Source organism: Pelodiscus sinensis, chromosome 1, assembly GCF_049634645.1.
Source record: "Pelodiscus sinensis isolate JC-2024 chromosome 1, ASM4963464v1, whole genome shotgun sequence".
NCBI classification, from domain to species: domain Eukaryota; kingdom Metazoa; phylum Chordata; order Testudines; family Trionychidae; genus Pelodiscus; species Pelodiscus sinensis.
In genome coordinates, this window is record NC_134711.1 from 91442089 (window position 1) to 91672344 (window position 230256).

Sequence of the window (230256 nt, forward strand, 5' to 3'; positions counted from 1 at the left end):
TTTGTTTCAGCTACCCTAGACTAACACGGCTACATTTCTATCACTATTCCCCTACCCTCAGTGAGCTAAGGACCCAGATAAAGGTATTTAGGCTTCTAACACCCATTGATTTCAGTGGAATACCTTTGCGGATCTAATCCAAAATGACACGGAGTCAGTGTCTGACCCAGAAATTGAACCTAAATCTCAGCGTCCCATGCACTGTTTCAATCATAAGTCTATCTTTCCTCTCTATTAAACTATCCCTCATTTTCCTCCTACTCGATGCTTGTGTAGTATCACTAGGGGAAAGAAGGAGATGCACCTATTTACACATTATACACACTTTTATATAGAGATATGTAAAACACTTAAGGTTTCTTCAGAAGGAAAGGCATTCAAACACTGCTACCCAGGCTTTACCACAGTGGTGGGAAACCTGCAGCCTAAGGACCACACACTGCCCATCAAAGCTGTGTGCGTGACCCACAAGACACTTTATTTACTGTTGCCTACACACAGGGTTGCCAGATTCTGCTGGCTTTCATCCATGTATTTTTTTCCCCTACAGGTGTTACTTTAGTAAAACACATGTAAAGCAAGGGCAGATGAAGTGAGGTGTATGTTGACTGCACATATTGACTGACAGCCATGTGCTCCCTCTGCATCCAATCAAAGTGCTGCTACAGTTCAATCAGCACACCCCGCAAATTCTAGGTACTCAAGTGCAGTTAGCAAAGCTACCCTATTCCAGATAATGTCTTGGTCACAAAAATCTTGTGGCCCATTGAGATGAATGGTGGCCACTCATGCGGCCCACTCCCTAACCTAGGTTACCCATTACTGCTTTAACGAGTGGACAATCAATTCAATAGCCTTGCAAAAAGACAGTGCAAACACTCATCCCAATATAAAATAAGAGCCACTGCATCTTCAGGCTAATTATGAATTACTGTAGTGCCTTGGAGCCCTGGCTGTAGACCTGAACCCCATTCTATACAAACAGGTGGTTCCCACACCCAATCTGCAGTGATGTTCTGTTGAAACTGCTCAGTGTTATATAGCATTGAAACAGTACAGTGCTGAAACAGTACAGTGCTGGAACAGCACCTTTCATCCCATGGCTTTCCAAAGTAGGGAAGAGGTTTCATCCCCATTTTACTGACAGGAAAACTGAGGCACCAAGACATGAAGTAATTTGCCTTGGCAGAGTTGTAAATAGATCCTGGACCTAAGTCACCTAACTCCCATGTCCCAGATCTAGTGATGAGATTGTAGAGGGAGAGTGTCAAGGCTTTTTCTCCCACTCTGGCATGATAAATGCAGATGTGGGGGCCCACAAAAGTACCCCAAAACCTTATCTTTCCAGGCTTTGGTATAAAACTTCCCCCCAAAATCTTAAAACCCTAGATTTTGGGGATAAAAAAATATGCTGCCACTACCCGAGTAATAATAAAGAAACCAGGGAGAGACTACTTGGGAAATCTCAGCCCACAAATGATAAACCAGGACACAAAAGTTAACCAATACCACGTTAATAAAATAAAAGTTTTCTCTTTTCTTAATCACCACAATATTCTTGTTGCGAGCATAATGACTAGATGGAAGAGTCAAATTAATATACTCATGGGGGAACCCCCCATGGGCCAAGAACTTAGTTACAAAGTTGAGAAAACCCCATTTTTAAATGCACAGACTTCAGATTCCCATTCCCAAACCATAAAACAATAAAACCTAATGGATTTATCTAAACTTTACCCTACTTACAGATAGTGAAAAGTCTTTTCTTGGAGGGAGACAGTGTCTGTCCCCCTCAGTAGCTGGAGAGAAACTGCCCACGGACAAAGGAGGGAAAACCCCCAAAATTCCTTTGTCCCAGTTTGAAATTCCTACCTACATTCCTATTGGCTGACTCTACCTGGCTTAGGTATAATTAACCCCTTCGTCCCCAGGCTGCTGGCCACCTCTCATGGTCATGAGAGAGCATCACAGTTAGCAACATCTTTATATGCAACATGCACCATTGTGATCCTCACCACTGACTTGATAGAGCAAAATGAGCATTTGAACATTTGTGAGGATTGCAAATGGTAGTTGGTTTGGCTAGGTCCATGCCCCTTCTTATTAAATGCACATTTAAGCAGTTCCTGTGTAGGGGATAGCAACTAGGAGCAGAGGCATTCATTTGCACAAACATGAGGATTTGTGCACAAACAAGGATTTTCCATTTTAAAAGTTTCCATCAGTCAGGCAGAAACAATACCATGGAGATTTAGCTGACTAATCAGACAACATGAGCAGCAAGCAGAAGCGACCAGTACATGAACAATCCCAGAGCTGAAAGTGAAATACCCCTGCACACCAAATACTCATGGGAGCCAGGATCACTTTGTGCTCAGAAAGGTGGGCCAAATTCAGAACATATTTTGTTTACAATGAGTAGATCAGCAAAATTACCCATGCAATATCGCTGTGTGCATCTGTTAATGCTCTATTTGCCCTTTCCATGGCTGAAGAGGCACAGCAGCCTCCTTTCTCTTCCATTATCAAGGCTGCTGGGAATGAAGGCTTGTCTATACTCAACAGACTGGCTGCTTTAACTGCGCTTAGACCAGTTTAGCTCATTGCAGTCCGTGAATCAGTCAGATTTCTTTGTAACAGTATCTGTATCTATATTAGAGTCTCATACTTATCTTAACCAAAGAGACACACACACACACACACACTGCATCCCTAACTGTTCTATTAAAAAACAACAAATAGCCTGGTAGCACTTTAAAGACTAACAAAACATGTAGATGCAAGTTATATTCAAGTACAGAGGGCAGAATGAGCCACTGACTTCTTTGCTCCCTCCTGTTACATTTACTCAGCTCTACCTTTAAAGTAAGGGGCCAACTTCCCAGCAGGTGTTTATCAGCCAACCTGCATGGGAGCTTCACTGACTCACTCCAGGGGTACGTCTAGACTACATGCCTCCATCGACGGAGGCATGTAGATTAGCCAGATCGGCAGAGGGAAATGAAGCTGCGATTAAAATAATCGCGGCTTCATTTAAATTTAAATGGCTGCCCCGCTCTGCCGATCAGCTGTTTGTCGGCAGATCGGGGCAGTCTGGACGCGCCGCGTCGACAAAGAAGCCTTTCTTGATCGGCACAGGTATGCCTCGTGAAACCAGGTTTACCTGTGCCGATCAAGAAAGGCTTCTTTGTCGGCGCGGCGCATCCAGACTGCCCTGATCTGCCGACAAACAGCTGATCGGCAGAGCGGGGCAGCCATTTAAATTTAAATGAAGCCACGATTATTTTAATCGCGGATTTCCCTCTGCCGATCTGGCTAATCTACATGCCTCCATTGACGGAGGCATGTAGTCTAGACGTACCCCAGCAGAGGATCTGGCCTACTGACTTACAGCAAACTCACATTTGTATTGTCAGGTCTCCCCTGACTATGCATTTATTTTTTATTCTCTTCCCACATTTTTAAAATGCACATTAGGGACACTTGAGACAATTAAAAGGGGACAGCTTTAAAACAAGGATTTTTTTTATATCAGGCATAAAATTAGCATGCAGGACTCACTGCTACATTAAACTTAGGCAAACAATAATTACATTAACAAAGAGTAGTGATAGAAATGTAGCCGTGAACAAAGAGGTTCAGACATCTCTCAGACTAAAAGCAGCATCACTAGCTAGGATCAGATGACAAAGGCTGTTAACCCTCCTACACCAGACCTTCACACACTGATCATCAGCTGAAGTTACCTACCTAAGTGTTTTAAAATGGAAAACATTAAAATGCTAGTATCCTTCCAGTCAGGGGTGCTCTCTCAGCTATCCAGTGTGCAGTACTAGATAGCCCAGTTCTGTCAGCTCACAGTCAATCATACTCCAGCTCTTTTCCTTCCACCATGTATACCTTTTATTCCTCTACTTAAATAAAAACACCCACCTGGACTCTATCACTGGCACCTTCTCACCAGACCTAGCACAACTCATCTTTTAAGTTACCACCTTGCTTCCTGTTCCTTCTATTTATATCTTCCCATTAACACCATTAGCCCAGGAGTTACAGCTCGGGGGCTGATAATCTCCCAACAGAAAGTGTTTTAATTGCTCACAACAGAGCCCTGGTTGCAGCAATGTCCGTGATAGGGATGCTGCTGCTAACACTCTATCACATTTCCCTGAGGCCCAGGGCTGTAGCTGACAATTCCACCCACACCCATCAGCTGCAACCAGTGCCCCTCTCACTTCTCAGCTCCCCCGTTCTGCCAAGGACACACCTTTTGTGGAAATGAATGTTCACATTCAGTGAGGCTACGTCTACACTGGCACGATTTTCTGAAAATGCTTTTAACGGAAAAGTTTTCCGTTAAAAGCATTTTCGGAAAAGAGCGTCTAGATTGGCACAGACGCTTTTCTGCAAAAGCACTTTTTGCGGAAAAGCGCCTGTGCCGATCTAGACGCGTTTTTCCGCAAAAAAGCCCCGATTGCCATTTTTGCCATCGGGGCTTTTTTGCGGAAAACAAATCTGAGCTGTCTACACTGGCCCTTTTGTGCAAAAGTTTTGTGTAAAAGGACTTTTGCCTGAACGGGAGCAGCATAGTATTTCCACAAGAAGCACTGATTTCTTACAGTAGAAATTCAAGCGGCCAGTGTAGACAGCTGGTAAGTTTTTCTGGAAAAGCAGCTGATTTTCCGGAAAAACTGGCCAGTCTAGACACAGCCTGACTGTTTCAATCTTTCATTTGGGTGCTTCTTCTCTTTGGCTTTCTCCTCACATTTCTACAGTCCCAGCTAACCTTCATCCTTTATCTCTATTTCCATGTCTCTTTTCTCTCCTGAAGTTTTCTTTGTGTCTCTCCCTTCTCTCTAGCTTTTAACCCCCTCATCTTTTCCCCCTCTTCTCTTCTGCTCACCACATTCCCACCCTGCTTCCCACCTCTGTGTGCTATGCATTGTTCTTCCTCTTACTTTGCCTGCTTTTCCATAGTCCGCATCTCTCTATCCTTCTCCTGCCTGGCTCTTCCTTTGGCAATCTCACCTCTCTAGCCTTCCCCTCAGGATCACAACCACTCCATCTCTTCTTTGAAAATTGAGGACTGCAGCCTTTGCTCCTTCCATTACATGAATGCACCTCCCAGAAGGCTTTCCTCCAGGGAGATGGATTTCCAGAAGCAGTGGGAATTCCCCAAACCTTGGGTAACTATGACTAGCTCTCCAAAAACATAACCGAAGGGTGAGAGTCCTAAGGTCTGAAAGAGATTCTGTGTAGCAAGACCAAAGGAGATGTGGCAGTAGTGGAACAGAACAAATGTGTCATAAAGGGTAGCAGGAAACTGCTCTCAATAGTGAAAGTTCATCCTGCGTTTTGGTAAGTCAGAGCCTGGGCTAGGATTTGTGAATCCATCCATGACTCACCACTGGCAAACAGAATCCCTGCCAGATGTGTCTCAAGTGCATAAACCTTCACTAATCAGGTTTAAATTAGTGTAAATGGTGGATTCTCTGTAACTTGAAATCTTTATGCCATGATTTGAGGAGGTCACTAAGAGGTTAGGGATTTATGTGGGGGGGTGAGGGTCTGTGGCTGGCAATGTGCGGAAGGTCAGACTAGATGAGAATGATGGTTCCTTATGGCCTTAAAGTGTGTGATTCCATAACTGTCCGCCCTAGGAGGTCTTGCCCCTGGAGCCTATGATCCTAGAAGTGATATTGGCCTAGAAAGACCCCTGGTTTGGACTGGACTGGCAGTACCTGTATTCCTATGAGTATGTACAATTCAAGAAGCAATCACAGTGATGGCGGGGGCAGAAGGGAGCAGGGAGTTCTTACAATAGCTGGAAAGAATTTACTTGTTCTGTAGGGAACAATTCTGCATTAGCCTGAGTTCAATACTCTGTTTCCATCTCTTGGTTCTATGAACACTGACCCTATGTCATGTTGGTCCTGGGGGGTATTTGTGCCTCATTCTGCTCATATCTGATAAAACAAGCCTGGCCACTCACTGCTTGTAGTACTAGGAGATGAAGACTTTGATATTCATGTCCACTGCTAGGGCTGTTTTCACCCTCTCTGCCAACTGGAAGAATATTTCTTCTTGTTACCAAGCGGAGCTTAAAATCAATGTCATTTGGTTTCCATCCATCTCGTCTCTCAGCTTTAGTTCTTCATTTGTGTACCAGAATTTTGGTGATATCAGCCTATCTAGAGAGGAAGTGTGTGTTTTGCCTGTTTAAAACAGACTTGGTTATTAATGTTTACTGCTACACAAGAAGCCATCAAGAAGAAAGAAACCACAGGTACAGAGACTGTTGTTTAGGTCTGCTATAAAGTGATGGTGGTTGTTTTTTATTTCTCAAATACAGGAAAAACATCTCACTCCTTCTCTGGGTGGTGTAAGTTGTGAGCACAAGAGCAGAGTGGTAGGCCTCCAAACCCACAATAGGGTCTTTTGATTAAAAAAAAAACTCTTGGCTAAATTGTCTGGAAGCTTTGCACCTACTGCTTATATTGTACTTGCAAAGCAGGCAGAATAGAAATAGGAAATACAGGGACAGAAAAAGCATGTGTAGCTTTGCATAAGTCAAACACTACAGTGCAAAGGACTTTTAAGGTCACACAATGTAAAGGGCACTTATAAAAGGAACATTAACGCAAGGGTATTGCTCTCAAGTTGGCAGCAGGTTTCCTTGTACTTCTGAATAAAGACTTGTCTGTCTGATATTCTCTGTTAAGTTGTCTGGAAATCTTTCCTCTAAGGAAGAGAGTTCTACAACTGATCACTATGTTCTCTCTTCCACAGGAGTTAGAGAAAATGGTTACTCATGTAGGTCATGTCTTGTCTGTACTCCCCCACCTCTGGTTAATGCAGGTCTGTTCCCTATAATATATTCTCCAATGCTCCCTTCAATCCATTTTTAGATTAGTCTAGTCACCGGTGATGGGATCCACAAAATTACTTACATCTGGGATTTAAGTGTCATAATCACAGTTTTAGACTCCACTGTGTCCACAAAATCGTGCCAAACACAGTAGGCACGTAAAGTCACTCAGTGCCTAAGTGTCCAGGATAAAAGTTCATTTCACGAGGAGTAACGGTAGTTCGAACTAGGAAGTCTAGTTCAAACTACCTAGTTCGTGCCCCGTGTAGCCGCGCTGCACGGGGTTCGAACGAGCGGGGTTTTAAAAATGGCGGCACCCCGCTTATGCAAATGAAGCCCGGGAAATTCAAATCCCGGGCTTCATTTGCAAGTGCGGTATGCCTACATTCGAACTAGGAGGGTAGTGTAGACATACCCCTTGTGTTTAAGTTTCTGCCTTACACTAGCTGTCTGGGTACTTATCTCCTCCCTTAACCCCAGCACGACATAAACAGAGGGAAGACTGGCATTCAGCCACTAACTTGCAAGTAGTAAATAGGATGAAATTCAATAAGGACAAATGCAAAGTATTCCGCTTAGGAGGGAGCAATCAATTGCCCACATATAAAATGGGAAATGACTGCCTAGGAAAGAGCTCTGCAGAAAGGGATCTGGGAGTTCTAGCTGATCGCAAGCTAAATATGAATCAACAGTGCAATGCTGTTGCAAAAAATGGCAAACATTGTTCTGGGATGATGTGGACCAAAGAGTCTCATAAGCAAGACATGAGAAGTAATTCTTCTGCTCTACTCTGCACCAATTAGGCCTCAACTGGAACACTGTGTTAAGTTCTGGTTGCCACATTTCAGGAAAGATGTGGAAGAATTGGAGAAAGTCCAGAGAAGAGTAACAAAAATTATTAAGGACCTGGATTATGGACGTGGAGCAGAGAGGCATGTAGAGTGAAGGGCCTCAGGGCCCCTATGGAAAACTGTTGATTAGAAAAATAACTTCCTCTTGTGTTTCTTTGTGAGTTTTTTGTTGCATTAATAAACCATGCTCTGATGGAAGGGCCTGGAAGAGATCTGGACATGGTGCTGATTCCTTCCTGTGTGGTGGAGACAAGCCAATCATTTACAGTAAGGTAAAGCAAGGAGAGACATCCAACTACTGACCTCCAAAAGCTAGACCCCATCTCACTTCTACGTAAGCTCCAATACCGCCTGCCTACACACATACAGTGACAATCCCTCCTGCATCTGTGTGATAACAAGATGCCACCATGGGACACCTACAGTCATGCTAACACATACCCACCAAAAGGACATGCAGACTCTGTAGTACCCACCGATGATCCTGGATCCACAGCCCATTGCTGCCTATGGGAGTCTTTCCACTGACATCCCTGGGCTCTGGGACAGATACATAGACAGACATGGTAGTTTGATTTTTGACAATTTAATTTTGACTGATAACATCAAGGTTTATGTTAAAGGATTTTTAATTCTTATCAATTTAAATGTTCATAGTTGCAGGAAATTGCAGAGGTAAGACCATTATATAATGACAGCTGATGCTACGGTTCAAAAAGTTAAAGTTTTTAATAAATGATTAAAACACAACTTGTCGAGAAGCCTTCTTGCGGGTTCCTATTATTTTGTTTAATTGTCTTTAGGCTACCAGTACGCATGACACTTCAGTAATGTTGGAGACAGCAGGAACACTGTGTACTTCTGCTGTATATTCTAGGTATAGTTATTTACCTTTAACACATTTTTTAAAGCAAGAAAGCCATTAGTTTTAGCCTTGGATACTGTAGCCAGACATGAACCCCACCTTGTTTTTCACCCGCCCCTCCCCCCAGAGAGCAAGAGAAAGGCAGTCAGCCTTTGATGCCCTGGGAACGCAGGTGTGCTGCCTGTCCCTGACTCTTCCATAAACAGAAACTAGACAGTAAATGGGCTAGCTGACAACCTAGGGCCTCCCGCCACCCTGATGGCTCGTAGCAGTAATTGACACACCTGAACTGTCCCAGGAGAGGAATCTTCGCCCATCACATACCAGAGGTGCCCATTGTCTGCATTTTCCCAGGTGTGAATTATGCTTGTACCCTTCGTGGGAAACTTGGTGTTCAAAGACTACGTGACCCAAGGGGTATAAAGAGGGACTTAGTAGCCCACCCTATTTGAGCTCCAATCATCTACACCTGCTGGCAAGTATTGATTGACTCCCGAGGTCTGTGGGACGCCCAAACTTGCCCTACTTCTTCCCGAGGGATTGAGAGAAAGACGCTGGCCACGCCATGTCTGGAACGCAGGGTTGAGAATATATACCTGCTAGGTGTCTATTTTGCATGTATTTAATAAGAGCTCAGAGAACCAAAAGGGTTTCATGGTACCTGTAAGTGACTTCTTAGTGTAATTTCTGTCCTGTCCTTTGTAGTGGCTGTGTTATCTGTAACACAGTAGTAGCATTTAACAGCTAAGTTTACCCTGTAACAATAAAATAGTTACTGTTTAAGCTGTGACCTGACTCCTTCAGTTGCTGTAACAGAACCAAGCACAATTTTAAAAAGTACTCCAGCCGGTCATAAGGGACAGATATAGGGAGAGCTTGAGCATTGGATCGTGTCACTTCCAGGGGACAGATCCATTGGGGCGTCTCTCAGCCTCCCCAGGCTGCCCGCTGCGACGGGATCGTGTATCTTAGCAGTCAAAATCTGAGGTGTAATAGGCTCTCCCTGTAAACTCTGGCGTGTCTGTTGGCCTGTTGGCTGCCTGCCGCGAAGGGATCCCAATCCTAGCGGTAAAGACACGGACGTTAAACTCCTCGGGGCACCCGTCAGTCTCACCTAGACTGCCCACTGCGATGGGGCCTTGTGTCTCAGCAGTTGAAGACTCGGGTGTAACACACACACATGCACTGCCCTGACTATCGGCTCACAGATACACATAACAATCCCATTGTTTTGTCTAATATTTTGAAACAATCAACATCTCCCCAAAGACAAATTTAATATGACAATTTCCTATTTGACAAGGCAAATAAAGAAAATAAGAGGGAACAGAACAAATGAGTACTGATGGGTTCTTAGCAGCTCTTAGCCACAGCTTTAAAATTATTGATAGTATTATTTCTCTCCCCCACTCATTCATCCATAGGTGCCAGATTTGTATAATTTTGGTGGTGACCAGAATGGTTCCAAGCAAACTGGAACCCCTCCATAGTATGGATGGGGCAACCGCCTCTGGCCCCACCCTTTGGGGGCCCCAGGCTTCAGGGAGATGTTCCAGGGCAGCCTGTGGGGATGGGTGGAGGACCTAACCCTAGCCCACCCTGCTCTACAGGGCTCCCAATGTTGCTGGGGGGGCTAGCAGAAGCTGGAAAGAGGCGGGGTAGGGGCAAGGGCTTCGAGGAAAGGGTGGGATGGGGATGGGGATAGGGAGAGGGTGGAGCAGGGGTGGGAAGGAGTAGGGGTGGGGCAGGCTGGAGCTTTGAAAATAAAAGCCCAAACACCTGTGGAGCCTGAATATTGGTGGATCTGGAGCACCATATAGGCCCATATGACCAGCCGCCTATACCTCCATCCCCTTGTAGGGTTGCCGACTCTCCAGGATTGTCCTGGAGCTCCAGGAATTAAAGATGACTCTGGGCCGTGTGACGACATTTCTAGGACTACCTCCAACCCACATTAGCATCTCTACCCCCTTGCTCACAGAACAGTGTTGAGCAGCCCAGGCGAGGCAGGAGGCAGCGGATGCTGGGCCTGGGGCCCCGATCTAGCAAGTGGCCCTTCCTGTTTGCCCAGGGAGAGGGAGGGGAGGGGGCCGGGCCAGCTCCCAGCTGGCGGGGGGATTCCAAGGCCACCCCTTCGGGCTGCCGGGCTCTGCAGCGCTTCGCTCCGAGAGGCGGGGCTCGTCTCTGTCCCGCTGGCGGGCGCGGCAAGGCGGGCAGCAGGCTGCGCTCCCCGCCCGGCGCCGAAGGGGTGGAGGGAAGGAGCGGGGCGGGGGAGGAGCCAGTGACGCGCCCGCCCCCTCCCTGGCGCTCCCGCCGGAGACACTCGGCAGCGCTTGGTCCAGGCGGCACAAGGCAGCGGCCGCTCCCTCCAGCTCTCCCAGCTCCCGGGGCGCCCCAGCCCGCCCGCCCGCCGCGTTTTCTCCTGGCCGGGCCCCCTCGCAGCTGCCACCCTGAAGTTTCTGGCCGTGCTGCTGGCCGCGGGGATGCTCGCGTTCCTGGGGGCCATCATCTGCATCATCGCGAGCGTGCACCCCGCTGCCAGCCCCGCCGGCGCTCTCCAGGGTGCTGACAATGAGTCCAGCGCCGCCGCCGCCCTGCTGCCGGCCGCCGCCGACAAGGGCCCGGGCGCTCTGCACGGGGCTGGGCAGAGCTTCTCGGGCGGCGCCCCGGACACCCTGCTGGAGCTGCTCTCCAGCGCCCGGCCCCGCCAGCAGCAGCAGCTGCACCACCCGCAGCTCTTCAGCCGCTTCCTCTGCACGCCGCTGCCGGCCGAGTGCCCCTCCGACAGCCCCCCGCCGGGGGACGGCCCCGCGCCCCCCGAGGACCTCTTCTTCCTGCACACCACGGCCGAGCAGCTGAGGCAGACGGCGCTGCAGCAGAGGGACCAGATCCTCAGCGACCAGGAGACCATCCGCGAGCTGACGGGCAAGCTGAGCCAGTGCGAGAACGGGCTGGAGCTGAGCTTCCAGGACAGCGCCTCTCTCTGGGGCGGGCCGCGGAAAGACACCATGGGGGACCTGCCTTGGGACTCGCCTGCCATGGTCCAGGAGCTGGAGGATGCTGTCAGGTCGCTGAAAGACAGGATCGACAAGATTGAGGCAAGGCATGAACGCCCCTCCCCTCCCACCGCCCCCCAGCTCTGCGAGATCACCCGCCTTGCGTCCCCTGCCCCATCGTTCCCCTTCTCCTCTCCTCTCCGTGCCCCTCAGCCTTTCTAAGCCTTCTCACCACTCCCTTGGAACAGCCCTCTCCAGGGCTTTCCTAGAAAATAGCCTGTGGGGTGGGGGTGGGGTTAGTGTATTTGAATACTTCATGTAATTAAATCAGAGATACGCCGCACTCTGGTAAATCAGAGACAGCCTGGCAAGCCCTCAGTGTTGTGTGTGTGGTGGAAAGGGGGCCCATAATGCATAAAATCTATGTGTGTGTGATTCCTCACTGTCTTTTCTCTGGCTTCAGTCTACTCTTTGATGTGAGATTTCCTGTGATAAATATCCTTCATTGAAATAAGTTAAGTAGCTTTCATAGAAATCAGAAAAGGAGTGTGTGTGTGTGTGTGTGTGTGTGTGTGTGTGTGTGTGTGTGTGTGTGTGTGTGTGTGTGTGTGTGTGTGTGTGTGTGTGTGTGTGTGTGTGTGTGTACAGAAATAGAAAAGGATATTTCATGTCCTCCTCCCATCCTTCCAGATGCCCCACCAATGTAGGATTGTTCCCTACAGGATAGTCATAGCCTAGTTTTAATTGACTCTCAAGAGATGGGGCTTTCATCTCTTCCCTTCAAAGACTATTATTTGTGTAAAAGACTTCAGGACATTTTCTAGATATCCATTCAAACATTCTGTAGGCATCTATTCTTCATCAATGGGGGCATGTATCCCTTTCAGCTACATACTTCAGCTAGTTTGTTTTGAAACTATTTTCTCCATTCCCAACATATCTAGAGTGCTTGTTTAGGGTTAGAGCAGGCCACCAGTGCTCCCACAAAGTATTACTTTACTCTGCCCATTGTCCTATTGGTGTAGGGGAGAGAAGCAGCATGGAGTTAGTAGGGCTAGATTCTGCTGCCATCAGACATAATGAGAAGTTTCTTATTTATCAAGTTATGTCACTGATAGCAATGGGACTGCTTGCACAGTAAGGCTGTCGACTATGCATTAGGAGCAAAGGTGGCAGAATATGCCCCTAATTATTACACTAATATCAATAATTAATATATGACTATTGCTTACATAAGAAATGATGGGAATCATGAAAGTGAGGCCATGAAAATATTTGTTTACACTCAAGAAATGGTCTTATATCATTTTCTGCTTCTCTGCAGTGCTATTCCTCTTCCCGTCCCTCCTTTGGGGGTCACTGCCTATGTTCCAGTCTCTAGACTGGGTACAAGTGGAGGAAAGCAAGCCTTACATAAAGATGTACAACAGCTGTTCTCCTTGGTGGGTGGAGGTGGGATGGTCTGTGTGTGGAAACTGACTTTTCATGTTGTCAGTGACCTGTGGCAATCTGAAGGAAGATACACTCCTTTGCAAAGTGAGCTAAATCTCTCTTTTCTTTCTGGAATATCTTCTGGATAGATCTCAAACTGGGGGACACTGATGACTTTGTGTACATTAAAGGGGTGAATTGCTGACCCCATTGAAGTCCATGACTTTGATGGGGTCAGGATTTTACAAAGGTGTGTAGTGTTTCATCAGGGAACTTTACGAGGAGACATGTTTCTTATAACAAATAAAAGGTTGCCCTTTCCCTGTAGAATGAGCATAGGTTTGCCACTCAGAACCAAAGGACCCCTCCCAAGATCTGTATGGATCTTAGGAGATCTGCCAGAGGCCAGGGCCATCTGTATAGAAATCGGGGTATTGGGAATGAATCTCAGCCCACTGATCACCCATCCAGGGCCAGTCCTAACCAATTGGTGGCCCCAGGCGACTGCCCAGCTCCCCTGTAGGGTTGCCAGATGGTTAAAAAAAATACCGGACAAAAATTTGTCAAGGAAAAAAGGGGGGGAATTGGGGAGTAACCAAGGAAACCTGGGGATTCGGGAGGTCAGGCAGGCATGCGGTCATGGCCCACTCCTAAGGCCGGCTCTGTCAGTAGTCCTTTGAAAATGGTGGCCCCGGGCGACCGCCCGGCTCTCCCGCATCTTAGACCGGCTCTGCTCCCATCTGTCTCCCTGGCAGGAGATCCCCCACTCATTTCTGTCTGTGAATGAAAAGGAAGCTTCCAGCATGGGAGAGTGAGGTGGGGAGAGTGAAAAGTTAATTCAGGCTCATGTCTCCTACGACTGACTCATCTCTCCACACCGAGTTCTCTCAACTCTTGGAAGGCTCTCAGTGGATTTTTTGGGGTGGGGGGAGGAGAGGAGAGGAGAGGATGCCATGAAAGCAGCTCATCTCTACCAGACAGGAAGGGGCAGAGCTATATATTGTGGGAATCCCAAAGGCATGGAATCTAGAGATGGATGGACGGAATGATCCCTCTCTCAGAGACACCATCATCTAAGATAACTTTCTGCATGCAAGGAGAGAAACTCCTGTTCAGTGAGAGAGAGGCTGATACATACACAGAGAGAGCTAACGTAATACATGTAGCCACACAGATTATCCATGCAACAGATGGGCAGAAAAGTACAAGAAGAGATAGAGAAAAACAAAGACAGAGGGAGAAACAGATATGCAGGCACATGGATGGAGGGACAAATGCATGCAGGTTGGAACAGACTATGAGACACTCACAGAATTATAGATTCACCCAGATATGTGGAGTAAGGAGAACTAGTGAGCTACTAGGGCATGTCTATACTTAATGCAAGAGCAACACTCAAGGTCGATCTTAGTGTTTGATTTAGAGGGTCTAGTATAGACCTGTAAATCGAATTCTGAGAGTAGCTCCTATTGGCTTCCGCTACTCCTGCTCTTCCCAGGAATAAGGGAAGCCGACAGGAGCATTTGCTGTGGAGTGGAGGTAGCAGCCTCTGTTGTGGTCGTCTGGGCTGACTGATGACAGAGATTGCTCCGGCAGCAGCCTCCCCTAACTCCACCCCCCACCACCATGCTTCTGCCTCTGATAGAGGCAGCAGCACAGTGCGGGGAGGTGGCACCATGGAGCCAGTGCTGGGGGAACCAGCTTTTAAGCCAGCTCCCCCCAGCACTGACTCCTGCTTCCCTGCCCCTTGCTGCCTCTGATACAGAAGCAGCAAGGGGGGGGGGAATGCGAGTAATCAACTAGATTAACTGTTAAGCCTACGCTGATTGGGTAATCGTCTAGTCAACTAGTCGTTCACATCCCTATGACAAGGTGGATAATGTGATGCCTTTTAGCTGTATCATTATGTGCCAAGAATTGTGTGGCCACAATTCTATACCTTCCAAAAGCAGCTCCCTATTTCAGGAGCTGGTGAGATGGTTTATAATATAAAAACTATTTTGACCTGTTTCTGTCATTTCAAATGGCAGTTGCAGGACGTCCGGGGTGAGATGATGAGGTGAGGGAAGATACTATCATTGGTGGACCTTCCTATTTCTGTTTGTTTGTACTAACACAGAATAGAGAGGGAGACAGATATGCATGCGGATGGCCAAATTCTTCTCTCAGTTGCACCAGGGAAAAAGAGCACACGTAAAAGTAGCCATTTGATGTGAGGCTAATATCAATGCCTCAGAGAATGGTAGCTAGTGGGCCAAGAGCATACTCTGTATTGTATCTTCTGGGAGACACGCATGTTTATACTTTGCAGTCAGTTTTCAGTTCCTCACAGACCCAGGCCAAGGGAGCAAGCAATTGAGTAAATAGGGCAGTATGTCACAGACAGGTGGGGATAAGGCTTCCCTTGCTTAAGCCTGAAAAACAGGTCTGTTAGAATGTACTGCATATGACGGTCCAATACAGTATCAAACCCTAGAAGCCAGAGGTGGAGACCGTTTATTAGCGTACATCTAATCTCTATGCTGCACAGCTGCTGCCTGCAGCGTACTATCCAGTTGTTTGTCTGGTGCAGTACAAAATGTCGGAATCTATTGAACTTTTCCACTTCCCCTGGGAGGCTAGTCCACAGTCTGAGATATCATACTTCTAGGGAGCCCACACAATGAGTTTGCACTTGGTCACACCGAATACAAGACAGAACATCCAATTATGAAGCAGGAAAGTGGTAGTCCCTTTTGATTAGGCAGCCTCTCAAATACTACATTCAATTTTGGGAAGGAAGAGAGCAGAAGAAGACATCAGCAACTTGGCAGAAGCAACCCAAATGACTGGGGATGGGAGTGATTGACCAAGGAAGGCAGATTAAAAGAGCTGAGCACATAACAGATCACAAGAATTTTCAAGGTGTTGCTTTTAAGAAGAGGAGGAATTGTTTAGCATGGGTGTCACTAGGGGTGTGTCTGACGATAGAGGGATGTAGATTAGGCACATCACTATTGCAAATGAAGCGGGGATTTAAATATCCCACGTTTCATTTGAATAGAAATGACCGCCGCTTTTTGCCGATGTGGCACTTTGCCGGCAAAAAGCGGCAGTCTAGACGGGGATCGGTCAACAAGGAAAGCCTGTCTGACCGATCCCTTATGCCTCGTGCAACAAGGTTTACAGAATCGGTCGGAAAAGGCTTTCATTGTTGACTGATCCCCGTCTAGACTGCCGCTTTTTGCCGGCAAAGTGCCACGTCGGCAAGAAGCGGCAGCCATTTCTATTCAAATGAAGCGTGGGATATTTAAATCACCGCTTAATTTGCAATAGCGATGTGCCTAATCTACATCCCACAGTTGGCAGAGGGGTGTAGTTTAGACACACTCTAGGAGCAATAAGAAGGAATTGAGCAAAGGGTAAACTTCATCTGAATTTTAAGAAACATTCCCTCAGGGTAAGATTTCTTAGGCCTGTGGAACAGTCTCACAAGGGAAGTAGTGGAAGCCCAAGCAAGTTGGCACTTTTAGATAGGATTGGACAAAGCCGAGATTGAACTGCATTGGGAATATTTGGCAGTATTTGGAAATGGAGGGGTTGGACAAAATATGGCCTAATATGTCTCTTCTAAATTGTGATTTTCTTGCCTTTCCATCCAGATTGTGGTTTTAGGTTGCATCTTTGCACCTCAACTTGTAGTTTTATTTGCTTTCTGCTAAAAATCTTTTTAATGGATAAGAATTGTTTGTGGGGGGAGGGGCGATAAGTGGGGGGAAAGGGTCAATTGGTGGGTGGGTCACATCAGGAGTCTTTCTTTGGGACTGGAAGGGTTCTTGGCACTGAATAAGGCATAGAAAAAGAGCTCTTCCCTGCCCTCAGGAGCTTAGTGTCAATACTCAGACAAAACCAAATGCACTGGGAGACTCTTAGAAAGGTTCTGTCTTAGAACATAATATCTGGTAACAAGCACATAAAGCAACAGTCTTTTTATTGACATGGGTTAACATTTGCAAGTCTATCAGGAGAAGTGAGTTTGGGAAGGGATTTGACAGAAGATTACTAATATAATCTGGATGCTGTTAGTGTGGCTGTCAGGCATAACAGGATTTGTTGGCGCTTTAAAAAACACCCCTATTAAGTAGTTTCATTCTTAATTTTTTTTAAGCGATTTAGCTCTGGTGAAACAGGCTGGCTTGAGAATCCTGGAGGCTGGAATGCCCTAGCCCCAGAGAACATGGGCATAATAAACAGAAGCAGTAACATTCATCAGGCATACCATCCCTCAGCAACTGTGCACCCAGCTCACTCTGCAGAGGCCCCTACCCGGAGATGGCAGCCTTCCTGCTGAGACTGCAGATGGAGAGAGGAAGAAACACATAGTATAAGTTGTATGGTGTGCAGAATGTCCATTAAGGACTGGAATGGGCTACCTAACTCATTTCACATAGGCCATCGGACAGCTGTCATCAGATGGGAACAACTTTTTCAGCACTACCAACCTCAGGCTAAATTCAAACTGGAGCCTAGAAGTAAAAGCTTCTGTAACCAATCCCTAATCCCTCCAGCTATGCAGTCTGCCAGGCGAGTCTGTCTTTCTTGTTCATTCTCTCACGTTCTCTCCATGTCTCTGTGTACTCAGTCACTTTCATGTCATTGTTGCCAACTGTCATGTTTTGGTCCATTGCACCAATTACTAGTTTACTTTTGTCTATGGCAATCTGCCATGGCGAGAAACAGGCACATCCATCCCATTTCAGTTCATGGCAAAGCAGCGACACTGGGCCTCTAATTAGAAAAAAAAAAGATACTAGATGGAAAAAAAAAGCCTATGATGACACATCTGGTCCACTCTTCACTCCCTGCCTCCATTGTATCCCTCAAGGTTTTGTCTTGAGTTTTAAGTGACTTCAGCAGTAGAGCGGTCTACCTCTTCCCCTGGGAGAATGGCCCATAGTCTAAAAAGTCTCTTTCTTGTCCTTCATATAGAGCGAGCGTACTGAGGCAGTGCCCAGCCCCAGGCTGCAGAGTTGCTGTAGAAAGGCTGTGCTCAGACTCTTGGGCTATGTCTACACTCGCGGCTTCTTGCATCAGAAATATGCAAATGAGGCTACGCATGGAATATCACCATGCCTCATTTGCATACCTAATGAGCCGCCATTTTTTCAGAAGAGGCTCTTCTGCCAGAAGGCGCTGTCTACACTGCCGCTTCTTGCACAAGAAAACCCCTCTTGCGCAATGCCGCTATTCCTGAAAATAATTGGTGTAACGGCATTGCGCAAGAGGGGTTTTCTTACACAAGAAGGGGCAGTGTAGATAGCTCCTTCTGGTGCAAGAGCCTCTTCTGAAAAAATGGCGGCTTCATTAGGTATGCAAATGAGGCTCAGTGATATTCCATGTTTAGCCTCATTTGCATATTTCTGACGCAAGAAGCCACAAGTGTAGCCATAGCCTTGCAGTCCTAAAGCTGCAGCTGCTCCTGTGGCCATCTCGGGGAGGGAGGGGTGAGAAAGGGAGGGCTGGGGAAGAACCCACCTAGGAGCAGAATCCCTCTGTCTCTATGTGTATTTACAGTGCCATGCACAATGGAGTCCTAGTCTCAGCTGGAGTATCTAGGTCTTAGTCTGCTATATCCCCTTGTGCAGACAGTGGAACCATATTGATGTGGCTTCCTGGACAGTCTGCAAAAGCAGGAGGAAGATTGGTCCCATGGCTCCCAAGCTTGTTGCTATAGAGACTGAGAAGTGTGTGGGGCATTGGTCCCTGGTCCTGTCCTTTTCAGCTTAGCAATTAAGGTGAACATATTGGAGGAGGGGCGGAGGGGCGTTCCGAACAAAAGCAGTGAGAACAGATTTTGTAATGAATGAGTTAAATGAGGGAGGTTGATTTCCTTAAATAAATGAAAGTGCATTTGCTTGACAATGGATAAAAACCAACCAAGTCCCAGCAGACGCACAGTTTGTCAAGATGTCGGCTCCCCCTCCTCCCAACTCCAGACGCTGACATTTAACGTGACTAATATTAACTGGCAAATTCCAATCTATTTGCTAGGTTTGGCAGCCCCAAAGCATAACGAAACCCCCGCTGCCCACCCCCTCGCTGCTCTTGCTTTGGCAGATGGGAAGTCCAGAGCTCAACAAACAGCTTTTCCGAGTTCGTTCTGTACATTCCTTCCTCCTGAAAGGCCAGTGGTAAATAACAGCAGTGCAGCACTTATGGCTTTGGAGTAATTTGGTTTGGAGGGAAGAGTGCTAGGTTGGGAACTAAAATCTCCAGCACAGGTGCAGCTCAGCTGTCAGCAGTGAAAATTTCCCACACAGCTATGTACCTCACTGCTGGCTCTAGGGGAACGAACCTCTGTAGGTCTGACAGGAGAGCTCAGTCTCCATGGCCCTGTCAATCCTGGGCCCCTCTGGTGAGCTGGACAATTAGCCCATGCAGGGATGATGATTATGCTATGAAAATCTGACCCACGAAGAGGGGCCTGAAACACTCTCCAGCTAATTCTGTGCAAGCCACTGAACACATGTCAGGAGGTATTTGGTTCTTGCCCCCACAGGCCTGGGACCAGACTGGAGCAGCTGACCTGGAGGCAAAAGGCTCCATGAACCATTCAGCATCCCGTTGTTTGGCCAATACATTTATGTCTCTCCCCTGCCCGAAAGAGTGAGGCTAAAACCATAGTTCCAGTGAGGGCTGTAAGCGGTGTGCTCATTCCATAAGCTTCTTGTCTTGCTTCCCACCTGAACCAAGCAGAGTCCTTATAGGAATGGCCAAACAGATCCCACTATTCATTCCCAGCTGCGACTCACTCTCTCCTAGGGGATGAACTAGCCCTAAGGAGCCTGTCCAAAAATTGTGCTCCTTGCTGCCAACCCAAGGCACTGGCCGAGATTTGAGGTGCAGGGGTCTTTGCTGGCACCCCAACTCATCTGCATGACACCCACCTCCATGTGAAAGGTGATTGTAACAGGGAGTCCCAGCCCCGCACTATAAATCAACCTGTGGGCAGGGCCCAGCTGGCCGAGAGGATCCAGCTGGTTGAGAGTGCCCCTCCCCCGTGGCCTTGCTGGGCATGCTCCCTGGTGAGCTGCACTATAAAAGGCCCTGAGCCAGCTTGCTCACGGTTGATGGCCGAAGGGGAAGGACCTGCATAGCCAGCTCCTGACTCAGAAGAGTCCATGCAGCATGAACCAACACCCCAGCCACTACTGCCGCAGCCCCAGCTGCCGTGACAACCCCGGAGACAGGGGAGAGGTATGACCGCAGGAGAACCGTGGGGAGGTAGGAAGCAGCCCGGGGAAGGGAGTGATAGTTCCCGGAGTGCTCGGCCAATTGCAGGGAAAAGCCCCTTGCAGAGCAAGCAATGGAGAGCTCCACTGTCAACAGGGCCCTGGGCTGGGACCCGGTGGAGTGGGAGGGCCTGGGTCCCCCTATCCTCCCCTCCCCTGCTGTGGCACTCTCAAGGCGGGGAAGGCCCACAGCCGGAGGACTAGGCCGCAAGGCTGTATTTACCCCAAGAGGGGAGCCTACAAAGATTGTGCCACAAAGCTGTATTTACCCCCAGAGTGGAGCCTATAAAGCAGTGTTTCTTAAAGTGTTCTGTGGCACATAGTCGGAGATGTGCTGTGGAAAGAACAGAATTCCTTAAAGGGACAGCCTCTTCCCCCACCACCCCCAACAACTTTCCCCTGGGGGCTTTATTTTTTGGTCAACAATTTTCCCTGGGTGTTCCCCATTAAAAAAACTTACTGTTTGGTGTTCCTCAATCTTAAAAAGTTTAAGAAACACTGCTATAAAGACTGTGCCACAAGGCTGTATTTACCCCAAAAGGGGAGCCTACAAAGACTGTGCCACAAGGTCGGAGTGACCACCCAAGTGGGGGAACCGTGTAAAGACTTAACCGCAGGGCCAGAATGAGGGAGACCCCGACTGAGGGGCTGCACCCTTTGACCCGTGGTATCCTGACTGAGTGGCTGCACCCCTCGACAGTGATCTAGAGCTGAACCACCTCTAAATACTCCCAGGGACAAGCACCTTCATCCCAAGCCCCTGCCAGCTTCTGAAGCTCTGTCTCCTTGCAGCCCCAGACTGATCCCCTGACAGCTTCTGCAGTCCTCCTTCCCTGGCCTCCAGAAACAAATCCCTCCCAGACCCTTACTCTCTGCTCCACAGTGGCAGTTACCATTGTCTGTTGCTTTCTGAAGTCATCTGAGACTCTGCACATTTGATTTTGTAACAGCCCCTCCTCAGGTTGGTTGTTTGCTAGGGACATAGGACAATATTCCTTTGGGTCACCACCCAGGGAAAATGGTAACAAGTGAATGCTGACAGTGCCAAAGCCAATACTGCAGTCTGGTTCTCCTCAGCTCTGAGGGTTACAAGAGCATCTTTGTGGCCCATCCAGGAATCAGTAGAGTCAGGGAAGTGAGGGAGAGGAACAGATAAACTGAGCTAGAGAGATCAATACAGACAGAAAGAAAAGGTAAGGGAGAGAGACAAAAATAATTGGAGAGAGAATGTACAATGAAGGGAGCTAGAGAAAGAAAAGTTTCAGTGAGAGAGAAATGGAGGGAGCTGCCAGAAGAACAAAAAGACATTACAAAGAAAAGGAAGGAAGGAAGAAAGAAAAGGCAGGCAGTAAGAGGGAACAAGGGAGAGAAACAAACCTTTTTTAATCTGTGTAGGACAGATTGTTATGATGCTAACAGTGCTGACAAGAGCTACACTCCTTTTTTCTATTAACAGATGGAACTGAACATGAAAACAGGGCCATGGCATTTAAATCCAAGGGTGTAGCAGGCAGTATCTCAGTAGCCTTTGTCATATCCAAGCAGCCTAAATGGATTAGAATAGCCCTCAAAATCCTCAGCAACAGTTTTTGTTTTTATTTCATTTACTGTACCTGACATGGAGCACAAGTAAATAACCCCGCCAAAACTAAGCAGGGCACCCCACACACTCACCTAATCATAAATTCTTCCTCTCATGGACATGTAAATGACTCATTCAGCTTTCCCTCCTCTCCGTCCATCCTCCTTGCCTGCTGTTCCTCTCCTTGGCTTTCTCTTTTCCTTTCTGTGTCTTTATCAATGTGTCATTTTGCCCCCACAAAAAGCACCATGTGCCCAATGGGGAGTAACTAGAAGTAAGGACACAAAATTGAGCAAAGGGAAAATGTGACTGACGATCAGGAAATGTGTTCCCAGCAGTGAGAACGTCAAAGACTGTAGAATAGTCTCCCAGGGAAAGTGGTGGGAGCCCTGTTGTTTGGGACAATGAAAGCTAGAATGGAAATACCCCCGAGGAATAGATTTTAGAAGACAATCCTGCATTGGATGGTGGCAGGGGATGGAACTAGATGGCATAATAGGCCTCTTTCATCTCTAAAGCTTACTATTCTATGATAGTAATTGCAATTAAAGCATCTTTTGCCCTGAAGGAGACCAGGATAGAGAAGTATTCAGCAGGGAATTGACCAAGGAGAGGATTCAGCCCTTTCTAACCATCTCCTCTTTGCTGATGGAGTATTTTCGTGTTAACTCCCCAGTATTTTAAAAGTCAGTTTGGTGCCCCATTTTACCCACAGTGAGGATGTTTTCTCCCCCTTGACAGAACAACCAGAGAAGTGATGTCATTTGTGATGTTTCTTAGAATGATTATTGTTCAGAAAGAGGTCCCATTATCACTGGCTGAGCTAGAGAAGCCTGGCAGAGGCAGCAGATTTTTCTCCCACCCGCCAGGTTGCCAGGAAGTCTCTCTCTTTTGCATGCGTCTTTGCCTGACAGTCCTGGAATTGTTGCTCTATTATTAATGCTATTATTGTTAATGCAAAGAAAATGAGAAAAACAGATGTTCACCAGCAGCCCTCGATGCCTTTTCTCAGGAAGTTGATTGTGTGGAATATGTCTTCCTGGTCCTTGACCAACAATGGGAAACCTAAGTTAGTGAGTGGGCTGCATGAATGGCCTTTCTGCATCTCAGTGGGCCACAGGACTGTCACAACCAAAATAGTCTCACAGGATAGGGTGTTTTGCTAACTGTGCTTGAGTACCTAGAATTTGCAGGGTGTGTGGATTGAACCGCAGCAGCACTTTGATTGGCTATAGGGGAGCACATGGCTCTCACAGTCAGGGTATGTCTAGACTACAGAGTTTTGTCAGAAAAAGGCCGTTTTTCCGACAACCTGAGTTACATCCACACTGCAAGTACGTTCTTCCAACAGAAAATTGAAAGAACAGAGGGGTTTTGCGCAATTGATATTCCTTATTCTACGTGGAAGAAGCCTTTTTCCGGAAGAGCTCTTTTGCAAAAAGGCGTGTGTGGATGGGGAAGAGGGAGTTTTTTCGGAAGAAGAGGGGAAAAAAGCACAGGTGCCCTGGTGGCCATTCTGTCCATAGTAATCACCGCTTACTTGCGAGAGAGCGTCCAGGCAGTCTGGACACTCTCTTTTGAAAAAGCGCATCGCTTTTTCGATACGCTTTTGCAGTGTGGACACTCTCTTTAGCAAGAAGTTTTTTTCGGAAGAGCTCTTCCAAAAAAAGCTTCTTGCACAAAAAGCCTGTAGTCTAGTCATAGCCTCAGTGTTGTGTGCAATCGGCATGCACCTTACGTCACATGTCCTTATTTTACGTGCGTGTCACTTTAGTAATACTGTTAAGGGGGGGAACCCAATGCAGACCGAAACCTGCAGAATCTGGCAACCCTGCACATGAGCAACAGTAAACAAAATGTCTTGTGGGCCACACATGAAACCCTGATAGGTCGCATGCAGCCCCTGGGCCTCAGATTGACCACCACTGCCTTAGATCATGCCAGTCCACCCAAAGACAGTAAACCCACCGAACACGCTGAAGGGCAGGACTCTATCCTGTTTTCTATTCTGATTTCTAATCTGAAAGGAAACAGAACAAGGTGGAGCAAGTCCCAGTAGTTGTAGAATGAAGTCAGACACATTTTTAATAGTGTTGGTAATTAACCAGTGGAATAACTTACCAATGAATACAGTGGATTCTCCATTATTTGGAATCTTTAAATCAAAACTGGATAGCTCTCTCTCAATGGATGGTATGAGCTCAAGTCTGGAATTACTGGGTGAGGTTCTCTGGCTTGTGTTTTGCAGAAGGACAAACTATTTGACCTAAAGGTTCCTCCTGGCCTTAAACTTGATGAATCAAGGGATCAGCTAAGGTGTTCTGCAAAACTTAATATGCCCTTTCTTTGCTTCTTTTGGACCAGAACTGGTTGGCATATTTCTGACCAGTGTTGCATCAGAATTTGCCGATTCACCAAGTCAAATTGTTTTGTCAGTTAGAAACTGCCTTGTTGCCTGTCAGATTGCCCTCTCTTGGCACCTCAGCAGCCTGCCTGCTGGACTGCCAGGGCTGGAGACCTGAGTCAGCACCATCCTTACAAATCATGGTGCCCTACGCAACGTGAGTACGTGCACCACCTCTCCTGGGGAAGGCACTCTGCAGGGGAGCCAGCCCCTCCATGGGGGGAATCTGTTCTTCGGTGCTGTTGGGCCATGGGAACAGCAGCTGTGGGGGCCAGAGCCAGGGCTGCAGAAGGCAGGAGATGGGCAGGAAGGCTGTTGGAGGAGCAGGCGGGAGGTGCAGACACCAGGCTGCAAGCGGCACAACTTGAGCTGTGGGCCAGAGACCAAGCATGGGGTGGCCATGGTGACTAGGAGCATGGGGTGGTGAATGGTGACTAGGAGAAGCCGGTGAGCGGTGGGAGGGGATGGGCCCGGCTGTTGGAGCCGGCGCCATTGAATATGCGATACACCGCTGTATGGGACACCAGGAAAATGTCAGGACTTCCTGGGTCTGCAGCTCCAGGGTAGCTCAGCAGACTGCATTGAGGCTGCCAGAGCTCATGGCTTCATGGCAGCACACAAGGCAGACAAAGGGAAGAAGGGAGCAAAGAATTTCAAAATGTTTGGTTTTCATTCCCAATTGGAATGAAACCAGATTTTAAAGTATCAGAATCCTGTGTGAAACAGGGTTACCTTTCTCCACCCAGATCTACTGATAATGAATAAAGAAGGCCTGAAAGTGTGTGTGAGGTTTCTGTTTGTTTGTTTACATTAAACATCAGGTCTTGTCTGCCCTGGAAAACTCTTCAACTAGTGACTTCACACAACCAGGGGAGCAGCAAAGGAGATTTTAGTCAGACTATTTAAAACTCCTTTAGACTAGACCAGTGGTTCTCAAACTTTTTGGCCCATGGCCCACTTGGCTCAATGCAAACCTTTCCACGGACCACCAGTTGTTCATGGAAACTTGCCGTTAATTACATAATTACACCCAAGCCATTTTGCTAGTGCTGCAGCTAGCGAGAATGATTTAATTTAACTAGTAAGAAAGGAAACATTAAATTATTAAACAGATGAGAAAGTTAAAACATTTAATGTTAGTTTACCAAACTTTATTTTAAATAAAGTAAAATATTAATTTACTAGCTAATTAGCCCGTCATAAGATGGGATTTTCAGGTTTCTCCTTCACTTTGGTCTTCTCTCCTGAGCCTCCGGTCTCTTGCTCTGTCTCTCTCTCTCCTCCTCCTCCTCCTCCTCCTCCTACTACTACTACTTCCCCCCCCCCATCTCTCTCTCAGCTCTCCTCTGCCTCTCTCTCCGTCTCTCTCCTTCTCTGTTCCCCCTCCTGCCTCTCACTCTCTCTCCGCTCTCCTCTGTCTCTGTTGGGGATGCATGAGCGGGGTGGGCAGCACCCTGGGATCTGCACGCACCCAGGTAAGTCTGGCTCCCCGCCGGCCAGTTCCTCTTCCTGATTTCCCACGGCCAGCCTTGCTGCCCCTGACCCCCGACCAGCTCCGCGGCCTCCAACCCCCACCCCCAACCAGCTTTGCTTCCTGCTAGCCGCCCCTACCCTGTTCTCCCCTGGCCAGCTACACTGCCCCTGATCCCCCCAGTTCTGCTTTCCCTCCCCAGCCAGCCCCGCTCCTCTCCCGGCCAGTCCATCCCTGCTCCTGTCCCCGATTAAGGGTGTCCAGTTTTTTTAACACCCTACCCCAGTGACATACACGGCCAGGGGGCAGGGCCATGTACATCACTGCCCCGCCCCCCCTTCCCTTCCCGCCGTGGCACCTGGCTGAGTTCTGCGCTGCTCAGCCAGGCCACTGCGGGGGAGCAAGTGGTGCAAGCAGGGGTGCTACATGAGGACTGTAGACCCCAAACAGCCACTTACCACCGCTTGCTCCCCCGCCGCGGCTCAGCTGAGCGGTGCAGAACTCAGCCAAGCACCACAGTGGAAGGCAAGAGCGCTCCCCAGAGGCAAGACTGTAACGCTACAGTGTTACAGACTCTCAGACATTGGGCTACTATATATATATGGGCTACGTCTACACTGGCACCCTTTTCCGGAAATGCTTAAAACGGAACAGTTTTCCGTTATAAGTATTTCCGGAAAAAGCGCGTCTACATTGGCAGGATGCTTTTCCAGAAAAGCACTTTTTCCGGAAAAGCGTCCATGGCCAATCTAGACGCGCTTTTCCACAAAAAAGCCCCGATTGTCATTTCCGCGATCGGGGCTTTTTTGCGGAAAACACTACTGTGCTGTCTACACTGGCCCTTTTCCGGAACAGTTTTCCGGAAAAGGACTTTTGCCCGAACGGGAGCAGCATAGTTTTTCCGGAAAAGCACTGATGATTTTACAGTAGATCGTCAGTGCTTTTCTGGAAATTCAAGGGGCCAGTGTAGACAGCTGGCAAGTTATTCCGGAAAAGCGGCTGATTTTCCGGAATAAGTGGCCAGTGTAGACACAGCCATGATATCCACTCAAAAGGTTTCAATGTTTTCTTTATTTATGGCAGGGGTATGGAACCTTTTTGGATTGGGGCCACTGACCCACAGAAAAATCAGTTGGGGCACACAAGTGAGAAGCAAAAAAACTCCTCTTAAAAACATCCACTCCTCACTGATGTGGCTTCCAACTGAGAGCCCTCACTACTCCGCTGCTCCAGCCCCATGGGATGAGGGGGCGAGACAAGGAGAACTGAGGTTCAGGGCTCCCCATGGGCCAGATTTGCTCTTCTAGGGTTTTGGGGTTAGTGGATTTTGTGGACCCCCTAGGCTCTGGGTGGGGACAAAAATGAGGGGCTCAGTGTTCGGAACAGAACTGCCAGTAAGTGGGATGGGGTGAGAGTGCAGGATCTGGGCAGGAGGTGGAATGAGGAGTGGGTGAGGGTGTAAGGTCTGGGCAGGAAGTGGGGTGCAGGAGCAGGCTGTGAGTAATGTGTCTGTCCAGGGGGTAAGAGCAAGGGAAGGTGCAGGCCCCGTGTGGTGGTAGGGTGTCTGGCCAGGAGGGATGGTGCAGGATTGGGCTGGGGGAAGGATGTTTGACTGGGGAGGATGCGGGAAACAAGCTAGGGGTACAGGATCTCAGCTGGGGGCAGTGCAGAAGCAGGGTAGGGGTACAGGATCTGGGCATGAAGGAGCAGCAGGGGCACTCACTTGCTTTTGCGCCCCATGCCAGTCACAGGCATTGTGTCTCAGGCAAGGGGGTTCCTGCTGCTCCCATTGGCTGGATTTTGGCCAATAGGAGCAGCAGGGAAAGCCTCCCAGCAGCACATCAGTGTGCTGTTGTTTCCCCAGCCAGTGGAGGGGGAAGGGAAGCCACAGCACACGGAGCCCTTTTGGCTCCACTTCATTCAGTTTCTTCTCCACGAGGTGGATCTGGTGGGGGAGGGGACTCAGGGCTCCCTCCCCCCCCCAGGGAAGCCAGCACTAGTGCTCCAACCTCACAGGGTGGGGGTGAGGCTGGAGTTCCAGTGTGGGCTCCCTGTTGTGGGGGTAGGGTGGAAGTGGGGGAGCTGAGCTTGAGCAGTAGACCACCTGGAAGGTCCACGGACCACAATTTGAGAACCACTGGACTAGATCATCAGGTGAAGAGTTGGCTCTATATGCTTGTAGTTTATCTGGGCACCTACATCACTCCAATGACAAATTAAGGTTTTGATGAAGTAACATCCTTGTTAAATTTTCAAAACCATGCAACAATTCAGTCTTCAGCCAAGGTTTGAGAGCTCACAACATATGTGATATGTGACACTCAAGAGTTCCTGCACTGACACTGGGGAGGAGCACGGAGAATGCCAAACCCTGATCTCCCCTTGAGGGGAAAAAGCCCCTCTGTAGATTAACTACGTTTAGTGGTGGCCAGAATAGGCTCTTACTGAAGAGAACAGGAGTGGGGAAATGCAATCTGTGCCTGCGGATGCTAGAGAGAGCTTCGGGAAGAGCTGGTAGGAAAGGAAGGAAGGAGGTGGAGGGGCTGTTCCATTTGTGTAGGTTTGCTTGAATGGAATCCACTTCAATCCTGCTTATTTCAGTCAAATTATACAGGGCTGCTTTGTTTTAAATTTCTGGGCATGTCAATGAGGTCTCTTGTCACTGCCTTGCTTGAATAGCCCCAATTCTAAGTCTGCAAAATCAACGAGGAGTCCTGTGGCGCACTACAGACTAAGGGTATGTCTACACTACAATGTTAGTTCGAACTAACGGACGTTAGTTCGAACTAACATTCATAGCCGCTACACTAGCGTTCTGCTAGTTCGAATTTGAATCGAACTAGTGGAGCGCTTAGTTCGAACTAGGAAAACCTCATTTTACGAGGATTAAGCCTAGTTCAAACTAGCTAGTTCGAATTAAGGGGTGTGTAGCCCCTTAATTTGAACTAGTGGGAGGCTAGCCCTCCCCAGGTTTCCCTGGTGGCCACTCTGGCCAACACCAGGGAAACTCTATGCCCCCCTCCCGGCCCCGGACCCCTTAAAGGGGCATGGGCTGGCTACGGTGCCTGTGCCAGGTGCAAGCCTGCCAGCACCCAGCCAGCAGACCCTGCACCTGGCACGGCACAGAGCCACCCACTCGATGCCCCCCAGCTCACCCCCTCTTCCCGGGACCAGGCTGGCGGCTCCCGGGAGCTTGCCCTGGACCGCAAGAGGCGGGCACCTTCCTGGGCTAGTGCGGACATCGTGGACCTCGTCCACGATCTCTGCACTAGGCTCAGGAAAGTGGCCGTCTAGGGCAGGAGAGCTGCCAGCCTGGCCACCCAGGAGCAGGTGTGCATGAAAATCAAGGGGGTCCAGTGAGACCCCTGACCCTGAGCCCTGAGCTTACAATGGCCGTCCTGGGTCAGACCAAAGGTCCATCTAGCCCAGTAGCCTGTCTGCCAACAGCGGCCAACCCTAGGGAATCTGGAGGGGATGGACTGAAGACAGTGACCAAGCCATTTGTCTCGTGCCATCCCTCTCCAGCCTTCCACAAACTTTGGGCAGGGACACCACTCCTACCCCCTGGCTAAGACTACTCCATGGACCCAACCTCCATGGCTTGATCTCAGTTCTCTTTAAACTCTGTTCTAGTTGTAGCCTTCACAGCCTCCTGCAGCAAGGAGTTCCACAGGTTAACTCTTTGCTTTGTCAAGAACAACTTTCTCTTACTAGTTTCAAGCCTGCTACCCATTCCTTTCCTTTGGTGTCCTCTAGTCCTTCTTTATGGGAACTCATGAAGAACTTTTCTGAATGCACCCTCTCCACCCAACCCCTGCTTTTAGAGACCTCTATCCTGTCCCCGCTCCATCTCCTCTTTTCTAAGCTGAACAGTCCCAGTCTCTGTAGCCTCTCTTCATCTGGGACCTGTTCCCAACCCCTGATCATGTTAGTTGCCCTCCCCTCTCCCAGCCTTTCTCTTCCCCTCTCCCACCTCCTTTTCCCAGTCTCCCCCAGTTTTGTTCAATAAAGACAGATTCCATTTTTGAACACAATTGTCCTTTATTTTGTACATCAAGAAAAGGGGCTAGGGAAGGGTAAGTGGAAGGAGGTGAGGGAGGAATGGGGTACGAGCCCCCGATGGGGAGGACTGGGCTGGCTCTGCAGGCTTCTGGGGGTGGAAGCTCTCCTGCAGCCCCCCGATTGCCCCCTCTCCCCAGATGGCAGCCTGCGGCAAGTTCAGCCGGGCTGATGGCCGAGTGGTGTGATGTGCCCAGTGTGGGTACTCCGGGCAATCCAAGCCAGGACTGCTTTGCAAGCGGGGCACCCCTTAGAACTGTGTGTCCGGGGTGGGGGTCGGGACCCTTTAAGCGCAGCCCTCGGCTAGCCTGAGACAGCATCTCCACGCTCTAAGTCCTCCTCTGATGCCCTGCCGGCACTGCTTCCGGCCATCCTTAAGCCCTGTTCAGAGTCCACTCAATGTGGACTTGCTAGTTCGAATTAGCAAAACGCTAATTCGAACTAGTTTTTAGTTCTAGACGCGTTAGTTCGAATTAACTAATTCGAACTAAGTTATTTCGAACTAGCGCTGTAGTGTAGACATACCCTAACAGATTTATTTGGGCATAAGCTTTCATGGGTGAAACCCACTTTGTCATTGCCATGAAAGCCTCTGCCAAATAAATCTGTTAGTCTTTAAAGCGCCACAGGATTGCTCACTGTTTTTACAGATACAGACTAACACAGCTACCCGTCTGAGGCTATTCCAAGTCGGCGAGTCCCTCGGTAGGTACTTTTGTTGCCAGCAGTGGGAAGGCTGCATGCAAGACATTCCCAGACAGGGTCTCCTACCAGTTTCTAACTTCTGGTTAGACTGCCAGACAGAGAGCTTGACTCTTCCCCTCACTCACACCAGCTTTAAACCAGTGTGACTCCACCGAGCTCAGCGGCAAGACTCTTGATTTGTACCAATGCAGGGGAGTTCAGAACCAGGCTTGGAATCTTCCGTGTCTCTCAGAACCCTGGGAGCGCTGTTCTCATGTTAGCCAAAGGGGCCACGACAGGGATGCAGGAACCCCTTTCCCTTTCCCTGAGCCAGAGGTCTAGGTCAGGAATCCAGCTGGGATCTCTCTCTGCCCCACTATTGCAATGGAAGGTGGACAGAATGGAGCTCGCCTGGGTGGAGCTCACTCTGTGTGGGAGTAGATATGCCTGGCTTGGAAGGCATTGCTGGAGATCCCTGTTGGATTTGGAACAATGCCGATTGTTCCCAGTGAAGGAACTGGAAATGCTGCTGGCAGTGATAAAAATCAGTCAGAAATCCAATTCCTCAGGCCTTTGCTTCGGCTGTGAAAGCACAGTTAGCCACCGCACTGGGACAGCTTCCAGTGAAGCAAAGCGGGAAATGGAGAATTTTCTCTAGATCCCTTTGCTAACCCACATGGTGGCAAGGTGCCATTGGCAGTGCAGTCTGGGCTCAGACTAAGTCGGTAGAGCAACCTGAAGGCCCTTCAGTTTCCTTAACGTCTAAGTAGGGTGGGAGGAAAATAGCTTGTTAAAAGCAGGGAGAGGGATTTGTGTGTGTTGATGAAAATTGGATTTTTGAACAGTGTGAGAAATGTCTTGGGTTTGTTTGAAATGTTTCCAGTTTTTCCACTAAAGAGAGCAAGAGACAGAGACAGGGTTTGAGCTTTCAGGTCAGTTCCTCTGCCACTGACACGTTTTTCCTTCCTTGCCTGCCACTTAGCTGATATCAGTGCTCACCGGAATTGGTCGCACTCCCAAGTGCTCTCTTCCCAAGTAATTAACTAAGCAGTGATTAGCCAGAAGCCTTGAATGCCATGACCTCATCTCAGGCCAGTTCTGGGGGGCAAAGGCTGAGTATCCCAGCTGTTCTTTCCCACCCAACTCCACTTCTTTCTCCAGAGCCTAAGTGCAATGTAACAGGAGGAGTCCATGGGGAGGAGGAGGAATAAAAAAGGTATTTCTATGGGAGATCACATGAGGCAGCCCCTCAATTCTGCAGGGGCAGGAGGAGAGCTGGAATGGGAGGAGGGTGCTAGGTGACCATAGTTAGACACTCATTCACATACACACAGCCTGGCCCTGGCGTAAGTAGCCTTGAGACGATTTGTGAAGCCCTGCTCAAAGGGAGGCAGAGTGAGCTAGGCAAGGGATGAGCTGATATTTGAGGGGAAATGCATCCCGCTGGCGGCAGCAGCAGCCACCTCGCTCTGCCCACACTGGCATCACAAGCAGGAGGCATGTGGGATGGTGTCAAGCACGGACTCCCACACTGCCATCTGCCACCACCAAACTGACTATGTAGTGGAGGCAGCAAATGTGAGGCTGAGACAATGCACTGCCCTTGCAAACATCAGCTGGGGATGGGTTTGAATCGGAGATTTTCTCTGGCTGAGCTGACCCCTTCTGCCTCTCAGCACGGCTCCCAAAGGGCAACGCACTTTAGTTCAGCTCTCCCATCTCATCCCAGCTTCCACCACCAGTGGGGAACACGAGACCTTCCCCATCTGGCCTGGTGTCTGCAAGGGAGCCTGCGAGATGGTGATAGGGTCTTTTCAAAGAGCTCCACCATCCTGGGGCATCTCATCAATGTTCCTGACCAGGATTTTGCAATAACCAAAGCAAAGCCTGCCTCAATTTGAATCCAGTCCAGGTTTAACTCCCAGCCCGGTGAGGGAGGACTTTGGGACAGGGAGCAGGACCGGCATGATCTGTAAATCTCAGCATTGTGATTTAAACTCCCTGTAACTGGGGACACTGCAGAAGTGGCCACTACACCCCATTTTCTTTTATACAAGTTAATACATACCCTAGTGGAGAGCTCTACCGGCTGGTTTATCTCCTTTGGTGGGTCCTCCCCCCTTTGCTATGTAGGACCTCTCACACAGCACAGGGAGAGGGCATAGGGAGGGAGCTGAGCTAAGAGGATTACAGCACCGCTATGTGATGGTAAAATGACAGTCGCCTGAAAGTCAGAGATGAGCCGCAGGGAGGAGACCGCTGATCTTTTGTTGCCTAGTCTCAGCCACTATTATGGATTCCTGGCCTGTAGGGTCAGAAGGGAAAATTCCTTTCTGACTCCAAATATGGCAGTCAGTTGGACTCTGACATATGGGTGCGACCCACCAGCCAGCACCTGGGAGAGAATTTTCTGTAGTAATTCAAAGATCTCCCGTCACCAGTTGTGGAAATCCTCACAAAATGTTCAGTCACAGCCCCATGGGCTTCTGAGAAAGTTTGTCCTGGGAGAGAAGTGAATTTCATGGAAGTCCCTTTCTCTCTTCAATCACTAAGTAACAGGGAAGAGTCATGCAGGGTAACCAGTTGACATGCTTAATGTCAGAGGAGATATTTTGTAATGAAATTAATGAAGTCTCTTACATGTGTGGTTCAAATTCAGCTGGAGGCTCCTAAAGTGGAGGGTCACATTAAGACTGAGGCCCTTTCACACAATCCTGTTTGATTTGGAAATCCAGTGCTTTGTCCACAAGTATCCCTGACATGTTGGTGCTGGGTAATTTGTTTTCATCATGTTTATCCCTGATTTTTGTCTTTCTTCCTTTCCCACTCCTCTCCCCGTTCTCCACCTCTCTTCTCGAGTGCAGCAGGAGCTCCCCACACGCGTCAACACCTCCACCTCCTCCCCTGTCCTGGCTCGAGATGTGCTCCACACCAAGATGGAGGAGCTAGAGGAGCAGCTCCTCTCCAAGTTACTTTCTCTGGAGAAAGAACGCTCCTCCATTACCAGCCACAGTGGCCAGCAGCAACAGGACGTAGAGAAGGAGCTGAGCGTTCTCCAGAGCCGGGTCGCCGAGTTGGAACAGGGTCAGTATTGGCAGAGGAGAGTCTGATTAAACCAGGTACCACTCCTGGCTGATTCAAAAGCTCCTACCCCTCATCTGCCATCGATGCTCATGAAGATGCCTCATTGTTCTTAATCAGGAGATGGGGTAGAATAGATGCTTTGGGCTAGTGATGAAATTCTGTGTCACTCTAACAATCATTTATCAGTGGGTCTGCCTCTGTACAAATAAGTGGAAACACGGCCTATGGCCTAAGAAGATTACAATTTAACTTGGACTCGGACCAGGTTCCAGTAGGTCACAGAGTGTGAAGGGCCAGCTCTTGAGCTGTGAGGGTTTTCTTTCAAATCTCTCCCATGCACTGTGTTCGCAGAGCTATTGCTGTTGCCCCTTTCTGATTATACCAAGCCCTTTCAGTGAGGCCTTGTCTACAGTGTTCCCTTTAATATTTTCCACCCAGATGTGGAATAAATTTTGCTTTGTATACTGAGACCTATGTGGATGTGTACCACCAGGAGAAATACACACTATCAGCTTTGGGCGCTCTGCTAATCAGCTAGATGGATTTGAATCTCTCCTGGGTGGCTGCCCAAGTACACAGCTTGTAAGGAACACTGCTTCTCTATGCTGCTGATGTTGTACTTAAAGCACTGCATGGGATTTTTTGCAAGGGGTTAAGGCAAAATGCTACATTTATTGGTAATACATAACTGCACTCGCTGGGTGAGTTAGATGGGGGAGGGGTGATGTGCCAATATTGATAAGACTAAACGCAGGATCCTCCTGCAAGATACCTTAGATTTATAGTAGCTTCCCTCTCATGCAAATCTATACCAGTTAGTCATCATATGCATATGCAAAATCTGTGCCATCATATGCATATGCAGTTAGTCATCTGTGGCGCCGCCTTCTGGATGTTGTCTTAATGCTGCCATACTCCTCTTCAAAGAAGGTGCTTTCAAAGGGAGGTGCTTGCATCTGAAGCTACATCTAGACTTCAGGCTTCTTTTGGAAGAAGCTTTTCTGGAAGAAATTTTCCAGAAAAGCTTATTTCAAAAGACAGCATCCACACTGCAAAAGCGCAATGAAAAAGCAATGTGCTTTTTCGAAAGATAGCATCCGCATTGATTGGATATGCTCTCGCATTTAAGCTGTGATTAGTCTGGACTGAGTGGCCACCGGGGCACCTGTGTTATTTCCCAGAGGCCGCTTCTTTCGAAAGAGCTCCCTCTTCTGCATCCACACATCTTTTTTCTGAAAAAGCTTTTTCAGAAAAAAGCTTCTTCCTTATATAATGAGGTTTACCCCCGTCGGAAACCCCCCTCCATTCTTTTCACTTTCTGTTGAAAGAACCCAATGGCAATGTGGATGCAAGTATTGTTTTTCCAGAAAAATTGCTGTTTTTCTGGGAAAATGCTGCAGTGTAGACGCACCCTCACTCCCAAGGCCATTAATATGTCTGATCTTCTTCAATGAGTCCACTTAACAGGTCTTATTGTCCTCAGATCTGGCTTCTATCCCCTCTCCAACTGTTGTAACTACTCTGAGGTGCTTGCCTTCCATGCCTTATCCTTTCACACCTCATTCATTCAACAGGGCACTCAATTAGGTGAAAGGGAAGAGATCTATTCTGGTACAAAGACATGACCTCTAGTATTATACCAAAACTTAATACAAAGTTTCTATATAAAAAGACTTAATACAAAAGTTTTGTATTACTTAATACAAAGTTTTATATGGAAAGGCTTAATACAAAGTCTTATGAAAATGATCGTTATATGAAGCGGTTTAATACAGAGATTCATCTAGGTTGTCAATGATAGTTAACACTTGCAGCTGAGCTGGTGCCGTACATGGAGGCAGGATGGTGCTGAGCTGCAGGTGCTGTCAGTGGCAGTTGGTTCTAGTCTGTGGGGTTGACTCTAGGGTTGGATTGGTGTAACTATGTGTTTCCACATGGGACAGGCCCTCTTCAATGCCCATTGTCACTCACCTGTAACCCTGCTTCTTTCCTCCTTCTCCTTTGTCCACCCAAGAGCATACGGCAGCACCAGACTTCAGCCCTCCAGATGCCTACAAGGTGACCATCCCCGTACGGACCAACTACATGTACGCACGCATGAAGAAGAGCCTGCCAGAGCTTTTTGCCTTCACAGTTTGCATGTGGCTGAAGTCCAAGGCCTCCTCAGGGCTGGGCACTCCTTTCTCCTATTCTGCCCCGGGGCAAGCCAACGAGATTGTGCTGATGGAGTGGGGGCACAACCCCATGGAGCTGCTCATCAATGACAAGGTCAGGAGGGGCTAGAGCCTCTGTGCTGGGAGCATAGGTGGCAGTAACCCTGTCTGCCCCCTTTCCTGTGCAGGGGGTAGGAGACTCCTGTCCCACTCCCATTAATGGAGACTACCTCCATGCTTCCCCTTGTCCTGGAGAGGAGAGAGTTGTATCTACCAGATCCAGGCTACATAGCTCTGTCTGCTCCCTCTTAACCCCCCCTCCCGTCTTAACCCCCCCTCCCCCGCCCCCATCCCCACCCGGCTTCATGAAACAAGGGAAGTGAAGGGGATTTTCATGAGCTGGGTCCTGGGCATCACCCAGACCCTGTTTCTGTATCAGTCTAATTATCCACTGCCCCTGCTCTGTCCCTCTCTCTGCTCCTTTCCCCTGCCCCTTTCCTACGTCTCCCTTCCTCTCTTTATTTGCCTCCTTTCTTTATAGTCCCCTCTTTTCACCCTCTTCTGCCTGCGGGGATCCTCATCTTTCCAGGCAAAGTCCTGAGGATCTATCCCCGGTTCCCTCCCTCTCCTAACTCCCATCAGCAGTATCCCTGGACGTCAGGCTGTTGCATGACACAGCCAGTGGGGGCAGGTCTGTGCAGGATTCCTGCTGCTGCCAGTGAGGCTGGGAGAGACTATCCCACCACATGCCACGGATGCTTTAAGGCAGCTCCAGGACATGCCTGGCTTATTGCTGTTCGCTGTTGTATTTTAAAGGTTGCCCAGCTGCCCCTGAATTTGAAGGATGGGACATGGCACCACATCTGCATCGCCTGGACCACCCGGGATGGCGTGTGGTGGGCGTATGAGGACGGTGAGCAGCGTGGCTCTAGTGAGAACCTGGCTGCTTGGCATCCCATCAAACCCCACGGGGTGATAATCCTGGGCCAGGAGCAGGTGGGTTGTGGTTGCTGTATCTTCCTGAGAACAGTTAACCGGGTGTTGTGGGGAACGTGCACAGCCTCACAAGCAGAAAACTCGTGTCCCCTCTAGCACCTTCCCCAGGCTGCAGCTGTTACCCTGTTGGAGCTGGTCAGGACAGCCCCTCCGCTGACCCCACAGTTGACTGATGTGGTGTCTACCCTTCACAGCCTCTCCTCAGTGGTGGTGGGGGCTGGACATATTGCCTGCCTCAGCCCTGGACAGCAAGAGCCTGGGCTCTATTTGGAATTCCCTCTCTGATTGCTCCCAGGTCAGAGCTCAGTTATAGCCCTTGATAGCGCTAGAGCCCTTGGGAGTTTGGGCAAGAGTTTGCTTGGCAATGCCATATCCAGCTTTCAGTGACAGCCCCCCCTGTAGATTGCACACACAGAGCCTGGGAAAAGGGATCCCCCCCCCCGAAGAGAAACCTGAGCTGGGCAGGAATAGTGCAGCGGCCACATTCATTCATTGTATTTGCTCTACCCTTGTCTTGCTCTCACTCTCTCTCACTTTTGCTCTTCCACTTTCGCTCCACATCCCTCTTTCATTCATTCACTCTTGCCATTTTATTTCCTTTTTCTCCATTTGTCTGTTTCTTCTTTGTTCCCTGTCTCTGTATTTCATCTTTTCTTTCTTCTCACTTTTCCCCTCTCTCTATTTCTCCCTCCCCTTTCCTTTGTATGTCTCTCATTCACTGTCATCCCCTGTCACTTTCTTCTTTTTCCCTGTTAATGGGCTGATACCCTCCCCACACACACCCTCTCCCAATGTGCTGCTGCAGGATACGCTGGGTGGGCGATTTGACGCCACCCAGGCCTTCGTCGGTGAGATCGCTCAGTTCAACATGTGGGACCACGTCCTGATGCCCACGGAGATCCTGGGCCTGGCCAACTGCACCTCTCACCTGCAAGGCAACGTGATCCAGTGGGACGACAACCTAGTGGAGGTCCTTGGGGGCGCCACCAAGTGGAGCTTTGAGAAGTGTGAGCAGAGGATGAAGGCATGAGAGGTCCCCACCCCCAACCTACGGAAAGGAGCATGACAACAACTTCCTCTCCTCCTTGCTACCTAAGGAACAAGGCATCCGGGATCCCCTTTTTCCCCAATAGAAATATATTGAGTTCTAAGTCCACAGGGGGAGGTGGGTGGGAGGGGCGAGAAAACCATCTGAACTCAAAACAATGTGATACTGTTTGTTTTATTGTGCCAGTTAAGTAATACAAGTGAGTGGCAAGGCCTTTCACCAACCATCCAGATCCTGGGTAAAAGTACCACCAGGCAGGGGCCGTGGTGTGGGGGTGAGGGAGCCGTTAGTACACGGGGAACTCCCGAGCCAACATTTCTCCTCTCTGCACATTCTGTTGCTACTATTGCCAGCCTAGCGCGGGTACGGGGTGGAACAGCAAAGGTTGCAGAGCCTCGGTGGAGTGACCCTGGTCGTGGGGAAGCCATTGGCCGACCAGGAATACCCAAGCTAATATTTCTCTGCTCTCTGCATGTTCCACTTGGAGTATCACAATGGGGCATCTTCCTCCAGGTATCAGTTCCATGGTTCGCTTAGCTGGGATTCCCCTTGGGTTTCCCCACCCCCATCTCCTGCAGCTATGAATGGCCTGAGTTTCATAAAGGATGCAAGAGGTTTTGTTCATTTCCTTGTGCCTCAGATAAGCCAAACTCACCCTGGGAAGGACTAAATGCTTTAAGGATGAGCTTCTCACAGCCGCCTGCAGGAACATGGATGCTCAAATCCCATTTAGTTTGGGCTTCTCCACCCTGTAGGCAGATTTGAGAAGCTCAGACTTACTATTACATGAAAATGTCTTGTAGCCCCTGAACAACTGGGGACAAAACAAGCCTCTGGTCGATTCTCAAATGCTGTCCTAGTCCTCAGTTTCCTTTTTTAAAATAAGATTGTTCATTCCCTCCACTTCTCCCACATCCCCTTTCGATAGGGAGACTGTCAATACAAAACTCACAGGGTCAGATTCATTCCATTGGCCCACACCCTAATGGAGAGCTCACAGTGAGAGGAAGTTAGCCTGAGATAGGAGGGAGAGTGGCACAAGGCACTCCTACCCTGCTCCCTGCCTGGGAGCAATCCAGTCTCAGAAGCGAGTGGTGCTGGCTAGGGGAAGGGTGAAAGCAGGACAGGGTGACAACTAGAGCAGCCTGGAGTTGCAAGCAGAGACACACTCTACCCTTCCTCTGTGGACCCCCACGGTGCAGAGCATGCAGTGGGGACACTAAATGCCTTCTTCTGAGGGGCTCTAGCCCCCTCAGCGTGGTGCAATTTGCAACTGCCTGCAGAAGCAGGTAGCAAATCTGGCCCACAGACTTAAAACAAAAAGTCCTGACTGTGTTATGCCTCCTAGCCCTCATGATACTGAAGCCAATAGAGTTAGAACATGCAGAGGGCTTGCACATCCCAGAAAATGTTGTGGGTTTAATTGTACCAGTCGGTCTAGTTAAAGTAGCAAACAAAACAAAATTAACCCTTATCATACTGTGGATGCAGTTATAGTGGCATAAAAATACTTATACTGGTAGCCTTTATTCTTGTTTGGCAAGCTGAGTAAGCTATGCTGGCATAAGGCACCTTTATACTGGTACAAGTATTTTGGTTCAGAAAATCACCCCTCCCCCAATCCAACATTGTTATCCTCTAAAACTTTTAAATGTAGGCCAGGCCTTTTGACTGGTATTTGAAAAGGAGGCTAGGGGAGTTAGGCACTCAGCTCCATACAAACTCAATGCATTTTGGGTGCACAACTCCTTTAGGCTCTTCAACAAAGCCCAGCCTAATTGCATCATTCTCACTGATGCAGTTTGTTTGCTTTGTGCGTTTCATTGAGCTGGGACAAGGAAACAAGCCTAGTCAGTTTCACTTACTGCTTTAGTGAGCATCACTTCCTAATTCCCATACTCTAGCCTGATGTTGTTTTTTTCCAATGCCATGAAATTTGTTATATTAGCTTTTCTTAGTCAACCTAAATGTTGGGCCTAAAGCTAATTGACAGCATTGCCGTCACTTCTCCAGTCCCAGCCTATCAAATATATCTTGCACACTCTTAGAAGGCAGATGGTTACAGTAAATTGGATGGGTGACAAACTTAATGCCATCTTTACTGATACATTTTTATGTATGTCTATATAAAATGAATCATACTCCAGCTCATCAGCAAATGCTGTTTATTCATAAAAATACAGTAAATGCAAACACACACACATGTACATACACACATTTATACTATATCGGGAGTGGTGATAGCCACATGAAAAATCCATTTATCAGGCACTGTTTGCTTCTGCCCCTGCACTCGGCCCACTAAGCCCTCTCCACTAGGAATACTTCTGACATTCCAAACCTCTGGGGCAATTTAAATTGCTGCCTTTAAAAACCAGCCAACCTGCCAAGAAATTTTCTCTACTTCTCCCTGCTCTAGAGATGGAATTTTCCTCTCACCACGGATAAGGTCCACTATCAAGTTAAAAATCAGGAGCTTTTACCACTGACAAGGAATTTTGTTTCCAGCTTCTACTAGATGAGGGGGTATGGCTAGTTCGTTATAGCAGTAGTGACTACTATAGTTACAGTGGTCACTACTATAGTGAACTAGCCACACTCAACTGGCCAAATAGCCACCTTGTTCATACCAACTAGCCACTATAGTGGCTTTGCTGCTTCAGAACTGGTTGGACACCTTGGTCTTAAACACTCTCTAATGGGGTGGGGGGAGCCGAGTGTTCTGATACTGATTAAGGATAACCCAAATAACTCGCCTTTTTGTATCTACTGTACCTACTGAGAGATTGAGCCAGATTCAACCCTGGTTTAAGTTAAAGCAGCTCTATTGTAGACAATTGAGTTATGTTTGCACCACGTCCAAATGTGCCCTTTTATGAATACATTGATCACTGATTGGCTGTAGCGTAGAGAACTTGTGTTCTCTCTTTTCACACGTGGGACTGCAGCTGGGAAGTATGTTCCTTTGCTCAACTTTCTTTACCTCTCCTCCCCAGTCATGCAGGGATTTGGGGTAGCTCATCCCATTTGCAGCCAGGACTCAAATGCATGCAGACAGGAAGCACACAGGGATCCCAAATATTTCCCCCCAAAACAAGTGCTGGGTCTGATTCTTCTCTGTCTGGCACCAGCCTGATGTAACTCCATTGACTTGACTGGAGTTGCTTTGGATCGTCACTGGTATGGCAAGAGATGAATCAGACCTTTTGGGGCTTGAAGGCTGCTTCTTGTAATTTATCTGATGCCAAACACATATCCTAAGTCAGTTACAAGCTCTCTCCCCTCCCCTTCTCCTCCCCACTGCTGGAACAGCCTCAGTAGGAAAAAGCGAAGCAATCCATTACACTCTTGTCTCAGGGCTGCAACTCAAGTCAATTCTGAAACAGAGCAAACAGGTTTCCTCTTTCCATTTGGCCAACAACCTACATTTCCCTTTCTTGATTGACTCCCTTTGGTAGGATGGGGGCAGAGGGTATTTTTCCTTGCTGGGCATGCTCATGGTTGGCTATTGCACGTGCTTTGTGAGACTTGTGTTGCCCTTTTTGGCAGATCTTTGGGGCAGACAAGGTTCTGCATATAAAGTTCAGAAGCAGTTGGGAGTGGGGAAAGGGCACGAGCAGGCTGTACCCCACAATCTTACATGGTAACGTGGTTGAATTCGTTAGGGTGCCGCTTTCCCATGTTGCCCACCAAGTGGTGGGTGCCAGCTCTGTAGTGAGCAAAGCAGAAGAAAGGGGGAAATGGTGCTCCTTTGGCCAGGCTTCCCAGATCATGGTCAACAGTGTGTTGGAAGAGAACATTAGAGAGCAAGAAGGAGGGTGGGGGGACTCCAAGATGAATTCCCAGGAGCCAGAGTACAGAAATTAAGGGAAAACAATGCTCCTAGGGCAGAAAGTCCAGTCCTGAGCTAGGTAGTCATGCTGCTCCACAGCCCCTCCACTTGTTCATCACATGCGGAGATAGCCTACCTGTGTTTCTCCTTGAGGCTGTTCTTAGATGCTCAGCATGCCACAGTAGGCATGGTGGGGAGGGGGGAAGGAGTATTGATGATGGATTTTTACCAGAGTGCAGGGAAAGAGCCAGAGGGGAAGAGGCCCGGGGTTGAGTGGGTGGAAAGCTGCTGGACTTTAAGCTGCAGGTGAGGGAGGTAATTTTCCTTTAGTGTGCCTGTTTCTGAGCTGTGTAAAGCCACTGATGTCTGCATACATGATTGTGGGGGTGGGACTTTTGGGTTTTGTGGTTGTTCGTGTCGTGTTTTGCTGCCCCCTCCCCAAAACCTTCCACTTTCCATGTCTGGTGGTTCCATATGCTGGATCGTTTCCTTGTTCTCTCTCAACTAAACAAGGTGGGGAAGTGGGGGGTACAGGGGAGAAGACAAATGTATTGTTGCTTCCTGGGTTACTCTAGTGGATCCCCTGCCTCTCCTCTAGTTTCCCTATGCTGGCACTGAGATGTAGCTGACCCCTGCTGGGGAGGAAGCACTCGGGGAGGGTGGAGGGGCTCAAATACAATCATGTTCAAATTGTAAAATACTGTGATTTTAGTGCACCATGATCGGGGGGGGGGGGGGGGGGGAACAACTACGCCAAGCCGCTCTCTCTCTCTCTCTCTTTTGTACATCTGTGATATGAGATTCCACGTGCGCGCGTGTGTATATGTATTATATATTTTTTTCTTTTGTAAAGCTGATTATGAACAATAAACTTGATGTTTACATTTGATTCCCAGCTCTGGAAGCTTAAGAACCATCCTGTGACATACCTGCTAGGGGTGCAGGTGGTGGATCTGCTGAGACATCTAGACAGACAGCTAGCGGCTGCTGTGTTCATGGTATGGACCGGTACCAACAGAATAGGGAAATGCAAGAGAGAGAGAGAGGTCCTGCAACAGGGGTGGCAATAATTTTTGAGGGGGGGGACTCCAAGAATTTGGAAAGTGGTCAAGCCTGCACTCTCCCATACTCTCTTGTGTAAATTACAGTGCCATGGGATAAGAGGGAAGGTACTTTCATGGACTGAGAATTGGTTAAAAGACAGGAAACAAAGGCTAGGAATAAATGGTAAATTTTCAGAATGAAGAGGGGTAACTAGTGATGTTCCCCAAAGGTCAGTCCTGGGACCAATCCTGTTCAACTTATTCATAAATGATCTGGAGAAAGGGGTAAACAGTGAGGTGGTAAAGTTTGCAGATGATACCAAACTGTTTAGGGGTATGTCTACACTACCCCGCTAGTTCGAACTAGCGGGGGTAATGTAGTCATCCGCAGTTGCAAATGAAGCCCGGGATTTGAATGTCCCGGGCTTCATTTGCATGAAGCCGGCCGGCGCCATTTTTAAATGCCGGCTAGTTCGGACCCCGTGCCACGTGGCTACACGCGGCACGGACTAGCTAGTTTGGATTAGGCTTCTAATCTGAACTAGCTGTACACCTCGTTCCAAACTAGCTGGCATTTAAAAATGGCGCTGGCCGGCTTCATGCAAATGAAGCCCGGGACATTCAAATCCCGGGCTTCATTTGCAACTGCGGATGACTACATTACCCCCGCTAGTTCGAACTAGCGGGGTAGTGTAGACATACCCTAGGATAGTCAAGACAGAAGCAGACTGTGAGGGACTCCAAAAAGATCTCACCAAACTGAGTGATTGGGCAACAAAATGGCAAATGAAATTTAATGTGGCTAAGTGTAAAGTAATGCACATCAGGAAAAATAACCCCAATTATATATACAGTATTAGGGGGGCTAATTTGGCTATGACAAATCAGGAAAGAGATCTTGGAGTTATTGTGGATAGTTCTCTGAAAACTTCCACACAGTGTGCAGCGGCGGTCAAAAAGGCAAATAGGATGCTAGGAATTATTAAGAAAGGGATGGAAAATAAGACAGAATATCTTACTGCCCCTATATAAAACTATGGTACGCCCACATCTTGAATACTGTGTACAGATGTGGTCTCCTCACCTCAAAAAAGATATTTTGGCCTTGGAAAGGGTTCAGAAAAGGGCAACTAAAATGATTAGGGGCTTGGAACGGGTCCCATATGAAGAGAGGTTAAAACGACTGGGACTTTTCAGTTTAGAAAAGAGGAGACTGAGGGGGGATATGATAGAGGTCTATAAAATCATGAGTGGTGTGGAGAGGGCGAATAAAGAAAAGTTATTTATTAGTTCCCATAATAGAAGAACTAGAGGACACCAAATGAAGTTAATGGGTAGCAGGTTTAAAACTAATAAAAGAAAGTTCTTCACACAGCGTGTAGTCAAGCTATGGAACTCCTTGCCAGAGGAGGCTGTGAAGGCTAGGACTATAACAGAGTTTAAAGAGAAGCTAGATAATTTCATGGAGGTTAGGTCCATAAAAGGCTATTAGCCAAGGGATAGAAATGGTGTCCCTGGCCTCTGTTTGTCAGAGGCTGGAGCGGGTTGGCAGGAGACAAATCACTTGATCATTGTCTTCAGTCAATCCTCTCTGGGGCACCTGGTTTTGGTCACTGTCGGCAGACAGGCTAGTAGGCTAGATGGACCTTTGGTCTGACCTAGTACGGCCATTCTTATGTTCTTATATAATGGAGGAGGTGCAGGGTCGGGCATGGAGGTTGGGTGCAAATGGGAGCTTGAAGTAAGGGACCGGGGTGCAGGAGAGGGTGTGGAGTCTGGGAGGGAATTTGGGTGAAGGAGGCAGTTGTTGCTTCCTGGATTATTCTAGTGTTGGTTCTTACTGGTCCCCCTGGGTTAGGGGACTAGGGTGCAGGGGTTTGGGTTGTGACCTTAGGCAAGAGAGGGTTGTGACCTTCGGAAGGGGAACTAGGGTGCAGGATGGGGTGGAGGGAGGGTTTGGGCTGTGACCTACGGTAGGAGGGGGTATGGCTTGGGGCAGGGGACTGGGGTGTAGGAGGGGGGCAGAGGGTTTGGGATGTGACCTGGGGAAGGGGATTGGGATGCAGGATCTGGGGGCCGGAGGGGATAGGGAGTTTGGGTTATGTGGGGTAAGGAGACAAAGGCTTGGGATGCCAGAGGCAGGCTCTGGCTGGGAGACTTGCCTATTTCATTGCCAGCCAGCAGCCTTCTCAAGCCATGGGGGGGGGGGTTTTGAACAGTTAGGAACCTGAGGAGAGGGTGTTTCAAAGGCTTCTTGTTGACAACAGGAAGCTCCCATTGGCCAGAAACTGGGGCTGCTTTAGTCAGCAGCATGTTGGCGGCAGGCAGGGAGTCTGCCTGAGGCTCCCTGCTGTGCCCGCAGGCCAGACCTGGTGGCTTTGTGGTCCAGATCAGGCCCGCAGAGGGTATTTTGCCCAGGCCTGTCTTGGAAGATAAACAGGTTACTGGGATGAAAACTTAAATCTAGGACTTTTATGGTAGCTTTCTTGGTAATGCTTACAGTCCTTCACAAAGAGAAAGCTGGACAGAAGTACCTCCAGGGACTCAGCATTTGGATGAGAAAACAATTTAAAGAAGAAGGGGCTAATATATATTATTTATTATTTGGAAGGGCATAGCACCTAGAAGCCCTAGTCATGGTCCAGGGAATCTGTTGTGCCAGGCATTGTGCAAAGATAGCATAGAGAGAAGGTCCCTGCCCAAAGACCTCACAGGGTAAATGTAAGGGCACGTCTAAACTACATTCCTCTTTCGAAAGAGGAATGTAAATGAGGCAAATCCAAAGTGCAAATGAAGCGCGGATTTAAATATCCTGTGCTTCATTTGTATATTCGTGTCTGAGTGCACAGTATATTCGTGTCTGAAAGCACAGTCTAGACACAGTTCTTTCGAAAGAAACACCCCTTTTTCAAAAGAAGCCATACTCCTCATTTTTTTCAGGCGTACGGGTTCTTTCGGAAAAGGTTTTGTTTTTTTTTCTCGAAAGAACCCTTTTTCAAAAAAGCACTCGGATACAAATATGCAAATGAAGCATGGGGTATTTAAATACGCGCTTCATTTGCACTTTCAATTTGCTTCATTTACATTCCTTTTTCGACAGAGGAATGTAGTCTAGACAAAGCCTAAGTGACCTGGGCACTTTTGAGGGAGGAGTCTTTATAAAAGGAATGGGCCAACCTTAACCAAAATGGAACCAGGCTGCTGGTGTAGAAAAGTTCCAAGATTTATTTAACTTATAAGCAGAGAGAAAGCTGAGAGGGGTCAAGGCACATTCAAGTTGGAGCAAGGTGTCTGTCCTACGAAGTTGCCTGTCTGTTTGATATAAGAACTGAAATTTCAGCTGCCACAGGGAAGATGCAAAGCTGGATTAAAGACTTTCTAGAAAAATAACAGGGTACCACATAAAGGGGCTTATTAAAAAGTGATGCCTGGTCACAAATCATAGAATCATAGAATAATAGGACTGGAAGGGACCTCAAGAGGTCATCGAGTCCAGCCCCCTGCCCTCAAGGCAGGACCAAGCTCCGTCTACACCATCCCTGACAGATGTCTATCTAACCTGTTCTTAAATATCTCCAGAGAGGGAGATTCCACCACCTCCCTTGGCAATTTATTCCAATATTTGACCACCCTGACAGTTAGGAATTTTTTCCTAATGTCCAATCTAAACCTCCCCTGCTGCACTTTAAGCCCATTACTCCTTGTCCTGTCCTCAGAAACCAAGAGGAACAAATTTTCTCCTTCCTCCTTGTGACACCCTTTTAGATATTTGAAAACCGCTATCATGTCCCCCCTTAATCTTCTTTTTTCCAAACTAAACAAGCCCAGTTCATGAAGCCAGGCTTCATAGGTCATGTTCTCTAAACCTTTAATCATTCTTGTCGCTCTTCTCTGTACCCTTTCCAATTTCTCCACATCTTTCTTGAAATGTGGCGCCCAGAACTGGACACAGTACTCCAGCTGAGGCCTAACTAGTGCAGAGTAGAGCGGCAGAATGACTTCACGAGTTTTGCTTACAACACACCTGTTGATACAACCTAGAATCATATTTGCTTTTTTTGCAACAGCATCACACTGTTGACTCAAATAAAAGCTATAAATATCTATAGACCAGGGATGGGGAACATTTTTGTGTTGGAGGCCATTGTTGTTCAGAAAAATCAGTCAGGGGCCACACAAAAGTGACAGACAAACAAACAAACAAACCCAATCACTCACTGAGATGGCTCCTCACACACCAGAGCCCAGGGGTGGGGGCCTCAGCCTAATAGATTGTGTGTGCTTCAGCCTTGTGGTAAGGCAGTGGGGGGGGGGGGCAGGGGACATGAGCCTTGGGGGCTAGATCCAGGCACGCCAGGGGCTGCATCCAGCTCTGAGGTTCCCCACCCTAGTATAGACCAATGTGGAAAGCACAAAGGCAAAACAGAAATGAACTAGGATGCCTAGACATTGGCGAATAAGCAAAATCAACGAGACACTGTTGTGCTTGGCTATAAACTACTGTGGTAGAACCAACTAGGGGCCGAGGAGGAAGGGTAAAAGAGCCTAAAGGATCTAATGAGAACACTTTGGCACAAAGACGACTATATGATGAAAGCAGCAGGAAACTAAATGCTGATGCTTAAGAATACAAATCTACAGTAAGGGTTGTGCCCCCAGCCTACCAATCAGAAAACAGCATTGAGTATGTGTGGTGTCCATGTGTTCCCATGCTGAGGGAGCTCAGCAGAGCAATAAATCTAATCAACAATAATGGGTGTTTTCAGCTACCCACACATAAACTGGTTTACAGACAAAGTTTACAGGAGAAACTTCTTGGAAGAGCTGATTCTAGAGCAAACAATGGTTGGGTCTACACTAAACTTTTTTCCTTCATATGTCTCACCATTGGTGTTGCTGGCACAGCTCCACCTGGGGTAACAACAGTGGGGCTGTGTCTAGACTGGCAAGTTTTTCCGCAAAATCATCTGCTTTTGCGGAAAAACTTGCCAGCTGTCTACACTGGCCGCTTGAATTTCTGCAAGAACACTGACGATCTCATGTAAGATTGTCAGTGTTCTTGCGGAAATACTATGCTGCTCCCGTTCGGGCAAAAGCCCTCTTGCACAAATCATTTGCACAAGAGGGCCAGTGTAGACAGCACAGTACTGTTTTGCGCAAAAAAGCCCCGATAGCTAAAATAGCGATTGGGGCTTTTTTGCGCAAAAGCGCGTCTAGATTGGCACGGACGCTTTTCTGCAAAAAGTGCTTTTGTGGAAAAGCGTCCGTGCCAATCTAGATGCTCTTTTCCGAAAATGCTTTTAACGTAAAACTTTTCCGTTAAAAGCATTTCTGGAAAATCATGCCAGTGTAGACATAGCCTGGGAGTACTAGCAGGAGCAAGGCACTGGCATCTGCTAGAGTTTACCCTTAGTATCATCCAAACCTGCTCTGAGCAGGGTTAGAGGAGGTGGTGGTTAAAATGCTGGCAGCCTGTCTGCACATACTCTCCCACTGTTGATTCTGCTAATGACGCTGTATCTAGTGCTAATTCAAGTGGGAAATTTTAAAAATATGTCTGTGGCAGCCATAGCCAAGGAGAGGTTCCTTGCAGCTTAGACACCTGAGTCAGGAAAGCACTTAGGCCCAGATGCACAAAGATGTTTAGGCCCCTAATTCCTATTGAAATCCTTGAGAGTTAGGTGCCCAAATGCCTCTGAGGACCTGATCTGTAAGCATGTGCTTTGGTGCTTTACTGAATTGGAATCTTAACTCCTCAGTAATCCACAGGCACAAGACTAGTGCAAGATTTAACTGAGCCACTAAGGCTACGTCTAGATGGCAAGCCTCTTTCGAAAGAGGCTTTTTCTAAAGATACTTTTGAAAAAGAGTATCTAGATGACAACCAGTATTTTCGAAAAAGCAAGCCGCTTTTTTGAAAGAGAGCACCCAGGCAGTCTGGATGCTCTCTTTCGAAAAAGCACAGTTTGCATTACTTAGCACCTTTTTTCAAAAGAGCACTTTCGAAAAAAGGCATTCTTCCTCATAAAACGAGGTTTTCTGCGGTCGAAAAAACCGCCAAGTTCTTTTGATTTACTTTTGAAAGAACGCAGCAGCAGTCTAGATGCAGGGGAAGTTTTTTTAAAAAAAGGCCACTTTTTAAAAAAAAACAACTCTGTAGTCTAGAAAAAATCCTAAGTAATAGGAATCTCCATATTACTAGCTTCTGGGAAGATGTCATCATTCACAAGTGATCTTTGTGATGCTAAACATCAGAAAAGGGGGTTTGAAGAAATAAAAAGGAAACCCATCAAAAAGACACAAAAACCCAGCCACTACAATCCGTAGACATCCTGGAGGCTTCTGGAGTAGCATCCTGGTTCCATTGAAGTCAATGGCATGCTACCCATCAACATGACAGAAGACATGCATGCCCCTGTGCTGGGATCCCTGAGTGGGTTAATGTGTTCAAGAAGAAGGCAATTCACTTTAGAAGCTGCACCTGGAGGGGAGCCAGAATCTGACAGGGCCTAATAGTAGATGAAGCCCAGTTGAGGGAGGAGCTGGGCTAGCATTATAAGCCAGGAACAAAGAACAGGAAGAAGCTGCAGGAAAGAGGTTTGTAGTCACTTCCTAGAGTCTAGAGCAAATGGGAGCTGACTAAGTACAAGAAGGAGACCCAGGGGGAAAGTAAGACTCAGAGTCCTGTCCTGGACTGGGAAGTCTTGCAAAAAGCTGAGAAGGATGGAATAGCCATAGGGAGCATAGGAATCTCTGGTGATAAACAAGGGATAGGCTAGGTGTGACAGGGTGGATTAGGCCCAAAACTCCCTGCTGGAGGCTTGTGGCCTAGCACACTTGCCCAGGAAACCATAGAGAAGTCCTCCAGGAAAGATAGAGTGGCACAAAGGATGTGACCAATCAGGGCCCAGTGAGCCAGTTAAAAGGAAGCTGTTGGGCCGGCCATGGGGCAATTCCTCTGTGGCGATCAAAAGGCTCAGACAGGCCTAGAGAGCTGGGTTGCAGGAGGACTGCCACAGCAAGGAGTGCAGGCACTTGGCCAAAAGGAGGCCACTCGTGAGGTAAGTGAAATCCCATTACACTAGACAATAGGCAGCGAAGTTGCCCAGCAAACAGCAACAGGGCCTGAGTCTGCTGGCCCTAGGGTCTTGGATTGTATCCCAGAATAGTAGGCAGCCCCAGGTTTCCTAAGTCGTCACTAGCAAAGAGGCCTGGGGCCTGGAGATGAGGACTGGAAGGCTGTGTCTGAGGCAGTATCTGGGGCAGTTTGCCCAATGGGCCTACATCATGACTTGGCTGGTGGGCTGAGTCATAAAGAGGGAGCACCTGAGTTGTATAGAAGGACCACAGAATCAGCAACTAATAGGAGGGGTCAGCAGACAGTCTAAGAACTAATTCTAGAACCAGCCATGAAGTGGTGCCTCAGACGTGAGTGGAGTCCTTCACAGCTCCTTTAAAACATGCCAGAAGGCAAGAAGCAAAGTAGCCTGGTTAACTGGATAGGTTTGGAGGGGTATTGGAGCCAAATAGGCTGGATTGCCAGGATTTAAGGGATACCTATGTAAAACCAAATAGAAAAGAATGCAAACTACCACAAGTAAAATGTGAGGTGGAAATTAGAAATGCTAGAAGCAACTGAAACAGCAAATGCCTAAAGACATAAAAATCAATAAGAAATCCTTAAGTACATTAAGAACATGAAGTCTGCAGAAGATCTGGAGCACTTCTTGTATCCCCAAAGAGTAAAGGGAGCAATTAAGGAAGAGCAGGCCTTTCCTTGCCAGCAGTCTTCCCTGCAGACAGTGCAGGAGAGAGATTTCACCCAGCCCTTCTTTATTCAGGGGGTAGCCGAGTTAGTCTGTTACAGGAAAAAAAACAACAAATGGTCTGGTAGCACTTCATAGACTAACAAAACATGTAGATGGTATCATGAACTTTTGACAGACCTGCAGGTGGCTGTCTTGTCAAAGGCCAGCTCCATAAGCCAGATACATAGGGAAGGACTAGAATGTCAGTTCATCCACAAATTCAATTCACATGCTAATGGACTCAATCGCGATATGGGCTGGCTAGAACACTACCTACTTAACCACTGAAGGTGCTAACAGCTCTCTGCGTGGTATCCTTCCTGTCTTAGCAATCTATCTGTTGACTTTGTTTTTTTTTTTTATCTGCTTAGGTTTAAGTACCCATTCTCCAGATATTAATGATGCTCTCACATATACCCTTCCTTTTTCTCCCCCCTCCCCTTCCCCTCTCCTATTTATTTTGAGTTTTCATATCCTCTACTCATAAGTCCAGTCATCTGAAGAAGTGGGCTGTGCCCACGAAAGCTCATACCACCATCTACAAGTTTTGTTAGTCTATAAAGTGCTACCAGACCATTTGTTGTGTTCGTCTTCATTCAGGTAACCAAGGTAAGGTAAAATCAGACTGAGGTGTCAGATAATGAGATATTGGGGCAAATGATCAACTAAAGAAGAAGTTGAGTTGCTATCAAAAAATGTCCTCTCATTGAAATCCGCCATTGTACAAGAGGACTGGAGATTTGCAAATGTAAGTCTCTTTAACAAGGTGCTATCGGTGATCCTGGGAAAATTACACTCGTATCACTAGCAGGTAGAGTTATAAGAAGAACCTGTTATGCTAGGGACAAACCAGCATAGATTGTGTAAAGCAGGGGTTCTCTAACTTCATTGCGTTGCAACCCACTTTTAACAACAAGGAGGGCCAACAGAACTGCCAGGCCTTATGGCAAAGTAGGGAGTGGCTCTCTGTTCCTGGAAGAGATGAGACCCTGGATAAAGGGCCGGGGCAGCCAGTTCTCTGTGTTGCCTGGATACACTGTCACTAGCTCCTGCCCCCCACCAGTCCTTAGTGCCACCTGGAGCACCCAGTGGTGATATGAAGGGCCCAAGTGGTGGCAATGGCAGCCAGTAGTCCTAAGCCCTTTTAAATTACCAGGCCCCAGGGCAACTGTCCCTTCCCCTTTTTCCCCTGCATCAGCAGGCCTGCTGATGAAAAAAATTACTACATGTCTGCCAGGAGGGGGGAAACCAAAGCTTAGGCCCACCTGAGCCCTGCCATCCTGGGGGAGAGCAAAGCCTGAGCCCCACCCCTGCAGCCAGAGGGCCAAAGCCCAAGGCTTCAGACCCAGACAGGGGCTCATAACCTGAGCCCAGATTCCTTCAGTTTTGTCCCCAAGAAATGGGGCTTGGGCTTCAGCCCCCATTTCTTATTCAAATGGGGTTGTGACCCACTTTGGTGTCCCCACCCACAGTTTGAGAACCACTGATGTAAAGGATGTTAACAAAATAGTGGATTAAGGAAATCTGGTTGATAGAAATTATCTAGCCATCTGAAAAAGCCTTTGATAAAGTCCCCGATATGCAGCTGTAATGAGCCTGGGACAGCAACATGGCCACCCACTGACCTGGAAGAGGAAGTGCCCTCTATGACCCCTTGGTGGGTGGGCCCAGCCACACTTAGCCCTTCCCACAAGAAGTCAGAGGGTGGGTCTGGGACTATAAGAGCCACAGGCTCAGTCAGAGCCAGGCAGCTGAGCTGAGCAGATGCTTGGCCCCAGCTCCTGCAGCGAAGGCCTTGGCTGCACTGCTTGTGACCCAAGGACTGGGTTGGACAACTGGACCCTGGCTAACCCTGGAGCCCTGTGGCCTGGTCTGTGGAGACACTGGCCACTGCCTGAACCCACGCTGACCCCTCTGGGACTCGTGCCGGGCACCAATGACTGGGCTGGCCCACTTGGAGCCCTGCCTGAACCGGAGCCCATGGACACCCTGCCAGCCCTGCTGTCACCTGAGGATCTGCCGGAACATTGCCAGAATCGGGGAGGCCCACGCGGGGTTGGAAAGTGGCACAGGGATAGCCGACCTCAGGGCGGCTGAAGACATGGAGGTCGGGTGGGCAGCGCATTGCGGCCTGGACCCCCACTGACCCTTGACCTCATCAGCGTGTAACGGCCTGGATCCCCACTGACCTAGTGGCTGTAAGGCCACCACTGTCAGGGCCCTGGGCTGGGATGCGGTGGAGTAGGGAGGGCCTGTGACTTCCTGCTACCCCTCCATTTGGGTGGCAGGTTCCCCTCTGTGGGGCAAAACCCCCTGCGCTTGTCAGCTCTCCCAGAGTGAGGAGATGCAACCCCCTGTTCAGCTGGGACCCAGACAGAGCTTTGATCACTGGACAAGTGGTGATAGACACTTGTTGCCCTGACTCAGGGCTGCGCCTTAAACTCTGAACTGGTGATTATTTGTATTAACCCCATGTCTGCCTGCCTGCCCTGACTCCGGGCTGGGCCTCTCAAACTGTCACTCGGCCGAGGCGTGCCTCACTGACTTATGGGGACTTCAGGGAGTCAGCAGTGCCCCACCCGCTGATGTAGGACCCTTTACAGCAGCTATTAAGGAAAACAGATAGTCATAGCATGAGGGAGAAAATACTGCAATGAATTAGAAACTAGCTGAGACACAGAAAACAAAGCATAAGGATGAATGGTCAGTTTTCATTGTGGCAAAAAATGTTAATATGAGGTTCCCTAAAGAGCTGTGCTAAGAGCTAGAATCACTGGTGTTAGTTTATTTATTAATGATCAGGAAAGAAGGTGAATAGTGAAGTGGCAAAATTTGCAGATGAATTTTCCCTTTCCTCCTCTTCCCTTCCCCCATCTCCTCTGTGCTATTTATTTGAAAACTGGACCCCTTAAACGCCATTCATCTGAAGAAGTGAGTTTTGCCCACAAAAGCTCATACCATCTACATTTTTATTAGTCTCGAAGGTGCTGCAAGACTTAAGTTTTTTTCCAGTTACAGACTAACACAGCTACCTCTCTGAAACTTTTGAACATCTTGTTGGTTAGTCAAGCTACTGAAAACAGCAATTCTAGAGGGACCCAAAAGGTTAGTCAACTGGGCAGCATGATGGCTGATAAGTGCAAGGTAACACCCATTGGGAGATAGAATTGGAACCACTTATACACATTGCTGTCTTCTAAATGAAATGTGGCCACTCAAGAAAAAGATCTGAGAATCATTGTGGGCCTCTCAAATGAAAATCTCTGCTCTTTGTGTAGCAGCAGCAAAAAATAAAATAAAAAGCAAGTAAAAAGATGCATGGAGGGAATAAAGATTGAAATGAAATTCTGTGACAGTTATATAAATTTGTGGCACGTTCTCACCTTTGAATACTGAGTTCAGTTGTAGTTTCTCCAGGTCAAAAGCTCTAGGAGAAATAAAAGAACCCAGATCTGTGACAATGATCAGAGAGCTGGTGGCAACACTTGTAGTTGAAGAGTGATTGAAAAGATTGGCACTATTCAGCTTAGAAGAGGTGATCAAAAGAGGACTTGACAGAGAAAGAGAACAATGGTGTAGAGAAGATAAAAGTGAAATCTCTTCTTTACCCTCTCAGCAAGAGTCATTCAATGATCATGAGAGGCAACACTATTAAGTGATCAAAAGAAACATTTTTTTTGTATACTATCACTCATCACCACAAATATCACGAAGGCCAAGATCTTGGAAGGATTAGATCAAACAAAGAATTATACCTGATAACTCATAGAGGGTCAAAAATTTGATAATGGGCTCTCAGTCTAGCAGACAAAGATATAATAAAAGCTGGAATTTGAAACTAGACAATTTCAGACTAACACATTTTTAAGAGGGAAACGAACCATTGGAACAATATACGGAGGGTCATGGTAGAGTCTCCATCACTGGCAACTTTTAACTCAAGATGGATCAGATCTTTTAGAAAAACAGCCAATTTCAAACAGGAGTTAATTCTGGGAAGTCCTATGGCCCATGTTATGCAGGAAGTCAAAACGTTTACAAATAAAAGGGATGTAAACCCTCATGGTGAGGGGCACAAGCCAACCATTAAGCAGTGGGGGGGGGGAAGGGGGGATAGAAGAAACATCCCTATTTATCAGTATTGCCACAGACCCTAGAGGGCTGAGCTGTGTCTAGGGCCCTATTGTGCTAAGCTCCACACAGGTGCATAGTAGGCTGTCCTTGGCCTGTAGAGCCCCTGGGGTCATATATTCATTACAAACTTTCTTGCACTTTCCTCTGAAGAATCAGATACTGACCACTACTGTTGCCAGGAAACAGGACTAAAGAACCTCTAGTCTGGTATGAACTGAAGTTATAGTATCCCCTCTGCTCTGGAGTGGTGTCAGTTTCTGTCTCTGGGGGGCTAGTTAGAGGCAAAGAGGGAGCATGCAGCATTGGAGCAGACGATTTTCCATATATCTAGGCAGCATGCTTTTGGTGTCCTGAGCAGGAGGAGAACACACTATGCCTCCCTAGCCACCTGATTCAGAGCTCACACTGTTTCAAGTGAAACTTAACTATGGCATCCATGCTGGCTGGTCAAAGCTCCTCTCCACATGAACCAAGATCACAGCTCCTGCCATCAGTGGCAGATATAGGGCAGGGCGAGCGGGGTGGCTGTCCCAGGCCCTGCGCTTCAATAGGCCCCGTGCACGCTCTACTACCTGTCGGCTGTGGCCATGGCACCAAAATTGTGCTGCCTTGGGCCCCGCGCTTCAATAGGCCCTGCACCCTGGGCCCTGCAAAACTCTCATCCGCCCCTGCCTGCCCTGACCTGGCTGGCAAGATATGCTGCCCTATTCATGACTGAATCACAGCACCTCCCGCTGGCCAAATGAAAAGTTTGTGGTGTGGAAAGCAATAGGTCACTGCCCTATAGAAGCTAACTGGAGAGCTCTTGCTGCTTGAAGCAAAAGGTGTTTCTAGCACAGAAAGCATGCCCCTGGGAGTTGATGCTCCCTAAGTGAGAAGAGAGGATGGGGCCTTTTCAAGCCAGACAGGGTATCCAGTGCCCCAAACTAAACACAGTTAGGAAGGCCCTTGGAAAGCTAACAGAATCAAAGATTCTAAGGTCAGAAGGGACTACTTTGATCATCTGACTTCCTGTACAGCTTAGGCGACACGCGGGGCCACATTCAGGGAGAGGCAAGAACCTGAGGATTTCCCTGTTCACTGGAGCAGAGACGACAACACAAATCTATCCTTTTTCATGGCCATTGATTGGTAGAGTGTGAACATCTAAAGAAAATTCCAATTAGCTGGAGGAGCCAAAACTAAATCCTTAGCAGGGCTAACAATTTAGGTGCTGACAAGCAGACAGTGCCAAAAGGCAATGACTATTTTTCAACAGATGCAATTCATTTTTTAAAATCCACATTTACTTCAATTAATGGTTAAATTTCCCAGTCCAAAAGAAAAAGAACCACAAACACCATGGTACAGTCACATACCATGATGCAGCGAATGTTTATTTGTTTTTAATGGACATCGCTTTATAGCCAAAGGTAGAGAAATAAAAGACTTTCGTCTGAACTAAGGCTGTGGAATAAGGAGCTGATCTAGACTCTGAGCTCCAGAGAGACCGCCCCCCTCAAATTTCCCTCCCCAAACCCAACATTTTAGAAAAGGCATCTCCATATGTGTCCACTCCACCATGCCAACTGGAAACATGCCCATCTGAGTACACAAATTCCTGAAGAAGCACCTACATTTTGTACTCGCTAACCATGGTAAGTAGACCCCAAGATACCCTACAAAGCATCCCCTCTGGCCACTTTCTCTGAATGCCCAAGGAGCCTAGTCCGTTCTGTCATCTCTTGAACCTTCTCATCATGTGATCTATTCACTCAGCAGCATCAAAGAGTGAAGATGGAGGGGGAAAAAAAGAAGAAATCCTTGCTAATATGCTGCTTAATGACCGGGGCTGGCAAACTACACAGGGATTTAAAATGACAACAATTGACTCTGCTGTTTGTTGCATCCTTGGAGAGGAGAGCAGCTGCCGGGAAACATAATTGCAATGGAAAGATCCTCTTCCTCCCAGAGATCCTGTTCCTAGTTATCTGTCCATTGCGAAAGAGATGATCTTCAGCTTTTACCCATCTCTGGACAGCCCTGGAGCTGCTACAGCCTCATTCCAAAAGAACAGTTACATTAAAAAAAGAAAAAAAAAAGATGTGTAAAGCATTAAACAGTGAAAGGAATTGAAGTGATTGTGAACAACCAAAGGACTAGCGGCAGCATAAGGTTCATAACTTTTATGGTCACAGAAAAAGCTTCCAAATGTCGGCACTTGCTGGCAGGGACTCCCTTCATTTATTGACTTTGGGCTAATTGTTCAAACTGTAATTTAGAAGGGAGTCAGTGCTTGGCTAACTGGGCAGTAGTACTACTCATCATTTTCCAAAGGAATAGGTTTCCATCTGAACATGCTGATTCTACATAATCCAAACTTTTCACAGGAATATTGATTTTTTTTTTTGGTCCAAATTTTCAATGGGAAATCATTAAATCAGTTTGTTTTGATTATATTATAGTCAAATTAAACGTTTCAACCTCATTGAAATGAAACATTTTCAGAATAGTTCAAGTTGCAAGAAATGTTGAGCTCTCAACTATTTATCCCAATTGAGGACAAAATGAAATTTTGAAATCTCAATTTCCCACAGGATGGAAATTCTGATTTTTTTTTTTTTAAACAGAACTACTGGATAAAGAGAAATGCATAAATTTGGTGCCATAAAGCAATGGTTCCCAACCTTTTCCCTTTTCAATCTGTTAAAATTTTACGGACCCCTCCCCCAAGTGGAGTGGTGGGAAACAGCGGCCAGCACATCCCTTGGCCTGCACTGCTTCCTCAGCACCCACCCCCTCTATCCACGAAGGATACAGCAAGAGGGCTCTTGGGTGTGTCTAGACCACATGGCTCCATCGACAGAGCCATGTAAAGTAGTTTACTCGACATAGTTAATGAAGCGGGGATTTAAATAATCCCCGCTTCATTAAAATAAAAATGGCCACCACTCTGTGCCAACAATCAGCTGATCTGGCACAGCGTAGCAGTCTCAACGCGGATCGGTCGACAAGGGAAGCCTTTGTAAAGGCTTTGTAAATGAGGTTTACAGGAGCGGTTGACAAAGGCTTCCCTTGTCGACCGATCCGCGTCTAGACTGCCACGCTTTGCCGGATCAGCTGATTGTCGGCACAGCGTGGTGGCCATTTTTATTTTAATGAAGCGAGGATTATTTAAATCCCCACTTCATCAACTATGTCGAGTAAACTACTTTACATGGCTCCGTGGACAAAGCCATGTAGTCTAGACACACCCCTTGTGGCCAAAGGCAGCTCCTGCCCCAGCACTCCGCCCTTGGCCGGGCACAGAGCCCTAGGGGAGAAAAAAAAAGGGGGGGGGGGGGAAGAAAAGTAAGGATCGAGCTCACTGCGGGATTGGGAGGAGGAAGAGGACTGGAGGATGGATGGTGCCTCCTGGGTTATCAAGATCCCATCCTGAGGGCGGGAGACAGCGTGTGTGCAGCTGGTTGCAAACAGCGAGTCCCAGGCGAGAGTCACTTGATGAAAAGTCCTAGTCCCACAGTGGGCCTGATTCTTTTCTTTTCTTTTCTCCCGCAGAGCTCTGTGCCTGGCCAACGGGTGGAGTGCAGGGGCAGGAGCTGCCTTTGGCCACTTTCCTTTCTTCAACTTTCCTTGGACGCCCTACAGTACCATCGTGGACCCCCAGGGGTCTGCAGACCCCAGGTTGGGAACAACTGCCATAGAGGATTTTGTAGACACAGGTATAGAAAACCTTCAAAGCAAGCAGAAATTAAATGTATAAAGGCCTTTGCCAAGTAGGGACAATTAGTCCTTCCTTGCTGAAAACTAACATCCGTCCTCTACCTTTCCTCACCTGCCAGGGTCACACAGGCATTTTTGCCCTTTCAAGGCAGCAACATGACTTAGCCTTCTCCTATATAAGTTTACAATGAGAAACTCAAAAGCTTGAGATTTTTCCAGACCCTTAACATCTTCATTATCTTTTCTTTAAAAGGGGTAGTGGCCCAATATCAAAAATGTTTTTTAAACTAGAAAAATATTATATTCCATTTTTAAGTGCATTCATGATGGGCTCGTGGTCTGTTGTCTTTGTGGGTCTGTTGGATCAAAATGCACAACTGAGGGTCTTTAGCTTTGATGGCTGGTTAAAAGAGACTCCTAGAAGCCTGCTTCTCAAGCCAAACGTATGAGGCTAGATAGAAATGGTGCTTCCCCTACAGATCTGTTGTCCAGGGGCATTCCTCTCCCACAGCCATCCTTAATCATGGGTAAAAGTGTGTTGAAGCTAAACAGGAACAAAGCACTCTTATACCAGAAAAAGAGCATCCACACACAGAGTTCTTCAGGAACAGCTGCTATTGGTCTTTAAATTCACACTTTGCTGTAATCTCAATCAACTTTTAAGTGTAGACAAGCCCTAAAATATTTGTTCACAACCTTCTGCGGCTCAGACCTTTTGTGACCCAAACCTTGATGGCCTGTGGCAACCCAGTAAATAGTTTTACTGCAAAAAATTCTTTTCTTATCCACAATATATAATATACATTTTCAAGTAATACATATTAAATAAGCACACCACAGCGGCAATTCTGTCCCATGAGGCTGGTTGGGCTTGGCTCCTACTGTGTGTAGTGACCTCTGGGATCACCGTGGTGCTCAGATATGGCCTGGCTCCCCTAAGGGGGATGGGAGTGGTTGCCAGGACCAAATTTATAAAAGGGGCATTTGTGACCTGGCACACAGAGAGGCACTGCCATTCACTCAAATTTGGACTGGCACCATCATGGTGGAAAGGTGGCTGGGCCAAACCTGAGCAGCACCATGACACCATGGATGAAGTCACAATGCCCAGAGCAGGGAGTGAAGCCCAGCTAGGTCTGCAGGTCTGAAAATGTTGAACCCACTACTGCAAGGTGAGTGGAAAGCACGGTGTTTAGCAAGGCCTCCCTGCCCCTGGGACAGAGCCCTCTGACCTCCCATGCAATCTTGTGACACATTCTTGTGACTTAATTTTGGGTCATGACTTATGAGTTCAGAAACCCCATCCTAAAGGACCATGATGCAACACTGTGCCATTATAACTTTCAGCCCATCAGACTGGCATGAGAGGGAGGCGAGAGCGACAGGGAGTGTCTACATTTTTCATGTTCTTCTCCCATGCCCACCTATGTGTGCTCTTCCATGTGGCCCCTTATGTCTGGAAACCACTCCTTCACACTATCTGCACTCTTCCACCTTCTCCTCCTATAAGTCCTTTCTCAAATCCCATTTCAAGATGTCTATAACATCAGAGTCTTAAATATCACTTAAGTAGCCTTCAGACTCATGCAAGGGTCAGCAAAGAGTCTGAATGATCTGTAGCAGGGGTCTCAACTTCCAGAAGCCATCTGTGGCTTGAGCACATCCTCAATCCAGCCTGAGGAATATTTTGAAAAAATTACTTAATCAGGCCCGCATGGCTGCCCTGGGTCCAGGGCGGGTAAGCTGCACATAGAGACTCACCCATGCACAGGACTCCCAGCAGCACCCAGTACCCACGTAGTCCCGGCTCCAGAGGGTGCCACTTGATCCAGGAAGCTGTGCTAACTGCCTCCACTGTGATGCAAACTGTGCTAGCCAAGGAGCTTCCCCCAAACTGATGCACTTCTGCAACTTGCAGGGTGGGGCTGGTGGGTTTTGCTTTTGGTTACCCCGGAGTCAGGCAGGGGATTCCAGCATGAAGACGTGGATGTTAGCAGGGGGGAGCAGACTAGGTGGGATTCCAGGTGCAGGTGACATAGGGGTGTCAGGGTGAGGATTCAGTTTCATGTCTGTAGTAGGCTCCTGGTCTGTATCTGGGCTCCTGAACACAGGAGGTGACACTATCAACTTGCATGTACTCTATTACCAATCCCAAGAGTTCCAAACTCATGAATCAGCTACCCCCTTGGTCCCCCAAAAGAGATTGGGTTCTTGAAATCACAGATAAAAATATACTTGGGAATCTTTTTATTTGGCATCTTGTATTTGAGGTCTTTAGTTGAACTTGGGGCATGTTTTCTAGCTTTTCTCCACAAACTATGAAACTTGAAGTCTTCCTTTAAATATAAAAGGAAAAAAGAAAGAGAAGGCTCGGATTCTCTTCTAAGATTGTGTACCAACAAACAAGTATAATCTACTAAATTAGAGCGATCACAGTTGATAGAGGTGCATGAGGCATAGGTAGTGAAGTTCCCAGAATTGGTTTAATTCTAATAACATAGTGGGAGTTTTCCGGGGGAGGGGGGAAGCCCCAATTATCAGGAAGCTTGTGATCAAATCAGGAGAGTTGGCATCACTAATATCTAGTCAGTTTCACAAAATGAGTTAATAGTGTCACAGTTTACACCTATGGACAGGATGGCTCTGCACACACCTCTACTGTGCCACAAGAATCTACCAGAAGCAGCATGGAGCTAGCAGTGCCAGTGGGGAGGGGCATGGCAGGTTTTAAATAACCCTGGGGCAGCAGGTAGGGTGGGAACATGTATGGGGATGGGGGGAGTGTGTGGGCCAGCAGGAGGGGTCAGGAGATACGTGGGGGGAACACAGAGAGACCCCTGGCCCTTAGAGCCCTGCTGGAGGAGATGCCCGGTAGGAGGATTTGAGGACTAGCACTGGCACTAAGGAAAATTGAGTGTGAGACCCCTGCTCTATAGCAACCATGCAAACAATTTTGTGAGGAGAAGTTCTAAAAACTCAATGCTGCTGAAGGCTTGCTCACAAATTTTAGGCTATTTCTTTTTTAGATGAGAAGAAAAGCCAACACAAATAATCTGCAATTTCTTCAGAATGCTCATAAAGCCGTCCAGTAGCCCCAGAACTGTGATGATCTATTTGAAGAATTGTCTCTTGAAAGTATTACGCTTTCAGTCTCCAACGGGGAAGGAAGTGGCTTTGGAGCAGTACTACTAATACAATCATCTTGTTGCAAGGAAGGACTAATGAATAAGGATGGAACCTCAAGGTAACATCTGCATAGGAAGACAAGGTGTCAGCGAGTGGCAGTGGCATAGAACTGTCATGAATAGTTCCACAGCATGAAGGCATTGTGGAGTGGGTAGTGCTGTTGTGGCATGCTGGTACCCCAGAGTGATAATCTGACCATCTTTTGACAGCATGTGGCAAAACTATGAATTGCCAGTATCAGTACCATGGCATGGATAGCTTTGTGGTATAAAGGACTCATAGTTTCATGGTGTAGATTAGACCATGTCTTGGCAATGTTATGGTGTGCAGGTCTCACAGTGCCATGCAAAGACTGCTCTAGCTATATGCAAGTGAGGCAGCTGCCAAGGGTGGCAAATCCCTTCCATCATAACAGATATGGAGGGGTGGCAGATCAAAGTGTTGCCTAAAGCTGTAGATTCTGTTGATTGGCTTCTTGTGTCATACTGTCATGGCATGTGTGATGTGGTGGCATATAAGTGCACGGTGTTGTAGCAGGCTTGAAGCACCCTGCTGCCATGGGATAGAAGTCATGGTGCAGTGGTCTCGCAGCACCCCGGTGTCAAGGTGTGGCATGGGTGATGCTGTAGCACACCACTAGCTTGGCATAGCCCTATGTTCTTGCAGGCAGTGCTTTGATATGAAGATGGCACTGTGTTGGCAGGGTACTGTGCTGTATCCTGAGATGCTGAGGGACTAGTGCCTGCTGTAGGCTCTGAACACTTCCCTATCAATAACCTGAACCACTAATAGAGGGTCCCTTTCCTAACACATTAGGCTCACGTGTGAATCAGGCAGCAGTAAGACACCTCTCACCCCAGGCTTGAAGGACCCTTTCACGACATCGACAAGCCTTGGAACCAATACGATGTTTCGAACTCCCCATTCCAGCCAATGAGGAAGGGGGAGGCGGGACTTCCGACGCTGGTTGCTAAGACAAGCACGTTTCTCTCCTTAACAACCGGGCGAAGCTGATATTTTTGGTCTCGGAGGCGCAGGTGAGACCGTGTCGCTCCCCGCCCTGGCCCGGGCTGTCAGCGGGCAGGCCCCCGCCCCGTACTAGAGACCCCACCCAGCCGGGGCTCTCGTCAGGAAGGCTCCCGCCCGCCCGGAATAGAGCCCCCGCCCGCGTCCCTGCTGGGCGCTGTTACAGCCCCTCCCCCGGCCCGTGCGATCTGCAGGGCCCTCCATGATTGGGGGGGGGGGCTCCTGGCTGATTCCCTTCTCCGGCTTGTTGGCCCCAGCCACCCCAGGGAGGCCTCCCCTTGTGCGCGTGGGGGGCGCGGTGGGGGGCTCTGGTAACTCAGCCCTTGCCCGTGAGGATCACCTGAGACACCGAGGCCAAACACATTGAAGGGGGGGGGGGTCGATTATTTTTTCTCCTTCCCTAGACCATATTTTCCCTCTTTACCCCCCCTCCCCCCCCCACCTGCATCAGGTGGGTCTGGTACCCGTCGGCGTGTGACGGGGCGGTGTTCAGAAGAGAGTCTGATGCCGTGAAACAGAAACGGGTTGCCAGTGAATCTTCCACGAGGTTGTTATAAACCAGCTATTTTTAAAATTAAAAGACGTTTTATGGGTGCAATGCCTCATGACAGTATTTCTCCCCAACCTGCCTGTGTGTTTAAACTGGGCACTGTATATGAGCAACTCTAAGATGGATTGTGTTTATACCATGGGGCCTGGGGTTGTGGCTGAGAAGTTTGGGAGATGAACCCAAAATATTGCACAGCTTGAAGGAATTGCCTTGTTTCAGCCATCCAGTTTACTCTCCTGGCTTCCACAGTCTGTGACTAGTGCTGACTGCACAGCTGGGTACTTCAGAATTTTGTGTAAAAACACTCACAATCCCATCTGGGAGAACCAGTAGCCCTAGTACTTGTTACTTCAGCTAGTATGTCTCCAGATGGCATTACTATGACTCATTTCAAAATATATTTCTGATGTTCCTGCTTTCTCTGTGGGTGTAGGGAAGTGTCTTAAGCCGCATAGAAGGATCAAAGAAGATCAAGATGAAATGTTCTGAATTTGCCCATCAGAGAGCGCTGTGGGACTGCATCACCTTTTGAGCAACTGGCCAGGAATCGACCAGGAGAAGTGAGGTAACAGACTCTGGTGTGGTATTGCATTTGTTGACAAACCCAGGAGTTAAAAAAGAAGTTGTAAAACAAACTAAAACAACCCATTAACTATTTCTGTCCTAAAATCCATGGAAAATCTGTTCCTGTTGCATGCACATTTTGCCCCCATTAATATTGTATCCTGAAAAGAATGGGACAGCTACTTAAAGCAGAGGATGATTGATGCCATGCTTTCTGGTTATTGGAAAGCTCTGCTATAACTTCATTGTGGCCTGCCCCATTGCCAGCAACTAAGCAGCCATCAAGCCAGAGCTCTATGCCTCTTTATGGAATTATGACCGTGGGAGGTGCAGCACATTCAAAGTCTTGACTCTGGAAAGTGACTACTTTTTGTAAGCTCTTTGCCTCGAAACTCTTGCAACAGAGTTCTCCAGGTTAATTATACGCTGTGGAGTATTGAGAAGCAGTAAGCAACGGAGGAGATGGCAGGACTCACACCTTGCATCTCAGAGTGATCAAACTGGGCCTTCTTAAAATTAACTTATTTTTTTCCCCTTCTCTTTTAAGCAATGTCCTTTGGGCAGAGAACCTCTTGCTTCTGCTGAAACTGTATTCTGCCTGATTCTTGAGCGTTCCATCCCTCTTGCCAATCTGCACAGCGGCATCTGACTGGTCTTAAGTAAGCACCTCTACCCTTCCCAGGGTCACAGTGGAAGGACCATGGCAGACACTGGGGAGGGGAAAAAAGAGGAGGCAGATTATAAAAGACTTCACAGCTTCCCGCTGATCAGGGTAAGAACAAGCGTGGCTTGTATGATCATAAGAATGTCAGGGTACAAGGATGGGAGATTAATGCGTTCCATTCCTACCTGCCCTCCAGACTAGGGATGTGAATAGTTAACTGGTGGCCTGGCCAGGCTGGAGCAGTTCCCCATCTGCCTGTGGCATGGTGTGATGGCCTCAGCTTGGCTGGAACAGCCCCTGCCCACGGTGGGCCCAGACTGGCCAGAGCAGCCTGCCATACCACAGGGCTTGCCCCCTGCCAGCTCCCTTTTAAGCGGTTAACTGGTTAAACGTTATGTGTACGAGATGTAAACAGGATTTTACATCCCTACTCCATACCAGTAAATTTTCAACTTTGAGTTGCTACAAGAATATGTTTGTATCACACCACTTCTATCTGATGGCTGCATCCTCCTACCATTTTCCCATGTTCCACTCTACTGTGAGGCAACTTAGAAGAAGCCTACTCCAAAGCTAATCAATGTTGTCTCCAAGCCAGCCAGAACTAGCTAAGGCTATGGAAAGCAATCCTTTTTTGACCCCACTCCTTCAGCACTGAGCATGCTGTCTTTACAGCACTCCCACCACATTCAGGATCATCTGTGCAGCTTGGTATTTTTCAAAGGTGCATGAGAAAGAGACATCTCTAGGCAATAAAAGAAAAGAAAAGAGAACAATGGGTGCCTTAGGTTTCTTTGTAGGACTTGTTGCAATAATATCTCAGGGCTGCCTGCCTATTCTTACCATAAAAGGAGCACAAAATATAATGATCTATAAGGAAAGGGTAAGATAAGTAAATTTTAAATTCAGCTTGGAATAAATAGGTGCAATTCCCATAGGAGAGGAAGAGCTTATAATTAGCAGTGTTGTAAATAGTGGTATAAATTGTTCAGAAACTAGATATAAGTAGTAAATGCAGTATAACTTTTACATATTTGACGTTGAATGATTGTGCAGAAATGAGTGCAGCTGAAATCTTGAGGTTGTACAGGAGAGGATGTACAAAAGAAATATAGGAAAAAGAAATTAAAAGGAGAGCAACTAACACATCTTCCCTTTATCTTAGCTCTTCCATTAGTTATTTTTTCTTTTATACCTACCTCTTCTCATCCCTTTATTCTGTTCTTACTTACTCTTGTCTTCCATTGACTACACTGATGCAACTGAGAGCAGACCTTAACTCCACTGGATGTGTCGTGCTTGTCTTAGAACAGGGGTGGGCGATAATTTTTGATGGAGGGGGCCGCTCCAAGAATTTGGAAGGTGGTCGAGGGCTACACTCTTCCATGATATTAACGAAGGAGGTGCAGGGTCTGGGATGGACGTTGGGTTCAGAAGGGAGCTTGGGGTAAGGGAGGGAGTTTGGGTGAAGGAGGTTGTGACCTGGGCCACTGGACTGGGGTGGAGGGGGTTGGATTGACCTAGGGCAGGGAATTGGGGTACAGGAGCGGATACAGGGATTTGGGTTGTGAGCTAGGGCAGGAGGGGACTGTGATCTGGGGCAGAGGATTGGGGGGCTGAATCTGGGAGAGGATATGGATACAGGAGGGGGCAGAGAATTTGGGTATGTGGAGTGGGGGGGCAGATGGTTGGGGAAGGGAGGGACTGGGATGCCAGGGACAGGATCTGGCCAGGAGACTTGTCAGCCAGCAGCCATTTCTGAATCAGCCTCCCTGCCTGCCCTGCTCCTGCACAGGCTGCAGTCATGTGCTCTGGAGCCCCTTGTGCTTTTTGACTGCCTATTATTGAAACAGGCAGCTCCCATTGGCCAATTTCTGGCCAGAAACCTGCCAATGGGATTGTGCTGGGGTGGGAGCAGCTCTTAAAGCCTTCCCTCCTCCTCTCCCCTCCAGACTCACAAGTTTTAAAGAAAAACTGCCCTGCAGCTGAGTTTCTGAGCAGCAAGTGCGTGGGGTGAGGCAGTTGGGGAGCCTGCCTGGGGCTTCCTGTGGGCTGTATTTTGCCCAAGCCTGTCTTAGAAACTCAATCGATGCCAAATTGGGACAAGTCTCATTGCTTTGTCATCTACATCCATTTTCTTCTCCAACTCTCCACATTGCTCACAACACTCCTGAATTTGGTCCTAAATATCTTTAACTTTGCTATGTGACAATGAAGCACACCAAGAAGGGAAAGGAATTTCTTAGGGGGTCCCAGAGTTAAAGGTAAGAATGAAAGAATGCAAATGAGTGAAGGGAAAGCCTCAGATGGCAGTCACTGCAAGGTATGTTAGACTGCGAAATACTCTCCTAAAGGAAAAGTTAGAAACTTATTTTAAATCACTGAATCATTGGAATACAACAAGGGAGCAATTCTGCTTTGGCTGGGAGGGAGGCATGAACAAAATGTGACCCGATAAGCTTTTTCCATGTTAAACATCTGCATTTCTCCAAAGGCAGAGCTATGTTTTATATCAAGCCCTTGGCATTTAAACTTTCTTCTGGGTGATGTTCTTGCATCCTCTAGGCACAGAGCAGAGAAGCTAGCATGTCTGGTTTCTTCTGTTTTATATCCAAGAATGTAGAGTACAGCCGTGGCATGATAGAGGGAACAGATAACACCAGCTTTTCTGCTCTTTGGGTTTGTGCCCAGCTCTTTGAGTTGCTGAGCTCCCTTTTATTTGTTTTAACCAGCACACAGACATGCCAGAGGAGATGCGTGTGGAGGCCATGGAGCTGTGTGTCACTGCCTGTGAGAAATATGCCACCAACAATGAGGTAATGGTCCATGCTAAGAAGGTTACTTCTTCTGTCAGGACATGCTGGTCTTCATATTGAGGAATCTTCTGAGCAAGAGTAAAGGGGAGCGGCAGAAAGGAGGCCAGACATCCTGGTCCTGATTGTCTGTTGCTTTGTTCCTGTACTGAACACATTCAAAAAAGGGACGGGGAAGGAAGGGTGATTAGAATCTCAGACGAGGCTTCCAGCATTGATCAGAGAACCTTCAGGTCTATTCTGATTTACAAGCAGCATCCCATGGCCTCTTGTAAGTCAGCTTTCTGTATTCTGAGTAAAGTGGAAGAGAGGTCTCTGATCCAAAATGTCACAAGGGGGCATTGCACTGGTAAAGAGATTATAGCTTCCTCCTAAATTAACACACTTGGTCTAGAACATCCCTTTATCCCTGCTCAGATGATTTCCAACTGAGCAAAGGGGACACTCTGGTGTTACAATGGATTTTCGGTGCTGGGAATGAGCCAGAACTAGATAGTGAGGGAGCTTTTCATATCTTCTGCTTGTCCAAGGTTTGGGAAAGTGCCTTGTGCCACTGTCCAGCATCTCCCCACCTCTCTCACCTCTTCTCTAACTAATACATAGTGTGATGTGCTATTGGGGAAAAAGGCATTCACAGCCTGGCCAAGTCCCAAAAGTTGTTTTGCTGATTTGCAGCGAGGAAACAGGAATTCCCTCAAAAACAATAAAGAATAGTTATCTGATTTCCCCCCTCACGTTCATCTTATTCTTATGAGACCTAAGTGGGCCAAGTCCTAATTCAGACCAATGTGAGTGAGAGGAGAATCAGATTCCAGATACAAACCTCTAATGCAGAGGTGGGCAATAATTTTTTGCTGGAGGCCACTTCACAAAATTCTGAAGTGGACCTGGGCTTCCGGGATGGGGCTGGGATACTTCCTGGTTCCCCATTCCCAGACCATGATTGGGGGTGGGAGAGAGCCTTTGCTCACCCCCTTCTCCTCCCCCATTCTTCCTAGGTGCCCATGCCCCTGGCTGGGAGGAGACTTCCCACGCTCCCCTGCCCCCAGACCAATCAGGGCCTGGGGGTGGTGGAGCATGTGAAGTCTCCTCCTGTCCTGCCAGGAGTGCATGGCACTTGAAAGCGCCGCATGCTGCTCACAGGGCAGGGACAGAGCGGAGGAAACTTTGCGCTCCTCCCACCATACCAGGAGCATCTGGCCCTTCCAAGCGCCACCTGGTAGGGTGGAGAAAACTTTGCATGCTCCTCCTGCCCCCAGGCCATAATTGGCCTGGGGGTGGGGGAGTGGAAAGGCCTCCAAGGGCCGGATCCACCTGCTTTGTGGGCTGGATCCGGCCCGCAGAGGCCTTTTTGCCCACCCTGTTCTAATGTCTCAGACTGGGTAGTCTGGGTGCTCTTCAGTGTAGCTGTGCTGTACTGTAATCTCACCCTAGTTCTCACCCTCCTCTTGAGTCACATTGAAAGGAGAGGAGGAGTGGGGAATTTTATACACAAACACACCCCTCCCATCTCTCTGACCTGCTGCTCCCTCTGCATGCTCCTGGACTCTTTCTCTTTATTCCTCAGAGTGCTGCTAAGATGATCAAAGAGACGATGGACAAGAAGTTTGGCTCCTCCTGGCATGTAGTGATTGGTGAGGGCTTTGGCTTTGAGATCACCCATGAGGTGAAGAACCTGCTGTACATGTTCTTTGGCGGCAGCCTGGCTGTTTGTGTCTGGAAGTGCTCTTGACAAATCTCATGTCCCTGGCTCACCACATACAAGGGATTTCTCTTTCTTGGGTTTTTGTACAATCTTGAGGCAGGGCTTTATTTTAATAGGAAATTTTGGGTGGGTTTTTTCATACTTACATACTAGTTTCCTGAGATACTCTGTGTGTGAGTAAAATCTACTGAACTATCTAATACAAGTTTGAAGAGTATCTCACTTCGATCTTGTGTGTCTCTTTGCTTAAATGATAAGGGTAGGAAGGGATCTGGTGGGCAGGTAAACCCATGGGATGTTTATGAAGCCATTCATCAGAGCTAGGAGTGTGTGCAAAAGGAAAAAGGGTGCTAATCAAGCTATACCATCTTTTTCTCTCATATTTCCACACTGGTTTCTCTCTTCTTTGAAGTCCCTCCTACACCATAGAAAGGTTCTGGAGACCAATGTCTGTCCCATTCTGATCCATCAGTGTTTTGTTTCTTGTTTTCTTTCTGTCTCCATCTTGGATGACCTCTTGGAACAGGTCATAACAAGAATCCTCTCACACTGTCCCAAACAGTGCTAGGGGCTAAGTCTGCTTTCCTGCACTTCTCTCCCACTCTCTGGGCCAAGAACATGACTGCTGAATTGCCTGGGTGTGAGAAGAAATAGATAAATTAAAAATCCAAACCCAGTGGGTAGTTGCTATGCAAACTGACCCCTCCTTCTCACACCTACTAAGCAGCAGCATAGCTCTAAAATGTTTGCAGTTGCTGGCACATTGGGGAGTGGGTGAGAACTCAATACAGCATTTTAATGTATTCTTAAGGGAAGCAAAAGATCTGGGCACAGCATGGATGCCAGTATTGTGCACAATCAATACCTTATTTAGAGGTTTGTAGTAGGAGGGAGCTCCATGTGAGCTGCCAGTTTGTCAGTCATCTTAGGTTTAATATACATTTGTTCGTTGGTCTGCTTTATCTTTTTTAAAGCTGTGGGGAAGGTGTTAAGAGAGAGAATGAACCTACTTGTATTTTACATAAGTGATTTATTTATATGAATATGGGGATTTTTTTAACAATAAAAAGTTTTACAATGAGGGCTTTTGTGTTTGGGTTTTTTCTTTAGAACCCATCAAGGTGTGGGCACAAAGGGAAGGCAGCCAACTGTGACTTACTTCAGACATCATGCTTGGGACATGTCTTCACTCCCTTGGCTGTTGGCTCGGTAACTTGTGGTGGGAGGAAGGAGTTCTGTCCTCTTTAATTTTGGTTTTGTGCTGGTGGGCGGTTTCAGTGCTAAAGGAAAGTTGCCAGATCAGCAGTGCTGGAGACCAAAGTCTTCTGTTTATCCCTAAAGCAGGTTCAATAAAAGCAGCAGCAGGGCAAGCTACACCCCTTGTACCGTCTGCTAATCTATCTCAGTCCTGTTCTAAAGGGACAACCTCTAAAGAGGATTTGAGTCTCTGGCTCATTTAATCATTGACATTTTCAGAAGAGAGCCCAACAAGTGCTACAATCCGTGCAGGTTGTTGTCTATCCTCAAGGTCCCTACCTTGTGTACATTTTAGTCCATATGACCCATTACTGCCTACAGTGGAACTAAGTGACTTGCATTAAAAAAATCTCCATTTGTTAGCCTTGTTCCCTAATCTCTGTTTTGCATAAATATGTGAGCTCTAAAGGCAGGGACCATCTTTTTTAGAAGATCTGAAAAATGCTTGGCTGTACTGTAAACCCATAATCTAATAATGCCAATGCCATTAGAATTTATTTTTCATTGAGATCATGTCACATGCAGTAGGAGCAAAGGCCTGTGTCCTTTCATGTAGACCTCACCTTTCAGATGGGAAATGGAATTCTACCTCCTTGCCAACGTGGAACCGGTGACTTAAGAGTAGAAAATACCTGTATCCCCAGAGCCACCTACTCCCCTTCTCTTACCTCATAGGAACTAGCGTGCTGCAGCCCACCAACAAACCAGTTCCTCCTTTTTTAAAACTAACTGAGCACTACTGGAAAGGGCTCCAGGGTAATCTGGACACTTGGCCAGTGAAAATCTTGGTCCTTGTGTTCTAAGTCTTTCATCCTCCTCACACTACATTTACATTCCTTAGAGCCTGAACGGTAAGTCAGACAAGAGACTCTGAGATCCTGCCTCTTTTGGGTTTGCAGTCTGTTATGGCTTTTCTGAAACACACTTTAGTTTCTTTAATTTTATTTATTTCATAGTAATGAATAGTTAATAGCTGTGCATGCACACATACACATGCATCCTGGTCATGGGTGCTCAAGGGGTCAGGCTGACCTGTAGAGATCAGATTGAGAGGGAAGGGGTTACCTCAGCAAACAATCTCTTGGACCCACTGTCTGTCTGTTATCTGTCCCATGCTCATGTGGCTTCAGCTATGTCTCTGTGACCTGCACAAAACAAGCACTATTTGCCAAAGTTGGATGGTCCCCAGCAATTAACCCCATGACCGAAAGATAAAACTCCTGAGTTTTCTAAAGCAAGTGCAACTGGGGCAGCCGGAGATACACATGTTCTCCTATGCCATCCCCTATAACCATTTCAGGCTGTAGCCAACAGTCATGAGTCTTTCTGGGGCCTACTCCTTCCTGGAATGGAAGTAGCTGCAGTCCTTTCATCACTGGCTGGAGTGTATGCCTTACAAATTTGTTCCAAGAGTGTGTCAGCAAAGGAATTTCAAGTAGGAGACCATTGGGCTCACAGCAATTGTGTTTCTCCTATGTTGAGGGTGAAGAGAGGAGAAGTTTGTCTTAGTGTGACATTTCTTGCACCTAGTCCATGTGCTGTTACCATCATCCTACCAAAGGACGGTGCTTGAGTCACAGATGGAGAGGGAAGTGAAAAACTGCTGGGTGGCATGTGTTGGCATCAACCAACATGACCCTTCCTGTCTGCTACTTGGGAAGGACCATAATGCTTCAATACCCAAATATTAGCAGCACATCATTTGTGATTTACTTTGCTGGGAGGGGAGTGAAGGAATGCAGTGTTCTGCTATTGTACTGCATGGTAGGAAGTCCTGAGTCCATAAAAGCACTGGAAAGGACCATCATGGACTCCCTGCCCCAAGGGTGACTCAACTCCAGCAAGCAGGTGAGGAATGGGAGGCAGGAATCTGATCACTTCTCTGCAACGATGTCATGGCAACAGAGTGCTCTGAGACACAGCCAGATGAGAAGTGTTAGCTTTGAAGCTCTCCATCTCTCCTTTCACTGCAGGCTCAGACCTGACTCCATGAAAAATCTTTGTTAATATTTAATGCTGGCATTGAAGTGATTCAGAGCCTGAGGGTTGCAAGCACCCCGCCCAGCCTACTTTCTACATCCTGCTGTGACACTAAATCATTGCTGCCACTAGGGACGAGGATTTTGAATGCTCCTGGCGTAAAGCTTCTGTTAACAAGCAGGCTCCAACACATATGAATAAGAGTTGAATATGAGGTCGCAAGCTGCGTATAGGATCCCCACCCACAGAGCAGAGTGATCTCAGGCTAACTCTGTGCCCTGGAAGGTGTGGGGTCCTCACATACATGTCCAGCTTAGTCCTAGACCTGTGACACAGAACATGAAAACCCCACTGCTCAATTGTGGGGTCCTCATTGGAACCAACTCATTTGACATAAGCCTCTAAATAGCTACCAGGTGGTTAAAAACCTCTGGGAAGCACTAACCTAATGGGTCTGTATTCCATCCACAATCCCAACTTGGAACCAATGACTGCCCTGTGAAGGGCTTTGTATTATCCATCCCCTACTGCCTGGCTAGGTCAGCAGGACTTGAGGTCAGTCATTTTGCTGGAAAGCTCTGCTCATGTGAGCACCAGAACATGGATGCAATTAAGAGTTAATATCTTTAACACAGACTAAAAGGGGAAATAAGATCCATTCATTTACTGTCGGCCATGTTATTACTGCAGTGCAAAGGAATGAAATATAGCGTTGTCAGAATCTGGGGCGGCAGAAAGTATCAGCTGGAGATGGTTACTAGGCAACCATCGCACCACGGGACATGAACAAGCAGAGAACTCATCATTCTCACCACAGCAGCTGTGTGTGTATGTGTGTCCTATGGAACATCTACATATGCCTGTGTGTCAGAATCCTGTGGGAGTGATACCGAGTCAGGAATGTGTGAAAAGAATCTCCGGTCATCCAGCCCCCCGGACCTAGGCCCAGGTTTAATCTGCTGACATGGCCATGAAGGATTTCACATCTTAGCTCCAGCCCCCTGAATTATCCATTCTCCTTTCCCCAGACCTCTTAGGTGAAAGGAAAGTTTTAAAAGGAAAACTGGCATCTTTGACTCCTGTACCCCAGTGCTGACCTTTCACTTCAAGACATTCCGGCCCCTAGTGGCTGTTACAATAAGTTTGTGATTGCCAGCTTTGCAGGGCTGTGTTAAATCTGGGAAACTTTCCCTTCTGTTTACTTCCTTGGCCTGCATGATGGACTTTGCGTAATTGTACGTCAGTGGAAAGAAGCAGGAAGGTTTCCTAGGGCTAAGGAGCTCTTCAAAATGATTGAAATCATCCAAATACATTTGGCTCAAAGTAGCTAGCAAGCTAATTTGAAATTTATTGAAGATGCAGCTTTCTCACACTTCTGTTCTTGCTTGTCCTAGTCTAAAAAGTGCAGTATCAGCAAAAGGAAGGTAGTACAACCAGCAGGTGTCATATAGTGCAGGTACTTGCATAACTCTTCCATGGCACCTTGAGCATGACATCAGCACCCCTTGCTATTCCACTGCTGGAACCCTACCCTAGATTTGATGATGCAGCTAAATTCTGACCCAAAACATTCTCTATTATTCCAGTTCTAGGATCTCCCCCCCCCCTCCCCCCCGATGTAGTTGTACTATCCCTCTTGCTCCTGACCCACAGCACCCTCTGCTGTTCCAAGCCTGGGACCCTGGAAGCAGCTTTGCCAGCACATCTCACTCCTGATTTGCAGCCACCCTTGACGTGCCAGTCCCGTCTCTCCCCTAGTTCTGCCAATAGTTAAATTGTTGGTATATCCAGCTTTAGTGTTTCTATATGTACCAGTGAAGAGGTTGGTATATTTTAGGGGCCTTGTAGATATGAGAGGGGATGTGAGTGTACATGAGGTTGACTTGAGTGTATATTTATGTGTGTGTGAGATATCTGAGAGTGTCCCTTTGTGAACAGGTGGTGGGAGCAAGTTCTTTCTATGTGACTAAATATGTGGCTGTAGGTGCATGCATATAGACACAAATGCAAATGTGTGTGGGGGTATATTAGTGGATATGTCAAGGTGACTGAGGGAGGTACGTGAGTCGGTAGGAGTAGGTGAGTGGGTACTGTATGTAGGAGTGAGTTGATAGTGTGAATGGATAATGGGGGCACGTGTGTGAATATGTGGGAAGCAGTTGGGAAGAGAGGCTGCAGAGTGGATTAGGTGAGAGGATTGTCTGAAGTCACTTCTGTCATTGAACAGTCTCCTACTATTGATCTGGAACTTGCCCCGTTCACTCTAACCCTTGGCACTGCCCGCGCTTCCCTTATCAACACTGATAAACCAAGCTGCAACCTTCCTTCCTCTCTCTGCCCTGCTGACAGCTGCCACATTCGGGGGGTCCTCTCCACAAGGGACCTTGGAGCTGCTCTGGACGTACTGCTGGGGACACATACAATCACCTTTTGTACTGAGACGGCAACAGTGGCAGAAGAGAAGGTGACACGTGTTGCTAGTTTAGTTTTCACCTGCAAACTCCAGCTGCTGCGTTGCCCTTGTTTTTTAACATTGAATCTCTAAAGCCAGGGGGATTTTCTGCTGCGCTGCTTGGGACTTCTCCATCATTCTTGTTTTGGGCAAGGGGATCGCTCTGCTGTATTAACTCTTCTCTACCTACCCCCTTTGGAAATTTGTATCAGCCTGGAGAAGATGTTACGCCGACTGCAGACTCTGCTCCAAAGGAAGTTTAAAATTTTGCTCTTCTTTCTCCTCCTCCTGGCTCTCTTGATGCACATGGCATTGGACTTAGTTCTCCCAGCTACTCCCAGCTCCTGCCGCTGTTCCTCAAAAGCAGCGAACCCCTTGGGCCTCCCACCACCTACCCCAGTAGTTTCAGTCCAAAAAAAGTTGAGCCTGAGGATCCTTCAGGATTTCAGCAGCAGCAACAGCTCAGTGGAGAAAGGCTCCCGCTTACTAGAAGGGAGGCCGCCAACAGGCGGTGGACCCAAGATGGTTCTCAGAGACCGGGACTTTAAGCACCAGTGGGCAGGTGTGAAACTGGCACGGGCAGGACGATCAAAGCTGGCAGCACTCTTTGAGCATCCCCTCTATAAGATGCCAATCCCAGAGCTAATGGAGAAAGACAAGCTCTTCACTGTCAATCCCAAAGAGAAGTTTACACTGAAAAGCAGTGGGAGTGATGAATGGTGAGAGACCACCTGACTCAGTGTATTCTTCTGGAACACAGTAACCAGACCAACCTATAGTCCATCATCTAGTGGGCTGTTGTGTCCAACGCTGGCTCTAAGTGTATTTGGATCTTGGCTAAATAATTATTTTAGCATCCCAACTCATTCCTTCCTGCTCGGTTTGGGGCTAGATCCCAGTCCCAGAATGTTTTGCAGAGCTTGTGTTCTGGCATAGGGCTGTGGCCATAAATGTGGCATCCTAAGCTGCTGCCCATGTACAGATAAAGCCAACCATGGGTCTTCCTCTATTAGTGGCCACTGTCAGATCCTTTGCAGGAAGGAACAAATTCCCACAATGTACCTTAACTGTGCATACTATGCCATATTTTAATGGGGATAGGGATTTTTTGAACTGAACAGGTGACCAGTTTATGCTCTGAAGCATGCAGGGCTGGTCTTACCATGAGGTGAACTGAAGCGGCCGCCTCAGGTGCCAGACTATGGGGGGGGTGCCACTAGGACCCACAATGTAGAAAATTGTGTCTGCTGCTGGTGCATATGTATTCTCTCTGCAATACCATGAGAGGAGTAGAACAGGAAGAAGGCAGAATTGAGATCTTTCAAAGTTTTGGCCCAAGCAAAGGGGCATGGGGGCATCATTTGAGCTCCCCGCCTCAGGTGCCAAAATGTTGTGGGATGGCCCTGGAAGCATGGGCCATTGCAACTTTATCCTGTCAGAGTCATTATTATTCCATGTCTCATAGAGGGCCTCCTTTTGAACTGTACTAAGGTATTTGCCTCTGCTGTTCTGCAGCAGTAAATTCCACTTGTTATGTAGTGGCTATGGCCTTTGTTTTCAGAAGTGACTGGTGATTTTAAGAGCCCCACTGAAGGTTCCTCAGAGATGCAGGCATACAGCCTTTCTGACAACCAGGCTCCATTAAAGTGGCTCAAATTTGGCAGCCAAAATCAGATGATCTGAGTAAATATTTGCTTTAGTCCATTTTAAATGTACTTCCCTTTAATGCAAGGGCTTCCTTGTGATCAATGAAAAATCAAATGGAAGCTTTTGGGTTGGCCACTTCTGTGCAATTCACTATCTTATATAAGTTATCTTTATTGTATCTTACCTCCTTTCCAAACCTAGTAGCCTTCAATCTCCGAGGGTGTGAGAAGTCTTCTTCCTCCTATCCATAGCGCTAACCATTTGCATTCTCTTTCTCCAGACAGCACCCCGCCCCTTGAAATGAGATGAGCAACAGTTAGGTTATTTCCAATCTTAGGGTTACTTCCTGCCTTGCCTTTCATAAGATGCTCTGTGATCTGCACAGGATTGGTGGTCAATGATCACACTATTGTCATATCATAACGGTTATTTGCATCCCCCATGTTCCACTGTTGGCAGTCACCGCTATTCCTAGATGAAAAAATAAAAGCCAATTAGTAATTGCTATTGTGAATATGCAGTGGATACTTTAAAGGAACCGAATTTTCAGGACATTGCAGTTATTAAAAATAAAAGTTAGAAAGAATGAAAAATGCATAGCTATTTTCCACAAACAACCTTAACTCTGTTTCTGAAGATTACTCTGTCGTGTGTCCATAATTTAACTTGGAAGATAGGTATGTGTTCTTTAAGGTGTAACTATCAGATGGTATCATTTCAATATACTTTCAGGGAATGGGAGTAGATTTAGATTATAGTAAACTCTTTGAGGGTGGAACTGTCTCTTTATTCCATGTTTGTACAGTACATGGCAGAATGGGACCTATTCTCAAATGCCCAGATCCTCACAGGTATTTAGGGCTTTTAACTCCTATTATTTCAATGGGAGCTAGATACTTAAGTACCTTTACAGATCTGGGCCTACATGCTACTTTTAATATAATATAATAATGCAAGTGTGCAGAAAATACACAGTGTAATTTTAATACAGATACTGTGAACTCATTTCCCTGGGTAAATCAGAGGTGCATGACAAATTAAAGGGAAATGGTGGGTCAGAACAAAGGATCAGCATTGAGATTATTTCTGAAAAATAACTATGAATCTCCTTTTTCCCCTTAGCATTTTAAAATATATAAATACAGATGACTCCTTTAAAATAATTGGTATCATGCAACTAACTGTATTCACTGTTGGTAATCCTTATGCTGGAAAGAATTCAGCTAGATTTGGACCCCAGGTAAAAATACAGTCAAAGCAGGGCTGAGCGGTATAAATCTGAGCGGCTGTTGATTTTCTTAAAGAGACATTTTGGAATCTTTCTTAGCTCATCAAATAATGCATCCTTTTTGTTCTGTGCCCAGCAGGCACTGTGGGGCAAAGTCTGGTCTGCCCTAAAATACCTGTGATCGGATAAGAACAGATTCAGGGTACACTGTGGGGGCCCAATCCAGGAAGAACTAGGGATACTATAAGTCAGGACTGAGGTGTGTGTAGGAGCCTTGGCCTGGAATAGCAGGGAGTGAGCTCCCATTCTCTTGGTACATGGCTCTTGCCTTTGGGGAGGCTGGGTGTGAGTGATGGAAAGTCCCTAGAAGTGGGGGAAACACTATGGTCTGGACTGTGGCCCCACCCACCCTTCTCCCTCTGAAGTCCCACACACCCATCACTCTTCTCTGTCTCCTTCTGCCTGAAGGGGAAGGAATTGGAGGATGAGAGGGGGTGAACATGAGTGAGCTACAGGCTGGGAGGTATCTCAAGGGGTGACAGAAGAAGCCAAGCAGTGCCTTAAGATAGAGCATAGGTGGGTCCAAGCCAATGGGCCGGGTGCCAGTGGTGTCCTCACCTCTCAGCAGCCTCTGCTAGCACCACTGCAGAAATGGTGGGCCAGCATGCCTCCAAAGAGAGGTGTGGTGCATCTGGCATTCCTTGCCCCTTATGGGAAGACTTAGCCTCCCCATGCTTCTGATACTCATCACCCATGTGCATTTCCTCCTTAGCCCTTCCCAGCTTCGTGTTTGCTGGTAGCTGTGTGAGAAGGGGCTGATCTTGTGTTGGTGTGACCATAAGAAGGCTCTTTGGAGATGGAGAGTACACAGTGCATGTCCTAAACCCTGTTGTTGTTATGTGGGGGTGGCTTTTGGGCTGCAGGATCAGCAGCAGTAAGGCAGAGATGGTGCTTCCAACCGGGAAGACTCCATATGATACCTACCCCACATGGCTCAAATTCCACATTGGCATCAATCGCTATGAGCTGTACCCCCGCCAGGACCCCATCACTCCCACTCTGCTGGAGGAACTGGCTACGCAGAAAATCATCGGCTCAGGTACCAGTCTTTGCTTTTCTTCTCAAGCATGCCCTGTGTCTGCATTGCTTTCTGTCCTTCTCTCTCTCTCTATGTCTATTCCTCTCCTCAGTCCCTTTGCCCCTTTTCTCCTGCCCTGACCCTGATTCTTGTCTGTTTCATTTCAGTCCAGAAACCTGGAGGGACCCAGCTGAAGTTGATCATGTCGTTCCCAAATTATGGGGAGGCACTCTTCAAACCTATGAAGTGAGTAAGAGGGGTCAGGGCCCTATCAGTTCCTGAGATGAGCCAGAACCAATATCCTGGATCAAAGCACCCCAGGCTTGGGCTCATCTTAAATATTTTCATTACCTAGTGAGGACATCCAGCTAGGAGGTGGAGGGAGGCAGGGTCTCTAGCATTATTCCAAGGGCTCACTTCTCTGAGCCCCCATACAGGAAGCTGGGGATTTTAGGTGAATTCCCCCACTGACACCTCCTTCCCCGGGAACACATGAGACATGCAGTTCAGCTCTTTGTTTGTCATGGTGTGGTGCGACCTCTAGCGGTAGAGGGAAGCATCTTCTTAGAATGTATTTTGTATTTTGCTTGCACAGCATGAAGGGCTTATGAGGTGTGGGGTGAAGGGAGGACAGTTGTTCTGGGGGGCCCCGAGCTCAGGGTGCCTCCTGAGCCTCTGCAGTGTTTTTGTAAATAAAAAGGGGGCAGCCAACATGATGTACCAGGGCTGCTAAAGGCCTGACAGCATGTATATGTAAAGAATGACTGTGTGTGTGTGTGTGTGTGTGTGTGTCAGGATGGGAGACACTTGTTCTGGGAAGCAATGACTCTGAAAAAGGTTTGGGGGTCATGGTGGTTAATCAGCTAACCATGAGTTCTCCATGTGATGTTGTGGCCAAAAGACCTAATGCAATCCTGGGATATATAAACAGGGTGTATTTGGGATTGATGCAACTGCTGCTGGAATGCTGTATTCAGTTCTGGTCACCACACTTCAAGAAGGGTGTTGATAAATTGGAGTGAGGTCAGAGAAAAGACATAACAATGATTAAAAGATTAGGAAATATACCTGACACAATGATGGACACAAATTGCTCAGCCTACTTAGTTTAACATAGAAACAGTTAAGGGGTGACTTGTTTACAGGTTATAAATATCTTTGTGAGGAACAAATATGTAATAGAATTTTTATTTCATAGGCTCTTCAATCTAGCAGAGAAAGGCAGAAAATGACCCAGTGTCTGGATGTGGAAGCTAGACAAATGTAGATTGGAAATAAGGTGTACATTTTTAATGGGGAGAGTAATTCATCATTGGGACAATTTACCAAGGGTTGTGGTGGATTTTCTGGGAACTGGGTTATACAGGAGGTCAGGCTAGATCAGTGGTTCTCAACCTACTTATCACAGTGAGCCACATAAGCAGCTCTCTGTGTGTTGTGTGGGCCGCAGCTGCGTACTGTATGGCCCTGAGGGTGTCACATGGCCTGCATGATTGGGCCACAAGCAGCCCCAGGGTTGAGAACCATTGGGCTAGGAGATCACAATGGTCCCTTCTGGCTTTGGAATCTATGAAACATGCAGCAAATGATGGCAGGTTGGAAAGTGGTTTGTACGGCTCTGGTGTTCACAGTGAGTTTGGAGGGGGAAGTGACATAGAGCTGGATCACAATGTGAACAACTCTAAATTTCGCCCATATGATAAGCAGGTTTAGACTCAGCACTGGAAGCTTCAACTGCCTCTGTTTCATACCCACATTCCCTTCCATTTCAGGCAGACTCGGGACCAGGAGACCCCAGCAGATTTCTTTTACTTCTCGGACTTTGAACGACACAATGCAGAAATAGCAGCCTTTCATCTGGACAGGTGAGCCCCTCAAAGGCCCTTCCTGTTCCCAACTCTGTTCTTCAGGGGACAGAGAGTACATTTATTAAAGGGAGCTGGCAGCAGTCCTGAGATCTTAGCCACATAATCTGCCATCTGCAGGGAGCCCCATTACTCCATCTAGTAGGGAAAGAGGAGAATCCTAATTCAGACTGTTAGCACCTTGGAGAAATAATTATCTTTGTATATGTCAGTCACCAAAACATCATGCACATCCATTGTGCTATGCAGATTCAGCTCCATGCTCATTCATTCATAAGATCTCTCCCCCTCCTCCCATTGTTTATTCAGGGGGCCCAAATCTAGCCCTGAAACATATGCCTTTGACAGTCAGCCTCAGTCTTAACCAGCAGCATTTCCTACTTCAGCAGTCCTAGGACCTCCTGACACAAGCAGTTGTCAGTACACGTCAAGCCTGGCATTAGAGCACCTCTCTCCTCTTCCCCCCAGTTCAGCTCTGTCTGTGTACTCCTGTCCAGACCCTTCCGATCCCCACTGGTCTGCCCTGGATGGTGGGCTTCCCATGCAGCTCTGCTGATGTATCCTAATCCTAACCCCTGCATTTCCAATACAAGCCTCTCCTAAACACAGAGGCTACATCTACACTGGCCCCTTTTCCGGAAGGGGCATGTAAATTTCACCAGTCGTAGTAGGGAAATGCGCGGGGGATTTAAATATCCCCCGCGGCATTTAAATAAAAATGTCCGCCGCTTTTTTCCGGCTTTTAAAAAAGCCGGAAAAGAGCGTGTACACTGGCCCCGATCCTCCGGAAAAAGCGCCCTTTTCTGGAGGCTCTTATTCCTACTTTGAATAAGACTGGTGCATTTCCCTACTACGACTGGTGAAATTTACATGCCCCTTCCGGAAAAGGGGCCAGTGTAGACGAGCCCAGATTGTCCTGCCAGATTATAAAGTAATTTTTGATGTGAACAAATATCCATTTAGCAACAGACCCAATTGAAATCTACCATTGTTGCAATCATGTGTAGGACAGAGCCCCAATGCAACCTGTTCTATATTTCCATAGTGACAAAGCCAGGGAGTTTCTGGGGGATTCTCAGCCTTCATTAGAACACGGCTTCTCAGGACAAATTTTTGGTGGCCTCAGACTGCAAAGACAGATTAAGCCCTAGATGGAGGTCGGAGAAGACAGCAAGGGCCCAGGGCGATAGGGGTGGGGTAGGTGGCTGGAGGAGGCAGCAGGGAGCCATATCTTGAAGCCCATAACTGGGGAAAGGAACGCAAAGTTATGTGGCCAGAATCTAGGGCACCTCCACTACACAGCTGAGCCTGGGACTGGAGACCAAAGACCCATGGCCAGAGCTCACTGCCTGAGCCCACTGCCGGTGGGAAACTCACCAGCTGCAGCCCTAGCAAGAAGTACCACATCAGTGAATCTAGGCACACCAGAGAGAGGGAGAGGCTGCTGCTTTGCCCCACCTCCAAATCACAGCCCAGGAGGCTGTGGCTGCAAGAAAAGGCCCTGATGGTTTCATGCTGCTATGGTAGCTGCATTTGAGAGACTACATTAAAGTATCTTCTCCAGGAACTTAGGAGTTCCTGTAATGGATCAGATGATCTGCACTCAACCTCCACCTGGTCCACCTAGTCCCATAACATGTGTCCAACATCTGCCAGTAGCTGAAGCTTCAGCAGAAGGTGTGAAATCCCTGTGATTTGCATGCAAATGGGCAATACTATGACAATAGGGTAGTGGAGATTTTCCTTCGTGACCCCACATCTTACACACAAAAGCATGGTGATCAATCGCCCTTGTCATTTTTCATCTGGCTACATCATTGCAGATACTGTTCTTACTATCGTCCAGCTCTCGGTGAAACAAGCACTCATCTTAGGGAAGAAATGGTTTTGGTCCTGCGTTTTGTTCAGTTTCTTCTTTCTGTGCTCTCCTTGTCCCCAAAGGATCCTGGATTTCCGGAGAATTCCCCCAGTGGCTGGCCGGTTAGTGAATATAACCAAGGAGGTTCGTGATATCACAACTGACAAGAAACTGGCTAAAACCTTCTTCATTTCCCCAGGTAAGTGTTCTGTGTGCGTGCACCCATCAGAAGCTCCCTGGCTGGGCTGCTGAGGGATGAACTGCAACCCCAGTGAACACATCTTCCCGCCCCACTTGCCACTGCCCAACCTGGATGTGATTAAGGAATGATCTGCAGTGTCTCCGGGTGCAAATCACCTGCCTGAGTGTTCTGGAGCTGCTCCAGATTATCTGCCTGGGTTCTATGTTTCCCTCCAATCCAGATTATCTGCTTGGTTGCTCCATCTCACTACCTTCCCATGAATCCCATCTTCCCTTGGACTTACTTGCCTGGCTGCCTCTTTTCCAAGATACAGGACTTCTCAGCTAATTTATCCAGTGGACATGTCTTCTCCCACATCTCCCTGATCTCCTGCCAGCTGTGTATTTCAATCTGTGGGTGTGACAGTGGGATCCGAGCTATGTGCTTGCTGCGTCCCAGCCATAATGGCACCCATTTAAGTTAATTAGAGCAGACCTGCTTTATTTTAAGATAGATCTATTTGGTGGTTTTTTTGCTTTTTTAAAAAAAGGGGGTGCTGGTACTCCAGGGGAAAAGTTGTTCAGATCTGACTGGAGGTGCTGGTACTGCGTACCGGGCAGTAGCATCACAAAAAAAGCACTGGATCTATTGAGGTATAAAATTACTGTCCATGCTCTGCAGGTGAGCTTTCCTCAGCCCATGTGCCATCTCACCAGACCTACTCCTTGGGTAGGTCATGAGGCTGCTCTTTGCTGACCTTTGCTCTTTCCTCGCTGCCTCTCCACAGCCAACAATGTCTGCTTCTTCGGCGAATGCTCCTACTATTGCTCCACGGAGCATGCCTTGTGTGGCAAACCCGACCAGCTCGAGGGCTCCATGGCAGCTCTTCTGCCTGACAAGGAGCTAGCCAAACGCCACTCCTGGCGCAGCCCTTGGAGACGCTCATACCACAAGAGCAAGAAGGCAGAGTGAGTATGTTGGGAGGGAAGGTTGGGGGTGTAGGTGGTGTGGGGGCTGCAGGAGCGGTGTGGCAGGAGGACAGCAAGACTGACAGCTGTGTGGGGAAGAGGAAGTGTCTGTGGGGGGAAGGTGGTACAGACAGAGGTAAGGCATTGGGTCAGGGATGCAAGCTGAAGGTGGTGGTGTTCCCTACAGCATGGCCATGCATGAGAGGAAACATCTACTATAAACTGTCCTTTCAAATCCAAGGATGGGGGTAGGGGTTGAGAAGGCAAGAAAAGCCCAAATGATGAAAAGGAGTCATGCAGAGTTTCTATGATGCTCCCCTCACCTCCAACCCCCCTGGAACCTAGGAGAACACCCTGTGATTTCCCCCTTTGGCCTCTCTTCTAAGCTGGGAGCTGAATCAGAATTATTGCACTGAGGTGAGAAAGACACCGCCTTACGACAGCGGCTCCCGCCTGCTCGACCTCATAGACATGACTGTGCTTGACTTCCTGATGGGTGAGTGTGTGCCCCTCTCCTGGCAGGAGGAGCCCTCAACCTGCCCCATGCTCTCTTAGGCCTAGGCCTACAGATCTGCTCACTTGTGACACACCTGTACCTGCAAGGAGGTTTGCATAGGTGTTTGGGATATCTGAGGGTGTGCATAGATATTTGTATTGACAGACAGTGCCTGTAAATAGTACGGGGAGGGGGAAAAGTCAGGGCAGCTGTCTTCAGCAATGTTACTGAACAAGCTCAGTCTGTGGGAGCCATGCTCAGTACAAGCCAAGCAGCAAATCTGAGAGGGCAGATGACCTTGCATGTCACGTCTTTTGTTATTTATAGATCAGTCAAAACTCATTAGGCATTGAAGGGCCCCTCCTGGGGAAATCTCCGCCTCTCTGCCTGCTTTCCCAAACTATCCCTCCACAGCTGTGGCCTGTCAGTGTTATTGCATGAGTCCCTTGCTCTGCCCTCTCTTGGCTGCACTTCAGTATTGCTTTTCACACCACCTAAGTTATTTCCATCCTTACACTATAATTGTAACCTTTAACTTTCAGAATTTTGTTTTAATTCTGTTTTAAATCAAATGAACTCTGGACTTTACGCTCTCCCCCATCCTCAGCACTCCTGTTACATATTATGCTTTCTCAACTAGCAACAAAAAGCTGTTTCCTTCTTGATGGTTATAACCACCACTGGCATCATAATGACCTGCCCTAGATCACTAAGGCTTAGGTGATTGTTTTGGAGGATGAAGCCCAGCTTATCAAGGATTCCAGAGTAACTTTCACAACAGTGGGTATAATATTGCCCTTTAATGTGCTTCCTTATTGACCAAACTACAGCATTCTTGGTCTACACTCTGTTGAGAGAGCTACATTCCTTTTAGTAAAGGTGCCTTTTTATCTTATCTGGGCCAAGGTTTGCACCTGCACACATCTAACTTCCGCATCCTGCTTTGCTCTATGGGCTAGCATTTTCTATATCTGTTTCTGCATCCTCCTGGCAGGAGTCAATGGCTCACCCTCTCGAACACTGACAACAAGCCACAATTCCCTTTACAAAGATAATAGAAATAGTAACAACTAATGAAAATAGCTGTGCTGAAATTATCCCATTCTTGAGCTGCTGGGGCCCTGGGAACTCCTTAAATCGAGGCAATAAGGCTTGATAGCATCTATGAGCTTTGTGTTCATCTGCCTTTTACCATCCCACAATAGGCACTCAAAGCAGCTAGTGTTATGGTGCCATCTATTGGGAAAGAAGAGGGTAAAAATATGGTTAAATCTGCTGGGATAGTAGGCACAGAGGCTGTGTCTACACTGGCACCCCTTTCCGGAAAAGGGACGCTAATGAGACCAGTCGGAATTGCAAATGCCGCGGGGGATTTAAATATCCCCCGCGGCATTTGCATGAACATGGCTGCCGCTTTTTTCCGGCTCGGGGTTTTGCCGGAGAAAAGCGCCAGTCTAGACGGGATCTTGCAGAAAATAAGCCCTTTTCCGGAAGATCCCTTATTCCTACTTCCTTTGAAAGTAGGAATAAGGGATCTTCCGGAAAAGGGCTTATTTTCCACAAGATCCCGTCTAGACTGGCGCTTTTCTCCGGCAAAACCCCGAGCCGGAAAAAAGCGGCAGCCATGTTCATGCAAATGCCGCGGGAGATATTTAAATCCCCCGCGGCATTTGCAATTCCGACTGGTCTCATTAGTGTCCCTTTTCTGGAAAGGGGTGCCAATGTAGACACAGCCAGAGTGTATGTCTACACAGAAGAAAAAAACCTGTGGTTGGCCCATGCCAGCCAAATTGGGCTCACAGGGCTAGGCTGAGGGCCTGTTTCATTGCTGTATAGATTTCCAGGGTTGGGCTGGAGCCGGGGTTCTAGGACTCTGCAGGGTGGGTGGATCCCAGAGTTCAGACTCTGGCCCAAGTCCAGAAGTCTGAATGAAACAGCCCAGCCCCAAGTTAGCTAGCTCGGGTGAGCTGCAGGGTTTGATTTGCTGTGTAGACATCCAGAGTCAGTGCATCCTGACCACTGCCACATGACAGGGACATGCTCTTTTGTAACCTCACCTTAGATGACTGAAACCAGGAATAAAGGCCAGTTGGCTGGCTGTGTTCCGAATGCCTGCCCTAGAATGGGAGAAGAACTTATGTTTACTTCAGTGGGGCCATGTGGGATGTAAATCTCTGTGGCCTGTATGTCTTGTGCTCTTACACAGGGTGATTGATGATTTTAACTTATCTCCAGGTGGTGGAACAGTAGGATCTACATTACCTTTGCTGAAGTTTTTTTGCATTTGCTGCACAGGTGCATTCAGTTGAAGGACAATGATGTCTATTGCCCTGTCACTGGCTAATGGTATCGGTGTTTCCCCCACCACCACTTTCATTTCTGCTCCTCCTGTTTCATACCCTTCTTTGCTATGGACAGATTTTCCAGTGCCCTGCCTTGGTGCTGTTTACAATGTTCTGCTCACTTAAGGATCTGAACAGCATGTTTTGATCACTGTTTGTCTGTTGTCTCTGCTGAGTTCCAGTTTCTTTAATTGGTTACATAACTTGGATAGTTTCAGTTTTCCACTATCTTTTGTCACTGATGCAAACAGACTGATTTGATGCTTGTGCCATTGGACTTACTTCTGCTCCATTTATGGCTATTATCCGTTAACAGCTTTCAGGTAGCCCTGGATTGTTATAGTGAGAACAGTTAGAGACCTTCCATCTCAGTTTCATGCTGGGGACAAACTGATCCTCTCCAACTCCCCTCCTCCCAACTTAGACTTCTAAATCAATGTCTTAGATTTGCCATCAGTAATCTCTTCTTTTCAGCCCCTTCTCCATTTTCATTTTACTACTTATTTGCCTCTTTCTTTCCTGGATTTAGTTCAGGCTGTACCCTATCAAATACCATCAGATGGATTAACTGGGCATGCTGTAGTACAGCAATAAGACTTATCTAGGTATTGCTGAACATAGCAACTTCACTCACTCTCTAGGAGTTTCCTGTTTCTCTGCAGGTCATTTTCTTGCTTTGACCCTTCCTTTAGTATTGTTATCTATGTTTGCAAACACTTCTGTTCTCTGACCCCAAAGTTCAAGGTTGTTCACTGAAGCAGATGTCTGAATGCTGATTTCCCAAATGTTAGGGGGTTTGTAACAGACAGTGCCCCTCTCTCTCCCTCTTTCTCTGATTTTCTTCCTCTGAAGTAAATGTGGAACTATGGCCAAGACTTTCAAAAGTGTTGAGTGATTTTAGATGCCCAATTTGATACATCTTAAAGTGATGTGATTGTCAAAAGGCTTTGAGTACTGGCTCTCTGCAAATCAAGCCTTGTAAGTTGTCCCAGATCAGGGACCCCAAATCACTAATCATTGCATTTTTAAATCTTGGCACGTTACTGTGCTAGCCAGTGTTCACCCTCTGGTGCTGGCCCTTTCCTGCATCCTTCTTTACGTTCTGACGACATACTGGAATAGCAGTCATCATTTTTCTTCTTGACTCTTCTTTCTGTAGTTTGGAATACATTTATGTTCCTGATATCTCCTTGCTTGATACCTCAGCATTGTCTTGCAAGGGACTTTGGAGATCTTACCCATTATTTTATTTCTTACCCCACATAGGCATATTATTGGATAAATTGTCCATTAAGCAAGTGTTATATTTTCCTCTGAAGTGTATTGCATTGGCCACTGCTAAAGGGAGGAGACTGGACTTGATTATCAGTCTGATCCCTATGACTTATCCGCTTATCTCTGTTATCATGGCTAGCTATTTAGTTCTCCTGTAGTTTATTTTCCCTTGCTGCTTACAATACCTTACATTCTTAGAATTCTGCCATAGTAAGTTTTCAGTTAGACTAAATTTTGGTACACAGAGACAAGCAGATCCAGTGTCTGCTGCTTTTCTGCTTCCAGTATTACCTCTGAATTCATGTTTTCAAGCAGTAAATCCCATCAGATCTTGCCTCTCTTGAGGTCACTGCAGGTGAGGTCACAGTTCAATCTGGATGCTGCTGTCGATAAATCTGTCAGCAGGGCATGGAAAAACAGTGTGAGGACGTGATCTGCTTCAAATTGTATGCTTGAGCAGATGACTCCAGGTGCAAACAAAATTGGATTGTGAGGGTCCTGAGCATGTCCAGCAAAATCTGATCTGTTCTCTTTGGGGCTCTGTGTCAATCAGTCCAACCCAATGCTGGTACAATTCTGTCAAAATCCTTGCTCAGAGTAATATCTTATTCTACAGCTTTTGCTTTAATTAGAGTGAAGTCTAAATGTGTCTCATGGCAATTCCTTGTGTGGGTTCAGGAATCATGGCTGATTTATCCATAGCAATATAGTTAAAGCAGTACAGTTGTTATGTGTAGATAAGCCCCTAAGTCACTTCTGTTACTTTTCTCTCCTCACTGGGGTTTGCAGCTCCTTCCAGTTTAGTACTAGCTGCAAAAGTCTTTAACATGCCATTCAATCCTTCTTCCTGGATGTTAAATAAGATGGCTCCAAAACTGATCTCTGCAGCTTCTTTCTTTAGGCTACTCTTCCCAACTCGCAGCATTGCCATTGCTTGTGAGTCTTTCTGAGGTATTTCGTTCAGACTGCAGTCTACTGGATAGTGGCATATCCAAAATGATATTGACATCTATTTTCAGAATCTATGAGCCAAAGTATCCAAAGCTTTACTAAGATCCAATTGTGACCCATCCCTTAAATCATTAACTTTGTAATTCTATCTAAAAAGCAGGAGAGTTTGGCTGACAGGATCTATTGTTGATAACTCCAGTGCTGATTATTGCTCGTGGCTCTGTCATCCTGAGTGGTGATTGTTAGGATCATTCTTCTTTCCTACTCAATCTCTTGAGCTCAGGGTGTGCTTGAAGTAGATTGTTTACCTTTGTCCTTCCCTAACACTGTTCTCCTCTCCCCTCTGCAGGTAATATGGACCGACACCACTATGAGACCTTTGAGAAGTTTGGGAACAACACCTTCCTGCTTCATCTGGACAACGGCCGAGGGTAAGGATGGAAGATTGGCTCCTGCTGACAGGAAATTTGGAGAACACCACACACACGGGGAGGCCATGAGGAGGCTGTGGAGGTGGGGCCAGTCTTTGCACATGCTGGGAATGTTGTGGTGGCCCAGACACTGCTTGTGATGTCATTGACATGTTACTGCTGAGGTTTCTGGCGCAGGTGGGATGGACAATATTGCACAGCCCATAAGGGGTACATCCGACCCGTCCAGGAAACCGGCACTCTTTTTGTTCCTCTTAGATTTGGGAGACATTCTCACGATGAAATGTCCATCCTGGCCCCTCTCCAGCAGTGCTGCAGGTAATGGCTCTCTTTGCCCCTTCCTTCCTGCCCCACTCCACCCCTGACTGGGTAGCTTTCGAAGGAATCAATGGACCCCCGATTGTTCTGGTTCAGGAATGGCCCTGTCTGGATTTGAGTGACTGGATCCATCTCCCCCCCCCAACACACACACACACACACTGCAGGATCTCTGTCACGTGGAGAAGAGTGGCTGCTGCGCCCCACCCACAGGTGTCTGAGTATCAGCAGTGGGTGAGCGATCCCTGCATCTTCTGTCTGCAAAGCGCTTTGGGATTGCTAAGGATGGAAATCACTCCATGAATCTCAGAGGGTGGCGTGGCTGTCCTTTACATGGTTGATTTTTATTTTCTCCCTTTTCTTTCTTCTTCCCACCCCCACTCTTAGTATCAAGAAATCGACATTCTTGCGCTTGCAGCTGCTTGCTACGGAGCCGTACCGCCTCAGTGACATCATGCGGGAGTCGATGGATTCAGACCATCTCTCGCCAGTCCTATCAGAGCCTCACCTGGAGGCTCTGGACCGGCGGCTCCAGCGAGTACTGGAGGTGCTGCGGGTGTGCATGGCGAAGGGAGGCCAGGAGGAGGTGCTGGTGGATGACATGGGAAAGCTGCAACAAGGGATGTGGCAGCATCAAGAGAGTAGGAGCAAACGAGCGTGATGGGAAGAGCAGACAGCCCTTCCCACCATGACCCCTGAGGCTACCTCTGCAATCTGGACTCTTGCTGAATAAGAATCAGCACTGGTGCAGCCACGGCTGGGTGCCCGTGTTGGGACCTTAGTCCCTGGATTTATTCTTGGTGGGAAGACAGTTCAGAGGGGGAAGTGAGTGGGGCAAAGAGAAACAAGTGGGAGATCTGGCTGTAATCAAGGGGGAACCCTCCAAAGTGAGCCCAGGGGAGAGAGGACAGGCTGGGGAGAGAAGTGGGTTTCAGACTCCAGTAAACATTCAGCAGCTGCAGAGTCCTGGAGCCAGCAGGGCTGGTCTGCCCTAGAGACTTGCATTGGCATAGCTGCACTGCTGTAGCACTTCTGGGAAAGATGCTCTGAGAGGTGGTAGCTATGCCAGCTGGAGAAGCTCTCCTGCTGACACAGTGCTGTCTACACAGTGGGTTAGGTCAGTGAAATTATGTCGCTCAAGAGGGTAGGTTTTTCACACTCCTGAGTAACACAGTTAAACCAAAGTAGGTGGGTCAGGTAGGCCTAGGTTTGGATAAGGCTGAGGAGCAGGGACTACTTAGGGAGAAAGGTTGCTCTTCTGGAGAAGATGCTTCTGGGGACTCAGGAGATCTGGGTTCATTTTTTGGCTCTGCCATCACCTCTGTGACCTTGAGTAAGTCACCCATCTTTGTGCCTCTGCTCCCATTCTGTAAAAGGGGGATAAATAATCACGCCTTTCTCTCACCCTTGTCTGTCTGTCTGTAAGCCCTTTGGCCCAGGGACCGTCACTCACCATGTGTTTGTACAGCACCTAGCACAATGGAGCCCGATCCTTGTTAGGGCCTCAAGATAACAATAGAATATAAGTAAATAACATCTGGATATTTTGCAGAAGGAAAGCCCCCAATAGGGACTCCCTGTCTGTTCAGAAACAGTCCCATTACAAAAATCACACCTTCTTAACCCATGTGTAAGGTGTCTGTGTTTGTGTTACTTAGGTAGATAACAGGCCTGTGATATATGAGTTAATTACTAACCTTCACCTCACTGGGAGCTTGCTGCTATGGCTGGAAACTCAGACATAGTAATGGTGTGTGGGTGAGTGGGTGGAGGGGGGGAGGTCCTGGAGTGCATCAGGTCAACAGGTCAGGATGGTCAAGTGATTAGTGCATGGCTGTTGGAGTGACAAGGACCTGGGTTCTGTTTGTGACACCTCTACTATTTTGCTCTGCACAGCTTGGACATCTCAAAGAAGTGTGTGAAGCAAAAGCATTCGTGATTATGATGGTGACAGATATCTTGTTGCCACTATGGATGTTAGATAGCGGGTAATGGAATAGTCAACTCATTTCATAAATTCTTAATGGTTAGTCGACTGTTCTACAGTCCCAGGGGTGGGGCCAGCAGCCAGTGCGCTTCCAGCCCCACTCCTAGGGAGCCCCTTGCCACCCTGAGTTGCTGTCTCTCTATCACAGGCAGCAGGGTGGGGTGCCAAGCGGGAGCCAGTCTGTGAGGGGAGCTAGTTTAAAAACCAGCTCCCTTCGCAGACTGGCTGCCTGCCACCCCGCACTGTTGCCTGTGATGCAGAGGCAGCAGTTTAGGGTGGCAGCAGCCCCTGTCCATGGGGGGTCCGAGCTCCCCACAGACAGAGGCTGCTGGGGGAGGGGAGGGAGTGAGGCTAGGCTGCCGTGAAGCAGCCTCTGTCCGTGGTGGCCCAGGCTTGCTGCAGACAGAAACTTCTCCCACAGCTGCCCCTGTCCGTGGGAAGCTCGGTCCCCCCACGGACAGAGGCTGCTGCCATGAAGCAGCCTCTGCCTGAAGTGGGCCCAGGCTCACTGCAGACAGAGGCTACTCCGTATCCCCCGGCAACATCCTCTGACCCCCTACCCTGTGCTGCTGCCTCCCTGGACAACTCATGGGATCTGGCAGCCAGACATGTGCAGTCCCTGCCATACCCCCCATTAAGGCACTTTGGGTGTGGTGAGGAGCCTGGGGCCACTGGCCAAGAACTTCCAGCGAGGTGCAGGTTGGCCAGCATGAGTCGGGTAGACCCTTTCCTGCTTGCGCCGCACCTGCTCTGCCGGCCCTGCATCCTGCCAAAGTGGCCTAGCAGTGTCACCATGCTGATGGATCATGAGACCTTGTGTGAGCCTTGCAGAAGCAGGCACTGTCGCCTCCCTGGGCTCAGGCCTGGCGGCTCTAAGCCTGGCCATGGAGGAGCTGCTGAGCTGCTGCATGTCCCCTTGGCCTCCATGGGAGACTCAGGAGGAGGCATCGCTGCCGGTTGAGTTCTGCAGAGTTGTGTTCATGCGCTTCTACAGGGCCCTGGAGCGGAGCTGCTGGCCCGCCTGGCTTGGTACTTTGGTGTGGCCCATGGCAGGGTGGCTGAGTTCAGCGCCAAGGTGCTGCAGGCACAGGAGCAGCAGAGGAAGCTGGGCACCCTGCTCCAAGCCAAAGATCGGCTCTGCTACCTCAGAAACTGGGGCCTCTTCCAGCACCTGGGTCAGCTGGAGGGCACTTCCTGGTGGAGCTCAGGGTGATCTGCTGGAGGTGCTGGCAGCGCAGCATGAGGAAGGGCCACACATTAGGGTATGAGGGGGATCTAGCAATCCCAGCTCTGAGCCTCCCCCCACACTTCTCAAACCCTTCCCCTAAGCCTCCCATCCTCCACAACCTCCGGCCCTGACTCCTGCACATACCTCCCTATCGCTGAGCTGCCCACCCCTGCCTTGACTCCTGCACCTACCCCTCAGCTGCTCCAGCTCAACATTATTTCGAAATATTGGCTGTGTGTGTAGATGCACATTTTGTTATTTTGAAATAATGTCAGTTATTCCAAAATATTTCTGCTGTGTAGATGTACTCTAGGGGCCCAGTAAGCAGGGGAAGTGTTGGTTATGCTGCTAGACAATATTAACCTCTCGTGTTCAGAAAATTCTCTGGTTTGGCCCTGGTAAGGTCCTAAGGGTGCCAGACTAGAGAAGTTCAACCTGTAGTGACTGCTGGCACTTTAAACCCCATGTTCTCTAGACCGGTTCTGAACAGGATTGGAGGACACAATGGTTAAAAATATTGGCAGATAGCCTACAGCAGAGCTTGTGTCATTGCTACCACCAGTGGAAATGCCCCAATGCTAGCAGTGGTGGAAAATTAGTCCAGTAGTAGAAAAGCCCCAATGGAGCTGGACTTATCAAATCCCTGGTACACAGAGCAATGGAGAGAATCTGGAGCTGCACCAGCTTCCCACACATGAGCAGACGCTTGCACAGTCTTATGTAATTGCCTTTCACCACTTCTTAATTTTCCCTGACTAAGGGTGAAAGCAACATACAGACTGTTCACATTCACAACACTTTACTGCCCAACCCAAAAATTGATAGTTGGGTTCTCAAGGCAACAGCCTGGGGATGGAGAGAGCTGGGTTAGAATCCCTCCTCTGCTGTAGACTTCCTGTGTGTCACTGGCCAAATATTTAGCCTCCCTGTGCCTCAGTTCCCCAGTGTAAGCTGGAATTAATAGTGCTTCCTTACTTCGGGGGAGGGGGGAGAGATTGTGAGAATTATTTAAAAACAGGGGTGCCCAGGTGCTGTATTAATGGAGAGTGGGGAGTGCAAATCTATCCTGCCAGGTGGGTAATTCCCATTTACAGATGGGGAACTAAGAGGGGAATTACAGGTCAGAGCAGGAGCCATTGGCAGAGCCAGAACTAGTACTCAAGATTTCCCACCTTGTCTCTACACTCTTGGATCATGTCTCTCCAGATTTTTTCCCCTCCTGCCTCTTTCTTGATAAATCCTTCACAAACGCTGCAGTGGTGACATCACTGCAGCTCCCAGGGGAACAAAAGATATCAGTCTTTTAATTACCAATTTGATCACATAATTTTGCACTTGTAAGATCCAGGATTGTGGTTTGGAGTGGAGGGGACCGGAGTGAGTGAGCCTGCAGTTCCAGCAGAATTATCTAAAGTCATAGCAAAGACAAACAGTAACTAGCTAGCCAAGGCTTTGGGAGAGTGGAATCAATAATCTGCCTTTCCTTTTCAAATGCCCCCTGCTTGAATTTTCTCTCACCCCTCCACCCTCACCCATGTGAAAGTTGTTCTTTTAAATGGCACAGATCTATTCAAGGACTAGCACCATATTTAGTACCTGGATTATCCACTTAATCCCTCTAGGAGTTGGAAACTAATCTGCACTAGGTTTCCATCAACAAAAGCCAGGATGGGGGCAGGGGGAAGACAGATGCTGCTGATACTGTTGGTGGCAGTGCTGTAATTTCCACTCCAGCTCATCTGATGAAGTGGCTTTTACCCACAAAAACTCATGATATAATATATTTGTTAGTCTCTAAGGGTACATCTACACTACACTGCTATTTCAGGGTACCAGAGGTATCCTGAAATAGCTACCCTGCATCTACACAAGCCGCATGTTATTTCAAAATATCTTTTGAAATAATGGGCACGCTATTTTGGCATCCTGGTAACTCTCATTCCATGAGGGTTAAGAGATGTCTCGAAATAGCATGTTATTTTCAGCAGATCTAGAGAAGTGATTATGCCCCTTTATTTGGCACTGGTGAGGCCACATCTGGAATATTGCATCCAGTTCTGGGCCCCCCACTATACAAAGGATATGGACACATTAAAGAGGGTCCAGTGGAGGGCAACCAAAATGATTAGGGTGCTGGAGCGCATGACCTACAAGGAGAGGCTGAGGGATTTGGAATTATTTAGTCTGCAAAAGAGAAGAGTGAGGGGGGATTTGATAGCAGCCTTCAACTTCCTGAAGGGAGGTTCCAAAGAGGATGGAGAGAGGCTGTTCTCAGTAGTGAGGGATGGCAGAACAAGGAGCAATGGTCTCAAGTTACAGTGAGGGAGGTCTAAGTTGGATATTAGGAAAAACTATTTCACTAGGAGGGTGGTGAAGCACTGGAATGGGTTACCTAGTGAGCTGGTGAAGTCTCTATCCCTAGAGGTTTTTAAGTCCTAGCTTGACAACACCCTGGCTGGGATGATTTAGTTAGGGTTGTTCCTTCTTTGGGTAGGGGGCTGGCCTCTATGACCTCCTGGAGTCTCTTTCAGCCCTAGGATTCTTTGATTTCGAAATTTGGCACTGTGTAGACATGCCAAGTTTCAAAATAAGCTATTTTGAAATAGATTCAAAATAAGATATGCAATTTGTGTAGGGCAAATTGCATAGCTTATTTCGAGTTTAGGATACTGTGTAGGTGCCATAGGACTGCTTGTTGTTTTGAAGTTACAGACGAACACAGCTACCCCTCTGAGACTATTAGGCTATATTAGTGTCCAGAATGTGTTAGGCGCTAGTGTTCCTGTTTCAAGGAATGAAGAGCTTGAGTTACAATAAAAGAGTTTAAAATTAAATACATCTCATTTAGTAGATGATGGTAATGGGGGGGGGGAGGGAGGATTTCAGTCTATGAGTAACAGGATTGTAAACTGCAAGGAGAGACGGTCATAGGGTGGGATTTAAAGGAATGTAATTAAGACTTTAGTTACACTAAGGCTGTGTCTACACTGGCGCGATCTTGCGCAAAAGCGGCTGCTCTTGCGCAAAAACTTGCTGCCTGTCTACACTGGCCGCGTGTTCTTGATCAAGTAAACTGATGTTCTAATGTATGAAATCAGGGCTTCCTACACAAGAACTCTGACACTCCAGCTCAGGAATAAGCCCTTTTGCGCAACTGTTTTTGCTCAAGACGCCAGTGTAGACAGGCAACATGAATTTCTTGCACAAGAAAGCCCTATGGTTAAAATGACCATCAGAGCTTTCTTGCGCAAGAGAGTGTCTACACTGGCATGGCTGCTCTTGCGCAAAAGCACATCTCTTCTGGAAGAGTTTTTGCGCAAGAAGCTGCCAGTGTAGACGTAGCCTTTTAAAGGTATGTCTGCACTCCAATAGAAGATAAGTGGCATGACTGCAGTGGGCCTGGATCAGTTGATTCAAGTTTGTGGGTCTGTAAAGTTGTGGTGTCGAGATTGGGGCATGGCCTGGAGCCAAGGGGCTGGGACCCTGTGTCTGTTGGGGGGAGGGAGTGTCTCAGAGTTGGCTACAGCCCCAGTTTGAACAACTACACCTCAATTATATAGGCCTGCTGCTGCAGTCCTGGCCCAGTGAACACAAATCAGCTGGCCTAGGCTTGTCTGAGACTCAGTGCAGCAGGTTTTTTATCACAGCATGCATATAGCCTGAGTTATCACCAGTCCAGTCCTCAGGGAGAGCTCTAGTATAGGCTCTCAACAGGCTTACCTGAATTGTGAGTATAAACACTAAAGCCTTGCTTAAACTAGCATTCTCCCCATTGCTACTATTGGTGGAGCTGCATAGGCAGCCGTGCAATGGTGGGGGGAGTTAAGAAAAAGCTCAGTGAGAAACACAGCCCAGAAGTAATGAGATGAAGTAGAGCAGGGCTACTCAACTTTGGAAGCCCCAGGGGCCACAATGATACAGCACATGCCGAGGGCTGCAACTTAAGTATGGTTGCATATACATGCAAATATATGCAAATCGCTTCTTTCATACTGACGGGCATGAATACAAAGATTAAGGTAAGACTACACAACACACATTTAAGTCAGTTCCGCTGATATTAATAAAATGCAATATTTACCTGATTTCCACCCATATGACAGCACTTTTCATGAGCAACGACAGTCAAGGAAATTAACTACTAAAATGCACGTCAACTGAAGACCACTGTATTGATTTGCCATTGTGGCATGTGTTCCCAGAGGAGGCCATGTTCAAAGGATCTCACCCGCAGACGGCGTGTTGAGCCCCATGTAAACCCAAACTGCACCGCGGGCCACAAACAAACGGGCCACTGGCTGCATGTGGCCCGCAGGTCGCGTGTTGAGTAGTCCTAAAGTAGAGCAAAGAGAACATTCCACAGCTGGATGTCAGGAAACTATTCCTACCTGGCAAGTCTACTGCACTGTGGCCTATCCTCCCAACAGAAGGATTGGGATAAAGCCCTATGAACATACTATAGGTCAAGGGGAAAGCAGGGATGTTCACGGAGTATCCAAATGCCGTCTTCAGTGCCTGTGCATCTACATCCTTCATGACTTTTAGAAAGCAGAAAAAAGCTCTGACTGTGACCCTTCAACCCTTTGTCACTTGTAGCTCCAGGACTGGATTGAACCCATGTCTCTAGAGATGAAAGGGCAGCATATTTTCTCCCAGATTTTATTCTTCTGAAATGGCAGAAATTGTCAGTCATTGTCCTAGCTCCAGGAGACAGGAATTTCATATTTCCTGCTTAGCCTTCTGTTGTTAACTTTTACCAGGAGCTTTGTTTTTCTTTGTTTTGGGGGTTTGAGAGTTTTTTTTTTAATGTTGTTTGCTTGTTTGGGGGAACTGGCTTGGTTAAGTCTGGCAGCCCCTGTTCTCTGCCAAAATGGGGGAAACTTGCCCTTATATACATAATGATGGCATATAAGCGAGAACTAGCAAGACAGAGAAGGGCAGGTTAAATGCTTGCTGAGCTAGGAGGAGTGCTCGTCAGTTTTTCCAGAAGGCTTGGGAAAAGCAAAAAAGGACTTGGAGGGAAAGAGGAGCACTGTTTGGGCATGATTGATTTCTACAGCTGCAGGAGATATTGTAACCAACACTGGCTATGAAGGCACCACCTGACTAGTGAGAAGGATTTGGAGTTAGTGAGAATGAGCCTATTTACACCGGGGCTGAATTTGGTTGTCTCTCTCTGATATTTCATTACATATAAACTGTTCCCAGCACAGTCAGATTCCTGAAAGCAGCAGCAGCACCACAACCTTAGGATGTGGGAACTCCTAAAGTGTCCAGGCCATCAGAGGTGCTTAGTAGGAGTGGAATTAACTCATGCGTTCCTCTCCACTACCACCTATTAGAGAGAGTACAATATCAGAAGGAGAAACTGTCCAGACACAAAAGTGGAGAACTAGAGATCACCAGCTGTTCCCCTGCCCTTGGAATTCCTGAAAACAGGGATTCCAAGTCTGGGACCTCGGGGTTTCCAAAGGAATCTAAGTAGCAGAGTTCTCAAGGATGAATTGTGGTCAGACTGAACTGACTCTGATCCAGCAAAGCACAGATGCATACAAGACATTCCACTGTATTTAAATACTTTGCAGAATAGGGGCTTATATGAGAGAAGAAAGTAAAATCATAAAACAAAATTATTAAGAAAGAGGAAGGATCTTAGGGGAGAAATCAATGGAAACATTAGAAAAAGGTGAAAACTATAGAAATTAGTTGGAGGAGAATGGATTCTTCTATGAGCCTGTAGAAAAGCGACTGAATCAGAAGAAAGAAAAAAGACTAGAAAGACAAAGCAGATATAGAGTCTATTATTTTTACGGTAGAGGAAATTTGTTTCATGCTACATTTTGGATCTGTGGTTTAATGGTGAATTGTCTGCTTGTGTCTTGGCTATGAATGAAAGTGATATTCCTTTCCCAAGCCCCTTTGGATGCTGTACAGCCACCTTCATTTTCTTCCTGAAAATTGGCAGTCAAGTCTAAGAGAAATTGCTATAGCTGACATCACTTCCTGTCATCCTATTTACATATTTCAGGCAGTCTTGAGACTGAAAGGCGAGATGGAAGGTGGAAAAATGGGTTTGTTCCCTATTTTGTGATAAACGCAAAAGGCTCAAAAGGTGTTACCCCCATCCCTGCTTGGTTATTAATACTAGTTTAAGCTACTGTTACTGTCAAGGCTGTTTCTTCCTGTTCTGCTAAAAGATTCATTGGAGGTCTCCAATGTGCAGTGTGATTCTTATCTTCCGTCTCAAAGCTTTGTAACACTCTAGAGAGCTCTTTTGTCATGTTTGGAAATAATCAGTGTGTTGCTTTTTAAACAAAATGTCCTACTTTGCCAATGTTTTCAAAGTCCCCTGTAGCTCTTGCATAGACATGAAAGGTCTCGTTACTCTTTTAAGAGCATGTTGTTGCTCCAATGTCTTTGGTACCAGGAAATTTTGGCCACATGCATACAGCCCAACTACCATTCCCCACCTCAAGGGGCTATAATTCCAAACAGTGTTGTTGGTTGTTTTTTTTTTGCTACATTGTGAACAAAAAAGTCTTAAGCAATCTGCAAAGAGAGAAGGAAAACTCGTCTGCCTGGTAGAATTGGTTCACTAATAATAAGTTGAACCAAACTGTATTGGAAAACTTGGGGGGGATCATAAAATAGTTGCTTAATCCAAGGTGTTGCCTTTTGGGAATGGATTGTTTAATGCAGTCTTCACTGTATTTTGTACCGTGCTGTGATTCTTTTAGTGCTATAGGTGCCATAGAATCTCACTTTGACAAAGCCTTTGTGATCCCTAAGCCCTTTTAAAACTGGGTGTTGGCAAAGTCGGACATGTGTTGTAATAAGGTGTAACACACAAGTGCTGGGAGCTTAAAAACTTGATCTTTGTTAACTGATGTAGATTAGAATTAGAATGATAAAAATCAATACCCTTGTCACATAAATGGGTTGGTATCCATGGACTACAGCTATTGTTGAATGCAAAGTAGAGCTGAAGTTCTGTTTTACGTGGTGTGGTGGGAAATTATGTGAAAAGTGGAAGCTTCTGTTCTGTGTGTACAACATGGCTAACACCGCATGTTCAAAAATCATGAGTCAGGGCCCCAAAATCATTACTTAACTGAAAAATCATGGGATTAAATATAATTGTGAATCTTTTTAATTTATTTTATTATTACTTGTTTTGCTATAACACCTCCAATCTCTTCTACAGACTTCCTGTGTGACCATGGGAAAGTCACTTAGCCTCTATGTGCCTCTGTTTCCCATTTGTACAAAGTATTTGCTTCAGCGCTATCCCTAGTGGGGCCTGGCGCAACTCCCCTCCACCCCCAACTGCAGGCCCTGCCCGTACTCAGCCCCTTCCCCAAGTCCTGCCCCTACCCCACTCCCCCGACCCCATTACATCGCTTGCCCAAAATCCCCCTCCCCCAAGCAATGTGGGCTGGGAATTACTGGGGGACCTGGCATGGGATAGCAGTGGAGCTGGGGCAACCCAGCAACTTGCTCCTCTCCACTGCCCATCTCCCTGAGTGCAGCAAGCTGGGAGATGGGCAGCAGGGAGCAGGCTGCCAGGTCGCTCCAGCTACCACTGCTGTGATGAGTGTAGGGGGCTTTCTCCTTCTGCCACTCTGTGCCAGGCTCCCCGGTATTCTCCTGGGCCCTGTGGGTTCCATTCATAGGATGGTTGAGGCAGCTACCCCAGGGGTAACTTGATGAAACAGAAATTAAAATGACTGAGAGACTTCAGATACTAGTAATGGAGCCATATAAATATCCTAGACAGATATATGGACCTGAACCCCACAGAGCGAAGTGCTGTACAAATAGAAAAACATCGTTCTTGCACCTTCCCCTCAAAATACTTGCACTCTCAGCATCTGTTTGCTTTTGAGCATTTTCAGGCTTATCACTCTAACAAAGACCATAACCACACTTCCATTGGAAAAAAAAAAAGAAAACCGAGTTTCACATCATCACAGGACTCCAGGAGCTGGGGCTTTACAACTCCTCCCCCTCCCCCAACAGAGCAAGGCTCACAATGCAATCAGGAGAGCTGGCAAATTCGGGCTATTGTTACTTAGTCTTGGGGAGAGGCAGCTGCTGTTCCTTTGCTTTTGCTATTATTTGTCCTAGTAGGGGAGCTGGGGTTACAGTCTCTGCGTTCCAGTGCAGCCTGCACAGGAAAACCAAGAAGCCACTGTCAGGCCGGGATGGGGGACAGCTGGTCCCTGGCTACGGCAGGAAATCTTTTGATTCGGAGTCACGGTCATTTGGATTCAAGCCAGGGTGCCGCGGCCTTCCCAGAGTTCCGGGGGCCGATTAGCGGTCGCCTAGCCCGCCCGCCCCTGGCGCTGGGCTTTTCCCCTGCGAGCTGTGCCGCGCCGCGCCCCCTGCTTGCACGGAGCTCGCAGGCTAATGCCCCCCCCGGGCCGAGCGCTGGGGCTTCCCGCCACCCGGGCCAATGGAGCCAGGCGGCGAGAAGGCGGGACCCAGCCGGGGCCTTTGTGTTCGAACCACCCAATGGGGGCGGCGGGCGGCGGGTGAGTGGCAGCCCCAGCCCGGCGGCTACAGCGCGTGGCTGTGACAGCGCCCGGGCCAGGCCGTGTCGCGCGCTGAGAGCCGAGGCAGCCGCTCCCCGCGCGCCCGCCGCTGCTGCTGCTGCTGCTGCTGCTGCGCCCCTGCTGGGCGGGGAGCCGAGGGGACGCGAGCCCGGAGCTGAGCGGGGCTCGGCGCCGCCCCGCTTGAGACACAAAAGGCGGAGGAAGGAGCGACGGCCTGGAGGGCGCCGCAGCCAGGTGACACTGCCCCCCGCGCCCCAGCGGGAGGCCGGGCATCGGGGCATGGTACCTTGCCAGCCGGGGAGCGCAGCGCTGGAGGGGGGGCGGCCGGAGGGGATGTCCCGGGGCGCGGGGACTGGGGGAGACACTGAGAGGAAACAGCAGCCGGGGGTTCCCTATTTACTCTTCCCTGTTTGCAAGTCCCAGCGCTGAGACGCGCTCTGCTCCCCACAGCCAGCCCGAGCGGGGCTGCATCTGGCGCCCAGCTGGGGAGGCTGCAGCTCCTGCCCCCGCCGGAGCAGAGTCCGGCTCCGTCTCCCTGCGCTGGTGCTGGCTGCGCACCCAGGAAGCAGGAGTTAAGCAAGGGCCGTTTCTGCCAAGTGTTCGCTTTGACAAGGGGCCCAGTGTATCTGTCCCACGCGGGTAAGTCAGCAGGCATCCCTGGCGTTAGCCCAGCGCTGAGTGTGGCTGCCAATGCACCCTGTGCTACTGCTGCTGGAGGGGTGATAAGTTCTCTGTCCCCATGTATCTGGAAAGGAGCAGGCTGGGGCAGGCTGTGAAGTGAGGGCAGGAGGCGGCCGGCACAGAAATGTTTGAGCTCTGGCAAGGCCTGGAAAGAGTCTGGGCAGGATGGGTCCCTAGAGTAGGAGTTGCCAGGGCGGGGGCGGGAAGGAGCCTGATATGGAAGCATCTTGTGGCATTTTGCCAGGTCACAAGGTGGGAATGAAAGTTGTTACCGTACTTTGTTCAGTTTAACCCAGCTTTCCTCTCAGTCTCCCCAAGCAAGCCAGTGGGTAATGTGAAGGACTTGTGCCCTTGGGGGTGGGTTCTTAGAGGGAAGAAATTCAAGGGGAAAATGTGCAGCCCTGAAAAGGGTGGAACGTTGTGGTGGATTTGGGCCAAGTATCTGAGTCTATGGCTGTGTCACGTTTTGGCCGGTGTGCTGTGGGAAGGCAGCTATATAGAGACAGATGCCAGGCAGGCACTTCCATGCATGGAGCTTTGCTGAAGTGGGCTTCTTTTTGCAGGACATGTGTTCTTTTTGTATGTCCACGAGACCTCTAGTTCCAGGGAGAGCCAAGTTATTTGGCTCGTGTCATGCTGGAAGAAATAGGCTGGTGTCTGCCTGCTAGTTTGTGTAGAAACTGAGCTCATTTGTTGTGGCAGCCTGGGGCACTGGCAATGGAGGGTATGGGGAAGGCCATAGCTGCAGGTGCCGCACTGGGCCAGTTACTGGTCTGAGTTACAATACTGATGCCCACCTGGCCCCCTAACTCTGCTAGTGGATCTTGGTCCTGACCTATGGCTTTCCTTGCTAAGTTATCTTGGCTTTGGCTGAGCAGAGACTGCTCAGTCATGGTGAACTGTTGGGTGCTGGGGAGAAGTGTCTGGCTAAGATCCACTGAACTCTCCTCACGCTTGGCATGAGGCTGAATTTGAAGCCACGTCTGCAGGGGGGAAAGCCAATGTAATAATCCTGCTGCAACACTCACTCTATTCCACCATCAACCCAGTCTGCTCTGAGGTGCTGCCTTTCAGGCATTGCCTGTTCCCATGGCTCTTGGGGGCTCAGGGATTGTGTTGCCCAAATTCCAGTGACATCTCAGGGAGTGAGGTGGGTGAGTAGGAATTGCATCTCTGCATTCTGAGCATCTCCTAGGGCCCTTCCCCTTCTCAGCCCCACTGCCGGCCATCCCTCCCTCTCCCACATAACAGTGTGCACGTTCCTGAGTCTAGTCCCTGCTCAGCAGCCTGTTACCTCCAAGTTCTCATGCTCCTCCTTCTTTTTCTGTTGCTCTCCCAGGTGCCTTGGTGAGGGGTGACTGAATCTCTTCCGTCATGTCCAGACGCAGCCAGCGCCTAGGGGCCACCCGCTATTACCAGGGTGATGATGATGGCAGCAGCAGTGGTGGCAGTTTGCTACTGGGTGGTCAGGAGTCCTCCTTTAGGGACAGTCCTAACAGGTAACTAGGGTCGGGGTCGGGGGGAACCTGTATACCACACCGGTATCTGCAGTGGGGCTGCGAGATTTGGCCAGAGCCCACCATGGCATGAATTTTCTCTCCTGGACCCCAAGCCAGGTCAGGGGTCATTGGGAGTCTGTCCAGAGCTCCTTACCCCATTCTGTAGGAGGTGAGGGTCTCTGCACTTTTCCTTGACTGGTCAGGGAAGTTCGGCTCCACCCACGGCACTGCATCCACTCGTGGTGAAAGAAGCATCAGCGAAAAGCTACTGCTACTTTCCTGGTTTCACCAGCCGGATTTCCGTGTTGCACACTCGTGCAGCTGACTCTGTGGAGCACACCGGGGGGGTTACCCAATCATCTTTCACCTTATTCCACCCCTGTAGGAGCACAGCGCTTCTGCTGCTTATGCATTTCCTGGCCACTGCCCTTACTCTTGTATCACCGGTGGGGGGGGGGGGGAGGAAAGGGCTGCACTAATTACAGACTGGGGCGTAGGAGCCACCTGTTCACATCACCAGTGCCGATAACACCAACAGTGAAGTTGTCAAGCCTGCGTTGGGAGGCCCCCGCCGTATGGGTTATGGGTTGTCGTCAGAGCATCCTCCCCAACCCTGCAACCTCTCCTTGTCACAGACACCTTCCAGGAAAACCACAGTAGCTAGAGAGGAAGCAGACCGGAAGGAGAAATGGGGGTAGCAGGCAGGGTGTTCTCTAAATGGTGGCAGGGAAGTGCCTGTGATAGGCCTGGTGTGTGTTTGTAGGGAGGGGGCAGGGGACTGCCCTCAACCAGACTCTTATTTTGCAAGGATAGGTGGCAGCAGTGTTTCACTCCAATGACTTTAGCAGTAGTATGAGAGAGAGGAGAGCAGGCAGGGCCCTGGGCCATGTAAAACCTGAGCAGAAGGCTGGTTGGCTCTGGCTTGCCCCTCCCCGCTTCCCCCACGTCACCCTGCACGCTTGCCTGCAGCATTTGATCTCTTGCTCGTTTCCTTGCTTCGGGCAGGACCCTACGGAGGAAATCAAGCAGCATGAAGCGCCTCTCTCCAGCCTCCCATCTGGGACCTAACCCTGCCACCCAGACCTCCTACTACAGCGAGTCTGTGATCAGTGAATCGTACCTGGGTAGTGGCCGGGGTCTTGCAGCTGGGAGCACCGCAGCCTTTGATGACCCACTGGACAGTGACTCCTACTGGGGTGAGTAATGTCTCCCGTCGGTGGCAGCTATATCCTGTCCTGTCAGCAGTGAGACCCCATCTCCTCTCCTTGCAGCGTCTCTGCCTCTCCACCCTCTTGGATGTGGAAGAAGAATAAATTACCTGAATCTTGGGCTTGGTCTCCAAACTGCTTCGCCAGTGGAACTCCAGACCTGCCTTAGCAGGTGCCCTCTTTGCTGGAAGCAGGGGTGCATGAACAGGGAATTGAGTCTTCTGAGCTTCTTTACCCTGGGCTGTGCAGGTTGCTGACTTGAGTCAGTGGTCAGAAAGCCATGCACACTCCATAAACATCCCTTCCCCCGGCCACGGAGCAGCCCTGAGTGAAGGAGCAGCCCCACAGGGGAAGACTGTTGCTCTACTCAGTCAGTCGTGAGAGGGCACCAGGATCAATCCAGTTCAGTTGTCAGGGTAGGAGGTACTGGGGTTGCTGAAAACCCCAGTAAGTTCATAGAGGTAGGTCCCACTAGTGCTGGGAGGGTAATTGGGCACATCCACACCCAGGGCCATCTTTGTGGTTTATGGTGCCCTATGACGAGGTGAGTGGGGGGAGGAAACAGAGGAACGGCCACTCCACGGGATAGGGGCTGCACTTGGGGCTGCTGGGGGAAGTGCAAGAAAGCATAAGCTCAGGAACTGGAGAATGCTGCAGCACCCCCATATTTTATGTGGGTTCCCAGCTGCCACTGGTCCCATGCTCCAGGTCTCACATATGCAGCTGCCTAGGACTAAGGATGTTAAATTTAGATTAATCAACTAATTGAATAGTCGATGCAATTTACATTGACTATTCGATTAGTCGATATGGGTGTCTTCATCTTTGAAATGTTGCAAGAGCCCTGCAGGCTCTTGTTACATTTCAAAGGCAGAAGTGTGGCAGGGAGCACAGGGCCAGTGTGGAACAAGGGCCTCTTGTACATTTCAAAATCAGGGAGCACAGGGGCAGTGGGGGACTGCTTGAGTCCCCAGCTCGCTCTATGTTCCTGCTGCACTTCTGCTTTTGAAATGTAGCAAAAGACCGACTTTTGCTACATTTAAAAGGTGGAAACACTGCCAGTTCCCTGCTGCAACTCTGTTCCCTTTCCCCCCCCATGGAGACATTGCTGGTGGGAATTGGGGGAATTGGCTTTTAAGCTCCCCCCCCTCTTTTCTGCCTGTCTCTGATAGAGGCAGCAAAGTGGGGAGAAGGTGACTAGTCGAGTCACTAGTTGACTATACAATAAGCATATGCTTACGGATAGTCAACTAGTCACATCCATCCCTCCTTAGGACACCACTAAATTTGGGGCACCGGGTGAACCTATGCAGCTACACAGTCTGTGTGTGACTAAAGATGGCTCTGTCCGTACCCTGAATCACCAGCAGTGAATCCTGCTACCTTACAGAATTCTGTCCCCTCCACTGATCCCTCTGTGTGCCTGGGCAGGAGGCACATGGGAGGCTGTTGGCTGGTTTCTCAAGGGGACTGTGTGTTTCCTGGACAGGTGGGGAACTCTCCACGAGGAGGAGAAGAGGCACAGGAGGTACAGACTCCAGTAAAATCAATGGGCTGGCAGAGAGCAAGACTTATGATACCTATGCCTCTTCATCTGGCTACTCTTCTGAGGATGACTATGCTGGTAGGGATTGCTTTGACACCAGGAGCATGAGTCACGAGGTTGTGGGGGGTTTGGGACCTCCCGTCAGAGACGGACTCAGGTCCTGGCTCCATTGCATGGGGTGTGTATAATCTCGTAATCAGGGCAGGTGATCGTCACTCCAGGCTCATCTCAGGCCTGGTTCTGTGGCTGTGGAGAGAGGGGAGTAGAGTTCTACCCTTCCCTCAGGCCTGGCTCCGTAGCTGGGGGAAGAATATTTACCATTCACTCAGTAAGGCTTCAGGCCTTCCTCACTGGATGCCTGAAATCCCACCTGCCGTTCCAAAGCCAGTGAGTGAAGACATGATCTCACTTTTGTGACTCACAGCCTCTCCCTTCCTTCCTTCCTTTACTCCAGGCCGCTCTTCCTTGGACCAGAACAGCACTCGTTCAGGGTTCAGGAATGCTGTCTCACGCGCAGGCTCTTTTCTCTGGCTGGTGGTCACTTCTCCAGGTAAGCATGGAGCTGTCAGTGTTCTCTATAGGCAGCGTTCTCTCATGCACACTGACACCCGCCACCCTGCATGTGCACACACATGCCTTGGTCACTCATCAGGAGGGGATTTTCTCATATGCTGTTTAAAAAAAAAACAAAAAACCATGGATGTAAGAAGCATGTCCATTAAAGGACTGTGAAAATTAATAGAGAGAGGTGTGTGAATGTGGGGGACCTGCGACTGGGGCAGGAATGTGGGCTTTGTCACTGGTCCCAGGGTTGGCATAGCCACATTGCTGAGAGCAAGGCTGCTGTGTGGTGTGTGTGTGTCTGTTTTTGAGTTGGATTAGACTTGTTTATAATTTCTTTAGCATCATTAGTGTGCTTGGTCCATCCAAACCCTAGCTAGAGAACACCTCTACATACCTCAAAGATCATTATAATGACATTTATTTCCATTGGGGTACAGCCCAGAGTCCAATAAATACTATTTATTTGTATTGTGGTTGTGCCTAGAGACCTAAGCCATGGATCTGGGCTTGTTATGTTGTACAAACACATTACTAACAGATGATCCCTGCTCCAAAGAATCACAGCCCAGGACACTTGGTGCAGGACACTCTAAATTAGATGGTACTGCTGGGATAGCTAATGCATTAGGTGAGCAGGGATGCTCAGAACTCCTAGCAGAGCTGATCTCATTCAGTATAATGGACTTCTTTCTTCAGGGAATGAATGCCTCAGGAAAGAAGTGCTTTTAAGGAAAGATGGGCATTTTTCAGTAGGTTTGACAGCATATAAGCACAATGAGGTCCTGGTCCATTATCTTGCGCTCCTAACAGGACTACAACAACAATGGGTCAGTAGCTTTTCGAAAGATCAGGGAGAGGGCAGGAACTCCGGAGAATAGAAACAAGCGTGCTAGCCACAGTGTGAGGAGTGTGTGAAAGAGACATCTGAATGTTCTGATGCCATGTGTGGCTCTTTGCAGGCCGGATGTTTGGACTGTTGTATTGGTGGATCGGAACTGCATGGTACCGCCTCACCACCGCCGCCTCTCTTCTGGATGTCTTTGTCTTAACGAGGTCAGTGTGGATTGGAACAAGAGATGGAGGGAAGCGGGTTGGGGTGGATTTGAACCTGGATCTGGACAGATGGAAGGTGTGGAGGGAGGGGTACAAAGTCCCCACAGGGGAGGAACCCAGTGAGATCTATGTGTGAAGGACCCTGGTAAAGCTGTGAGGACAAGGGTTAGGTTTTTCTTGTGGCCAAAACTGAGCATGGACCCAAGATGGTCTGTTTGGGTTGAGATTCAGGATGTAACTTGCTTCGAGAACTTCCACTTCTTCACTGCCTTGCACTGTCCAGGTGGAGGCAGAAACTCCCTGGGCGAAAGGGCATGCATGGGTAGCTGAACTAATGACTCTTCCTCATCCCCTCTGCTGTCTAGGCGCTATTGGGCTCTGAAGAAACTCCTTCTGTGCCTGTTGCTGCTACTGCTGCTGGCTTCTATTGCTTATGGTGAGTCATTCCAGGCTCCAAAGCTGTTCTCCCTGTTCCCTACCCCCACTTCTGCTCTGGACAGGGTAGCTCTAGGCTCAGGAAGACATCCTGAGTTCTGTGGCAATGAGATGGTCATAGGAGAGCCCACCTCCCTCTGTGCTGTACGTGCGTGTGTACCCAAAGGCTTGCTCCCCAAGGCAGGTTCAAGTGGGCAAGGAACACTTTCACACAGGGTGAGGATGTTGAGAGTTTTGACGGAGCAGTGTTCGGTAAACACTGTGAGATATTCTGACCTCGCATCCTGAATCCCAATCCTCTGATGTGAGGGAATCCAGCTCCAAAGGACCTCTCTTCTCTCCGGAATAAGTGAAACCCAACCCTCCCATTCAGCCTCCCCTTGTAGCTGTTGGCTTTGTGTGTTCCCAACTTGAAGCTTAAAGATAAGAAATAAAGCAAAACTGAATTATTTTAACATTTGAGCCTCCAGGGTGCTTAGAGATAATTTCATTTTGTCAAGAACTGTGAATGACACAGTGAGTGATTAAAATTAAAGACTTTTATTGAATATCAAATGGTTAGTTAAAGTAAACGGACAGTACAGCATGAGCATACTCTGCATTTATGCTCATGTTCTAAGATGAAATAATGCCCCCAGGGTGGTCAATCCCTGGATGAAAGGAATGGGTGTAATCCTTTCTCAGTACCTGGATGGTAGATAAGTGTATCTATGTAAAAAGGCTAGCATGCTAATTTTAGTATCTCCTGTAACAACACTTCATAGTTAATTAGCACTAAGCCTGCCTTTTACCATAGCTGTATTTCCACCACTAAATTAAAATACCTTCTGCTTCCTCTCTGGCTATTTAATATTAGACCGACCTTTAATTTATATCTGCATAAATGCCATATCAGTGACTATTCATATAGATAGCATTTCCCCCTCCCCCCAAAATTATCAACAGTTTTTTGGATTAAAAAAAACACAGGACTAAAACACATTTACAGCATGATGGGGAGCTATGTCCTAACTCAGTTTGTGGAGTACATGTGGAAAGCCACTATGTGTAAGAATTCCAAAGGGGTTAGCCTCTCCAGTTTTTTAAGGGGTCAGCAAATGGAAAAAAAGTTGAAAACCACTGGTGTAACTTCTCTAATTTGTCTCTGAGTGGCCTCATTTTACTTCACTCATATCTTGCCAGGTTTCGCTTGGCTATTGTCAAATATATTTTAGAAGGTAGATATTTTGACTTACTTATGTTTCAGCACATCTTGGTGGGTTACACCCTATTTTAGCAGTCCCAAACTTTATGTTGTGACTAAGGATGTTTAAATTGCAATTAATTAACTAGTCAAGTAGTCATGGAATTTCCACATTCCTCCTTTGAAATGTACAAAGTCCCTGCTGGGGCTCTTGTACATTTCAAAGGAGGAATGTGGAACTTGGGGAAGTCCCTCTGACTCTGGGCTGCACACTGTACCTGCTTTGAAATGTACAAGAGTCCCCATTGGGGGCTCTATTGCATTTCAAAGCCATGGAGCCCAGGGTCAGGGAGGGACTCCCCAGCTGATCTTGGGCTCCGCACAGCAGCGGAACCCGGGGTCAGCTGGGGAGTGACCCCGGGTTCTGGGGAAATGCCTCTGAGAATCCAGCGTCAGCTGGGAGTTCCCAGCTGACCCCGGGTTCTACGTGGCATTTCCCCAGAACCCGGGGTCAGCTGGGAAGTCCCCAGCTGACCCCGGGCTCCTTGGCAGCTGCCCCTTTGAAACGCCAGAGGTGGCATTTTAAAGGGGCAGCCGCAGATCAGCTGTGTGGCGGCTGCCCCTTTGAAACGCTGCCTTGGGGTACTTTAAAGTACCCCTTCTTGCCCCCGGTTTGCTGCCTCTATCTGATAGAGGCAGCAAAGAGGGGGGAACCGACTAGTCGACCAGTCTTTAACATCCTTAGTTGTGACCCCCAGGAATGGACCTGGAGCTGGGACTAGAGCAGAGCTGACAACAAAACAGTGCTGGGTGGTGCTCTCTTCCTGCCCACCTTGAGGGCTGGCATGGGCTCTGCCACACCTCCAGGCACACCCCATAGTTTGGGACAACTGCCCTAGGACACCTGGGTCAGGAGCTGAATTGCATGACTTTGTCCTGGCTTCAGCATAAACTGCATCATCAGGGGGCTCTCTGCTGTCTCTTGTGATGGAGATGGTCATTGCTGCAAAGTGCATGAAAAATAAGGGGTACCTAAATGAGAGGAGCCTGTCTGATGGTCCCTGGGGTGGAGTCACAGGTTTGCTGTTTGCTTTCTGGTCACATCTGTGGGTAGAAGCCTGCCTGGACATTTCTCATGCTCCACCCTTGTGGGCATTTGTGCCACTTCTCCCTCCCCACACACTTTAACCAACCAAGCCCCCTTTTGTGATGCCAGGTGCTTGGTATTTTTACCCTTTTGGATTCCCGATGCTCTACCCTGCCCTGTTTTCTTGGGGAGCAGCAAAGCTTTCACCCCCTGTTGCTGGGAGAGAGGAGGTGCTTGGAGCTAGGGATTCATCTGCATTCTTTCAGGTGAGTGTCAGAGAGATCTGGGGGGTGGGGAGCCCCAGCATTTCTAGTCGCCCCTCCTGTTCCTTAAAATCTCCAGCAGATGTGGCTGAGGGACTTAGTCTGACAACAGCTCTCTCCTGATATCCTGAAAATGAAAGATGGGGGACAAGGGAGATGTCTTAGTGGTTGGGGCTGGCTCATTTCCAACCTGTGTGCATACAGCTCTCTTTGCTAGCCAATCAGATGGGTAGCCCCTGTAATCTGAGATTGATGTGTGTTCCTGCATCACACCGGTAGCCCCAGCTGGGGCATGACAGACGTTTTCCAATGCCCGAGTAGGGGGCTGTCTGTCATACCCCTCAGCAATCCAACCCTGTCAGAATGTGCACACACTACTGCCCCCTGGTGGAGAATGAAGGACATGCGTGACATGCAGAGCTGTCCCCTGCTGGTGGGTTGGCAGAGCTGCAAGGACAGGTGGGCAAAGGTGCCAGTCCTACATTTAGCACAGTGCGTGTGTGTTTGTTCTTTTTGACGCCCTGGCGGTTAAAGGCAGAGCAGCAAATGCTGCCTCGGTTTCAAGCTCTGGAGAAACGCTTCCAGACCCTAGAGGCTGAGGCATCCCGTCTGGAGAAGCTGGCGCTCCAGAGAGGGGCGGCAGCTGGGGGAGGCCTGACACATGAGGCCACCCTGACACTCCTGGAGGGGCTGGTGAGCCGTCGGGAGGCCGCGCTGAGGGAGGACTTGACCCTGCATGTCCAGGTAAGGAAAGTGGAGCCTTCTCCTGGGGAGACCTACTCCACCTACTTCCTTCCCATCCCCCGGCCCTGCTGCTGGGGTGTGGGGAGAGCATAAGGCTGGCGTAGGGCTTGGGGTCAAGGTGGGTGAGTGGTGGGAAGGGCTGCTGGTGGTTCAGTGGTAGGGTTGGGATCAAAGTTAGGTGCTTGAGGGTGGCATAAATATGGGGGCAAGTTATGGGGGTGGGGTTGGGATGGGAGGGTGTTGGGTACAGGGAGTATGGTCTGGGGTGGGTTCTGTGCTGGAGCAGCTGAGGTATGGTTGGTGGATGTGTGAGCAGCAGGGGTGGGGGGAGAGGATAAATTGTGGGTGTGATGTTATATGTGGTGGGGTGTGTGCTGACCTGTCTCCCCACAGAGCGAGCTAGATACCATCCAAGGCCAGTTGCAGAAGGATTTAAACAGGCGCCTGGAGAAGATTACTCAGGCATCCCAGGTAAGCTGGCTTCTCTCTTTAAATTATGCAGATATCAAAAACTGGGAGTGATATAGCCCAGGGACTTTGCCCCTATCCAAGAAGAGGTGTACCGCTTAGGGAAGGAGGTACATTTCACTTTAGTGTCTACAGCTATGGGACTGCAAGCTCATTGATGTCCCATAAGCTAAATGCAGTTGGACTAGATCAGTTGTTGAATAAGGAGACCTCCAAGGAAAACCCAGGTGCTGCAGGAAGTGCTGCTAATGACGTAGCAGCAAGATTTGCTCTCCCCTTAAATTAGCAAGTGTTCTGTGCTGCTGCTGGGAACCTAAAACCCAGGCCCTGGCCTCATACCACTTTTCACAAGCAATGAAGCCTTGGTTCTGAAGAACTTGCATGTTCTTGCAACCACATCCTGCCTACAAGGTGGCAAATGCAAAACATTCAAAAATACTTTTTCATGCCATGTGTAACTAGACTTGGGAACACTCCCGCCACAAGAAGTTGTTGAAGCCAAGACCGTCACAAGATTCCCAGAGATTGGCCATTTATTTTCATAACAAGAACATCCAGAGTTACTTTAATAAGGAACAAAAAATGTAGGGGATGCTAACCTCATGTATCAGCGTTTTGGCCAATCTGAGTATTAAAGACCAGGATGAGACCTAGCGAGAAGGGCAGATTATCCCACACGTACCTACTCTGGGGTTCTTGAACCTTCCCCGGCAATGTCTGGAGCTGACCATTGCCACAGACAGGATACTAAGCTAGGTGGCCCTGAGGCAGGGCCAGATGAACCTTCTGTGGGCTCCAGTGCCTTGATTGTGTTGCTGCCCCAAGGACCTGCCCTTGCTTAGCCTCTTCTCCCCCACAAGGCCCTGCCACCACTAGGGTTGCCAGATGGTTTCAGCAAAACTACCGGACGCACTTGACATTACGTCACAATCTACATTCCATCTTATTTAGAAAATACTGGACATTTCTATTTTCTCATTTCTATTTTCTCAATTTGTTTCCCTAACAGAGAGCTAAAAACTGGACATGTGGCAACCCTAGCCACCACACATGTGGAGGGGAGGGCAAAAGGGGTGGAGAGCAGCAGGTGGGGGAGGCACAGAGATATGAGCATGGCCAGGGCCTGAGGGTGAAGTACAACAAGAACAGGTGGGCAATGCTCCTTCTGAATGAGGGCACAGGGCAGTTGGCACCTTTGTAAACTAGGGATGTTAAAAAACAGGTTTTCTTGTAAATGTGTAACCAGTTACATTTTTAGTGGTTATAAAGTTACATGGGGAGGTGTGGCTCCGTGGGAGGCAGTGCTCTAGCCAGCAGCGTGGGAGGGGAGCGGGGAACTCTCTGGGAGCCTGCTTAAAACCCAGCTCCCCACAAGCACTGGCTCCTGCATGCTCTCCCCCTTCCCCCCGCTGCCTCTGATTCAGAGGCAGCAGGATGGGAGGGCTTACGTGTAACTGTGACTGTTAACCAATGAGCCTGGGCTCTGTTAACAGTTTAACCATGGATCCTAACACATCCCTATTGTAAACCTGGGGTCTGATCCACTCTGGCAATTCCTGTGTTGCTGCATGATGTCCCCTCCCTTCCCCAACCCTGTGGCAGTTCTCATCCTGTCACGTCTGTTCCTTTGTGCTGCTGTTTTCACAGGAGGTGGAGGCCCGGATGCTCCAGCTGAATTCGGAATGGCAAAGGTAACCCAGCCCCTCTCCAGGGAACTCTTCCATGTAGCCGGGCGGTTAAACATGTTCTCAACCTGCTTGGGCTGAGAACAGGCAGCGGGGGTGTCTGTTGGGATCCTACAGGAATCCCCGTTAAGCCTGCTCTGGGACCTGGGGCTCATGGCAGGTCTAAGAGACCAAACTGGGAGGGGTTTCAGATTCTGATGCAGCCTGGAAAATAACAACAAAAGCCGGCAGGAGCCAAAATGAGATGGGACTTAGTGACAAGCTAGATCATATGGGGAGGGGAAAGGATCCAGCACATGGCTAGTCGGTGGGAGAGAGCAAAACTGACTGCAATGATACTGTGAAAGGGAGGTGGCAGGAGGACTCTGCTCTTGTAGGTTTGAGATGGAGGCTGAGAGAGCCAGTGTGATCTTTGGCTGTGTATGCAAAGGTGGTGCCTCCTGGAGCAGGTAGCCTGGGACTCTGCCCAGATGGTACCTAGTATGCTGTGCTCTGGCCTGGCACCGCAACCCCAGGAAGATATCAATACATTGGAGTTGAGAGAAGAGCAGCAAAAATAACCTGGGGGCTGGATTGACTGAGGGCAGATGAGAATAGAGAAGGACATATCCTCAGACTAAGGGTACGTCTAGACTACATGCCTCTGTCGCCAGAGGCATGTAGATTAGGCTACCAGACATAGGAAAATGAAGCGGCGATTTAAATAATCGCCGCTTCATTTAAATTTACATGGCTGCCGCGCTGAGCCCACAAACAGCTGATCAGCTGTTTGTCGGCTCAGCGCGATAGTCTGGACGTGCAGGTGTCGACGTCAAAGGTATTTGTCGACCACCCAAGTAAACCTCATCCCAGGCAGCCATGTAAATTCCTATGTCTGGTAGCCTAATCTACATGCCTCTGGCGACAGAGGCATGTAGTCTAGACGTACCCTCAGGACAACATGATAACCCACAAGGATGGGAAGGGTGCTCACACTGGGGAGGAAATTTTGGATGTTCCTGGGGATATATGCCTAAAAGCAAGGGAGTGGAACTGAGCAAGGAGACCTGTGACTGGAGATTGAAACCATCTCCTGGGAGTGAGGGCTATTAGGCCTTGGTGTAACCCCCCAAGGGAAAAAACTTAACGAATAGTCCTGCAGCACTTTAGAGACTAACAAAACATGTAGATGGTATCATGAGCTTTCATGGGCACAGCCCACTTCTTCAGATTAATGGAGTTGAAGGGGTCCAGAGGTACAACCAAATAGCAAAAAGAGGAGAGATGGGGGGAGGGAACCTGTCAATTAATGTGTCTGTGCTAAATGAGGCTAATAAAGTGGGCTGTAAGTGCCTGGTACTTAGCTTTTGATGTCATTTGCCCATCTAGTTCATGTCTTTGTTCAGTCCTTGGTTAAATGTGTCAAATTTGCATATGAAGGCAAGTTCCGCAGTTTCTCTCTCTGGCTGGTTTTTTTAAGTGCTTTGTAAGAGGATATTTACTTTTCGACCCATTAGTGAGTGCCCGGGCAAGTTAAAATGTTCCCCAACAGGTTTCTGTGTGTTATTTCAAATTTCTGAGTTGTGTTCATTAATCTTTTGTCGTAGATGCTGTCCAATTTGGCCAGTATCCGTGGCAGAGGGGGGTATTGCTGGCACTTGATGGCATAAATCACATTAGTGGATGTGTAATTGTATGAACCTCTGATAAGGTTAGGTCCTGTGATGATGTTGCTTGTGTAGATGTGTGGACAGAGTTGGCACTGGAGTTTATTGCAGGGGTGGGCTCCTGGATGAGTATGATTGAGGTGTGATGCACAGTTGCTAGAAAGAATTTTTCAGGTTAGGGGGTTGTCTGTAGGTGAGGATTGACCTGTCCCCCAAACTACCAGGCACTTACAGCCTGTTTAGCACCAACACTTGAATTGACAAGTTATTTTTCCCCTTTTCCTCTGCATTTCTCCTCTTTCTCTGCTATATATTTATGCCTCTGGATAGGGATGTGATTAGGTGATTCTCTGATAAGCATAAGCTTATCAGATAGTTGACTAGTGATGCAACTAGTCGCTTTCCTCCCCCTGCTGCTTCTATCAGAGAGAGGCATCAAGGGGGGAGCAGGACCTGGTGCTGGGGGAGCCAGCTTTAAAACTGGTTCCCCCCAGCACCGTCTCTGTGGGGGGCAGGGGAAGTAGAGGCACAGCGGGAAATGGTGCAAACGGGGACTGAAGCCGTCTTTGCTTGTACCGCTTCTGCTGCGATTCTGCTTTTGAAATGTACAAGAGCCCTGCCGGGGGACTGTGCCGCAGAGAGTGTGGGGTCAGTGGGCGAGTCCCAGCTAGCCCCACGCTCCCTGTGGGGCTTCCTCTTTTGAAATGTACAGGAGCCCCACTGGGGCTTTTGTACATTTCAAAGGCTCAGGCACCATGCGGGGCCCCGCACTCCCTGCAGGGCTTCCACTTTTGAACTGTAGCAAGAGACTGGCAGGGAGTTCAAAGGCAGAGGCAGCCTTATTGACTAATCGGATAGTCAATGGAAATCCCATCAACTTTTCAATTAAGGATGTTACATTTAGATTAACTACCTCTGGACCCCTTGCTCCAGTCATCTGAAGAAGTGGGCTGTGCCCACAAAAGCTCGTGATATCATCTACATTTTTTGTTTAGTCTCCAAGGCGCTCCAGGACCATTCGTCGTTTAACTTTTTTTAACTACAGACTAACATGGCTACCCCGCTGAGACTCCCAAGGGAATCAGCAGATGTTCTCATTGCTGGGGATGTTAAATTCAGTTGCTCAGAGCCCTGGAGAATGTTCTCCCCGCAGTGGCAATCTTCCATTGGTTTGTGGGAGGGGTGACAACAGGAGAGGGGATGTTGGCTAAGAGATGATGTGACCAACCTCGTCTCTTGCTGGCAGGTTACTCTGTGCCCTGGGGTGGGATGGGGTGTACGTCTGACAGGAAAATACACGTTGGTATTTACTGCTGCAGCGTTCTGTCTGGCTTCATCAGTGCACTCCACATCTCAAGCTAATCCTCCAGGACCATGACTGGGAGGCGCCATTGGGTAGCTCGCTGCCTCCATGACACCTACGCTGCTTTCTGTTTATTCGCCTCCCTCCCTCCCTCCTTCTGTAGCTCGACCCAAGAGGGTCTGCAGGGGAGTTTCCAGCAGGAGATGGGCAGACTGGAGACACAGCTAGCTGGCCTGAAGAAGGAGCTCACGCTCCTGGCGTCTGACCAGCAGGCGTTGGTGAAGCACATAGAGTCACTGCCAGGACAAATCAAGGGAGTGCGACAGGACGTGAGTCTCAGACCCTGACCCTGTCCCCTTAACAGAAGTCTCATTTGACCCATTCCCTGCCAATGTTTCCTCTAAGCTTTTCCATCTATGTGCAGAATAAAATTTTCTTTGTGCACCGAGGCATGTGTGAATATGCACCACCAGTGGGTGCTCTGCTAATCAGCTGGGTGACATTTGAATCTCCTGAGTAGCTGTACAAGCACCCAGCTTACAGAGCAGAGAACAGTCTTCCAAACGGTGATGTGGCAAAGTCTGGGTGATGCAGACTGTGTGGTCCCACCATGTGCTAGGCACCTCTGGGTACATGATGCCCCATCTCCCTTCACAAGCTGGACGCTTCCAGGAGGGTGACCTTTCTTCTGCCACAACCTGGGCACCCTCAGGGGTGGTTTGTGTGCATTAGGTATCCTCTAAGGATGGAGGTTTCCCCACACGTAGGGGGCTGAAGGCCAGACTGCCAGGGCCCTTGTGCTGCCTTGCTCTGCCCACATGCTCTCCATTTGCCATGCTCTGCTGTGCAGACTCCCTCTCCTGGCCTGAGCGCTTTCCCTTGGCTGTTTCAGGTGGAGGCACAGTTCCCTCGGTGGATCAGTCGGTTCCTGCTGCAGCCCAGGGAGGATGGAGCGGGCAGTCTGGTTCTCCCCCGTGAGGAGCTACAGGACAAGCTCCGGGAGCTGGAGCACAGAATCCTGGCCAGTGTCTCGGAAGGCCAGAGGCTGTCTGCACGGGATGCCAAGGCCAGCATTGGGGTAGCGCTGCAGCAGGAGGGAGTCACAGGTGTGACTGAAGAGGTGAGGCCATGCCTGCTCAGCCACATCCACTGAGTAACTTACTTGGCTTGGGGGTTGTGGCATGGCACACTCAAGTGTCAGAGCCGCATTCGCCTGTGTGACAGGGCCAGCCCTGAAGCCCTTACATGTGTGCCTACATGGAGTGTGGCAGGGAGTGTATGTGGCAGGCCCCGGCTCCATGTGTGTGCTCGCTGTTGCGTGTGATACTGTGGTTGTGCTGAAGCACTGACAGCTGGGAGCATCAGGGATTTAGGATTTCTTCCATTTTCTGTTACCCTGTTTGTTTTTTCTTTCTCCCAGAACCCTGACAGTAAATTGGGCTGGGGTTGCCAGGGACTTGGTTTGGTTGTGTGCAAATCATAACCAGCCCTTTTAAACATGTGATTAAATCCTCATGAAGAAAAGGAGGAGGCAGAGTGAGGAGTCAAGTCACTTACAGCCTGGGTCCTTCTGAATTGCTGAGCTACAGGAGCCATTCAGACTCACAACACTAATATCATTATATAGAGGGAAGGATGAGCTTGTGGCTCGGCAGTGGATTGGGACTCACGAGATCTGGACTCGGTCTGCTCCCAGATCCCCTTGTAACCTTGGACAAATCTCTTTGTTTCTCTGCATCCGTTCCCCCTTGCTGATGCCCAGATGATGCTCCCTTTCTCTGTCTTATCTATTTATGCTGTAAAAAAAGTTTTGGGGGCTGGCACTGCCTTGTTATTTGGATAGCACCTAGCATAACGAAGGGAAGGGTCCAGGCTCATTTGGGATCAAGAAGTATTAGTGCAATACGAAGAATTACTAACAAATAAGGTATAAGAGTTTAAAGTGTTTAAAGGGAAAAGCCCTGGTTTGAAATGTCTTTTTAAATTAGTTTCATATGGCTCTTTTGGGAGAAAAAGTGATTCAGTTTTAGGTGGTAGCTCTCAGGTTGTGTTGTTTTAAAGTTCTAGGCTGTTTCCTAGGACAGGTGCACATAAAAGGAGCGGATAGGAGAATGAAGCCACTGTTACCTCTTGTGCTTTCAGACCAGTTGGTGAAAGAGAACTTGCGCAGCACAGGACTCATTTAGCCATCCCTAGCTCTGCCACATTTTTGGCTAGGTAGCTTTTAGTTCCCTCTTGTCTGTCTGTCTGGAGGCAGCTAATCTCTTGGCAGAGATCGGGTAGCCTAGGAATTTTTTCCAGCTAGTCAACTTGCAAAGAATTGCAAGGTCAGATGTGTGCTGGCTGGCTCATTTAGACAGCTTCAGAAAGAGGTGGAAGGAATATGGTAGGGATGGAAACCAAAATGCTGAGGAGGCTTGTGGGAACTCTTGGGTCAAATCTTTGGAGGTGCCCACGACCCAGCTATGGTTGATGGGAGGGGTCTCACTTAGAATCTTTTTGGGGGAGGGGGTTGGGGAGAGGGATCTGGTCTGCACATCTTTCAGGATCAGGTGAAAGGAAGCGCAGCAGTGTGACGGTGACTACCCAGTTCCCAGCTTATGGTGGTGATCACCACAATGGCTATGCTGGTAATGTGCTGGTTACTGGGTACCCTGCCACTCTGGATGACCTGTCAAGGTCTCCCCAAAAGACATCTGTCTGAAAGGGATGAGCTTGCTACACTGTCACAATTCTCCAGTCGTAACAAGGCAAGGCTGGCTCCAGATTGGATGCTGCCTCTCATTTTAGGGATGTAAAATCCTATTTAATTGATTAGATTAAATTGATTAAATTACCAGTTAAACATAATGTTTGACCAGTTAACCAATTAAAAGAGTGGTCCAGGTGGGGGGAGGGGCTCTTTCAGCCCAGCTGGGCTGGAGTGGCCCTACCACAGACAGGCTGCATTGGCCCTGACAACAACAACGGGCTGCTCAGGCTGGGCTAGAGTGCCCCCTGCCCACAGCGGGCCCCACTGGGCTGGAGTAGCCCCCTGCCCATGGTGAGTGGGGAGCTGCTCTGTTACAGGTGAGGCTTGCCAGTTATCTATTCACATCCCTAATTTTTGATCTGTGGCTGTAACAATTCAGAAGCCTGTGATTGCATGTGTGGTGTGGCTGTATAAAATGCATGTGCAGACGCGTGTGCTAAATGTATGTGGCAGAGGTTTGCGTGTGATAGGCTGCATGTTTGGTATATCAGAGGCTGCATGTACAGACGTGCACATGGAGGCGAGTCAGGATTGTGTGTGATGTGTGTGTCTCCAGCCTTTGCATTCAGTTCTGGTGTGTCCTTTTCCCTCTTGTTGCAGCAAGTGCACGTCATTGTGAACCGAGCCCTGCAGCGCTACAGCGAGGATCGCATTGGAATGGTGGATTATGCCCTTGAATCAGGGGGTAGGTGAATCGTGGCCCCCAAGGACAGAAAGGGAGTGTCAGACTGAAGACTCACTCACTGTGTTAATCGGAGACAGGACTTGCTAGGAGACTTCCAACAGCTTAGCATGTAGCCTGGGCATGTGAAGAGGGAGGATATTGGGCTGTCTCATGCATGCAGAGCATTACAGTGAGGCTCAGTTGGCTAGCCCAGCCTCACTAGAAGAGATTTCACGTATGGCATAGCATGTGGTTTTAGAGGGGGAGCTGAGCTGGAATAGCTCCTCCCTGCCCTGTAGATTAGCTTTGTTTGATACCTCTGCCTGCCCAATGTGAGACCATAGTTAGGCCTTGTCTATACTTACATGAAAGGGTGAATTAAGATACACAATTCCAGCTACGTTAATTGCATGGCTGGGGTCAATGTACCTTCATTCGATCTTCTGCACTGTCTCCATGAATCGAGAAGTACCGGCACCAACAGGGGTGTCCTCAATGTTCGGTTAATTGAACTCCGGAAGATTGATGGCTGCAGCATCCATCTTCGGGAAGTGAAGACGTGGCCTTAGATACACAGAGAGAGCATAACTTCTGTCACCTGGGGAGGGTGCTATGGTCTCACCGTCTTTTGTTTTCCTTTCAATCCCAGGGGCCAGTGTTATTAGCACCCGGTGCTCGGAAACCTACGAGACCAAGACAGCACTGCTGAGTCTGTTTGGGATCCCCCTGTGGTACCATTCTCAGTCTCCACGGGTTATCCTGCAGGTAGGGACCCAACTGTGTAGAGAGGGGGGGTCCCATTATACCACTGCGAGCTGAGCTAGAACTTTCTGCCACTGTCCATGGACTGTTCCTTGCCTATTGCCCCAACGTGGGCCCAGCTGGATAGTTCTCCTAACGCCTCCCATGACCTCCCGGTTTAGTTAATTCCTCCTTGGTGCTCAGACTGCCATCGTGTCACCCTTAAGTCGTATCTTCCCCTGTTGGTAGTCAGGCCTTCCATCCTGGGAAGTCACATTTCCTCCATTTCGTTCCCTTTCTCTGGGTTCTCTCCCATAAAGATCAGATCTGAATGTGGGGACGGGGATGCTTCCCTGATGCCTTGTGCTACACAAAATGCCTGTCCTGGGGTGGAGAGGAGTTAGATGTGCTGTTTGTCACCTTGGCTGTGTTAACAGCTGGGTCCTCAAACTCTAGTCGTTGGCGTATGCAACCTCATTTGTGGTTTTGGTTCAGAACTCAAGCTGCAAATGTTTCAGAAATTCCCACTCTCTTTCCAGCTCCATGTCCTGGCCCTGACAGCGTCCAATGCGAGATCTTCCAGAGATCAAGCCAGTTCTGTTACCAGTCACAAGTGTCGTCAGCCCCAGAGAAAGGGGTTAAAAGCCCCATGTCTGTATGCAGTGCTCTAGCCAGGGGAGACCTTTCTTCCTCCTCCCAGCTAGGGAGCTCTTGGTCACAAAGCCTGAGGGCTGACGACACTTGTGACTGGTAACAGAACTGGGTTGTGGTACCACAGGGGTTCTGAGCCTCATTCTCTGTGGCAGTCAGGTTCCGGGTCAGCTCCTTTCAGTCATTCTGCCAGCTGAGGTTAAGCCAAATCTCCTCCTGCCCCGATCCAGAACCAGCCCAAGAACCAGGGGCACAGCTGTGTCTCTCTTCCTCTCCACGGTCCATAATAATCAGAGATGTAAAATCCCGGTTAATCAGTTAACCAGTTAAACCTTAGGTTTAACTCGATTAACTAGGATCTGCTCTCTTCTCCCGCTCCCCCCCCCCCCACCTGGGGCTGCCCCTGCCACCCCCCCTCTCCATGTGAGGGGGGCCAGCAGCCCCTCACATAGGGAGTGCGGGGAGAAGGAAGGGGTTGGCGGCTTCTGCTCTTGGCTGCCCCGTGTGTGAGGCTTCCAGCTGCTGCTGGCTCCCCTGTGCTTGGGGGCCAGCAGCCGCACCTGTGTGTGTAGGGGGGCCAGTTCCTGCTCCCTGTCCCGCCCCCCACACATGGGGTAGTGAGCTTCTGCTCCCGCCCCCTCCTCACCCTCAGCAGCAGGCCACAAGTGGGGGAGGAGGGGGGCTGCTCCCAGGTGCCAGTTAACTAGTACCCAATAAGGGTGGTTCTTACCCGGTCACTGGTTAACTGGTTACCCATTCACAGCCGTATTTCATACCAGTCCAGGCTTATGGTGACTCTTTTGCAGCATCTCAAAGGTAACTTTGTGCCACTGCAGGTGGGCAGATTGACAGGAGTGTGGTTTTTGAAGATCAGACCCAGTGTTTTCTCCATTTCTTCCACTGTGGTGTGCTGTTAACAGCTGCCATGTTGAGTTCCAGAGGGGACTGCACTTCACTGGAGGGCGAGGGATCCTGCTATAGCACCGTGTAAAACGTTGTGGGTCGAAAGGGGCTGGAGAGCTGCACAAGCTGATGCTGGTTTTGTTTTGTGTGTAGCCGGATGTCAACCCCGGGAATTGCTGGGCTTTCCGTGGATCTCAGGGCTTTGCTGTTATCCGCCTGTCTAGCCACATTCGTCCCACTGCTGTGACTCTGGAGCACGTCCCAAAATCTCTCTCGCCCGTGGGCACCATCCCGAGTGCCCCAAAGGACTTTGCTGTCTTTGTGAGTGTCTTTCTCAGTATGGAAATGGGGAATGGAGGAAGAAAAGTCCATGTGTGGAGAAGGGGGTAGGGGTGGTTTCAGGATCCCTTTCCGTTCATAATCACCCGGTAGTATTGGGGACTAGGCTGTTTCCTTCCCTCAGAAATGGGAACCGCTGTCTCGCGAGGCGTGCTGCAGAGGGCTGGCTGCAGGGGTGGAGTGTTGGGGAGATAGGGAATGTGGGGCGGGAGGGGAGGGGTCCTGCAGAAGGAGTCATGGTGCGCAGTGGGTTCTGCATGTGGGAGGAGGAACGTGTTGGGAAGAGGAGACAGAGTACCTGAGGGAGGATGGGGTCTGAGGGGAGAGGGAATGGTGTACATGGGATAGGGGAAAGTGGGGAGGAAGGAAGGGAGGGTTGGCTGGAAGTACATGGGAAGGGACGGGGTGGGTACATAGTTGGGGAGGAGGCTGGGGGTGCCGCTGCACCTCCTGGTATGGAATATTTTCCATCATATCCAGGATTTTCAGTTGTTCAATGGCTCTGAGCCCCCAGCTCGCAGCATTGTCCCTCTACTGCTCCTGCATGTTCCCTGTCCTCTCACTGCCCTATTTGTTTGTGTGGCGCCCGAAAGCTGGAGTGGAGTTTAATTGCATTTATCGCTGTTTCCTTCTGTTCCTCTGGGCGGTCTGACTACCCCACATCCCTTCTCTCTTTCTGCTTCCTCATCACGCCGTTCTCCCTTTCTTCCCCACTTGTGCTTGGCCTCACAGGGCCTGGAGGAAGAAGACCAGCAAGAGGGCATCCTTCTCGGACAGTTCACCTACGACCAGGATGGGGATCCCATCCAGACGTTCCGCTTGAAGGTACGGAGGAAGATTGTAGGGCCCCAGGGAGTTCCTGCCATACTGAGCCCAGGGAGCAAAACCCAGCATCCCTAGTATTTCAAACCAGTCCAAGTGTCAGGTCATGCACTCACGAATGTCACTACCTCTCCTGTGCAAGGGTCTCTGCCCAGAACGCTTTAGACAGGCTGGTTTGGATCCAGGTCTTTTGAACTGGACAGGTCTTTTGCAGCTGTATCTTCCTGCCTTCCCCTCAAGCATTAAGTACTGACCACTGTTGGGGACATAGGATACAAGGATGGGGGGATCTGATCCCGTGCAGCAGGAGCAGGGAGACTGGATTAGATGGCCACTGGGCTGATCCAGTGCAGCATGCACTTGCATGTGAGCTCCAGACTGTTTTGGCAACAGACTCTGGAGGAAGCTCCTGCTGTGATGCTCCCCTGGGTTACGAGGCTCCTTGCCACCACCTGTGTCTTCTGCTTCTGCTGTGCTTCTTGAAACCAAGAGCCCCCGGGCCTGCACGCATGGATTTCTAGGTCCCCACAGACCACACACTCTGTACAGGCTAGTGGTAGGTAGCTACTCTCTGCAGTACCTGGGCCCTGTCACTGGATGCTCACCATAATAAACAGTTTTGCCGTCCCCAAAGAGACTGGTAGGCACACAGGCTGACTGGCATGGCCCAGGCCCTTGCTGATAACAAAGCACTGTAATCGACTTAGAGTGAAAACAAAGGATTCTCGTGAGCAAGACAGGAGAAGTCATTCTTCTGCTCTACTCTGTGCTGATTAGGCCTCTGTTGGAGTATTGTGTCCAGTTCTGGGCACCACATTTCAAGAAAGATGGGAAGAAATTGGAGATGTCCAGAGAGCAACAAAAATGATTAAAGATCTAGAAAACATGTTCTGTGAGGGAACACTGAAGGAATTGGGCTTCTTTAGAAAAGAGATGACTGAGGGGGGACATGATAGCAGTTCAAGTATATAAAAGGGTGTCACAAGGAGGAGGGAGAGAAATTGTTCTCCTTGGCCTCTGATGATAGGTAGGACAAGAAGCAATGGGCTTAAATTGCAGCAAGGGAGGTTTAGGTTGGACATTAGGAAAAACTGTCTACCTGTCAGGGTGGTTTAAACACTGGAATAAATTGCCTACAGAGGTTGTGGAGTCTCCATCCCTAGTTTAAGTGAATGTTGGCTAGACATCTATCAGGGATGATCTAGTAGGTGCTTGGTACTATCATGAGGGCAGGGGTCTGGACCTGATGATCTCTCGAGGTGCCTTCAATTTCTAGTATTCTATGAAAGGTTTACTTACAAAGATTAAGATTTGCAAGGATAAAGATTACGGCTATGTCTACACTGGCATGATTTTCCGAAAATGCTTTTAACGGAAAAGATTTCTGTTAAAAGCATTTTCGGAAAAGCGCTTCTAGATTGGCAGGACGCTTTTCCGCAAAAGCACTTTTTGCAGAAAAGCGTCCGTGGCCAATCTAGACGCGGATTTCCGCAAAAAAGCCCCGATCGCCATTTTCACGATCGGGGCTTTTTTGCGGAAAACAGTACTGTGTTGTCTACACTGGCCCTTTTGCGCAAAAGTCTTTCGGAAAAAGACTTTTGCCCGAATGGGAGCAGTATAGTATTTCCGGAAAAGCACTGACAATCTTACATGAGATCGTCAGTGCTTTTGCAGAAATTCAAGCGGCCAGTGTAGACACCTGGCAAGTTTTTCCGCAAAAGCAGATGATTTTGCGGAAAAACTTGCCAGTCTAGACACAGCCACCATGTAAAACAAAAGGTAGAACTCACGTCTTAGTCTTACCTTAAATGCTGTTTGGCTAAAATCTTTGTTTTAAAGCAAACCTTGGTGTCACTAGCCCACATGACCAGGATCCAACTTTCCTGAATGCAAAAAGTGCTGTCTTTTTGCTTCCTCAGTGAAAGATGACAAAAATGTGTCGTGGTTGGCGGAGGTTGTTTTTTTAGCTTCTCCTTCTCTGTCCTCAAACTCATTGTTTTCTCCCCAAAAATGGAAGGATAACTCCTGTGATCCCCTTCCTGGGGTGCTGGCTAAGGTGTCTTCCCATACTCCTGTTTGACATTTCTCTGCCCCCCACAATCACCTGTATTCTTGTTGACTTTCACATGGGTAAATAGGGCTTCTGCAATGTATGCGTCACAATGCTTGACTTCCATCAGAGGCAAGGATAGGTGAATAGACATGCTTTGTCTAGCATAGGGAAGGCAATAATTTTGGATGGGGAGCCACTCCAAGAATTTGGAAAGTGGTTGAGGGCCACACTCTTCGATAATATTAATGGAGGAGATGTGGGGTCTGGGATGGAGTGGGGTGGTACAGAAGGGAGTTTAGGTGAAGGAGGCAGTTGTGACCTGGATCATTGGACTAGAGTGAAGGGGGTTGGATTGTGACCCGGGGCAGGAGGAGACTGTGATTTGGGGCAGAGGATTGGGGTGCCAAATCTGGGAGGGGATATGAGTGCAGGAGGGGGGCAGAAGATTGGGGAAGGGAGGGGCTGGGGTGCTAGAAGCAAGCTCTGGCCAGGAGACTTACCAGCCAGCAGCCTGTTCCTGAATCAGCCTCCCTCCCTGCCCATCTCCGCACAGGCTGCAGCCACGTGCTCTGTGAATAACTATGAGTCCCTTCTGCTTCCTGGCTGCCTGTTATAGAAACAGGCAGCTCCCATTGGCCAGTTTCTGGCTGGAAGCTGGCCAATGGGATTGTATGTGGGGTGGGAGTAGCTCCTAAATCCTTCCCTCCCAGCTGAGTTTTTAAAGTGAAGCTGCCACTCAGCCCCGTTTCTGAGTGGCATGCGGGTGGGACAAGGCAAGCAGGGTGCCTGCCTGGGGCTGTCCGTAGTGTCCGTGGGCCGGATCCGGTGACTTGGCGTGCCAGATGCAGCCTGTGGGACATATTTTGCCCAGGCCTGGTCTAGCAGAAAACCCATCTAGTTACAAACTGACGGGTTACAAACTTTAAAACATAATTTCAGTGTTGTATGTAACTTCTTAAATATCATCAGTGCATACATTTCATTGCACTATTAATGACCAGTATCGTGTCAGCTTTCATTTGATACCTTACAGAACCCTGTTTATGGAACAATAAATATCACAGTGTTAGGGGTAGGGAGTTTGTCAGGACTATTAGGAGTTGCTGTCACAGAACAAAGACCCCTCTGCCAGTTGGCATGGGAGGCTGGGCTGTGGCTTAGCTAGAGAGGTGACCTGCCTTTTGGAAAGATACTCTGGACTTGACTGGATAAAGCTGAAACCACTTGATACGTTTCTCTCTGTGCTGTCCTGTAGAACTGATTAGCAAATTCTCCACCTGCTGTAGAATTCTACAAGAAGGCTCCAAAGCCTACAGAGGGGTTCCCATTCTCTGATCATACCAAGAGCCAGAACTTCCACCCCACTGCAGTCTGTGTGCGCTGCTCTGGGAGCACAAAGCAGCCCGAAAGCTGGTTTAACCAGCCCCTGGGGATTCCCCCTGCACACAGGAACCCTTGGCTGAAGGAGAATCACCGATGTGGGTCCTATGCCCCACTCAGTTTTTTTTATCTCTCTGGCATAGGGGATGTGGCCTAGGAGAAGAGTCCTGGCAGCAGCCACTTCTGTATCTGGCTGACTCATGTGTGGCTCAGGCACCTTTGCATCTAGATGATCCCTGATTGCTGGGACAGCCTGGTGAGACCATTGGATAGGACTATGCAGAACCAGGGGCCAGAGAGCTGGCTTAAAGCAACTTGTACCTCTGCCCTTTCCCCTCTGCTCTTGTGCCAAGAACAGCTTTGTCAGAGTATCTGACCCACTGAAGTTTGTAAAGTACTTTCCATAGGACCCTACTGGGTCTGTTCCTATTAACTGGGAAGGTGATTAGGAACTCTCTGATGTGTCTGAGTGAAGACCCCTCCCCAAATCAGTGAGGAATCTGAGGAGTGGAGGCTGACTTGCAAAGAAATGGTGTTTCTTTCTGCAGAGATTGACCCAGCCTATGAAATGTTTCCTTTCTTTGCCCAGGGTGAAGATATGGGCACGTTCCAGGTGGTGGAGCTACGGATTCTGAGCAACTGGGGCCACCCAGAGTACACCTGCATTTATCGCTTCCGTGTGCATGGGGAACAGGTCCACTAACCCTTTCCTGGCTCTCCTCTGTCCCCAGCTGGCTACCTCAGATTCTTCACCGTCCACACGCAACAACAATGGTGGAGAGAAGCTGTCTCCAGAGAGAATGGCAAACCTGTTAATGAAATTCTTCCTCTTTTTGCTGCTTCTCTCAAGTCCGGGCTGGGAGCGGTGGGAGAATGACTGTCCTTGGCAAATCTAGTCCCCGTATGCTTTTGTGTGCTGCCACTGCCAGAAGAAGAGCTTGTATTGGGGGGGGGGGAGGATTTTAGTGTGCGAAAGGTGGTGTGATGGGAAAAGAGGCTCTGATCCAAGTCAGATGGGACATTTTAACTTTTTTTTAAATTTTATTTTTAAATGAGTCTATGCAGTCCAGACCTTTTCCTGCCTCCCTCTTCCCAGCCCCAGCCCTTCCAGATGTTAAAGAAGGCTATAAGATAGCATTCCACAGTTTATTAACATACATGTAATTAGTATTATCATTATACAGTGGTATGGAGGTGTGCTATATTTGGCATCTTTGGTTGGGAACCCCCATCTGAATGTCTGATGTTGGAAGAGTGGGCACATGACCAAATAATTTTGCACTATTGTCCATTCCCTTCCACTATTTGGATCAGTGGTTTGTTTTCATTGGACCCAATGGCTAGCTTGCCATGGGTTGACTTAGGATCTCCTGACCCTGCAAAGTGGCTAGCAAGCATTTTAGCAGGGGGAAATAATGAGGGCACCAAACATGTATTAAAGAGTTAATATATAAGCAAAAGACTTGGAGGGGTTTAGTTCTTTGGGAGAGAATCTAATCTCCCCGGGATTGTAAAGCCTGCCCCAACAATGCAAACCTTTGACTCAGGTCAGTGTATTATATAGCTATCAAAATACATCTTCTCTTCTCCCACAGTTGAGTGCTATTGGATTTCACCAGTATGCCAGGCTGTGGCCCAGAGTGGGAGAAGATCCAGTATAATTCCCATGTGTCATTCTCAGACATACATCCCCAAATGGGCGCTAAACATTCACAAGGCAAAATGCCTGCTGTGATGCCCTCTAAATCTTTTCCTACCTGATACTGTTGTTTGTAACCATGAAGGATGTACTTTTCCGTGTGATGTGTAATTGACCTGTGGGACTTCGTACCACATGGAATACAACTGAGGCAAATTGCTTAGATTAAAGGGCTAGACACTTAGTAGAAGTTGTAGTAGTACTAACTAGAGTGAAATGGCCAGGGCTGTTAAATTCGCAGGCTTTGTGGTGGGGAACTGATCAGTAGCTAAGTTCAGAAGAAAATTTCCCTTCATGACTGCTGCACAATAAGATGCCATGGTCCCGGCTGGAGACAGGATACTGAGCAGGGATCAATGGTAGTGCCTGCCTGCTTTGCTTTAGGAAAATCCTAGTCAAAATTATAACTGGCTGGGGGTGTAATAAATGGATGACACTCCCCCAGTACATGTTCATCTGTATATAGACAACTGTACATAGCAAGTAAAGTCTAGACTGTAATTATCCAGACCCAGGGGGGTTTGTTGATGGGGATACAAGGGCAGATATGAAGGTATGAGTGTGATCACTGGACTGGCACAAACCCTACAGGGTAATGAGACAATATTATACCAGTTTTGGTGCTTGTTAGGGGGATGGCGACCCTGATGGCTGTACAATCCAGGCCAGGGGTGGGGAAAGGCAGCAGCCTGAGCCGAGCGAGGGGGCAGCAAGGCTGACTGAAGAGTGCTGTGATGTGGAGCTCTCTGTGAGTAGGGATGGTGAGGCAGGCTAGGGCAGGCTGGCAAAGATCTGTGAAGAAACAGGGTTTAGCTGTGGGAGAACCTTGCTATGTATGGGGCCTGCAAGGGAGAGTATTGATGGTGGAAGCCGTGGTTCCAGAAGGAAGCTTGTGGCTGAAGCTGGGACTGGACTTTTCCCTCAGGAGACAGGTGGGCAGGTCTATGTGACAGCCCACCCCCATTCACAGCTGCTGTCCTTCCCCTGGTGTATGGGGAAGTTTGGACAGGGCACAACAGGCAGGGAGGGGCTGACAGCTGCCTCTTTCCATGGATTTATCTGAGAGCAGGAAGACAGCACTAAAGGGGGAAAGGCTCTTCCCTCTGAGCTCTCAGCCACAACGGACACTCCCTGGGTTTGTGGTGTTCCCAGCTGGCAAGAGACAGGACGGGCTGTGAACAGTCTGGCTGGGGTCTTATGGGTGGGGGTGGGAGGGAGACTCTCATCAGAAGGGCAGAACAGAGTAGGGGCTCACGTCAGAGGCCTTGAGAAGGTAACACCTGGCTGCTCAGAGAAGGGTTGTGTGTGTTTCTCTAAGTTTGGGCCAGCATGCTTTGTTCTTAGTTTAGCATAGGTTTTGAATTGGTTCTTATGTATCCATATTTGTCTTAGTTTCCTTTCAGATAAAGAGAAGGGATCACTTTATTCCATTTGAGGCTAGCACCCCCACATCCAGTGTGGAAGGAGTGGTACTTAGCATGTGCCAGGCTGTCTTCAACACCTGTTTGTCCAATAGAGCAGGAATAGTGTGAAGGGGAAGTGAATGGGTGACTCTCTTGCACAGCCAGCAATGGGCTTTTTCTGGGCAGCCTGTCTTGCCTTAAATCATCCACAGGAGTCAAGCACTGCCCTTCCTATTGGTCAGCTCCTCCGTTGCCTCATCAAGCATGTGGCTCTGATGCTTGCGCTTTGGAACTGGCTGCAGGGGGCATTGACTGAGTGGTAAATGGCTCTTACACCAGACACTGATTGTCTCAGACACAAGAGAGTGGGAATCGAGCTGTGGTCTCCAATGTGGATGTGCATAGCCCCCTCCCTAGAACTCAAAGTCCCACTTGCAAGGGACTCGGACTGACAACTGAAGATGGGGGTGTGAGGCCCTAGCCCACCCACCAGGAGCAGTTATCCAGCCTTTGGTGAGTCTTTAAAATCTACTGATCCCACACTGCCCCAAAATCTAGGCATGCTGGAACAGTGGGGAAAGGAGAAAAGGTTTGTTAACTTTTCTTGTGCTCTAGCACCAGCTGTCAAACTGTAGGACAGTGTTTATTTAAAAGTGCTGCTTCAACTGCAGTCCTACCACTTATCAAGATGCCAGGTAATCATGGTACTAAATGCAGGAGAGGAGGAGTGCAGCAAGGTGGTAATGAGTGGGAAACATCTGCTAAAGCAGAGCTTCTCTATTTACTCACCTTGGGCTGCCCTCCCTCCTCTTGTGTGTGTGTGTGTACCAGGAAAGTGTTATAAATGAACCTTACACAAACCAAGCTGTATTGAATTCTGTAGCCTATTGCAAATGCTGCACTGTTTTGTGTGTCTTTTTATCTACAGACTGTAATTTATGCCTATGCAAAAAAAAAAAAAAACCCTAAGACAATAAATTGTCAAAACAGCTGAGAGTTGTAGCCATTCCTTTAATGTGTTTGCAGTTGGGAAGAAAGGGGGTAGTGTTTGGACAAAAGTCACTTTTCCAGACAGATTCACAAGGGGGACTAAGGCCTTATACCCTCCTGTCTAGGTGTCCAAGCTCTCTTTCAAAATTCCAGCAGGATGAGGAGGGAGCTACCTGAGCTAGTCAGTAGGAAATGCAGGAAAGGAGCATGGCCAAAGGAAGTTAGACACTTACCTCTGCCCAAGATTCACAACTATGCACCCTACCTAGGAGTTGGGCATGTTAGGCCTTCTCCAGAAAACCAGGAAACACTACTCATTGTGTACAATCTAGTGGAACTCACCCAACATGTGACAAGTTCAAATCCCTGTTCTGCCTTGTGTTAAGGGACTTGAATCAGGTGAGTGCTCTAATCACTAGGGCAGGGCTACTCAACTTTGGAAGTCCTGGCAGCCACAATGATACTCACTGCACATGCCGAAGGCTGCAACTTAAGTATGGTTGCATATACATGCAAATATATATATGCAAATAGCTTCTTTCATGCTGACGGGCATGAATACAACAATTAAGGCAAGACTACACAATACACAAAGTCTGTTCTGCTGGTATTAATAAAATACAATATTTACCTGATTTCCACCCATATGACAGCACTTCTAATGAGCAATGACAGTCCAGGAATTTAACTACTAAAGCACATATCAACAGAAGACCATTATGTAGACTAATTTTTTGTTTTGACTTCCACCCCTGGGCCGCATGTTGAGCCCTGCGTAAACCCGCAAACAAATGGGCGGCAGGCCGCAAAATGAGTAGCCCTGCACTAGGGGATTCCAGGTTGTCTTTCAATTGCTTGTTGAAGCTGTGCCCTTGTATAAAACACTTGCCAAACCAGTTTAAATCTCATTCTTTGAAAGGGTAACTGATTTGTTGAAGGGGGAATGTGGTGGACATAATATACCTAGACTTCAGCAAAGCTTCTGACATAGTCCTACATGACACTCAGATAAGTAAAATGCAGAGTGGGCAGAACTACCATTAAGTGGATATATGAACAGCCGCAAAGAGTAACTATTACTAGAATGATGTCTGACTGGAGGGAGGTCTCACCTGCAGCTCCACAGGGATCTGTTCTGGGTCTAATGTTAAACATTTTTATTAATAGTCTAGGTGTAGGGAAAGCAAGCAGACTGATCAAATGTACAGATGAGGCAAAATTAGAGGGGTGTTGCTAATGCTTTGGTGGATAGAGCTAAAATTCAAAGGGGATCTTTATAAATTGTAGAACTGGGCTAGAGCTGACAATATGACATTCAGTAAAAACAAATGTAAAGTGCTAAGAAGGGTCCGGGAGTTATGGTAGTTCACAATCTCAACCTGAGAGAGCAATGTGATGCTTCTGCAAAAAGAGAGCAAATGCAATTTTAGGTTGCAGTAAGAGGCCTAACATGCAAGCCACAGGTGATAGTACGCTCTACTTGGCACTGGTTAGGCCTCAGCTGGAGCACCATGTCCAGTTTTGACATGTATACACAGGCTGGAGAGAAACTGGAAAGGAGCTAGAGGTGAGCAACAATGATGATCAAAGGGGTGGAATGCAAGCCCTGTCAGCAAAGGCTGAAGGACTTGGGTAGGAAAAGAGAAGGGAGGGGCGGGCACCATGTTAGCTGTCTTCAATACCTGAAAGGCTGCTATAGAAGAAAGATGGAGAAAAGTTGTTCTTTTGCCACAGAGAGTAGGACGGGAGGCTGTGGGTTCACGCTACAGCATAGCAGATTTAGATTAAATCTCAGGAAAAATGTAAGTGTAAGAACAGGAGGACAACAGAACAGCTGCCTGTGGAAGCTATTCCACTGGAGGTTTTGAAAAGGTGGCTAGATAAGTCAATCAACTGGATGGCTAAAAACACCAAATACTGCCCCGTGGGAAGAGGTTTGATTAGATGACATGCTGTACATTCCAGTCTCTGCTTCACATACCAGCTAAGTGCTCAGTAACTTCTCCCCCATCTTTTGCGAGTGCCTTGGATATAGCTCATTTGCACTATTCAACCGTGGGGAAAAAGCAAAGGCACTGAGGGGGAAGAGGCAGGGTGGCTGCAGAGCCTCACATCTGGAGGCCAGGAGTGCAGCCCCACAGTCAGTGGTGGAGCTCAGCAGCCAGCACAGCTTCCCCCAGCCACCGCTCTCCACAGCTGCCCTGCCTCTTCCCTCAAGTGCCTACCTTCATCCCCAGTCCAGCAGTACTATCCCCGCTGCTGGCACCAGTGCAGAGCCCCACAGCCAGTGCTAACAGATGGGCCAGCATTGACTTCCACTGGTCCAGGCCTGAAGTTGCTGAGCAGAGAGGGTCACCATAGTGCTATTTGCTCCCACCCCTGGGGTATTGGAAGCAGGATTCTGAGGAGTTCCATTCCTGGCTGGCTGGGGAACAAATGAAATATTTACTAAATGTATGAGTTGGAAGCTGGCACACTGGGGCTTGGGTACTCTTGTTTATTTTCCAGCTGGTAAGAGGAATGCAGACAAGGATCCTGCACATGACCATAGCTGCATGACTCTGGCTAGCACAAATAGAGGCTAGCTGCAGACACACCCTACAGCAAGTTCCAGTCCACACTTCAATACAGAAGCAGTGCCATCATAGCAGGAAAAAGTAAAACCCTAAAGAGCTCTAAATTACTTGGGCAGGGAAAAAAAAGAGACATATTGTTCAGATTCCACACACTGTGGAGCCAAGTGTTCAGACAGAAGCTAGAGCTAGCTAGAGAATGTCACCTTTTATAGTTTGAATAGGTTCTAAAGACTGGCTAGAAATAGATTAGTGTTAATTCTCCACTGCAAAAGGGACAGATCTATAATGTTTAACCTAGTGGCTCTCAAGCAGGGGTATGCAGAAGTCTTTTAAGGGGGGCACGTCAACTCATCTAGATATTCGTCTCATTTTACAACAGGCTACATAAAAAGCTCTAGTGAAGTCAATACACACTAAAATTTCATATAATTAAATGTTTATACAGCTCTATGCAGTATATCAGCAGTTCTCAAACTGGGTCATGAGTTTATTTTAATGAGATTGCCAAGGCTGGTGTCAGACTCACTGGGAGCCCAGGCTAGAAAGCCCAAGCCTGAACAACTTAGCTTAGCTGAGGCCTGCTCTGGCTTGGGACTCCAGGCAGGGTGTGGAAAGCAGGGAAACTAACACCAGACCTGACAGTAGGAATAGGCTCAATGTACAGAAAAAACATAGTTGTTATTGTAACTTCACTGCTTCCCAGAATTACAAGGCTCACAAGTGAAAAACAGGCTGTTTACACCCCCTGCCCCAAGTGATTTCTAAATCGGAGGAAAAATGACAAACAATGGTCCTGTTGCACATTAGAGACTAACAAAACTATATAAATAGTTATCATGACCTTTCATGGGCACAACCCACTTCTTCAGATGTGGCTTGTGCCCACGAAAGCTCATGATACTATTTATGTATTTGTGTTAGTCTCTCTAAGGTGCAACAGGACCATTGTTGTTTTATAAGTTAGGCTAACATGACTATCCCTCAGAGGAAAAATGAGAAAGTTAGCAATTGTTCAGAAATTGAGAAGTGGCACAGCTACATTATGTCTGATTGCATAAGCAAGTACGTTTTAAATGGTGATTTTTTTGGGGGGGGGGAGGGGAGAGTTACAAAACAAAAGTCAGATGCTTAAAGGAGTAAAGTAGTCTGTAAATGCTGAAAGCCACTGGTTTAATCTACCTGTAGTAGAGAAGTAGCACTCAGACTGTGCTGTCAAAGAAGTCCCTTGCTCAGGTATCACCAACCCTTTATACTGAAAGCACATCTTTCACCTTACAGCTCGGGTCGCCATGGCTCTCAACACCATCCCCTTATGCCCACCCTGCAGCTTCCCTCTTGTATGGGAAAGCAGCCTAACTTCACCAATATGCTTAGGAAACTTATCCCCCTACATAAGTACAAAGGCTGCCCTCACACCTAGCTGAGAGTAGAGTAGGCGCAGGGTAGATACTCTTGTCATTTTGTGACAGCACAGGGATTCAGGGGTTATTAGCAGCCATTTCCATGACTAATACTTAATGGCACTTAGAGCAAGACGACACTTTAACTTAGAACAAATGTTTTATTTTATACATCACACCAGTCTCAGTGATCTTTGTATGCTGGTCACAACAAAAAGGAGATCATACCACCTCCTTAGCGTGAACTTACGCAAATCCTCTTCGGGCCCAGGCTTCCCTCTTTCAGCTTGGGCACAAGGAATGAAGAAAGAGGAAAACAGGCTGAGGCATGAAGAAAGTCTAAAATTCTCTGCCTCCCTTAAGAGCAGTGAAATTAGATGGACTTTTAATGCTACTATAAGGTCTGAGTATGAATGAAGCAGGCGTCCATGTTTTGCTAGCAACACTTCATACTCCTTCACAACTGGGATGCTATTAATAGTGTAGTTGCTTATAGTTTCTCCTGAGAGACCTCTGGCAGGTAAGCAACTGGCTCGGGAGGAACCATGCTCTTACTCTCCACTTCCATTCTGTTTATCCTCAAAGATGGGTTTAGGCTTTAAGTTTCTATAGTTAACAGCTTCCAAAGGTGGAAGCCCCCTGAAACAAAGAACAGTGACTGACTTCATTCTAAGTACAAAGCGATAGTTCTGCCTCCTCCCTCAAGATATTAAGCTTCCCACTAGTCAGGAGGATAATCAATGTCCTTGACGCTCACCTCAGGGATGGGAGAGGAGAGAACAAGTTTGGAGGTGACCAGCTACAAAGTCTGAGGTAAAAGGACATGATACGGATAAAATAAAGTCACTTCAGGAGTGTCCTGGTAGGCTTGTCCAAGAAACTAGATTTTTTTTTAAAAAATAAAAGATATAAAATCTCCATGGGGTCCTTAGGCTGAAAGTGCTTCCCTAAAGCTTGGTACCAACTAATCACTTCCCTCTTCTGCAAAGTGTAGGACTGACCAATCTTATCACTGCCATGGCAAAGCCTGGCCTGTGAGTTCCAGGAGAGAAAGGAGCACTAGGAGCAGGCCATCAAATGAGGATGGCATTTGTTTTCAATTTCCAACCTCAAGAGGACTGTTCCTCTTGTGATATTGTCTAGTCATAGAGGAGACATATACTGGTGACAGGCCACAGTGTTTCTGCCCCACAGAGCAGTCTGAAACAAACAAACATTCTCACTATGTTACTCTGCTGCCAGGGCCTCGAGGGTAGGTAAGAATTGTTCGAGCATGCATTGAACAGAGGTGAGAAGAGGAAGGATGGGATGGGAAAGTAACCTCTGTACTTAGAAACTTTACTCAGAGGTGGGATTAAACAGCTATTGGCCTTAAACTTGGGGAGGAGGGGAGAAGTACTGAGGAAAAAAGTTAAACATACCTACTTAAGGTCAAGGATCTCTCTTGAATTCACCTTCCTCTTTAAGGTCCATCTGTTCAGTTTTCTGCATCCCCCTCCAAACTGCAGTCACTGCCACATTAAAATTAATCCATTTAAAAACAGTTTAAGACAGGGTGAGTCCAGAACTCATTTGGCACCTTACGGGAGGGTGAGGAATTGCTGACCCCTAGGACCACCCACTATTCAGTATATTTTAAACCCTGAAGTTACAGGTCTTCTAATGCCAATGGACTGGAGACAGTGTAGAAGGTTAAGACCAGATGGGAAATGGAAGCAGCCAAATGGCTCTTCTCCAATGTATCTGGATTTTCTGCTCATCTTCATGCATATTAATAAAAAGAATAAAAATTAAGAGCTCGGGTTGTACAAAAGTGTGTTGGGGGTAGAGGGAGGAGGAAGGTGTCAGTCAATCAGTTCCATGTGTCTCGTCACCTTCATTAGCTTATTATAAGTTACAACCCCTCTGTCATTCCTTGGGAGGGAAGGTTCTTCTGCAGCAGATCAGCTGGATGGGTTTTGGTTTAAGCTGCTCTGGATCTCTTGGCTACAAAATGGAGGGAGGGGGAGAATTCCTCAGAGTGGGGAAAGAAAAAAATTCAGCAGCCACTGGCGGGAGTCACACAAGCCCCCTGAGACTTCACTTTATGGCGCTGGCCCCCACGTCGCCGGCCCCCTCCTCCAGCTTTTGACTGCAAAACAAGAAGGGGAATTTTAGTTTGTGGTGACCCCCCCAAAAAGTCAAAGTAACAAACATAGGCAAGGCATTCTACCCACACTCATGGCAAGGTCATCAGGAGCACCTCACATGATCAGATTCCTACTCTTCTAAGCAATAAGGAGACAAGCAGAAACTGGTTAACTTTTGTTCTGGTCTTCTGGGAACCCAATTTACAGAAGCACTGAACACTTAGCTCATATGAAGTCAATGAAAGCTGAAGGTGCTCAGAATCAAGGACCTTGATTTCTAATATTGTGAGTGATGGAAGCAGAAAGTCTCCACATAACACGACTGTTCCAAGCCCAGGCTACCAAGCCCAGTTATCTCAAATCAGCTGCCAGGGTGCAAAAATACCTTATTGCCCTCTCGGTTGTGGGGCTCTTCATCCAGTGCAGTCTGAAGGAAAGCAGCAAGAAGAAAGAAGCAGAGATGAGCAAAAGCACAGCCACACAAACACCCAAGGGATAGGGCAAAAATACTGAGTAAGCGTAACAGGCTGGGAGTGCAGCCCTTTATCCACAGGGACACCGCAGCACAGAGGAGACAGAAAGGCAAAAAAAGAGAGAGATCTTAATCCAGGGAAAGAACACTGCCTCTTCCCAAGCCAGGCTCTGTATGATCTGACCAAAGGGAAGTGAGACAGCTGGCCTAATGCCTTTACTTGGACTGTAAGCTCATTGTGGCAGAAGCTGTGTGTTTGCACTGCGCCAAGCAGAATAGGGCCTCAGCCCACCAAGAGAGCTCCTAGGCTCTATCTGAACACAAATATTCCATAGAGAGGACAAGCTCCCATCAATTAGCTGTGAGGATTGGCTGAGTTACCAGAGGCTCTAGCTCCTTGCTGGGGTACTGCTGGTTGTACTAGTTATTGCCAAGTTAACAGTCCAAAGGGGGGAACAGCACTGGCATTTTGAGGGGCTGAGACAAGCCAGTTGGCAGGAAGGATGAAGTGAATAGCCAGAAGACACTTAGATGTCTTTCGCTAACCTGTGGTTGCAGGGCACTAGAAGGTACTGATGGTGTTGATCCTGATGAAGCTGCTTCATCCCCCACCGGAGGCCCCCCAGCTGCTGTTCCACCTGGGGGCACAGCATCCTCTCGTTTCGTAAGAGGTCCCTTTTTTGTTGACTGCATCTTGATTTGCTGGGGTTTGGAGTTCATTGGAGAGTTGTTGGTGGTCTGGAGTAACTGATGGGTACAAATGGACAAGATGGAAGAGTACACAGCATTAAAATGGCAGGGTCAGCCAAGCAAGGTTCATCTTAAGGGTTTGTTGCAAGTTAGGGCTTAGTGAATTACTTCCATTACACATAAGTGAACTACTGAGGCAGTATCAGCCTATGGGTGTCCATGCTGGCCCAACAACATGCCCCAGAGAAGCTACATAGAGTTGAGAGGGCAGTTCAGTGTCTATAGCACAGCTAGTCCTTCACATCAGGGGGATACCTGTCCCTGGAAGACAGACAACCCCAGCCTCCCTACCCACTCAATTTCACACAGGCTAGATAGCCATCAGGCTGCAATATACATGCTGGACACAACTAGCCTGAGTTTTGCTTGAAATTTCCAACTAAGCTTTATCCTCTCATTTCCTGATTACCCAACTTGCCCCCTTGTTGTAGGGAGTTAAGGTTTGCTGGGAATGCAAAATGTCAAGGGTATGGCTCCTCAGCCTTTACCTTGGTAATAGTACCCACTGCTTTTGTACGGCCCTCACGGAAGACCAGCCGCTGGTCTATATGTAAGTACTCGGGGGTCTTGATGAAGCGGAAGTGCACGGTAGCCTTGTCCCCTGTCCGTAGACAGTCTTTGTCCATGCTGAGGATAGTGGCTGTCTGGCGGATGCTGCCACAATGCACTGTAAACAATCATGTACCAGAAGTTTTCAATTAGAAAATGCCACTAGTGGAACAAGCCTCAGATTAGTGCCCAAGGTCATTATCGCTAATCCATCCACAGCACATTTGAGCTCAGAATGAAAGAAACCTATTGTATTCTAAGCAGCTCACCGTTGTGGTGACAAATGCATTTGTCTGTAGCTCAGAAAAGAGCATAAGTATTGAATACAGCAGTGGGTCTTAATGTTCTGCACTTGCTTTCCCAGAGATGCATGCAATGAAACACTGAGAACCAAGCAGCAGGGGTCAGTCCATAGTAAAGAGAAGAGCAAGGTATGTTCTGTAAATGATGAAGCTGAAGAACCTCTGAGGTAGAGGCTTGCTGAATTTTGGTGGACACTGGGTAGGCTTTCCTCTTCCTAAGCACACTAGTTCTTACCAGCAGCAATCCTTGTGTTTCTAAATCTGCTCTCACCCATAATGAAATGGAGGAAGTTAATGTGAGGAACTATGCCCTATATCTTGAATAAAGCAGAAGTCACAGGTGGGTTAGGAAGACTAAGGCTAAAGCAGAAATCTACAACTAAGCTGCACCACTGGGGACTAAAGGTCAGAGAAAACTGCTACGCCTACCCATGGCCTGATAGCGTGGACTGATGGTGGTGGGATGATGCAGGACCAGAATCTCTGCTTCAAATTCCCAGGATGCTTGTGGATTCAGCCGGGGAGAAACCATCACCATACCTTTCCGGATGGAGGAACGTTTGATCTAGGAAAAAAAATAGGAAAATTATAAGATTTAAGAATCATGCTTACTACAGAAATAATAGATTAATTTCTTTCACTCTTTTCATATAGAGGGATCGAGGCATTTCCCAGATCAACAATTACTCATAGCCAGGGCTCAACAAATGCACTCGCCCGTGGCGAGTAGATTTTTCCAGCTGGTTAGTGCAGGGGCGGGCTGGCCTGGTGGGCCATTGTGATGGGCTGGCCGAAGCCCGCACTATGGGCGGCGCGGCCCCATCCGATCCACCGGCCGGTGGAGGAGCACAGAGCCGCTGGGAAGGGGGAAGTGCGGCGATTGTTCCCACCGGGCTGCCTGCGTGCAGCTCCAGCACAAGGAGGCAGGGCAGGACACCAGGTCATTGGTATGACATGGCCCCGCTGATTTTAAAGGGCTGCGGCAGCTCGGCTCTGGCCGTGTGTCCCTGGGAGCAGGCTGCAGCGCACGGCATAGCCAGGGCTCGCTTTGCCGGCTCCAGTCCTGCCATGGCCCCAGCTCCCCCTTTGTCTCCGCGCCGCCTGTTCCCCGCGCTGCCCCTGCACCCCGGACCCCCTGTGACCCTTTGGCTCTGCGCCGCCCTTACACCCCGCACCCTGCTCCCCCCAATCCCTGCCCCCTCAGCTCTGTGCTGCCCGTTCCCTGCACTGCCCCTCGATCCGAATCCCTCTGCCCCTCCCGTTCTCTGTGTCCCATTCTCCGTGCCTCCACCGCACCCCCGCACCCTGCTCCCCCCTGATCCCTGCCCCCCCAGCTCTGTGCTGCCCATTGCCTGCACTGCCCCAGACCCTGATCCCTCTGCCCCTCCCGTTCTCCGTGTCCAATTCCCCGTGCCTCCATCGCACCCTGCTACCCCCGATCCCTGCACCCCTCTGGCTCGCTCTGTGCTGTCCCTGCACTCTGCTCCCCCTGTGGGTCGGGAGTGAAGGGTGCTTGCCCATAGGGAGGGGCTGGACAGGGCAGGGAAAAGGCTGCTGTGACCCAGCAGCGAGTGAAAGGGGGAGTTCACTTGAAGCGCCTTTGCCTTTATGAAAAAAAAACAATGAAAATGCTATTTGTTATTTATAGGGCTAAAATGTCAGGACAAAAACAAAAACAAACAAACAAACAAAAAAAAACCCATTGAAAAATGCAAAAGTGTAAAAGACAACAACAAGGGGGGAGGGCAAAAAATGTTATGCTTGGGGCAGCAAAAAACCTAGAGCTGGCCCCTGGGGAGGGGAAGAGGCTGGGCTGGGCTGTGGGGAGAGGAGGGGAAAAATATGGGGAAGGGGCTTGTGCTGAGGGGAGGAGGTCAGGAGAAGAAAAGGAAGAAGAAAGAGGAAGGCACCAAGGGACAGAGGTGCAGGAGAGACAAATGCCGGGGGCCAAGTGCAGACAATGAGGAAAAGGGCGGGAGGGGAGGTGTCAGTGGGAGGGGGGACTGGGTTATGCTGGGAGAGGAGAGAGTAAGGGCACTGGGGGCTAGAGGGGAGGGGAAGGTGCTGGGAGAAGGCTTCAAAGAAGGGGTGGGCATGAGGAAGGCGGGGATGGAGCAAGGCATCTGTGAGGGCACAGGGCCATGAGGGGAACAGGGGCAGAGGGTGGTGAGAGAGGCAGGGCAGGTGTGTAGATGGAGGTTTTAGGAAAAGGGATGAGGAGGAGTAGCTCACACGATCAGAGTAGGGCTACTGGAGAAGTGGGCACAGGGCGGAGAGAAGGGCTGGTGGAGGGGGGCAGGTCTCAGGAAGGCTGAGGGCAGTGAGAAGGGCAGGAGTCAGAACAGCAGAGGGTGAGGAGTTGGGGGGCAGCAGGCACCAGGGGAGCTGAAGGAGGAAGGGCAGGAGACATGGCTGCAGAGAGAAAAGGTAGAGGTTTATAAGATATTTATTAATAACCTGGGCGATATTTATTAATAATTTATTAGTAATTACTGTTTTTATTCTTATTAGGAATTTATGCCATTAAAAAATACTTTTTGTGGGGGAGGGTGACGAGTCCCTTTTTTGTCTGGCGAGTAGGGTTTTCCATAATTTGTCGACCCCTGCTCATACCCACTGAAATGCATCCTCCTCTGGGATGTAATGTGATAGCTGCTCAACAGCATATAACAATGCTGCTATGCAGGGGAGTTCCAAAGAATGACTTCAGCTAAAACTTTTGAAGACATTATAGAAAGAAGCCTATGACTGTCCAGAATTCAGTTTTAGACAGGACAGGGGGTTTAATAGATCTACACTTGCTAAGAGTGCCTTAGGCATCCTTTTTACCTGTCATTCAGAGGCACTCCTTCCAGCAGCACCATGCCAACACCTTGTTTACACAGTTTTTCTACAGCTTTGAGACCAGTGCAAAACCACTAGTATGGATTATGGACGTAAACGTGTACTTGACTATAGGATTAACCAATAAGCCTGGCCTTATCAGTTAATATTGTTGACTACACACATCCCTCCCCCCGTTGCCTCTGTATCAGAGGCAGCAAAAGGGCAGGGAGCAGGAGCCAGCTTAAAAGCCAGTCTCCCCACTGTCCCCCGCCAGCACTGGCTCTGCATTGCCACTGCCCCCCCCCCCCCCCGGCAAGCTGCTGCCTCTAGGGCAGCAGTGTGGGGGGGGAGGGGCAGGTGAGGCTGCTGTGAAGCAGCCTGTCTGCAGTGGGCCTGAGCTCCCCACAGACAGAGGCTGTTCCACCTCCCATGGAGCAGCCTCTGTCCATGGCAAGCCTGAGCCTGCCGCAGACAGAGGCTGGTCCTCAGCAGCAGCCCCTATCTGTGGGAGGTCCAAGCTCCCCACGGACTGAGGCCAGAGCAGCCCCTGACTGCAGGACCAGTCTCTGTCCGTAGCCAGTCCAGGCTTCCCCGACCTCGCCTGCCCCCTCCTCTGCAGCAGCCTCTGTCTGTGGAGAGCTTGGACCCCTGCAGACAGAGGCTGCTGCCACCCCATGCTATTGCCTCTGTACAAGGCAACAGCACACGGTGGCAGGCAGCTGGTCTGTGCGGGGAGCTGTTTTTTAAACTGGCTCTCCTCATGGACTGGCTCCCACCTGCCACCCCATGCTGCTGCCTCTGGGTGGCAGGGGGCTCCTCAGAAATGGGGTCAGAGCACACTAGCTGCAAGCCTCGAACCTGGGAACTACTGAATAGTCTGTAACTAATAAGATTGTGTGTGGTTTCAGGACTATTCAATTACCTGATATATAATATCTTAATTGGATGCAGTTACACTGCACTGTTATCCCTATACCAGGGCTTGTACCAAATATAACTCTTCTGGTTTAAAAAAAAACAAAAAACCAAAAGCTAAAGTGAGACTCCTAACTGAAAGTTAAAATTGATTCAAACCTATGACATTAACTCCATTCTAAGAAAAGTGATTCCCTGCAACACTTGTATTTAATGAGACATCTCCTACAAGCTATTCCTACTATCTTAGATGATCTGGTGAGATCATAGCCCAAGATAAGGGCACAGAAATATTTGACTGGTGACAACACTTGAAAATGAAGAGGAATGTGGAATCTGATCCACTAAGTTTGAGAGAGACTTTATGGTGCTGATAGATGAACCCTCCCCACGCCCGGCCCTTCAGCCTTAGTGGAAGGGGTCTTATTTTAACCAGGACTGGAAAGTACCCTGAAGGAGCTAAGGCTCTTGATATCAGAAACAAGGGTTATCCCCACCCCCTTCACGCACCCCCACACACTCACCTTTTTCAGAGCAAAGGAAGCAGTCTGGCCACCACGCACTTCCTTCACTGGCATGCGTTTGCGATGGATGGACTTGACAGCAATGGGCAGGAAGTTGCCCAATGGGTCTGGACCCAGAAGCAAGGTGTCATTTAGTTTGATCAGGCCTCTCAGTGTTGTCCCAGACACAACTGTTCCCACACCCTGCACCAGAAAGAGAACCACCGGTAACTGGAGTTACTCACCTATGCTGTTAGAGCAGTACTGGAATTCCACCTTCCCACAGCCCACCTCCCACACCTGGTCCAATCTCAAATGTGGCAGAGAGCCCTTCCCAGCACCAATCTCCTTACCGGGACAGAGTAAGTGTCATCTATCTGAAATTCTGCTGGCTCTTCCTCCCTGTAACTTGTTCGGGGAGACAGGAGATTGAGAAACATCTTAAGCAACTCCAGATTCTCACCAGTAACATTGGAAATCTGGAATATTGGGCACATCCTGTAGGGAAGAGAAACAGATGGAGGCAAGTTAGTCCCCTCACCTTGATTCAAAGTTCTAACACTGGCAGGGGAAAGTTTGGCAGGCAAAGTTATTTGCAGAACACTTCATATTTGAAATTCAGCCACACTGCATCTAATTTTCCTCGTGCGATTCAGAAGAAAGGCTTTAGATTCCTGCACTGAGGTCTGGGCACTATATTTCTGTCTTACATGGATGGCCCAGGACAAGCCCCTCCCTGCTATTTGAGAAAGGAATACATGGAGTTTTTTCCCTTTATGGAGAGAATGTATTATGCAGCAGGGGCAGCCCTAGACTAGCTGCCAGCAACTGGTGCCCTAGGCGAACCATGCAATCAGCGCCCCCACCTCCAAATCCCTCAATGATATTGCACCACCATTTGGTGCCCCATTTAACTTGGCGCCTTAGGCGACCGCCTAGTTCGCCTATATGGACGGGCTGCCCCTGTTATGCAGCAGATGCAACATTAATACATCTAAACTGTGGGAATTTGCTCCTTCTCCTCCCACACAGACACAATCCACCCCCATCAGGTCTCAAAGACCACTCTCACCACTCCTATTACCTCTCTGAGCTGAAGTTGGAGGCTGTTACAATGACATCATCTTTGCTCTGAACCAGCACTGGAATCTTCCTGCACCCTGGGGACTTCAGAAGTCGCTGTAACAGCTTCAGAGTTTCTTAAAGGGTGAAATGAACATAGTTAGGGCAGCATCTCCCCTCTTTAAAAATTGCCTCGGCCAGATTTCCTAAAGGAGACAGGCACATATTCAAAAAATTGAATTGGAGTCTCATCTTCCATTACAGTCAGCCTACTGCTGAGCAAAAACTCTTCCAAAGAAGTATGAATTTGACTCTGTATATATCTATTGCAATGTTAAGGTCCTTTTAGAGTCAGTTGTAAACAGAGTGGATTAATTTAAATTGAGGACATTTACATTACTAAATGAAAACCTTCAATTTAGATTAGATTTCAAATCAACCTTTGCATTTGTAAGTCAGGGTTTTTTTTCCCCTATCGAAAGATGGCTTCTCACTGTTTTCTATCAGCCAATCTGATTTACATTAAAACCACGTTGAGTTACAAGTAAAGCCTTTAAATGTGATTAGGTACACCTTTTTGCAAAATAAGAACGTACACTATAACTATACAGATTTAAGCAGATAGATCTCAAGATTTTCAGATTGTTCTTAATTGTACATTTTCAGTATGTTGGGAAAAAAGGTCAGTAACATATTACTTATTTACTACAAAATTAACTTTAGCTCATGATTTGTGTCAAGCTGCATTAGGATGGCAACTAGAATTTAAAAACAAAACACAGAAAAGTATATACAATTTGTCTGCATTAAAGAAAAAAGGTAAATGTTTTTGATACATAAACTTTGCTTATCAAAACAGGTTTTATATTTACAACTAAATATTTATTACTAGAAGACTTACCTGGTGTTGCTTGAGTCCTTCATGGCGGGGGGGGGGGGGGGAGAGGGGGGTGTGTGTGTGTGTGTGTGTGTGTGTGTGTGTGTGTGTGTGTGTGCGCGCGCGCGCGCAGGGACCTGGGGCTGTGATGCCCAGCTGCTCCACGGGGTTGGGATACATGCTGCCCCTGTGTGGTCATTCATGAGTAACTGTCCCTGCTATCACACCCCTCCCTTTCCGTTTGATGAGAAACGATCATATTCCATGCACATCCCATTGTCCTGGCACAACCAAGCCCTGACCTTGCTTTAAGTTATAAGAGGAAGCTGCATACCCAAATGTGGTGGTCCTAGCTCTTGCAGTTTAGTAGTTCTTGAACAAATGGATTCAGACTACATATATAGTAGATTAAAGGAACAGAGGGATTACTATAGTCAGTGAACTAAATTGATTTCAAATCAGCCTGGGAAACTTTTCAAATGTGCAAGTGAAAGTGACTGGAGTTTAAATTTCTACTCCCTTGTGACTTTTGAAAACAAGACAGTCTAAGTTACTTACTGGGTCCTTCAAACTTAGATCTCATCTCTTCCCTCCTTGATTAGTCCATAGACTGAAAGAGAAAGGCAAGTCTTTCTGCTGTTTCAACTTCCAATGATTTAGTCAAAGTGAAGAAGATATACTTTGCAGGTCTGCAGAGGTGGCTACTAGTGTGAAAAGACAGTTTAGCACTTCAACAAACTTTGTCACTAACTAAGCACCAGGAACTTCCACCAGTTTAGTGGTGAGACTCAGCCAACATGTACTGCTCCAGCCCTGAAATGTATTATGGTTGGCATGGCAGAGGCTTGATTATTAGATGCCTAAATCATAGCAGCATATTCTTCAGCTGTTGGACATCTACCCTGGCATTTTGGACTAAGAACATTGGCAAGAAAGACCTGGAGTAAGTGCATGATCCATCTACTTCTTTACTTGCTAAAATGTAATGTTGCTTGATATTTCTTTCACCAATGTCTCTTCATGTTCTTTTCAAATTTCAACTGCCACTGCATGGTTGATGCTATCTTTCTGCAGCTTTCCCAAGGCAAAAAGAAATAGATTTTTGTAATTCAGAATATCTTCAACATTTCTCCTTAGTCCAATGTTGACTACTTTAGCTGTGAGAGTTCCATCTATTTTGTTATGATTTTCTTCACAAAATTGTCATCAAAATAGGCCAGTTCTCAATAAATAGCTCAGAACAGCCAACCACTGATTTCCATCACACATCTGGGAGAAAATTAGTTTGCATCCTCCTGCTTTGTTCAGTGAAACTGAAGCAAAAAGTAGTTACTGTGAAATATTCTGCAATGTCAAAAATGTTTTCCTTTATTACAGATGTTGTACTTAAATCTTTGCAGAAAATGCAAATCAATGAGCACTGCACACCGTATTTTATAAGTTTTAGGTTCCCTTCATTATCTTCTAGATTTCTTATCTTTGCTACATTTGCAGCATTGTCTACAACAAAGCTATGTGCACAACTGTTTAATTTGGGTTGCTTGTTATAACTTTTATTTCTACTATTAAGTATTCTGCTGCATGGGTATTTCCTGAAGTGCCAATTATTCTATGATTAACACAACATGGGGTTAGGATGGTGTTTTCAGAAAGGTTACTGATGTTTTGTAGTTTCTTCAGAAAGTCAGTGGTATCTTGAAGATAGCTAGGAGAGCTGGTAGCATAGAGTCTGAGGAAAGAGTCAATATAGCCAGATAATCCTGTTGTAAGTGTGCCAATGCTTGAGATGATGGGTCATCCAGGATCTGGCCACCATGGATGTAGAAGCTCTTTACACCAACATTCCACATGAAGATGGATTACAGGCCATCAGGAATACCATCCACGATGTCAGCATTACACACCTGATTATAGAGCTCTGCGACTTTGTCCTCACCCACAACATGGGGTTGTCATTGTCACAAACACACATTACTGGATCACTTCTCTACCAATCAAAACTCAGATTACCAAATTTCCCTGTCAAAGATTTTTCACACTTCAGATTTCCTTCTTGTATACAGTAACTTTTCAGCGTCTGCTCAGACAGTAGAATGTAACCTGGTCATAATGACCTAAGCAATCCCATTAAGTGTTTACTCTGAACAAGCCAAAAGGAAGAATTTGTTTCATGAAATGAATCAAGCAATCTATGTAGGTGTTTCATCTTGCTAGAATTTGCTAGCCCTGCTTATGAACTCATCCATGCATTTTCCTGATACAGCTGATTTACTGTCTGACACGTTTAGTTGAAATACTGCTAGTGGTTTCAGCAGGTAACTCTGCAGTTGCAGACATTGTAGATGGATGTTCATAAGCCCTTATATCTAAATTGAGCTCTGAAACAAAATGTTAAAAAAAAAAAAAAAATCACTCGCTCAATGACTACTCAATGCACTGCTTTAAAAAAAAAAAAAAAAAGTAAATCAGATTCTATCTAATCCTATTTAACATCCCTAATACAAAAACAAACAAAAACTTATTATCCATGTAACCCACAGAATATCTATCGGCTACGTAGATAATCATGGCTCCTTGCAGGCCTGCCACAGCTCCCTGCAGCCAATGAAGAGTGTAGCTGGTGCTGGTAACTGAAATGGACGCTTATCAGTTAACCGGTTATACAGTTACACTTTTACATCCCTAATTTGTACCACTGTTTACATAAAAGTTTAAAATAAACTAACCCAGTTTTATAAAAAAAACCAAAGAATTATCTAAACCTATGTAAACCCTTATTTTTAGCAACATACCAAAGAGTTTGGAAAAAAATGTTTTAAGTGCTAAAATTCATAAGTGCCTAAACTTTAAATAGGCTTTACTTAGGATGTCTGATTATACTTAGCAACAAAATATTTCAGAAGTCCCACACCCATACCTGTAAAAGTATAATTGACAACTACTCCTATAAATTAACATACCGATTATATTATGAACACCTTTTGAAATTCAGAACTAATCATCCAAAATACAATTTAAAGTTATTCACTACTGGTTGAACCTCCCTGATCCAACACCCTTGGGACTTGACAGGTTCCAAACCAAGGAATTTGCCAGCCTAGGGGAGGTCACGTGCTAGAGGCTGCGATTTTCCTCTTGGCTGCTCCGCTGCCGCCGGGCTCTGCTCTCCCCACAGCAGAGGGAGAGGGCTCCGCTTCCCCCCTGTCTCCCCACGACTCTGCTACCACCCGGGGCATCTCACTCTCCCCATACTAGCTGTGCTGTTGCCCCAGAGGCCCCATGGTGCCACCTGGGCTCCACACTCCCCTCCTCCAGCGAATGCTGCTGCCTGTGGAGCTCTACCTCTACCTGGGCCTCCGCATGCTGCCCAGTAGCTCCAATGGCTACCAACCTACTTCTTTTGACCAGGGACTCTGTGTTCCATCTGGTAGCTCTGCTGACATCTGGGGCTCTGTTCTCTCAGGGTATGTCTACACTACCACCCTAGTTCGAACTAGGGTGGTTAATGTAGGCAACCGAAGTTGCAAATGAAGCCCGGGATTTAAATATCCTGGGCTTCATTTGCATCTTGCCGGGCGCCGCCATTTTTAAAGCCCCGGTAGTTCGGACTCCGGGCCCACGGGTACACGTGGCACAGAGTAGGTAGTTCGAATTAGGCTTTCTATGCCTAATTCGAACTACCTACTCCGTGCCTAATTCGAACTACCTACTCCATGCCACGTGTACCCGCGGGCCTGGAGTCCAAACTACCGGGGCTTTAAAAATGGCGGCGCCCGACAAGATGCAAATGAAGCCCGGGATATTTAAATCCCGGGCTTCATTTGCAACTTCGGTTGACTACATTAACCACCCTAGTTCGAACTAGGGTGGTAGTGTAGACATACCCTCAGTTCTCTAGTCTGGAAACACTCCTGGTCCCAGCCCACCAGGTTATCCTTGTGAGTCCTCCCACAGGGTCACCCCAATGATGCTGGACCAGGGAACCCCGGATTATGCAGTTTCAACCTGTACCACATTAAGACATGGCATAGAGTGCATTAAAAAAAGAAAAAAAGTGGAAACGTACATTTATTAACCAGTTAATCCTGATTGTTCAGATGTGTCCACATCATCATCTTGCAAGTCATTACCTTCTGAGGAGCCTTTTTCACAATGTTTCATTTTGACAGCCAGGCCTCACCTCTCTTTATTGCATTGTTTACAGCAGGGCTATTCAACATAAGGGCCGCATGCGACCCGCAGCTCATTTGTTTGCAACCCACAGTGCAGTTTGGGTTTACACATGGCTCAACACACAAACCACGGGTGAGACACAAAATTAAAAAGTCAATATAATGGTCTTCTGTTGATATGTGTTTTAGTAGTTAAATGCCTGGTCTGTTGTTGCTCATTAGCAGGACTTGACGAACGGCGGCAAAAACCGCTCGCCAGCCCAGTACCGCGCATGCACAAGAGCTGCAATGCGCACGCAGGCGCTATGAATCAACGGGGCAGGTGGCTGAAATCTACTCGCCCTGAGTGAGTAGATTGTATTGTTTGTCGAGCCCTGCTCATTAGAAGTGCTGACACATGGGTGGAAATTGGGTAAATATTGCATTTTATTAATATCAGCAGAGCTGACTTAAATGGGGCCTGTGTGTTGTGTAGTCTTGCCTTAATTTTTGTATTCATGCCTGTCAGTGTGAAAGAAGCTATTTGCATGTACATGCAACCACACTTAAGTTGCGGCCCTTGACATGTGCTGTGAGTATCACTGTGGCCCCCCCGGAGCTTCCAAAGTTGAGCAATCCTGGTTTACAGGATTTGGCATGTTTCTTTTTTACCCAGAGGTTCCAGATTTATTTAAAATATTCCCAGATATGATTTTATGAACTGTAGCAATGGCAGATGTTTTTCCAGTTCCCAGATGTTGAACTCAACACTAGAAGTTGCACTCTGAAGAACACTGCCCCTTCTTTACAATGTGTGCTTTGACACCACTGTTACTCCTTACTGATTCCTGACTGCACAGTCAGCTCCTTCTCCCTTGTTACATAACTTGCCTTCCCTTTCCTACCTACAGAAAAACAAAAGAACTAACAATCCAACATCTGTGCTCAGGTAACCCATATGCTTTTTGCACTGCAGTATTTTATGTATTTAGAGAGCAAGGAAAGCAGGTGAGAAGTTAATGGATTTCTGTTTTCATCTTTTCACATGGTCATGATCTGTCTCCTTGCATGTGCATTTACTTGAAGTACCTGGAACAACCCAGAAGCAAGGGCTTGCAAATAATGGGCATATCAGTGTTTTCCCTTGAGCTGGAGAGTAAATTTGCAAGGGGTGAGTAGAATCAGTCATAATTTGAGACCTGAGCCAATTAGAGTACATGTAGAGGAACAAAAAGTTATAAAATGGAAGTATGAAGCCACATTGGAAGTATGAAGCTCACTAGATGATCCTGATGAGCAGAGAGTAGCACTCTCTACCTTGAAGCAGCAAACTAGAACTCCCATATTCACCCATCATATAATTATAATACATTTCATACAAAGCATGCCACCTGAAACCGTTGTTCTGTCAGAACATATACACGTCAGTATGAAGGTGAGAGATTTTGCTGTATGGTTCTTGCTGAAATATGCTGCAAATTTTCTAGTGACAACAAAGGAGGTTGTCTAAACCCAGGAAGGTGTTAAGTGACCATTAAATCAGTAGAGGAGTTGTAAACAAAGGATTTACTATGCAGTAAGAGGGCTGAAGCATCACACAATCTTATGCATCATTAAAGCCCACCAGGACATATGTACGCTAATGTGTTTCAGGCATATGGCTTGGGGCTCTAAAACAGGGACAGGGGCATCATGCTTTGGCCTCTCTCTTCCACCATCTATGCTTGGAGGGTTAAGAACACTGGTCATGCCAATTTTCTTCCATTATTTGATCTGAGGAAGTTGGCCTGGCCCATCAAAAGCTCATCACCTAATAAACTATCTTGTGCTGCATAGTCCTGGTTTTTGTTCTGGGAAGACAAAGACTTTGAACTGAAGAGACTGGACCTAGGTTTAAAGGCGATGCTTATTTATTAAGAGCTGTAGCATCTAGGAGGACAAGAAAACTGCCTGATCCAAATAAACCTTATGAGATTAGGCAGTAAGATTTAGATTGTGCGTTTATTTTTGGTAATTAGCCTTGACCTTGTGTGCCTACCACTTAATAAATCTGTTTTATATATTGTCTAACTATTCCTGAAGTGCTTCAGACACCAGAGCTCACCTTAAAAAAGCATGTGTGTGCATGCACATGTCCTCTCCACCTTGAGGAGGGGCAAACCTGATCTTAAAACTTACATGGGACAGGCTTCTGACCAGAGCAAGATGATACAGTTCTTGACAAGGCTGGCAGCTTGAGAGATTTACTGGTGCCTTCTTCTGACTTTAGTGTCTCAGGGAGCAGTCCTACAATCTGGCTGGGTGTGGGGCTCTACATGTGGTTGTACTGAACAGTAATAGTGCTTGCTGGCTTGTCACTAGCAAAGCATTGTGAAAGACAGCCCAGGCTGAAGAACTGAGAGGACACAGCAATACCCCATCTCTAGGTTAGGCCCCAGGGATACTATCACATGATGATCCTAGAAACCAGTTTGCAAATTCTGCATTTTTCCATGGCATTTTTACAGAGCATCTGTAGTTTACTGTGCAAAACACACACCATTAAATTTTACTGAAAGTACCAGTGTGACTTACTCAGAGCTTGCAACCTCCCCCTCTTGTGGTTGATTTTTGAATGTGCTTGGAATTTATGTACCTAAACATATTGAAATAAGCCACTTCTGGTGTATAGAGGTTACTAACAGCATATAGGAATTTGAGCTTTAATACATCTCACTTCAGCCTCAAAGTGAGAAATTAAGTTATGAAAAGATGAAGAACTTTAAGTCACTCTAATGATCATGTCACGCAATCTGGCAAGGACAAATTTCACATTGATCATAATGTACTGTTCTGTACTACATGCAGCAACGGGGTAGATTATGCCTGAAAGCCAACAATGGTAGAACACATGGAAGGTATTAAAAACTGAATGAAAAGAAACAAAACTAGAGGCTGAAACAGCAGGGCCAATGATGACACTAAAACCATGCACTGAGACTGGATCATTCTCCTAATTTTATTAAATAATTGGTACAGGTATGCTTCAAATTTACTTTGAAGTTGTAAATATAACAATAAGACACTATTTAATAATGATACCTATATCTTAGTTACAGAAAGTAAAGTTCAACATTTTATTTTAATTGTGGAAAATGTGGATTTTTTATAGTCTGTGTCATTAGCATGTATTCTGGTTTTCCACACTACTGTCTCCTAGAGGCAGAGGCCTGGTCCAATGGCTGTGATGACTTTGTCAATCTCTTGCACAGCCCTATATCCCCTACAGGATCAAGCTGTTAAAGTAGAACATGATTTTTGTGCCATGTTTATAAAACTCTCAGAAATTAACATGTTCCCTCCCCCCCCCAGTCATTTTATATAGAAAGTTTAAAGAAATAAGTCTAGGCCTTTACAGATTGTGTTTTAAATTCACACTTCATTTTAAAAAGAAAATTTAGATATGCATGTTTATGTATTCAAAAAGATCAATCTTCATCTGCTCAGGTTTTAAACAATTCTCAAAAGAATTTCCTCAGTTCCCCCATCATGAGCTGAATACTAGTTAGTGGCTAGAATTAGAGAGAGTGTTCAAATTAAGACTTGATTTTGCCATGACAAAACCTAATATTTCCCAGGCCAGTCTTACTTAGGATTGTGATTGCAATTCCACAGAATTAAGAGGGGAGCAGAGATTATCACAAGAGCCAATAGCAAAATAGGGTCCCATACAGGGGGGGACAGGATTCATGTTTCAGACAGAATCCTGCCCTCACTCTGCCAGGATGGAGCCAGCCAGTCTTTTTAATTCAGTATCTTGCTTCCAGTAGAAGTCAATACCTGATGCATGAATGAAAGGTGATCTCCTACAATGTAACTAACCGTACAACCCTATGTGTATGGGGAAAATAAGGGGATGGTAAGGACTTCAGCTGCAATTAAATTTACATTCCACAACTGTCATCTGATCAGACAGCCAAAACAGTTGCCTTCTTAGGCTACGTCTACACTGGCACGTTCTCACGCAAAAACGTGTGGAAGAGTTCTGCAAAAACTCTTCCAGAAGAGAGCGTCTACACTGGCATGTGCTTTTGCACAAGAGCATCCATGCCAGTGTAGACGCTCTTGCGCAAGAAAGCTCTGATGGCCATTTTAACCATAGGGCTTTCTTGTGCAAGAAATTCATGTTGCCTGTCTACACTGGCCTCTTCTGGAAGAGCTCTTGCACAAGAGAGCTTATTCCTGAGCGGGAGGGTCAGAGTTCTGGCGCAAGAAGCCCTGATTTTATATATTAGAACATCAGTTTACTTGCACAAGAACACGCAGCCAGTGTAGACAGGCAGCAAGTTTTTGTGCAAGAGTGGCTGCTTTTGCACAAGATCGCGCCAGTGTAGACACAGCTTTTAGAGTTTAAGATTAAGGAGACACTAATATTTAGCCATGTGAACATTAAAGAAGTCAAATCTTCTACCTATTCAAATTAAACATCTACATCCTTTTCTTGGCCCTGTAGTGTGGACTCAGAGGCCAAAATTCTCCTCAAAACCTTTGCTCTTACCCTACACCAAATATGCTCTTTCCTCTCCATTTACTGGCCTTATGACTAGGATTTTGTTAGTTTGCCAAATATCTTTTACACCTTCATTTCCAAGGATTTATATATCATACAGGACTGGGTAAAATACAGCCCATGGGCTGGATCCAGCCCACCAAGCCTGCGGGCACTGCAGGGAACCCCAGGCAGGCTCCCTGCTTGCTTCGCCCCATCTGCATGCCACTCAGAAATGTGGCTGCAGGGCAATTTTTCTTTAAAACTTGGGAGTCCAGGGGGAAGGGGGAAGCTTTAGGAGCTTTTCCTGCCACAGCACAATCCCACTGGCCAGTTTTAGGCAGCCATGAAGCACAAGGGGCTCCAGGCAGCCCAGCTACACAGGGGATTAATCAGACCCCCCAGTCAGAGGCTCAGAGCTCCAGTGCACAGAGCTGATGACTAATCCCAGTCAATCACCTGTGAAGCTGCACTGCCACACAGCTTAAAGGGAACACTGGCAGACAGGGAGGCTGATTCAGGAACAGGCTGCTGGCTGGTAAGTCTCCTGCCCAGACCCTGCCTCTGGCACCCCAGCCCCTCCTTTCCTCAACCTCTGCCCCATACTCCATTACCCAAATCCTCTGCCCCCTCCTGCACCCATATCCCCTCTCGGATCTGGCACCCCAATCCCCTGCCCCAGATCACAGTCCCCTCCTGCCCTAGGTCACATGCCAAATCCCTACCCTAGGTCACAACTGTCTCCTTCACCAAAACTCCCTTATCCCAAGCTACCTCCTGCACCTAACCTCCATCCCAGACCCTGCACTTCTTCCATTAATATCGTGGAAGAGTGCATCCTTCAAATACTTTAAATTCTTGGAGTCCCCCCCCCCCCCATCAAAAATTGCCCACCCCAATATAATAGATACTGCTCAGTATCCAGATTACTGAAAGCATTTCCACACAGAATTTGTGCAGACACTAACTGTACAGAACAGGCAGATTACTAGTCTTCCCGGTTCTCAAACTTCTCAAGCACTTCTGACCAAAAACGTCCCAGTTCCAAGTAACTAGAGCCAAATCCTTAGGGGCCCAAGAACAAAACTCAAAGTAGGAACAGAATTCTGGAAGAGTGGATCACATCCCTCTGCCTTGATGCACACCACTGGAGTGCAATAAACAGGTCACTTTTAATCTTCAGGCATGAAGCAGAGCAAAAGCGTTCAAATTAATACCCATCCCGCTCCCCTCCGTTCCCCCTCCCCCACCCTTCCAACTGCAGGCTTTACCCTTCAGATGTAGTTACCACTCGGGATGTTAGAGTGTAGCTGAATAACAGTTTAATCCATAAACTGATGCTTATCAGTTAATGGTATCCATTACATTCAGCAGGGAGGCAGCTTTGCTGCAACAGGGCAGCAAAGGCTTTTTCTCAAGAAGGGCTTATTTAAGCTTATTGAAGCTTTGTACTGCAGAGCCCACAGCACGGAACAGTGCAACCACTGAGATTTTCAGCACTCAGTTACCAATTTAACCAAATTTTAACATTCCTAGTTACCACCCCAACTGCAGCCTAGAGCACTTGGCTGCCTCTCCTCAAAAGACTTGACAGATACTGCAACTGGACACAATATCTTCAGGGACCATTTTATATTAGCTTTATGATTTATGTATCACTGTGCACAAGGGATTACATTCAACTCCAAAGGGAAGGGTTACCACAGCTCTTCCAAGAACTAAAAACTGGATGGGTGATGAAGGTGAATCACCACAACTCACTGGGGAGCCTTACATATACTAGTTCAAACTAGATTTTCTAGAGACCAGAGAAGGAGCTTTTGGCATAAAAAGGCTGAGTTTAAACTGACATAAGGCTTCCCTTACTGAAGGGAAAGGACAGTATCTGTCCAAGGGATTCTCCAACCCTTATGAAATGATTTTAGCTTAGTAGGACCCCATAAGGGTAGAGGTCATCCATCACAAAGCTTTAAGAAGTTCCTATACATGTGTTAATGTTTCCTCTAATGCTTTTACCCTGTGAATAAATGCATTTTGCTTTAAGGTTGGGCTGGTAATTAGTGCATACTGTTGTAGCCACTGGAGGAAAGTTAGCCACAAGTACTGATCCCAGTCAGATCTACTAGAGAAATCATAATGCAGTGCAAAGTGAAAGCAAGCTTAAATTCCCAGTCTGGAGAAATGAGGCAGGGAGCGAGGCAAGTCTCCCCAGGAGAATGGCCAAAGGTGTAATTAATCCAGACACTAAGTCTAATTAGGCAATACCCAACAGCAAAGAGTTTATTGCTGCACAGCTAAGCAATCCAAACAATGATAATTTGGAAGTGGGAGCTGTAACACAAGTGAGGGTACTGTCTTGGAAGAAGAAAAAACCCCACAAACTACTTTCTAGAATGTATCTGGGCAATAGCCAAAACCATGTGTAAGTATGAGAGGACTTTTCAGCCCTGATTCACCATCTCAGTTGAGTGAACACTGACAAACCAGTGGATACAGGGAGCAGTTATTGGCAAAGATCTACATTTACCTTGCAAGATGTTGGCAGGACACATGTCGATTTTTGTCACCACAACAAAGACTGGAACATTGAGTGCTAGTGCTAGGCCCAGGTGCTCCTTGGTCATCCCAACAATCCCAGCATTGCTGCCAACCTGCATCAAAAAAGTCATACAACTGCAAGTAGTTGGATCACATAGGATAGTTTGGCTAGAGTGTGCAATAGACTATGATCAGATTATAGAACAGTTGTGTATGGAGGAGGAGAGTAGGGACAGCAATTCCAGATCCTGTCCCCTCACACATGCACACACCAAGAATTTTGAACACATCAGTGGGAGGAGAGAAAAGTGACAGTGAGGAAAAGAAGCCAACCCATAACTAGTGCTTACAATATTCTATTTGAGTTCAGAAATCTTTCAGATGACAAACAAAAACAGATATCTTGACCACTTATGGCTATTGAAGATCCTGTGGCACTTCATGGTTGGGTCCCTGCTCTTGAAGTCCTGGCCATATTATCATTTTGGGAATTATAACCAATAGCTTCAGTATGCAGAATGTATGACTACAGTTCTAGAAGCCCCCTCATGGACTAGCTATCCACTGTGTTAGGCACTGTACAAACACAGAATTATTCCCACCCCAAAGAAAGTCATCCACTTCTCTTCTGTATTGGTATTTTAAGCATTGAACATATCCTAACCTCAGCTATTTTGCACTGCTTTAGAGTCACTTACCATAAGCATGCAGAAATCTGGTAGGTGGCCAGTCATGCCAAAGACTGTGGTCTTCAGGTACTTCTCATGCCCAGCCAAATCAATGAAAGTGATGACTTTGGTGGATTTCTCACATATTTTGGTCCACTCCAGGCTGCCGCCATGGCTGTCAGGCTTGTTTACCACATTGCCCTCACTGTCAAAGCCCAAGATGTCATTGCCCACACTGCTGGTACGACCCGACTCAATCTCATGTTTGTGGCGGAAGAGCTTTTGCCGGGCAAAGCCCCGGCCATTGTCCAGTTCACCATGTGTCAGAACACCCAGCAACGTGCTTTTTCCTGCATCCACATTGCCAACCACTGCCACCCTACAGAGAAAAATATTAAGTAATCAGATATCTGGAGAGTAGTTAAATGTCAGCTTCGTCTTCCCTTAGAATTCAAGTTTTTTGGGTTAATACAAGCTTGACAGACACTGGACCCTGAAACCTGTTTAGAATTTGCACAGTACAAGCAACAAGGTATGTACAATTTAGAGGAAATCTTATAGGGAACTTCATTGTCTGAGACTCATTCATGTATTAATATTAACATCTTTACTGAGATGGCCATTGTGGCAATGTGAATGATGCACAAACCCAAGCCACCTGGAATTAAACTGAGACTCCCAAGTAATTCTTATACAAGACAGAGACCCATCAAGAGATAACTTTTGGTCACTTACACATTAGGCTAGAATTGAAGTGGTGACTGATAGGCAAAAGATTTCATATTCCAGTGTGGCTTATTTTAAAGCGCCCATTCCTTGCAAGGTCCCCAGAATTCACTGCAACCACAGGATACATGAGTTCCCAAACAACCCCTTGATGGATCAGCAAAGAATCCCTGAAGTGGTGTCAGCCCAGAAAGCCAAAACAGATGGTCACTGAGGTCACGCTTTTACTTTTCAGAAGACCAATGCTGCCAGAGTTTGATTTAGTGAGTCTAGTTAAGACTCGCTAAACCAAACTCAGAGGGCACCCCTCCCATCAGCCAGTACTCCTGCTCTCGTGAGGAGTAAGGGAAGACTATGGGAGCATTCACTCCCATCGGCCTCCTGCTGCGGGGACGTCACCAAGCTCAACTTAAATTAAGCTGACTCCAGCTACGTATTCCACATAAGTGAAGTTATGTACCTTAAGTCGAGCTGTTGGGTTTAGTATGTGAAGCCAGGTTTATACTAAAAAACTTCTGAGCTAAGAACAGGAGTACAAGCTAAACATTATTGAAGACAGCTTGTATAAAGAAGAAAGATTTAATTAGCAAGGAGTGGTCAGACAGCTGCCTTTTCTGGCTTCATACATCACCTCTTACTCAGATCAAAGATGTGGCTGTGTTGCTGCCTAACTCTGCCTCCACCCATCTCCTCACCTGACCTCCAGGAAGTCGTTGTCACCCACACGTTTCCGAACAAGGTAGTCGCGCACCTTGCCCCCTGCCTCCTGGTGCTCCCGCAGGAGTATCACATCTGCCTCAAGCTGCTCTGCCATACTCTTCACTGTGGCATAGGATGCTTCCATATCTGCCTCACTCAGACCATATTCAGTCCCATCTAATGAGAGGTTGTAAGGGGGAAGGGAATAAAAGGTTAGCATCACCTCCCAACAGCCTGGAGTAAATGGTAATTTTATTCTTGCTTCACATGAGCGATCTGTAGCACTAACTGCACAAGCGGGAAAAGACTTCAGCCGCCTACAGAAAAACAGGAAACTTTAGACTTAGGTTTTAACACGCAAAGGGTCACCATCAACAACAGCAAAATAAATAATCTGAAAGTGCTTCACCTATGAGAATTTAAGCAACACTTGGGGAAAAAAAAAAATCACTGAAGTAGCATAAAAATTCACATTTTTCTCTTTTTGCTTACTTTGTACTTTCAAAAGCGCTTCTGGTATATAGTCAGTTTCCCATATACAGCCAGACACGCTATCTCATCTATCAATCTTTCATACTGCCACAGGGGGAAAAGTTTTTTTTTTTTTTTTTTTTTTTTTTTTTTTTAAAGTTACTCTCTCCGCTGCATCCCTTGGGTATCTTTTCCAAAGTACTATTAACAGGTTTTGTAAGACTGACTAGATCAACCTATTTTTTCTTTAAATTATTAAAAACTAAACAAATTCAAAGGAGACTCCCTGGGTTTGAGGGATTGTGGCTGTAACATGAAGTCTCTCCCCTGTAAGTTACTAGTTCCAATACAACCCCAGTTGGTATACAAAAAGGCATATTTCCCTTTTGGAGAGTCTTGACCTAGATCTAAGAAAGCAAGTGCTTATCTCTAAACAATCACAAATTATCCTCCTTATAGCAGTGTCTATAGAAAGCACAAAGACTAAATTATGCAATAGACCTTCCTTCCTTAGGTATGGCTATTCCCTGCATCAGGGATACAGAAAATTGATGTGAGTGATGTACATGGGCAGCTTGACTGAACACTGTCAATGTTATTACTGAATTGCAGGCATAGCAGTTGTAATGAATCAGACCAGAGGTCCATCTAATCCAGTGTCCTGACAGACAATGGCCACTTCCAGGTGCATCAAGAAAACCTGCAGTAAGCAGTTATGGAATAACCTTTCAAGGTTTCCTGCTAACTGCTCCATAACTTGAGATCAGCTTAGGCACTGAAGTATGAGATTTTCTCCAAAAAATTTAGTAAACATTTAAAGGCTTATGACTCTGGACATTTTTAATATATATGTACAGGTCCAAATTTTTTTGAAATGCACCAAGCTCTTGGCCTTCATGATATCCATGAGCTAGTTGTGCTTTCTGCAAAAGAATTTCAGACTCTAGGCATGTCAAATGTTGTATTTGTCATTAGCAATACAACATTTAAAAATATGAATTGCCAGGGCTTGACAAATCATTGAATCTACTCTCCCAGGGCAAGTAGATTTCAGCTAGTCGCCCCGTTCACTGGTGGCGCGCGCATGCGCCGTGCAGGGCTGGCAAGCGGATTTTGCGGCTGTTTGTCAAGCCCTGTGAATTGCAAACTAGAATGAATGAACAAACAAGGGGCATTAGGGCATAGATAGCAAAGCTTTGTTAAAGTTTCAGGTATCTAAACAGCAAGCCACAAGTACGCAAAGGCACGTGGCTGCTGCCACACCTAAGCTACGTCTAGACTACAAGCTTCTTTCGAAAGAATCTTTCGAAAAAGTTTTTTGAAAGAAAGAGCGTCTGGACTGCAAGCAGATTTTTTGAAAAAGCAAGCCGCTTTTTCAAAAGAGAGTCTAGAAGCTCTTTCAAAAAAGCAGTTTGCATTCAATATCGCCTTTTTTCAAGAGTAGTTTCAAAAAAAAGGTGCTATTCCTCGTAAATTGAGGTTTACCGCGATCGAAAAAAACTGCCACGTTCTTTCAATTTACTTTCGAAAGAACGCAACTGCAGTCTAGACCCAGGTGAAGTTTTTTCAAAAAAAGGCTACTTAAAAAAAAAAAAGTCTAGTCTAGACACACCCCTAGAATATGAAGTTAAAGGCATTACATTTATAAACAAAAAGGAAATTGCTTTTGTTATAGAGCCAGACTTGGCACACTGCTGCCAAGAGGAGTCAGAAGCAGCTATTTTACAAATGGGGGGGGGGGGGGAAATAGGGCATAGAGGTAAAGCAAACACCTCAAAACACAAAAACAGTATTGGGACAGATATTATACCTCCAGAGCTCCAATCACCCAGTACTGGGCTCAGATGCCCAGGACCACTCTTCTTTCTAAACACAGGCTAAATTATTTCATCAATAGTATTTAACTATGACAGATAAAAGATAAAGGGTAACCTAATTAAGTTTCCAAGCATAGCCACTAGCAGGACATCACCTGTATGTGGTACTATATTGGGGGATTAGTTGGACAGAATTATCTACCTTTGAAGCATTGAGCACAGCAATAAACAAACTGGATAAAACAATACTTTCTTGCACAGTTAATCTGTGCTTTTCCTTCAAAAGAAAGTTATGCTCACCTGACCCTTGCCCGATTACATAGATTGTCTCCCCACATCCCTCATCAATTCTCTCCCACATCTGCTGAAGCAGGCTGTCATACTGTTCCGATGTGGGACTCACCATCACCAACTAGACAGAAAATCAGATATTCAATTGACACTCTGGCTGGAGCAAATTATTACTTGAAACAATGCTAGATAATAGCACAACCAAGGTGTTTTATGTGGGAAGAAGGCTCTTCCAAAGACCCCTTTCAAAGTCATTTCTGACACTTGAGCATTACACTACACGGGTTTCCTCCCAACAATGCACAAGAGTATTAGAGAGCCATAAGCAGGTTATGAATTTCCAGCCACTTTTAAAGCCAGAGGAAACACTTGCGAAGTGTGTGTGTGTGGGGGGGGGGGGGGCCGCATCAGGGGGTGACCAGAGAAAGATCCCAGCAGGAGCCAGTGTAGGGGTAACAGCAGCAATGTGCGGTACATACGAAAGTTGACAGCTCACAATCCCTGGAGAGCCCCATCCAGGAACCACGGCAGGTGCTCTCCCGCCGTAGGGAGCTACAGGACCCCTGCCTCGCCCGGCAGCACTGCAAGCCCGCAAGCTCCGCACCCCACCGCCGCCCGCTGTTCGCTGTTCGCTGTTCCCCATCCCCGCCGCGCCGGCCGGCCAGAGAACCCCACTCGGCAGTGAGGGGCCGCCCCGCGCCTGAAGACCCCGGGTCTCTCCCAGCGGGACAGTCCCACAGGCGCCCCACTACCCCCGCCCCCCGCAGCGGCCCCAGCCCCCAGCCCAGGCCTACCTTACTGGTGAGGTCGAGCTCGGGCTCCCCGTTGAGCGCCTCCCCGTCCTCGCTGCAGTCTGAGCCGAAGGCCGCGCGATGGGGGCAGGCGGAGGCTGCCGCCTGGGCCGCCCCGCCGGGGGAGCCGGGCTCCGGGGCGAACATACAGGCCGGCACCGGGGAGCCCCCAATGGGCGAGCGGCTCCGATCTGCCGCCATCTTCCCTGCCCCAGCCTCCAACTCCCGCCTCATCTGCATAGCCCCGCCCCCTGGCTCCTGCCTAGCCTGTACCTCGAAAGCCCGCCAACGGGCTTCTGAATTATTAATCAGACCCTCCAGCCAATCACCAATCTGCGTGATGGATAATTACATATAACCCTCGGTACTGCCGAGGTCATAAATATTCATCCGCCACGCCCCCACGCCAACGCTTCCCGCTGCAGGCCGGAAGACAGAAATAGTGTTGCCAGGTCGACACCTTATATCCTCACAAACGCAGAGCCTGCTCTACGTGTTAAACTGCATTGTGGCCAATAGAAGAGGAGAACGGCATGACAAGCATCACTCTACACCAATCAAACAACAGATTCAGAAAGAGGGCGGACATGGAATCGCCACCTATCATTGAACAGAAAAAAGGAGACGGGTCAAAGGTTTGCCCATCTAAGTAAACCCGGGCATTTACGTTTTCTAACTAACCAATAAGAACGTGGTCTTTTCTGATAGACACATGGAAGAACCAATCACAAAGGGGAGACACTCTGCGCCTGCTGTCGGTGGGGCAGATCATCTTTGACAGATGCTGATGACATCGGGCTGAAATAAATCCGCTGGAGCAGCTTTATTCTGATGCAATGACTCTGTCAGAGCGTCACCAGGCTGCTTCCTCAGACTCACCTCCATGATTTTGGAGGCCCTACAAAGGTCACGGCTAATCTTTGTCCTGGGCTTTCCATTAGTGCTGATAAACTTCACATTCCCCCACTGAGCTCTATGAGAGCCATGGCAGTAAATCCCTCCCTTTTGGGGATGACATGAATCCCCACATCAATTGATGTATGCAGTGGACAACAGGCTTTAGCATTCAACCTCTGTGCCTCTTGCTCTATATTTGTCTTCTGAAGAAGTGGATTGTGCCCACAAAAGCTCATGATGCTATCTATTTATATTTTTGGTTAGTCTCCAAGGGCATGTCTACAATGGCAAAATAAGAAGGTGAACGTCCACACTACCAAGGCTGTTATTTCAAAATAAGGGGGCTTGTTATTTTGAAATAATAACTCCTGCTTGTAAAAAGGAATACATTTATTTCAAAATAGTTATTTCAGGAGTTATTTCAAAACAACTTATTTCAAAATAACTTGGTAGTGTAGACATAGCCTACTACAGGACCATTGGGGGTTTTTTAAGTTTTTTTTTTTTTAGTTACAGACTAACAGAGCTACCTCTCGGAGTATTTTCTATGTTTCCACTGCAAACTCCTTCCCTACCAGCTGTTCCACTAAGCAGCCAATGCAGTTTCGCCTCACAAAGAAAGCAGTTCAGTGTCACAAGGGTATCTAGATGATTAATCATGGATTGAAAAAAAGGGAGTCCTGTGTTTCAGTCTAGGTTTTAACAAGTTCATCTGTGAGTGACCTTGTTTAATTCAACTTTATGGTCAGTTTCTAAGTAGCAATGTTAAAATGTGTTTATTATGGTAAATATGTAATCACTGAAAATGTAAGCAGTTACATGTTTACACACTGGGGAGGCGGCTCTCCAGGGGCAGAGGCAGCAGTGCTGGAAGGAGACCTGCATGTAACCGTAAACGTTAATGGATGAGCTCATTGGTTAAACCGTTAACCCTTTTACACTTCCACATCACTGTTTCTAAGTGCCCATAACTCCTTTTTTTTTACTTCCCCTGGTTTGTAGGTATTCAGCAGCTCTCAGGACCAGGACATCAAATTCCCCAGCTGTAAAATGAAGTTGAAATTATGGATGTAAGCAACTAGTTGACTATCCTATAAGCAAATGCTTATCAGGTGTTCAAGTAGGAACTCGACTAGTCGCTTCCCCCCTTGCTGTCTCTATCAGAGAGAGGCAGCAAGAGGGTGAGCATGAGCCGGTGTTGGGGAGAGCTGGCTTAAAAGCCAGTTTCCCCTCCTCGGCACCATCTCTGCGGGAGGCAGGAGAGGCAAGGTGCATCAGGGAAACAGCGTGAGAGAGGATTGAAACAGTCCTGCTTGCGCTGATCTCACTGTTGTTCCTCTTCATTTGAAATGTACAAGAACAGCCCGCAGGTCTTGTACATTTCAAAGGAAGAAGCACAGAAGGGAACCCATGCAAGTGGGGACTGCTTTGCTCCCTGCTGGCATGAGTTTCTGCTGCCTCTCTCCCTTTGAAATGTACAGGAGCTGCCACGGCTCTTGTACATTTCAAAGGGAGAGGCGCGGAGGCATAGTGAGCACTCCCCTTATTGATTAATTGAGTATTCGATAAAAATTCAATTGACTACTCAATTAGCTGATTAATCGAAATTTAACATCCCTAGTTGAAATACCTGCTTTACAAGGATGTTGTGATGAGTAACTACTGAATGTTCTTAAAGTGCCATTATCAAACATTAAAACTTCCCTAGAATGTCCAATGGCAGGAAGCCTAACTCTTCACAACAATGTGGAAAAGTGTCCCTCCCCAACTGAAATATTAGCAACTAGGTATGATTGTAGCATAAGCAGTAAAACACTAGTTGGGCTGAGGGGGCTAATGCTTACACCTCTTTATCTACAGTAGGTTACTTAAGTTTGGGGATGACCCAAAGTGTTGCAGTTCAGGCTGACTCTGCCCACAGCTTCAAACAAGCTGTGTATTGTGGTGTGATCATAGTGAACATTAAATGGGTATGTCTGAGGGGAGAGGAAGCTTATGGGATAGGAAAATAGCATGCAGGGAACTCTGCTCTTACTCTTGTATTATTTGTATTAATATTACAATAGTACCCAGATCCCCCAAATTATATTGCAGCCCCATTTTTGCTAGGCACTGTATACAAACATAGTAAGGGACTGAATTTACTGTCTTAGGAGATAAGAATGGACGTGGAAACAAAGCACAGAGAGGGGGAGTGACTTGCCCAAGCACTTCAGTGGCTGAGCTGGGAATAGGTTTCCTAAGTCCACATTCAGTGTCTTATCCACTGAAGCAGTACAGAACACATCTCTTTCTAGTTAGATACCAGGCATAGCTCAGACAGGTCCATCTCTAGGGGAGCCCAGGCCTAGGACAACTCTTCTACTCCAGACCCCAACTCCACCTCTTTCTTCCCATGCTCCATCCCTGCCCCCAATCCATCACTTCCCCAAGCCCCACTCCTGCTCCATCCCCACCCGTCTCTTCCTACCTCTGCTCTGCCCTCTTCTACAACCATTGCATCCCTTCCCCAAAACCCTCTCTCTCCAAGCTATGGGACATTGTAGATTATCTGGGGGCCTGGCATGGGACAGCAGAATGAGTAGTATAAGCAAGGGAAAGCATTGCCTTTCCAAAAATGCCTACACTGATCAGCCGCCTGGGAGGGCAGTAATGGGCCTACCCTGTCCTTGATCTTCTAATGCAGCGATTCTCAAACTTTTTGGGCTCCAGAGCCCTTTACATGCATAAAAATTTATGCGGAGCCCCAGTGGTCCACTGATTGTATGTGTGGTACCTATCGATGTTTCCAGTTTGTCAACCTCACAGAGCCCCTGGAGATGTCTCACGGAGCCTTGGGGCTCTGCGGAGCACAGTTTGAGAAACACTGTTCTAATGTATTTGTACATGTTGAACCTCTCTAGTCCGGCACTCTCTGGTTCAGCGAATCCGTGGTCCAGCATGATTTTAGTTAGCCAGATGTCCACTTATCATGAGTATGGCCAAGTCCCATAAAGTTTGTTTACAGCCATCCAGTCCTGGTGCTCAGTGTTCTGTGCTGTTCTTTAGCTCTAATTTACCTCTAAATGTCTTCTAAGAGCCCAGTAAGCAGTGGAAGTGTTGTCAATTCAGCTAAACAATATTGACCTCCCATGTGGGGATGTCAGATATCATGTATTTTAGTAATCATATAGCTGCAACAATTTTTAGCAATTACACAATTCCTAAAATACTCCCCAGGGGCAGGGCCGGCAGCCAGTGTACTTCTAGCTCTGGCCCCACTCCCGGGGAACACTCTGCCACCCCACGCTGATACAGAGGCAGCAGTGCGGGGTGACCGCAGACCCTGTCCTCAGGGGGCCTGAGCTCCCTGCGGACAGAGACTGCACCAGCATCCCGTCTATACTCCCCCACACACACTGCTGCCTCTGATATAGAAGCAGCAGTGGAGAGGACAGGGGGCTCTACGGAGTCAATGCTCAGGGGATCCAGCTTAAAAGCCAGATCCCTCTGAGTAGAGGCTCCTGCCTGCCCCTCTCCGCTGCCTCTGTGGCTTGAAAAACAGCCTCCCTCTTCCTCCATGCTACTGCCTTGCTATCAGCAGCAGAGCAAGGGTGCTGAGGGGAGATGTCTCCATGGGATCCAGAGTTTGTGGAAGACAGCTTTTAAGCTGGCTCCTCCCCAACACTGGCTTCCGCCTGCTCCCTGCAATGCTGTCTCTGGCATTTGCCAACCCTAGGCATATACCGTTAGTTTCTACATTTACTGTGTTCATCTACAAGACCTGAGCTTAAAACTTACTTTAAAAAGATTTAATTACTTTGTTGCTGAAGATTATAAAATCACATCTCTAAAAACTCGTCCTTCCACCCTCCCACAGCTGCTGTCAGGCATCAAGGCACCAGTTTAATAGTACTGTGTAGGGCCCCTGCATGTGTCCTAAGGATGAACCTGCATGTGTCCCTACATCCACACTGAGCCACCCACACTTTTTGGAACCCTCAAACACCCACCTCCCTTCTGTCCCCAAGTGTCCCTGCACTCCCTCTCCCACTCAGCCCCTGACTGTCACTGCAGTAGTTCTTCTACCCCTGCCCCAACCTGTCCCTCCCACTAACCTTTCTGAACCACAGAGAACATGACCTTCCAATGGCCCCGTGTGCCCATGCTGTCCAGTTCCCCCATATCCTGCATTTCCTCACCTGGTCCTGCAGGCAAGGCACTGTGAGGAGACGGGGCAGTATCCCTTCCCTCCTCTATGCCTGGCTACTCTGACCCTGAACTGGCTTTCTCTTCTGGCACCACAGCAGCCCCTAGTGAGGAGATGTCATTGCAGCTCCTCCCTGGCAGAATTTATTTTCAGGGTGGAAAAAAAAAAACTGTGGAGGACATGAGTTGTGTGTGTGCGCAGTGGAGCAGAATTCCCCCATCAGTACATTTGTTGCTGTATTAAGTTAGTGACAGCTTATTTTTAGGTTAGTAGGCATGTTTACTAATACAATTGGGCCTTTGTTGTTAATAAATGAATGTACAAACTGGTGTCTGATACTCTCCCATATTAACAATTTCTAATATTATTAATAATTCCAACAGCACAGAAGGGAACTAGTGACTTTTTAAAAAAAACCAGTTTCTTAATGAAATTCCTATATATGTTTGGGCCAGACTTTGTAACACCTTTTAGTTCACGAGGTACCAGGTAATCAGTACAGAATAGTTGCATAAATCTGAATTTAAAAATTTCAAAGGGGTCGCTGTATTAGTCTGTAACTAGAAAAATAAGTATTCTTTTGGCACCACAGAGACTAACAAATTTATTACATCATAAGCTTTCATGGGTAAAACCCCCACTTAACTTAAGTTAGTTTTACCCACAAAAGCTTATGACCTAATACATTTGTTAGTGTCTAAGATGCCACGGGACTGCTTGTTGTTTCTGATGTAAAAAAAATTTTCATTATATCTTCTAGCACTGCAAGGTGCAAATTCCAATTAGCACTCTTGACAGATTGAGATGCAAAGACTCACCCACAGCTGGCACTTGTCCCAGCATCTTCAACTTTTTCCTGGTGTGCAATGTACTTCTTCTCCAGTCTTGTCTAATTCAGTATTTGGGTGAACTAATTACATCCCTGAACATTGTCCTTAACCAGGTCCTCTAATATGGTATTCTCCAAAGATTCAGCCACTAATCAGCCACTTTGTTTCTCCACTGATGTCTAAAAATGATCAGTACCATAGCAAAAACACAGATTTTGTAATACATTACTTAGGGATTATCATGTTATGTAATATACATTATATAACTTAGTGCATACCATTTGTGGATGGATTCCAATAACTTTTGGCTGCGTGCTGATATCAGAACCAGTCCCTCATTACAACTCTTTTGGCACAATAAACAGCGCTGATAACAAATACCACAGAAGCTCTTTTTTTTTCCTTTTTTTTTTCTGGATGGCAGCAAATCAAGTTGAAGCACTCATTCCATGCACACTAATCTGTAACATTAAAAAAATTAATCAGCTATCCTGTTCTGAGCTTTAATTAATAACACAGGAATGTCAGTTGAGGATCACTGTTTAACCATGTAAGGGCTGCATGTAAGGGCTGCATGTATGGCATACCTGTGTTAAAGTACAATTAAAACCCACTGATTTCTAAGCATTTTTTCAAATATATCCGTGTTCTGGGTTTGTAATGTTTGATACCATTGTGTTCATGGGAGAAAGGCATTTCAAATTAATGTAGAGTGCAGGAGGGGCCTCTGGGCTGGAGGTGGGGTCAAAGGATTCAGAGTGAGGCAAGGACTCTGCACTGAGGCTGGGGGTTGAGGTGTGGGAAGAGGTACAGTCTATGGCTGGGGATGTGGGCTCTAGGGAAGGCCCAGAAATTAGGAGCTCAAGGTGCATTAGGAGGCTCTTGGCTGGGGCAGGAAGTTGGGATTCGGGGTGGGGCTGATGTCTCTGACTAGGGGTGCAGGCTCTGGAGTGGGGCCATGGATGAGGAGGGTTTTGGGATGCACGAAGGGGCTGTGGGCTGGAGGTTGAGAGTGGAGGGAGCAGGATCAGGGCTGGGGCAGGTGGGTGGAGTGTGGGATCCAGGAGGGTGTTTGGCTGTGGGAGGGTTCTGAGTTGGGGCAGAAGGTTAGGGTGTGGGCAGGGTCGGCTGGTGAAAGGGTACATGGGGGGGCCACATGACACACCTTCCTCCAGCCTGGGGAAGGACCGGGACAACTCCCCTCTGTCCCAGGCTCCACCTCTCGACTCCTGCTCCATCCCTTCCTGCCTTTGCTCTGTCCCCTCCTCCTTCCCTTCCCCCGTGCAATGTGGCTTGGGGGGAATTATTGGAACCAGGGGTCCACTCTCCCTCACATTCACTGGCAGTGACAGGGGAAACAGAGCATGGCTGCCAGCTCTCCTTCCCATGGATGAGGGTGAGGAGATCCTGCCCCCTCCCCTGATGTGGCCAGAGGAATGGAGCAAGTTGGGGCTCTTGCTCTGCTTGCCATGATGTTCCTGGTAAGTGTGGAGAGTAGGGGGGCCTGGACATCAGACCACCTCTTGCTAGTTTCCCAGCTAGGCCTATCACTTGCCCTTCCCACCCATAGTGTTTGACGCATATGATCCCTTGTGTCTCTCCCTGTGTGTCACCTATGGCCATGGTTCCTAGCCAGCTGGAGCTGGGGAGCCAGTGCTCCTACACCGGGGTGGCCAACCCGAGGCTCATGAGCCGTGTGCGGCTTTTCCCCCCTGGCTGTGGCTTGCGAAGCCCACCCATGGCTCGAAAACCACCCCTGCGTCCCCAAAAATGGCCCTCTCCTCCCGGCTCCCTGTGCTGACCTAGGCAGGAGAGCTGTCCGGCACGGCCATGAAAGCTGCAGAAATAAAGATGGCGGCAGGTGGCGGGAACCTGTTGTGACCAAAAAGCCTCAAAACGTGTTTAACTCAAAGGGCAGAGCTTTTTTTTTTCCCCTTGACTAAACACAACCGGGGGCTCCTTTTAAAGGGGCAGTCCTTTTTCTTTTTGGTTGACAACTTTGCCCTGGCTCTTCACACTGGATCCACTGCTATCTTGGCTCTTTGCCCAGAATGGTTTGGCCACCCCTGTCCTTCACCCTAGAAGCTGGAAGAATGTTCCACCCACTTCCCAGGAGCCTTGCAGAGCTGTATAGGAAGCCTGGCTGCTCCATGCCAACCTTTTAATAGCATGATCAGCAGTGCTGTCCAGCACTTCCAGGGTCTCTTTTTGACTGGCTGTTCCAGTTGAAAACTGAACTTTTGGCAATCCTAATTATACTATCAACAGAGGTGGGAGAGTGTGGTGGGGGTGCTGCAGAAAGTGACATTATTGAAATAATGACCCTGTAGACTTTTATGAATCAAATGACATCGCCCTTACCTTCTCTCATCAACTTGCAAACAGAATTATAATGCTCTCAGACTGTAATGTCATTGACAGGTCACTGAACTAGAAGAATTTGATCCTTTTTTTCCCCATAAGGAAATTGAACTTCTGTTGCACCTTACATAAGCAACTCCAGGTTAGGGCTGAGCCATATTTGCAGATTGTGTTTGTCATCTTAAAATGTTCCCACAGTAAATCCAGAGGTATCCAAAAAGTTAAGCGTGTCGTCCAGGTATAAATTCCATGCCAGCACTGTGCTCCTAAAATTCCATTAAGTGTAAATAACCCCTCCCCACCCCACCCCCGAAACTAGGCTTGCCAGATGCTTTCACCAAAAATCCCGAACATGGCAGGAAAAAAACTTGGTTGAGCAAGTTTCTGGGGTTTTTTTACCGGTAGGGTTACCAGATGGGTTTCAAAAAAATACCAGACACACATGATCTCAGAATGAGGGAGGGGAAGGGGAGACTGGCCGGGAGGGGAGGAGAGCGGAGCAGGGCTGGCTGGGGGAGATCGAGGGAAGGAACTGGCCAGCGGGGAGTAGGGCTGGTCGGGAGGAGGTCGGGGGGAGTGGGGCTGGCTGGAGGGGAACTGGCCAGTGGCGAGTGGGGCTGACCCGGGTGCATGCAGATCCTGGGGTGCTGACCGTCCCCTGCACGGTCCCAGCAGGGCGCACGGATAAGTCCAGCCTCAGGGATTCCATCCCACCCCAGCACCGCCCCCACCACCCTCCTCTCTACTGTTTATACTGCCTGGCTGGTAGATATGCTCACACAGTACGCAACTATCTACTGATACTGCTGATAATAATAAAACTTACTTAATTAGAAAATACCGGACATTTATATGTCTGGTATTTTCTCAATTTGTTTCCTGGACAAAAAGCTCAAAAACTGGACTGTCCAGTTCAAAACCGGACACCTGGCAAGTGGCAACCCTATTTACCGGACGGGGCCAGAAATAACGGACCATCCAGGTGAAAACCGGACACCTGGCAGAGCAACAACACATTATTCACATTCTTCTTCAGAAAGCATTACTCTTATTATGTATTAGATACACCACATATGAAGAAAGGAAGTGTGTGCAAGAGGAAACAAAAAGGATCAAGTATTAGAAAGCAGCTGTATCTGTGCAATCCACACCCAAGAGCTAAGCCTAAGAAGACTAAGCAGCTCAAGGGGACTTCCTATTGATTTTTTTCTTGTGTGTTTCGTGGGGGCCCCCAATGGATGCATTCCCAGAACAGCGTGAAGACACAAGTAGCTAGAGCAGTGGGATCTCTGACATGCATAGGCAGGCTGTGTGCAAACCCAAGACGCCATGCAATGGCTTCAGGAGCTGCTAAATGGTGGTGCTGAGAGAGTCTCCACTTCCGGCTGGAGATGGAGCTCAAACTCTGTGCATGGAGATGCGGTGCAGCAGCACAAGCCAATGCAGCAGGCACGTAACCCATGGCAGCCTGCAGGGTCCATACCCTGGCAGCGCACGGCGCAGGCAGCACAGGCCGGTACAGAGGACGTCTAGCCCGCGGCACGTGCCGCACGAGTGACGCAAGGGGTGCCGAGCCCACAGCCACGCGGCGGCGCTCCCCCTCCCCCCAGCTCCAGCCCAGGCGGCTGAACAGCTTGCAGTGACGTCACTCGCGTGGAAGGGCGCCCTGAGCGTTCTGGCGACGTAGGCGTGTGCGGGGCGGGGCCAGAGCACGCGCCTTACGCGGGGCGGGTTGGTCGCGCGTGCGCGGGGGCCGCTGGGGCGGCTGTTGAGCCCGGGAGGTCGGGGCTGGCGAGCGGTGAGTAGTCGGCTGCCCGGGCGGGGGGCGGCGGATACCGCGGCTCCGGCTGCCGCTGCCTCTCCCGGCCGGGCGGGACCAGCCCCCGCCCCGGGGAGCCGCTCGCTCCCGGGCTCTCCTCGGACTTCGCCCTCGTGCGGGGAGCCCCCCTCCCCCGGGGCACGGGCCCTGCCCCGCTGGCAGCCCCGCGGCGGGGGGGGGGGCGCTGGGCGCGCGGGTGGGACTGCGCGTCCGCGGGAGGCTCGGGGGAGGAATGTCTCGAGCGAGCCTGGGGTGGGGGGTCGCCCCCCGGGAGCGTGTCCGGGGCTCGAGCCCGTCGTGCCGCTGCTGTTTCCGATGGGCTGATCGAGGCTTCTCTCCCCTGCTCAGGAGCGCGGCAGGACTTGGCGAGGAGCTCACGCCTTACGAGAGGCCGCTTCGCTCCCCAGCCCTTGGCATCTGCTTTTCAGGACATGGCCACTCCCAAAAGGATGGAGAAAAGCAACTGAGACGTCCCCGAGGCCCCTGCGCTCCTGCAAACGGCCTCTGAGACTGGCCTCATCGTCTCTAGTTTGGCTTCGTGGGGTGCAGGGCATTTCTTCCCAGCCTGCTCTGGATCCTTTTTAGTGGGGCAGCAGACCAAAGGAGATGGAAGAAAAGGAGCGATGTGATAAATTCCAACTGGAGTCCTGATGCTATAAGGGGATTTAAATCTTATTTTGATATTTTTTGAAAGGACACAGAGGGGAGGACTTACACCAATAGAAACTTTTTATGGGGTGGAGGAGGAGGGAGAGGGGAAATGTTCCAGATCCTTACATGATTTTTGCAATCAGTCAATTACTAAAAGCACAAGAGGAGTGTTTGCCAGCCGGAAGCAGGATTTGTCAATAACGGAAGGGAATAGTGAGCTCTTGTTTTGATTGTGGAGGGGAGAAAAACTTAAGACTCCTCTGTTTCTCATCACCTTCCCCTCAACTGTCCTATGAAAAAATGAGTTGTGTGCCATGGAAAGGTGACAAAATCAAATCGGAATCGCCTGAGCCACCACAGCTGGCACCACTCCGTATTTACCATGAGAAACAGCGTAGGGAATTGTGTGCTCTCCATGCCCTAAATAATGTCTTCCAGGACAGCAACGCATTCACCCGGGAAACACTTCAAGAGATTTTCCAGAGGTAGGGAGCACCTGCACTGGCATTGTTAGTTCCTGTTTTTGCATTTTATTGCTGGAATGAGTATCTGAAATACCCTTTGGGAGTTGCAAGGGAGAAAGGGAGTTCAGAATCTGTGACTTTTGAAAGCTGGGCAGCATCTTCTTTATCCTGTCATATCTTCTATATTAATGATGTAAAAGCTCTTCTCTCACTTTTTCCTGGTGCTCAAAACTGTTCGGGCTGCCACTTTTGAGGTGCAGATGACCTTTGTCAGGGCTGGGGAACCCAAGGCCTGGGGGCCAGATGCGGCCTCTGGCTTGCCTGGATCCAGCCCCTGTGGCTCAGGAGCACTCCCTGGCATTGGGGAGCCTGCACTGGTGCTCCAGTCTCCTGCTGCCTCTCCACAGGGCTGGAGCACACAAAGTCTAGTGTGCTCTTACTAGGCTCTGGTGTGCATAAGGAATGTGGGGAGTGTCTTTCCCTCATTTGGGGGTCACAGCACTGAGGGTTTGTTGGTTTTTGTTTTTGTAGGGGTTTTTTTTTTTGCTTCTCACTTGTGTGCAGCCTCCGACTGATTTTTTTGTATTCTGTGGGACAGCCCTCAACCCAAAAAAGATTCTCCACCCCTGCTTTATGTGATGGGCCAACCTTAATAATCTCCTCCTCCAAAGCTCTTATCTGGTTCCCAAATTTCTCCATTCCCTTGTTTTGGTAAGGTAAATTACTCCCATTAAACATATTTTGCCTTGTGTTTGTGTGGTTGGCTTCAGAACGGGGAAGGTAGATGTCTAAAAAATGGGACAAATTAAATTCTTCAAATATTATTACCAATTATGTATTTTCACCCTGGATACTCTGGCATGCTGGATCTAAATTCTACAGTGAGGTTCTTGTGATCTGACACACTGGTGCAAATCCTGCAGCAGCTTTGAATAACTTTTAAATATGGATATTTTGTTTAACTTAGTATGAAAAGGAATAATCCAGTCAGTAGTCTCTTATTTTACTATACACATTTAAAATATTTTATGCTTTTTCATGGGAGCACTTCTCAATACTAATCTGAAAGTCCCCTTAACTTCAGTAATATACTAAAGGAAATCTCCTCTGATTCTCCATCTCTATCCATAGAAGTAATTGCAATTCATCTAATTTGGATTTGAGGTTCATTATCAGAATCTGACAGTCTAGAATATGTGAAAAGCCAAGTTTTATGAAAATATTCTGAAATTCCACGCCAGGGGAATGTGATCAAAAGTTATTTCTGCAATTGATCAAGGTTTATGTAGTGCCCCAGTGCTGACAGACTGCATGATAGCAGTGGTATTTCTTCTTCTGAGAAGCAGTGGTCTCATGAGAATAGTATCTGGCTCACCCATATATATTTCTTTGATTGGAAAAGAAAATGTATTTAATCTATTTAAAGTGTAGATTACAGCAGGGGTTCTCAAACTTTGATACTGCAACCCCCTTCTAAGTTGCTCACAACCTCCAGGGGGGTTGGGACCCACAGTTTGCGAAACAATGGACTACAGTACTACCCTAAGTAGCCTTCAAAATGGGCCATAATGAACATACTGTTCAGGAAGTGGAGTGTCTATGAGTAGTCAGCTATGAAAAATGCTGATGCTTTTGTTTCAGCCCACAAACAGAAATTTAACCACTGAAACTTAGCCACAGATTTATTTCTACTCAACTGGAGCAAAAGCCTTCTGCTATTGCTATTCTTTCTGATCCTAATAAAAATGATTGCCTTGGCTTTGATTGGACATAGATCTCTGGAATATGTGAGAAGCCACATATTTGTTTGGTACATATATTTCTCTCAGAAGTCTCATTCTATCTGCATTGTCAGATCTCAACTCAAAGATGGCCTTGTCCTAGATCTCAGTCCATAACCACTCCGTCATGAAGCTTGGATAATGATACAGTGGGGCTACACTGCAGGCTTTTTGCGCTGGAGTGTGTCCACACTGCCATGTGCTTTTGCGCAAAAGCTGCCATGACAGTGTGGACACACTCTTGTGCAAGAAAGCATGGATGGCCATTTTAGCCATAGGGGTTTCTTGTGCAAGAAACCTCTGTTGCCCATCCACACTGCCGCCTTGTGCAAGAGGGCTTATTCCTCGTGGGAAGCCTGCAGTGTAGACATAGCCTCGTAGTTGCACAACTTTCTGCTCTTCTGTAGATCTGAGTCAATCTATGAAAGGTCTTTTGACAAAGCAGGTTTTCTCAAATGAAGGGGGTTTTAAGTATGGGCAGTGGAAAATAACCTGTCTCCATGCTTTACCTTGATTGTATCTGGAAAAATGTAAAAAACAAATAGTCTGGTAGAACTTTAAAGACTAACAAAACATGTAGCTGGTGGTATGAGTTTGATTACTTGCTGAACTTAATTGAAGGCAAGGAGAGGTTGAAGGATTACATACCATCTTTAGCACACTGTGTGCTTCATTTGACAGTTCCACTGTTTTCAATCATCTCACTGCATATTATAAGGTTCCACAGAGGTTTGGTGAACATATTCCCACCAATCAGTGAACTTATTGAATGTGGGATCTAAGCCTGGTGCTAACAAAAATAACTTTCCCCTTGAGTCCTTACCAGTCACTAAGGAAAGCATTTGTAACTGTAATCACATCTGTAAGTTACTGAATTGCAAACTTTAAGACTGTCTCCACTGCCCCCATTTTGTGCAAAAAATATGCAAATGAGGAGGTGTGGAATATTGCTGCGCTTCATTTGCATAATTTATGAGGCTCCATTTTTGCGCAAGAGGTTTTTGCACAAAAAGGAGCCGTCTACATGGCTCCTTTTTGCACAAAACCCCCTCTTGCGCAAGAGCCATTCTTCCTGAAAAAAATGTGGAAGAACAGCTCTTGCACAAGAGGGGTTTTGCGCAGAAACGGAGCCTCATTAATTATGCAAATGAAGCGCAGCAATATTCCATGCTTCTCATTTGCATATTTTTTGCTCAAAATGGGGGCAGTGTAGCCATAGCCTTACTAGTTCATCCTCCCTTCTCTGTATTCTACAGACACAAAATGCGTCCCATCTATAGGAAAGGCTGGGTTCAGCTTTCCATCTGAATTAGACTACTCATGTAGTGTTTTGTTTGCTTGGGCTTTTATTTGAAATCTGCAGTCTGCATCTGACAAAGAGGACTAGTTTGTGTTCCAGCACCTGACCAGCCCGTATGACAGTACCTTAGAATCTTGAGGCTCACTCCATTAAGGCTATTGCACATCAGTGACACACTTCCATAATGTTTCAGTTTTCTAAATCTGAAGCACAGCTAACTGGAATTCTACACAAACACAGCTTCACTTGTACAGCTTGGAATCTACATTGCATACTCTGTTTTGGGAATACGGTTTTGCATTCCTAGGCTATGTCTACACTCGCAGCTTCTTGCGCAAGTACAGCTGTTCTTGGGCAAGAATCCGCAGAGCGTCCACACTGCCTGCCCGCTTTTGTGCAAGGAAATTTACAGTACGGCGTGGTAAAAGAGGGCTTCTTGCGCAAGAGCTACGCTCTTTTTTATCAGGTGTAAGCCCTCTTGCACGGGAGCTCTTGCGCAAGATGGCAGTGTGGACGCTTGGCAGGGATTTATTGCGCAAGAAAGCCCTAAGGCTAAAATGGCCATCAGAGCTTTCTTGCGCAAGAGAGCGTCCACACTGCCATGGGAACTCTTGTGCAAAAGCACTTCTCGCACGTGGCAGTGTGGACATTTTCTTGTGCAAGAACCCAGCAGTGTAGATGTAGCTAGTGTAATTAAACTCAGCTGATTTTTCTCTGGGTTTTGCCCCTTAGGTGCATGCCTGAGTAGGACTACATAGAGGCAGTTTTCATAGAGAAAATTGTACTCACAAGTAACAGTTCGTATGTTGCCTTCACATATTTATATAAACTGCCTACTTTCCCTTTCATCTCTGAATTTTACTTCTCTAAATTGACTGGGAAGAATAAAAATGGTTGTACCCTTAGGCTGTGTCTACACTGGCACGATCTTGCGCAAAAGTGGCGGCTTTTGCGCAAAAACTTGCTGCCTGTCTACACTGGCCGCATGTTCTTGCGCAAGTAAACTGACGTTCTAATGTATGACATCAGGGCTCCTTGTGCCAGAACTCTGACGCTCCCGCTCAGAAATAAGCTCTCTTGCTCAAGAGATCTTCCAGAAGAGGCCAGTGTAGACAGGCAACACGAATTTCTTGCGCAAGAAAGCCCTCTGGTTAAAATGGCCATCAGAGCTTTCTTGCGCAAGAAGAGTGTATACACTGGCATGGATGCTCTTGTGCAAAAGCACATGCCAGTGTAGACGCGCTCTTCTGGAAGAGTTTTTGCAGAAGAACTCTTCCACAAAAGAGTTTTTGCGTGAGAACGTGCCAGTGTAGATGTAGCCATACAGTTCTTTTATAAATGTGCTTCTGGACGCTTAGGTTTATCAGACATTTGCTCTCTGGGGCAAGCTCAGTCTCTTTTTCTGTTTGTACAATGCCTAACACAGTGGTATTCAAACTTTTTGTATTGATTTCACACAGCAAGTCTCTGAATGTGATCCCTCTCTTATAAATTAAAAACAGGAAGAGGTCCAATTTAATGGGGGGCTTAGGGCTGTCTGCCCCATAGACCGTACAGCTCATGAGTCCCATGTAACCGCCTTATGACCCCCGTGGAGGCTACAAACCCCAGTTTGAAATCCCTAGTGCAGTAGAGTCTTGTTTTGTGATTGGGGCTCCTTGGTGTCATGCTAATAGACATAACGGTGCTTAGCATCTGCCTGCATTTTCTATAAATGTAAATACTCAGAGACAATATTCTTGAAGTACAATAGTATCTAAATGTTAGAAACACCTCGGGAATGGAGATTGTTTGTAACTCTGAAATATTCATAACTTTAAACAAAATGATATGGTTCTTTCAAAAGCGTACAACTGAACATTGACTTAATGCAACTTTGAAACATGCCTGTACAGAAGAAAAATTCTGCTTTCTCTTTATTTTTAGTAGTTTGTTTAACACAGTACTGCACTGTATTTTTTCTCTCTCTGCTACTGCTGCCTGATTGTATACTTCCAGTTCCAAATGAGGTGTGTGGTTTACTGGTTGGTTCATGATTCTGAGGTTTTATTGTAGAGTTAGTGTTGGAAGTGGATGTGCTGGCCAACTACCTGTTATATGAAGCTTTAGTGTGACCAGGAAAAGCTAGTTGAAGTTTTGGGGCCATAATTACTTATAACCATTATTGTGCTAAAGAGAGGCAATAATAGGTTGACTGTGTTGAAAGAAGCAGTGATTTGACCTTTGCTCAAAAAATAATCCAAGGCTGTGATATTAATAGCCTCTCATATTAACACCTTGTTTAAAGCTTTCTCTCCCTTTTATTGGCTCATCACTTTTGAACTAAATTACTCCAATGTACACTATTTTGGCTGCTTTGAAGACCACCTAGATTCCTAGAACTACCTTAAATGAGTGCAAAATGGTGTCCACTTATACCACAATGGCTGGTCACTTCGTTACTTGAAAAGCTGCTTCTCCTCTTCTGTGGTCAAAGGCTTTATGGTGGGATGCTCTAGGATTAGGGTATTTTCAGTAGACAGCCGTAGCTTGCAGAACTTGTTCCTTATAACTGTCCACCAAAGTTTTGACAGCCTTCAGGGCATAGTGTAAGAACCAAGCAGGCATCTCTGCCCCACCCTTCCCCCCCCAGCCATGTTGGAGGAAGAGCAGGATCTCCTGGGGATGGAGCTAATGTGGGTGACTTTCCCAGTTGGAGCCAGGTACAGACTGCCTTCAGACACTAGTGATGTCCTCAAACTAAATTTCTTTTGACCTCTGCTGATTTGCCTGCTTCCTCCTACCTTTTTTCCTTATGCACTCGCTGCAGCTACTTGAGCTTCCCAACTATTGGCTCTTCTCAGTGGCTCCTCCTCTCCCCTTTTCCCTACCTTCCTTCCCCTCACTACAAAACGTATTTAAAAATATAGAATAATAACAAAATGTAATTAATTGGAGACTTGCCAACCATCAGTCTAATAGGTCTGCTTGTATGATGTAGGCCTTTCCCTCCCCCTTCTATGCTTTGTCTACTTAGATGGTAAGCTCTTTGGAGATACTGTCTTTGTATATATTTGCACAGTGCACAACATGATGGAATCCTGATTGGAGCTGTTGAGGTGATGTCCTACTACAAATAAATAATATGTATTGGCAAGCCTCTGCATGAATGTTTAAATGGCAGTGAAAAGAGATTTAGCCACGAGCAAGCTTAGCTCTTGACCTTATTATTGTAATAGTATTGACAGTTGGCCCATTTAGTGGTGGTACTGCTTTTTTTAAATAAATTTCCTGATGCTTCAGTGATGCATTTTATATACACAAGTACTTATTCCTTGGCAAATTTGAAAACCTATCTGCAGCCAAAGCACTTTGAGGTGCTGTGAGTTTATCCATTATGAGTTTAGTAAGGTCAGATCTAGTCAATATATTGGTATTTTTGGAGGTTGCCCATCTAAGTGGCATTACCCTTTTCCTTTTGAGTCAGAACTGAACCAATACCATATGCCAATTGCTCTGCCTGCTGGGTAAGAGAGAGAGCAGAATAGTTCAGGTTGAAGATGCCAAACTTTGCCAGTTGTCTGATTGGAATTTTGAACAGTGAGGATGAATAATAAGTGGGAGGGTTGTGTGTTCCTATTGAGTCATCACCTTTCAGCATTGGGCTGACCTTTTAATAAAAGTGTATGGGATACAAGCACAACCATTGCCAATTCTTCATAGGGAGTATGAATGTGTGAGCCTGGGAGATGGGTATAAGAAACTCTTGCAACAACATTCTTTCACTTTGTGTTTGCAGACTGTCTCCCAACACCATGGTGACACCACACAAGAAGAGCATGCTGGGAAACGGGAACTATGATGTGAATGTCATTATGGCAGCGCTTCAGACCAAAGGCTATGAAGCAGTTTGGTGGGATAAGCGCAGGTACTGAGAACCAGGGTGAAGTGTATGGAGAAAGCTTAATTGCTATAGTTTGGGAGAGAACTACCTCTGCTAGAGTTTATAATACAGAAAGTAGGAGAAATAACTGAATGCCATTTCTGCTCTCTCTGCTTACCCAGGGATGTTAATGTTATTGCCCTCTCTAATGTGATGGGTTTCATCATGAATCTGCCCTCGAGTCTCTGCTGGGGTCCCCTGAAGCTCCCTCTTAAACGACAGCATTGGATCTGTGTCCGGGAGGTGGGTGGCACCTACTACAATCTTGACTCCAAACTCAAGGTGCCTGAGTGGATTGGAGGTGAAAGCGAGCTCAGGTGGGTCTCCTTCCATCCTAATCCCCTGTTCCTAGCCCATTACAGATTGAGTATCTGCCTTTAACATCTAGTGTCTGGTTACAATACAGTTCATGCTTTAGTACCACTGTAGAGTGGCATGAATTGTAATAGCAAAAATTGAAGAATGGGAGTGAAAATGAAATTATGCCCCTTCTGGATCTTATACCATATGTATCATTTCTGTGCCATTTGTTTTCCAAGTTTCACAGAAATGATGCATCTTAGCTAACAGGAGATTTGACGGTTCAGGAAAGCCTGGGTTTTTCCCTAAGGCAGCTGCCTTTGTCACTGTGATGTGTAGTTTTTCCCATGGTTAATCTGTGGTGACATCTGAAATGAACTAACCCGCCATGTTCTATTATGTTTCTTTAGATTGGAAATTCTTGACAGGGTTCCACTGATGCTCTATTGTTGTGTGTCCAACAGAGAGGTTTTAATTTGAAAAATATACTATTTTCCTTAAGTTTCTACATTTAACTAGCAAGCCTCTTTCCATTTTCCTGTTCTGAGATCCAGGTGGCATTTGTGCTAATTTTTCCATGTCTTTCACATTCGTGTAAAACAGTGGTTCTTAGTGAGCTCTGTTGTATTTAAGATAACATTACCATTCATGGTCATTAAAGACTTGTGGCATTCTCCCCGTATATCCCCAAAACTGTATTGATTAGGCTTGATGACCCAAATTGATTCCAGTTCAGAAAATTGTACTCTTATGATTCCTGCATAATACTACTGGTTTGGACTGGTAGTTGGTTTCAGACTCAAGGCTGTTTCATTTCAGCATTAAATGAATGATTCATGTGTTTAACATTTTGGGAACTTTTTTGGCAAAATATACTGGGGAAATTTAAAATTGTTTTCATATTATTAAAGCCACCTTCTACCTTTGAAATCACCCAGTCAGAGAGGCTGAAAAAATGCATCAGGTCCCAGTTCATAAGCTGTCAGTAATCATTCTGTGCCACTAGGTTTACCATGGCATCCTTCTGTTTCCTCCCAGTCACTTGATCTTGTGGGGGCAGTGCTTTGAAATTGATTAAGACTGCTCATCTCTGAAACCCAAAGAAATAAAATACAGGACTATGTAACACTATGTAGTCCTGTATTTTGTTTCAGCTACACCAGACTAAAACGGCTACATTTCTATCACCAAAGAAATAAGTTTGTTTCAGTCCTGCTAAAGTCTTTACTCAAAGGGCTTTGCAGTGCTACTACTGCTAAATTTTGGATTTTGTTATTATTTCACCACTCTTTTGCCCTTCTCCTTTCCACAGGAAATTTTTGAAATATCAGCTGAGGGGAAAGAACTGTGAACTTCTGCTGGTGGTACCAGAGGAAGTGGAAGCACATCAGAGCTGGAGAGCTGACATGTGACCAGGACTTGTCTCATCCTTTCTCACTACAGCTCCAGTCCTCCCCCTCCAAACACTTGATGTCCTCTAACCTGGATAATGGGTGTCCTGACTCTCCTCCTCTGGAACTTCCATTGGTCTCTTTTCTTTCTTTATGGATGGTGCAATAGCGGGAGTGGTATAGGGTATTGTGGGGGGACAGAATGGATGAGGATGGAAGCCAGTCACTTTTTAATGAGAGAATGAGTGCTGTGCTTTTAACTTGATTACCTTGCATAGTGCTCTTTAAAATAGGCTTTGGGAAGAGGTGTTTGGAACACTCTGCTGATTCTCCTTCATGCCCCAATATCTTAAAGATTGCTTATGGTTGGACACTATTCCCTCCAGACTTGATTTAAAACTTTACCTGGGAAGTGTCAAGCATGCTGCCGCCTCTCTAAAACAATCTCTCCATCCAAAGCAAACTATTTAAGATACATTTGCAAATCATAGGGGACTGTCAGGAAACTCTTGAACACTAGCAATGGTATAGTGCTCTGTAGAATCTCCTGCTTGGTGAGGGCTTGTGCCAAGGATTAAGGACAATCTATCTACAAAAAGAGGGGCTATCTTTTAAAACAAAACAAAAAAAAACATGGGGGAGTCTTCTCGATGTCTTTATGGATTTTAGTTCAGCAGATGGTCTAGATGCTTCTTTAGATAGGGCAGGCTGATTAGGGAATAGAAATGATAACAGGTTTAGACTGGTTCAGAAGCACTAAGTATCTGGAGTGGAAGAGGCCCCTTGGGGCCTATAGAGGGTTTTCTTTGGCAAGTGTATATCCTCTTGTTCCTGTATGTGCACTTATTAATCCAGGAGCTGATTGCAGAGAAGCATATAAAACTGAAGGTGTTTAAGAAGATGGAAGCAGTTGTTCCCTCTTATTTCCCTCCTCTGTGGAACACTAGTTATGGCCATGATAGAGAGATCGAATCATGCAAAGCAAAATCAAAGAAAGGCTTTGCAATTGGAGGTTTCTGTATCTCCTGTCACTGCTAGCAATTATTGTGGGAGATGCATACAGGGTTCAGGAGAGTCTTCCTGATGGTAAGAGCAAACTGTCTAGCATGGCAGCTGAACCAAAGTCTTTGGTTTTGGCTAACATTCCTGACTGCTGAATCATCTCACCCTCTGTTCCCTCCTGCAGAGAAAAGTGACTAAGACAGGGAGACTCTAGTAGGAATCTTTCACTCATATTTTTTTTTCTATGCCACCAGGTGCTGAGTGTAGTTTAATCATTCCTTCTGCAGAAAGAGGAAAGGGTGAGTTTGGAATAGATTTCACACTACTAGTGACTCTTCCTGGTCAAGCTATGTTACAACTGTGGCATTTCCTAATGCACAAGCTGTCCTCCTAGTTGTAACAGCAAGTGCAGAGCATTGATGGAAACCAGTGCATTGATGGGTAATCTAGTGTCTAAAGCTGAACTTACAAAACCACCAAAGCCTTCCGTTTTCAACAGACAGAGGCCATGTGGCAACAGAACAAGAGTGGTGCGTGTGGTCAACTCTGGACATCTTACAAGCACCATGCTTGCAATCTCTTGACGACACATTGGCAGTGGCTCTTCTGCATGTTCTACAGTCCAAGCCCAATGTTTCTACAAGACCCCTACTTCCTTCTTAACACCACATTCCAATGACCAAAACCAGCTGGCAAAATTTTTAAACTCATCACAAGCAGGAATTCTGCTTATGACTTGAAGCCATTTTCTAAAAGGGAAGGAAGAATAAAAATCAACAGCAAAAGAATTTTCTATGCTGATTAAAATCGCACTTTGGAGAGATCCTGTTTGCATGGAAGCCGCTAGCCAATGGATCAGTGCACAATATGCAAAGATGTTTTAAAAAACATTGTGGGGCTGCCTCCCTATATTTGTATCTAATGTCACTGCTTAACCCCCAGGGAAAGGGTGTGATCCAGCTGCTCAGGAAAAGGGAAACTGTATGATCACATCCCTGGGGAATAGTGTTGTGGTGACAAGGAGGGGAAACATTAATCCCACTGCTTGGGAGTGGGAAAGCCCATGTTAGTTTTTCTTGCTTGTTTGGTTTTGTTATAGCCTTGTCTTGGATTTGTTTACAGAGATGTATTTTGTTTAACCAAATATTAAAAATGGAAAAATCTCCATATAAAGTGTCCCAGTCACTTCTGTGTGTGCAGCTGAATTGTTCTGTAACATGGTATGTAAAGGAAAAATAAACTGTTCTTTGTTATGATGTTGTGACCTTTTTGGGAGTAACTCCCTTCATCAAACTCTACAATTGAACCCCCTAGTTGATTATGGGCAGCTCTAGGACTTCACTCCTGAGACATTGCTAAGTTATCCAAAACTACTTCATTATCTAAGATATTTTAGGAAGGAGCCACCTAATCTTTCCCTCCACCACAGATAACACTGTACGTAAAATTGGAGGATAACCACTCATCTGTGTACAAAGCTGTAAATCTTCCGTTAGTACCTGGGAGTATGAAAATTGAGCCCTCAAGATGTAAATCCACAGGGGCGTGTCTACTAAACACACAACGTTTGGGTTGAATTTATTTAATACTTGATACAAAAAAAAAGTATGCAGCCGATTTCCAAAGTGTAGTAATTTTATGATGCAAACCAAATCGGCACAGACGCAATTTTCTTTAACAAAACGTGCTCCTCCTCCAAAAGAAATAGCATGGAAATACCTGAAAATAAGTTTTCCCCACAGGGCTCAGATGAAATTTTCTACCTTTTATGGTCTGCTCTGTCTGTTGGCAAATTCACTCCTTCCTATCACTGGTCTCTTCGGGCCTTGATTTAGTCAGGAAAAACAAAGGATTTTCTTTTGTTTGCAGAATTTACTGAACAAACTGGCCAGAGCCTAACTTGTGCTCTGAGGTGGTTTCCCTGGAGTAAGAGGCCCATAGCAGAAGCTCCTCAATTTAAAGTCTTTGTAACTGCTCACTGTATGGACTGATTGGATAAAAGGAAAAACTTGTGATATCTGGAGAAGCCCATCAAAAAAAGGTCCAGGAGAACGAATTTTGCCTCTTTATGGATAGGTCAATGTCCCAAGTTTAAAAAAAAAATACCCAGCCTGAAAAATCAACAGTTCAAATGAATCAATTTTGAAGTCTCCCCCTGTGATATGGATCTGAAGCAACTTTCCTAAGTTAGATCTTTCCAGAAAGTGGCGGCAAGGCCCCTGGCATACTGCCAGACAGCCCTGTAGTGGGTCCTAAGAGAATCTGCAAGAGATGATACTGGGTTAAAAAAAACTTAAAATAAATAACAATAAAAATTCAAAACAGCACTTCACCCCACCTCCCTTCATATTTCCGGAAAATGAATAAGGAAGTGTTATTTACTACTTCATAAATATCAAGATCTAGTGGTCACTCAATGCACTTAATAGGCAGCAGATTTAAAACAAAAGGAAATACTTCTTTACACACAACACATAGCCAGTCAATGTCATGAAGGCCAACAGTAACTGAGTTAGTCCTGTCTTTTGTTTCAGCTAGACCAGACTAACACGGCTACATCTCTATCACTGGGTTAAAAACAGAATTAGGTAAGTTCAAGGAGGATAGGTCCTACAGTGGCTATTAGGATGGCACGGATGCAACTGTACACTAGGTGTCCTTATGCCTTTGATTGCCTGATGCTGTAATAAAACAATGGGGGATGGATCACTAGATAATTGCCTTCCGTTTATTCCTTCTGAAGCATCTGCCATAGGCTGCTGTCAGAAGACTGAATACTGGGCAAGACAGGCCATTGTTCTGGTCCAGTTAGATGCTCTTTTCTCATTCTTTGGGGCTGGGAGTGCATTACTATGTAATACTGTTTCCCCCTCTGCTATGGCAGCTAACTGCTGTAGACTAACTCTGATAGCAAATGGAAAATAAGACTTGTCAACCCAGTACTATTAAGTCAGCAGTATCAAATATGTGGTCCACAAACTATCAGGCCCATATGATGTATTTATGATGCCCATGTGATATACTGCAACTGTGCAGAATTTAAGTTTGTGGTGTCCAACATGCTAGCCACCTGTGGCTATTTGATTAGCTGAGTGTGGCTAGTTCACAGCAGCAGTAGCCACTATAGTGGCTACTGCTTTAGAACTGGTTGGACACCATGGATGCAAGTGCTCCCCTCACTCTGGCCCAAAGCAGCTTTTAGCTCTCGTTGTGGCAAAGAGCACCTTCTACATACAACCTGGCTGTGTCTAGACTGGCCAGTTTTTCCGGAAAAACTTGCCAGCTGTCTACACTGGCCGTTTGAATTTCCGCAAAAGCACTGACTTCCTACTGTAAGAAATCAGTGCTTTTTGCGGAAATACTATGCTGCTCCCATTAGTGCAAAAGTCCCCTTTGCGCAAAAGTTTTGCGCAAAAGGGCCAGTGTAGACAGCTGAGATTTGTTTTCCGCAAAAAAGCCCCGATCGCAAAAATGGCGATCGGGGCTTTTTTTGCGCAAAAGCAAAAAAAGTGGTCTAGATTGGCCACAGACACTTTTCCGCAAAAAGTGCTTTTGTGGAAAAGCGTCCGTACCAATCTAGACACACTGTTCCGAAAATGCTTTTAATGGAAAACTTTTCCCTTAAAAGCATTTGCAGAAAATCATGCCAATCTAGACGGAGCCCCTAAGTATAAACAATATCTTGTTAGCTGCCTGAATCTGCAGAGAGCTTGGAACAATGAGTCAGAGTGATGATCTCCTTGCCTGCCAACATCTGCATTAACTGATAATTCTAGTACAGGTTGAACCTCTCTTGTGCAGGACTTCCTGGTCTGGCAAAGGACCACAGATGTTGCTGGACCAGAGAGCCCAGCTGCAGAGGTTGAGAGCAGCTGGGAGCAGAGCCAGTTTTGCAGGGGCAGTGACCTACGGGTAGAGCACCCTGGAAGTAGCTGCCGAGCAGCTGCTACTGTGGATGGGGCCAGGGAACCCCAGGAGTAGCTGTTCCCCCGCAAGGGGTTGGGGGTAGGAAGCAGAGCTTCGTGAGTGGTCTGGGGGCAGACCTACGCAGGTGAGCCAGAGGAGATAAGGACTCAGTTCTCCTGAGCAAGCTGCCAGGAGGGAAGCCCCAGAAAGCCCAGACACCTAATCTCCCATGATTAGGCAAATTCCCTTGTTGAGGACCACTCTGGTCCCTGAAGGTGCTGGACAAGGGAGGTTCAACCTGTAGACTCAGTGGGTCTGAGTGCAGTCCTGGGGGGAGAGAGTTGGTAGGAATAAAAGAATGAATAAGACGTTTAATTACTACATAAAGACTGTATTGTCCCTTTAATCTCTGTGTAAACCTCTCACTGAGATCAGTGGGATTTCTTCTGTGGATTGAGGACAACATGTCATCCTGAATTTATGGCCTGGTCCACAAACTAGGGATGTCAATGTGTAGATGACTACACAATTAACCGATAAACCTGGGCTTATCAGTAATCCTGTCAAATACACACCCCTCTCCCCTTGCTGCCTCTGTATCAGGGGAAGTGGGGATGGGAGCCAGTACCCATGAGGAGGACTGGCTCCTGCTTGCCTCCCCATGTTGCTGCCCCTGTATCAGAGACAGCAGTGCGGGGTGGAGTAGCAGGGGGCTCCCTGGGAGTGGGGCCGGGAGAGCACTGGCTGCCAGCCCTGCCCCTGGGGAACATCAAATATCCATGTAACCATTAAAATGTGATGGTTACATGCCTATTCAATTACATGCTATCTAACATTGCTACCACAGACCATAATTACACATGAATCATGCCCTCTTCTCTCTGTTAATTGAGTTTGAAACCCCTGGTATTAGAAAAACAAGGGGGAATAGGGTGAGGGGGGTCCTTGTGATAAAACAAGATAAGGTTATGATGTCCCTAAAACACTATCAAAAACTGCTCATCTTTATGTTGCAAGGCAACCAAAGTATCAGCCCATGTGCATAGACTGCAATGGGAAAAGAGTTTGAGGCTTCAACCTCACCTGTCGCTGCTGCAGCTGCTGCTGCTGCTCCATCTGCAGTTTCTCAGTTTCAAATACAACTGGAAGAACCAGGATCATAAAAGAGGTAGTCCCAATCCACAGAGCTGCCCTGGAGAATCTAAAAAAAAAATAATCATGATAAAAAAGGCTTGATTTACCTTCCCTTTTATATGTAACAACAGCAGTGTCTCTGTCCACACCACTTCCTGCAGCTCCCATTGACTAGGAACAGCAATCTGCAGCCAACAGGAGCTTCAAGCAGCTGTACCTGCAGCGACACAGGTTAAAAAAAAGCACCGGCAGCCCACCTGGGGGCTAACACTAGTAAACTGGGTCCGGCCCATGAGCCAGTTATTGCCCACAGCTATTTTAGCAGGATGTGCAGTGTTACTACATACACCTTCAGCACAATCTACAGCGGCTACTGACGCTCACCCCACCCCCACCAACAAACAGAGTAGGGGGGACACAGAACGAAACCGGGCGACATCTCAGGAGCACGACATCCCAAAGGACAACAAACCAACCCTGACCTGAGACAAGGCCACGCGGCTCTGCCGACCCGCCCACCCGGGTCAGCCAGACCCAGCCACGCCCCCGCCTGCTCACCGGTACATTCTCTGCGCCACAGAGAGAGACAAGTCGAAGGTAGCTCCCGCCGCGGCGCGCACGCCTTCCGGGAACATCTCGGTCAAGCCCCACAGCCGCTCGCTCAGGGTCTCGTCCAGCTGCGGGGGAGGGAGAGGAGAGGAGAGGTTCCCCGTCAGGCCCGTGAGAGGCCCCTGCCCAGCAGCGCCCCATGCTCCGGGGTCACCCCGGCCACGCACATGGAGCCGCGGGCGGCCACGCTCCCCCTCCCTCCTCCCCCCGCAAGCCGGCACCTCGTCGTCGTCCTCCAGCTCCTCCTCCAGCTCCTCGGCCTTGCCAGAGCCGCCCTTGGGCAGCAGCAGCTCCTCGGGGGACAGGGGCGACGCGGCGGCCATGGCTGCAACCCGAAGGGGTGGGAGGGGAGGCGCCGGAACCGGAAGAGAGCAGACGAGACGGGGTCCCGGCAGCGGACAGAGAGGCACCGGAAGGCCGGCGAGGGACCCTCACGCGGGAAGGGCTGAGAGATGGGGGCAAGCGCGACCTCTATCGGTCATCCCCCTCCGGCGCCCACTTCTGCAAATCCCTCCGTAGTCAGGGCAAGCAGCCCTAGGGCTCTCGTCACCCGCAGCCGCCTGCGCTCCAGTCTAGCCCCTCTCCTCACCCATGCTCCCCCGCTGCTGCCCAGCGCCTATCCTCACCCCATCCTTCAGTAACTCCTAGATGCGTTCTCCATTGCCCATGGCTTGCAAAGGCTCATGCCCTTAGCTTACCTCCCACCACAGCCTCTTGCCTTGCTTGACACCTTGAAAAGTGGGTATGCAAGGGAAAAAATCGGACCTCAGCCCTCCTCCACTTGCTGGACTCCTCTGCTGCAGCAGGAAGTGGACAATAGTAGTACCATGGAGGAAGGGCCATGGTGCTACTATGTTACCATGGTTTAGTAGGGTATAGGGCACTGACCTGGGAGATAGGCTTCCTATTTCCAGATCTGCCACCCACCTGTTGTGAAACCTTGGATGAATCATTCCACCTCTCTGAGCCTCCATTTCCCGCCCTTTGTCTGTCCTATGTAATCAGACTGAAAGCTCTTCAGGGTAAGGACTGTTTCTCACTGCATGCCTGTACAGTTTCCAGCACTCTGGGGTCCTGCCATCAGTTAGGGCCTCTAAGTACTACTGTTTATACACACACACATGCTTGTAATCGGATCCCAATCTTAGCAAGAATGTAACCGACTCACAAACGTGATTTGTTTTAATTTAACTTCATAAAAATGTATGAAATACTCAGGAGAACAAACAATTCCAAGAAACCCACCTCCCAACAGCAGGAAGCAGAGTTAATGCTTTGTACAAAAATAATAAATATTTGAAAAGGGAAAGATTATTTTAGTTTAGGTTGTTATTTGTTTAAGAACAGAAGCTAGGGGAGGGGCCAACCTGGAGCTTGTGAGATCGAAGAGACTAGCAAGGAGACCCATACAGAAGCTGTAAACCAGAGACACAAAGACCATGCACATATACAAAACCATTTTCCCTACCATCCACTCATATTTTCTCCTCTGTTTACAGTGTAAGACTTTCACCCAGGACTTGATGAGAGAACACATTATCAACATATATCTCCACCAACAGCTCTCTGTCTTGAGTGCCAAATCTACAGAGGAAAAAGTAAGTAAGGAGTGGTCTAGGCAGAAACAGATGTTCATCGCCACAGAGCATGTCCTAGGATAACTTATCAAGAGCATCAAGATAATGGTTATGCAGCAGCTGTATGAAGTAGTATAGCTGATGGCCTCCAGTACTATTAGAAGGTTTGTTAACATTTCAAGCATTGGGAAGTTGCCTTCCAGCTGTCTGGAGTATCACCATATGCAATTAATACAATGACCCAGCCAGGTCTGGATTCAGCTTTTGGAACCCTGCTTGCCTGCGTGATGAAGATTTCAAATCAAATTTCCTTGCTTGCCCATCCCCTAACTCCGTCTCTTGCTGCTGTTCACTTCCTCCTCCGACTGTGACTTTTCAGGTCCTCCAACTCCTTCTCCATCAGATGGGACTCAGCTGTGGTTTCAGAGAGCTGCAAGCAAGAGAGTAAGAATAATCACTCACATATCTAAAGAGTATTGTTTTTATAAGGTTAATGACAAAACAAGGAAAATACTATTTAACTTATATATCTCTAAAGTCCCATTAAAGCACTTTACAGACATGTGGGCCTCTTTGGGATGGGACTTGGTAGGTTCTGACTCTGTAACACATTGTACAACAGCTTTGAGAAGAAGTGAAAAGGAGCGTCCCCTGTTAAGATTTTGGATTTCACAGCACGCTCCATCCAGAGACCTTGCAGAGATTTACAAACATGAATGAATTAGCTGGGTTAGGTAGAGTAATAGCATTCATTTTATAGATAGAGAAACTGAGGCACATATGTTCAATAAGTTGCCCGAGGCCACCCAGAAACGCTGTAGAGAGCATAGATCTCCGGGCTCAGGTCCTGTGCTTTAACCACAAGAATATTTTTCCATCTGAAACAGCAGAAATAATTTAGAGGAGGAGAATGTAATTACCCAAACAGCTATTTTATTAGGATGACATAGTACAGGGGTAGCCAAACTGCAATTAAAATGCAGCTTGTGGAGCCCCCATGGCCTCTACATTCTCCACCTATTACACGGTGTGTCGGGAGCTCGGGGCTTAGCCCTTCCACCCTGGCAGAATTCTAAGGGCTTCTGCCAGAGACAATTGGGACTTCCTGAGTGTGTGAGGGGAAGGGAAAGGGGAGGGTATTCAGTCTCTCCCCAAAAGCTTGAGTCAAACCCTCCCCCTTAATGGTTCTCCCTGCAGCTCCCACCTGTTTGCCAGTGCCTCAGCTCCCAACTTGCTGGCTCCAGCAGCTGCTGTGCAGGAAGGGGTCTGGTGGCACCACGTGACTAAGCAGCCTAGCAAATCTTGGCAAAAACCAGGGATGGGGAGGTGAATGCGACCCCACATACACCCCTTAGCATGTGTCACCTCTGGCTTCTACCCAGCAGAGAGAAGGATCTTGGGGCTGGAACCCCATGGAACACACCTACTGGGACTTCAGCAGGAGCAGGGATGAAGCACTGAGCACCCCTTCTCCACAGGGCAGAAGCCCCTAACTCCATCACCCTGTCATAGGGCTGAAGCCCCAGTCCAATAGGTACAACTTGGCTTTAGAACTTCTGAAGAATGTTTATGCGGCTTAGAGACTCAATAAGTTTAGCCACTGCTGATAGCAGTTAATATTCTTACTTTGTTAAGCAGTTATTTTTCACTCCAGGAGTGGATGCATTTTATCATTGAAGTTGTAATCTCCATTATATGACTGTATTTCACTTTATAAAGCTCTTTGGGGTGAAAGACTATATGGAGATGAGAGATCTTTTTCATTACTCTCACAAAAAATAAGCCCTTTTGGACCCTAAGCTCTCAAAAGAGCAAGAATGGTCAAGGTCTTCATTTCACGGACTCTGCAGAAGCTCCAACAGTAGCAAGAAGATGTTAGAAGAGAGACAAGAAAGCATTAATATACAAACAGAAAATGGAAAGCACGAAAGGTGTGGGGGAGGTCTTCCCATATCATATCCAGATGTTCAAGGCCCTTCTCTCAAATATGGTGCTCACTGTAATCCAACTCTTCTGCAGAAGGACTTTTCCTCCTCTTGTAGAGGAAGTTGATGAGGTCAGTCTTTACTTCTAGCAAATCACAGTGTTAAATGTGTCTAACAGCAGGGAAGGGCTCAGTCAGAATGGAAGTGGGGACACAGGCTGGCATTAGAACGTGTTTTTGGGATGAACCAGAGCTCTTCACTCTGTCACAGGGGTATTTCTGGTAATTTAAAAAAGGTGAATCTCCCCATCCTCACCATGTCCAGCAGGATATCCACTTTCAGACGCAGGAGATTGTTCTCTTCCTCCAGTTGCTGGTTGCGCTTGCGCAGGCGCTGCGTCTCCCTGCGATCCCCACTGCTGCTCCCCGACTCTAACAAAGACAGGCCAAAGTTATAATCATCAGGTAACTTTCCCAGACTAAGGCTATGGCTACACTGCCGGTTTTTTGTGGAAGAGGATATGCAAATTATGCTCTCATTTGCATATCTTCTTCCGATTCTTTTTGCGGAAGAGGTTTTACCACTAAAAAGCCCCATGTAGACGGGGCCATTTGTCGGAAAAAAACCCTTTTTCGCAAGATCCTGTAAACCTTGATTTTTGAAGAATAAGGGATCTTGCAAAAAAGATTTTTTTTCCGACAAATGGCCCCGTCTACATAGGGCTTTTTAGCGGCAAAGCCTCTTCCACAAAAAGAATCGGAAGATATGCAAATGAGAGCATGATTTGCATATCTTCTTCTGCAAAAAAACGGCAGTGTAGCTGTAGCCCAAGGTAGGAGAAGTAGCACCTTACCTGCTATCCACTGGCCATTCTCAAACTTCAGACTTTGTCCAGCGAGGTTCATGTTGGGAGTGCCATAATCCAGACCAAGCTCAATTTCACGGGTCGATCTGTCCAGCTGGAGAAAAAATCCTCAATTTTTCTACTTTTCATTTTCTCTCTCCATACTTCCTTTCACACCTTCACTTTTCTTCATGTGACTGGCATTTTTGTGAAAGGTGCTATACCACTGGCCCTAGAATCTGATGTCTTACTATTAACATTGCATATACTGGCGGGCTGTGTCTACATTGGCACCCCTTTCCGGAAAAGGGATGCTAATGTAGACTTTGGAATAGGCAAATCCACGGGGGATTTAAATATCCCCCGCGGTATTTGCATTAACATGGCTGCCGCTTTTTTCCGGCTTGGGGAAAAGCCGGAGAAAAGCACCAGTCTAGATGTTATTCTCCGGAAAATAAAGCCTTTTCCGGAGGATTTCTTATTCCTACTTGAAATCCTACTTGTATCTTTGGTGCTAGTTATAAGGAAAGCCTCTGTCCCGCTGGGATCTGCATTAGATGTTTCAGATACAGTGAATTTGGCTTCTGAATGAAGGAGGAGTGAAGTATGCCACTAACAAATCATTCTACTTCTGGTCTCACTATCCAACCATCAGTAAGCAGTCATGACTCAGGACCAGAAGAGGAAGGAGAAACAGTTGAGACTATGAGGCTATGTCTACACTCGCGGCTTCTTGAGCAAGTATGGCCGTTCTTGCGCAAGAATCTGCAGAGCTTCCACACTGCCCGCCTGCTCTTGTGCAAGGAAATTTACAGTACAGCCTGGTAAGAGAGGGCTTCTTGCGCAAGAGCTACACTCTTTTTTAACAGGTGTAAGCCCTCTTGTGCAGGAGCTCCTGCGCAAGAGGGCAGTGTGGATGCTGGGCAGGGATTTCTTGCACAAGAAAGCCTTATGGCTAAAATGGCCATCAGAGCTTTCTTGCCCAAGAGAGCATCCATACTGCCATGGATGTTCTTGCGCAAGAAGCTGCCAGTGTAGACATAGCTGAGAGAGGAAGGATGAAGTGTCTAATACTTTGTTATGATAATTATTACAATAAAATGTCTAAGGCAGATTGCCTGTCCTTTGTTATAAAGGGCTGATAGAAGATCCCTATAGCCCAACACTTACCGAGTGCAGGTTGGAGAGAGAGGCTGATTTCCTAGGTGGTGTTTTCTTGGGACTGAATGTGTTCCCAAAGAGAGGCATGGCTTTCCAATCTCCAAGCCTGCTCACCTCTGCTGCCTTGCCCTGTTTTCTGTATGCAATAAAGAAACATAGAAAGAAAAGCTCAGACATTTCAAAACTTATTTATCACACCTTACACTACAGCAGAGCTACTCAACTTTGGAAGCCCCAGGGGTCACAATGATACTCCTTGCACATGATGAAGGCTGCAACTTACGTGTGGTTGCGTATACATGCAAATATATGCAAATAGCTTCTTTCACACTGACGAGCATGAATACAAAGATTAAGGCAAGACTATACAACACGCAGGCCCCATTTAAGTCAGTTCTGCTGATATTAATAAAATGCAATATTTACCTGATTTCCACCCATATGACAACACTTTTAATGAGCAATGACAATCCAGGAATTTAACTACGAAAACGCATATCAACAGAAGACCGTTATATTGACGCGCCATTGCGGAGTGTGTTCCCAGTGGAAGCCATGTTCCAAGGATCCCACCTGCGGGCCGCATGTTGAGCCCCGTGTAAACCCAAACTGCTCCGTGGGCTGCAAACAAACTGGCCATGGGCTGTGTGCTTAGTAGCCCTGCACTACAAGATGACTCTCTATAGCAGTGGTCCCCAACCTTGAGAGGCTCCCGGGCGCCCGGGGGTGGGGCCATTCATGCGCAGGGCGCCTGGGGGCGGGGCCGCATGTCAGGGGCACGCCAGGGGCGGGGATGCCCTTGCACCCGGCGCTGGCATGTTCCCCAGGGCCAGGGCTGGGGCCAGGGCCGCGGCCACCCGAGCGCCTTGTGCCGTGGACCCGGGGCTGGCGCCGCCGCCCGAGCCGCACGCCTGGGGCCGCCACCGGTGCCGCACGCCCGCATGTGCCCAGGGGCTGGGGACGCCCGAGCGCAGCGCACCAGTGCGTGTCGTGCACCTGGGGCCAGCGCCTCCAGTGCACTGCACGCCAGGCCGGCCCAGGTTGTCGGTGGGCGCACACAAATGCCCCGGCGGGTGCCATGGCGCCCGCGGGCACAGCGTTGGGAACCACTGCTCTATAGAATATTCAGGATTTTCAGTTTCTGGTGTTTGTTGGTTCCAATTATCAGTATTTATGGTTAGATAAATTATGGCTTTTTAAAAAGTAAAATGATAGGATATGTTTAAAATCACTGTTTTAAAAAATTATTCTGAGACTTTTCTTAATACCTAAGGATGAGTCCTCAGTGAAGGTCTTTCTGAAAAGAGTCTGAGTGTACATACACTATTGTAATTTTAGAGTATTTTCAGTTACTTTTTTATAGAAACCCACTAGTTTCCTCAAATATTTGATCGGCTGGGAACTCTATTGATTTTATTCAGTTGTATACTAAAACCAGGAAACCCAAGTATATTTTCAGAGCTTAGTATAATCCAGTTTTAAAAAGAACAAAGCTTCTATATGAAGCATTCTCCCTGAAGTAGTCTCATCTGCCTGGAGTAAATTGTCCCTTTCAAGGGAGGTCTCCACTGCTGATTTACCCAGCCTATACTGGGTGGCTGTGTCTAGACTGGCAAATTTTTCCGCAAAAGCAGCTGCTTTTGTGGAAAAACTTGCCAGCTGTCTACACTGGCCACTTGTATTTCCGCAAGAACGCTGACTTCCTACTGTCTGAAATCAGTGCTTCTTGCGGAAATACTATGCTGCTCCCGTTCGGTCAAAAGTCCTTTTGTGCAAAGCTTTTGCGCAAAAGGGCCAGTGTAGACAGCTCAGATTTGTTTTGCGCAAAAAAGCCCCGATCGCGAAAATGGAGATCGGGGATTTTTTGTGCAAAAGCGCGTCTAGAATGGCACGGACACTTTTCCGCAAAAAGTGCTTTCGCGGAAAAGCTTCCGTGCCAATCTAGACGCTCTTTTCCACAAATGCTTTTAATGGAAAACCTTTCCGTTAAAAGCATTTGCGGAATATCATGCCAGTCTAGACGTAGCTGGAGAGAGATTGCTCCCCATGCTCTTCCCATGCTCCCCCTGCTCAATCAGAGGCAATTTGAGTGGGGCATGGAGTCACATACTCCCACTCCCCAGATTTCTGCCTTCCATTTAGCACATCCACCTACCCCAAAGTTTGAAAACCACCACCTGCCACCAGGAATTGGCAGATCAGAAGCTGATCGGAGCTGCGCAGCCTACTCAGGCACTTGGCTTTCCATGCTAGGGAAAATGAGGTGTTAGCTGGCTGTCCTACTCCCTGAGCTTGTTTGCCTTTGCACAGCTGAGCGTTCACCAGGCAAGACAGGCAGCACAGCTCTATGCTGTGCCTTGAGGTTCTCTTGCCTCTCCCCTCAAAGAGCCCTCTGAGGTGCTTTCTTGTGACTGCTCGGGCTCCTCAGGAACAGCAAAAGATCCAAGAGTCCAAGATCAGCAGCAGCAAGCACCTCAGGGAGCAAATTGTGGCAGCCAGGCTTCACGGGCAGGGAGTTTCATTGGCCAGTGTGTCAGCAGGCTCTTTACAGCAGAAGCAAGAGCATGTCAAGGCACAGTTTGAAGCTGTGCTGCCCACTCAGCCTGAGGAGCACACTGCTGTTCAGAGGCAGCCCAGTTTGGAGAGCAGGACAGGGATGACTGCTGGACATCCAGCCAGCACCCTGGCTCCTTCAATGTGGAGAGAACAGGCTAATGCAGCTTCCAATCTGCCAGTTACTGGCAGGAGGTAACAATTTTCAAACTGTGGGGTATGGGAACATGCTAAATGGAAAGCGAAATCGGGGGAGGGAGGCATGCCACAGAGTTTGAAAATATCCGTGCTAAATGGGAGACAGAAATTGGGGAGGGGTACGTATGGCCCCACAAGTTCCCTCCCATGCCGGTTCTGCTTCCCTGGAGCACATTATCTTGCATGTCCCCTCGCCACGTCATCTCTGGTGCACATGTGACCCCGAGAGCTACCCCCCCCCCGGGCCTCTACCCTCCCCTCCCCAATGGAAAAGTCAAACTGCGTCTGTGCTTGTGCGCGCGCTCTTCTCCTGCACCACAGCTCAGCTGGGCAGGCCGGAGACGGGGGGGGGGGGGGGGCCGCCAAGGGCAGACGGGAACTTCCACCCCACGACACCCCACAGAACAACCCTCCTGCCCGCAGCAGCCCCGCTCACGGCGGAGCAGAAAGCCGCGCCCCTAAGCCAAAGTCCTGGCGAAGCGGGTTTTATTTACCCCCCCCCCCCCAATGCCCAGATGCACCAGGGGCGCCCAGCTGGGTCTGCAGCGCCAGAGCGCGCTTGCCCGGCGGGGCCGAGGGGAGGGGGAGGGGTGGCCCTCGCTCCCCCGCACGACTGGAGCCGACAGACATTGCCCCTTTAAATAAAAAAAAACGAGGCTGAACCATCCGCCCCCTCCCCCCTTGAATACCCGCGAGGCTCATTCTCCCCTCACCTGTGCCAAGCGTCCTAACCTGTCTAGGTACCCACCGCCAGCAACACCCCCCCCCCCCCCCACCCGCGCAGGCGCACTGGTATCCGACACTTCCGACGTCCACAGAGATGGTCCGTACCATCTCGAAGGAAGAGGTGGGGATTCTACCACTGAGGAGAGGGGAAGGCAGGGAACCAGCAGCACGCCAGTCTGTATGAGGGCCTGCGTTCAAATACGCTGGATCCAGGGCGCTGCTTGTGAATGGGACGATCCGTATTCAGCGCCCCTCACAGCGTTTCGAGCTATGAGCCGCTACCCGGTGTTGGACGCGCCCCTTCTCCAGCCCGGAATGGTGGAGTCGGGTTCGCGAACGATCTCGCGCGGGGAGAGTTGATTCTGAAGCTAGGCTGTACCATGGAAGGGGCGGGGGGGGTGAGTGCGAAGCAACGGCATTAGTTCGCGCGCTTCTTCTTTCTTTCTAAATCTAGTGCCTCCCCCTCCAGTTCCCTGTTTCCCCCAGCGCCGCCCAATGGGAGCGGCCGTTCCCTTCTGAGTGCCGAAGGGAATGGTTCGCGCTGCAGCGTTGCCATGGTGATAAAAGGACGCCCCGCGAGGCCAGGTGTGAACTCTTTCGCTGGAGGCTTTTCCCCGCATAGCGCCGCCTGGGGGCTCAGGTGAGCCGTGCGCACGCAGCCAGCCGGCCCCCCCCCCAAAGGCTCTGGGAGAGGGGGGTGGGCTGTTTCAGTGCCAATTGTTACGCGGGGACTCATCCTCCAATGAGCTTCACCCGCTCACCTGAGCCTCGCTGGCCATCTGGCCATCGTGCCACAGGAGGCGCCGGGCCAAGCCCCTGGCAATGAGGGTTTGCAAAAAGGGATTCTCATAGGTGCCCGCTCAAAGCCACATCCAGCAGCATTTGCCAAGGGGCTTTCAGTTTGAGGGCAAGTGTGACAGAGGAAGGGAAAAAAGCTCTAAAATCTCTATATCAGGGCTACTCAACTGTGGTAGCCCCCAGGGCCCACAATGATACAGCACATGCTGAGGGCCGCAACTTAAGTGTGGTTGCATATCTATGCAAATATATATGCAAATAGCTTCTTTCACACTGACCGGCATGAATACAAAGATTAAGGCAAGACTACACAACACGCAGTCCCCATTTCAGTCAGTTCTGCTGATATTAATAAAATCCAATATTTACCCAATTTCAATCAGCACTTTTAATGAGCAATGACAATCCAGGAATTTAACTACTAAAACACATCAACAGAAGACCATTATATTGACTGCTTTTTTTGTTGTTTTAGCTCCCCGTGGGCCACAAACAAACAAGCTGCGGGCCACGTGTTGAGTAGCCCTGCTCTCTATAAAAAAAAAGTTCCTGGGGAATGACAGTGATGTCAACGTCAATAGGCTAGGGGTGAGGGTAGGCAGAGCCAAAGCAGAACAAGCCCCATGGGCAGCATGGGCCACAGTGGCGGGATGCACTCCCTTCCCTCCCCCAATGAGGTTGAAGGCCCAGCCTCCTGCAGGGGAGGAAGCCTCTGTCCTCCTTACCGGATTCAGCTTGTCAGCTTCACGCACTGCCATTTACCTTCCCCCTCTACCAGCTGGGGGGACAGACAGAGGGGAAAGCCTGCAGTGCCTGGGAGCGGTGTGTGGTGTGAAAACAAGTGCATCCCCAGCTCCTCATGCCCAGGCCCTGCTCCCCCAGCACCTCCTGCACCCTCCCTCCTGGCCAGACTCTGTGCCCTTACTCCGTACTGCACAGATCCTGCACCCCCATTCCTATTGCACTCACTGGCAGAGACAAGAGGGGGAAGGCATGCATGGGAGAGAGGAGGCTGTATGGCTCCTGCCTTCCTGGAGCACTGGGGAGGGAGGAGGCCACTGGAGGGCGGGCGCTGGAGGCAGCAACACTCCAACCCCAGAACATCTACACCAGGCATTCTGCGGGCATAGCGTGGACGAGGCCTTGCTGCTTCCCCTTCTCACTGGGCCAACGCTGATGATGGGGTGTTATTCTGTTGTCCAGCAGGAAAGACTTTTTTATGTATAGAGATTAATCATTATGTCAGTTATCAATAATAACTTGTATATTTTCATTCATGCAAATAGGCATTCTTATACGGCTGTTTGTTGACCACTTATTCTAAATTTTGATGTGGTTTGGCTGTTTAGTTTGAAAAGTTGCCACCTCCTGCCCCAGAAAAAGAGGTTGGCGAGCGTAGCAAGCAGGGGCTGCAGCCCCCTAGTATTTTTATAATGGAAATGTTTTGTCTCCACTTTGCTAGGAATTTATATCTGGTGCTGGAAATGTGGCAGTCTTAAATAATACTTCATTGATTACCTCATTCCAAGAATTTATGTGGGCATTGCCCCTGAAACAAGCAAAGGAGACTGAGAACATGCAGTGGAACCTAGATGCAAAACCTTCATGTATCTTTTGCCAGTGAACAATCAACACTACATGGTCACATATTTTGTTGCTTATTTAGGCCAAGCTGTATGACTAGATGGGTACCTGTACTTCCACTCCAGCCAGGCCTCTTGATTCCATCCCCTACTATGGATAGAACTGTTGATTTTGGTAACCTTAGTGGAAATTTGGGATTTCTAAAAATGTTTTGGTTTCTGATTTTCATCAACATCAGTACAGTTCTGATAAGTGAGTGTGGGTGCAGCTAAGGGCTCCACTAACCCTAACTGGACTCTAATGATTAGGTCGCTCACTCACCCTATAGGCTGAATGACTAATTGGGGACTTTAATGGAAATCAGAACTTTTCTAACTTTCTCACTTTTTTCACCAAAATCAATAGATTTCTGCCCATTGATACCTACAAGATTCACTGTGATTCTGGAACTGATCAGATGTGATTTTTTTTTAATGATGATAATGTTACAGACTAACAAAGAAATGCCATTGAGTTGAGTGTGGGATGTTGCTTTACTGGGCCAGCTAAACATAACCTGCCACAATTTGGGCAGGTCTGATTAGGGCATGATGTGGACAATTCAGCAGTGAATACCTGCTCAGATGCTGAAGAAGAGAGAGCGAGCTAAGATTTAATTTGTTTCATCCACACTTTGTCTGCAAACTTGTTGACTGTCAGTAGATGGCTGGGGAGATTTTGCTATGTTGTATTTCTTGATGACAGACTGATGAGTTGTGGTGTAGATGTTATATGACCTTACCCAGGTACAATCTAGACTGAACAGCTGTGTACTCTAAATTCTCCAATCAGAGGTGCCTTCTCACTTCTTTGCTGTGAGAACAATCATTCCTGGGCAGTTCATATACAGCATCTAGCATGCAAAAATCACTCCTAGCTGAAATACATTAATGCTTTGGCTGGGAACTCATGAATTACATACAGTGCAATACCAGAAAATGCCCAGTCCTGGACCTTTCTCTGGAAATGTGTCACACTGCCCAACTCTCTTCTGGATGACACAAGTTCCTATGAAGTCTGTCATTTCATCAGTGGAAAATGATATGCACAAACCTTGTTATCCCAAGTGTCAGTTCCCAACACTTCAATCCAAACATACCAGTTTAGTCAAAATAAAACAAGTTTATTAACTACAGAAAGATAGATTTTAAGTGATTAGAAATAGAGGCATAAGAGTCAAATGGTCACCAGGAAAATAAAGATAAAATTCAAACTAGCTACCTAACTTAGCAATCTAAGTGGATTCAAAGCAAAGGTTTTTCTCTTTGTAGACTTTAATGACTGGAAGCTTCTAGGCTAGGATCCTTTCCTCAGTTCAGTGTCTCTTATGGCACTGTTGCTACCATGAGCAGAGGAGTAGAGGTAATTTGTGTTGTGTGCTGTGCTTCCTGTGAGCTGAGTGCTTGGAAGGCCACCCAGGAGAGATTCAAATGTCACCAAGCTGTTAGGGTTGCCAGATGGTTTCAGAAAAAATACCGAACAACAAAAAACCACACCAGGAAAAAGTTTGTTGAGCAAAAAACCCCCACCGTGGCCCCTTTAAAAAGCGTGGTGAGGCTTTTTGGCCCTAACAGGCTGCCGGCGGCCACCTGCCATTTTGCCTCCCTGAGCCGGCCTGGACAGCTCCCCTGTGGAAACCAGTAAGTAGTAGGGTTGCCAAGCTGCTTCTGTATTGAGCTGGACAGCCTGGGATTTTTGCCTCCTGGCCAGGAAAAAATCAGAAAGTACTGGACATTTTAGGTGGCAAAAATACTGAACTGTCTGGTTCAAAACTGGACACCTGGTAACCCTACCAGCTGATTAACAGAGAGCCCACAGCTGGCACCATGTGTTTCTACTGGCTGTGCACATCTGCATGTGCCTTAGTACACATAACAAAATTTACTGTGCACATTAGTGGAAAAAATTAGTGGGAACGTTGGTTGTGGATGTTCTCTATTCTTAAATCACTTCCTCCTCTTTGAGGATTATTTCTAGCTGGAGTTCAGGTAACAACCAGTCTATTTACATAGGAACTCCCAGTTGTTATGTTGTCAATATGTAAGTTCTTGCTTACACCTTTCTTCCTATCAAAGAATGGCTATTTAACAAGGTGATGGTCTACCTGACTTTGTTGACACTAGGTTAAGATGTTGGTTTGTCTTTTCTTTCTGAGGAACTGGTTTGTGCCGGCTTTTCTAAACTTGGTACATATTACAACAATATTATTCAGTAGAATCTTTTAACTTCACAACTTGGCCACACATTTTATCGAGCTAATAGCGTTCAGCAAATTACAAGTTTTCGAATGATACCTGACAAGGCATATTTAGTACAACATTTATCATGGTCTTGTATAAAGGGTGAATATCATGTACAGATTGTCATAAATGTGGATATATTTTAATGTCAGGGTGCCTACAGCCTACAAGAAGCACCTGTTGTGAGGCAAAATCAAAATTAGTATCCATTCACTTTTTCAATGCTTCCCTAATTTGCCAAACATCTTGTTGATTGTCCAAAGTCTGCTGCTCCACTATATGGATACCAGTTGCGATGGGTTTTGAGGCTTTTCTGAAAGATTTGGACTGTGCTCTTACCAAGATGAGTGAGGTGTGCAAAGGCAAGAGAAAACAAGTCAAATAGAAAATATGGATAAGAATTAGCAGTAAAGAAAGTATCAGAAAGAGTAGTAGCATGATTTTTATCTGGTTTGTTACATCTGTTAATATTTGTCAAAGAGATTCCTTAACTTAACTACCAGTGTGCCTAATTGGAAGTATGCCAAAAGTAAACAAGAAAATTGCACGTTTGGAACTGGAGCTGAAAAAATTCCACGCTAGTGACCTGGTGAGTAAAGACAGTTTGCTGCTGCATATTCAAGGAGAAGCAGAGAATTAGGAGCATCTCCTAAGAGGATACATTTGGGCAATGCATCATTCCAGCAGGGCCTCCTGACACTTCAGAGGAGAGTGTAGATGCTGGGAATTACTGAGTCCTTGAAAGGTGGAAAAAGTATGGAAAGGACACCCCAAAACTAGAATAGAAGCTTGCAATTTTGATTAGGGATTTTGCAAATTAACTGTGGATTGTGTACATGCACACCTGAGCATGTAGTAGGAAGAAAAAAGGGAATGGAAGTACAATGGCAAGAAAGGGAATAACAGAAAAAGGAAGCAAGAGAAAGAGTTCATGGATTGTAGAATTGTATTTCAGAGCTGAAAATACTTAAGCTCAAATAGCAGCTTTAGGTGTCTGTGATCTTTTTATTCCCCAGCCCCCAAATTTAGCATGGCATTAATTCCTATCACCAATTGCTGTTTTTGTTCTTGTTGAAGGTGATTGAGGACTTGGAATCAGAGAGATACTTTGGACAGAAGAGCTTCAGAAGAGAGAAAAAGCACTTCAGAACACCCAGGGACAAAGGCACACCTGCTCTCTAACTACATAGCTTTGGTGTTGCTACTGGGGTTATGAGTACAGATTAAGGAGTTCCAGATCAGGACATTTCCTAACCATTAATACTGGGGTATTAATGATCCCCCTTCCTTTCCAATGGAGTCCCATATTAGGACATTTCCTGCAAGTTCCACCTTAATGCCTCTGGCATCTCAAGCACCTCACACCCTCTTTGTGTATTTGCCCTAGCAAAAAATGTAACTTCTGTGTAACTTTTGCAATTCTGAATGTACAAACTCTGCTACCCCTCTGTCCTTGAGACAGCTTTAGATTTCTCACCAGGTCTTTGAAACAACCAAAGACACTCCATGAAGAGAATCAATGATCAGTTTTGAGCCCAGTGAGTAACAAGATTTGGGGAGTTTAGACCCTGATTCTGTGAATACTTAAGCCGATGCTGAACTTTATGCATGTGGATAGTTCGGTTGAGTTGAATGAGACTAGTCATATACATAAAGATTTGCAGCATTAGGACCAAAATGAGGGGTGTGAGGATAATTCTGTAGTATAGATATGAAAAGTAATATTCCATGTCACATACATCGTTAGCAAATCTCATTGTTTTGATTAAAGGAACCCCCAGTAACAGATTGTGACCCAGCTCCTCCTAAACTACTAAGACCTTAATGCTTTAATATATTTATTTTTCACTTGGCATGTGTATGGAAGTCATGCATACAGTATTTAAGAACCTCATAAAAAAACTAATGAATAAAGCCTTATATTACTACTGTGAAGTGATTTGGTTGGTACCAGTGTTCCTGGCTGCCCAGGAGAGATTAGCAGAGCACCCACAGCTAGGTTTTCTTTCTACTAATGATGCACATTAGCACATACATTGGTATATGTAAAAAAATTATTCCACACATGGATGAAAAAGATTAGTGGGAACATTGGTTGGTAGACCTGATATTTTGATTTAAAAATTTGAAAAATAAAAAACTAACACTGAACACACTAAATGAATTAAAAACTAGACAATGGGTAGGTTTCAAAATGGAATTGTACAGGGGAATCTCATTGGAAACATCTGTTCTTGGTTCTATGATCTTTAAAATTCTTATCAATGAGCTGGAAAAAAGCATAAAATCGTTTTCAGCTGACCCAATAATTAAGGGAGTCCTAAATAATGAAGAAGACATGTAACTGATTCAGAGCAATCTGCATTGCTTGATAAACTGAAAAAACCTAAAAAACAACAAATAGTCTAGCAGCACCTTAAAGAGTAACAAAACACGTTGATGGTATCATCAGCTTTGATAAATTGAGTGCAAGCAAACAATGTGGATGTACTATTAATCTAGCTAAATGTATAATCTAGGAACAAAGAATGCAGGCCACACTTGCAGGATGCGGGGGGAGGGGCTCTATTTTATGAACCAGCGATTAAAAAGATTTGAGCATGATGGTGGGTAAGCAACTGAACATGAGCTCTGGTATAACAATGGCCAAAAGTGCTAATGGAATCTAGGGATATAACAGTCGATTTAACCAATAAGCAAAACCTAATAGGTTAATGCTATCGACTACATGCATTTCCCCTGCACCCCACCAGTACATTTTTAGCAGGCTGGTCAGCAGCCTAGCTCATTCCTGGCTCATGCTAGGTCCATGACTTACTCCCACTGCGGCTCTGCATTTAAAGTGTATTAGGAGCCGGGTGGGCAGGCAGTCCAACTTAGTTCTAACTTGTGTTGGGTCCAGCAATTCAGACTCCTTCTGGACAGGGGCTGCCGCCACCCCATGCAGCTGCCCCATATCACAGGCAGCAGCACAGAGTGATAAAAAGCCAGTCTGCAAGGGAATCTGTTTTTTAAACTGGCTCCTCTCATGGACCAGCTCCTGCCTGACATGCTATGCTTTTTTTATGAAATTAGAAATTAATGGAGATTGCCTATCTCCTAGAACTGGAAGGGACCTTGAAAGGTCATCAAGTCCAGTCTCCTGCCTTCACAGCAGGACCAAATACCATCCCTGACAAATTTTTGCTCCAAATGGCCTCCACAAGGATTGAACTCACAACCCTGGGTGCTGATACAGAGGCAGCAGCACAGGGGGATAGGGTTTTTTTGGAAATGGGGCTGGAGCACACTGGCTGCTGGCACTGCCCCAGGGACTATAGAATAGTTGGCAAACGAAGAAGAATTCATGAGGTTACTCGACTATTGAGTTTACCAGTATTTAACATCCCTAATGGAATCCTGGGATGCATAAACAGGGGAATTTTTAGTAGCAGATACTTTGTTACCTCTATAATTGGCATGTGTACTACCACTGCTGGAATACTGTGTCCAGTTATGATGCCCACAATTCAAAAAGGACATTGATAAATAGGAGAATGTTCAGAGAAAGCCACAAATAATGATTAAAGGATTAGAAAACATGCCTTATATTGACTGAGCTCTTTGAGTCTATTCATCTTAACAAAGAGAAAGTTAAGAGGTGATTTGAAACAATCTGTAAGTATCTACATAGGGAATATTTGGTAATGGGTTCTACACTCTAACAGAGAAAAATATAGTATAATCCAAGTACTGGAAGTTAAAAGTTAGATAAATTCAGACTAGAAATAAGGCATACATTTGTAATGATGAGACTAATCAACCTTTGGAACAATTTACCAAGGGTCATGGTGGAGTCTTCATCACTGACAATTTTTTAAAATCAAGATTGGATATTTGTCCTGCTCTATGAATAATTTGGGGAAACTTCTATCGCCTGTACTATACAGGAGGCCAAATTAAATTATCACATTATTATTACCCTTCTGGACCTGGAATCTGAGAGTCAGTATAGAAATAAGAAAACACTTTGAAGCTGGAGGAATTGAGGCAGGGACAGGTTAACTTACTTGTCCCAGGCCACGTAGGACTTATGTGGCTAGGCCAGATATAGAACCAACATCTCCTGGTTCTGTGCCTTAACTACAAGGTTGTCTTCCTGCATATATAATTGGAAAGGTAACTTTCCCTAGATCTATAGTAATGTTTCTCATTTGATATATAACCTGGATGTCACCATAATGTTGCCATTTTACTTCCCTGAGCCAATACCTAATTCCTTAATAGTGAGATAGCGGGGAAGGATCTGTCCATTCTTCTTATTCATCCTCTTTCTTATTCACTGGATTGGAGTTGAGTAGAGGATATCATGCTGCATCAGCTGAAACCCTTTTGGCTTGTGTCACTGTGGCATCAGCCATGCTTTTCAGCTCCTCAGTATTCTCATTCTTCTCTCTTCTCACTGCAGACAAAGATAGGAAAGAGATTAGCAGCTTTGCACAGAAATATGAACGCTCTGTGTGTGCGTCCAGCTTTGACTCACTATGTCAGATCAAGCTCACCTACAAGAAGGTAAGATCACTTATGAGAAGGGCAGAATTCCTTCTCTCTCTTACACATATGCAGTATCTCTTGGGAAGAGACACAGTCCATTTTCTAGGTTGCTGGAAGAAATAATGGATGTGTACATTTTATTTTCAGGAGGGATGAATAGAAACATAGGAATTGCCTTGTTGCAGCAGATCACAAGTCTGCCTGGTCCATTATCCCACTTCCTAACAAATTGGTTCATATCTAGTTGGTCCATCCATTCCTGTATCCTACTTCTCCATTCCATGCTACTTCTATAGATTGATGGATTATATTGTATACTGTGTAAAGGATTATATCCTTTTATTGATTGTAAATTTTACTGCCCTTCAGTTTCACACAAGTCTTGCTTGTGTTCTGTTGCGGAACAGGTAAGAAGGGGGGTCTGATCAGTTATCACTACGGACATGTCTACGCTACAAACTGCTTCCTTCCTTTTGCAAGCAATGCCTGTCTCCGTTTCAGCAGTTTCCTGCAACCCTTCAACATTCCATGTAGTAACTTGGGCTGCATCCCTACTGCTACCAGTCCTTGCTTGAAGACCATCAGAACAGCCACAGATTTAAAAAGGCCCAGGGCTACTGCCATTACCGCTGCTGTAGCCCTCCCCACCCTGCCCAGGAGCCCAGCAATTCTGTTGGAAGCTCTGGGAGGCCATGAGATTCAGGACAACACTTAAAGCTTGATCCTGCTGTTGTTTAAAGTTAATGGCAAAACTCTCATAGACTCCAGTGGAATAGGCCCAAAATCCTTATAGGGCACACCTGTTATCTGGACCAGTTATAAGTACCTGAGTAAATCCACTTCAGTGGGAGCAAGGAGTGGGCATGGGCTGCTGATCAACCCCCACCTTAAATACTCCCCAGTAAAGTCTCATAAGCTAGAGGTTGAGAACCTCAGATAAATGAATTCTTGAACTAGCTGTTCCCTGTCCTTGAGACATAAAGCACCAAGCTGAGGGATTGTCATTGGCACATCCACTAATGCATCTTTTCCTCCTCCTTTGTCATCCTAGCCTCAGGATACATTAGAAAAGAACAAGCTGGTTGAACTGTATCAATACCCAGGGTTCAATGAGCATGAGCCAACACCACTGCCTAATGGGATGGAGCTGGCTGACATCATAGAGAAGGTGGTGCATGCCCAGAGAAAGTCAGCAAGTGGGAAGGTACTCTGCATACTTACAAAGAGCAGCAAAATGTGTGTTTTCATGCATGTGCCTACGTATGGTTGCCATGCACATGTATATAAATATGCATGTGAATGTTGTGAGACTGCATGCATTTGTTTCTCAGAAGTGGCATGCTGCTTGTAAGGCTCTGTGAATGAGAGACTTGTAAATTCTTAAGGACAGGTTCGTAGTAGAGTTGAGAAGAGGAGAGAGAGGGTAAGTACATGCAGATCAGAGAGTGTTTTGCCCTGTGAGTGTATCTTCTGACTGCACGGCATGATGTTATAAAATTTCATTTCTTTGCCAGACTCCTTTTCCTTCCAAGATGCTGCAGAAGTTTCTCACAGCTCCAGTTTCCCATGCTATCCTGTTGGACAGCTTCTGGTGGTTTTTTCTCCACTTATATCAGGTAAAAAAAAAAAGACCAGTACAAAAGCTGGATATTTATGTTTTTCACACTGTTCCACTGAATATAGAGTTTAGGCCAGAGGAAATATTTGATAGTTGTCTTAAAATAACACTGAAAACAAACATTCAAAATTGTGGTCCATTCCTCCTCCATCTGTCTAGCCAAGCTCTATAATGCAGTACAGACTAGAGAAGGCACTCTCACTACCACTGTGGTGGCATTTAGGGTCTGTACAAATCTCTTGACTACCCAGGGAGGAATTTGCCTGGGACAAGCACAATATAATACATATGTGTTACGTAGGGTGCCTTGGAAACGCTGGTGTAATGGTGCACCACCAGCATGGCTGGGAATGGTATTGTCATGCAGAGTGCAATGGACATGCTGGAGCAGTTCCAGATTGCAGAGGTATAGGTTGTAGCATCAGAGCAGCTGCAATAACAGAACAGCCCTGGGGCTTTTTTGGCTTCTGATGAGCTCAGAATCAGGACTGTTCAAAGGTGTCTTAAAGCCACCTTTCCCCCAACTCTCCTTCTGGGATGTTCTTGTGGAGTCAACATATACAATTGTCTTAGTTGTCTTCACACATTCTGAGGCAAATGTTTATGCTCTGATTCCGTCGATTTCAGTATCAATGGAGTTATTTCAGATATATTCTGGTAATGTAACTGAGAGCAGAGTTTGGCCTGCTATATATGTTTCCATTGTTGTTGCTTGCAATTCCTTAAAATTACTGATAGGCTAAATGAGGAACAATTTAAAAGCTATAATAGGAATATTTATTTTCATTTGTAAAATTCTCTCATTGTCAGATGAATTTATTCATCCAAAAACACTTCATGTGTGACCTCCTTGTGACCAAAATAAAAATTGGTAATTAACACACATACCCTCTATTTTCATTTTAAATATAAACCTATTTAAAATTAAATGTTCTGAGGAGAGAGAGAGAGATTGTGTGTGTGCAAGTCAAGGAAAAAAGTTTAGAAAAAATTAGAAATGATTACCACCTAAGTTGAGACCTACACTTAACTGTAATCTATTAAAGTAATATTCCAGCAAGTAAACCTTTGCTTTTGAAGTTTTTTAATAAAGTCCAAACATTGAACTGGCTAAGCACTTGGAACCAAAGTTGAAGTTCTACCCAGCTTTTGACTGCCTCTTCTTCATTTCAGTTTATTCAGCTAGTTCAGTTGAATGATTAGCTCGTTCAAAGTTGCGAAGCTGATTGAAAGTTGATGAACAGAAACAATCAGTTTAAAATTCATTGACTACAGATAACACTTGAATAATTCAACCAGTTTTAAAGGCCAAATATGTTTTGATAAACTTACATTTTCTCTTCTATATCCATCACAGTTAAGGTAGTGTTATTTAACTAATAAAAGATTTAAATTCTGTTTTGTACATTTTTAATTGAATTCTGGATTTCATCCAAATGTTCTTTGACACAAATCATGAGTAAAAAAATAAACATCAGGTGGCAAATAAGAAATGCATCATTCATCATTTTTAACTTAATGTATGTTAAGCTATATGATTGCTTAAATAAATGTGCATAAATATAGTGTATCCTCCTGGTTAGCAAAATAAAATATAGCAATTAAAATAATGCCTAGATCTCATAGCATTTTTATCCATAGATCTCAAAATGTTTTACAAAGGAGGTCAGATACACCAAATTTAGTGTGAAGTCTCTTTTCAGTTACAAATCAACCTGTTTTAATGGTTACCAGCCACTGAGAATCAAACTTTCTTTAGGAAAATAGCTAAAGAGTACAAATAGAGAGCAAGATTAAAACAGATTATTTAAATCAAGGTTTCCTGCTTGCTGATTTAAATCATTATTAAATTGGTGCTTTAAATCACTTTGATTTAAATCAGTCCACTCTGCTCATGTCATAGTAAAAACGCAAACCTTCGGACAGACCTGAGGCTCTCCATGCTGCTAGGTAGGTGAATGCCTCTCTGCTTATTCATTCCTTTCTTTCTTTCTTTTTTGGTAGCCAGATAAAAAGATCCAGGGACGGCTGTTTGATCGCATTGCAAAGAATTATGCTGCTCTCCTGTTTGACTGTCACAAGTTCTCCAACCATAAAGCTCTTATTAAAGTGAGTGTAAAAAAAAAAGGTTTAGAAAAAGCAATAGAGTTTACACTTAAGCAGTGAAATGACCTGGGAATATCCACAATTATCTGTCCCTTTACCTCTGGCCACTGGGATAATCGGACGCTAATAACAGTTACCCCATATGTAGCATTGTGTATTTTTAGAATGCTGAACAGACACTTACTGATTAATTCTTCCAGAGTTTGTGATGTGCACTGCTCATTTGGGCTTGAGCTCTTGTTGAATTTCAGACAATCTTATCTGATACCCCACTGTTTGGGATATTCCATGATGACCAATATGGTTCATGCTCTTATCTTGTGTGTGTCCTTTTAATAATATAAAATCATGGGTGCAGGCAGTGAGAGCTGAGGAGCTGCTCTGTCTCTCCTCATCATGGTCCATACTTCATACCTTCACCGCTTGTTCATCCTCACACCTTCATGCCTATCCTGCAAGCTCTTCTCCTTCATCTTTGCTTATCTTCTGAATACCCTATTCCCTTTTGTTTTTTCTGTAATTTTGGGCTCATTTCCAAGAAATTAACCCTGATCCCCAACCTTTTAAATCAGACTTTCTCCATCTGACTCAGCATCTGTGATTGCCTTTTCTTTCTCCAGTTCCCTCCACTTAGTAGGTTGAAGCATTGGTACCCACGTCTCACATATTATTACTATGATATATTTTATTGTGTTTGCTATGGTAATGAGTGCCTAAGGGACAAAAAGAATGGGACCTCATTGTGCGAGGCGCTATACAAACATAGAATAGTAGCTGGCCCCTGCCTAGAAGAATTTGCAATATAAGCAGACAAGACAGACTCAGGAAGGGGGAAGGAGTCAAACACACAAGCAGAATGAAGTTAGCCAACAAGTTAGTGCCATGATAGCTTTTATTTTTATGGGGATATTTGCTTCTCTCCTACTCTACTACTTTGCCTCCATTGAGATGCACTCCATCCAACTCTTTCTGCTCACTTTACTTGTGTCATTTCTTTACTGTTCATGCTCCCTTTCTTCATAGGGTTGCCAGATGGTTTTAACAAAAATACTGGACACACTTGACATTAAATCACAATCTACATTACATCTTATTTAGAAAATATTGGACATTTATATTTTCTCATTTATATTTTATCAATTTGTTTCCCGAACAGAAAGCTCAAATACTGGACTGTCTGGTTCAAAACCAGACACCTGGCAACCCTATTTCTTCATTCTCCCTTGACTTTGTTATCTGGCTTCAGGTCTGTCAACAGGAGGAAGGGAACAAAAGGGAACAATTTTCCTGGGACCCAACGATTCAAAGGGGCTCCTGGCTCCCAGCCTCCGCCACTTGTTACTGCAGTAGCACCAACAGCCAAAGCCTTGGGCCCTTTAAATCACCACCGGAGTGCTGTGCAACACACTCTGTGTGGCTCTGAAGGCTGGGGAAGGAAGGCATGCCGCTGTCTGGGTGGAAAAAGGGCTGGCTGCCCCACCCTCGCCCCTTCCACCTGAGGCCCTGCCCCTTCTAGAAGGGCTTGGAGCTGCCACCCCAACCTTGCCCAGGGGCCCACGGAGGCTGTCAGCTCCCCTGTCTGGCTCTCTTCCCCTCTCTTCAGTCTTTTATCCTCATCTTAGAGATCTTATACTTCCACACTGAGGGGAAATTCTGTGGCCTCTTCTTCCTTTTGGTAAACAGGAAAAAAAGGAAAGAAAGAGGAGGGGAGGGTTGTCTTCTCCTTTGCTTCCAACAGTGCAAGTATTTTTCTGCTTATTTCTTAGATTTAGAAATTCATTGTCTGCCCCATGCCACTATAATGACTGAAAAGCTAGAGCCATCACCAAGGACTAAAACTTGAGTAACTATGAAGAGAAGAGATTTGTATTCAAATTGTTTGAAACTTAGGTTTTGATTTGTGTGTCCGAACACCCGTGTAATGGAAGTGTTTAGCAAATACTTTGGAGGTAGGATGAGTGTACACTAAGAAGTCTTCCAGCAAACCAGACTTAACATTCCTGATGTTTTTAAGATTAAAAAAAAGCAGGAAAGATGGCACAAGAAACAAAATGACAATGTTGTATAAATAATAGTTTATATTCATATGGAGGATATTCCTTTATGACTGAATCTGTGTGGATTGGAGTTTTGGATGGTCCTTGTATATGGGAGAAAGGAATACATGTCTGTCCCCAGTGTCTCTCATCTAACATGTCTGGAGTTTTGATTTTTCTTTGCTTGACCCTTAGGTTTTCCCTTCATTGCTGAGCCAAACTTTGTACACCTGCTTCTGCTCCAGCTTCCCAAGATCTTGGTTCAATACACATGAGTTTAAGTCCCAGCTCTGCAATGTGCTGTCGGAGTGGATGGCTGGTGAGAAGATCTTTTCTTCCTGCTTAAAAGGCAATCTGTGCAGATCATATTCAGCCAGATGAGGGAGAATAACTTCTAGCCTTTCAAACTGCCTTCCTTCCCTGGCCTTAATAAAATGTCTTTACCCCACCTCCCTCCATCCTGCTGTGGTACTCGGGAGCATAAAGATTAGAGAAGAACATAAGGATAGAACTGAGTGAATAACTGACATTTTGGTTTGGACAGCAGACCAAAAAACCAGACAAAATACTCTGTTCAGTTCAGAAAATGTTCAGAATTTGTCAGACCAGTAAACTGCATGTCCACATATGAAACTTTTAGCCCAGGGTTAGAATATAGGAGACCCAGGTTGAATCCCCACTCTGGAGCAGGTATTTGAACTCCGATTTTCCCCCTTCTAAGTGAGCATTGTAACCAACAAGCTGTTTAAGCTGGGTTGTTCTCAATCTCTCCTGTGGAAGCTGTTTTACTTTCTATAAATACTTAAATATTCATTGGGTTAATTTACTCCTAGCCCCCATTTGAGGGCCCCTAAATAGAAGTAGCATTGTAGTTTGATCTGCGGGATTACAGCACCACTCAAGTTTGGTCTGACAGCCCTGTTGTCATGAGGCTAAAGTAGCCAGACTGAATGGTGCTGTGACCCTGTGCACCATGTCACCAGCACTTACTCTTCAGACCATCCCCCTGTACTGTTGAGGCCTCCACTTAGTGGTAATATTTTTGGAAGGATGTGGTTTTGGATTTTGCTCTGGATCTCCCAAAACTTCTCTGTGGCTCTGGTGAGGAACAACTCTCTTTAACCTGGTAATTAAAGCTTTTACTTGGGAGGTATGAGATGTGGATTCATATCTACTCTGTCTTATTCAGAGGAGAGATGTGAATCCATATCACCTGTTTGCTGGCCTGGAAAAAGTTTTTCTCTGTCAAAACTGAGTCAAATTCATTAATAGTTTCAGGTCAACCAAAACTGCATTTTTTGGTGAATGAACAGTTAATCTAAAAAAATTCACCCAGCTCTAAATATAGGATTTGGTACACAATTTATTTCCTGATCTCTGAGAGAAATTTTTAGTCGTCCTTTCTCCATCAACCCTCTCACTTTGGCAGCATGTAAAATGTCCGGTATTTTCTGAATTTTTTTACCAGATTGAAGGTACAAATAACAGGCTGTCCAGTTCAATACTGGACCCCTGGCAATCCTAGGGGAGCAGCTGTTATTGTGGAATGTTTTCTTCCAAGAGTTTATCCCTCTTTGATAGACAGGAAATAAAAGCCCAAAAGCTGGACATTTTCAGCCTGTGAAGCAATGAATACTCCCTGCAAACTGGGCTTTCACTCTCTTCTTACCAAGCCCTCCTTCCTCAATTTATCCCACTTTTATTTGACTCTTCATTCTGGTCTCTGTCTCATTCTCACTTTCACAATCACTAACATTCTGTTTCTATTTCTTTGATTCTCTCTTATGTTCTCTCCCCACGTGAAATGATAACCATATTATTAGTCTTAATCATGGTATGAACATAGGATTGGGATCAAGCAACTCCTGAATTCTATACCCAGTCCTGGAGAAGACTTCCTCTAATGTCTTGGGCAATTACCAGCTTTCTGCCTTTGTATCTCCATCAATGGATGATACAGAAGCTTCTAAGGCATTGTGAGGCTTAGTTAATGTTTGTTGCAACTTTGAAAATTAAAAGTGCTACACTCTATTCTCTTTGTTATGACTTCTTTTGCTATTGCTCTCTCCTTCATTTCCAGTCTCTCACTATTTTTCATTTCCTCTCACTTAGGTACATTGCCTGTTCCAGGGAGCTACAGTAGCTGGGACTACTCCCTGCTGGAACCAGAGAGATGTAGAAGGGAAGACTTGCTGTCAACAAAAGGAAAGCAGAGGAAAGGTGAGACCACTGATGAAATAGCTTCCCCAATGTCCCAGATGAGCTAAACAGGAGGTGGTGTTCAAACCAGGGATCCACTGTTCCATACAAGATGCCTTATCTTTGCAGAACCAACAAACAGCTGTGCTGTGGCGCTAGAAAAATGGCATAGCATGAATTAGAAGTCTGGCTTCATGCTGATTTATTGATTCTGAATGATGTATTTGTAAGCAGCCCTTTTGTCAGAGGGAGAACTGATAAATGAATGCTCAACTGCAACCAAAGCATCCTGCCGAAAGAACTTGTGAATTATCAATGGTGGGATACGGGCTCTTTACCAGCATGCAGATTTGCATTCAGTTCTGTTTGTCTCTTATTCTCTAATTCAGTGTTTCAGAAAGTGTTCTACAGGAACACTTTGGCTACGTCTAGACTGCAAGCCTCTTTCGAAAAAGAGTGTCTAGACTACAACCAGTATTTTCGAAAAAGCAAGCCGCTTTTTCGAAAGAGAGCACCCAGGCAGTCTGGATGCTCTCTTTTGAAAAATCACAATTTGCATTACATAGCGTCTTTTTTCAAAAGAGCACTTTAGGAAAAAGCGTTCTTCCTCATAAAATGAGGTTTTCCGCAGTCGAAAAAACTGCTGCATTCTTTTTATTTACTTTTGCAAGTTTTTTCGCAAAAAGGCCAATTTTTTCGAAAAAGCCCTATAGTCTAGACACACCCTTTGAGAAACACATTAACTGGCTGCCCCAGTTTGTTTATTTACTGGTGCCGTGGCCACGGAGCCTCGCGGCTCTCATTGGCTCCATTTCATCCTTTGCAGCCAAGGAGAGCCGCGGGAAGTGATGTGGGCTGAGCCATCGCTTCCTGCAGCTCTCCTTGGCTGCAAAGAGTGAAACGGAGCCAATGGGAACTGCGAGGCTCCATGGCTGAAGCGCCAGTAAATAAACTAACCGGGGTGGCCAGTTAACGTGTTTCTCAAAGTGTTCCCGTGGAACACTTTCAGAAACATGACTCTAATTCATCGGGCATCAGGAGAGCTGCAAGGACCAAGCTTGGTTCTATAGGAGTACTACTCTGCACTAGCGCTGTAATAGTGTAGTCGATTAACCAATAAGCAAAAGCTTATAGGTTAATGCTATAGACTACAGTACATGCCTTTCCTCCCCCTCCTCCCCACTTTGTCAGTAAATTTTTTAGCAGGCTGGCCAGCAGCTCGACTCAGTCCTGTTTCGCGCCAGATCCAGGGCCTATCCCTGCTGTGGCTCTGCATTTAAAGTGAATTAAGTGCTAGGTGGGCAGGCAGCTCAGCTCAGTTCCAGCTCGCGCAGGGTCTAGGAGCTCAGCCCCTCCCTTTCCCCCAGACAGGGACTACTGCTCCCCCACGCTGTGCAGCAGTGTAGGATGACAGGCAGCCGGTCTGTGAGGGGAGCTGGTTTTTAAACTGGCTCCCCTTGTGAAGCAACTCCCACCTGGCACCCCGTGCTGCCTGCCTCTGATAGAGAGGCAGCAGCGCGGAGTGGCAGAGGTCTCCTCGGGAGTGGGGATGGAGTGCACTGACTGCAGGCCTCATCTCTGTGGACTATAGCATAGTTTGACTGACTGAAAAAATTCATGAGGTTAATTGACTATTCAGTTAACCAATACTTAACATTCCTACCTGCACTGCCCTGTGAGAGACCTGGCTTCGTTCCCTGTCCTAACTTCTCATTCCTCTCTGGGTCAGCGAGGGACGCAAGTGCTGGAGTGAAGCAGGGAGCACATTATGTTACTCATCTATGCTGGCCAGAGTGGGTGCTGAAGTGCTTTTGACAGATCCCAAAGGGAATTCCATCTAAGGTCATGTGATGTGGGATTGCAACATGGGTGGTGCATTTAATAGGAATGGGGGAGAATATCCATCATTCTGTAAGGAACACAAAGGACCTTAACAAACACAGATTATAAATACAGGGATAGAACCCCAATCTCATTCAGTGACTGTACTGTGTCAGGCCCACAAAAGTGCATCACCTAATAAACCATCTTGTTAGTCTTTAAAGTGCTGCATAGTCCTGTCTTTTGTTTCAGCAAGACCAGACTAACATGGCTACATCTCTATTACAAGTAAGCAACAGTTTGGTATAAAATGTTCGGTCTACTCAGACTTGGTTCTTGATCACAGATTTAAAAATGATGAGTAATCAATGTCACTGTTTCTCCCCAGAATCCTCTGTCCCCTTTGCTTCGTCAAAGGCTTCTGGCAGTCCAGAAAAAACTCCTCAGCTACCCACTCAATCATATAAGGTAAATAGCATCTTGTTCATGAAGATGTGCAACAAGACAAGGGAGAATGTCATAGAACCCATGACATTTGAGACTGAAAGATTCAATTTTATATTTTCATCTTTCCCCTTTCTCTCCTCCTAGTGCAGATTTGTTCCCTCTTCTTCTATCTAATTGGTTATCAAATGACTTGGGAGAAGGGACATTCCTCTCACCATTAGGAAAGGTTTCCTAATGTTCATCTATTTTCCCTTTTGCTCATCTTTATCCTGAGTTATGTTTTTGTAAACATCTTGTACAATTCCTCTGCTGTCTTGAGATTTACACTCAGAGGCCATATTTAATGGATAATCTTAGATCTTGATAGTCAGGGCTCGCTGAACCACCCGGGTGAGTAGATTGTATTATTTGTCGAGCCCTGTTGATAGTCATTGCCAGTTGTCTTACTGCCCAACCCAAGGAAAAGCCTCCCCAAGAAACAAAGAAGTGAGAAGTCAGAGAGGACAGACAGGATGTTCAGTTTAGATGTTGTTTCAAGTGTTTGAGATTCACAAAATAAATACAGTAGAGCTTCTATTTTATGAATAATTGGGGATTGAAGAATTCATAAAATTGAAGATCTCAAACTTACAGTAGGTCTGGTGAATAAGTTGCAGTGTGGTGTACTGCATCCTCTTGTCCTTCAAATCACTACAAAGTGTTTTCCAATGCAAGGAAGGAATTGGAACATGAAGGGATGTTGATTTTTTCTTTACTGATATCTCTTTTGTGATTCTTTTTCCAATAAAAAAAAATGGCTCATAACTAATTGTTCATCAGACCAGTGTTCATAAAATTGAGGATCCTCTATATTACAGGGGCAAGTTTACCATGATTAGAGACTTGCTGAAATAGGGAGATCTTCAATGAAAAGATGTAGTGCAAGTGAAATGTGGTTTTGAATATCTGGTTATATAAGATAGATATTGGTTTTGCATTGCAGCAAATAATTTTTCTTGGTGCTTAAAAGTGTTCTAAAAAATGTTTTAAATGGCCACAGTGATAGGCATTGACCCAAGCGGTTTGGCTGTACTCATCTTAAAAGCAGAAACAGACTGAGATCACAGTATCTGCAGATTTAACTATTGTAAAACCAAAAGGAAGATGATGCAGCATGAATTATTTTTATGGACAAACACTTCTACAGTATCCTATTAATTATGGAGCATGTCAGCGTGCTCTTTCTTCTTCTGTTTTGTACAAGGCTCAGTCAAGAGGCTTGCATTCTAAGTTAGAAGAATATTTGAGAATTCCACATGCAAAGAACATAGATCAAATTCATAAATCACAAGGATCAAACTTTTCAAAATTAAGAGCCTATAGTTAATAGTCTCCTAAATCTGTATTTTCATCAGATTTTCAAAAGCACTGCACACCTAACATATCCATTGATATTAATGGGAACTTGTCAAGTGCTCCGACTTTGAAAATCTCGCTTCTTATTTTTTATTCTAATGTGAGGCTTCTATATTTGAAAATCTTGCCCCAAGTGTCCAGATGATGGACCCGTGTAAAAGCAATAATGTCGGTTCTTAGATAAAATGTGACAAGTATCTTAGAAATACCATAGATAAAAAGGATTAGGTATCAGAGCTGGTATCTTGCTTATGCATTTCTTTCTTGGGTAGATTAAAAATGTAGGACTATCTAGTCCTGTCTAGCAGAACTCCTGTCATATAATCCCATTCATAAATTTGCCAAGCTCCATTTTAAAATTAGTTAGATTTTTTGCACCCACACCTATTATTACCTGGAGGCTGTTCCAGATCCTCAGTCTTCTGAGGGTTAGAAACCTTCTAATTTCCAGCCTGTGTTAACATGGATGAAAGCTGCAGAATAGCAATGTTTAAGGAGGAAGGAAAAGGTGGCCATATGGTGCACAAGAAGCAGGGAAGGTGTTCAGTGTATAGAACTCCAACATACACATAGGTGGTTGGATGAATTCTTAGTTTGAATTAGCGTAGTCTGTACTGGGGATTAGATCAGCTTACCTATATCTCTCAGAGATATGGATTTTTCAGAGAGGGATGAAGGTAAGAGTAGGAACAAAGTACAAGAGAGGTATTGAGAAGTGTGGCATGGAAAGAGCACAGGCGGTAGGAGGCCGATATTAAGTGAGTTCGGGCTGGGCCTGAAGTTTTGTAGAACCCTTGAATGAAAGGTTGAGAAAACAGAACTTGATATGGAAGCCAGTAATTGTGAAGGGATGCAGCGTGGGGAGTGACATGATTTCATCAGCATATTTTGCTCATGTATAGTGGGAGTAAATGGGATTTCAGCCGACCTTTACTGTATTGCAAAGAAAGCGTTGGCAGTGGGGGGATGAGAGGAGGAAATGGGAGATCAATATTCAGGCCTGCCTGTTCCTTATTAAACTGTGTTCTTAGAAAAATAAGCATAATCAGAAAAAACAGATTTTTTTTTGTCCTTGAAATCCACCATATGGGATATGCTAACCAAACATTGCTTTAGGGAAGAATGCACTCCTCCCACGCTCAACAAAGGCTTTTGTTCCCCTCTATAAAACTTGTTCATAGGCTCTGGGTTTTGCTTATTTCTATATTTTTTTTAATGAGTGCCTGCTTCCAAATGTTTGTAAGTAGTTATATTGAACACCCTCATCTCCCTAGATCGGGGTGAGCAAATACTAGTCCATGGGCTGGATCTGGTTCCCCTGGGTTAGCCCTCAGCAGGCCGGCACCTCTGTTTATCTGCGCTTCTGTAAGTATGGGCAATTGCAGCTCCCATTGGCTATAGATTGCCATTCCTGGCCAATGGGAACTGCAGGAAGCAGTGTCCTGGTCTATGTCTCTTCCTACAACTCCCATTGGCTGGGATCGGTGATCCATGGCCAAAGAGAGCAATTGCCCATACCTGCAGAGGTACACGTAAATATAGAAGTGGCAGCCCGCTGGGGGCTAACCCTAGTGAACCCCCCCATTTTATTGCTCACCTTTGCCCTAGATTAATTTAAATACATTCTCCTGTATGTTGTTTTTCGAATATCTCTTAGTACAGTAGTCCTTTCAGTCCTCAGATCACTTTTATTGTTCTCTAGATCAATGTGTGAGCTGGAAGAAGGTTTGTGTACGCCATGATATCCATTGTATCCAAGTGGGTTGCATATTCATAGATCCATAGATTCCAAGGCCAGAAGGGATCACTGTGATCTTCTACTCTGACCCCGTGCATAGCATTGGCCATAAAACTTCCCCAAAATAACTCTAAGAGCTGATCTTTTAGAAAAACTTCCAACCTTGATTTAAAATAGCTCGTGATGGAGAATCCACCACAGCCCATGGTAAATTGTTCTAGTGGTTAATTACCCTCACTGTTAAAAATGTTTGCCTTATTGTTAGTCTGAATTTGTCTAATTCAAGCAGCCTAGGGTCTTGTGTCTGGAGAAAGAGGAAAAAGTAGTTCCCTTTCCCATATTGCTCTGTTGCTGGAGGATGGTAAAAGGATATCCTGATTTACAGAGGAGCTATGAGGTAAAGGGATTTCTTGAGATTTACTAAGTTACAAAACCTAGTTGCCTCTAGATCTGACTCAGACCTCCAGGCCAGCAGGCTGGAAGCTGGGAAAGAATGCCAGTTTGTTGCTCTTCAGCAAACTTGAGTTCATGGCCTTTGAAGGAAGCCATTTCCAGACATTCTCCAGCCAGAGGCAGATGGTTTCAGAAGGGTAGGGCATTTTAGGGAATGTTCCCATCAGCCACTTTTCAGTACACAGAGGATTAGGCAGGTGTAGTAGCTATCTGTCAACCCACATAATTACATTCTATTGATCTAAATTTCTCTTGTAATTTCAATTGAAGAAGTTATTTTTATTTCCTTTCTTATGACTCTACTATGTAGCATTGATTGTAGAAACAGTATTTCTCCTCAAAGGCAACTGTGTATTAGTGTGAGGCAAACAATGCTTTTTTGACAGAGAGAGAGAGAAGGACTAATCCTAAAAACATCATGTAGGAGTCCAAACTTTTTCCTTCTTTCTTAGTCCCTGAAATCCATTCCTTTGGGCCAAACTGTCAACAAGTATCAACCTGATCAAACATGTATGGATCTCAGCTCCAAGGAAGCCGAATATGCATCTACAGTTACGTCCTTGAAAGGTAAAGGATTGGGAAGAAGGGTGAAACCTCCTTTGATTTAGAAGCTTCGGGGGTAGCTAAGTTAGTCTGTACAGGATAAACTTAAAAAACAACAAATGGTCTGGTAGCACTTTATAGACTAACAAAACATGTAGATGGCATCATGAGCTTTCGTGGGCACAGCCTACTTTTTCAGACGACCAGAGTTTGATTTAGTCAGATTTTCTAAGGACTCACTCTTTCATGAACTCCTTACAGTGTAATAGATGTGTATTCCCTATATGACAAATAGGAGTATGTGTGTTCACCCCAATGACTGCCACTGATCAGAATATATTAGAGCTGCTTGTATGTATATGAGCTTTCTTTCTTTTTGCGGTTAAATTGATGCTGTTGCTTCTTTGGGATAGATTTATAGTATGCATGTGTGTATCACTGCCTCATCCTACTTTTATTGAATCAGTCACATCTTTATTTCTCTACTACATTGATTAAGAGAAGTATGATAGCAACTGAACGGTGAAGAAAATTCTAGCAGTTGATGTTTCTTGCCCCAGGCATCAATCCTCATACCATGCCACATGATATACAGCCTGAAGAGGATGACCTGAAAAGTGCCCGGAAGCATCCCCAACACACATTTGAAACAAAGCAGTTTAAGATCGCGCCTCTTCACAGAGAGGTAATGCTGTGCGTAGAGAGAAGATGGGAGAATTTGTGACCAAGTGAGGTTTTCCTCTCTTCTGGTGATTATCAATGGTTCACTGATCCCAGGCTCCATGCAGTGCTGCCCCGTTGAAACGCCGCCACGGCATTTCAAAGGGGAGTTGCACGCGATTAATCGTGATTAAAATTTTTAATCGCTGGACAGCCCTATTCCATATGTGACCTGCAAGGTATTTTGTTTTCCTACAAGTTTTACTAAAGTGACACACGTGAATTGAAATGTGTGCTGACTGATTGGATGTTGAGGGAGCGCACGGCTCTCACAGTCAATGTTGTGTGAAAATGCAATTATGGTTTCATAGGCACACCGCACACATTCTAGATACACAGGCTCAGTTAGCAAAACTACTTCCTCTGAGGAAACCAACTTGGTTATGACAATTTTGCAGCCTGCTGAGATGAAAAAGGGCCACTTGGGCGGCCCACTCACTAGCCTGGGTTGCCCATTACTGGGTTTGAAAGATAAGCTGCTGCTCACTGAAAGTGCTATACAACCTTGAATATTCCAAATGCACCAGTTACCTAGAGACACAATTACAATGCTTGGATGACATCTACTATAAAGTGATTAATTAGTTTAATACTTCTAACAGTAAACTCCAAAAGTGCTTATTTATGAGCAGTATCACTAGTAATGTTTGACAGTCATCTTTCATGTGAATTTAAAGAGGATTCCAATTAACTGCCCTTTGTCTACAATCAGTGAAATAGTTTGAAATCTCTACAAGCTACATTTAATGACCACTCTAATATTTAAAATGGACTCCACTGAAGTGCCAGATTTGCTTACAAATCAAATTATCTTATCTGATGTCATTAATCAGCCGGCTTAATTACATGAGCACTGGACAGCTGGGAGTTGGAATATGTTGAAGACAAAATATTTAATGAAATATGATTTGTTCCATTTGACAAAATATCTAGATGATGACGGTGAAACTTCAGTACCTCTTCTTGAAATAGTCACATTCCTGCTGTAGGTTATAGAAAAGCTTGAGGATGATAGTGAAGAAAGTTAAAGTAGTGTTATCCCTTTGGCACGAGCAGTTAGCCAATATTTAGGGGTGAGTTATTTCTGTCTGAAAAAGAAACTGATGATACAAGTCAGGTATTTCTATGAAGCAATCCTGTTTATTTACAAATTGTGTACACAAAGTCTATTTTCCTGAACATGGCAGAAACAAATAGGAAGCAGTTTCCTTGTTTACAAATTGAGATCTGCCTTTCCAACAAGCAATATGTACAGAAGGAGCTTTGTATCTCAGCTTTCTCCCATGGTCATGCTCACTACTGCATCTCTTGCTTTTTCCTGCCACAGTCACAGACACACACAACAGCAGCCAGTCAAACCCCTAGCCCCCGTTTTTGCAAGCAACCCCAGAGAAACACTTTATTTTACATAGTTTAGCTTATCTGATTTGCCAGACAGTTTATTGCCTTAACCTTAATTTATAGCCCAAGGTTTAGATGGTGCCTTCCAGTTTTATCATTCTGTGATTCTTATTGGTTAATTGACCATTCCATTTAGCCTGAGTGGCAGGTGGTTTGTTCACCCCTGTACTTTAACCACGTCTGTGATTGATCAAAGATGCACTTGATGGCAGCCAGTAACATCGTGCAGCATAACAGCAGATTTTGGAGACAGATGAAAATTCAGTAGAAGGAATAAACGAGAGAGAAAACAATACTATACCTCAGTTTACCTACTTCACGAGATTAAAACTTCCTGTACTGCTGTAATCAATATCCTGCAATAGAGATTTCTGTGCAAAACACAATTGAAGTGATTTGCTATTAGGTTGTTAGGTTACAAAATGTGATGGTATAAGCTTCCGTGCTTCAGTAGGATTTTTGTCAAAAGTGAAGAAAGCTGGTGTTTTGTGCACGCTCATAAAAATGTTTTTTAATGTATTCACATAGGTTAAAATGCATCGTGCCACAAACTTTGACAATGGCCAAGGAGTGCCTGAGCAGCTCAGGGAGCTGTGTGTGTGCATTTGAGTGGGTGCAATTAACTCATCTTTTCACTTCACTGGTACTGGCCTGCTTGTGCTCTGAACTGTTTCCTGAAGGAGGACTGTTCTAAATTATGCTAGTTGCCAGTGACCCCAAGGAGCTAATATGGTAGCCAGAGATTATATGAGCTTGTCCTCTATACATTGGTTACAGCAGTGCTTTTTTTGTAAACAACAACAACAAAAATTGTGCTGGTACTAGAGAGATGCGGGCGGCGGGACCGAGACGCACCGCGGTGCCGCCGCCCGGGTCCTCCGTGGCTTTGCTCCGCGTCTCCCTGGTCTGCTGGGGGGGGAGGGGCCAGCAGACCAGGGAGACGCGGAGCAAAGCCGCGGAGGACCCGGGCGGCGGGACCACCCAGACGCGCCGTGGTCCCGCCCGGGTCCTCCGTGGCTTTGCTCCGCGTCTCCCTGGTCTGCTCGGGGGGCCCCCAGCAGACCAGGGAGACGTGGAGCAGCTTTTCTTGCCCCGGAGGACGCGGGCGGCGGGACCTCGGCGCATCTGGGTGGTCCCGCCGCCCGTGTCCTCCGGGGCGAGAAAAGCCCCGTTCGTAAGTATGGATCCGACATAAGTCAGATCCGCGTAACTCGGGGACTGCCTGTACTCTGGCTCGATAGAAAAAATTCCCCTTACACAGCTGCTGCAGTACCGGAGTCGACAGGAGAGTGATCAGTGATTGATTTAGTGGGTCTTTACTAGACTTGCTAAATTAACCACTAGTGGATCGATTGCTGCAGTGTCCAGGCACTCTTTGGTGGAAATAACAAGCCCTCAGAATTACATGATTTATTTTTTGACTCAGTTTTGATATAATTAATAACATATTTTCTTTTTTTCTTCCCCTGTCCAGTCACACCCAGCGTGTCAGGGTCCTGACTTCACTTGGCATCTCTTTAACATAAATGGACGCAGCCCACTAATAAAACACTTTCTCCAGAGCTATAAACTTGAACCACAGTCTGGACAAGACATCTTTATTCACAGGAGGGAGATCTGCAAACCTATACCATATCCTTATGGTCAACTCAAAGAATTTAGAGATAAAAAAACATTGTTAGGTTACATTTTATCCATTTCCCATGAATGAAGGATTATTCTTTGCAGCATATTATTGAATGTTTTACTGGGTTCAGTAGTAAATGTGTCAAGCTTTAGGGATTTCCCCCCTTCCACTGGGGAGCTACTCCACACACTAACAGACCTCATACTTTGTGTTTCCTAAAAACCAGCCTGAATTAATCATTGTTCTTTTTCATCCATTACTTCTAGTTCTGTCTTCTGACCACTTTACAAAATTGTCTGCTCCTTTGTATTTGCACCCTAATGTACTTAAAAAACATTTTGTAATTTCTTTTTGAGTTTTTGGCTAGCTGTTCCTCAAAATCTTTTTTTGCTTTTCTTATTACATTTTTACACTTGATTTGACAGTGTTTATGTTCCTTTCTATTTATCTCACTAGGATTGGTCTTCCACTTCTTAAAAGATGCCTTTTTGTCCCTCACTGCTTCTTTTACATGGTGGTTAAGCCACGGTGACTCTTTTTTAGGTCTCTTGCTATGTTTTTTAATTTGGGGTATACATTTAAGTTGGGCCTCTATTATGGTGTCTTTAAAAAGTTTCCATGCAGCTTGCAGGGATTTGGCTCTAGTCCTTGTGCCTTTTAATTTCTGTTTAACTAACCTCCTCATTTTTGTGTAATTCCCCTTTTTGAAATTAAATGCCAGAGTGCTGGACTGCTGAGGTGTTCTTCCCACCACAGAAATGTTAAATGTTATTATATTATGGTCACTATTCCCAAGCGGTCCTGCAACAGTTATCTCCTGGACCTGCTCCTGCACTCCACTCAGGACTAAATTGAGAATTGTCTCTCCCCTTGTGGGTTCCTGTACCAGCTGCTCCAAGAAGCAGTCATTTAAGCCATTGAGAAATTTTCTCTCTGCTTCTCTTCCTGAGGTGACATGTATCCAGTCAATATGGGGATAATTAAAATCCCCCATTATTATAGAGTTCTTTATTTTGGTAGCCTCTCTAATCTCTCTCAGCATTTCAATGTCAGTATCGCTGTCCTGGTCAGGCGGTCGGTAATATATCCCTACTGCTAATTTCTTATTATTGGAGCATGGAATTACTATACATAGCGATTCTATGGAGCATGTTGATTCATTTAATATTTTTATTTCATTTGATTCTACATTATCTTTCACATACAGTGCCACTCCGCCACCCACCCGGCCTGCTCTATCCTTTCTATATATTTTATATCCCGGTATGATTGTGTCCCACAGATTTTCCTCATTCCACCAGGTTTCAGTGATGCCTATTATGTCAATCTCCTCCTTTAATACGAGGTACTCTAGTTCACCCATCTTATTAGTCAGAATCTTAGCATTTGTGTAGAAGCACTTTAAAAATTTGCCACTGCTTATTTGTCTGCCCTTCCCTGATGCGTTGGATTCCTTTATATGCGGTTGTTTGTCTGCTCTGGCCCATGGTTGGTCCTCTCCCCTCCTCTCTTTCTGACTACAGCTTAGAAAATCTCTATCAATGGAGTCTTCTCTAAGAGAAGTCTCCATCCGATTTACGTGCATCTCTGCACCAATCGGCTTTCCCCCATCTCTTAGTTTAAAAACTGCTCTACGGCCTTTTTAATGGTTAGTGCCAGCAGTCTGGTTCCACCCTGGTTTAGGTGGAGCCCATCCTTCCTGTATAGGCTCCCCCTCTTCCAAAAGTGTCCCCAGTTCCTAATAAATCCAAACCCCTCTTCCCTACACCATCATCTCATCCACGCATTGAGACTCTGAAGCTCAGCCTGCCTACCTGGCCCTGGGTGTGGAACTGGAAGCATTTCCGAGAATGCCACCACAGAGGTCCTGGATTTCAGTCTCTTTCCTAGCAACCTAAATTTGGCCTCCAGGACATTTCTCCTACCTTTCCCTACGTCATTGGTACCTACATGTACCACGACCACCGGCTCCTCCCCAGCACTACACATAAGTCTATCTAGATGCCTCGAGAGATCCGCAACCTTCGCACCAGGCAGGCAAGTGACCATACGGTTCTCCTGGTCATCACAAACCCATCTATCTATGTTTCTAATGATTGAATCACCCACTACTAACACCTGCCTCTTCCTAACAACTGACATTCCCTCCCCCTCAGAGGTATCCTCAGTGCGAGAGGATGCCGCAACACCCTCTGGAAGTAGGGTCCCAACTATGGGATGGTTTCCCTCTGTTTCCACGGAATGCTCTGTTCCCTTGAGACTTTCATCCTCTTTAAGAGCACTGGGGCTCTCAACCTGGGACAGTACTACAGTGGGACAGTACTACAGTGTCCCGGAAAGTCTCATCAACATATCTCTCTATGGAAAGCTCTCAGTAACAGAATAGGAAGGTTATGAAAACAAATGTGAGGAGGAAGCAGCTGAATAAAATGGGAGATGAAATGCTGTCTAATTGAAAAATGAATGGAATAAATTAGATTGGTCTTAAAACACAAATATTTTTCTACTAGATAATGTGAGTACTTGGGGAGCAATGCCAGGAGGGAGGTTCAGCCTTTTCCATCTCTGTTCCCACTAATGAAGATCCTCTGCTATTTTAATTCTAACTTCCCTGACATAAAGCTGACCTTAAATATCCTATGCTATTGTAGTCCTGAGCCTCCATCTCCCGCCCATCTACACACAGCTTTATCAGTTCATCTCAGTCCTAACTTATCTATGATGTCTTTGTTGCTTTACCAAAAGACAAGATTTTTTTTCTTTTACATTTCAAATTACTGAGTCCACTCCAACCTATGCAGATGTGATCCAACAAGGTTTTAATCATATCCGCCAGTTGGACAAAGCTTTCAAAACAGTGTACCAGAGACACCGCAGAGAAATAAAGGATTTTGACCAGCACCAGTTGAAAGAGAAGCAAGAATTCCTCAGGTACAAAAAATGTGTGTGGTTTCAATTTAACATATTCTGTAATAATCTGAACACATCCAGTGATTTATTGGTGTCTGCCAAAGGTGAAACCTATTGCCTGACATTGATTTCAGAGGGTGTTGGGGAATAAGGAAATATGGGGATATTTTTGTGGTGTAACATTAGCTAATTATTCCAGAGGGATACAGAGATGTAATGTGATGTTTTACTGATGATGCTTTAGATGGAATCTGTGAGCTAATGGTCAACCAAAGGAGTTTGAGAGTATTGTTTTGTTTTGGAAAAGTGATCTTGAATTTTGTTGAGGGTAACAGGGTGATTAAGGGCACGTCTACATTGCAGGGCAAAAGCTGAATTAAGATACGCAACTTCAGCTACATCAATTGCGTAGCTGAAGTCAAAATAGCTTAATTCAGCTTTTGGCGCTATCTACACAACAGGAAGTTGAAGGAAGAACACTCTTCTTTTGACTTCCCTTATTCCTCATGAAATGAGGGTTACAGAAGTCAGAGTAAGAAGTCCACCATCTCGAAATAATTTCAATATAACGGCTTGCTGTGTAGACATGTACTTTATTTCAAAATAACACCTGTTGTTTCAAAATAATGCTGCAGTGTAGACATGCCCTAAGAAAGTTGGCTTGGAGGGGGCATTACATGTTTATGGATTTGGGGATTCAAGGGTTAATTAACATCAATTCCAAAGTGGTGGAGAAATCCACTCTTAAAATTTCTTTGATTGCTTTGGTGATTTTAGAAATCTTAGTCAAAGATAGCTTTGAACAAGTTATTTTGATTTTTTCTCTCTCGTTGTCCTTCCCATACTACAGAAAAGAGAAGCAATTGCTGTCAGAGAAAGGAGAGATGAAGAAGCTGAATCAAATGCTGACCCCTCTTCAGTTCTGACAAGACTTCAAGTCTGTCACAGAAGTGTCTTTATGCAGAAACAGCCATAAATCAAGCTGCACTCTGAGCAAACCAGAATTCAAGATTCCCCGACCATAAATTGGCATAAATGTCCATTCAGACTTTCATTTGCATCTGAAGGGTGTATTTTAGGCAGCCCACTCCAAAGCTTTCTTCATCAATTAGAACAGACAAACCTGAAAAAATGGGAAGAACTGAGTTCAAAAGTCTGACTGATTTCTAATCTCTTTGATCTGTAAAACTGGACTGGAAAAATATCACAAGATTTCAACAATAGAAGTAATATGAGGATTAAAAAAAGTCACTGGAATATTTTTAATGGTTTCATAGTTTGGTTCTGTGTCAAAGATTTGAGCTGTTTTTTATTTTGTCTGAACTGTCTTGGCCCAAGCTGAAAGGCAGTGTAGTTGAGACTCAGTGCATCGCCTCTTGCCAACAATATGTGGTAATGGAGTTGGGCTGGCTAGCTGCAGACCTTCCCAGAAAGGAGGAAAGTTGCAGAAGGCTCCTCTGTGCTGGTGAACCCTGCAATGAATCCAATCCTGTGTCGAGTTTCCAGTGTATAAAATAGAATCCCACTCATTAGTGGTATGAGATTGTATAGCACTTTACAGCTTTGAAGTTCAAGTGCTGTAGATCAACATTATCATTTTAGCAGCACTTTTGGATGAATGGTAGCCTTTCCAGCTTGGTCAACTCATCTGCCTCCTAGAAGAGCCTGTCTATAAACAGGAAAAACAGGGCAAGGTTTGTCTTTTGGGTTTTTTGTTTTTAAATGGGAGGCTAAAGCTAAGCCTTGTCTACACAGGAAAAATATCATCTTTATTGGCATAATTTAGCTATTCCAGAATAATTCCTCCCCACACTATTGGTGCTACGTCTACACTGGCCCCTTTTCCGAAAGGGGCATGCTAATTTTCAACTTCAGAATAGGGAAATCCGCGGGGAATTTAAATATCCCCCGCGGGATTTAAATAAAGATGTCCGCCGCTTTTTTCCGGCTTGGGGAAAAGGCGGAAAAAAGCGTCTAGACTGGCCCGATCCGCCGGAATGAAGCCCTTTTCCGGAGGATCTCTTATTCCTACTTCGAAGTAGGAATAAGAGATCCTCCGGAAAAGGGATTTATTCTGGCGGATCGGGCCAGTCTGGACGCTTTTTTCCGCCTTTTCCCCAAGCCGGAAAAAAGCGGCGGACATCTTTATTTAAATCCCGCGGGGGATATTTAAATCCCCCGCGGATTTCCCTATTCTGAAGTTGAAAATTAGCATGCCCCTTTCGGAAAAGGGGCCAGTGTAGACGTAGCCTTGCAGAATAAAAGTGAACTTTTATTCTGGAATAATGTCCAGATGGGGAATATCTTATTCCATCTGGAAACAACAAACTGCAGCCAATGGGAGCTGCAAGGCTATGGACATGTAAAGTAAACAAAGCTGTGCAGTCCTGCCTCCCAAGTTTAGAAAATGCTGTCTTATTCCATAAAAGCTATGTAAAGCAATTCCCCCTCCCGCCGCCCAGGGTCTTAGGCTCCTAAACCCACATTCAGGTACCTAAATACATGGCTTGATTTTTCAAAAGTGCTGAGCACTCTCACACTCCCATTTAGGAAGATTACAATTTGCTTTTTCCATGTTTCATTTTCTGACATAGCAAATAACAGACATGCTTAAATATACCTCTGCACTATTGGGGACTGAGTTTGGGATTTTTCAAAAGTGCCTTGAAAGTTATTAGGATTTGTCCTGCTTCCACTCAAGTGGCTTCAAAAATCTTATCATAACTAAAGTCAGCAGCTTTGTTATACAGCCATTCCTTTTCTATAGGGATAGGGATATATGTTATGAAAATACTAGAAGGCTGCCCTGGCATTTCTT

At 46.9% G+C, this 230256-nt stretch overlaps 9 protein-coding genes and 2 long non-coding RNA genes across 13 annotated transcripts; 7 read left to right on the forward strand and 4 right to left on the reverse strand.

Moving 5' to 3' along the window:
- The first annotated feature begins 10681 nt into the window (after positions 1 to 10681).
- On the forward strand, positions 10682 to 42484 carry NPTXR (neuronal pentraxin receptor). The gene is made up of 5 exons (XM_006118966.2): positions 10682 to 11682; positions 33347 to 33566; positions 35581 to 35834; positions 36536 to 36715; positions 37521 to 42484. Exons 1-5 carry the CDS (start codon positions 11068 to 11070, stop codon positions 37743 to 37745), a joined length of 1494 nt encoding a protein of 497 aa, XP_006119028.2. The 5' UTR covers positions 10682 to 11067; the 3' UTR covers positions 37746 to 42484.
- A 7093-nt stretch (positions 42485 to 49577) lies between these two features.
- Positions 49578 to 61658, forward strand: LOC142830617 (uncharacterized). The gene is made up of 3 exons (XR_012906031.1): positions 49578 to 49699; positions 58118 to 58281; positions 61309 to 61658. It is a non-coding gene; the product is annotated as an uncharacterized LOC142830617 (long non-coding RNA).
- A 722-nt stretch (positions 61659 to 62380) lies between these two features.
- DNAL4 (dynein axonemal light chain 4) lies at positions 62381 to 69871 on the forward strand. The gene is made up of 5 exons (XM_006118965.3): positions 62381 to 62505; positions 63478 to 63609; positions 64156 to 64380; positions 67005 to 67088; positions 68653 to 69871. The coding sequence occupies exons 3-5, from the start codon at positions 64309 to 64311 to the stop codon at positions 68815 to 68817; spliced, it is 321 nt and encodes a 106-aa protein (XP_006119027.1). The 5' UTR covers positions 62381 to 62505; positions 63478 to 63609; positions 64156 to 64308; the 3' UTR covers positions 68818 to 69871.
- Positions 69872 to 69917: 46 nt separating this feature from the next.
- On the reverse strand, positions 69918 to 103493 carry LOC112545115 (uncharacterized). The gene is made up of 3 exons (XR_003088540.2): positions 103222 to 103493; positions 76311 to 76420; positions 69918 to 70070 (listed from the first exon to the last, which is right to left on the reverse strand). It is a non-coding gene; the product is annotated as an uncharacterized LOC112545115 (long non-coding RNA).
- On the forward strand, positions 74686 to 90845 carry LOC102452627 (extracellular serine/threonine protein kinase FAM20C-like). Its single transcript, XM_014571464.3, has 10 exons — positions 74686 to 75198; positions 78278 to 78453; positions 78600 to 78678; positions 80205 to 80297; positions 82239 to 82354; positions 83124 to 83304; positions 83691 to 83800; positions 88718 to 88799; positions 89058 to 89117; positions 89505 to 90845. The coding sequence occupies exons 1-10, from the start codon at positions 74702 to 74704 to the stop codon at positions 89776 to 89778; spliced, it is 1668 nt and encodes a 555-aa protein (XP_014426950.3). The 5' UTR covers positions 74686 to 74701; the 3' UTR covers positions 89779 to 90845.
- SUN2 (Sad1 and UNC84 domain containing 2) lies at positions 100771 to 130650 on the forward strand. 2 transcript variants are annotated; one of them, XM_075936733.1, is made up of 18 exons: positions 100771 to 101121; positions 102908 to 103067; positions 104073 to 104263; positions 105765 to 105899; positions 106276 to 106371; positions 107345 to 107438; positions 107804 to 107874; positions 110273 to 110409; positions 110941 to 111150; positions 111544 to 111621; positions 113266 to 113309; positions 116416 to 116581; positions 117145 to 117372; positions 119605 to 119689; positions 120318 to 120433; positions 122117 to 122284; positions 123035 to 123127; positions 127147 to 130650. In XM_075936733.1, the coding sequence occupies exons 2-18, from the start codon at positions 102943 to 102945 to the stop codon at positions 127258 to 127260; spliced, it is 2151 nt and encodes a 716-aa protein (XP_075792848.1). In that variant the 5' UTR covers positions 100771 to 101121; positions 102908 to 102942; the 3' UTR covers positions 127261 to 130650. The 2 variants fall into 2 exon arrangements, with proteins under 2 accessions (XP_075792848.1, XP_075792856.1); XM_075936741.1 differs by lacking the exon at positions 100771 to 101121 and adding an exon at positions 101326 to 101526.
- A 4116-nt stretch (positions 130651 to 134766) lies between these two features.
- On the reverse strand, positions 134767 to 162417 carry GTPBP1 (GTP binding protein 1). 2 transcript variants are annotated; one of them, XM_006118964.4, is made up of 13 exons: positions 161694 to 162417; positions 160909 to 161020; positions 158317 to 158497; positions 156926 to 157274; positions 156217 to 156340; positions 144156 to 144270; positions 143425 to 143569; positions 143093 to 143275; positions 139257 to 139392; positions 138465 to 138643; positions 137773 to 137973; positions 137140 to 137181; positions 134767 to 136756 (listed from the first exon to the last, which is right to left on the reverse strand). In XM_006118964.4, exons 1-13 carry the CDS (start codon positions 161928 to 161930, stop codon positions 136664 to 136666), a joined length of 2097 nt encoding a protein of 698 aa, XP_006119026.2. In that variant the 5' UTR covers positions 161931 to 162417; the 3' UTR covers positions 134767 to 136663. The 2 variants fall into 2 exon arrangements, with proteins under 2 accessions (XP_006119026.2, XP_075792862.1); XM_075936747.1 differs by lacking the exon at positions 137140 to 137181 and having other exon boundaries at positions 161694 to 162411.
- Positions 162418 to 171620: 9203 nt separating this feature from the next.
- JOSD1 (Josephin domain containing 1) lies at positions 171621 to 183850 on the forward strand. The gene is made up of 5 exons (XM_075936785.1): positions 171621 to 171765; positions 172135 to 172922; positions 179761 to 179889; positions 180027 to 180221; positions 181517 to 183850. Exons 2-5 carry the CDS (start codon positions 172738 to 172740, stop codon positions 181614 to 181616), a joined length of 609 nt encoding a protein of 202 aa, XP_075792900.1. The 5' UTR covers positions 171621 to 171765; positions 172135 to 172737; the 3' UTR covers positions 181617 to 183850.
- A 308-nt stretch (positions 183851 to 184158) lies between these two features.
- Positions 184159 to 188838, reverse strand: TOMM22 (translocase of outer mitochondrial membrane 22). The gene is made up of 4 exons (XM_006118962.4): positions 188468 to 188838; positions 188196 to 188314; positions 187587 to 187704; positions 184159 to 184859 (listed from the first exon to the last, which is right to left on the reverse strand). The coding sequence occupies exons 1-4, from the start codon at positions 188567 to 188569 to the stop codon at positions 184785 to 184787; spliced, it is 414 nt and encodes a 137-aa protein (XP_006119024.2). The 5' UTR covers positions 188570 to 188838; the 3' UTR covers positions 184159 to 184784.
- A 575-nt stretch (positions 188839 to 189413) lies between these two features.
- CBY1 (chibby 1, beta catenin antagonist) lies at positions 189414 to 197312 on the reverse strand. Its single transcript, XM_075936797.1, has 5 exons — positions 197218 to 197312; positions 193763 to 193889; positions 192602 to 192707; positions 192064 to 192179; positions 189414 to 190253 (listed from the first exon to the last, which is right to left on the reverse strand). Exons 2-5 carry the CDS (start codon positions 193838 to 193840, stop codon positions 190173 to 190175), a joined length of 381 nt encoding a protein of 126 aa, XP_075792912.1. The 5' UTR covers positions 193841 to 193889; positions 197218 to 197312; the 3' UTR covers positions 189414 to 190172.
- Positions 197313 to 197338: 26 nt separating this feature from the next.
- Positions 197339 to 228699, forward strand: FAM227A (family with sequence similarity 227 member A). Its single transcript, XM_075936776.1, is given in 17 exon segments — positions 197339 to 197548; positions 199491 to 199635; positions 202395 to 202480; positions 202969 to 203056; positions 206339 to 206442; positions 207476 to 207628; positions 207939 to 208040; positions 210047 to 210151; positions 212380 to 212503; positions 214297 to 214404; positions 216593 to 216672; positions 220690 to 220804; positions 221341 to 221465; positions 224376 to 224532; positions 227306 to 227459; positions 228289 to 228351; positions 228353 to 228699. Coding segments are annotated over 17 exon segments (1926 nt in total). The 5' UTR covers positions 197339 to 197410; the 3' UTR covers positions 228432 to 228699.
- The last annotated feature ends 1557 nt before the right edge of the window (positions 228700 to 230256 follow it).

What these genes read in the sequence shown, in the direction of transcription:
- NPTXR (XM_006118966.2), top strand. Translation starts at nt 11,068, where the DNA reads ATGCTCGCGTTCCTGGGGGCCATCATCTGCATCATCGCGAGCGTGCAC. An exon ending in AGCTGCTCATCAATGACAAG is followed by an intron (nt 35,835 to 36,535) that starts GTCAGGAGGGGC and finishes TGTATTTTAAAG; the next exon opens with GTTGCCCAGCTGCCCCTGAA. An exon ending in TAATCCTGGGCCAGGAGCAG is followed by an intron (nt 36,716 to 37,520) that starts GTGGGTTGTGGT and finishes GTGCTGCTGCAG; the next exon opens with GATACGCTGGGTGGGCGATT.
- DNAL4 (XM_006118965.3), top strand. Translation starts at nt 64,309, where the DNA reads ATGGCAGACACTGGGGAGGGGAAAAAAGAGGAGGCAGATTATAAAAGA. An exon ending in ACAGCTTCCCGCTGATCAGG is followed by an intron (nt 64,381 to 67,004) that starts GTAAGAACAAGC and finishes TGTTTTAACCAG; the next exon opens with CACACAGACATGCCAGAGGA. An exon ending in AATATGCCACCAACAATGAG is followed by an intron (nt 67,089 to 68,652) that starts GTAATGGTCCAT and finishes TTTATTCCTCAG; the next exon opens with AGTGCTGCTAAGATGATCAA.
- LOC102452627 (XM_014571464.3), top strand. Translation starts at nt 74,702, where the DNA reads ATGTTACGCCGACTGCAGACTCTGCTCCAAAGGAAGTTTAAAATTTTG. An exon ending in CACAAGAGCAAGAAGGCAGA is followed by an intron (nt 83,305 to 83,690) that starts GTGAGTATGTTG and finishes CTCTCTTCTAAG; the next exon opens with CTGGGAGCTGAATCAGAATT. An exon ending in TGTGCTTGACTTCCTGATGG is followed by an intron (nt 83,801 to 88,717) that starts GTGAGTGTGTGC and finishes TCCCCTCTGCAG; the next exon opens with GTAATATGGACCGACACCAC.
- SUN2 (XM_075936733.1), top strand. Translation starts at nt 102,943, where the DNA reads ATGTCCAGACGCAGCCAGCGCCTAGGGGCCACCCGCTATTACCAGGGT. An exon ending in GATGTCTTTGTCTTAACGAG is followed by an intron (nt 107,439 to 107,803) that starts GTCAGTGTGGAT and finishes TCTGCTGTCTAG; the next exon opens with GCGCTATTGGGCTCTGAAGA. An exon ending in TTATGCCCTTGAATCAGGGG is followed by an intron (nt 119,690 to 120,317) that starts GTAGGTGAATCG and finishes TTTCAATCCCAG; the next exon opens with GGGCCAGTGTTATTAGCACC.
- GTPBP1 (XM_006118964.4), bottom strand. Translation starts at nt 161,930, where the DNA reads ATGCAGATGAGGCGGGAGTTGGAGGCTGGGGCAGGGAAGATGGCGGCA. An exon ending in CTAGTGCCCTGCAACCACAG is followed by an intron (nt 137,182 to 137,772) that starts GTTAGCGAAAGA and finishes GCTTTCCTTCAG; the next exon opens with ACTGCACTGGATGAAGAGCC. An exon ending in ACAACCGAGAGGGCAATAAG is followed by an intron (nt 136,757 to 137,139) that starts GTATTTTTGCAC and finishes CTTGTTTTGCAG; the next exon opens with TCAAAAGCTGGAGGAGGGGG.
- JOSD1 (XM_075936785.1), top strand. Translation starts at nt 172,738, where the DNA reads ATGAGTTGTGTGCCATGGAAAGGTGACAAAATCAAATCGGAATCGCCT. An exon ending in CTTCAAGAGATTTTCCAGAG is followed by an intron (nt 172,923 to 179,760) that starts GTAGGGAGCACC and finishes TTGTGTTTGCAG; the next exon opens with ACTGTCTCCCAACACCATGG. An exon ending in GGAGGTGAAAGCGAGCTCAG is followed by an intron (nt 180,222 to 181,516) that starts GTGGGTCTCCTT and finishes TCCTTTCCACAG; the next exon opens with GAAATTTTTGAAATATCAGC.
- TOMM22 (XM_006118962.4), bottom strand. Translation starts at nt 188,569, where the DNA reads ATGGCCGCCGCGTCGCCCCTGTCCCCCGAGGAGCTGCTGCTGCCCAAG. An exon ending in GTGGCGCAGAGAATGTACCG is followed by an intron (nt 187,705 to 188,195) that starts GTGAGCAGGCGG and finishes TTTTTTTTTTAG; the next exon opens with ATTCTCCAGGGCAGCTCTGT. An exon ending in AGCAGCTGCAGCAGCGACAG is followed by an intron (nt 184,860 to 187,586) that starts GTGAGGTTGAAG and finishes CATCTCTTGCAG; the next exon opens with ATTCTCTTAGGACCCACTAC.
- CBY1 (XM_075936797.1), bottom strand. Translation starts at nt 193,840, where the DNA reads ATGCCTCTCTTTGGGAACACATTCAGTCCCAAGAAAACACCACCTAGG. An exon ending in CTCTCTCCAACCTGCACTCG is followed by an intron (nt 192,708 to 193,762) that starts GTAAGTGTTGGG and finishes TTTTTTCTCCAG; the next exon opens with CTGGACAGATCGACCCGTGA. An exon ending in GAATGGCCAGTGGATAGCAG is followed by an intron (nt 192,180 to 192,601) that starts GTAAGGTGCTAC and finishes TGTCTTTGTTAG; the next exon opens with AGTCGGGGAGCAGCAGTGGG.